This window comes from Aythya fuligula, chromosome 3 (assembly GCF_009819795.1).
Source record: "Aythya fuligula isolate bAytFul2 chromosome 3, bAytFul2.pri, whole genome shotgun sequence".
Taxonomy (NCBI): domain Eukaryota; kingdom Metazoa; phylum Chordata; class Aves; order Anseriformes; family Anatidae; genus Aythya; species Aythya fuligula.
Window position 1 is genome coordinate 41,383,642 of NC_045561.1, and position 288,358 is coordinate 41,671,999.

Consider the following 288,358-nt stretch of genomic DNA (forward strand, 5'->3'; position numbering starts at 1 on the left):
TAGAGATGTCAGTGAGTCTACTTGTACCGTGGATAAAAACATACTGTAGTTGTACAGCAGTAACTCTGGCCACTTTCACATATTCTTTGTGTGCTTGAAGAAAATAAACTGTGCTGTAGTGCACAGAAGAAAGGGCTTCTCTTCCTCAACAGTACTTAGAACTGTAACCCAGCAAGAATACTCGGGAAGCTGGAAACATCCGCTTTGCCCAGACAACTGAAAACTTTCCTTTCTATCATGCCAGGGGTTGCACCTTCTGGAGCCCTGATGCTGTAATGGGGTGTGTGAAGGCTGGAGATAATGTAGAGCTCCAGACCTGCAGCTGGAGCTTCCCTGGTGTCAGAAGTGTTGGTGTTGGTTATGCTCCATGTCTCGCTGCTTTGTAAGTTGCAGAAGATTTCCATTTCTGCTATAACACCCTGTAAAAAAGAAAGGAGAAAAAAAAAAAAAAAAAGCACTGAAATCACTTGTTAAAATTCCTTTTGGCCTCTCTTTTTTTCTTTTATTTCCCCTATATTAGTTAGGAATGGTCGAGGTGGATTGGGCTTTGGACCTTTTGATTGATTTGGGGCCTTTTTGGCAAGGGCAAAGCATTAATCACACCCCAAATTCTGCCTGCTGGCTGTTGGAGTGCCTCCCTGTGCTGGTGTACAGGCCTGTCAGAGCTGGGGAAGCTGTGCACACATGTGGGCATCGGGTGTACGGGCTGTCTTGCAGGGATGGAGAGCTGCTGAGAGATCAAAGAGTAACAAGCAACAAGGTTCTGCCAGATGCAAAAAGCAAATGAGCAGAAGGAAAACAAAACCGACTCATTTTTGCTGACATTTTCTCTGCATTGTCTTTGGACAAATGCAATATTTGAGTTAACCATGTTGTCCTTTCTTCCTATCCTTGAGTTCATTTGTGTCTTTGCATTTATTAATATTTTTTGTCCCATTATCGGCTTCCAGGGGCAGTAGACCAATCCTGGTTTCTGCTCAAAGCTGTAAGTCTCTTCCTGCCAATTTTGCATAGACAGAACTCCAAGCTGGACAAGTGAGTTTATTTTCCTCCCTAAAAATTCAGAATGTCCTTGCCTGCTCCTGGGGTCCTCCACTGGCTGCTGTTTTGGTTAAATTCAGTCTTTGCCTGGTGAGGGAGATCAGGCTTCTTCCTTTGAGAGCTTGCTCCTGACCTGAATGACAAAGAAACTGAAGCAGGGACAGGGTGAGGCTGGGGAAGGTTTGCTCACTAACGCAGCATTTTGGAGGCCTTCGCTGCCTTGCTCCCAAGTCTTTTGGTTCTGCCAAGTTTCTTGGTGAGAGCCGCAGGAGTAACAATAGAAAAGTAGGTCAGAAGTAGATCTTGTAAATCCACTCAAAGGGCCAAGAGCACAATTTGTGCAGAAAAAGGAAGAAAAGAGAGGAAGGAAAAAAAGAAATAGTAAGATTTTGGGGTGAGGTAGGGGTTCACGTGTGAACCATGGTGGGTAATTATGCACCTGCTTACAGATTGCTTTCTTACAGGGTCTGAAAAGGACTTCAGTTTCTTCAACAGGGCTTTCATTTGTGCTTCAGAATCTCTTATTGTGCAGTTGCCCTGCTAGCAGTAGGACCTGCCTGCCTGCCTGCCTGCCTGAAGGGGTTTTGCCTGTGCCCTGGGTGAGCAATGTGCTGGCCTCCTGTATACACATTTGAAGTGTGTAGCTGCACCCCTACTGAGACCCAGGGAAAAGCAACGGCAGAAAAACAAGAGCTTTGGCAAGACGGACGGCTTCCTTTGAAATGTGGTGGGCATGTGGTTTCTTTAAAGGGAAGAAAATCAATGGAAGGAATTTTTAGGTTGGAAAAAACACCGTCCCCGGTGTTGTCTTTGGGAGTGAGCTTTCAAAACACCTCCTGGTTTGGGCAACACGCTCTGCTTATCCAACACGCACGCAGTATGCACCTCGACTTCTATTCAGCTAAACTCTTTGCCATGCTGGCGAAATTTCTTGCAAATAGCTGGTGTCATGAGTTTTTCCTATTTAGGCATAAAATCCTAGGAGGTTCCTGTAACGCACAACTTAGCTCCCAATACACTGAGCTATAATCTGATTTTAAGCAAAACCTGACTGTGGCTCTGCCAGCACAACCACATTTGCAGCTAGCAGCCTCTTAGCTCCCAGCAAACGCTCTGTACATATACATTATGAACGTATTTCTTCTGCTTTTTATTAGAATCCTTGCTGGCTGTTCGGGGGGCTGCCGTTCATTTCTCTCTGATTGCTTTTAACCTGTTTTTCACTTTTATTTTTCTAGCAGTTAGAATACAAATTTTGAACAGCTTGTTACTGTGATACACAGGCTCAGCTGAGGCAAAAGCCCTTTGGCACACACATTTAGTCAGAGAAAGTGGGATTGAGAGGGGAACAGGATTTATACTTACCAGTGTCATCCTTTCATGTGGAAATTTCCCCTTCAAAACGATTTTGCATTCGGGACAGCATCCTGTGGATCAGGCACTTTCTGCATTCGGTGGTACAAGCCGGCACATTTCCCCATCCTCAGTCAAACTGAGTGCTGCTTGCTGCCTGCTGGGTCTCCCCTCTCAATAATTAATATGTCAGTTGATAGGCAATGAACATTTTATAAGGGCCATTTACACAAATCAGAACACTGTCTTCCTTGCATCTATCAACGAAGGGCTCCATCTCTCTTCTGCAATTTCTCTCATTTTCCCTTTGCAAGCTGGAAATCTCTACCAGGAAAACATGAGCAGGAGGCTCTTCATTATCATCACGTCGAAAAGCTGTACAGGAACACTCAGCTTAGACAACTACATCTCTGCGGAAATGTTTTACCTCCTAGGGTTACCGGGACAGCATTAAATTTACTGAGAGCTTAGGGAGATTTATTTTTCCTTTCCTACTTTTGCTTCCTCCTCCTGACAGTGTTTTTCTCAGTACCTAGCCTCAAGTTTCCCCATAGCCCATCGCTGGGCCCGTGTCCTTTCGCAGTGAGGGTGCAGACCAGTTTTAGCTGCACAGGTGCAGGGTTCCAGTAAACATGCAGGAATTACAGGTGTACAGCACTAAAGCTGCTCTGAAATTTGGGTTGTGTTTTGGTTTTAAGGTTTATCTGAAAGTCTTGGCAACTACTCTTTAGACAACACCACATTTATCTGGAAAATAAGTCTGGTATGGACAGGAGGAGTTGTCTGCTTCAGATTCCCTCCTCCTGCAGCTACATGCCCCATAAGGTTAAGGATATACCAACGGAGGAGCGGATAAGTCGTACACTGAGGAGTAAGGAGCCTGCAGGAGTGGTAATGATGGACAGGAGCTATTTATATTTTGGGCAGTGACTACAAAAAGTCCACCATGGAGCAGCCCTGGATTGATGGCTCTACTTGTTTCTGTGATGGAGAAGCCTTTGGAGAGGAGCAAGCTGTGAGTGGCCTCACGTGGGTGGCAGAATTGGTTGGCCTGGTGGAAATCTTCCTGCATGCTCGCTACTGTGAGTGAGGCAATGCACATTTACTGTCCTGACAAAATGTTTGCTGCTCAGGTGGAGGTTTGAAACGCTCAGGTTTTTGTTTGACTTCTATTTGGCCTTGAAGCACGGCCGTGAAGGTGCTGCTTCCAGATCGCTGGAGGTATCTGACCCACCTGCCAGGTGCCTTTGGTTTCCGTTTGCTGAGCTGTTTCTGTGTTGTTGCTTGGTCTGCTCTCCATGTTCCCTGGGCAGCGTGGCCGCCTTGCCCAAATCATGCCTTGAGAGCAGCTGCCACCAGCGCAGGGTCCAGCCCATCACACTCAGCAGCAACCTGGCAGGAAAAGTTCCCCCCACAAAATGCAGTGTGTAAGCTGCAGCACGCAGTGAAAAATTTCATTAGTTTAGCTCTTGGCATTTTATGCTTTTCCAATTGAGCACAACACTTTCTGAGCTACATCAGACTCTTTTCCATTTTCATTATGTTTCATTTCTTTCCCTCACACTGCATTTCAGTGGCTAGCATTTCCCAAGTGTTTTCTAAGGGAGCTGTATACTCTTTTGATTATAGTAAGTATATCACAGTTTATGCAGTTTTACATAATTTGCTATTCGTAGTGTACATTAACTTCACATTCCTTATGAGTTACAAAATTGTGTTTAATAATGAATTGTGTGCTTTACTGAGTAGGTTTTCTTTCACTGGGATCTTAATGCTGGTTTTTACTTATAGAAAGCCCTAACTTCCCCTTATCTTTCTCCCTCCCTTTTGTAATTATTACTATGCTTAATTTCTAGGTCATTTTCAACCACAGCTACAAGGCAGGCCAGTGAGGAGTTACGATTTAGATAAAGCAGAACTGACAAATCAGTTCCTATTTTGGGGATGGGCACAAAAATATATGGCATGCTGTAAAGCTGTTGTTGTGGTCCTTCAGCCCCTCTCAGATGGGAGCTGCTTGGGGAGGGAGAGCGATTGAGTCTTCTCTTTTTTTTTTTTTTCCTTTCTGTAAGCAGTGTGATGTGTGTATATGGATTGCTTACTGATATGAGTCAACTGTATGAGCAGAATAACAATGATCTTACTGTGTTCTCACAGGAGTATTTCTCAAAGATTTCCTATATACCTGAATTTTGTCCCCCATCCCATCGCTCTCTCTTTTAATTAAATTTCCCCCCAAATTGATTACATCTAGATTTTCCCATGGGGCTGTAGAAGTGAGTTTACTTTTATTCTCATATCTGTAAAGCTTGTTTTTTAAATCTTTTCCCTCTGTACCTTTTTTTTTTTTTTTAAGAAGATTTGCTGATTGCGATTTGATTACCTGTTCAGCCTTTTACAAATTATGTTACTCTAATTGAAGCCTAGAAATAGAAATCCAATAAGTGGCTCTAAGTTAACCTCAGAAATGTTTGATTTTGTATTATTCTATTCTATTCATCTCAAGATTCTGTGCTATAATAGATGATACTTTTTAAGCCTGCATAGAAAGTATTAAATTAAAATAAAATTACAAAGCAAAACACTTGCATTTATTATACAAGCTCTCCTTAGAGATTGCAAATGTGGACAGATGCCGAGTCTATTGTCATTTTATAAATAAGACAACTGTTATCTTGGTGGAAACCAGGACTCTTCAAGTCAGATTTTCAAAGAGCTCCTAAGGAGATTGGAGGCGTAAGCCTCATTCAAAGGCAGATTTACACCAGCCAGAGATCCCTCTCGTATGGGGGGGGGACGTTATCAGAGGGAAAAGCAAATTCACTTTGTGTATGTCTCCGCGTGAATTGTGCTTGTGGGCAAGTCTGGCTATCTGCAGCGGAAATGTGATATTCCTCAGCACTTCAAGCTGTCCCGAATTTTCCCTTCAGCGCTGAGCTGTGCGTAAACACTTCTCCGGCTGGAAAGGCTTCTCTTCGCCACTCACTTCCCTGGTGCCGCTGTGCCAGCAGGGCCGTCCCCGGCCACGTCCCCCACGTGCTTGGCACGGCGGTGTTTCCACGTAAGCCGTGTGCTGCGGGATGCCGTCGAGCTGGCTGTGCTCTGGCTGCTCGGCTCGCAGCCCCAGGCTCCTCCATCTCGTGGTGTAGAGCACAGAAACCTGGCACTTCACCGCAGATCGCTGCATTACTCTCGTGTCACCCAGGCCCCGTAATGCTGTACGGGCTGGTTAGCATATATATGAAAGCCATGCCTCACCGCTGCGATTTTTTTGTGACACATGCTCTCGTCAAAGGCCTTCACCACAGAAAAACTTTAATAAGTCCTGGCCATTACTGAAGAGAGTCTGAAACAGGGCTAATGAGTGAGGAAATCAGCAGATGGCCCCCCGTGGGTTTGGGATGGGGAAGTGAGTTTCCCGATTGCGTCACCGTGTGCGCTCTGCCCACCTCGTCTGGCAGTGCTGCGGCAGGGAGTGTCCTGCTGGCCTCTTGCTGCCAAACAGCTGCCAGCACTACCCAGCCTCCTGGCTGGAAAGTCTACAGCACAGTACTCACGATACTGAGACCACATCACTGCTCCTCTGAATGCCACAAAGCTGTGACGGGCATCCGCCGTACCCGAGGGCACCTGGGGAGTGTGTCCTGTGCATGACCAACTGCTACGGGCAGAGTCTCAGTGGGAAGTATGATGTCCCCCAGGGGCCAGAGAGAGTGAGCAACCTGCTGGGAGAATGGGGTGATGACGACAGCACTGTGAAAGCACACCAAAGGCCCATTTGCAATATGTTGCTCATATTGTTTGCTCGAGCAGTTATTACAAATGGTTTGGCTGGAAAAACCCTTTCTGTTGTATTGTTAACCTTAGCGATGCTGATGTGCTCTCCACATGCAGCTCAACCATGTCGCACCTCCAGCCTGGGCTTGCAGGGAGGTGTCTGGTGGGCAAGGTGGGGACCTTGGCAAGCGCTGCATGCTTCGGGGTCCCTTTTATGTCTCTGTGGCCTTTCTGTTCTCGAAGCACCAATCTAGAGCTAGGAGAAGGGCTGTCCACCTGGCTTTCCATTTCCTATGTGGCTGGGAGTGCCCAGTCTCTCCAAGGTTATCCTGACTGCTGCTCAGAGGGGGATGCCCAGTATAATGAAACTGAAAATGAACATGGCCCCGATGGCTAGTGATAGCTCCTCACTGATGGTCATTTGGGACAGAAACATTGAGGTACTGTGATGGTGGACTGCAGGCAGACCTCTGGGCATGATACTGCCCAGTTTCCTACCTTCTCCTCTGCCTCTAAGTTGTAAATGTTTTTTTCCTAGGAGCATCTACATGATTTTTGACTTCTTTTGAGAATGGCTAGCCAGAAGCTGACTCTGATCCCACCTTTCAAGAGATTTACACTGGCTTTGGCCAAGTGTCAGAAGCCTGAAGAGCAACAGGCTTGGACTGTGGCAGCTCTGAAACCAGTTTGTTCTGATTTATTTCAGCACAAGCTGACATGCAGGCCTGGCATGCCCTCCTCAAAATGATGTGCAGCCATGAAGAGCAAACAGCTGTGAAGCACAGAGCCACGGGCAGTGGGAACGGCCAGGGGCACAGCTCGCTGGTCCCAGCTGGCTTACCCACACGTGCAGCCTGCCGGCACTCTGTCTAAACACATGTGCAGAAAAACTGGAGAAAAAGAATTTTTAATTGGCCTTTCAGCAGGCCAGTCTCTAAGCATTATTGGCCATGGGCACGTTTGCCAGTGCCCCCGAGGAGAGGAGGGCCGGCCCTGTCCCCCTCTGCGGCTCCCTCAGGCTCCCAGTGAGGGCCTGGACATGGCAGCTGGGTGCCGCAGGCCTCAGGCCTGCATCCCCCCCTGCATAAAGCAGCCCCTCAAGCACTGCTCTTAGCCCTGTGCTGCTTCTCAAGGGATCAAGGATGAGATCCTCAAGGCTGACTGGAAGGCTGAGCGGTGTAACAGCCACTGAAATTAGTGGCAGCGAGGTGGCTTCGTGAGAGGCAGCTTTTCCCTGCCTGTGCTTGTTTACCAGGGAGTGCTGCAAGGAGGCACGAAGTACCCGAGGCTGCGGCAGTGCTCGGTTGCTGCAGAAGCTGAAGAGAATTAGACGCACTTTTTGCCAGATCCCCAGCTGCCGTAAGCCGGCTCTGCTCTGCCAAAGTCAATAGAGCTATACCAATTCCCTCCAGCTCTTTCAGGCCATACCAAAGCGTCCGCCAGTTCCCTTTGCAGGCAGGTGAAACACTAATGAGTATGGAACCAGATCTTGCAGCCAGGGGATTTTAATAAATAAAAATGTATTAACAGAAATCAATGCCGGGCCCTGCTCCTGTCAGCATTTGTTTCTGTTTTCTCCCCCCACCCCACTCCTTCTTTGTTCACCGTGATTGCATCTGCATCACTATGGTAACTAATGAATGATTATTTAATTTACCAATCTCTGGATGCAGCAGTTTGGTGTTAAAAATATTCCAGAACTGTCTGACATACACATACGCACAAACACACACGGTCTGTCATGCAGGAAAAACCAGAGGTGCTCGATAGTGTTATTTCAAGCTAAATCTTTACCCATCCCTTCAGATGGGACACAAGAGCTTTATCCAACGTTTATTCACGTTTGTAAGAGCTGCTCAAAAACTGTTTTGGAGTGGAAAGGGGAAGAACAACCACCATTAGCTTTTCAAAAGGGTGGTGGGACTTTAGCCATCTGAAGTCTTCAAGAAAAGGATAACAAGCAATTGCTGGAGGAATGCTAGGGAAGCTATCTGCTCTTCCTTGGGGCAGGTGTAGGTGGGGACTGACTGGAAAAAGTAGATCACCATCTACTTTCATCATTTTTTCCCCATGCTTTGATGAGCTGGAGATTTTCGAGAGATTCCTAGACATCCAGGTACATGTTTGCTTGGAGGGGACTCAATTTTATTCTGTCCTGAGGACCCGTGCAGCCGACTTTCAATTTGCAAAGGGGATACTTTCTCAATGGAATATATTCCTGCTACAGGTGAAGCATGTAGCTTTAATAAAGTCACTGGCTTCTCTTTCTTTCTTTTTATTTCTTTTTCTTTTTCTCTTTCTTTTTCTCCTGTGGCTGCTTGAGGAAATGGGGGCACAAGAGTGAAAGGACAAGTGTGACAGTATACATCCAGGCATGATATGCTCTTATGCCCACTGAGTGGCTGCAAGGGAAGCAACACGTTTCCCTCCTGGAGCTAGTGGGACTTGAGACCTGGCCACTTCAAAGGCACCTTACACAGGGCCTGGGGAAGGAAATTTGCCTGGGCTCCTGGACGAGGAGGAGATTTCAGGTACTCTGAGGAAAGCTGTGAGGAATTTAATGTTACGTGATGCTCCAGCTTTACTCACGTGGGAAAACAGAGCAAATCTACCTTGTTGTCCACAGATTTTGTTGTGGTCCAGCAGGTTGCTATCTCCTCTTGCTCATCCTTTGAGCCTTCCTGGGACACTCATAGACAAAACTTCCAGTCTGCATGCAGTGGCTGCTGCCTCACTCAGTTACATGCATGCACATTGAGTTTCTAATGGCGCAACTCAGAAACAACTGTTTTGTGTAGGTGAAACTGAAGTCTCCTAAGTACACTCCACTTTGCTCAACTCCAGCCCCACGAGCAGCTTTTGACATGGTGGCCACGCTTCATTGCTGTTTCATATCTGAAATGGCAGAACCAAGGACTCCTAAATCACACCGCATTGCTGATATATGTGTGCAGTGATCCAGACAGGTAGTTTTATTGCTGGTTACATGAAACAATAACTGGTTGTATGATGGCTCCCAGTTAACCTGTGGTAAGGTGAAAGCAGGGGCACTAGACTAGAATGAACTGTTATATCCCGAGGTTGATTTAGGGCTAAAATGGGACCTAGATTCACCCAAACTGCAAAGCCCTGTGGTCCCTCTGCAACCAATGTTTCATTTCAGTGCTCATATCCCAGGCAGGCTGTTAGAAAAGAAAAAGAGAGAGAGAGAGAAAAAAAAAAAAGAGAGAAAGAGAGAAAGAAATCTAATTCATAGATCCTAATTCCACCCCCCACCCTACCCCTTGCCCGCTGGGTGCTGCACTGCTGCTCACCTGAGAGCTGTTGGGTATCCCAGAAGACAACCACGTCTGTCTCACAGGGATGAGTCATCTCTAACAGCTGGGTGAGACATGATTTCCTAGTTGTACATGACTTTGAGGTTTCAAAACCACCCCTTTTTTTTTGCTGTATAGGGTTGAAACCAAGTTCTTTCTATTTCTATACGGGAAACAATGCGGAAAGGAAGAAAGATCCTCACTGAGCGTAACCAACAACTCATTAATCATCTCACACCAGGTGCAAACGATTCAACTTTGCTGGCCTCCCACACTCCAGAAAAGTGCTTTGACCACTGAAATATCAGGGATCTCCTTTGCAGTGTTTAATTTTTTATGCAGACTGGATCAGTGCCAACTTGTGCAAGTGAGATGCTGACTTTGGTAGGTAGTTCATGCCTTGGTGATTTATAGCACCTGCCGAGCACACAGGCGTCCTAAGCTCAGGTTTGAGAAAGCCCAGGGCTTTAGGCTGTTGTCGATTCTAATCCTCTTTCAAGTTTTGACCATAAATCACACCCTAGAGATAAGAAATATTTCCTGACAAAAGTTTTGACAGTGTTTCTGTGTTTCTCTGCAAAATGCTTGTTTCAGTCACTTGGTGCTTTCTGATAAGAGAACATTTTATTGAAGAACTTCAAGAGTTCTCTCTAAGTGTTTGGCAACACTGGGTCTTCCAAATTAAGGAATTTTACCTTATTATGGGCCTTATTATTATTACCTTATTATTTTTTCTGGGATGGTCTAATTTATATGGCTTGATAGTGTCTGATATGCATCTTTAATACCTGTTCAGAGGACTTTGAGACACAAGACCCTGGCGCACTGTGTAGTAAAAAGAAAGAGAATTTCTAAAGCATGAAAAATTTTCACTTGGATATGGATGAAAAATTAGAGGAAATGACTATTTTCTCCCATTTTTAGTAGAACAAATTAAGAAAAATCTGTTAGATATCTTGCTGCCACAGAATAGTTTGGGGCTGGCTGGTGCGAAATGATAAGCCTGATGCCTTTACTGGGATCCACACAGGCAGATTAAAATTGTGTCCACTGTGAAAACTGAGAGAGTGTTCTGGTGTCTGCTGTGACCCCTGGCATGGCACAGACATGGGGTTCTCCTGCTGACCTGGTCGGGAAAGGAGAAGGTAGCCTACCCTGCTTCTTTTTTTTTTTTTTTTTTTTTTTTTTTTTTTTTTTTTTTTTTTTCCTGTTTTCTCAGCCAGGCTGCTGCTGTGTGGCATTTCTCAGCTCTTGACCTAATGGGAAAGGTTGCTGGATCTGGAGCAAATCCTTCCCTTCAACTGTTTGTCAGTCTGGGGAGATGATTCACTTTGGCAACCCCATCCCAAGTGCTTTTTCCCAGGTCCTATCTCAACCATTAACAGAGGCACAGTGTTTTTTATTTTGCCTAAGAAACTCACTTAACCCATTCTTGGCTGCTGGCTGCAGCACGTCTTCTGGGACCTGTGCTTTCAGGAGCTGGTTGCAGAGCAGACAGAGGGCTGTAAGACAGCACATGAGCCTTACATTTATGACTAGAGCTGGCCAGAAGAAGTCAAAAGCAGAAAGTGAGTGTTACCTGTTTGTCTGCATCTGGGTGCTGTACCAACAGGGTGAAAATCAGTTTAGGGAGAATAGCATGGGTCTGTAGGTGGACTGAATCGAGGGGTAAGAAAGCATGGTCTTGGCAGTACCACCATAAGCATCAACTGCAATAATATTTCAGAAGTGCCTGCTCTGTGCGTGCCCCACCGGTAGGTTCAAGGGGAGAGCATTTCCTTCTCCCCATACCAAGACCGTCTCTTGGCCCACCAGTAGCAACGCACTGAGGAGGTGGCCCGGAGGAGTGAACTCTTGTTTTTACTTATTTTTACCTTAACTTAAATATCCTTACAATAGATCTTTTAAGTAACTATCTTTACTTAAAAGTCCAGTGTTCCTGAGTAGAGTCAGCATTTTTAGTTAGTTTTCTACTTAGGAAGCAATGATAAAGCATGGACAAGGGCAGAAGGGTCCTTTCACTCTCCAAGAGCCAACTAGCAGAGCTAGGCTTTGTTTGCAAGTTTCTGAAGTATCCGGGGACACGGGAGAGAGCAGTGCACTTTAATGCTGATCCTCTCAAGTGTCACCTTGGGTGTCTTCTTGCTCACAAAACTGCTTGGGGTTCTCTCAAGCTAAGATTGCTTCAAGGCAACACCTTTGATCAGGCATGACAGTGAAGTGTATCCACCAAGGCATCACGTTCTATGTGTTCTGCACAATAAATAGCAGCTGGATACAGGGGCAATCCTCAGCAGATCGGTAGGGGCTCCAACACAGCATTGCAGCTGTCCCATGAGCATCCCACGGCAGCTGGGATCTGCCAGAGACCTCCCTCGGCGCCAGCTGCCAAACTGGGGTGCAGGTTTCCAAGGCAAAAAGAGCAGTGTTCTGAAATGCTGGTTACGTTTTGTCTGCCTGTTGGACTTTTCATTTATTTTTTAACACTTCAGCGAGAAACAGCTTTGCTTTGCTCTTCCCCGCCCATCGCTGGCTGTCTATTATTGCCTGGTGTGAACACTTTCAGTACTCTTGCCTTCTTGTTGCCAAGTACAGTAGCAGGGGAAGGGAGAACAGACTTACGTTAGTGGCAGTTTCTCTGTGCCTTCACTTCTCTGCAGAATGGGGAAATGATGATTATATATTATTTTTTTTGCCATCTTTTGCCACGTTGTGTTGCATTGCCACACTATGCAGAGAAGAAATAAACTCATCGTGATTTTTTTTCCCCTTTTGCCACCAGTGGGTTGTAATGCTGCAAAGCCCAAACCAGTTTCCAAGCTGATGGGAAAAGGAATGTACTGACAAGCTGGGGTAGTGTGTACTAAGCACAAATAATGGCCAATGTATGCAGTTTAAACAGTCTATTTAAACAGGAGGTACTGTCTGAACATCAGGAAGCACTCTTTATTGTGCAGCTGGCTGAGCCCTGGTGCAGGTTGCCCAGAGAGGCTGTGGGGTCTCCTCCTGGGAGATCTCCAAAAGATGCTTGGATGTGGGGCTGGGCAGCCTGCTCTGTGTGTCCTGCTGGAGCAGGGGTTGGGCCTGGTGGGCTCCAGAGGGCCCTGCCCACCTCAGCCACTTCATGATCCTCTGACTGTGGACTTTAGGCTGCCGTATATAAGGGAGGTAAGGTTTGTGAGAAGAGTCCTTATTTTTTAATAGACCGATAATATTGTTAGAAAAAAAATGCACTGGCAAACATGCTTTCAACATGTTCTGTGTGCCTAAAAAGCTTGGGTGTTTTTTCTAAATGCAGTAGCTGCTTTAATAAAAACATACTGTTATCCACAGTTCTGGGGGGCTTAGTATAAACACATACATACAGTACAGACCCTGGAAGCCCTCGGGATTAAGGAGAAAGGCACCTCACCCCTGTATAACTCACAAACAGGAGCTGTGACCAGCACAAATGCACCCAGACCAGGGTGACCTCCCCCTGATACCAACAGCTGCTCATTCCAAATGAAAGCTCTCAACAGTCAGATGTGGCAATGGAAAGACCCCAGGAAACAGAGAAAAGGGATGTTCATTGTCAGTTTATCAGAGGGTTGCTTCCAGTTAATATAGTACAATATGGTACGGTATAAATGGCTTGAAGGGGTAGGGAAAATTTAACAGAATCACTGGGTTTGGTTTTTGAATCAGCTAAGTTGAATCCCACAACATGGAGGTGACCGGGAGGATGCTCCAGTGAGCAGTAGGAGTTACAAACACAAAGAACTTGCAAGAATTACGCCTGATAGCTGATGCTCAGTCATCAGCTCTTCTGAAAACACAGCAAAGCAGGGACTACATTGCCACTTCTAGATCAGTGCTGCTGGAAATTGCCTCACATACAGCCAGTCAGTGGAGTCTTCCCTTCCTCAGCCTTGCCACTTAGTCCCGTACCTGCCTAATAGATTTCTGTCACATTTCTACAGTATCTAAGCAAAGACCCTTCTCTAAATGTGACCAGTTGGCCAGAAACTGCTGACCACTTCCAGGTAAAACCATGGCTTGGTGCCAAGAAAGATTGACTTCAGGGAAGTGTACCCAGGGGTCCAGAGGTGCAGCAGACAGGAATAAAGAAAAAGAAAACCTAGGGAAGCCTTTTTTCCTGGCACGCAGATTGACTTCTCTAATGACATTTTCATTAGCAGTTCTTGCTGCCAAATGCCATGGGTTTCTCCCTTCAGAGCTGTCTGCATTAATAATGAGCGACTCCCTTGGGAAGCGATTTACATAAAACATTCATCTCTCGTAGCAGACAGGAGCTCTATGCGAGGCCAGAGAGAGAAGGAGAATCAGTGCCCACTGTAAATGAAGGCCAGTTGAGTATGTTGGGCCATGAGAACCCATAAAAAATATTCCTCCCCTCCACCAGTGCCCTGGCCCAGACTGTTTCCTGGCTCAGTGTCCTCACCCCATGGAGGTGAATGTTTTTGCACAGGTCTGGCACACGGCGTTGTGGTGGAAAGGGCAGGTGCAGCCCAGTGGTGCACACCAGTGGTGCAGGGAAGCTGCAGACGAGTGATCTCATCTTCCCCCGAAGGGCTTTTTCTGCTTGGTTTGTATCACTGCCACGGCGCAAAGCGGATGGGGCCGGGGACTCCGTTCCAAGCCTTCTGCGTTTCTCCAGCTGTGAGTGTCACAGCAATAAGTTCATTTTTTGTGGGATGTCAAGTTCCAGACAGACACCAGTGTGAAAACATGACAGCCAGAAAATAGAAAATGAAATACCACTTTTTTCTTTCTTCCCCTCAACTTCATAAAAAATAAATTATTTAATTTCTTCCTGACTATGACTGGGACTTTACATTATGGCTTTTTCTCCAAGCTGGATATGAGGCAGGCTGGACCATTCATTGCTAAGTCATCCCCTGTGTATTTTTTGTTACAGATGAAATGTTTTTATTGACTCATAAATAAAGATACGTAGAGCTTCTTCCCACGGTGTTGCAATAAGTTAATAGGAAACACACTGCTGCGACTGTGCTCTTCAAGTAGCTTGCCGTTCAAGTAGACACCAAGTGAGATCTCAGTGAAGTTGAGCTTTCTAAGAGTTAGTGACCTAAAAAAGGCTCAACTCTCTTATCCAAGCCTCTTATATTAAGATGAGGTTAATTGTTTTCTGAGGGTTCCTATCTCTTCCCATTGACTGTGGAGAAAGGGAGGGGTGACTTAGCATAGACGTAGATGGCTACTTTTAAGATGCTGTTGTTGCATTAAATGAGTTCCACTCCGCATATCAAAGCCAGAAGAAATGATAGTGAAGAACTTCAAAGCCCGTTGTGGTAGTTTGGGGGATTTTTCTTAAGAGATGGTTGGAAATGGAAGTAAAGCTGCAGTGAATTTGGTTTCCTTTTATATTTTCATTTATATTTCATTTACTTATAAATGTATACATATATATATATATATTTAGCATGGTTTAGGATGAAACAAAGATAGGATTACCCATAAAGACCTCTTGAAAAGGCAAAACCAAGCATCTCTTTCCCGTAGTGGACAATTATGCCATTGACAGTGTGGTGGAGGTGCAGCCATGAACTTTGATTTCTGAAAAATAACCTCTCCGAACACTGCGAAGCTACTTTCAGGAAAATAAGGCTTCATTTGCACATAATTAAGTAAAACCTTTCTGTTCCTCTCATCTCCATGGAAATAGATTTGTTGTTCAGTTCATTAAAAATAAACATTTTGCTGGTACTTCCAACAAGAGGACCAGCTTGAGGATGGCGTTAAGAACCAGACAAGAAATCAAAGAGTTGGGGAGGTAAGCACACTTACTTCATGAGCCCTTGTTAATTTGGTAGTTAGAAACTGAGAACTGTGGATGAAAGCTTACACTAGCACGTGGTCTCATCTCATAGCAAGTGCCAGAAAAAAAATCTCTTAATTCTTTTTAATTGTTCTGATTTTTCTTTGGTAAGGAGGACAGTCTTGTGCCCTTGGTTGTGACGTCTTCCATGAAGCTACATACAGAACAAAGTGATTTGTCCATGTTGGTTTATTTGTTGAGCTGGGGCTTGTACTTGCAATGCTGCACCCAAACTATCCTTTCAGCAGAATAACTCTCACAAGCTACAAACCAAAATGTTTCATGTTTTGCCTTCCTTTTTTTCTTTTTTCTTTTTCCTTTTAACCTAATTTCTATGCCAGCTAAAACCATCAACATTGAAAAAGCAAAGTATCCCTGATTTTCCTGGGAGATTGTGCAGATCAACATTTCTGGGAAGCTGAATGAAATGTAACTGCAAGCTTTTGATTCTTTAAATAGCCTTGATGAAATGTTAGCAGTTCTTCTGCAATGTATCTGTAACAAAGCTGGAAGATTATACGTGAGGTTTGGCTTCGGCAATTTGTATTGTTGTCTTTTAAATTAGTTGTGACGTGGGCATGGTGCCCACAGCTTGCTTAATCTATTAAACTTTTTTTTTTTTTTTTTTTTTTGGTAAATTAATATTTCAGACAGTTATGAATATACATAATTTTCATCCGCAGCTTTCATGTTATATGTTCATCGAGCTGGATTTGCAAAGGCATCAAGCCAGGATCTAATTCCTGGCTTTATTAGGTTATGAAACAAAATCTCGCCAGAAGATATAATGTCCTTAAGCTGTAACATCAGCAGCAACAGACAGACCTTAATGCTGCTGGACCTAATGGAATTAGATTTCATGTATGCTTAATGAATGCAAATGCCACTTAATTTTTACAGCTTGAGTTGTAATACATTGCATGTGACACATTTGCTACTGAAAAAAATATTCAAATGTGTGATTCTTACACCCAGTGTCCAATTTCAGCACTGTAAAATGTATTCTCTTAGGGAAGGGGGACTGGAGAAACATGCCAGCAATATTACTGCATAATTTAAAGCAGCCACCAAAGAGAAATGTTAAAATATGCACTAGGCAATTACAAGTGTTGTGTATGTTTTTATTCTCTTTTGCTGCTGTTCAACAAGGAGTAGTAAAGAGATTTAGAGCAAGCGGCAACCATAGCAACAAGGAATTTTCGGTCCAAACTGGTGCCGCATAACTTCTGGCAGAGAAACGCGTTTCGGGATACTTTGTCAAGTGTTGATTCTTCGAAAAGATACGTGCTGCGTTTTCAGTCCTGCCTCTCAGGCACTGGTCCCATAGAGGTATGTGAGAGCTGATCTCAATGCAAGCCCAAGCCCAAGCCAGAGCTGGTCATGGGGCTTGTTCAGCAGGGTGCCTTGGGTTTGTTCACTATCAGAGGCAATACATGTAGGCATCCCTCTCTCTTCTCCGTGAGGGAGAGGGGGAATGGATGTGATGGCGAAGAAGGTTTCCATCCCTCACCAGTCCTGTGCTCTGTCCAGCTGTGGCTGTGAGAAGTCCCATGTGGGGCTTTGCTCCTCTGACCTGGTCACACCAACCACCCTCCCCTGAGGGGTACAAGAGTCTCCCTCAAGCACAGCTCCTCAGTAGTGACAATTGCCAGAGCAATTGTGTCCTTAGACTTTTATTTGTGCCTCCTGGTATGTCCTGTTTGGCCATTGACCTGAAAAGAGGCCAGTGAAAACTCAAGCGGACTACAGGTGGCACACCAAACTCCACTCTGGTTGCAAAGAGCCCAGAAAATGTTTTCAGTTGTTGCAGGTTTGGGAGGGAAGGGGCTTCAAAGACAGTCCAATGCTTAGTCACAATGCATTTTAAAAAATAGAGTGGGTATGCATGATGTTCAAGCTGATGGCAGACGTTGTAGCCATGAAGAAGCCTGCCTACTGATCACAAATTAAGCCATGCAAAGTCAGGCTGATCTGCGACGCTTGCTTAGGCAAAAAAAAAAAAAAACACAACACAGTTGATGTTCACAGTTAGACACCAAAATGAAAAGTCCATTTCTTCTTGTGACAAAGAATTAATTTGCACAGTTAATTCTGAAAGGAAAACAAGATGACAGGACAGCAAATGGTATGCAATCTAAAAGATGAGATCTGTGTTATTCCAGGGGATGTGAGAAGCAACTGTCATTAAATGTCAGTTTTGTTCTGGCTGTTGGAGGCAATCTTTCTAGGTTTTTGTGTAAGATTAAGCTGTTCTATGCACTGCCTCAGAGCACGCTGTGGGCTTTTTATTTTTATTTGGTGGGCCATCCATATGCTCCAGTAGAGGTACCGGGGTATGTAAGCCTCTTATAGCAGTCCTGTTTTTCTTAATCTTTCCTTGTGGACGCCTTAGGAAGACTCTTGGCATGCCCCAGCGCTGCAGATCCCAGCTTGGAAGGCGCTACATGATGAGGTGCCGCTCAGAAGTCCCTTGGCCAGGCATTAAGTCCTGGGGTTGAACAAGAAGCCCCATGCTCCCAGGGGTGGCTGGAGTCCTTAGTCACTAACTGAGGAACTCCCCTGTTTTTACAACTAATTTGCAAACTGCTTTTTTCCAGACATGCAGAGTTGGGGATAGGTCCCAGAAACAGTGCACATGAAGTATGAATCTGACCATTTTATCCAATGCTCTTTTGAAGGTTACTTATCATGAGATGCCGTGATAGCCCATAGATCTCCTCCACCTCATTACACCTTAATTTGGGAGACTGAGACTATAAAATTGTTTCATAAATTATCTGGAAACAGCTATGGCTGAGTCTGCATCCCAGAGGAGGAAACCTATTGCCTTTTTGCAAGGCATATGCAGTTACCTGTGATCAAGGCAGCACAATCTTAAGTACTTTATATGTGCAATTGCTGTATCAGGTTACAGCTGGAGGAAGAAGACGGAAAGTATTGCCATCTCCTTGAAGTACGTAGATGTTTAGCAAGGAGAGAATTAAGTGAAGCAGTTCTACTAAAAGTAGCCATGTTACTTTTAGTTTTCTTTGGTGACACCATCTCATGGATGGACTGGGATTAAAGCAAGCAGAAGGTGGGTAGTATAACTTGAACAAAGTTTCCAGCAGCTGTTGTGTTTGGATAGTGTTTGTGTTGTGCAAATCTTTTTCCTCCACACCCATATTTTGTTTCTTGTATTGGAGTACTTAAAGCATATCCAGCAGTTACTTTATCCACCTGCATAAATATTTGATTGCTCATATTGTGCAGCCTACACCATCCTTTGACCCCTGGGCATACAGAGCAAGTAAATGTGCATATTAACCATAAATAAAATGCTAAGGTGATCGGGGAATGTGTGAGATTGCCTGAAACATCAGTTTAAAGCAACAGCTCTGCTTGCACTGTTTGAAAAGTCAGAAGAAAAGGATGTTCTTGCTTTATAATTAAAAGGAGTTACTGCTAAATGATTTTGCATTATTTGATAAATTCAAATGAAATAATCAACTTCTCATTATCACATCTGTTATAAACACTTGTCCTTCAGGGAGTTATTCACATGTGAAAATATCTTGTCTTTTGAAATGTAGCGATAAGAAAGAGTTTTGGGGCTTAGGATTGTCTGAATATCATTTTGGTTCTGAGCAAAAGCATTGTTAATCATGGATTTAATTTACCTTGAAAAGAATGAACCATAATTATAGCTCCTAGAAAAATGTACTGTAGGATTTATATCTTTTATTTTCTGCTAATTTATTTTCATCTAAAAAAAAAAGCGACCTATTTTTATTTTGAAAATGTGTACCAGGACAGCCTGTTCTTCCAGAATCATTGAGAAATTAAAATAGTAATGTTGAGAAAGAAAAATCTGATTTTTTTTTCACTTCCTGTCCACATCCTTCTTAAATGCAGAAAACCTGAGATCGTTCTGATACGTGGGAAAAGACCAGGATTCCCATACCATGGACAATTCCAGTACTCCTAATTTTTCTTCCTCATGACTTGGAAACAAAAAGTTGAAACAGTTTGCGGAAGTCCAACTCGTTTTAGGAAAAAAAATCTACTTCCTATGGCCTTTCCAGTCTCACACTTACTCATACTGCTTGTTTAACTGAAATGAAATGCTTTTCTCGTTTCTTTTTCTTTAATCTTTGATGTGTCCAGCTGAGAGTCAGAGTCTTGTAGGACTTTGATTTCTAGCACCTCCTATGATTTTTCTCTTCAGGTTGAGTGCCTCGAAGGGACTGGTCCTTTTTGGCCACACCATGGTCATGCAGTGCCCATCCAGGTGCAATGTTTCAGGGGAAAGGGCAGCCTGAACAATTGTCCTCTTGGGAAGGTTTATGTTGTGGTGAAGCCTAGCGTGTAGCACTGCAGTGATTCACGTGATTCAGAGGCATTCCATTTCTGCCTTCTACCAAAAAAGTGAAAAATTACCCACTGGGAATTTGGACTTTAGGAAGAGCTGCATTTCCAGTTACGAAGACAAAGACATCTTTCCTGACCAGCATAAATCATGATTGTTTTCCTGTTGACAAACATCCCAGCCTTGTCTACTGAATAGAGAAAGAGGAGCACATCCTCCTGTATTTCAGTGTAGCTGCTCACCCAGAGCTGTCCTTAGCATGGTTGAGGGTAATAGGAAATGGCTCACATTAGAAAACAATACCTGCTTTTTTGCTTTTCAAAAAGGAGAGAGCATGTCAAAAGAGCGGAATGTACTTTTTCAACATGTCTTAGATAATCTAGGTCAAGCCCTTGGCCTCCTGTTTCCTAATCTTCCCTTTAAATCTGTTGCAGGACCTGGGGCCATCCTCAGGATGAAGGAGGCAGGTGCTCCAGTGGGAGCTGTACATGGAAATCCCTGGTCCCCACAAGCTGAGCTGATCACCCTGCATGCCCTTTATCATTAAGGGAAGAAACAGGCCCTTGTATGGCATGATGTGTTTGCCCTTTCCCACACTGAGAGACACAAATCGTGCCCCCAAGTGTCTGTTCTCCCCGCTGCCTGTGAAGAGATGGAAGGCAGCTATCTTGAGGGGAAAGGTCTGTGTTTTGTTAGATCAGTCAAGGAGCCTGTGAAGATATCGCCCAACTCCAGACATAAGGAAGTATGACAACTATTTGAGAATTGGTAACAATCCGTCACCATAAATGCTTCACTGAAATCGGTTTGTTACTTGTTACACGTTGTTACATTGACATTGTTAGACTCTTAATGACATACTGGTAGCCTGAAAAATGTTAATAGCTGTGAATAAGGGAGTCTCAGATCCAGAACTGTCACCTTATGAAAGTCAAACGCTTGCCTTCAGCTTCAACAGAGCCTTGCTGTTTTAGTAAAGCTCGCTGGGTCTATGAGGCTACCACCCAATACACAGGGGCACCATAAGTAGTTCTGGCAAGCATCTGGTTTCTAAACAATGATGAGCTACCTGTCTGAGGTTTTTAGGAATTTTCATTTATTTCTGAAAGTGGAGCCGTCAGCGGCAGGTCAGAGCTGAATTGTATGGACTGAGTGGTTTCCGGGTTTTTGAACACACAAATTAACTCGGCAGCTAAGGAAATGTTCTAGTGGAAAATTAACTTTAAAATGAAAAAGAGGGAGAGAGGGATTGGGTATGTAGTCTCCTGGGACTGTAGAGGCAGAGGGTTTTCAAGGCAGGAAACTGCCTGCTCTTCTTCACTGGGAGAAACAAGATTTGGGAAACATTTCAGCAAGTTGCAAACATCTGGCATCATTTGAGGTGCTCTAAGAGTACTCTGCTTAGCCTCCTGCCTCCCTCTCCAACAAGCAATGGTCTCCCTGAAGTCCTGTGACAGGTGGCTTGGATATCCTAGGATATCTCAAATGGTGTTAGATATATCCAACTTGCTTTAAATCTCACCCCAACAGGAAAAAATTCAAAGCTCACTGCTTGAGTCAAATGCCATTGGGGTCATCCAGTGTGCCCTTAGTGTGGGTGGGCTACATGGAAACCATTTGTAAGAAATCAGAACTCTGGGTAAGAGAAGTGTTTTTAATGGATTGATATCATTATTTCTTTGGTTGTTGGTGTGCACACAGTTTGATCTGAGCAAAGCATTTATGGGAACTGTCTCTGTACAGAGAGGCGTCACAGGACAAATTATCAGAGTGGGCATGGGGGTATAGTGATCGGTCTGATCCCTGCAAGTTCAGTCCAGCAGTATCAGCCCCAGTACAGTAATATTTAGGCCACTTTAGACATCAGACATTAGACCTAGCTGTCTGTAGAGGCAACAGCAGTCCTGCTTCCTACGTGCTTGTTAAATATTGCAAATGCTGAAACGCTGCTATCTCTGTTACCTTTCATCTCCATCACCCAGACATCTTCTTCCCTTGAGCAGCTGCACGCAGTGCTGGTGCCCTCTGCGATGGCTCTGGGTAACTGGTGGGCGGGAGAGGGTCTTGGCTGGTTCATCACACGGTGTGCTTGGTGCCAGTCAGTGCCTGTGTGGTTCGGATGAGGTCTGGCAGCACGTGTTCAAGAGGAGCAGGCCTCACGTCAGGACCTGGGAGCTCCCCTGTCTGTGCATCTTCATTTGGGCCAGCAACGTTCCTGCTCCTCCAGTCCCAGGATTTCCCTCAAATGTGTCCCAAACTGATGAATTTATGGCGGTGTAAATGCTGATGAATGACCGATTGCCAACATGAAACAGATGCTGCTTGAGATACTGTGCTAGAATTGGGCCCTGCTTTTGAGAGCAGAACAAATGGATGAAACCCTTTCATTACTTCTGCCCTCTGAGAGATAAAATGTCTGCTTGTCTGCTGGAAGATTGGACAGGACATGTGATTGCTTGTGACATATTGCTCTGCTTTTGCTCGTCACTGCAATCCCACATCGCTCCGCGCAGATTTACGTACATGTTGTGCTATGCCAAAACCCTATTTGATTTGGGAAGGCTGTAATAGAAGTTTGCCACTGATCCAAACTTTATTAGCTGAGCGTGCTGGCTGGGTGCCATAGCTGCAGGTGCCAAGTAGTCAGAGCTTTTCCTTTTCCACGAGAACTTCAACTTCTCTGTCTGGAGAAAGGAAATATGCTTTTCTTTTGTCATTTAAAGCGGTAGTTTACATCATCGTTAGTGAAGAGAGTGTGGCAAGAACAGCCACAGGAAGTGATTCACCAGTGAAAAACAAATGTAAAGACAATTTAGAAAGCTGTCATTTACATAGATTAATGGAAGGGTTTGATTTTATACCATCTTACTCCTGCAGTACTTGCAGAAATAGGAGTTGTATAAAGATGCAAGGCCTTTTATCTCGTGTTATTTTCTTCACAAAATGTCTTTTTTTTTTTTTTTTTTTTTCCAGCTCCATGCTGAACAGAGCTGGCTTAATGAATACTTTGGTTTAGGCTTCTAAAGCTCATTTTGTTCCATGGGCAGTAAGTGACACGGTCATAACGATAACAGCCTTCTTGAAGTCATCACCCTGCCACAGCTGCCCTGAGGGGAACATTTCAGATCAGTGACTAGTGAGCTTTGCAGCCACATTAACCAAAAAATCACAGCCTGTTTGAGTTTGCACTGATGTAAGTCAACACTAAATCAGCATTACAACAGTGTGACCCGTGTGCCAAGCACGCTGCTCATCTACGTATGTTCCTCCCATTGACTGTTCTCATATACTCTCTTATTTTCCTCCTGTAGTAAGATACATTTCTGTAGGAAGTCCTTTTGTATATATAGTTACCCTGAAGGTTGTCTTTATTCATTGCAGGGTAATCCCTAGCTTGTCTTTGCAGATTGTTTTTCTTGACACAGGGTGTGTTTCTACCACCATGTCCAAGATACGGTAAAGAAAGCATTTTTGGGCAGCTATGCAAGTCACATCTATGCTCCAAATTGAATCAAGTGGGGGTTTAATCTTGTGGTGTAGTTTATTAAAAAAGTGAACCTAATGCTAAGCTTCAGAAGGGTGGCTAGGAACTTTTTTGCTGAAGTAGAAATGATAGAGAAAAGAGCTGTGCAGTCTCTCTAGGGTTTATAGAGCAAACAATGGAGGAAACACAGAGGTTTTATTTTTCCCGTTTCACTAGTTTTAGACAGTGGACTTGAATGAAGCCATCGTTTGTTAATATTAATAAAGGAAAGATCAGGATCAAGCTAGATTTCCTTTGTAAAGTAAACTTTATGACTTCTTGTAGACCAACAGAGACATTAATGTGGAAGGTGATATAAAAATTAGCCCTGGAGAGATTATAAAGGAAGAAGAAAACCAAAATTCAAGTTCTTGTCATACTGAAATATGGAATCCAAGAGCACAGGAGCCGAAGGGAAGAATGATTCACAATAAAAAAAAAAAAGCAAGTAAATGCTCAAAGAATTTGTTTTCTTTTTGATTATGGAGATTATATTGGTGAGTTTTTCCTAAGCATCACGAGCCCTGCAGTGTATTTCAGAGGGGAAGCTGATGAATGTTTTGTTGCTCGTACCTGAGGTGTGAGCCCTCTTCGTCCTGGGGCAGCCCCTCAGAGGCTTGCCCATGGAAGAGTGTTGACACCTTGTTTCGGCAGCACACCCACCAGATGTCCCTACTTTTGGGAGCTTGGCAGCCACGGAGCTTGCTGGTTTTTAATTTTGGCTTCAGTGACTCCTTCCTCTGGATGCTGGCGAGTCTTGTGTTTCGGCTCAGCAATGCTGACCCCCTCCAGCTGCACAGCTGCTCCCCCGCAGCATTTCCTACAGCTGCGTTTCTTCTCTGCATGTTTGATGGTTGAGGCACTCCCCTCCCACTCTGGGCCTAAACTCTGGGCTTCTTGCTGACCTGGCTGCAATGTCCTGACCCCTCTTCAGCTGCTGTCTCCCACCCATTTCTGCCTGTGACAAGTGTCTGACTCTTTTCGGATGACTGAAAGGGTATATTTTCTCCTCAGACCATCTCAGTGGTGCCAAATGCCCCTGTCTACACACCCCAATTAGAAGTGCTGCAGGCCTGTCAAGTCTCGCACATCTGAAGCTTTGCACCTCCGGAGCTCTGAAGTGGAAAGAAGTACGTCTGTTATTAATGGACTCTGCCTGCTTGCACTGTGCTTTCCCCTCCAGAGCAGATTCTTCTGGATGACCTGCTGCGGCATTTCTCTGATCTTCTGGCTTGCCTTCATCACCAGCCTCAGACATGTGATTTCGGCAGCTTGAGTGGGATGTGTCTGAGACACTCTCGGTGTTTCTTGTCAGGCCTGGAAAGAAGGGCAGGCAGGCAATGGGTTGTGAGGGTATAAACTGGAGAGGTGGGAAGATAGCTTCATTACTTATGTTCATTAAAATGGAGGGAGAGGGCTATTTAACTGGTTTCTTATGCAATTGTCTTCACAGCCTTTGTTAGGAGATGCAGAAATTTGCACACCGTTATGTCTGCCCTTACACCACCAGGTGACCAGCTCATAGTGGCAATCGATCCCCTTCTGTATGCCTTTGCTGCTAAGTCCTGCTAAGAAATTAAAAAAGTAGAGACCCTCTAAATGCAGAGGGGACTGACTGCGTACAAGCATGAGCAGAGCATCATAAAGCAATCTTTCCTCAGGAAAAAATATCCCTGCAGACCTCAGCCTGCCAGGGAGGGAGCATAAATATCTTTTAAATACAGGAAGCAGATCACATTTCTGGGAGAAACTTTACTTTCCAGAATTTATATGTTATGGATCTTCTTTCACATAAGTTAATGTAAAGCTGGGCTAAAATTGGTCTAAGTGAGATCAGCCCCTTTGTCGTGGGCTGGGATATTTATAAACAGCTTTGTCTTCCAACAATGCACGCCATCCATCATGTGGCTCGGGCCTAAGGAGCGGTGCGTGGTGCTGAGGAGCAGCACTGGAGCTCCCTTTGCTTTGAAGGGGCCGTGCTCCAAAAAAACCCTTCTCTTTACTCAGCCAGCAAGTTCTGATCTCCACGGTAAAACACCAGGTGTCTTCTAAAGGGAGTATTTTTCCAGATTAACCAGAACCAGGGCTGCTCCATAAGCTACAGCAGGGCTGTTAGGGCCTCCAATATGTTAAGCTATGTATACTTCTCCGTGGCAAGCCCAGGTCACCTAAGGAAATCAGTACAGGTCAAAATTTCGAAGGAAATGTGTCATGGCCATAAAAAAAGAACTCCCCACAGAGATATACTTCCTGCAGTGAACTCCAAGTGAGCTGTACAAGGAGCTAGTATTTATTGAGCGGACAAAGAAACAGTGAAAATTAGGTCAGATATAAAAGCATTAGGCACTTTTACTGGCAAAAGCTAGTTAGCAAAAGAAGGTTGAAGTATTTGAAAATTGCTATTCTGTTGTGAATAGCAGTTAAAGTTTAAAAAATAGCAAAGTATTGTCAAGGAAACTCCTGCTTAAAATTCATTTGAGAATATTTAATCATTTCACGCTGGTCACCTTGAAATAGTTTGGTATTAATTATTAAGCACAATACTTTAGTATTTTAAATAAAAAGTCACACTACTCAGGTTAACAGAACAGTTTTGCCTGACAAAAACAACTGGGCATTAGCAGAAGGGAATGGCTGATGTGAACGAAAAGTGGTGGAAACTATTTACGCTTTCACCTATTCATAATTTGGCCCAGACCAATGCAGTCCCTTTAAATTTTCCCTTCTGGCGGAGCTTTCAGGAGACCTTTACCCACCAAATGGACTTCACCCAGCTCTGGGGTGAGAGCTGCAGCCTACCAGGGTGCATGGCAGGCTCCTAGCAGCAATCCGGCTCCTTGCCATTTCCCTGGGAACCAGCATTTGTCACTGCTGGGTGCCTGCTAGGTGACATCTCACCACTCCGAGATTCAGCCATGCGGCCACACCTCCTACAGCAGATCACAGCCCAAAGTGTTTTGCGTTCTGCAAACATACGTCATTTTTGGGGCCTTCAAAATTCTGTAAACTCGCAGTAATTACAAGTCTGGCTTGGCTTTGTTCTGTGTTCTAGCAAAATACAAGCAAAACAGCTTCCTTTTAGTTAAAGTTTACATTTCCTATAAATGTGACACTCAAATGGACTGATAAAAATAAATCACGCAGGTTGCTGTGACTTTAAATATTATGCACGCTAATCTTCCTCTATATTTATACTTCTCTTTCTAAAAGGAAATCCTTGAATCTGTGGTGGCGCTCTCATTTTCCACACAGAAAAGGCAATCAGTCAGCTAACCTTACAAGCAGGGCTCACAACACTGACCAAAATAGACTCCTGCTGAGAGAATGGGGAAAAAAAAAACAGTTTGCAGAACATTCCTCTCAGTTGTAAGTGAGAAAACCAAAGCCCTGGGGTAGCTCTCCTCTGGTCTTTTCCAAGGAAGAAGACTTTTATGGGTACAAAGTGTATGAGATGTCAAGTAAGGCAAGGTAACACCAGTATGCCTGCTGTCAGGTTTCAATGTGGATCTTCTCCTATTGGTAATTCCACGCCATGGTTCTGTGGAATGAAGATGCCATCTCTGCCCTTTCCCTTTTTTTTTTTTTTTTTTTTTTTTTTTTTTAACATGCCATGAAATGTAATTTTAGGAACTTAATGCTTTAATATATTCTATAGGAGCTTTTGTAATGGAAATATTATTTTTTCTGTTGCACTTTACAGTAATGCTTTAGCTTATTTTTAATTTTCTTTTGTGCTTCAGCTTTAATACCTACAGAATGCAAATAAAATGTTACCTCCTTTGAAAAGCTGTATACAGGGAGCAGCATAAAAGAAACAGATATCAATGCTCTTCCTGTTTTTATCCTTCTTGACGCGAATGTTTGGCTAAATATAAAACGTCATGATAGATTGTTTCCATAGCTGGGGAAAATGGTGACGGAATCAAGAGTTACTTTGAATTTCTTCTTGGTTGCAAAGCCAGAGTCTTGCTCTTCTGCCAGCCCGGGGATTGCAGCGTATTGGTGTCCTTGGTTGGCGTCCTTGCCTGCAGCGTTGAGCCCTGGTTTAGCTAAGCACATCGGCACGGAAGTCTCTTTGCTTGACTTTTTCCAGGACTGTGTGCCTTGTGTTGTCTTGACTTGGCTCCGGTGTTTCTTGGCAGCCCAGAGCTTCTCTGTTTCTTTTTGTGTTTGTAATTGATGCTCAAGCTTTCACAAACAGAGAAGCCTTTCTGCATGCATGTGCCTTTGTTTTGGGTGACTTGTGCATGCTTGTTGGGCAGAAGATGTCCCAGACCTGCCCTCTGGCTCCATAAGGGCTCTTGTGGGAGTCTTTGTACTCCCTGCTAAATGATGGGCAGCAATTACACCCAGCCTGTAGCATTGTTCTAAAAGGATAATGATACCTATTGTGAAAGAAATTATCAGTGATACTTCTGTAGCATCTGATCACCTAATTGCATATTTCATCTTCCGTTCACATAAATAGCAGCCATGAAATAAGTATAATTAATATTGCAGCTAAGAAAATGTTCTAGCGGCTGTAATTAGGGCTGGATAAATTGTTAACTGCGAATAAATAATCCAAAGTGTTCTTGATCCTTTCAGTTTCTGAATCAATTAGGGAGTTCTAATTTATCTATTTCTCCCCTCTCTTTCTCTCACTTTTTACCCCTAAATGCAACCATTCACTGATTAACGTGTCCAAAAATGTCAAAGTTGCATGGCGTTGAAATTGTCTACTTCGCGGCATAGAATTGCTTAACCCAACTGCCTGGTACTGATGGGTGAAACATTCTGCAGAGCAAAGCAAATAAAACACATCAGAAATGAAAGGGGATGGGCACACGTCCTCAGAAGGTATCTGTTTTCAAGGCTGCTGAAGACCAGCCTTCACTGCATGATGTTACAAAGCACAAGAGGAGTTTTTACGAGTTTGCCTTGGTGTGGATATCTCGGTAAGGTCCACAACAATGAAAAATTTGGCTGTGTTGCCACAGCAATTGCTTTAGGTGTAATGCAGCCGATATGAACGCACCTATGTCAGGCTCCACTTCTTGCCAGGCATTATTCCTTTTTCTCTACTTCTCTCTTCTAAATCTGCCTAGATCATAAGTTGCTGAAAGGAAGGGTCCCCAGAAGGCCATTCTGGATTTACTGAAAAGTACTGAAAACATTTCTTAAGCTGTTCTTGTTTTGCCACAGTGAACCCATCCCTCTGGTGATTGCTGTAAATGGATGATTTGAAACCACTTAAAAACAAGCATTGCTTCAGATGAGATTTTGTCTGTGAATGTTCAGTCAGTCATAAGTCCCACATTTCCCCCAATTTCCCACAAAGGTGAGATTTCAAGCAACCTGCATACGGCATTGGCAGAAAAATAATAGAAGGCAGTCCACAAGCCCCAGCTGTCATCTGGGAGGGCTGCCTTTTCGGCAGCATACCTTCAATTTCCCTGTCATTAAGTGCCAATTGGTCCAGCTAGATGCAGGAAGCAGACTGTAGCACACTGTTTGTTATTGCAATTGGCGATATAAATCGGCTAACCCTCTAATTACCCCAATCTTGGGACTAATAATTTACATACGTTATTTTCCACTCAGTAGAATTTATTTTAGACCCAGAGGAGCACAAACTCTATCTACTTAAATGCCAATTTTAAAAGCCAGAGGCTAACTACAAGCACTTCAACATATGTGCGGGGGTGTCAGAAGCATTCGGGCTCAGCCTTGAGCTGACTAAGCTGAGTTTGCAATTTAGCCTAGAGCTTATCTCCCATTTTGGGCAGAAGTGGTGAAATTTATGATCTGTCCTGGTGACATTGGAAACAACCTTATGAACGTCTGAATTGTTTTGTTAGCTTTGCAGATTCACGGCAGAGAAGATCAGGTCTTACCTTGAAGAAAGACCCAAACAGATCAAATTTCAAGGTTTTGTAAAAATACAGAGGGAATAATCATGTTTTTGAATGAGAGCCTCCAGGTAGAGTATTCTCGGGAGGTGGGACGGGTGGTGAGAGATGTGAGTTGTATTGATCAAAGACGTTGTGATGGAGAAAACTGATAGAGCAGTCTCTTTTCCTGACCGTGTTCCTTCCTCCTTAATCTAAACCACCAGCGCTGCTACATTTGGTATTCAGATCTAAATGTTTATTGACTCTGACATGATTACGAGCGAGGGAATGGTTTGAGACGTGACCCTGGCTACAAAGGCTGCTGGGTAGCTGCTCAGGAGAGATCCATCATGTGTGCTTTTAAACCTCAGCCGCCTCCCAACACCAAGTGAGGCCAGCTCCATGAATCAAATGGAAACAAAATCAAAGCGGAGTGCAGGGAGGATCATTAATATCATCTTGGCTTCCTTTACATTGGCATAATTAGCATTTATACATAAACATGCATTTGTTACCATATCCTAAATAACCAACATATGAAAAATAGTTGCTGAGCAGGCACTGAGCTGTCCCATGCAAACAGAGGGGTGGCAGAACACCAGACCCACGTGCTCTTAATTTGCTGGCCTCATCCTGCTCAGGTGCCTTGTTCCTGCCCAAAGTTGTAGTGAGGGGACTGCTTCACGTGCCCCAAACGGCAGGGAACAAATTAAAAATATCACTGCCAACAATGCTTTGTTATTACTGCAATACAAATACGTAATGTGCTTTCAGAGGACGTTTGGGGGTGTGACGCCCCGTGTACATAAATGCAAGTGTGTGTATGTCTGAGCATTTAATTAAATTACAGCAGTAATCTGATAGGATTTTGATCTCAACGGTTCCTGGACTGCAATGGCATTGCAGTGTAGGCTCTTACCTTCTCTTTCTACCCAGTGAGTCAGACACTCCTTGAATCCACCTCATATCTTCCTAGATTAAAATTTGTTGCAACACACACCCCCCCAAAAAAAAAAAAAAAAAAACCCACATATCAGACTTACTGCAGAGGGACTCTGCAATGTTTGCAGATTTTTTTCTGCTTCTGTGATGCTGCTTTTCCTGCCTTGCTTCCCACTTCCAAGCTGCACAATAGAAAATTCAATAGAGTTGAATATTTATGACTTTTCTATATACAAAGTTTCATAGCTGCCATGAAAAGAAGAACTCTGCAGTTATGAACAGGAAGAGGCAGTCTGTAAAACTGAAGGTGGAGGAGAGGTCTTTTCACTCACACTAACTTTCAGCCTATACTAAGGGTAGCTATATTGGAAATCAATACCAAAACCCCTGTAGACTTTGATGGGAGAACAATTAGGTCACTGTTGGTTGTCTTTGAAATCCCACACTGGCTATGTCTATTGTTTGCTTGTCTGGCATTGTCTTGAAAAACCTGCTGGCTTTTTTTCCTTTGTTCTGGGTTGCTTACATATATTAACTGCAGTCATTCTTATACGAAAGCCTACTTGTAATGGACTGGAATAGGCCAACTTTCTTTTAAATTTTACGTGGCTTGTTTCATGGCCCTACTGTGCTTCAAAAGACTGGTAGCACTGCAAGGCATTCATATAACACCTCGTGCAGAGTTAATGAGCATGGTTACATGAACCTTACTGTGCTTTCCTGGAAGATTATTGTGAAAAGAACCAAGATAATAACACTTTGCCATGAGGATATGAAAAAAACCCTCCTTTGAAGCACTCCATCACTCTGTCAAGTGGCCACTTGCACCCACTTATGGTATCCTCACAGGTGCCTCTGGTGAGTAAGATTTAGACCAAGGCTTGTGGATCTGCTCACCTGCTGCAAAGTGGAGGGTGGGGACCAGAGCAGGTGCTAAAGGCTGTGCTGCATCAGCATAAGTACTCCTGGTGCTGGAAGTTGGGTCAGGGAGATGAAAGAGTTGAAAACTATTTTATTTTGTTAGCTCAGCTTGATCTGCTTGTTCCCTTGACCACCCTGCAACCAGATGACCACCGATAGCAGCACAGAAGAGGGAGCAGATGAAATGCAACAGTTTAGGTAGGCTGCTGGGCTTCTGCCTTTCTAATGCCTGTGTATTTGTGGTTTTCCTTTGTGCTTTGGGTTTTTTATTATTCCTGGGACTTTTTTTTTAAAGCTTGTATGAAGCCTTGCTCTGGCACTGCCCTGGTGTTGGGGAAGTAGAGGATAAAAGAGGGCCTGGTGTTTGAAGAGGCAAATACTGGTAAATATGTCTTAGGTGGTTTTTGATGCGCAGTATTGTCTTTCTGTGTACTCACTTGGAGGAGTTGTTCTTCACTTCTCCTCTACAGTGCTTCTGTGCAGCATTCCTGGTGCAGAGCAGTTGGCATGTCCCCTGCAGAGGGGACTGATTGATCACTGCGTAGCCACATATATAACCTCTTGAGTGATCCCTCACAATAAGAGGCACTTTGCAGAAGTTATTACTCCTGTCGTACCATTACTTCACTCCTTTGGAACAGGGCCATTCCCCCCTGACTAAATATCAGCATTCCCGACTAGACAAATCGTGGTGCAGATACTCCCCGGGTGAGTCACCAGGCTGCCGCAATAGGATGGCGGCTCATCCGCAGATAAGGGGCCCGTAACTCATGCAGTGTGTCCAGTCAACACTGACTCAGAAACAGGAATACCCAGGTTGCTCTTGAGTCAGCATCGGTACGACTCTGTCACTAGGCTGCATTAGCTTGCCTGACATCTTCATATATAATGAAAATATCGGGCTGCTGCTGGTCAAAGCAGGACCTCTGTGACTCTACTGGAATCCTGAATAGCTACGCTAACATACTGCCCTCTTGGAAATAATTTCAGGGTAGGGACTTGCAAAGCTGTGTTCATGGAGAGCCACTTCATGGGTGAAGGAGTGACCTGAGAGCCATGGTACAAAATTAATCTTGTAATTAATCTTACAGTCTATCAGACTGTACCTTTACATCTGGTCAGATAAATTAGTGTCGTCCTCAAGGTGCCAGTCCCTGCAAGGGGACATCCCTGGGAGCAGCTCAGTGGTTACACCCTGGCTGTTCCTCACCAACCCCTGGGGCCTCTGCTGAGTCCTAATGGCCTGTGGACCACAATCAGTCATCTGGTTCCCTCAGTGATGGGCACAACTCTAACATCTATTTCTGGGCATCCTTTGGAAGCTTCATTGGCTTTTAGTAGCTTGCGAGCTGTTCTTTGGGAGGAATTCAGGTGGGGAGGATTTGTTCCTTAAAGTGATCCCTCAAGTCTGCTTTAATGTATTACTGAGGATTATCTGTAGATCTTTACTCATGGCAAGTCAGGAGAAAGTTGGGCTTTGGCTGCTCTTAATTTCCAGTTACCTTTCGTACTTGGAAAGCCTGTGGACTGACCTAAGGATGGAGAGCAGAGAAGCTTGTCTGAGGGGGCACTTACATTTCTCATTTTATTCTGTTCAATCATAGCAGCATATGGGAAGGAGTACATTGACCTGTAACAGCAGGATTCAGAGCAGTTTGATGTCCTGTGCTGTCTGAGCTGTGGGTGACAGTGATCCGTGTCCAAAGAGCTCAGCAGACAGTGGCTTGGAGGCTGAGTGCTGGAAGTTGTGCATGTTTGCATGCGCATCATCCTTTGGGGGATGATAAATGGCCACGTCTCTGCATCCAGAGCTTCATGCTAACACGCAATGGAAATTACTGCAATGTCCAGAGTGAGCTTGTTCTGAGAAGGCTTATGTGCTGATCCTTGCCAAGTGTACTGCTAGGATGTTTGAAAGAGCTCCTGAAAACTGTATGCTGGGACCTGTGAGCATTATGAAGCTTGCTTGCTCTCAGTGACTTGCCTGATTTCACCACCTGCATTTAAGAATCAGCAATACTAGAGAAAAAAGCGGAGGCTAGACCTGTGAGGTGGTACAACCTGGTGTAGTTCCACTGAACTGAATGGAGGTGTGGTAATTTGCACCAGTGAACCGTCCAGTTCAAGGCCTTAAAAGCTTTAAATTGATGAATATTCCCTGCTGGTGGGTGATTATTACCAGTATGCTTTGGTACAATGCCTCTGAAATGCAGTACTCTATTAATTCAGCACATTGCATAAGCCTTGGGCTTGCTTCAGTTTTAGACTTTTTTGGGCACCACTCTCATTTTGCAGTGATGTAAGGCTGGAAAAAAGCCATCATACGCTGGCAGCGCTACGTGGGGCGCAGATTTGTGCAAACAAGGAGAAATGTGTTTGTCCCTCTTCAAAAGTTCTCACTGGCTTGGTAAGTTGGATGATTTTCAGGGTCTTCTATTTATTTATTTATTTCCTCCTGGCTTTCTTGATGCAGCAGAAGCACCAGTCCCACTTACAGTACATACAGATGTCCGTGCCTTGCTCTCAGACTCCCCGCAGGCGAACGATGATAAATGAGGAGGAAAAAAAAGATGGCTTTTAAAGAATGACCTTAGGAAACAAACACTGCAGAAATAGTTGCTATGCCTGGTGTTTTGTCTGTGAATGCCTGGGGAAATTAACGCATGTACAAGAGGGAAATGCATCCATATCTTTGGGCAGAGAGAACTAGAAGTTTTTGCACAGTAGCTGGCTCTTTGGGGCTGGACTTCTGCTGCTGTATCTATGGGTTTCTTTTCTAAAAGGGAAAAGAGATCATTGCTGAAAGATATTTTAAATGAAATATCAAATGCACAGTAATTCTTATTGCCTAATGGTCCTCATTTTTCTCATTACTTGTCAGATTTCTCCTTAGCTTGAGTGGCAAGTATCTTCTCTGTCATACAGCAGCTGTGCTGTTGATGGTTAACTTTTCATGACCTCCCTCTTCTTGTTCTCTTTCTTTCTGTGAAATATGTTCATATTGTATTTAGCCTCACTGTCTTTGGCAGTGATTCTGAATGGTATTTGCCCTAGTGGGATGGTTGCATCATTGGATATTTATATTTCAAAAATAAAAACCTTGTTTGTTTCATTAGTTCCACAGCTGACACTGGAGTCCTAGAACAAACCTTTTGTTGCCTCTGGTAAAGGCTTACAAAGTGATCTTATACCTAAAATTCCTGAGATTCCAACACGTTAGAAAGGAGAAATTAAAAAATGGAATAACGACTAACAAAAACTTTAGGAACTGAGTATGGAAACTCTTTCATTTGGGAGCAGAGGTGTTAAATGCAGGTTAGCTATGCATGCAGAGAAATAATCTTGCCTTGATTGTGGGAGTGGAGGAATAGACACCATTACTTCCCTGTGTTTGCTTTGACCTCTGGTGCCACCAGGACACTTCTGTGCTCTGCAAGCTCAGTGTCATTTCCAGTCTTTGCTGTTTCTTGCTGAGGATTATCAGGCAAATGCACATCTGAAGCTTGTGCAACTTTCTGCCTTCTCAGAAGGGAAAGAAGTGGAGCCTGAAGCTCCTGTCAAGGGATCTTGAAAACAGGGGAGGGAGAAATAGTATGCAGTGAGATGGAAGAATTTTTTCTGACTCTTTTTAGTCTATTTTTATTTACCTTGGCTGGATATAGCCGTGTTTGCTACTGCTCATATAAATCAGATGCTTGTCCTTGTAATCCTTGAATCTACATCATTTCATGTGTGTCTGTGGGAAAGCAAACTCCATCTTCAGGGAATCAATTTCAGTTTGTGCTGGGACATAAGAAAGTCAGAAGTACTTCCGAACTGATGTCAGGGAAGAACTGCTGTGAATAGGTATCTTGAGTAAGTAACCTTAAGTTCTCCTTAAAGTCAAAGAGGCATTTTCCTCTCATGTATCCCGAACTGACTACACAGCTCATTCCCTAAAACTGTTGACTTCTCTCCACAGCCTCTGAACATGACCTGGCTTGGCTTAGCTGAGTTGTCTTGAGGCCCAATGAATCCCACCCTTGGCAGCTCTAAGGCTTTGAAGGGGAGCTGAGGATACTTACCACTTGCAGGAAGTTCCAACCCCAGATTTAGAACAAGGGAGTAGCTCTTCAAATTAGATACAACTGACAAGTCAGCCTTAGCTCAGTGAATTGCTAGTAGCATAGCACTCAGAATAAGAACACGATGTTTCCTGTTCTCCATGCGCTTTTTTTTTTTTTTTTTTAGATATGGAGGAAAAAATCTGATCTAGCATAAAAGTCTCACAGAAGACTGCATAAAGCTGATGCCATATATAGGCTCGGAGGAAATTCCCACGACCGCATTTGACCTTCCTTTTTTTCTTTTTGTTTTAATAAAACACAATCAGCATCTGTATAGTTATGCACCTGCATATCATCATGTACTTTGCACATGATGAAGCTGCTGAGTTATGTTAAAATTGGCAGGATGCAAGCTAATATACCTGCCAAGGCAGGGGAAAAATTAAGTTGTCTCTAAAATATGTGCCTTCACTTTAGCAAACTTGTTTTAGCTATGGCACAAAATGCTGATCGGAGTACTGAATAAAATCAATGAATCTCAATGAATACAGAAAATATCAGAGCGTGTCTTCTGATATGCACAGTCCTGATGCAATTCTCTTGCTGAGTACTTCCCTCTGGGAAATAAACATTGTTGTACATGGTCCATTTTGCTAGCAAATCATCATTTTATTCACCTGTGTTTCATGCAGTTCGGTTTTTCTGCTGTGAAAGGAAAATCTTATATGAAGAATGGACTCTAAGCTGCTGTCTGACTACACAGGAAATCATTGTATATCTCAAATCACAGAGTTTTTGGTACTGACTAGATCCTTATTACTTTATTGAAAGGAGCAAGTGACAGGAATAATTGTGCTGATTGATAGTTTGGGGCCTGAATGCCCAGAACCTTACAGGATTTAGTGTCTAAGACCCAGTCTGTCAAGATTCATACCCACACTTAACGTTAGGTACTGTGCACAATCCTCTTGACATCTTTGGAGGCAGATAGCATACAGTACAAGTCTTTGAGCAGTTGGAGTCCCAGCTTCCAGGCTGAGAAATGTGTATCTTAAATATAGCACCAACCCCCCGAAGGCTGGGTTCTAGTTTCCATTCAGCTCTAGACGAAGTGTTGCTTCACCTGGGAAATGAATCATAGCTCAGAAGAAAGGCATGCTGCTTGGCGGCATTGAGCAATTTGAATTCCCTGGGTAAAAGGTGTTCAAGACAGACACTTCTCTAAATACTCTGAATTTAAGTAGGAATAAGTTACGCAGAAATCAAATTGGCTTTTTTTTTTTTTTTTAAACATAATCTTATCTTTGGTACAGAAGAGTAGGGTATGGCTCTGTACAAGTAGTGATGGACTTCATTGGCTTTGACACTCGTTTCCCTTCTAAATAGTTTAACACTTTTTTATTATTTTTTTCAGTAGCAGAATTCTTGGCTGAGCATAGGGAATGTGTCTGGCCTCTGGCAACTACGGTCAGTAGTGCCACTGCCACAAAAGGAGGGGGCCAGTACATGTTGCCGATGTCAGGCTTGCCCCTGGGAATCTAGAATGGCATAGGAGCAGGAAGAAAACTGTAGGGTGGATGACTGGAGTTGAAAGGAGGATCTGAAATTATTTCAAGGAGAATACAAATGTGATTGTTTCAGGCTTTTGTGTAAGAGTTTCCTCCTGGGGAGGAGAAGATGCATCACAGATGCACCTACCAAAGCCTGTTTCTGCACTGACTACATAGAGGCAGCAGGGCAAAGCACTCAGACCCCAACCCTATCAAACACTCACGTGTATAAAATAAAGCATCACAGACAGTGAGATTTTTAAATTGTAACAGGCATTAAGTACCCGGTAGTTTTATCTACTGTTACGGATAAACTGTTGGGACCAATCATCCAAAGCCTTTGTCATAACTGTATTGCAAGATGATTACTTTCTCTGGGGGTGGTTATGAGGATGAATTAGGCAATAGTGCAAATCCCTTTGAAATGAATAAAAAGACATAGTATAATTGTTTCCATACCCTTTGGGTGCAAAGGCTAAAATAAAGATTCAACTTTTCCTCCTCTTCTTTCCAATAGCCTGTCTCTTTGCACCCTTAGTTCTATGATTTCCTCAAGCCCATAAATCTCCTGCAAGAGGTAAAGATAGTTAGGAGAGAAAAATCACTCTATCAGGTGAGTTTACATCATTCCTCCTCGTTGTCCTTTGTTCAGTTATTTTCATCCTTACTGGTTGTCTTGTTTCCCCTGTATATAAATCAAGCTATGCAGACATGCAAAACTAAGTACAGGAAAATCAACTGCTTGCTTTATGGCCTGATGAGGATGGGCTGTGGGGGTGTTTGATGCTACTAGCAGCCAAGGAAAAGTGCCTGAAAAAGAGTTGCCTTTTTTGTGCAAAATTTTCTTGGTACTGTCTTCACCTTCTAGCCCACATCTTTAAAAAGAGGGAGAGTGTGATCTTGTTGCTGTTGCATTGGCCTGTGATCAGTGGGCACCTTGGCCGTGCCAGGGAGCCGTTGACAGACCATAGGCAAGGTTCCTTCACCTCCATGTCTCTTCCATCTAAATAGTTGCCTTTTAAGAGGTCCTTGAAATTATTTTGCCATGGTATTCTTCATAACAAACTGAAGGGACAATTCTGGAGAAAGGGAAGATTTTCATTTATCTTTTTATATATCTGAGTTTTCTATGCAGTAAATAGAGATGGAGCATACAGTATTGCTTCCTGGGTAAGCCTGTACGATTGCTTAAAAGAGTCGTCAGATTTTCCTACCACTTCCCATTTTACCAAGGAGAATGTTTTAGACCTAACACGAGCGTTGGTACGCTTCCCAGTTCCCTCAGTAGAACGAGCTTGTTGATGTAGCCCACTCATCTTCAAGTGTAAGCTTTCCCCAACCCATTTCCTTTTCTTGTACATTTAAAAGCACTAAAGAGAACAGAATCCTGATTGCAGCCTTTGCATGCCTTTGGGCACAGCTACGTTAAATTCTTGATAAGTTTCTGAACTTCTGCAACCCTTCAAGCCACAAAAGAGTAGCTCAAATAGGTGAACTGAAGTAGGAAATGTTAAATGCTGTGTTGATTTGGAAATTGTGTTTTCTACTCAAAAGTAGGACTGCATTTCAGCTGGTACAGAAATCTTAAGTTTGAGGTCAATGGATCTCAGACTGGTAGAACTATTACTATCCACTTGGATAGTAATGATTTCTAACAAGTGAGTTAGCTACAGATTTCCCACTGTAGATGACCTCTTCTACGTGTTTTGAAGGAAGGAAGGGCAGAGACTGTAAAATAACATGAGCATGTGAAACCGAAGTTCATCGATAAGAGGGAAAATATGTTGAAGCTGAAGAACAAGATTTGTACTCAGATTTGGGACAGTCTAACTAGAGGAAGCTTTGGGACAGCCTTTTATGAGGAAGACAAAATGTGGACTGTTCACTCTTATCAATTGCATATTTTGCATGCAGAGATCATGGCAACAGCACCCTATGGGTCAAAGAACACTTGCTTGCTTTCAAGGGATTTTCAAGAAATGAATGCCATTTTGCTTTGCTATCATTGCATGCAGTTCTCTTGAAACAGACTAGCGTTGTCACTGACTGGCTTTGCTTTGCCTTGTTCAGTTTATTTCTTTTAATTCCTCAGTTCTTCTTTTTCTGATGGGGAGAACTTTGTGCTCTCTAGTCCATGATATTGTAATCTTTTATTTATTCACAGAACAGCTGTGCAACTGGCTGCATAGGTGCTGGCTTCCATGCTCCGTTGTGGCACGTTACTTGTGATTATCACTTTGTATTATACGTGCATCTGTGGCCTCTGCCAGCCTTGCTAAAGCACACATTGAAGCACACACTGCCTTACAATGTCCTCTCTCTAGGCTTTGCTGCCTCACTGACTATTTACTGGGGTAAACAAGTTCTGAAGTTGAAATGCTGGACTGAGGTCCAGGAGAGACAAGATAGCTCCTGCCACAAATGTTCCTTCTGATCTTGAAGAAGTTGCTCAATGTCTCTGTGCCTGTTGGGAGTAATAGCTCTGCTCTGTCTTACAGGAGCCTTGACAGAGGGTTAACTTGTTTACAGCTAATAGATCCTGCTAAGGCTCTGCAGTGGCTGAGGTGCACAAAACAACAAATGAGAGGGAAGGCACAAGTTACTATGAGGGACAGGCTGAGCATGCAGCTCAAGGGCAACCAGACTACATCACCTGGTTTTGTAAAGATAAATTGATTAGCCTTTATGAGGTGCTGAGATATGTGAAAGCCATAGGAAATCCTGAATCTGAGTATACTGACTAACAGAATACCCACTTACAGTTCTATGAAATCCATGACAGTTTTTTGTTTTTTTTTTAAACTGAACCTAGTGCCTTCATTATTTTTATATATATGTATATGTATATTATCTCCAGAATTACACAGTGCGATATTTGGAGCTGGGAGAAAAAGGTTAAATTCAAATAAACCTCAGGACTGATTTTTAAGCTATAAACCAAACCAAGCTGAAACTTAATTGTGCTGTTGGAAACCAATGTAGAAGCCATTTGCAGTGTGGGGACACATAAAGGAGTTTTTTTTTTTTCATTCCCTGCTTTCTTTTCTAATATATATTTAAATGTAAGAGTGGATTCTCACTTTAGAAGTATATCCAGAGTAAGTCATACTTTACCAGAACAGTTACACAGCTTGTGCAGCAGGGTGATGAGTTATGCCTGCAGTTCTCCACTTGCTGCTCTTGTAGGTGTCACCTTCACACAAAGCTTCAAACTGTTCCATGGTGCAGAGGCTAGAATGGCCTTTGCTACCTGCAAAACATGCCACTTTTCTGCTATACTGCCACTTCTGCGTTTATCAAAGATCTTGGCATTGATTTCTGTAATTGCAGAGGTGATTGCAATCAAATCTTCATTTGAATGAAGGCTGATGTATCATGGGTTCCAGTCTGACTGAATTACGCTAAACAGTATTCCCTCAATTTTGGAAAAACCTCCATGTCCATTAGGTTTGTAAATGACAGGCATTTTTTCCACAAGCACTCTTCAAGTACAGCACACAGTGATGGAGGAAGGGGCGCCTGCATTTTTCTGAGCAACCAACCAGGGTCATGCACCAAAAAAAGTTGTCTGCATAGCAGACCAGGAAAACAACCCCTCACACACCTAGTTTGTGCTTTTGCCTGTTTCTGGGAGGTGTCATCCATAGAGGAGCACACTAATGGCTTGCATCAGCAATTCAGTTCAGGTGCTCTGCAGACATACCAGAGGTTTTGTGGAGCATAGAGCTTCTGTAGATGCTTGCAAGGCTGCAAAGATCTTCTGAAAACTGCACTGAGGGCAAGAACAACCTCATTCTAGCATACCTGAAGTCAATGCTTTCAGACCAAGTAAGGTCACTTGGCTTTGTAGCTGCTCATTTATTGATTGATTTCCCTGCATTGGAGAAAATTACCATTGTTTGTGAATTCTGGTTTGCAGAGACCAAAGCCCCCTGAATGCAGGGGACTTCCATACAGAAATCAACACTAGCATCAAAGGTCAGGGAAAATGATCAAATAGTCTGCCTCAATTCAATGTGTCCATTTTTCCTTGAGAAGAGCAGAAAATCGCACGTACATAGTCATATTGCTAACAGTAGTCCTTCAACTTCAGATTGGGCGAAGATCCTAACTTCCATCAATTTATTCTTGTTTGAGAGTAATTAATTTCTTTGTCTCATGGAAAATAAACTATAAATTTTTAGTGAAAGACTTAATGAAAGCATACAGAAACATATTCATCCTAAATCTGTTGAATTTTACTGCTGTACGAAAACTCTTACCAAAAAATATAATTTTGCTTTTCTTTTGCTTCATTCATTTTCAAAATTCCAAGTGAGCGTCCTGAAGTCCAAAACCTTCTGCTGAGTCAGTTCTGGTCAGGGGGAATAAGAACAACACAGATCAAAAAGGAAAAAAAAAAAAAAAAAAAAAGGAGGGGGGGGAGAGACCCTTTTTAGAGTTAAAATCCCATTTTGATAAGATTGCATTTTACTTAGATTTGTGAATATTTTGAAACCCCTGATTTATTTGATTTATTACAAAAAAAAAAGTGCTGGTCTCAAGATAACTCTACCTTAAGCATCGGAAATATCATCTTCTGAGAAAGAGCCTTACCTCTGTGGAAACAGGTGGCTCATATACAATGAACTCCTATCACCTGGGGTAGATAACCTATTATACTTATGTTATTTCTATCCTGATGATGCTGGCATGACAGTTCCATACTTTTTTTTGTGAAGAGAGGTGAATTTTAATTGTGACCTTAAATATAGTTGCACATTTCAGCTGAACGTTTGAATATGCATTACAGACCTGTTTTTGTAAGTGAAGAAAATCTGATAGCCTTGATTTCTACAGTTTTGACGCTTTCTTTTATTAAGGTGTCAGCCTCTGACTTGTAGTGCCATCATTACAGTGACACTGACACCTATATATTGGTGCTATTAACGCTTCCATTTCATGTCCTCTAGATAAAAGCTGGCTCTTGGAAATCCTTTTGTTGAGTTACTTGCCTTGGGATATGCCTGCAATGCAAAAATAAACAACCCTTAGAATTTCTGGCTTTTTTAATCTGAAATGATTGCCTTGGTTGTCTTTATACATGACACATTCAATGTGTGCTTATTTTCAGTAGAAGCCGCGTTTGTCAGAGGTGTTGTTTAATGTGGGTAAAGGGAGACAGAGGTCTAGAACAGTTCATATTAAATTCCTGGAGGAAATTCCACTTTAAAATAGAATTTGGCAATGGCACGCTCAGGCTGACTAATTCTTTTGAATTTATGGCCCATCAGCCAGAACCAGAAAGGAGAAGGTAGAAGACTAGCATGGTATTCATTAGCATTCCCACTACTAGTACAGCATGGCTATAAGTAAGAGTAGATGACGTTGCTGCTCAAGACAAGCAACTGTCCTGAAGCAAGCAGAAGAAATGCTCTTGCTGTGGGACTTTCAAACAGGGCAGAATCCATCAGTGTCTCTAGGGCACTAGTAGAATTATAGCCACAGAAGCTTGCTCAAAAGCTAATGTAAGAAATATTTGCATTTTACTAACCTTTTTGCTTTATTTGTTGCTTTATTCTGGCATAAATTTGTGCTGGCACTTGAAAAGGTGGTTAAGTTCCCTGTCCTAACCCTTACAAACCACTTTTGCCTGCTACTGCCTCTTCTGTGGTGACATGAACATTGATGTGATTCAAGGTGATTCATATGGGAAAGCAGACCCAGCTGAAAAGTACCTCACCTGAAACTCTGATCAGCTTGATTGCTTGCTTATGCCTGGCCAGCTCTGGTGCTGGTACAAGGGAGGCATCAAGAGTAAGGAGCCAGGTGAAGGACCTCACTGGCCACGGCATAGCTTTGTTTCTGTGTTGCAGAGAATAAAGAAAGCGTGCTTCAATCATAGGTTTCCTCAAAAGGAGCTGAACTGGTCCCTGTGCAGAGCACAAATGGAATGCAGGCTTGGCTCGTCTAGTCAGGAGAATGGGTGAGGAAGAGCCAAGTATTCTCAGGCTCTGACTGTCATGCCAGTTCATGACTCAAGCACAGAGGTGTACCAGGATCAACAGCAAACTCAGACCTTCTCATGATGCTCATCACGATGCTCACGGAGTGCTTAGTTCACTCTGAATCAGAAGCAAGTCTTTCACAGTCAGCAGAATTATGCTATCGTAAAACCAGCATGACAGGAGAGTCAGGTCTTATGTTGATAATTATCCAGTTTCTTCACTTTGAGCATTCCCAACCGTTTTAGTAATGCTTTCCTCATCTTCTCTTTGTGTTATCTTCTCTGGCAGACTGGGCTGGTTTGATTTTTCTCTTAGTGCCAACCATTGGTCTTCAAATCACTTTTGTAGCTCTGTTTGAGGAGCAGAGGGCTCCCAGTGCTGCGAGCTGGGCTCTCAGCCTCCCCCATATGCAGTCAGGGAGAACAAATAAATTGATGCCTTAACAGCAATGTGCTGTTGTGCCTTGTGCTCAGTTCTCTGTCATGACGTGCTTTAGCAAAAGTCTGTTAACATCCTCTTGTCTGAGCTGTCCTTTTTAACTCCTGTTTCACTGGTTTGTAAGTGGTTTCTGTATTGCACTGGTACAGCCTCACCTCAAGCTCTGGGTGCAGTTTTGGAACAACGCTATAAAAAAGATCTAAAACTATTAGAGTGCCCAAAGGAGGGCTACAAAGATGGTGAAGGGCCTGGAGGGGATGATGCCTGAGGAAGCAGCTAAGGCCCCTGGGTTTGTTCAGCCCCGAGCAGAGCAGGCTGAGGGGAGGCCTCATGGCGGCTGCAGCTCCCTCACGAGGGGAGCAGAGGGGCAGGCACTGAGCTCTGGGGACAGTGACAGGACCCGAGGGAACAGCATGGAGCTGGGACAGGGGAGGGTCAGGCTGGGGGTTAGGGAAAGGGTCTGCACCCAGAGGGTGGTCAGGCACTGGAACAGGCTCCCAAAGGCAGCGGTCATGGCACACAGCCTGATGGAGTTCAAGAAGCATTTGGACAATACTTCCAGGCATGTGGTCTGATTTTTTGGGTGGTCCTGTGTGGAGTCAGGAGTTGGATTTGATGATCTTTGTGGGTCCCTTCCAGCTTGGGTTATTCTATTCTGTATTAATTATTTAGTCTCTCAATTTTTTCAAATCCACCAGCTAAAAACACACAGATATACGCACAGACATATCTACACTTATTCACATCCATTAATAGATTCTTAAGAAAAGATCCTGGGTAGACTGCAGTGTATTAACCTACATAAAAAGAGGTAGCATAAAAAGAGGATTAAGTAGTAGTCCTAGTGTGAATCTCTTTTTCAAGAAAATGCAGTCCTTCACACTGAGAGCTGCTGAAATGACAAGTTTTGATAAGCTTGTATCCTTGATTTTGTGTGTGTGTGCACCTTCCTCTTTCCACAGTGCCAGTTGTATGGTTTATTTAAGAAAACAGAGTATATACCTTCTTCTCCACACCTTGCAGCTTCCTGGCCGAAGAGTCAGTGTTCGTCTCAGAAAATTCAAAGTCACATAGCTGGAGTTACTAAAGGGCTTGACTCAACTTTTTGGAGAGTTCCTTGAAAAGCATTTTTTTATGACTGGAGGAATCATCAGATTCAACATAGCAGATGTCCAGATACCAGTGTCATCTGCTACCTTGCCTCGGAAAATCTTGGAGACAAAATACGCTGCCTGGCTTTTTTTCTCAACTTTTCTTTTTCCTTTTTGGACAGCTTGAGCTACATGAGATGATTGTACCCACCATAGCTTCCCATTGCTGCCAGATGACTGAAAAAGAAAAGCTGAAGCTAAATTTGGGTGTGCTGTCTTTTTTGGAACACATTTAGTGTGCAGTGCCTTTTCTTTCTCTATTCAAGCATTACTTCTAAAGCATATCTGTGAATCACTTTTAGAAGCAGCAGCCATGGCCATTTCAAAGCATCATCTGCTTAACAAATTCAGAGTAGATTGACCTGCTTCCCCATGTTAAAGCAGTTTCACTGACTTGTTAATTTTAGAGGATGTTTCCAGACAGTAGCTTTCTTGCTTTCAGAGCCTGATGGATCTGATTTTGATGTCCCAAAGACAGTAATAATCTCCCCCGCATATGCTAATATACACTAAGTATGAATAAGAATATTGCCATCAAGCCTTATGTGAACTCATTTCAGGCTCCCCCAGTATGCTTTTTGTTGTTTCCCAGTTCTTCTCATATCTCTCTTCCCCCTTTTGTTTTTCTTATAGTGCTATCAGCTGTTTCAACAGCAGATTCTGTCTTCTGGAACAACTTAATGTTCCTGGTTTTGGATTTTACAAATCACTCCAGATGGAAATTGATAATAATGAAACCTGTTATTGGGCTGGTGTAACATTCGGGCACTGTTAGAGGAGCAACAAATGCTGGCTTTACATCACCTTTGGGTTCCTCAGTGCTGGCTGGTCTTCAGGGTCCAGAGCCTACAGATGTGAGGCTGGCAGGGAGTTGCGGGAGGTTGGTCTGTGTAGCTGCACTACGACAGAAATACCCAAGAGGCTCTTTTAGGTACTGAAAACAGCATAGCTTTTTCATAGCTTTTTTTTTTTTCTTTAAGGGGAAAAAAAAAAAAGAGGCAGCTTTCCCTACCTCTCATGATCCTGTGCGCAGTGCCTGGCAGCCTGAGTGAGGGGGAAGCAAGGTAAGACATTGGAGACCTATGCTCAGCTCTTGGCTGTGTCAAAATTTTCATGTCACCTTGAAGATGTCCCTTAGTTATCTGTTGTTGCTATTTCCACCTGCAAGCTAGGGAGAATGTGTTTCACCTCCTGTGTGGTCTAACGAGAATCCTGTGTTTTCAGAGGCTGTAAAAATTAATGTCTCACATGCTGGCCTTTGCTAAGTAGTTCTGCAAGAAGATTTCACTTCTGTCAGGGTGCTTTGTCTTCCTCTATGCTCCTTCCCAAGGGACTGTTACTGGTCCTCTGGAAATCTGCCTCAGGGCTGCAGTCTGTGCTGGAGTCCTTGGTTTACTTCTGTACCCATAGTGCCTTTGCAGCCCTTGATGGATCTTTCTTACTGCTCAGGAGAGATTTAACAGCAGCCTTATCTCATGTTACTATGTCTTTGTTATTTCAACAGTGGCCTGTTTCAACTAGCTGTAGGACAGTGCTTCGTGAGGCATTAGGGGTAATTGACACTAACTTTCACCTGCCAAAACAAATAGCTAGACTAAATGCATTTTCCTTTATTTTGAGTTGTCTGTTCCTTGAGTGAGTGGAGTTATGTGGTCCTTCATAACTGTTTTCCCAACCCTCCTCAAATTTGGAGTAACCTGAACTAAGGAGCTCATGATCACTTCTGCAGTGAGCATCTGGGCTTGGCTCCATCCATGGTAAGAGTATATGCAAAATGGGGAGTGAGAGTGGTTGCTGTGGGAAGAGGTGAAAGGCACAGTGGGGGAAAAAAAAAAAAGCCAATTTGCAGCTTTTCTATACCTCACCTTGGAGTGACATTGTTTTGACAGGTGAGAGGTAGTATATTTCTCTGTACTGAGGGAGAAACATTTGTGTGGCCAGTCTCTCTTTGTAACATGTGTGAAAAGGAAAGTAGGCCAGAGAAAGAAGCAGTACCCTCCTAGTACAGTCACGCTTGTTCCATAAAATTGGGCAGACAGCAATACCAGCCTTTCAAAAGCAAGAAGAATCAGGAGATTACCTGAAAGTCACTCTCTCATTTACTGAATCTGTGGCAAACTCTCTGGAAACTTGATCCACCTGCCTGCTCATTTTTTGGCTATTATGCAAAGAGTAATTACATTATCAGCCAACCGGTAGAACAGGCAAACACCATGGTGAATGTTACTGTGTCCACTGATCTATTTAATGGATGAATGATCTTTTCACTTCTGCATTTGATTTGTAAAGGATTGCAGGCAAATGAGAATAACAGCAATCAAACCATGAAATAAGGTGGTTGGGAATGTTTGCATTGTTCTGTGAGGCACCGTACAAAGACCCACTTTTGGCCAAGTTTGCAGAGAAAAATTCATGTGACTAAATTTAACACTGTGAGGACCCACGTGTCCTGAAAGCAGCACAGACCCTCTGACCATTCTGCTACCAGGCCCCATGGACCTACCCCTCAGCAGGGCTCACAAGTTTGGCTGGTTGGAGCAGGACAAAATCAGGTCTAAGACCACCAGAACTTGGTCTGAATCACTTGTAACTTAAGCATGATGAAAACTGTGTGTATTTGGAACGTGTCTTTTGTGGCTTGCTCATTTCCGAAGCAGAGCACTCAGTGAATTCACAAGTTTTAATGCAGTGTCAGAAAAAACATAAAGGCAATGTTGTCATACCACTCGGTGTGCCAGGTGAAGAGTCATAGCCGAAAAATAAAACTCACTGAACTGTTAGATGCCTCATGATGGATGAGTCAGAAACTCTTTGTTTCCTGCTACACTGTTACTGATTTAGCAGGCTGCAAAACGGGAAAATGGAGCTAGGGATGACAAAGAAGAGATAATTTGTGAAAAATGCCCACAACTTGTGGGGTAGATGAAAAACATGATACAGCAATTTCAAAACACCAGGAGACACACTATGTGGGCAGAGGGTGTGTCCATGTTCTTCAAGCATGTGAGAAATTAAATTCCCAGTCACCATTCTTTCCAGCAACTTTCAGTGGGCAGAAGCAGGTGCCCTCTCCAAAGAGCACCAGTGGATCCATCAAATAACATTGTATCTGGTACCATCTGGAAGACGAACCTTTAGGGCCTAGAGATCCTCAATTTGCATCTTTTGTGAATTCCAGCGGGGAAAGAGTTTTCTGCAAGGAAAGCTTAGGAAGCAGTGTTATTGGAAGGCTGTCACAGCACAGAACAAGAGCAGTTCAGATGTTATGATGTGGCTCAGGCTGAAGATTGCTCACCTTTGCTTCTCTTGCGTGAGGCAGATTTATCAGTGAAATTCATTTCATGTGTATGTTATCCAAGTAAGAGTTCATCATCTACCACTTAGCCCCAAAGATAAAGAGTTAAATGCATCTTTGGGCCATGTGTGAGCCATCAAAGGTAAGGGAATTTGCATTACACTTGATGTATGCACTAAGCCAAATGGCTTCTATAAGATTTGTGTCTTCCTCTGAATTCAAATGTTACTGATTTCAACTCCAAATGTTGGTCAGCAGAGCAACACTATATAATAGGTCTACAGAATAAGTCATGAATATTTCTAGTTGATCTGCTGTTTCAAACTGAATGCCTTAAAAACAGAACTGAGAGACGCAAGATAGAATAGGAGCCTATATTCTACTGGCACAATTTGAAAAGTAATTAACAAATATGTCCGATAGCAACTTATCATGGATACATGCTTGAGAAAGGGGATCTTGCCAGCATAGCATCTACATCTACCTTCTTCTGTTCTTCTGTATTTCAGAAAAGTATTTAGAAAAATCTTGAAGGGAAATAAAATCAGAGAAGAGCCACTAGAATTATTGTGAGAAACAAAAAACAGATCAGACTGTAGCAAAAAGCTCTTGAGAATACTACCTATTTACTTTCTAAGAGAACTGACTGAGAAATAACTCAGTTATAATCTGTATGTACCAGCACAGAGGACACAGCATGAATGGAGTTTTCAGTATAGTGGACAAAAGTAAAGCAAGGTGCATTAACTGAAAGGCAGACAGATCAAACTAGGAATAATGCACACATTTTTAACGGTGAATGTAATTGAAGCAACCTACCAAGGACTTCAGTAAATTTTCCATCAGTGAGAACGCACATAGAAAGACAGGAAACTTTTCTAGAAGACACCTAGCTGAGGCACAAATTAATTCATGGAAGTTCAATGACATGTCATATACAGGAGGTCAAACTGGATTATCACAAATGGGCCTTTAGAGCTTTTAAGTCTAAGAATTTATGGGAGATTGAAAAGATATTAACAAGTTTTCTTCCAGTAGAATGCCCTTAACAAAGATCAATCTCTCTGTCTATCAATGGATTTCCCATACTTTGCATCACTGCCTTTAGTCTTTCCCAAATAAATTAGATTAAAGTAGCGAGATCAATAGTGATTTCAGCATCCTTTCTTTTTCAGCCTGCCTCAGTTATTGAAAGAACTGTCTAGTCAAAATATTAAAAAATCTTTTTTTCCACTTCTGAAAAAAAAAATCCAATTATATCTCATTACAGACTGTTAAAATAATTCATAAGAAAGCCTTAATGAACATAGTAAAACTGCCAACTGAGAAATGCTGCAACTATAAAACTTCTTTTTTAAAAAAAAAAAAACACAACTCTGGGCATTTATTTTATCAAGAACTAAGGATTTTTGCAAAATAATTATGTTTACAGTTCTAATTTCAGATTTCTCTGAGTTAGTCAATGCACAAGTTCTCTTTGGACCATGTGGAAAATAATCTTCATGTGCTTTAATAGCTCCACTGATTTTCCTTTATCTTTCAAATACCCCAAACTTGACATGTGCTAAAATGAAGTCTGGAAAATGTCAGTCCCAGAAAGCATGCTTGTCAAAGTAATGGCAACCACAAAAAAAAAAAAAAAAAAAAAAAAAAGGTGGTTATAATAAAACCTGAACTCAGTGATAATTATAATGGAATTTTGGGGCCTATTATCAGCCTGCCTAAAGTGAGATGCAGACATTAAGAGACCTGCAAGCAGAAGTTGCCTGGGAGATGTGCTGAAACAGCCTGTCTCTGGGTGCTCTTTCCCTGGCTGACTTCACCCACATGCCTCATCACACCAGTTTACTCCAGTCCTTTCCCCTCCTTCCTCAGCAGAGTTGGGTGTTGTGACCTATCTGCAGTGAGGAGGTTCCCTTCTTGGGTGAACTTTGTGTTACCTGGCAGGAGAAATTCCTTGGGAATGAGTGAAGTCTCGCTATCTGTGGAGCAGCTCAGGGATTAGAGATGTCTTTTCCAGTCGATGAAGGTTCCTGATAAAGAGCACAGCAGCGCTCTGTGGGAAGTGCAGAAGAGCACTGACCACATAAAAGGCTGTGGGAGGTGTGTGGTTTTTTTGTTTTGTTTGTTTGTTTGTTTTCAAGCAGAAGCTGATCATCCTTGTTAGGTACTAGTTGTTATTGCTCCTGTTCTCGTGAAAAGTGGTACGTGTGATGCTGTGTATTTCACAGGCCTTATGCAAGTCAGCCCACACCTCTGCAAAGTGGTTGCATGCTACCCTGCATGACAATGGATAGGGAATTCAGACTGAGATTATCCATGGTGCAGTGAGATCAGCAGGGCACAGGAGAAATCTGCCTTTTTTGCTGCTTCTGCCTGCCTCTCTTCTGTACCCTTGAGGTTTTGTGTCCACTGGAAGTCCTCCAGGCGGAACCCAGGACAGAATGTGTTCAGTCGGGCACACAGGTGGCTGTGTCACCACCACTAGAAGGAAGCCATTTGGTGGCTTCCTAAGAGCTCCTCAGCAGCAGAGAGGCTCCAGCTGCCTTGCTGTACCATGGTCTTATCCCCGGAGGTCAATCTGTCCACTGCCAGGACACCCACTGCTGCTTCCTATTGCCTTTGACTAGGGTGAACCGTGCCTATTGTCTGAAGTATGTGTCTGTGAGGGGAAAGGAAAAAAAAAAAAATAATAATACAGCCTTTAACAGTTGGGGGTTGGGGTTGTGGAATTAAAAGAATGGCTTCTTTCCACGGTGAATGGAAGTCAAAGTGGCGGTGAATCTCATTTCAGCATCTAGCAGAAAAAACTGCCAGCCTGGTAATAGTAAAGATAATAATTGTATGTTGTTTAATCTTATCTGGATATGTCCCCTCCAGTGGTTTCCTGCTGGTAAACCACAGAGGAGAGAGGCAGTAGTAAGTAAACTAGAGGAAGTGAGATGAAATATTGCATGTTCCTCTGGTTAATAGGGGATTCATTTGAAGGATATTGCTAATTAAAACCAATACTATTTTCCTCCATGTGGGCTTTCAAAACCATTTTCAGAGGATACAAAGGACGTTTTGTTTCACTGAATTGCTTATAGTTTAGGGAAGCCGGTGGGATGAAATACTAGTGTAGTAAATTGTGCCTGTGCTTCAAGAGCAGCGTGTGAAATGGACACCCTGCAGATTGTGAGTACACAGCGTCACCCAAATAATGTCCAAGCAGAAGGGCAGCTTGGGGTTAGAGGAGCAAAAATCCACCCTCAGCCTACCCTGCAGTACAAGAAACTGCCCAACAGTTGTGGTTACTAGAAAAAGAGCTCCTGTGTGTCTGTGGCTCCAGGGCTGCTGGATCTACAGAAGCCTGCAGTCTGGGGATTTGCCTGCAGTGCCGACCTTAGCTCCAGCCTGCGGATGGCTCCGTGATTCACAGGGAGGGTGCGAAGCCAGCGGCTGCCTCCTGCTGCTGCCCACAGCTTCCCTCTGGTGTGACCAGGGGTAGCCGAGGGTGCTCCAAAGGCCAGGCTTTCCAGAGCACCTCACCCCATTCACTGCATCCGAAAATAACTGAGCCATGTCAGCGGAGAGATGTGAGAGTGAGATGACATCTTTAGGCATCGGTGAGATCTTGTGCTCAGCGCCTACTTGCTTCATCCAGATTCTAGGCTTGCGCCCAAGGCTGAGGAAACAAACCTGAACTTTCTTCAGCTTGCCTGTTCCTGAGCGCCTTGTGTCAGCAGAACATGCCTCATCATGTGGCTACCGGATGTTTTCTCCACCTCCTGCACCGCATCCAGGGATCCCACTCCGACCCACTTCCCCAGCTCCGACCCACTTCCCCAGCAACGAGTGGAAAAGTCCACTTTTGGTTTTAGATTTGTCTTTACATCACTGGAAACAAACAGCCTGTAGGAGGTGTTGAAACAACTCCCTGAGTGTTAAAAGTGTCTGAGGACTGGCTTCATTGTGGCTGAGCTGGGCAGGCATTGCACCTATTTGAAATTAAATGTGAGGGGGTGAGGTGAAGACATTGCAGGAAAAGCTGGCACCCCTCTTAATCAGAGCTGGGGCCTGTGGGACATCTTCCGCCTTACTTCTGTATGCTTTCTGGCCACTGGCTGAACTCTTACAATGCACCCTGGATCATACCACCAAGGGCTGGACTGTTCTGCTGTAAGCAACTTATCCCAAGGCAAGTGTCCTTTACTAGAAAGTTCAAGTAAAATACATGCAACCTGGAAGAATTAGAAACTTAAAGGAAAATTGGTCGTCGTCTTTCTCTGTACCCTTTTCAGTTACATTTTAATATTTCTCAGGTTTCAGTTTGGGCAGGGGATTCCTCTTATCCTGTTTGCTTTTGTGCTCCAGAGGCTTGAACAGCCCTTTGCTATTTCAAGAAGCTCCTGTTTACCTCCATTCACCTGTGTTCTGCTTTCTGGCCCTCGTTCTTCTCTTGTTGACTCCCTGAGGGTACACAGATGGTAGCCTGGAAGCCAAAAGGAATGATACTGAGGGCGTGAGAGTGGGAGAGAGGAAAAAAAAAAAGGAAAAGAAGGAAAGAAAAAAAAAAAAGGAAAGGAAAAGAAAGAGGGAAAAAAAAAAAAAAAACAGTGATCGCAGAAAGCCTTCAGACTCCTCTCACAGCAAAACCCTAATACATATCAGTGTGCTGGATCTTGTCAAGGAGCAGGTAATGTTTAATTTTGGGAATGCAACCGAAACACATTTGGCTTGCTGGCTGTAATCGTTTCGACCTGTGAAGTGAGGTAGCAACAGTAAGGTAGCACGATGCCATCGCAAAGCGCGTTCAGTCAGCTGAGAAGTCTCTCTCTCTTCACATGCTGTGCCACAGTCAGCCTGATCCTCACTGGTGGGCGGCAGCCTCAGAGGCACCACATCGGCAGCATATGTAAGTGTTTCTCGTCTCCAAATTAAGCCCTGTGACATACTTCACCCTACATGCAGGAAGGAGTTAATCTCACCGCTGCGGTCTGGTAGGGGTCGAGCAGCATTTTTTCATTTGGTAAGGAAATGCCGTGACTTACAGATAACTTCAGCCCAATGTTGTTTCAGCGTAGTGTTCTTTGGGATTGCAGTTGGAATATGCTTGGAGGAAGCCGATTTGCATCCAAAGTGCTTTATAAAACGAGTCTTTAAGATAAAACCCAGTAAGTAAATGCAAATGTTGTTCTTAGCGCACAAAACACCACGGCTCTGCTACCTGTTCGTGCAGCGCCGTACCCACCTTCCTCAGCTCGCACGGGAACCGCAGCCAAGCTGAGAACGGAACAGTTCAGCCGCACTGACGAGCCAGGCTGCAGAAAATCAGCCACAGCCGGGGCAGGTCAGTCAGTCACCGAGCAGGCAGCACCGGCAACAAGCAGCGAGCGGAGCACAGCCCCGGCGCAGGGGACACCTAGCGGCGGCTGGCAGCGCCCGCTGCAAGGGGAGCTCCTGAGGGGGCAGCCCGTGCTCCGCGTCGTTCCGCTGGCGTTTCTTTCCTCCGCTAGTTCTTAAATAAAGCGACCTTCCAGGAAGGATACCACCTATAACATCATTTTATTTATTTATTTATTTATTTATATTTTTTTTTTCCTGAGGCAATAACATTATTCCCCCGTGGTCTTGCCCCTGTGCAGAAATAACCGGCTGCCCAGCTGGGCGGGCGGCTCGGAAGAGGAATGGCAGCACTCAGACGTGTTATTTCGACCCAAAAAGTAACGCTGCCGTGGGTATCCGAGCGCTAAGCGATGAGAGTAGTCACGCTTGCCAGGGTTGTTAGGATAAACTGATGGCTTAAAGTTTGTTCCACCGACCAGCCCGCGTGAAGCTGTGCTTAGGTGTACGAGTGTGGATGTGCTTAGGTGCGCGTTAGGGGAGCGGTTAAGCACAATGACCCCAAATTCGGCCGGCCTCGGGCGTTCTGCACCTTGACCGTACGCTCGGGCAGCCCCTGCCCGCTGAGCCCAGCGCAGGGCGGGCAGCGAGGAGAGGCTCCCAGCCGCCGTGTGCGTGGCAGCGGGCCCCGGGATCGCAGACACGGCCTCCCGCAGGACTTTAATAGGGAAATGTAGGGAAATTTAGGGAAATTCGAGCGCCCACACCGGGCTCGGGTGCGCAGGGACAGAGCTCGGAGCCGGCACCGCTCGCAGCACCTCAGGCTCGGGGCTGCGGGAACGGCCCCCCCCCCACCTGCCGCCCGCTCCCTCACAGGGCAGGGCGAAGGCGGGGCGGGGCCTTGCGCGACAGCGCCGCTGACCAATGAGAAACCAGCTTTCCCCAGGGGCCGAGCCGGCGGAGCCAACGGCGGGGAGGGGCGGGGCTTGTGGGCGGGGAGGCGGGGGGCGAGGCCCCGCCCCCGCCCTCCCCTCCCCGTCCGGCGGCTGGGGCGCACTCGGCAGCGAGCGGCGGGCAGAGCGCGAGCGGTGCCGGGGGGCGCGGGAGCAGCACCGGCAGCAGCAGCGGTTGCAGCAGCAGCGCGCGACCCCAACGGCCGCTCCCCCCCCGCCCGGCTCCGTTAACGGCTCCTCCTGCGGGAGGGGGGCGGTGAAGGGGAGCCGGGCAGCGGAGCCCCGCGGGCCATGGGGGTCCCGCGGCCGCAGCAGGCGCAGGCAGGGCAGCGGCAGCGGCAGGTAAGGACGGGGCGCCCCGCTCCCCGCACTGCCGCCTCGGGGCGCCTCGGGGCTGGGGCTGGGGCCGGGGCTGGGGCCGGTCCGGAGCGAGCAGCCCCGGGGGCTGCGGAGCCCTCCCGGGGGGGACCGGGGGCTCGGGAGCGGGGGTCGCGGGCGGTCCCGGCGGCGCTGCCCCGAAGTTTGGGTGCCCGCAGCTGGGGGCTGAGCCCGGGGGGAGCTGGCGGAGCTCGGGGGGCCCGGCCCCTCGGCTGGGAGCGAGTTTTGGGGGTTCTGCCGCGGGGAGCGGGTGAAGTTGGGAGGGAGGCGCTGGTGTTGGTGCGCCCCGGCTCTTTTGTGTGCGGTCCCCGCTTCGGGAAGTTAACGCTAGATGGCTTTCTTCTCTCAGCTATCCGCCGGGGAAGGCGAGCGTGTAATCCGCTTCTGCAGCCCGCTGCTCCGGCGTTTGTCTCTGCTTTTTTTTTTTTTTTTTTCCCCTTCATGTGAACAGTAAGCTGCCTTCCTGAGCGGCTCAGCGCTGGTTAGACCCGAGCAGAACTTAAAGTTTGCCTGCGAGCTGATGCAGTTCAGCCCTTTCATCAGTTCAGCTGCTTACAGGCATCGTTTTGTATGTGCACGACCAATACCTAAAGGAAGCTTGCTGAGTTGCAGTATAGTTCTGAAAACCCTCAGGTTCCTTTAAAGGAAGGCAGCTGGATAGGAAAGGCTGAAAATGTAAAGAAACAATGCTATCGGCTCGGTTATTGCATAGTTTGTTGGACTTCATTTTAGAAAGAACCCTAATAGATAAACAATCTTGCTGCACTTTTTTTTTTTTTTTTTTTTTTTTATTTCTTTCTTTCTTTCCCCTAGATTTTGTGCCTAGCTATGTTGGACTGAAATCTTTTGGAGTTGGGTTCAGGCACACGGTGCATCACAGCCTGCTAGGTATCAGAAAGCCAAGGCCTGATGCTTTATTAGTTTATTTCTTCTGTTCTTTCAAAACTGTCCCTGTTGTCACTGGAGTGCCAGATTTGCTCCTCGTTTGTTTCTTAGGTAGTAGCTCTGAAATACTCGAGTCTTAAACTTGATCTCTGAAATATCTTTTATTATTAATGCAAAAATGTTTAAATCATCAAGAGCTATGATGCATTACCATACAAAAGTTGATTTATAATTTATGTAGCACTCGTATAAGGCAAGATCACAGAGAGGTCTCTGAACGTGTTGTCTTGGTGTTGCATGCCCAGTGGGTTACCTTACCAGGTCACGCAGCACTTTAGGTATGACAAGGAGTAGTTGCTTGTAAGGATGCCAGGCTGTTTCACCAATCATATTGGATCAATTAAAGATGTCACTCATAGATGCCGAGGGTATAATGTGAAACCCAGAACTAAACAAAAGCTCAATCTTTCCCTAGCTGGTATTTGCTTACTGTGCAAATCAAGGAATTTTAAAGGTTTCTGTGCTGTCATCCTGAAAGAAAGATAATATGGTCTGTTCTGTAGACATGTACTGATATGTACTATTACTTAAGTACATTGTGAAATGCTTTTGGAAATGACAAGAGTCAAGGAACTAAGCGAGGCAGTGGTTAAACAGGCAAAAACACCCCTTCCTTTTCTTGATGACCTTTACGAGTGAACCAAGGCACTTCTTTCATCACTGTCAGCTTCATGTTGGATGTGGTAGTCGGGCATTGCCCCTAGGATTGCGTGCAGAGCAGCAGTTCTACCTGCAGGAGAGAACAAGTATCTTCTCCTTGCCTTAGCTGCTGGGATTCAGATTACATTTAGATGGCTGGATGTTAAAATATTTCCAGGAGCTTCATGCTGTTTACTTATCAGTGATCTAGTTTAGTAATAACGAGTGAGAAATGCAATGTTAATATGAAAATGTAAGATACCTGCTACTGATTGTGGAAAGAGGGTGGGGTGCTGGGTTATCTAGTTTCTCACTGTAGTTATCCAAGATTATCAACAGTAGCCATACTGACAGCTTGAAATGTCACGATTTGATGAGTGTTCCCTTCTCTTTCCTTGCGATTTTTGCTTTTCAGTTTAAAGTGTTGTACTTTGTCTTACGTTTGTGTTCAGACTTGACTGGTGTTTGGGTAAGCTGCACTGTGAATCAGCGAGGGAAAGAGGAGGCGGCAGTGTTTGTTATTTGCTATGGTGCTGCACTCATAGTCAAAAATTTTGATATGCTAGATAGTATTCAATGCTTTAAAACATTACTTCTTATAAATTGGCATTGGTCTTAACTTTACCTCTACTTTCAAGGGAAATTTCATCCTCTTATAAACGTGGCTAATTCATGAAGTTTAGGCTGGGGTGCTCCTTACAGGGTCTTTCTGCCCTGTTTTTTCTGACTGAGTTGTTCTGGGGAATTACTGTGATAACTGTCTACCAAATCTGAGAATCCAGTGCCAAGTATTCATTAAGACTGTTGCAGTATATACCTCTGATCAGGAAATTAGTTTTTAGTAGATGGAAAAGTATGTGTAACACTTATTTTGAAAATGCTCTATTTTTTGTTTTTGTACAGATTACATTAAGAATAACACTAATTCCTTGTGACACTGACCAGTGATGCCATACAACTGTTTATATATATATATATATATGTATATATATATAAATGCTAGGACTTCATGTGAATTAGCAGTCTTCCTTTTTTTGTAGTTTACTATGAAACAGTGAACTTAAATATCTTATTTACTCTCTCAGTATCAAATGAGAGAGATCCTGCCTTCCTTTGTGGTAAAGCACAGACCCTGGGTTTAAACCCATTTCTAGGCATAACTGAATAAACCAGAGATTGGGAGGGATGATTATGGTTGGTGATACTCCTCTAGTTTTAACTAAAGACAGGACAGCAGTAGGTAGAAATGTCATTGGGATTATTTTGCACCAGAGTTCTTAACTAGAACATATGTAGACTCTTGTTTGGATCATGAAAGTGTAATTACATCAGCAGTTAGCTACTCATGGCTTATAACTGGATTCCAGCTTTCTGTAGTTTTTCGAATAATGATCAGCTCATACATAATTAAAGGTCTTGTTTAAAGTGTGTCTTGAATCCTTATGGAGATAATCTCCTGAGCATGTAATAAACGTAAGCAGCTGCTGTCCCATCTTCTTGAACCTGTGAGCAAGCAGCCTTATTGGGTCTGCTGTGAAGCATTTTAAGAACGGTAATGTTTGAAAGGAAGTAGACATTTATTTTAGATACCGGCATCTGGGGATCTGTATTCCTTAAGAAAATGACGTTCCTCACTTTAGTATAAAGCTTTCTCTTTTTTCTCAAAGCTAAGAGATATGATGTAGAAAGATACTGCAGTGGGAGGAAGGAATCCCTGGGATGTACGCGAATCCAGAAGAAGGCAGGAGGAGAGGTAGTAAATTGTGCTGTAGTAGCTAGGAAGCTGGAAGGTGGCAGTAGCTGAAGTTGTCATGTCTTTCCCCTCCCCCTCAGCAGCTTGGCAAATTCAGATGCTCAAATGAAATTCTGAGCACAGAGCTTGGAGTTTTGCCATTGACTTTGATTCTTTTCTTACATAATGTCTTCATTTGTTGTCCTGCATCCTGCAGAGTGACATAGCCAGCTTTGCAGACATTACTGTAATCCTCCTATGCTGCTTGCCGTTCTTCCTCCTTTTCCCTCTCCCTCCATGCCCTCTTCCCACGAATTCTCCCTGGCACCGTGGCTGTTGACTGCGATAATGCCTGCCTGCTACCTCATCTTTTAGGTAGGCTTTTGAATCATAGGTGTTTCAAAATCCAACTTCTCAGGTTTACGTGATATAAAAATGATTTGAAGGGATTCGTGTCAGAGGACACATAATACAGATAAAAAGCTCTGATACAAATCAACAACTTGTACTTCCATTTCCCTTTTGGTTCACCAACCTTTATTTTAACCTTGATACAATCTATGATGAAATTATGGAACTGCTTTTACAGGTAACATAAACAGCAGATTACAGTACCTAATAAAATGTACCCATAAGGACAGCTACCCCCAAAACACTAGAGGCTTTGTGGAAGTAAATTAAATAGAATTAGAATGTTTTCAAAACCTAATGTATGCTATTGAACTCACTCAGAAGTTGTTTTCTCTTTTGTTTGTGCATGCATGTTTTTTGATACTTGTTTTCTCTGTATATATGAGAGAGAATCTGGACCACTGTATAATACTCTTATTTTGTCTTCCATGTTTTTTTTTTTTAATATTTATTTCCATCAACTCTGGTAAATTGTGTAAGGATCTGAGAACTAAGTGGCAATTAAGAGAGGTGAGAACAGAAGGGGGACTAAGATGAGAATACAGCTTTCTACAGATGTTATAAATGCATATAGTGTTAAAACCCTTGTGTGTTTTCTTTCCCCTCACTTGGGGGAGTAAAAAGTCCTGCAATTAATGCATAGTTAGCAAAACTGGCTCTGGAAAAGAGTGCGTGTACTCTCTCTCATGTTTTTTGGAGGAGGCCTTTGTGAAAGATATGGAATTTCAGTCTGTGGTCTTTTTTTCTGTTTGTTTTGCTTGTTTATTTATTCACTTTTTCATCTGAGAGCTGTGGGTTACCTAATCACACTCTTCTTCTCTGGTTGTTTTCATTTGTGGTTTTCAGTTCAATACTAGTTAGTTCCTACTTTTAGATACCTAAAGAACATTCAAGGAAACAAGCACCACCAAGTATTTTTCTAGACTCTCAGCGTTGAAAATGAACACTTGACATGCTTTAGTGTGAAATCTCATTGCAATACCAGTGTGACATAAAGTGGAAACAAAGTGAAAAAATGTGGCTGTGTACATGCATACATCTGCATGCCTAATGTGCATATCATATATATGGGTGCAAACACACTATACGTCTTGCTTATTGTAGTGGCCAGCTGCTCTGGAAGAATTGGGAGCAGTTTAAGGTGACCAGGTTATCTTGCTGTTCGGCTGTAGTAAAGTGAGCCTTTGTGAGGTTGTCAGGACAACAGCTTATTATTATTGTTCCTAGTGTGTTGGGTTTTTTTCCTCTATAGCAATGAAGGGAGCCGTTTCAAAGAGGGTTGTGTTGCCACGCAAGGATTGCCAGCTGTGATTTGGGTTCAGCAGGATGCTCTGGGTTTGTCATGTAAAAATTCTAATTGATGATGAATGCAAACCCAGTGTGAGAATAATTTTGTTCATTGGACTAATGCAAAACAACCCATTGTATTTACAAACCCACGGCCTATTTTCTCAGCAGTGTTGTCATTACTCCTCTGTTCTCTTCCATTTGAGGCTTAGAGAAAAGCGTTTTATGTTTGACAGTATGGAACCTGTGGTAGGAGTTGAGAGAAGGCAGGAATTAGTTTAAGGCTATGCTATGTCAGTGAGCTCCAGTCTGATACTGGAAAGCTAACAAGTGAAACCACTGGGGACTGCTCAGTTTGTCATAGGTTCCATCAAAGTGTGGTATGAAATTGGTGCCTAATGATAAAACTACACAGTTGTTGTTCTAGTGTTGCCATTTTGAAGAGCTACTGTTCTTGTCACATGCTAAATGAGACACAGCTAGCTAAATGACTGGAAGGTGCTTCTCTGCACATAGCCAGTATATGCGGAGGTGCGGTAACTTGAACTGAAATCACTTTTAGGTTGTTGGTCTGTTCAGATGGGAGATGTGATTGTTCAACAAGGACAATTACATGAGGAAAAATTTCAAATAGCTTTGATTTTTTTTTTTTTATTATTTCATAGAATGTGCTAACACATGGGTCTTGTTTTGGCACTTCCATGGTTCCCTCCCTTTATGTTGCTGATATCAAGAGACACCCTAGTCTGATCCCTAAATTCTTTGATCTGGGTTAAGCTATGTAAAACAACGAAATGGTGTCCAAATAGTTAAAATCCTTCATCAAACAGTAACTCGCTATTTCAAGTTCCTTTTTTTGGACAACTGTCTATTCACTGAATAATTTGACAGAGATACCATAGGCAGTTGTAGGAACTGCCTGACAGAATCAGAACCTATTGGGATAAACCTGTGAATACTTAGATCCTTTCTCCCTTACCTGGCAGTTGGTCTGGAGGTGGCTGTCTTCCCCCTCTCAGATTTTCTGCTGTTCTGCAACTTTCCTGGTATATTTGTCTCTTTTCAGTCACGCAGCCTTGTTTGCATAGGAAACAATTCCATCTTTTTGAAGACTGAGAGAGGTAAACACAATGGTCATTTTTAATCCACAGCAATGTGAGAACTGTTTTGCATGTTTCCACTTTTCTTCAGATGTAGAATTTCACCAGCTTGCAAAGGAGACAGGACAGGTGAGATTGTATGAACTGGGTGAGAGCTGTGAAGGTGGTTGCTCAGAGTGACACACCAAAAAACAGACTAGCAAATACCAGTTGAGCTCCAGCAGAGTTTTCTAGATGTATTGAGGTTGCTGCTGTTAGGTCAGAGGGGCTTGCTGGAATTCTGAACTTCTGTTAGTCTCTTATCCTAGATCCCTGAAAAATCATTATTGCTACTGGAGGCTTCTGAATGAAGGGCAAGCAGTGCTTTGCTAACCTAGGAGTTTGAGATTTGATAGTTCTGACAATGTTGTTGTTTCTTACCGACTTCACAGAATCTTAGAAGCACAGAATGGTTTGGGTTGGAAGGGACCTTAAAGACCACCTGGTTCCAACCCCCTGCCATAGGCAGGGACACCTCCCACCAGTCCAAGTTGCTCCAAGCCCCATCCAGCCTGGCCTTGAACACCTCCAGGGATGGGGCATCCACAGCTTCTCTGGGCAGCCTGTGCCAGGGCCTCACCACCCTCTGCATGAAGAGTTTCTTGCAAACATCTACAGTAAATCTCCCCTCTTTTAGTTTGAAACCATTACCCCTTGTCCTATCACTATCTGCCAGTATAAAATGTCTCTCTCCATCTTCTTTTTTGTTGTTGTTTTTTTTTTTTTTTTTTATAAGCTCCCTTTTAGTACTGGAAGGCTACTCTAAGGTCTCCCTTAGAAGAGTAAGACATCTCTTCTCCAGGCTAACCATCCCCAGTTCTCTCAGCCTTCCTTTGTAGGAGAGCTCCAGCCCTAATGGATGACTTGGGACACCTTGTACTTTTTCTCTGTGGTTGTGTAATTTTTTTCCTAATTAAATTCCTGTAAGTGTAATTACTCATGTGTTGTGGTTTTTTTTTTTTTTTTTTTTTTTTTTTTTTCAAATCTTGCTGAGTCAAACAAGCTCCAAAAAATCTTGAGGTGGAGGGAGGAGTTTCACAGTGTGATTGCGTAAAGCTTATTTCATTAGAAAATAGTTCTTAGAAATAACTGACCATTCTTTACATCATACTGTTCTGCAGCAATAGATACTGCATTCTGTAATGACTTTTAGTTTCAACTTTACTGCTGCATTTTTATGTACTGTTAAATATATAAGATTATACTCATGCTGTCAATGTATAGTGTGCTGTTGTGCTTGGTAATGTGATACAAACTATGTCTTTGTGTGCACAAACCGTTAATTAGATATCTGCCTTGCTCTATGCCTAAGAAAATTTTGTGGCTGCATATTAAATATGGATATTTACATATATGCATAGTAACACTCTTTCCTCCTAGGAAAGATGTTCATTGTTAATGTTTTTTCTCATTCTCGTGTAGACTACCCAGCTGTGTCAGTGTTCACTTGTTTTACTACATTCAGTATTCCTGTAGGTCAGCGGTGTTAAAGCTGCACCTTAGAGATTCTTCTGAATCACGTCTTTTCTTACCAGCTGCTTCAGCCACATCTCTTAGCACAGTCCTTTGTGGCAGCTACAGGAATAACTGTGGGAAAAGTAATGATAAGATGTATCTAAAATAAGTTAGAACCTCCTCGCTGTGATTTAACATCAGGTAACCAGGTAGGAAAAAAACAAATACGAAGCAAAAAAAGACCCACACCACTAAACGAACCATTCTTCTTTGACTCCCAGCAAGTGTTGCCTGACTTCTAGTCAGCTGTGGGGGCCACTATGAAAATTTCCTCAACTAGAAGTCCACTAAGTAGAGGTCAACATATCTGCTGCAGCTTCATATGAAATAATCAATTACATGGCTCAAGAATTTTAATTTCTGAGTAATTATGCTTTGTTTGCTGTAGTGCGAACTCTTTCCCATTGCATTATTCATGGATAAGGGGGATAATGCATTTTGGTTTCTTATCTTGGGTGGTGAAATTTAGTGTTTCTCTTCAGGGACTTATAAGCATATTCTTCTTTATCCCTATTTTTTCTTTGCTAAGAGTAAGAAATCTAGTGTAATTGTTGTTTTTTTCATTCTTTTTTTTTTTTTTTTTTTCCTAAACAATCATTAAAATAGCCTTCTGTGAAGTCCCTGAGTATCTTTTAAATAATCTTTATCAGTAGTTCTGGGAGCTTTCTGTGTATTGCTGACACAATAAGTTCTATCAGGTTAGATTTAATATTGCTTATGACAGTTTGCCCATCATCTACCTTGATGTTTATCCAGGCTTCTCGCACAATTTTCACAGCATCTGCGTAACCAAATTATAGCGTTATGTTTTGGATGGGAAGGTTAGAGGAATGAGACAGTGGCTGGACTGTCAGGCTCAAAAAATTTGCAGTTAGTGGTTTGTACGCTGCCTGGAGATCAGTTACAAGTGGACAGGGACCTATCCTGTTTTGTACCTTTATCTGACCTGGAGGAGATGAAGCCTATCCTCATCAAATTTGTAGGTGACATCTGACTTCGGGAGTCATTGGCATGGTTGAGGACAGTGCTCTGTGATTTAGAGGCTGGAGGAATGAACCGTAACAAACCTTGTGGCATTCAACAAGGATAAATGCGAGTTCTCATGCCTGGGGTGGGAGAGTCTCTTGTCACAGTATCGCCTGGGGGCTGCCTGCCTGGGAAGCAGCCTTGCTGAAAATGACCTGTGCGCTGATGGATGTGTCAGCATGTCTCTGTCTTCTGGTGGCAACACATTAAGCTGGAGGACCAGGAGGTTGTCAGCATTCAGCATTCCTTAGACTGCACTGGGTGTATCACATCCAGTTTTGATTCCTCAAGTACATGAGAAAGATTGATTAAACTAAAGCTAACACAGTGGCTGGACACTGAAATGATGGGCTGGAGAACATACAGAGAGGCTGAGAGAGCTGGGTCTGCATAGCTGAGACGACAAAGTTTGGGGGGGACTCAACAGCTGCCTTGTGATACCCAAGAAGAGGTTAGTAGGACAGGGGCAGGTCCTTCAAGTGGAAAGGAGGTGGTCCTTTAAGGAGGATAGGAGATGACAGTGCTCATAATCTAGAACAGGTGAGGTTCTGATCTGGCATTAGGAAGCAAAATTCACCTCGAGGACTAGGGGGATGGAAACAGGTAGTGCAGACAGGCAGTGGAAGCTACATACTTTACAGTTCTTAACACCAGACTGGACAAAGGCCTAAGCGAGTTTGTCTGAATCCAGTGCTTTGAGCAGGATGTTCAGTTAGATGATATCCTGAGGTACCATCCAGTGTGAATTATTCTGTGAAATACTACTTTTTATTTTTATTTTTTTTTTAATGTTAGTTGGTCTGATAATTGAGAATTTTAGTTGATGCTCCACTCTACTGTTTCTACTTCATTTGTTATAGTACAGAAATATTCTGTACTATGATGTTGGGAAGATTTTGTTATTAGTCTAAGACAAAGACTATATGAGTACAAAATACACTGTTTAAATCAGTTGACGAGAATTCCCAAATTATTGGCAGTCAAATATTTTATAACTATGATCCGTACAAAAGAATAAGCACTTAAAGAAAATAGCATCCATTCAGGTTCTGCTTCAGATACTCATTGCTGGCCTTGTCACTGAATTCTACATCGTGATCAGCAATACTGGAATTTGAATGTGTGAACATCTATTGAGTTTTTCAATTGGATTTCTTCCAAAAGATTGTTTTGCTCTTAAAGAGCAGGACAATACCAGTTTGAAATTGGCTCTCAGCCAGTGAAGCTACATTTGTATCCTTTTGCTCTGACTGCTAATTTTACTATTGTGCAACTTCTGATAATCTGTGCTGGAGTTATCCATATGACTGGGAAAAAAAATGGTGTGATGTCATTATTTAAAAATCTAAAAGTGGTTCAGCTCTGCAAGCAGCTGCTGCTTATACCTTCTTGTGTTTAGTCTTACCTCTTAGCTTCGTTAACGATAAACAACAGTCAGCAGAACCTCAGAAGATTGAGACAGTTCCTGTTCTTGCTCATCCAACTTCACAGTAATTATACTTATAAATATTTCTATGCTTACCAAACCATGAAACGGACCTTCAGATCTTTGTTTGTTTTTTGTATGCCATTTTATTAAGTGTTTAAAAATTCAGGGTTTTGTATAACATTCGGCTTCAGTATGAAGGAGATTGTAAATGCATGCTGAGTTAATCATAACAAACAGGAAAGGGAATGGAAAGAATTTCTTTTAGGGTGAAACTCCTTGAAGTTGAAATGACCCTGATAGTGCTTGTCACTTGACAGGGAGGGTTAGAATTTTTTTCTTAAAGGTGGGAAGGAATCTCTCTTGTTAACATTTGCATGGTATTGTGAAGGATAGGGAGAAACTCAGTCTGTCTTTTTGACTCATATTTTCAAGAAAAGGAGATGAAACTTTGTTTTTGTAACACTGATGGATCTCCAGAATTGTTGAATTTTAAGGTTGATCGTTGAATTGTTAAGGTCGGAAAAAACCTCCAAGATCATCTAGTCCGACCATCCCCCTACTACCAATGTTACCCACTAAACCGTGTCCCTAAGCACCACGTCCAACATCTACTTAAACACTGCCAGGGGTGGTGACAATATCATGGGTCTAGGTGATAGGTATAGATTGGCAGTCCTAGCCTGAAACCCTTTTTGCCTTTAACTCAGCTATTTGTTTACTTGTTGATCTGTTGCTTTAGTAAACAACTACATCACTGATCTTTCATAAATAAGCTGCACTCAATTCTGATTCAGTGATGGGTCGCTGTTCTTTTTTTTCTGTTTTTCTCCCATCTTGTACATGTAATGGAAGGATGTTCCAGAGATTTACTTTACCGAGGACTAGAACGTCCTGCTAAACTGTATATGGAACGCATGCTGAGATTGCAGCCTGTTTGTCAGTTTTTTTTTTTTACCAGTATCTTTGTTAAGCCTACATACTTTTCCTTTCTTCCTGATAGAAGACAACTTGCTCAGTCAGACCTCACTTTTCTGAGGTAAAACTAGCCAAACTAACCAACCTTTAAACAAGGCAGATGTGTAGCTTGCTCCTGTGTGGTATGATGACAGGAAAACACGGCCCTTCTCTGTGCTTGTTCTGTTACCGTGCTTTTGTTATGGCTAGAAAGAACCTAAGTGACATTCTGCACAGTTTTACCTGTGGCAAATAAAGTGGTATTAAAGCATTATCTCTACCTGGAAATACTGTAGAATTGCATGTTCATGTTGAGCACAATGTCATGGTTATTCTTTCTGGTGTTTTTTGCTGATGAGCTACAAGACTGAATGACTTTGCACATTAATAATAAAAATAAAAAAAGTGGGGGGGGAAGAAAAAATGTTCCTTAAAACTTAGTTTACTCTTCTTGGTTACATTTTGACCTTCCTTTGCAGTACAAGTAGTTTCTAACTTCATGTTGGTGTTAAGGTAATTCTTGAAGATACAAAGAAGGACTGACTTCAAGATTGATCATTGGCTTCATCTAATGAATTGATTTAGTCCTAGCTTCTTTTCGGGAAAGTCAATTTTCTCTTGTTCTGTTCTCATTGTGGTGTCGTTATCAGGTACTTTCTTAGTTCCAGGTTGTATCAACAGCATTTCATATGCTGTTCTCATAACATTTTGCTGATCTAAGGAATCTTACTTCTATGTAGAGCTGTAGATCCTGAGCCAGATGCTCCTTGATGCTTGCAGAATCCCAGCTGATGCAGTAGTTCTTGTTGAGTTCCTAAATATATCAAGCATGGCTTGCGTGCCAAATGGTGATAGTATGGAGACACAAAATACAGTAGTAGCAGGATGTCATGCTACCCCACCTCAACAGTAGTTGAGTAATCCATGAAAATCAGCCTCTGAAATCAATATGGAACCATCTTGTCTTGAAAACGTTTGATTTGGCCCAGTTAATGTTGATTTAAAACATTCCTCCAGCTTTGATATGAATATAGAGATTTTACAAATCAATGCCTTAAGTGAAGGCATTTCACTTAAGCTTGCTATGTTGTTGCCTTTCAGTCCAGGGTCTTTCTAGCCACGTCCCTACAAAATGATTTTCCCAGACCATTTGTTTCAATGGGTAGAGTAAAATTGCTGAAGACCTACCTATTCATTTTGAGGACCTTAATTAGAGTGAAACATGTGCAGGAAAAACAAGGATGTTATGTTTGTCAGAAACGTGGTCCAAGATGCTTCTTGTCATCTTTAGCAATGGAAACAGTGAAATATAAATGCCATTCGAAAATATAAATTACTCCATAGAAAAAATATACATCTGCTATTCTTTTCATGTGATGGTTGTGAAGAGCATTGTCCCTATTTTGTCGGATATTGGCAGTTTATGAAACAGCCCTTTTCTACTCTGCAGAGAAAAGATATATGGCATGGCAGTTTTCCATGTCAGAATCTGGAATGTTGCGCTTATTAGAAACTTTCAGTGCCCTGAGAGAAATGCATAGAGCTGTGAGTCATAGTCATACTTCTAAGCTGTTGTTTTTGGAGAACGTTTGAAACCATTGCTTGCAGAGGCTGATGCTTTCTTTTGCAGTATTTTTCTGAAAACTATGAAGGAATATAGGGAGGAAAAACAGTGTGCTCAGTCTCTGGTGCAGTACCAGCTACCTTGGAAACTATTAGCAAGTTAGTGATCTTGCTTGTCACGTAAAGCATATTTTGCTTTAGCCATTAATTGCTGTGACTTCCAAAAGTGTCCTTTTGTGTTGCTTTTTCTTTTTCTTTTTTTTTTTTTTTTTTTTTTTTTTTTTTTTTTTGAAGTGTTGCACTTCCGGAGAAGCAATTTGGAGGAGGAGAAAGAAGGTAGGATAGCATAGCGAGAAGTCTTATGGTTTTCTTGTGAATAATGAGAAGACAAAGTGCTCATCAAACAGCTAATACACTGTGGGAAAATTCTACTTTCAAAGTACTGTTTCCGTAATACTTTGACTTTTTCCCTGTATGAAGTAACATGTACTTTTTTTTTTTTTTTTTTTTTTAAGAACAGGAAGAATAATTTAAGCTGAACTTTAAGTCATTATTTTCTTCCCTGCTTTGTGCTATTGCACATGCAGAAAGGGGAAGATGACTAAGGGGAAGGCTGCGTAGACAGTATCATGTGCACAACAATTTAATGTGTGTAGAGCAAAGGGGTGTAAGAGTGGGAACTTAACACTAGTTGCTAACTAATGTTAATTGTTCCGATAATATTAAATATATATTCAGATGGAAGTGACTTTTTTTTTCCTAGCCCATAGACTGCTGGAGGAGGCAAAAGGGGCTTGAGGTGCTGGAAAAGGAGGAAAGGTGGAGAATGCTTGGGTGGAAGCTGTGGGGTTGAACTTGTGTCCTTCTGTTCAGGCATTGATGACTTAAGGGAATAGCTGTCAGTCAGAGTTCTGCTTTCCATTCATTCCCCAGGAAACGCTTTTCTTCACCTCTTCCTTGAAGCAGGGGTTTTGGTACACACATGCTTTATCTCGCTTTCAAGTTGTTTTATTTAGCCATAGTGTTCTGCGTTTTGGTTTGCTTCTCCTCTCCCCTCGAGAAGGTAGTAATTTAAAGTCAGCTCATGTCCTAATGGGGTTACTTACTTGGGAATAAACTGATAGAAACTTGTTCCAAGCCTTTGGAGAGACAGTCTTGGGGAGAAACACTAAAACAAACTTGTAACTAATTACCAGTAGCCCAGGTGATTTATAGCAATAATATAAAAACTCTCATAGTTGAGCTGACCACAGTAAAACCTTGCAGTTATGAGATGTTACGAAACCTAAAACTTCAGCTTCTAATAAAATGTTTATGGCCTTCAACCTTTTTGGTAATAAATTTAAAAGAAAAAAACTGTTTAGAATACATTTTCTCCAAAACCGTAATAACATAATTTCCACTCTAATATTCTCCTCCTCCCACATGGTCTTTCCTTCTACAATAAAAGTCATTATGCTCTTTCCATGCTCTGTTTTGTCTCCCACACCCCTGTACTGACTGCCATTACCCACTTGTGGAACAACAAAATCCCTTTTCTTCTTTGTTTCAGAAATGTGGGCATGTGGTATAACAGCATAACTCAAACCCTGGGTGCATTGCTGTGCCCCAAGGGGCAACATGTCTCTTGCCGGAGGGAGAGTGTGCCTCTTGCTGATGGCAGCTCAGGATCCCTTCTGGCTGGGAGTGTGCACTCTGACTCGATCCCTGCCTGCAAGGTTTCACACTTAGTGCTGCCATGAGGACGTGCTCTCAGCCCTGAGTAGGCCAAAAGCACAAGTTACCCCTTGGCCACTGGCAAGATAGGGGAATACCTTTTCCAGCCATGTCTTGTATGGGACTGGTTCAGTATGTAATGCAAGAAAATTCAGGGCAGAGAGAGGTGGTTTTTGCTGGCTTTGAATTCTTCTAATGATAGGATGTCCTTTTAATAAAGGAATAGACAATAGTGTTTACTTTTTTTTTTTTTTTTTTTTTCTTGTTGAGAATGCTCTGTCCTTTAAAGCTTATGATCTTGTGTCTCATCAGTTACAGAAATTTTATTTCATTCACTGCAAGAGGTTCTGAAGATCAGGAAGTACATCTATAGGACACAAAGACAATGGCTATTTTTGGTTATTCCTAACTCAGCGGAGTTTAAGTGCTTAAACGCTTTTCAGAGTACAAATCTTAGCCTTTTCATTCCTATTTGGTACCTAGAGCATTAGTAACCTATATCACAGAGAATCTATTTTTAAATAAATATTGTCTGACCTTCAGGTATGGTGGTGACGAAAGCCTTGTGGGTCCCTTCCAACTCGGGATTTCTGTTTCGAAGCCTCTTGAGCTCTGTATGTCACCAACACCTTGAATATTTTGAAATGGGTTTTGTCTTTTGTAAACTCAGATTATTGTTGTTGCTATTTTGAAATGTCTAGCCTGGTACATACAGTTAGTATGTGTGCTCTGGAGGCTGTTCATAAACTTAATGATAAGTCTGGAATCCTTGGCAGAAGTTCCTTGTTCCTTAACTTTTTTTCCTCCCTCCTATGTGACTACCATAGCCACCAGTATATTTTGATAGTGTTTTTATGATCCAAGATGAGCAACTTAAAAAACCACTAGCACGTGATGAAGATAAGATAATGCTACCTTTATTAACCTGTTAGAATAGTTGATAATATTCACAGTCAAGAGGTAACAACTTGTAAGTTTGTCTTCTGGGAAATTAATGAGTAACAGCAGTTTCAACTTGGAGAGTTAGACCTTAGATTAGGTGCTCACTTATAAACACTGAAGAAAAATGGATATTTGTTGCCTTCAAGATGATCTTAGAGGGAGAATGAGACCAAGTGAATGGGAACACATGGGATATGAAAATATTTATAATGAATACTTTCAATATATACATGTATATGTTCAAAATGATCAAAACTTCATTAGACTGAAAGTCAGATGGGAAAAAAGTTTCCTTTTTAGCTGTTAAGCACTGTATCAGATGACTTCAGTGTTTGTTGTTTTTTCCTTCTTATATCAAAAGAGTCCTCTTCAGGTCTTTCTTCCTGTTCTTTTGACCAGTACAAATGAGCTGCAGATCTAAGTTTTGTGATCATTGATATGTTGGGTAGAATATTTGTGTAGTTAGATTCTGTTATAGAAAGACATACAAAACAAGCTTGGCGTTTCTTTTTTTGACTACTTTTCCGTTATTATATCAGGAGCAGTCTATGCCAAAGTGATGACCTATTTGTGTAGGGGTTGACAAGTGAGCAACTTGTCTGACTGGGCTAACCTTATGGCCTTAACAGAACAGAAAAATTCTGTCTGAAAACTGAATGCATCTTTTGTAATGGGCTGATATGTGAGGAAAAACGCCCCCCCCCTGCAGAATGAGCCTGTCTTTGTACAGCACTGTCACCGCTCCATGGAGCTGATACAGGCTCTCTTCACCTGTCACTTTCGAAGCCTGGCTATAGGCTTACTCCCACTGTCCTGGCCTGATTTCTGTTTCCCTAAAAACCTAGTCTGTTCCCTGTAAGGTTATCTATCACTTGTCCCTTTCATAATACTAAGGTTAGAATCCTGACTTTTCTGTGTTTTGTACGTTCCCTGTCAGTCTTTAAAGTATCTCTTAACTCTGGATACTTTTTCTGTCCTGTTGTTGGGAATTAAAAAAACTCAGACAAAAATGTTCTGCCCTCCTCATACTTCAAAAGATATTAGATGCTTTCTGTTCTTTTTTTCCTTGTAGTCCATACACCCAGAGAGTACAGTACATAAAAATAATTCTGTTTTCAGTGAAAAAGCATATTTGTACCTATTCTTAAAAGTATGACTTGCTTAGAATCCCTCTATCTGATAATAATGACTGAAACAATAAATATTAATAACTTAATCCAAAGGGGAGTTTAGGGGCTGGGTGATATTTCGGTTACTTTAACACACTTTGCAGTTATCACATGTATGTTGCAGTTGTACAGTTGTCTCAGAGTTTTTTTTTTTTTAAGTACCGTTCAGTTTTGATGTCCTTTTTTTCTTGGCAAGCCAGTCTTAACATTCTTGCCATGTGGAATTTTTTGAGAAGAGCAAGAGTTTTACTTCTTCTTTCTACCAGAAAGAAGTAAAACACAACAGAAGCCACTCTTGGGTTGGGGAGAGAGGGAGATTTTGGCCAGATGGGGGAGAGGTGAATCAATGGGTATGCACGTGTGCATGCTCATCAGAAGTGTAGAAAGAGAAAACTAATTGAGACCGACTCTTTCATTGTCTATCCCCTACAGAAACAAGCAAACTAAAAAGAAAGCTCTCAGATCTAAATGGATCACTGCTGTTTTTTTTTGTTCTTTCAGTCATCTGGGTTTTACAACTTAGCAGAAAGACACAAATTGTCCTTGGTCTGTTGAATCAGTTCAGAACAAAGACAATGTAATACATTACTTGCTTTTTTAAACATCCCATAAAGTCTTAAGACTGTCAGAATGTTACTGTCACAAAATTGGGATTACATTGTAAACTGGCTGATGTTTAATTTAAATTGTTCTGGTTTTGGGTGTTAAATAACTTTGCCTGGTATAAATGATAGATCATCTGACCGCTACTTTCCATTACTCTTTTATCCTGTTCCAGTTTTTAGAACTGAATATAATGTAGATAGCATCCTTAGCGGGCATAATTTGTTAAACAAGTGCATGTATGAGCTAAAACTGTATGGTGGTACACAGAGTTTCAAAATGCCTTGTAAATCATTAGTGTTTTATTCCAGCCTTCCTCCTAATAGTAACTGGAATGTTATACCAGAAGGGTTTGTCTTGGGTTAGTTTTGATTCAGTGGCTGTATGTTTCTAGAATTTTGGCAACTTTGAAAGTTTGTTTCAGGTCAGGTTGAATTCCTCCTAGTTAATGAATGTTTTTAACAAGTCCAAAAGGCTGTGTTCACAAGACTGAAGATGAGTGCACTGAATGAGTAGACTTTTAAGGCAGAAGATGCAGCGTGATGTGGTGTCAACACTGTTGAGCTCTGCTCAATCTGTGCTATTTAGCAGAATGTGAGAAGGTGCAAAGCCTTGCTGTCTTTTTCATATAAGATTATTTGTAAAATGTTTGGGTATAAAAACAGAATGGCAAGGAACTTGCTGTCCTTTTATGTCACAGTTAAGGTAAACAGCTCTCATTACTTCAATTTGCTGTCTATTCAATGTATGGCCTAAGAGCATGAATCTTAAATCCATTGCGACAAATGTTTTTTTGGGGGGGGAAGTGACTTAGAAAGCTCGTGACTTAGAAAGCAGACATTGAAGGAATAAGTTGTTCTCTTTCTATAAATTTAGTCATTTGCATTTTGCTTCACTGAATATATTGAACCATAATATCCTAATGTGTTCTTCCAGCTTTATATTTACATTTATTTTGAAGCACTTTAATATGATTAAATTTTTTATTTATTTTTTTTTTTTTTACTTTAAAGTAGGTTAGGTCATATCTGAATCCTGTTGAAATCTGCTAAATTTTAACTGGAGCTTTAAATTGAGATTGATTTTTATTATTTTTTTTTTTATTTCTGTGGTGCAAGTTGAGTTCTAAACCCCAAAATATGGGGCATGGATAGTCTCTTGTCTAACATTAGATTTTATTTTTTAAAGCATCTTATAGGTGGCTATTATTCCTATTTCACGAATACTCAATAGTTGTAACTACTTCACAATTAAGGACACTTATTTAAGTTCAGCAGCAGATGGCCTCTTGAAATACACAAACCCAGAGAATCTTATCTGAAGATGGAACAAAAATAACTGTATATGGCACATGGCAATGTGAAACTGTCATCCCTGCTAATTATTCAGTAATTTAGATGCGTTGTTTTTTTTTTTTTTCCCCAAGACAGTAGTCTATAAAAGTCCACGACAAGTACTGCTTTCATGTTGTGTTTTTTTTTTTTTTTGTACAGCGAACAAAGTTTAGTATTAGTAATTTTTGTTTTGCAGCAGGCAGGCCATTATCTGTTCCTTTTCCTCATCTCTCCTCTTGTGCTATAGGGCATATGGGATGCTTCTAGTTTGATTGTCAGGTTGGGTTTATTTAGGCAAGCCTGAAATACATGCTGGGTGTTTTCCATTCAGAACCATGCAAACTGTGCTGTTTGAAGCAAGATTTTGAAGCTTCATCTGTAGGAAAAATGGGTTTAAGAATTTAAACTGGAAATTATGTTTAATTCAAATTCTGTTTGGAAAAAAAAATAAATTTTACAAACATATATGGAAAAAGAATCAAAATAAGAAAATCCTGACCAGAAACCAAGTTTTAGTTGAAAGTTTAAGTCACTGGCTATTCTTCTGTTTTGCCATTCAGTAAAGACGAGGGAATGGGGAACGGAAGTATAGGCCACAATTGTCATAAGAGGAAAAGGTGAACCTCCACCTGAAGTTGAGTTTTATGATGTAGATCCAGTTTCTATAAAATACAGCATGGAAATGATACTGTTTTATTCATATTTCTTTACACAGTTCTACAAAGACTGATTTTTATATAATAAATAATGAAGAATTTCATAGCTATGCAAATTCTCTTCATTACACTTAATAAAAATGCTTGTGAATGAGCCATCTTTGCAGTTGTATCGGGGAGATAGATGAGCATGGCCAAAAAAACCTCTGCCAAAACAAACAAACAAAAAAAAGACCCCCAACAGGTGATATCAATTATTTAGTAACTGTTCAGGAAAGCACTGGATGAGTAAAATATAGTGGTGAGAAAATCAGTTAAAATGTACTGGACTAAAACATGCTGAAAATGATGTATATTTTTTCGTCTGGCAAACTATACATACTAGACTGCAGTGTAAGTATATAAATAAAGGGCCTTAGTTACAATAGAAATCTAAAACATGGTAAAATATTTATTTAATCAAAGGAATCAAAGACTTAATGTTTAGTTATGTAAAATAATATAAAAACAATTTCTAATTTCAACCTCTAAGAATCTTTATTCAAATCAAAATTGTTATATAAAGCTCATACTTCGGGCTTCAGATGTTTTATATAAGAGCTGCTACATCCAAAAAACATCCAGCATTATGACTTCCATAGAAGATGATATTTCTCCCACTACAGTTAATGGGTGAAATTGCAGTAATTTTTTTCCATAAGTTCTCTTTGTCTTCAGCGATACTAGAGTCACCACGTAGCTGAAGTTCATCAATAAACAGATCTATGGATATGAATGTTTCAGATATTGAATGTTTTGGGCTGGTTCTAAGTTAGTCAATCCAAACCTGAAAGAGGGATAGTGTTCTTGTTAAGGTATGTTATAACGTACTTATCAGCTCAGGCGAGCGTCCAGATCTCTGCAGTCCTCAACAGGATCACTATTAATTCTTTATTTTCTATGGTACATTTTCCTCAATGTATTTTATTATGATTTGCATCGTGTGTGTTTAATCTGGTTTATTCCACTCCATTATTACACCCTGTAATTGCGTGTTGACTATAAAAAGCAATAGTGGTAAATTGTGAGACTCATATTCTTGGAATGGCTTTGATGACCAGTTATGCTATTTTTGTCTCTGTGCTTCAAAGAGAAACAGGAGACGTTTAAATGCAATTTGTAGGCATTGTCAGTCTTTTCAGTGATGTATCATAGAGTTAAGGTTGAAGGAGGACTGTACAGAATTTTGAGTACTTTTTTCACTTAAATGCCTAAGTTCAACGTATATGAAAAGTACTATGATGTTTTAAGTGTGGTGACTGAAGAAGTGATCAAATCAATTGCTAAACTTGGCAACCTTTTTTTTTTTTTTTTTTTTTAAATAACTGGATATTTCAGTAGGAGATCTGGATGGTACATTAAAGGCTTTGATATGTGTTAAATATACAGCTTTGCTTCCCAGAGTTCAAGAGGGATGTTGAAGAACTGGGGAGAACCAATAACCCAGGTAGGAGTCCAACTGCATAGAGCACACTGCCAGGAGAGGTTGGCAGAACTAGGACTGATTGTTCTGCCAAAGCAGCAGCTAGAAGGTGATCTAAGAGCATCCCACGGGTACTTGAAGGGCAGTTACAAAAATGGTAGAGCCCAGTTTTTCTCAATGGTGGCAGATGAGCCACAAACTGTGGTTTGGTAGGCTCAGGTTAGACAAAAGGAAGAATGGCACTTGGAGGGCAGTGTAGCTCAGGAATGGGCTGCCTGGAGAAGCTGCTGCTTTTTGTCATCTCTTGAGTTCTGCACGAATCAGCAAAACTAAGCCATACCTGACCTTTTGTAGTGCTGCTGACAGTTCTGCAGCAGGAGTCTGAAATTCATGGCTTCTAGAAGTCTTCCAGCACTCGCTTTCATGGTTCTACGATCCATGCTCCAAATCCTACATGTACGTTGACTTGCTCACTGGTGAATGGGTTAACCTTACAGCTCCCTGTCATGTGCTTACATGGTTGTGCTGCCACCAGAACTGTAGTCGCAACTTTAAAAACCTCACTTACATCCAATTAGATTTTTGTTCATTCTCTATCTCCTGTCTTTTTTTGTCACAATCTAAATACCTATATCTCATATTTTCATTTGAAAAGCAAACAACACTGTTAAAAGGGCATTATTGCATACATAGTAAGGCATTCTCAAATGGTATTCCCAGAACTCTAATCTTGTATATGAGAGAAAATAACACTACAAAGAAAAAGTCCTCTCCACTGTTGGTATTTGAAAACCACCCCACTTTTCACTCTTGAAGAAAACAGGGCTTATAAAAAATAAATATTTTTTTCTGTAATACTTAAAATCTTGTGATCCACAGGGCGGGGTGGGGTGGGGAGGTGGAATTTACTTTTTCACCTACAGACAAAAGTTACTGACAAAGTATTGAGCAGTCCTATGGAAAGATGATCAGATTTTTTTATTTTAATATTTGCGTGAATAAACATTCACAACAATGTAATTTAGTTAAGCATATTTCTCATCTGTTTTAAAACTTGTAAATATTTTTTTTGCATCTTCACTGCTTTTAAGCAGTTGCCTTAAGTCAGTTTTTATTCCTCTCGTCTTTAGCAGGAAATTCTGTAGTACCTCATCTTACTAACTTCCCATCTGCTTTACTGTGGATGCAGTCAATGATAATCTGCCTTATTTAGTAACTTCGTTCTTGAGCTGGTAAGTCCTCTTTGTCATTAATTTTTTCAACAGTTACACTTCCATATTGTCTCCTTTTTTGTGTTTGGTGGGTGTCAAAAGCAGTGCAGGTCTTATTGCTAAACTCAGGTGTTGCTCAACACAGGGAGGATGACAGGCCCTTTCTCTTTCATTAGGTGGTGTGGTACTCAGCCATGTTGTGGTTATGCCAAGATGTTTGTATTTAAGCTGTTTACTTTATTTCTGTGAAATATGGTATGAAATAGTACCAAAAAATCACATGAAAAAAATATGAAGAGTAAATGCTAAGCTGTTTCTGGCAGAGAACAGAGAAGTAGCGAAGACATTCAAAACAAGGTGTGACAAAATAGATCAGAAAATGGCTATGTTATCTCCTTTATATTGTGTACTATATTTTTCTATAATTTGGGGTCCAACTGTGATGTTCTGTAGTGTCTACTGATATGTTTTTATGCTTTCTTTGTGGTCTTGATTATTAAATGTTTTTGCTGTGTGGTCAAAATGAGTTTGAAAAGAGGAGGAAAAAATGGCTAGAGCTGAACATTTTCATAAAAAGAGAAAAGGTAGGAATGAAGATGGTGTACATGTTATGTACAAGAATGGTAGAGTGTGAGGTGACACTGAATATGTAGAAATAAGTCTGTATAGAACTTTATTAAAAAAATAAATTCATTAAATATTAACTACCATTTTAGCATAGTTAAGAAGACTTCTAGTGAAGTGATGAGCAATGTGGAATGTTCTGCTTATTTCTGAGAAAAATCATTTTAGTGTAAGGCACAAACCTTTTCCCAATTGAAGACGAAGTTCAGAGGGTAGAGCTATATCTAGCTTACGTTTTCTGCTTTTATAATGAAGAATACTCTTTACCTGAGGTAATTTTCTAAATGTGCTGGAAATCTTCCAAGTCAGAGCAGGGCTAGCTGACTTTTCATATTCAGGATAAAGGCAGAGTTACATCTGAGTGCATGTAAGAAAATATTGATGTCCTAAAGATAGACCCATTTACATTCTTCCCTGTATTAGGGAGTGAAGCCCCAGTGTGTATTGCCCTGTTCACCTTATATCAGTTTCCTAATGAATGCTCTTTATTAACTATCTCAGAGAAAGGATCATCTCAAATTATAGATAACTCAGCAAGCTCCACGAACAATTCTTCTCATCAGTCAGTGAGACTTAAGCAGACAAAAGCTGAATGGATATTGCTTTTCAAATAAGTACTACCGTGTAATTAATTGCCCTTAATTAGCGAATCTTTCCTTAAGTATTCAGACTGCAGTGATGTAATTTGTTTCCCCAGGTAACCGATCACATAATGTGACAGTGCAGCTTAATGCGGAAAGCTGTTTTTAACAAACTCTAAGTAATTGCATGCTTTAATGAAAATGTTTTGATTGAAGCAGTGTGATCCATCTGACCCTCAAGCTGTGTTTGGCCCACCCAGTCCTTACAGCTGCCTTCCTGTGGCTTTGAGTTGTGGGATGGGTGTCTGGGCAGCGTGCTCTCTGCTGAGTGCCGTTCCCTGTAGTGCACTGAGATCTCTGTGTGGGTTTGGCACTGCAGCCCCTGGGGAGGCACGGCACCTCTGCTGCCAGTCATGGAACTAGGAGCAATATTTACTGGGATGGCGAGGCGTCTCCAAATGGACCTGTAGTTGGTGACCGTAGGCCAGCCTGTATCAAATAAGGTACCCCTTTTGTAGAGGTCAATTTAAGTTTGTGATAGTATTAACTCCCCCAGATGCTTTTGAAACTGAGTGGTAAACTACTGCATTGTTAGTGCCATCATCTACCTGGCTATTTTTAGAGCTGCATCTGACTTATGGATTCAGAGGGAAGGCCTTGTTCACAAGTCAACGTGTAAAAGAATTGTTGTGTCCCAGACCAGTCTTTTTACAAGTTTTAAAGCAAAGATACTAGCTTGTATAGCTACTACTTTCTTGGGCCTTGAAAGAAATACTTTGATTGTGTTATGACAGGAACTACATGGAAAAAGGAGAGATGGGGCTGGAGCTTCAGGAGAGCTGGAATGCAAGACAAGTGAATACCCAATCAGGAATATGTGTTGTTTCCTTGAGACCATGCTTTTATTACTTTTCACTTTCTAAATCTTAGTGTCTCTTGTTTTTCTGTGTCTTGCTACCCAGAGCTAGGAAAAGCAAGCACCTTGTGGACCTTGCTTGTGGCATGTTTATTGTATATTTTCAGTTTGCTCCACAGTGAGGCATGCTGCTACTTCCTTAGCTTTTTTGTTTTCTATTTCTCAGTCTGTACTTCAAAAAGGAGCAGCATATTTTCTTTCTGAAATGAAAGATTACAATAGACTTCATGTATGAAACACCTGCACAGTGAGAAATGAAACAGAGCTTTTCAGCTCTCACTGTTCCATGGTAAGATTTCTGTTGCTTTTCCTTCCTGTAAACAAAAGAAGTCACTTAAAGAGTGGGAAATAAGCTGTTTACGGGACATTTTCTGTATGAAAGGAAGGAAAAGTGCCTTTACAGAGATCAACCTATTGTGTTGGGAATATTGGAAGTTATATGGAGTTAAATTGAGTTTAGCTTTTAGAGGGGAAATAAGAAGCAAAATACATGCAATTGCTTCAGTCTTGATCCTGAGAACTGCTAGATACCCCCATTAGTTGCTGAAATCAAAGCAGGAGCTCGAACATGGAGCACTTTGGTTTGGTTCTAATTCCTGAGTGTGACTTGGGGTCATTTTAAGAACTTAATCAGATATGGGCTACACTTCAAAATAAAAGCTAAGAGCTTATGGAATGCGGATTTGATTTAAAAAAAAAAAAAAAAAAAAAAAAAAAAAAAAGCTGTATTTGAAATATATTTGTCTTTGCTAAAGACATATGATTAGATTCAAATGTACGTGTTAACAATACGTATTCTCAAAGTTCTGCTTGACCTGTGATACATACTAACTATAATTCTGGTGTGAATCAGGATGTCTTATTCTTGCTTATGTTATGAGATTAATTTTTGTGACTAATTATTTGGTTTTCATTCATCTTCTCTAGTACCACTAAAAACCTTTATTGCTGTTAAGAATTGTGGTTTTGGGTTATTTAAATGCTGCCCAAGGTAGAATAATCTACCTTTCTTGAAATCTCAGGTGTATATATAAGCTGGTAGGATAGACTACAGCTTTTTTTATAAAACAAAGTAAAGAAAATACGAACATGCATAAAATATTACTTGTCTTAAACTATATCTATTTTACCTGTAGTTCTTCTACTGTAGTCATACTTGTTAATGGAAACTCGTTGCAATTTTTGTCATTTCTTCTGCTCCAAATATTAAATGCAATTAATACCTGAATGTCAAGGAAAGGCAATTGCAAACACAGAAGTGAAGAATCATAGAATGGCTTGGGTTGGAAGGAGCCTTAAAGATCATCTAACTGCAACCCCTCTGACATAGGCAGGGATGCCATCCACTAGATTAGGTTGCCTAAAGGTTACTCCAACCTGGCATTGAGCACCTCCAGGCATGGGGTATTCACAGCCTCTCTGGGCAGCCTGTGCCAGTGCCTCACCACCCTCTGAATGAAGAATTTCCTCCTTATATCTAGTGTAAATCTATCCTCTTTTAGTTTAAGACTTTATCTTAAGTTAAACCCCTTTGTCTATCGTTCTCTACCCAAATAAAGAGTCCTTCTCCATCTTTTTTTATAAGATGGTGTGTTTGTTTTTAAAAAGTCTGCTTGCTTAATATACACAACTCCACTTTTGGTTTCAGAATACATGTATGTACTTCGATGCTGGGCAGCAGTGTCCCATGTGAGAAAAAACAATCTTTTTTTCTGCTTGGTAGATTCGTTTCCTTGCGCAGAATTCCTGATGTCAGGGTATTTCAGTCTAACTTGGCAAATAAGACTTGTGTATTTGTCTGTGTGAATGGAAATAGAGAATGGTCTGCCTTCTGGCATGTCTTGACAAATGGAGCATGTACCCTGCCTTTGTCCTTATAGAAGAAATGAAATGACTCTGTTCTTGCTGCTTGTGCTTATTTGTTGTGCTCCTCCAGACCAGAAGTTCTGTTTTTCTTTTTGTATTTTTTAATTCTTCTTCATCCTGTTCAGAGGCTTGCCAAAAGAGCTACATAGAGAGGAAAGCATAAGGCTTCCTCTCAAATTTGGAATCTTGAAGAAAGGCAGGCCAGTAGTATCCTACAATATAGAGCAAGTGATTCAACTTGGCATCAGCTAGTCTGTGAGCAATGTGAAATTAATTTTGCTGGACTACTTAGAACTTTGAACTTAGTTTTTCCATGTCAGTGGGATTTCGGATGTAATTACAATCTTGTCTTGAGTATTCTTTAATGAGAAAACCATTAGGTTTGTATTTAGCATATAAGAAATGGTTTCTGTATACATCTTGCAAACGTAATAATCCAGCTTTTTATTGTATGTATGGGAGTTTGAATCAAACTTTCCTGTTAGATTTACGAGGCTTTCAGAGTTTCACTGCTTCCTCCCCTTTACCATTCCTGTTTTTTCCTTCAGATATCTCCATAGAAATTAGACTTAATTATATAGATTGACTCTACAGTAAATGTGAAGCAAGTTGTTTTTATAGACAATAGTGAACTTGCTGTGGAGCTTCTCCCTGCAGTGACCATCCATGCAGTGTTGCAGAGCATTAAGAGGCCTACTTGGAGCTAGACTTTTCTGACTCAGGTGCTGTCAATCCGGGCTATTCTTTCTGGCCAGTCAGTTTCTTCTCCATAGTTAAAACTTTTTGTGTAGAGAAAGAAAACTTGCTTGGAGAAAATTGGATATCTGGTACTGATGATTTTATCTCTTTCTGTTTTTCCTGTGATAGTAAAGTACAAATGGAAATACTAAAATACAAACATAAATAATACCAAAGATTTGGGGAAAGGTTGTTTTCACATCAGGTTGAGAAGGAAGGAAGAATTTATGGTGATTTAATGTTCAGTCTTATGCGTTTTATTCCGTTCTCTTTATTCTGATGGTTTTCTGTATTCTTCTGTTTTGTACCTAAGAGTTGTGGTTTTAAGAATTTGAGATCAAGACAAGGGTATTTCTTACTGTTGAATATTGTGCGCAGTGTATGGCAGGCAACTTTTTTGACTATCTGACCCTTTGCCAAATGGGAGTTGTGATAAGTATTGCCCTTCTAAATAATTCTACTCACAGTTCAGGTATCTTAAATGAACTCTTCTTTGCCTTGTTGTTGGCCAAGCTGATTTTCTCAGTGACATTCCCTGTAGAGACAAGGCCCTGCTTTGTAGTTCTAGAGCATGTTTAGGAAACAAAAAAAGAAAGGACTAACAGAGTAGCAAAACTACATGTAGTAGCATGTATTACTTCCTGGAGAAAAAAGTAACTCTGGGTGGTACTCTGGGCATAGTAAAATAGGTGTCCAGGTGTATGACACTTGCCTTACACAAAAGAGTCGTATGAAATCTAATGCTATAGAGATGTTTTTTAAAATACATTAAAAAAAACACGTGGTAGTCATCAAAAAAGTACATCAAAAAAGATGTAGTTTCTCTTGAATTTCTGATTTGGAATTTGTTACTTTATGTGAATTTAAAGGAACTTATATCAATTCAAGTTTTGAGTAATTTTTCAGTCATTTCTTCATGGATGTAGGTCAAGATACTATGAAGAAAGCTGGTGAAGAATGCTGGTAAAGCAATGATTTTTTAAAAATATTGTAAATTTTTCTTTTCAATTCCTATTTTTTTTCCTGATGCAGTTCTTTATATGAACTATGGATTAAAAAGTATTAGGATATGGACAAAGCCTAGCGTTTTCCTATTTGGCTATTTCATGAAAGAACTATATAATTCTCTAAATTCCACTTTAACTCTAGATCAATGGATTCCACTTTCTATATCCATAAATAGGCAATTTGGAAATTCTTTGAGAAATATTTTTTTGTTTGTCTGTTACTGGTTACTGTAAGATCTAGATTTGCAGTTGACTTAGACTGTTGAGGCTTTGTGTGCCTTTTCATTGTGTACACTAGTTTGCAAAATACTTACTAGAATTATTTTTATCCTGATGGTGGTGATTTAGTAGAGGAAATAACATCTCTTCCTGCTGTGTGTTTTCCTTTCTTTCAATATGAATGTAACATTGTGTTTTCAAGCCAGATTTTACTATCTGAGATTGTGATAAAAATAAACTCCCTTTGAAACTGTGTTAATACAGATAACATACAAAACCAGATAACCTTATTGGTACATGGTAGCTTTGTGCCGTACCTCTGTATGTTGATCAGAGAGACCTAAAATACTTTATGTATACTTCAGAATGAAGTAAAATAATAATATATTGGTGTGTATGAGGTAGTTTTGTGCAGTTTAGACATCTGTTAATGTTTCAACAACTCTCCTTTTTCAGCCTGTAGAACGTGAAGTTTGAAGCATTAGATGCTTTGCTAGCTGGAAGTCATTCCACAAATTCTAGCAGAATGTTTTCTAAACTTTGTGAAAAGAACCATCTTCTCTCAAAATATTTTATGAAACTTCATAATTTTTTTCAGACTTGTAACTGAAAATATTATGAAGCTACTTGCTTCATAAAATACAGTTCTAGGAATAGCTGTGGACTCCTTATGCTGACCTTTGAAGCAGAGCCATAATGAAACAGTCTGATAGTTCAGTAGCTAGTTGTTCATTACATCTTCCCCAGCAAATTTTTTTTTTTCTTTTTTTTTTTCTTTCCCCAATTATTTCCAGGAGCTTGCACAGATAACAGCTTTAAATTTTCTGTTTCAGCACATACGTGTTGAACTATACTGAATTTTGTGGCTATTAGGTCTTGATATTGTATTTCCATGTATGTTACAGATTCTTACTCTATACAAATGTTCCTCTATGGTTGTTGTTTCTACTTATGCCTTAATATCTTAAGTGTTCATGTTCACCTAAAAATGAAACAACCTGAAACTGTCTCATTTAATTTGCAGGTATCTCAATCTTACTGATACCAGAAAGAAAGCGACTCCAGTAGGCATCCTTTGGGAATCATTCTAACCAAAGGTAAGCAAAATTTTTAAGCCATGACAGATGTATTTTTAGTATATATCTAATATTATCCCCACCTTTTAACTAAACAGTCAGCTGTGCTTCTGTCTACCTTGATGCTTGACATCTCAAAAACTGAATTTGTTATGTTTTTTTTTTAACATGATGCTAGATATCCTGAAGGGAATTGTTCATATAGCTTGGCATATAAGTGAAGTACAGTCTTTATTTTTCTTTTTTGAAATCTGTAACTTGGCAGATTGCCTCTCATTGATATTGAAACGTATGGTACGATCACTTTGAATCAACTTTTCTTATGCAGCTGTTGTTGTTCAGAAGGATGATTGCATTCCTTAATGCATTACATAACTGCCCCCTCCCCCCCCCAAAAAAAAAAAAAAAAAAAAAACTTTGATTTTAGTAATTTGAAAATTCTTAGCTTGGTATTCTCTGGAAAAGAGCTGATATGACCAACAATATAATATTCTTCCAGCATGTTATGCCAGTGTCTTTGTAAGAGACAAATAGGCTGTTTGTGTACAGTCCTGAGCCTACAGTTGCCAGAAATTAACACCTTGATATTTCCTGTAATAAGAAGTAAGAGGTGCAGTCATCTTCCTATAACTCCTAATTCTGCAAGCTCCATGATCTAGTCCAAATGGATTGCTTATAGATCTAGCATATGGCTCAGAGGGCTCAGAAATACATCATGTTGGCTCAGTACAGTCAGACTGTCTTCTAATGGAAACATGCTCCCTTGCAGCACAGTGAAGAAATAAGTAAATTTTTTTGTAGAGTGAACACCTACTTGTTTGTGTACTGTACACAGTATACAAACAGTTGGGGAAGTATTTCAATACAATCTTTAAAAACTTGGTTACGTTCACATCATCTAGTTTCACACCATAGCTCCTTCAAGAGTACTGTAACCCAGAGAGAAATCTGCCACATAAATATTAGTGAATATATCTAGTAATCTGACTACTCTCTAACACTGTAAATATGTACTGTAACTACTGAAAAATGGAATATCATGGTATTGGTAATGGTAAACAGTGGAAAGCACATTGTATATAATCGTGTGAGAGGTGAATAAGAGCTTCAGGATTGTGTTTAGTTCCTTGTGGTCCAGATAAAAAAAAAAAAAAATGCAGTCTTTTTACAGACTGTGAAGAAAATTAACTTAAAACAAATGCAATGATATACACAGAAAATAGCAAAATGTTTTTCTCATATTACAAGATGGGAGTAGTAGTAGAGGGAGGTAGTAGCAGTTGTGAAAGCACAAAGAGAAAGAATTGCATATCATTAGACTCTGGAAAGTAAGTAAATGTCCTGAGAAACTAGTCTATTTTAGCTTTTTCCTAATAATTGATATAACTGAAATGCTGTGTTTTGTGGGAGTAGGTTCCTTTTATATAAGAAAAAGTATATATGATTATAAATTATATTAAATAAGTTACTTCTGATACTGCATTCATTCTAGTCTCTTAATTTCCAGTCTTTTCAAGAACCATACTTCTACAGTAAAGGCAGTGTTCTGCTACTGTCCTGTTCTACAGGAAGAGTAGAAGAGGCCGTTACTGAAGCTGGTCAGAAACTTCTGTTTTCTTGCAGAAAGCTTACTTTGCGCATTTTTTTCTAAAATATTCCTATTTTGGGGCAGGAAAATAAAAATGGAAACAACTTTTTTATTTTTTGTAGATATCCCAAAATGTTTTATTGTTTGTTAAGTTCAATGCTAAGCTATGTTTGCCTAGGAGACAACCTAAGTTCCCAAGAGCTGGTGTTTAAGCATTAAGTGTCCATGCTGATGGCCAGCTAGCCAAGGAGGCAGCATCTGGTGTCAAGCAATTTTCTTTCTGACTGAACAATGTATACTCATGCAGTTCCCATGACAGACGTGCTTCATAGTCTGGACATCCAACCAGGGAGGCCAGCCAAACATGGGAGGCAAAGCAGAGAAAGTACAAAATCTCTAACAGCTGCTTATGGAATATTTATCCCTGTTGAAGATAGAGGACAGGACTGTCCTTCCAGAATATTTCAGGTGTTCCAAATGCAGGCTTGGGGATAATTTTTACTTTATGCTTTATAATAGCGTGTCAAGTATTATAGTTCGTGCTTCTTTCCAGGATAATAGTTTCCTGTCTGTATTGTATTGGTAATTCCAAAAAAAAAACAACTTCTAGTTTTCACTTCCAACTACATATGGTTTCCAGAAAAAAAGGTATTCTGAAAGAAGAATGGATTTATTTATTTTTTGGCATAACTTACTATGCTTTCAGAGATTTGTATGAAGAAAGATAATTCCTTTTGCACTCTCTACAGGTTTGTCAATATATTCAAAGATTCATAGTCTTAGGAGAACCTGAGTAATTGACTTTCCTTGCCAGTGGTTTGGCATGCTTTGATGCAAGAAGCAAAATTGAACTTCCTCTCCAGTTACCTGAGCCACTTTGCGATCTGTGCTTTACAGCAGTTACGTTAGCTGGATGTTCAATAGGTACATGTTACCGTTTGTCTGCTTTAAGTGGCTTCCTTTGCAAATGTTAACTTAATAGTTGTTTTCCCCTTCTCATCTAAGACTCTATTTTTTCAATGAATGGTCTATTCTGTAATATGAAATAAGATCAGTACACTTGTGTTACTGTGCCTGATGATGAAGCCCTGCTATATAAACAGCAGCATGAAACATATTTCTGAGAATCTTATGTGTAGCTTTTCACATAAGTAATGTGTTTTGCTTTAGAAATTGTCAGAACAATATTGTAACATTTTTGTCTTACGAGTTGTCAAAAAGATGTTTTAATGCTATTTTAAAAATTATCACAAAATTAAATATTTTAGAATATCTAAGATTTCAACTGTTTAAAAGCAATCTAAATTATTCAGATTGCTTAGTGCTTTGGACATCTTATCCCACTTTGAAGTTATGTGTTCTTGTAATGTGTTTGTTACCTGGGAAGGAAAGTACTTCTAAAGCCTTATGTATTTTTGTGAATTCTTGAAAAACTAACCTGTTGACAGTTGGTATGTGGTGTTGATAGTTATGCTAAAGGAGTAAGTAGAACAACACAGCTTATGCATAAACATTCCGTATTTTCAGAAGCTAATGCAAAAGAAGAATGCGTATAGCAGTAAATTTGATCCAATGATATGGGTAGAGTATTGTGTGATACGACTTTTTTGTGGAAAGCACTGAATGTATTTATTGTGAAGATTTTTTTTAAAGCCTCTTGGCTGTGTTGGAGGGGTTTCTCTGTATTGTGCTCCACAAAATCTGTGGTTCTGGAAAGGTTAATGAGGTTGAGTGCAAAGTCATGAAATGTGACTGTACTGCTTCCACACTCGAGGTGGATCTGTCTGCTCAGCTTACTGAAGCTTGGAAAGTAGTAGGACACTCAAATTTTCAAATGCTGTATTGTTAATACTATTACTGTGTCTGGTTCTGCTACAAGAGAGATGTACATCTTGGAAAGAGCCTGATATAGGACCACCAAGATAAAATCCACCAAGGTAAAATCATGCTTAACTCACCTGATAGCCTTCTCTGATGAGCTGGTTGACTTTGTGGATGAGGGAAGAGCAGTGGCTATTGTCTACCTTGACTTTTTTTTATCAAGACTTTCCATGTCTCCCATAACATCCTTTTAGATAAACTGTATGGGCTAGATAATTGTTCATGAGGAAGACTGAAAACTGACTGAATTGCCAGGCTCAGAGGGTTGAGATCAGCAGCACCAAGTCCTGCCAAAGGTCAATCAATAGTGGCGTACACCACAGGTTGTTAGTGGGGTTCAGTACTGTTTAATATCTTAATTAGTGATCTGAATGATGGAACTAAGTGCATGTGCTGCAAGTTTGCTGATGATACAGAACTATGAGGAGTGTCTGATACCCCAGTTTGTTGTGCTGCCATTCAGAGGGGCCTCAACAGGCTGCAGAAATGGGCAGAGAAAAACCTCCTTATTTCAACAAAGGGAAATGCAGATTCCTGTACCTAGGGAGAAACAACCCTCTATGCCAATACATGCTGGTGACCAAACATCTGGAGTGCAGCTTTACAGAGAAAGTCCTAGAGTTTCTAGTGGACACCAAGTTGAAAGCGAGCCAGCAACTTGCCCTTGCTGCAAAGAAGGCTGATGGTACTGGGAGCTACATTAGGGTAAGTGTTGCCAGCAAGTGGAAGAAGGTGATCTCAGCAGAGGGAAGAACACACTTGGAGTATGATTTTTAGGGAAAGGGGAGACGCTGTATGTTTTTTGGGCAGAAAAAAGCGAAAACACTGAAACATCCCATGAATTAAAAAGATGGTTGAGGTTATTGTAACTCCTTTCTTGGTTACATTTCAGGGATAATTCTCACATCATTTTTTTTCCTTGATTAGTGACCTTAGGTAGCAGGGTAATGAGCACAGACTAATTTTTTTCAGGCTCTGGTCAGTGTTTTTTCGGGGGGAAAAAATATTGAGATTTTGGAAGTGTTTTTCAGGGTTAAAACAGTTTGATATAACTGTTGATAGTTTGGATCTTGTGAAACTGACTATGCTGTAATGTTTTTACCCTGTCTATGGGATGTCTAAATATTTGTTTTCAGTAAGTTTTAGTCTTAAATTTTCATCTTAAAATATCAATAATATGATATAGACGGCCTCTTGTTATATTTGGTCTTCTCTTAGGTAGCCTGTTGCACCCGCTCTATATCTGAAAAATGTGGACAACTTAAAATAATCTTGTAAGCAGGCTGACCTGGTCTGCGTATTAACCCAGCACACTCTGAGCCATGTCTATTTGTAAAGATGGGGGTAAGAGGGGTCAGGAAGGGTAGATGGGGAGGTGAGGAAGTATCTGGTTTCAAAAATAGAAATCTCACAAGCGCTCTCTTTTCTAGTCCTCTAAAAAGTCACTGATTTGCTAGGAATGTTACTTTCTAGTTCTTACCTGTTAGACTTGCAGTTTTTAGTTTGTCTTGCCCTCTCGCTCATGTCATTTAAGCCTACTAACTGGATTTGCTGCCTCATCAAATTCCTCCTTAGGATTGGTCTGTGTACTCTGTCATGCGTGTTGGCCAGGGTGAGCGGGGGCAGGAGTAATAACAAAAATTCCCCTGATCCTATACTATGTCTGATGTCAGCTTGTATATGTGTTGTTGTTTTTTTTGTTGTTTGAACTCATTACAAATGGGGGAAGTGTTATGAATGGCAAGAAATCATAGATAGAAGAAGGAAAGAAGGAGAGGGGGGAAACAAGGAAGTTTTGCTTGAGTTTTCTTGAGATTTCTTTGTTGGTTTTTAGGATGGTGAAATTAACTATTGTGGACAGCTTCAGGAAGGGCATGACTTCATGCCAGCAAATGCTGAGGATCAAAGTCGATTGTAGCAACAAAGTTTTCTCAAAAGTATAAACGAAATTTCTAAACATTTTTTGAAGTGGTTATTTCTGAGAGGGACAGGAACATGTTTCCATTTTATGCACTTTTTGTTAGGCATACATACTAATATACTAACTGCCTCCTTAGAAGAAAGAAGAAAGGAAGAGCTGAGCTGTTTCTGCCTGTGACAGCCTCCCTTTTTGTTGTTTGTCTCTTGGAGATTGTAGAAAAGTGATCTTCCTGCTTGTTAATGATAACAGCTAATAACAGCTAATTATGTCTGTGTGACTGACAGATTACATAGACTGTATATTTCTACTTTTGCTTTTCTTTATTTTCCAGTTGGCTCCAAAGCACCATTCACAGATATTTACTTATTTTTTCCTGAGTAAGTGATGAGTGGTGTTCTTTTGAACATGTTTAGAAGTCAGACAGAAAGAATGTGATTTTGATTTTTGACTGATTGTTTTTGTCTTTCCCTGAAGTAGTTAGTATTTTGTCTGTTTTAAGAAGAGAATGTTTAGAAATATCCTCTAGCTTGCTTGAAAATTTAGAATACACTCTTACAAATAATTTGTTTTTCTATTTTGTTTTGCTTTGGCGAGTTATTTTTTTTTTTTAATTTTGAAGGTCAGATTGGGCTGCAGGTTTAATTCAAAACTATTTTCTAAGGAGCAGATAAAATGTCATAGTCTAGCCTTTTTTCCTTTACATACGTATGCTAATTATTATATTACATTTGGCAGTTGGTAGCTCTGTTTTGCAGGAGGATGAGTGTGACATGACAGCTGTATGCATTGCAGCTAATTCAGTCTTCAGGGCAGCCAGTATTTACGGTACTTTCAGATTTAGCCAAGTAGTCCTGTCTCTCTCTTATTTTGCATTTGATGTGGTTTGATACAGACTTAAAACACACAATAGAAATAAACGTTTGAAATGCTGTTTTTCTTGAAGGAACAGGTGTAGCATATACTTTGATAGTCTCTAACTTTCTAAAGTGGGATGTTATTGGCTGAAGTTGAAAAGAAAGTTGTTATTCTTTAAGGATTATTACCACTATGAGTTGTTGAGGTAATAAAATGGTTTAAAAATAGCTTTCATTTCAACTTTTTTTTTTTTCTTTAACGGGAGAAATATAAACATAAAACATAAAAAATGACTTAAAACAATTTCAGTATGCAGTATTTGACAAGCATGTTTTATGAAATATGAAGATGGTAGTGTCTTAAACCTCCATGTTGATGTTCTCGTTGCCGTTCCAGTAGTAGTAGTTTGTTGTTAAGCTCACCCAAGAAACTGAAATAGTAAACCACACACTTAAATCCTCATAGAAGTCTCCATTGTGTTTTTGTGTTCTCCATTGTGCTCGTTGCTTCTAAAACTATATACTGAAGTAATTATTTCAATGTTGGAAGCTTGGGTTTCCTGGTTTAACAAAATTGGACAGAAGTACAATTTGAAACCAGACACACTAATAACATGCAGGAGCAATGTGACAGTTGCCAGTGCAACAGCTGCAAGTCTGCAGAAAATATAGGGCCTAGGGAAGTTATACCTGGAACTGTAGTTCTGAGGAGAAAAATAATCAATATTTCGATGCTGCTGTGATGCATGGTATGTCTAATATCTTTTTGCAGAGAAATAGTGTGTTAATTTCTAAATTATTTGTCATCCAGTAAATATAAAATGTCTTTTAGTTCAAGAAGTTTAAAACCCTTAAAAACTTCTTAAAACTTCTTTAAAAAACAAAGTGTTAATTTTCAGTATGAGAATGAATAAAGGTAACTCTTTGAGGAGAATCTTGCAGAAACAAAGCACAACAAATATTCTGGAGAGACAGAAGGTGTTTCTTTCATGGTCACACAAGGTTTACAGCTTTGTATAAAACATTATCAGAAATAATGCATTTTGGAGTACTTGGGGAAGATAGATTCATCTCTGTAAGGGCTCCATATCTTGCCTGTCGTCTTTGTGAATATCCAACTGAAGTGGATGATTCAGTATTAACACTTCACTCATCTGTTTGATTTAAAATTAGTAGGCTTTTTGTTTTGTTTTTAAATTCACTACTAGAGTGCTGAGTGAAATACGAAAAATCTTACCTAAACTTAATTTGTTTTGACTTCTTTTGCCAGAAGAGTCAATCCCTCATGCTAATGCCAGTGTTGGCCGCAAACAAAATGGACGGGGGATGAAGGATTGGTGACAGTGTGTTCTTTTGGGACGTGTGTTCTATTGTGTGCCCCTTGTCAGCTGGGTGCTGCCTTTTCTGGAGCTCACTTAGGCTCTTTCCTTCTCTTTGTTTCTCATTTTTGTCCACTGATGCAATGCTCTCTATTCTTCCTTCCTTAAAATAATTGTCCAGGCAGCTTCTTTCCCTTTTATTTCAGTTAAGTTTGTGTGTGTATTGTCCATGTAGTTGCTAAAGAGGAGGGAACTGAGCTCAGCATATGCAAACCTACCGGTATATACATGTATGTTTGTTTATTTATTATAAGCATACATGTATGTGTTCGTGCACGTCCTAACCTGAGGAATAAAGCAATTCAGTCTCACTCAGGCTCCATGTAGATGGAGGACCACAAAACTGATTTGCGTTGGATGTTGTGTAGATGTAGAAAGAGAGAAATACTGGTAAGAAAATCTTAATTTTAGTCAAGAATGATTTGAAGCTGCTTAAATTATTTGTTTAATCTTATTAAAATTATTTTCTCTAGCAGTTTTTTATAGTTAATGTACTTCCTTCTTCTCTGCTTTTCCCAATTCCAAGCCTGAACTTTTAACATGTAACTTGTTTCTAATTGACAGTCTTTTATTTGTTGCTTTTCCTGATATCTAAGTGTCAGCTTTGACTAGAATATACTTGCTGTCTCCTTTTAGCCAGCGATAAACATAGTGATTTTCTTGCTGACAACAACCCCATTATTTTGATTCAAGTGTTTAATTCTCTGTCCTTTTTAAGGTGTACATTTCCCTGAAGTTTTCATCCCAGCAATGACCTATCTGTGTTGGGTACATGAAGATTTCTGCTACATGAAGATTTCACTAAAATAGTTTTATTACTTGTATTTTCTTACCTAGCTTGTAGAAGTCTAGCTAAGCCCGATGGCAACAGATGTTTCTTTGTTTAGGTTTAAATTATAGTTATAAAATTAACTTGTTTCACAGATTGGAAGGAGGCCTTATTGGTATCCCATATCTCTGAAGCTTGACTATGTGGTAGATTGAGGGTGGGTGGCTGTTCTTGTTCAAGCACTTGTAGTCCTTGTGCTCCATTTAAAAACAAAGCAAAACTCTTACAAAGGCAGGATAGAAATGTCTGTATGCACTGTATGGATGGAGCATTTTTGCATTGCATTATCTACACTTCATTTGTTTATTCTGTAGGGTAAGTACTACCTTCATTATTCAGTTGTTATGAAATCTGCTTATTAATCAGATTAAGACATCTGTTTTTGATACTGATTCATGTTTAAAGAATCTTTCAGTTAACCACATACATAGTCTCTCAACTGGTGTTCATTCCTTCTCTGGAAGCATAGATTTCCAGAACAGTAATGCATACATGTTCATTGCCCAGACTCAGGATCTATTTCCATTGTTATGTCTGCAATTATTACGTGTTGGTGATGGCCAGAACTGGGAAGAAGTTGTAGGTTTTATTTTTTTATTTTTTGTGTGAATGTTTTGGTTTTTAAATGATCATGTATTTGGTGAGGATGAACTGGAAATCTGTCAAACTTTCCTCTTGCCTTCCCACTTCAGAGAATCCATGGTAGTTGTGGTATTTGTCTGAGTGTTGACTGTTGAGGTTCAGTTTTGTAGACTTCTTGGAATAGAAGTTGAATTTATTTCTCTGTATCAGAGAAGTGAGAACTTATTTCTTACTGGAATCTGAATGATATTGCAACACAATGGGGAATACATAGTTACAGATATTGCTTAGAAAACAAACTACATTGGACAAACTGTACTCATTCTTTATTATTTTTGTATATATATATATATATAAAATGGAAACTAAAACCCCTACAGAAACAACCGAAAAAAAAAATAATTCCGTTCCTTGTATGGTAGCTCACTTACTCAATGAGTCAACCTCTTAGCACAGTATTTCAGACTAGGAAGACGTATACTGTATTGCACTGTGTAGGATCCATTATCCATTGCTCTGGATAATCGTTTCTGTATGTTCTGTAGTTCTGCAGTTTTCTACAAAGCTGCTTTTCTCCCGTAGACTCAGAATTTTTATGCTAATGTGTACTCTTTCCCCAGTCACTTCACAAATGTCACTGGGCTGCTGTAGAGTTCAATGGAAATAATGCCTGCCTTGTTTAGCTTAAGCACAATATGTTACTATTGTAGTATTGTCCAACTTTTTATGTGCATATCAGTTTGCATGGTGCATTGAATTCTGTCTCATTCTAATGCAGAGCCATTGTGTGTGTAGGAACAATTAATTGTATATCTGTAAATTGCATTCAATGTTTGTGAAAGTGCATTTTTTAAATCAGTTACAAATGCTGTAACAAACTTTTGCCCTGGTGCCTGCTTAACAAAAATTACGTTTATTAACACTTCTTAAAATTTAAGAGGTTCTACAAATACTCATTCGAACTGTACGTTGTTTGAGCATTAAATATGAAAAGAACTGCTGCATTGAGATGACCTGGTGTGGTTTTATTTGGTAGCGTTGAATTGTTCTTGTCTTACAAATTCAGGTCTAACAATGCTTTAAAACAATATTAAACTACTGATGTATTTTTAAAAAAGTTAACTTATTCTAGTTTCTTAAGTAGCTGGGAAGAAATTAGATGGACTGTTTGCTTTATTTCCAGATGAATTCACAGGTTTGTCTGAGAAAAATACGTGGCCCTATAGAAGCCATCATGTTAGCTGCTTGTAAGGACTTGCAAGAAAATTACATTCCTGTACAATGCACAGCAGGAAAGAACTATTCCCTTCTAAATTTTTTCCTGGAGTTGTTTCTGCATAAATCAGGGTCATCTCTTATGTGCAATTGGTGCTAGACTGTAGTTCATTCGAGTCCATTGAAATGGGGGAGAGTTACCTTCACCTGAAGTGAGGTGGGGGTAGAGGGGCAGGGGTCAAACGAGGCAAATGGGGAGGGGTCAGTGTTTTAGGTAAGAAATGTGAGTATAGATTTGCTTTTAATTTTATGCAGAGACTAACAAAGTAGTCTGCTACCTCTTGCTATGACTAATGCTGTTGGTTCTATGAAACTGACAATCATTGGCAGACAATATTTGGTTTAGTTTTGAATGTTTTAAGACTTGCAGATGGATTATTAGAGTGACAGAACTGATTGATTCATGAGTTCTTTCATGAAGCATTTTAGTAAGCATAGAGAGAGCCCCCTTTCATTGAATCAGTGGAAGAACATTGGCTGGAACCTTAAGTCTAGTCTTTAACAAAACGTATTTTGAAGTGTTTAGCACTTTTTCTTTCCTTTTTTTTTTTTTTTTTTTTTTTTTTTTTCAAAATCGTTGTTAACATGGGCTTACAAACTAATGAGAGTACAGATGCAGAAGTATTTTTGATGACATTATACACACATGTAATGTGACTGTCCATACAGTGCAGCCTTGAACCTGCACAAAAATTTACTCCCATGTAAATGGTCTGGAAAAAGTTCAAACCACCGGAGCATTGAATACCGAACTATACACTTATCCAAAAAAGCATTTATCAACATGTTTGATGTTTTTAAGTGTGTTCTTAATGTAAAAATTAATTAGCAATTAATGATCAGTCAGGTCCTGACTATTTTGATTTTATTTCCTTTTGCATTATAAAAGACTATTCATCATACTTGACTCATGTCAGCAAGAATTCACATTACCTTATATGCATATATTTGTGCATCTTTAATTGTGTTTTTTGTTTTCTTGTGCATTAATTTGTGTAAAAATGTGGAAAAACTAGCTGAGTACAGTCTGTAGAAAATCCTTTAAAATCACTGGCTTTATAAATTGCAGTAAAGACACTTTTCTTTTGCATATAATGTTTACCCTAGTATTTGAAAGCTCCTGGAAACAATTTATAATTTGTTGTCAAATATGCAAATACAGAATGAATTCAGTTTTAGGTAAAAATATTAGGTAAAAAAGGTTAGAGACAAAATAGAATTTGGTAGTGTCCTGAATTTTTTGGGGGTAGGAGCTGGGGAAGTTGTTGTGGATTTTACTGAGAAAGACAGTTAGTATACATTGGGAAGGAGAAGGATTCCAGTTTCATTAGGATGTATCAAAAGTGCATTTTTTCTCATCTCTTTTCTTATCTTATACGAGCATTCTAAGAGTCAGCTGCTTATCAAATGTTATTGTTCCTTTCTAATCTTTTTGAAATAAATCTGTAGTTTCTGTTATATAAATGTGTTGCACAAGAGAGAGGAAATATGCACTGACACCAAGTAAAAACAGTTCCAGAAATGTGCAGTCTGTGTGAATGATATAAAGTTTGTTGGCTGACCAGAAACTTTGTGCTAAATCAAGGCCAATAATAAAATTCAGAGGCAGATTGTTTCTTACAATGCTTACAGTGCATTACTATGCCAGTGCGTGAGCCGTTTGGATCAGTTAATTATACCGTCCTATCCGAGCACTTTCATTTACATAAGGAGCAGAATGTGATAAATCAAATATAAAATTCAGTGTCTGAATTATTGGATGGGGGGTGTTATGTAATCAGAATTTTAAAAGCAGAAGTAAAAATGAAACTGGCCCTATAAAAGCAAACCATTCCAGATGAATGTGAATTTGTAATTCACATTCCCCCTGCTTACCAACGGTATACGTTGTTCATACTTCCCAACAGTTGCTTCACATACATCATAGATACTTAAAGGTAAGTTACTGAAACAGCCAAATGCTTGTTTTCTCCCTAAAATATTTTGACTTGTTCATTAGATCACTAATTTCAGTAATTAGCTATATGTGTAACTATTTCAGTAAGTCATATTAAAGCAACACTTCTTTTTCCGAGGAGTTTAGGGAGATGATAGCACACTTAAGATTGCCTGCAACTATCATCTCACATGGCATCCTGTAAGAGATTCTTACAGAATCTTAAGAAAGATAAGACTGGGAGTTGAAAGGGTAGGGAAAAAAGAAATAGGATTCCTGATTTGTTAAGAGCTTATTTGTAAGTTTATAGCTCTTTAAAGGCTAGTTTTCTTCATTGTCGTTATGCTAAGAATCAAGAAAGGCTTATAGATACTTTCTTCAGTGTTTCTCAAACAGGAAGATTACATGTATAACACTGGATCTGCCTTCCTTAACCTCTGTCACGATGATGGGAGGGGTCTTCTGTTGAGAAGATCTAGGAAGAAGGTGTCTTGTTGGTATAGCCTGGTATTTTTGACAGGTGTTTCAATGTCATAGTTCTGAAGACTCTTATTTTCTTCATATTTAAAATGAAAATACACAGCATATTTTTGCAACAGGACAATTCCAGAGAGTTTTTTTTAACATGTGCTTTCCCCTAGCAATGGTAAAACTATAAAGCAGTGATAAAGAGAGCTAAAAGATATTCAACTTCTGGGGGTGGGAAGCAGTGTACCATAAAGTTTGCGTAAAACTTTATTTTTACCAGAATTTTCTCTTATCCTAAGTTTCATTAATAAGACTTTTTAGTTTGCAAGCAGTTTGATTCCAGATAAGATATCAAATGATCACCAAACAAATGACAATGACTTTGTAGCTATTATGTTGTGATGAATTTGCATGGACTGCTGAGAGAAAGCAATATTCTGCTAGCAAATCTTGTTCCACTTACTGTTCACATTTAGAATTATGTGGAAAAGTTTTCTTCATTGCTCAGAAGAATTGTGACTCTATCAAAGTTAAACTTACCAGGTTGGTTGGTAACTACTAGCATATTTGAAGTACTTTTTTAATATTATGCAATCTGCTTTCCAAATTTAGATTGTGTTTTGTGGTCACTATACATTCCAGTGTATTTTCGTTCTATATTTAAGTTCATTTTCAGATGAAAAAGACAGAAGAAAAGGAGGTCTCTGTTCTCAAAACAAACAAAAAAAACTTGTTTAAGAAGCTCTTTCATGTGTGGTAACAGGAAATAATACTTTATAGTTTTAAAGTGATGCAGAAGTACATGACAAGTTACTTGCTGTCATCTGAAACTGAAGAGCTGTGGCCAGTTGGAAAGGTTCATAATGCTGGCCAAGAGTATTTGAGTTTATGCTACCTCACAGTTCACACCAGTTAACAAAGAAACAAGGTCAAACCAGAACAGTTTGCATAAAAAAACAATCAAGATAAAGGCTAGTGTTTCCTTTTTTTCTTTAAGAACTTATTTTACTTTAATCAACCATTTCCTTCTTTACCACTAAAAATAATTCAGAACTATGACATCAGAGCCATTCTATTGCCAAATGGCATGGCATAATGCTTATTTTCTGTTTTACTGTCTTGAAAACATAAGAAATAGAGAAACCAGTATTTCCGTTTTTCAAAAAAAAGTGTTTTTTATGTGTACTCTGTATACTTTTTAGTGAATATATTTTAAATCTCTTCCACACTAGAACGTTTTGATTTTCTTAATGGTCCATCTGTTCCAAAAGGCAGTATTTGACATTTATTTATTAATTAGTGGGGGAGCATGTTTTTACTACTTTCATTATTGTGAACTTCTGTGATGGGTGGGATTATTCAAATTCTCTTTGCTTTGAAAATAAAGTTGACTTAAAAAGTAATAAAAAAGAGCTCCCCCAAAAAAAATAAACTGGCTTGAATTTCTAAAACTGCACTTATCCACTTTATGATTGCCTCTCCCCCCAGAGGTTATGAAGTATTAGAAAAAAGTGGTGTTAGCAGCTTCTGTGAATACACCAAACTGGAGGAATGCTGAACTGACTTGTAATTAGTGGGAGCTGCTCAGTTCCTGAAGAGGACGGAGGTGAATGTCTGCAGTTGCATCTAGTAATTACAGATGACTTTCATTCATCCTGGAGGAACACATATGACGGCCCTTCTAATGAGAGTCTCATGTTAAAATAAATAAATAGAGAAACACTATTCATCATTGCAAATATTCAATTGGTAAGACCTAGGTGATAAGACTACAAAGCTGCAGAGCAACAACCTTGTAGGTTCGTTGCCCTTAGAGACGTGCTTCTTTGCTCAAGTGGTGGTGTTTAGTGATGTTCAGGCTCGCTCAGATGTGCTTGGAAGGGTCAGGTGAACATGGTAGGTCTAGCAGAAGAAAAGAGAACCAACACATTGCTGTTGTGCATTTCTTTGGGAATCTGTTATGTTTGAGGAGTTGCTGGATGCTGCTTGCATGTATGCAGGGTGGCTGTGTAGTGCCTTTTCAATATGCCTCGTCATGTGATAGGTTAAGAACTGGAGGATGACCCTCTGCTGTGACAAGCTTGTATGGTTATAAGGCCTTTCTATAGGACTAGTCTACAGAATCACCAAAATAGTGTTTTTTTCTGGATTTTTTTCCTCAGAAGAGGGTGGAACAGTTTAACTTGTGTGAACCTTTAGGTGATTCATGAATCAGAGTCCTAAGGAAGACCACCTTGTTTTTCATCAGATAGCTTCAATACATGGTAACTCAAAAAACAAACAAAAACAAAAAATCAACCAAAAACAAAAACAAAAAACACTTTTAAAAATAATTCTAATCCTGTACAATTTTTATGAAGAGAAACATAAACAGGTTATGTTTAGCAAAGTTTTTCTGGTTTTATTTTAATCATTGCATCTCTCAAATACATTCACACAGCAGGACATAAAAGAGCATACATCTGTCATAGTGTAATTTTGTAGGCACTGAGTGTTAATGTCATTTGCAGATGTTCTGTGCTACCCATAGCTTTATATGATTGATGGACATCTGAAGGATTGTCTGTGTGGAAGTTTAACAACCAATGGGCAGCTGTACACTACAATATGTAAACTCTATTCTTGTACTTATGTAATTTTAAAAATCTAATTATTTTGAGCCAAGAAAGTTTGCATGTAATTATATGGAAACCTTGTAGGATGACGCATCCATTTATCATGTATATCAGCAAAGAAGAGATCAACCTTTCCTCAGTTAACGCTTAGAGACCTTAGTTTATACCTTTGAAGTTGCTCTGGCTTGGGTTTCCTCTGGACACTAACACTTATTGATGGTAGTTTGTCAAAACAGAAGAGTTTTTTGTTTTTTTTTTTTTTGGAATGAATTACGAAGCTTTTCTCATACAAGGTGTTGTGTTCCCATGATTAAAAGCCTTGCACCCTCTTTTATCTGTTTCACTAATGGATGTACTGGGTGTACCTTTTGCTTTCAGTAGGCTCATTTTACTTCAAAATGTTAGATGTGCTTAAAAGTTATATTCAGTACATCTTGTGATACATAGGATAAGGCATTGTTGGTGAAAGTAGCATTAATATTGTTCTAGTGCTGTTTTGTCAATTGGTTGTCTGTGGAGTTGAAGCCCAGTGTATGAGCAAATGGGCTCATACCGTGAAACCTAGGCAAGCGCCTAGGACAATGGGAACAGTCTGACCTCTTCAAAGTGAAAACGGCAGATTTAATCTCTGCTTCTGCTGGAAGTAATATAACAAAATATCAAAATATAACAAAATATCAGAAACATACAAAAAACATACATTTTCTGGCTTAAAATGGCTTCATATGCTTCCAAATTTCTTTTGAGTACTGTGTCAGAAGTTGAAACCAGCTTCATGGAATAGTCAGTCTCAGCTGCTAAACAGGTTTGTTTGTTTTATCTTTCTATTGAGTGGATGAAAAAGCTTTATTTTGGGCCTCCCTGTAATAGGCCTGTGAAAAGTGAAATTGCCTGTTATAAATTAGTGTGGCATATTGACTCAGAAAGCTCAAAGCTTCAAATCTTCCTTTCTACTAACTGAACAATTTATCTTCTCACAATACTTTGCTCCTTATTCAAATTAAGTGTAGCCTCTGAACCTGTAACCAAAGTTCTACCTCCAAATGTCAAATAAGTCAAAATGTTAACACCTCTCTCCTTTCTTATCAACCTTTCATTAAAAGCCATTTCTTCAGATACCCCAGGAGGCTCTAACTCCAATATTCTTTTTTCTGGAGTAGTTGAAAGCAATTCTAAGCAGCATGTGAAAATAGCTTTACATACTTCCCACAAATGGTTTGAGGAAACTGGCAAAGATGTCATACTTTCTCTAGAAAATACATTGCTAACACTTTGTCAGAAATTTATCTAAAGTTACCTAAAGGTATGTTTCTGTCAGAAATCATGTTTTGTTCCTGAAGTCTTAAATTTCTGTAGACTGACTGTGATATCTATAGATAATGATGTTACTTAACTACCTGTAATTTTTCTGTCACATCGTTTCATCTGTAGCAATTTATTATATATTGAGAGCAAGAAATCTCACACAGATACTTTTCCAATGAAACAGGACTTCTATTAATATTCTGTGGTTTTTTTTGTTTGCTTTTCTCTATGCCTGCTGCTGTGCTTTTCTAATGGAATTTTAATGCTCATTTTGAGTGCTGAGCTAGAATTATAAGAAAAATGGTAATTTCTGATTAACTCTAGGAAAAGGTAGAATGTTTTTGTTTCATTGTTTTAAAATAATGGACCACGCTCATTTCTTCTAAAATGCTGAGTTGCTTTTTTCTGCCAGTGTTCTACAATAACTTTATTGTAAACTTTTAGCCACCTTAGTATTTATTAATACTTATTAACAAACTGAAGTTTGTATTGAAATGAAACACATGTAGTGCATTCCTTTCTCAAGTATAATGTGAATACTCTCCTCTGTATTCTTCAGCTAGTCAGTTTGCAGATGCTGAATTTTTCTTTTGGGGGTGTTATGCCAAGACACAAAACTGTCAAATCCTCATTTTCATGCAGCAGGTTATTCAACAACTACTGACTTTCCCTCTGCATTATGCAAATGATTTCTCAGCGTCAGTACAAGGTAGTCCTTTCCCTTGTGTTTAAATGGTCTAAATGCAGTACACAAGTCCTGTCTGTCTTTCTGAGCTTTGCCTCTGAAAATGACTTTGTTACACTTGTTGTTTACCGACTGGATTATCATAGTATGTAGCATCGTGTACAATGGGGTCATCATATGGGGGTCCTGTTGGAACAGGACAAAGAAACAGTCCCTGCCTTGGAGGATTATGCAATTTAAATGAGAATGCGTGCATTCTAACGGGCAATTCAAGAATGCATGGATGTGTGACAATTTCTGAGCCTATAGATATGACTGCTTTTTTGTAGGGTACTGATATTGGGCAACTTGCTTGGTAAGACCACTGCAAATGAGTTCTTGGTTTTCAGTGAAACTTGCTGCAGTGTGATAGTTAAGTACTGTAACTGAACATCCTTCTGTAAAGACTAAAGCTGCTTCATTTGTGCTCTAACCTGGCCTCTCCTACTGCGGTGGTTTTATACAGGTGGGCAGCTGAGCTCCACCACAACTACAGTCTTGCTCCCCCTCCTCAAAGGGAAAAAAACATGATGAAAAGGGCTCAAGGGTTGAGATAAGGTCAGGGACATCACTCAACAATTATCGTCACAGGCAAAACAGACTCACTGTAGGGAGATAGTAAGATTTATTGCCAATTACTAACAAGCTAGGGAAGTAAGAAAAATTAAAGAAACGAAAACCACCTTCCCCCTCATCCACCCTGTTCCACCTCTTCCCCCTGAGCAACATGGGAATTGGGGGCTGCAGTCAGTCTCTGACGCTTTGTCTCCGCCCCTCCCTCCTTCACAGTCACTCTCTGCCCCTGCTCCGCTTGGGGTCCCTCCCATGGGATGCCATCCTTCCCAAACTGATCTTGCGGGGGCTGCCCACAGGCAGCAGCTCTTCAAGAACTACTCCGGATATTGGTCAGTACTACAGGGCCCATCTGTCAAGAGCACACTGCTCCAGCATGGGCTCCACATGGGCGGCAGCTCCCCCAAGCCTCCTGCTCCTGTGTGGGCTCCTCTCCACGGGCTGCAGCTCTGGCCTGGGGCCTGCTTCTGCGGGGGCTCTCCATGGGCCGCAGCCTCCTCCAGGCCACATCCACCTGCTCCACCGGGGGCTCCTCCACAGGATGCAGTGTGGAGATCTGCTGCGACCCATGGGCTGCAGGGGGACAGCCTGCTCCACCAGGGGCCTCTCCACAAGCTCCTGCACATGGAGGACCTCCTGCCCTCCTTCCGCACCGACCTTGGGGTCTGTAGGGCTGGTTCTCAGTCCTCTCTCTCCCAGCTGCTGTAGTGCAGCAGTAGGTTTTTTGTGTTTTTTTTTTTTTTTTTTTTTTTTGTTTTGTTTGTTTGTTTGTTTGCTTTTTTTCTCCCTTTTCTTAAATCTGCTCTCACAGAGGTGCAAATATCACTTATTGGCTCAGCTCTGGGCAGCAGCAGGGCCCTTTGGAGCCTGCTGAAACTGGCTCTTATCTAAACTTGGGCAGTTTTTGGATTCTCCTCACAGAAGCCACCTATGCAGCCCCCTGCTACCAAAACCTTGCCAGGTAAACCCCACTACACCTACTGAACAGGTTTTAGTGGCTGGGGTAAAGTACATGTCATACAAACAGCTTTTTACTCCTACTTTGTAAGCTCTTGAACTGTGCTGGATACGGAAAGTGTTATACAAAATTTACCTGTTTTTATCTGCTGACTGGTATTTCTTGATTGTTATTATCTGTATCATTATGTATTAAAGACTCTTCATTCTCAAAGATGGAATTGGAATAAATATTCTGCATTATCATTTTTTTTAAGGATAATGATTTTACAAGAAAATTGTAATTACTATGAAATGTTGCAGGAAGAGAGATAAGTACATCTAAATACATGAAGATAGGAAAATGTCTTAGTCATATGGTCTGCCATACTTCTGTCCTGAAGAGATAATGTACATGCATGTAAACTATGTTCTGGATGTAATTTTAGTCTCCCTGTAGGAAACAGATTACTTATAGCTCAATAAGTAGGATTCTTTCTAGTTTTCCTTCCCTCTGACATGTAGATTCACGAATGGAAAGAATGAAAGGGAACAAAGACACTTTGGTGGATTCTGTTTATTTAAAGTTTTCACTGACACAAGAACTTGACTGACAGGTATATGGTTTCTATTTGCACTTAATAAAGAATCAGACTGCCAAAAATGATACTGGTTTATGATAATTTGTGAGGAGTTTTCTTCTTTATTCTTTCTCATGGGATAGTGCTTGTACATATTCTTTTAACCCTTTCCTGGAAAAATTCTGAGTTTCATGTTAAGATGTTTCCTCTTTACTTCATTAATTGCATTATAATTTAGGCCTTTGCATATTTTTATGAGATTCCATGATTTCAGTTAAAATAATACAACTGGATTGGAATGGTACAATTGGAAGATTCATAGTCTGTGTGTCAGTGGTAGTTTTGCTGTTGATTTCAACATAATTGATTTCACTCTGCTACTTTACATGGTTCCACCTGAGCAAGATATAACTTCAAGTCCAATTTTACGGTTAAACTCTGCATAAGCTGCATAACTGAAGAGTTCACAATAGAGCTCCAAGAATAGCAGGCTATCTACTGTCTAGTTTGTTCAGGATATTGAGCTAACCTTAATGCATCTCAGTGTCAACACTTGCACAGAATCATCTAGGTTGGAAGAGACCTCCAAGATCATCTAGTCCAGCCTCTGACCTAACACTAACAAGTACTCCACTAAACCATATCACGAAGCTCTACATCTAGGAAGAGAAGTGCTAGAACTTTGTGATAGGTGTTTTCATATGATGAATTATAAGAAAGAACATATCGATTTTATAACTGTGTTTTTAGTACCATTTCATAAATGAATATAGTATATTTTGAAAGAAAAAAAAAGTAGTGAGTTTAGTATTTAGTAGTTGGAAGGTGCGGCTTATTAACAGATTAGCTTTTCCAAAGACAAGGTGACATACAGGGCATCTTGACCTTAGGACAAACAAATCTGATGTTTTTGAGGGGGCCTGTTTTTTACTCTTAAACCTTACAGAATTGTTCCTGTAGATATTGGGAATAATTGTATGCTTTTTTTAAAAACAAAAATAAAACCCATCACCTTTCATTGAGTAGCGTAGAACAAGTGCAGAATTTGAAGTTCTATTCTTAAGATCCAGTGCTCCAAAATCAAATGTTGCATCTGTCTCCATACTTACATCTACCCGCCAGTTATTTCTTGGAGGAGAGAACTGTATTTGAAGAAGTGTGTGGTTACCACTGAATCTGGCAGCTGTCCCAAAGTAGTGCAACTGCACTGCTTTAAGAAATGTGGTCTAATACCACTGTTCAGAATCATGTAGGCTGGTGTCACTCTTAATTAGTTTCACCCTCTCCTCTCCAGTTCCCTCCCGCCCCCAAAGTCATCTAGGCTGTGGCATGATTATTACTAGATTATTCTGTAGGTAGGTACACTTCTGTAACTATCATTTCAACAATCACTTTTTCTTCTTTCACATTTATCTTGCAACTGAAGATGACAAATTAAAGAAAGACAGCACAACAAAGGAAGTGTACAGCAAATATTGCATAGCAGCTCAGATATATTTCCGTTAATCAAATGAGAGGCTTCCCATCTTTCTTTTGCCTCTTATCTATGTCTGCATATTAATCAAGTGCCTGAAATATGCATATGAGAAGTAACCATTTATACTGTAATAGTTGTAGCTTTAATTGTAAATTTGATGTATAATAATCGGAACCATTTTTTTTCATGAACTGTGCTCATAATTTGTTCATTTTATTATTTCCAATCCATTTTCCACAGCTGCAATCTGAATAAGTGGCTCAATTATAGTTACTGTTATCCTTTAATATTCACTGAGTCTCATGGAATACTTTGAAAGAAATATTCTATTTAAGAACAATTATGCTTAAATATCATGGTTTTCTAAAGACATTTGCATGAAAACAAACGCTTGAAGAGCTTATCTTCCTTTTCTATACTCCTATCTAGAGTAATAATTCTCCTGTGACATAATCAGCTGTCATATGATGTGATGTCACAGTTCAGTGTGACCAGAATTTTCTGTCTTGGTCACACACTTGAAAACCAATAATAGCCCTCATTTTGCCCAAAATTGAGTAATTGAGTAAAAAAAAAAAAAATTGAGTATCTAAATAATGATTAAAAAAAACAAAACTCTCTAATGCAGTTGTTCTTTAAAAATAAACTGAAAAAAGTTTATTTAGAAATTGCCTGAACAAAACTTTGTATGATATTTCCTGGTTTTCAAAAATTACTTTTTTAATTTTTTCTTTCACTGAGCAAGGTTAGTTTTAGGAAGTAATACTTTGTGACAGATTTGTTCAGTGGGTTATCTGATTGAGAATTTGTGACAATAACAATGAATTAAAAACTACATTTATTTCTCCTTTGCATTGGTCATTTTCGTTGTTCTTAAAAGGATGGACCCAAAGGCAGAATTTTCTTGCAGACCTCAAATTCCCATAAAGTAGCCATTGTGTAACTATTACTTTGCTATATCGGCAATATACATAACACTATTTCTTGATGTATTTCTCTTAAGAATGGAAACTAACCAGGCTCTGAGCACACAGAAAATGCTGTGCAGAATGAACTGAATGCAAATGAAATGTCTGATTTTTAGGTTTTGGTGTACTTTTCTTGCCTATACTCCTATTTTATCAAATTGTGCTTCCCATTTTTTAAGGTTAGTAGAGCTTGAGAGTCAGTTTTTACGAATTGTCGTCTTGATAAATAGTAGAGATTAATGCTTTCATCTGAATTATGCATCCTTTTTAGGATGATAACATTACATAATAATAGGGGCAGATTTCCAAATTCTTGATCAACAAAATGACCACAGAAAGACTTCTTAAATAATTCATTTCCATTTATCAAGACTGACGTGAGGCAGGGTTACCCAACAGCCGCCTTTTGACAGGGTAGTCCAATAGTACTCTTCTTATTCATTGCTCTGTTACTGGCACAGGAACATTTGTGGGCATAAATCCAGGTCCCCAGGAAACTTGGAAGCTTTCCATCTTAAAGAACTGTAACTGTGGCTAACAAACCAGCTGCTGTATTGAGCTCAGAAGGAAGTCTTTGTAGCAGCGTGGAAGGAACTTAAGATATTTGCATAACATCCAGCAGCCTTAGTGGGAAGGGTTGGCAAGAGCACAACAGCAGGGTAGGCGGCATCCAGCTTTTTATCTTTTTACTGTAACTGTCAGTGATTCCATTCTTAAATGCTAGGATGAGAAGAAAAGAGCAAGAAATGAAGAACTTGACCGAAAGGACTATACAGAGAGGGGTACTTATGGTCCTGTTGACAAGACAGCATTCTTTGTGGAAGTAATAGTTTATTAAACTTGGCAAACAAAATCAGTTTATAACATAGTATCACCATCTATAGGTGAATGTTTGTGAGTTGCTAAATTCAGGTGGAGAGAGAAAAACATTAAAAAGTACGAAAAGGAAAGAACATAGTGCTATCCAATAGAATAGGTCAGCTGTCAACCAAAGCATGCTGCTGTACTGACTTACAGGAATTTATAGGAATGGTCAGTACTAAAGTACATACGTTTTAAATTAAGAACAGGCTTCAGATGTGTAAAAAAAAAAAAAAAAAAAAAAAAAAAAGTTTACTAGTATAGCTTAAATACATTGTATCACTTCTTTAAATATTATTTCCAATAAGTTGTCAATCTAGAGTTCTAAAACAGATGTAAATTTGGTCTTCTGTCACACAAGCTTTACATAGCAAAGAATAACTGTTGCTTTACATGCTACTTCGTACATTGTACTTCATTTTAAAATATTCAGGTCATACTTCACAAAGTATTTCAGGTGACACCACTGGAAAAAAGCCTTGCTTTCCTGTTGCCTTCAGGTTCTCTCCTGCTATGTACAAATACAGCAGTTTGTGAGGCTGAATAGTAAATCACATTATGGATTTGGAATGGAAGTAAATGGGGTGGTAGTGTTTATTTATTGCTCTTTCTTTTTTGCCTCCCACCATGTCATATCCAAATTAATTTCAACCTGGATTATGTTCCTGGCCTGAATCACCTCTCTTGCACAAGTGTTTATGATGGAAAAAGGGTTAACATGGAAAAAAAAGGAAAGAAATTTTTGCAGGATAGCCTTTTACAGCCTTCCATGTATTTTCCCATTTTGTATGAGTTTATTTTTTATTTTAAAAATAAACAATATTTGCACGGAGTAATGAATTCTATGAATTGGTTTGTGTAGGTAAAGGCAAGAAGACTAGAAGATGTAATTTACCGTAATTTAAAAAATAAAAAATAAATATTAATCTTCATTAAGCAGTCCAATATTTTTCCTGATTTGTGAAATTGATCTCTTCGTTTTCATTACTTCATATTCTTGCAGAATGATAAATAGGATTCTGGAATAGCTTAGTCTTCCTTCAGTGTTTTTATGTGGTAAAGTTGAATTATGTAAAATTTTTTCTGTTTATATAAATATTAAAAAAAAAAAATGCTATCGACTTGTCATGTGAATCCCACAGAAGCTTGCTTTTATTTCACCTCTCCGATATTACTCGTGCCACAAAAATGTTAAATATATTTATTGGTATTTTCCTTTTTGTTATATTTTCATGAGTCTGTATTTAAAAATCCTACCTGCTACTTCTGAAAGATTGTTTTTCTGAACATGTCAGTTGTTTAAACAATTTTTAGTCGTATGAGGAACCAAAAACTGTAGTTTAATTTCCATCATTGGCCATGGAACAGGAGTTCTGAGGAATGTCTGTGTGGTGACAGTAAGCTGTGATACGTTGTTGTCATTCTTGTTACCTGTTCCTGATAAGAGTCACAAAGAAACCCTGCTGTTCAGAGCTACTGTAACTCTAGCTTGGATTTTAACCACTTTCACTAGAAGCATCTTCAAGTTCACTGTATCAAGCACACCTTTCTGTGTTGTTTTTTTTCTTTTTCCTGTCAAGCAGAAAAACTACTGTCAAATTTCAATTTACATCCCTGCCTCACTTTTTTTTTTTTTTTTTTTTTTTTTTTGAGAATTTTTGTGGCATTAAACGTAAGGGGGAAAGAAAAAATTTTCTGAGTTCCTCTTACCATCTCATATCTTCACTGAAGTAAGGGGAGAATTCATATTTCAGTCTAACTTAACCTGATTTCTTTAACTCTCATAAACGAATATTATACTTATATGCAGCATCTTAAAAGATCATTATGTTGCCACTTTTGTTTCAAAGAACACATCTTTTAGTATAGTTTTATGTAATGGGTTAAAGCATGGGCTCTGCCTGCAAATTAATCTTCACAGCATGAATCATGGTCATTCTTAAGACCATTATAGCCATTTGAAAAAATGTATTTGTTTCTGTCCTAGCAATTCCAAAATTGTAAGTGACTTAACACTTACCAATAGGCCTATTCTCTTCTCTTATTTGTGGAAGGCAGCAGACGTTCTCTACTACAGTAGCTACATTAACAGTCTAAATTTTTCAGCCAGAGGAATATAATGTAACAGAAGCAATTCTAACTTTTCTACAGTATAAATAAAGGAATGTAAGGAAATCTCTCTTTGGGAAGGAAGAAAAATACATTTATTCACTCCAGAGAGTTTACTAATCCTTAAAATGTTCTTTTATACAGGATATTTTTCTTTATTGAAGGCCCTATTTCACATATTTTGCTTACATTATGTAGCAGTCTTGCCTTGTAACTCCTATATGTGTTAGTCTGTTTCAAGCAAGCTTGAAAAAGATGTCTGAGATGGCTGTGTTCTTCTTTCATGTTCTGTAAAAAAATAAAAAAAATAAAATAAAAAAAAGGTGATTAAATAGAGAATAGGCATCAAAGTTGCTGTCAGTATTGAGAGAGAGGGGAAAAAAATTGTATATGGCTACTATGTTTGGCAGAACCTAGTATGTTGTTCAGTGTGCATGTACTGGTTGGCCCATGAGCATACATGCAGGTCCAAACTACTCACATCTTATGGGAATCATTGGGGAAACTGAGATTTTTGTATTTGCTGGGGTTTAGGAGGCAAAGAATATAAAACCAGAGAAAGCAAGTCTCATGGGTTCCAATTTCATGGGGTGTTGTGTATGTACAAACAACATTGAAAGCTTACCGTTGTTGACTATAAACTTTTTAATACGCTTTATTTTATTTCTTTTACAAACAGATAACAGAAATTTGCCTGGATTAATGCTGAACTGAATGCATCTGAACTGAAGGAAATGTTTTAAGATTGGTCTCCTGCCAGGAGTTGTACAGAAATGGTGCACTGAGGGTTCTGTTGCTTCTGAGAAGACAGTAACTGCATATTTATGCTGCAGTTTACTGGTCTATAAAAAAACAATGTAATAATAAAGCTAACAGTAAATTTATGTAACACTAGTGGTTCCCCTCCCCCTGACTGGACATGAGTGATCAAAGGTCTTTGCAAGAAGATAAGCACAAAATTAGCAGAACTTCCTCAAAGTTCAGGGAGTCTTCAAGAAGCATGCAATCTGATGATTATTTTGCAAGAAAGCTTAAAGCTTTGAATGGTAGCATGGGTCCTCCTGTTTCTTCAAATGTATCTAGCAAAGCTGAAAATAATCAATCAAATGGTACACCAGCTGTGCCTAAAATGGGTGTTCGAGCAAGGGTATCTGAATGGCCGCCTAAAAAGGATTGCTCTAAGGAGTTGAGTAAAGCTGCTTGGGAAAGCAGATCTCCAGCTAGTTATGAAAGCGTTGGATCAGTACATCCAAATGGACAAAATGACCAAACGGAAGGGCAGCAAGAAGAACTAGAACTGGAATTTGCAGAGGGAAAATATTCTATTGGAGATCTGTTTGTTCATTCCCCTCAAAGAGGACTTCATCCCATTAGGCAAAGAAGCAACAGTGACGTGACGATAAGCGATATCGATGCTGAAGATGTGTTAGACCAGAATGCTGTTAACCCAAATACTGGAGCAGCCCTTCATCGGGAGTATGGAAGTACTTCTTCAATTGACAGACAAGGCTTGTCTGGAGAAAGCTTTTTTGCAATGCTAAGAGGATACCGAGTAGAAAACTTTGAACATAAAACCCTTGCTCCATTTGGATTTTCTGAGTTTTTCCACTGTGATCCTACAGTTTCTCCAAGTCTGCATGCTGCTGCACAGATTTCCAGGGGAGAATTTGTCAGGATTTCTGGTTTGGATTATATGGATAGTGCGCTGCTTATTGGTCGAGACAGGGAGAAATCTTTCAAGAGGAGGCTAAAATCAGAAACAGTAGAAACATCTCTATTTAGAAAATTGCGAACAGTTAAAAGTGAGCATGAAACCTTTAAGTTTTCATCTGATCTGGATGATAGACTCGACAGAAATGTGCGTTCTTGGAATTGTCAGAAGTGTTTTGCACATTATGATGTTCAGAGCGTTTTGTTTAACATCAATGAAGCAATGGCTACCAGAGTAAACGTGGGAAAAAGAAAAAATATAACCACTGGGGCTTCAGCTGCATCACAAACTCAGATGCCAGCAGGCCAAACAGGAAACTGTGAATCGCCTTTGGGAAGCAAAGAGGATCTCAATTCAAAAGAGAATTTAGATGCTGATGAGGGTGATGGGAAAAGCAATGACTTAGTACTGAGCTGTCCTTACTTCAGGAATGAAACTGGTGGAGAAGGAGATAGACGGATTGCACTTTCCAGGGCAAATTCAGCATCTTTTTCTTCAGGTGAAAGTTGTTCTTTTGAGTCCTCTCTGAGTTCCCATTGCACAAATGCTGGTGTTTCAGTACTGGAAGTACCAAGAGAAAACCAGTCAATTCACAGAGAGAAAGTGAAGCGTTACATCATAGAGCATATTGATCTTGGAGCGTACTATTACCGCAAGTTCTTCTACGCAAAAGGTAAGTTTTTGTAATGCAACTGATTTGAAGTGTGCATGCATTAGATTTTTCTTGCTTATTAATTTTTTTCTTCTCTGTAGGAATACCTAAGTATTACCAAGGATCTTGAAAATCTTTACTAACATTAAGCCTCTTAATATCCCTCTGTGAGAGCAAGACCACTGGGTTATATATAAAACTAAACAGTAGTTGTCTAAGTTAATGAAGTGTGGTTTCATTTAGATCAGTAGGTAAATTAACTTCTCTGTACCAAACTTTCTTGGAGGTCAGGAGGAAAAGATAACACTTATAGCCAGCAAATGTATTGGAAATACTGATACCTGGAGTGGAAATCAATATTTCTTAAAAGGTGTTTCCAAAAGAGGAGGTTTTATTATTGAGGCAATTCATTGCCTTCTAGATTCAACTGTTGTCTTGTGTCTTTGGGGCCTTTCATACTGTACACACATATGTATGCGTACCCATTAAACAGGGAGCTTTTGATGGTATTTAGTTTTTGAGCCTAAATAAGGTTGTCTTGTGACTTTCTCATAGCTTTTTATCCTGTTCTTTTTGGATATGTTGAAACTGCTAAACAGCAGGGTACCCTTGTGAACTGAATAACTAACTTGGTTAGAATTGATATTCAGATAAGAGATTTCTTCTTTGACCTACTTTGTCTGTATTCAGGACTGCATCATGCAGTGTGTGCCCAATCCCTGTTTTTGTGGGAAGGAGAACCCCAAACTACCTCTGTAGCCTTTCCATATCATGAGTTGTAGCTCAATCTTTTGGCTGGTATTAAAAGAAAAAAAATGTTTCTGTCCTTAAGAAGAGTGTTGGCTACTGCCTGAGCCTTGCTGAAACCATGCTTACTTTGCCTTCTAACTCTATTTCAACAGCAAGAAATGAGCACTGTGCTTCTTCCTCCTGTGACCCTTCACAAGGGACTTGAAATAGTGTCCAATACAGTTTCACAATATGATAGAAACCTAGAACATATATCCTGTAAAAAACAAACAAACAAACAACAACAACAACAACAAAAAAGCAACAATGCATTTAAAAGAGAAGGAAGAAAGAACCTTGATCTGTGATGCAGAAGGAAGAAAAAGGTCCATAGCTAAGCAAGGATGGGCAGTAAATGGGCAGTAAATTCAAAGGTACAAAATGAATTTTAAGTTAGGTTGCAAAGGGTCAAAAAATGTTGAGGGAGTCAGAGTGGAAGAGAATGAAGGGAAACTGAGAAAAGGGTGGTATGTTTTTTGAGGGACAGAGAAGAGAGAACTGGCATAGATGGAAAAGACTGATGAGGATTAAGCCAAATAAAAGAGGACTACTTTGTGAAATGCTTTTATGAAGGGGGAGTTACAGGTTCCAAAAGGCTGACCATATTTTTTGTGTGTGTGAGGAAAAATCCCAGTGGAGAGAGAGAAAATACAAAGAGAAACCGCTTTAAATAAAACTAATGACCTTTCTGGAAAGTTGATGCAAATGTAATTAGCTCTAATTAATTTATGTTCTTGTGTTAGGTACATATGAACTCTTGACAGAAATAAAGTATGTTTATGTTAGTATAGCATTAAAAACTTAAGAAATAGTATCTAAGAGTTTTATCCCACATAGTCCCAATTAATACTGGGAATGTAAATTGTTATTGTCCTTGTTGTTAATTGTTCTGTAGGTAGCATTCTTCAGGAGTAAATATTGTGATGCGTTTAATATTCAGTTATAAGCTGTCACCCTCTTACCTTTATAGCTATCTGTAAGCCATGCCCTGTTCCACATATTTTTTTATAGAGCTGTTAACAGAAGCTACCCGAGAGAAATCTGTACTGGAGAAACTCTTTAGGAGTGAGAGTGAGCAAGTCAAGGCAAACAGCAAAAACTCAATTTTCAGTATCAGTTATCTGAAGGGATCGGGCTTTTGGGAATCTCAAGATTATTTCCAGCTGAACATAGTTTTTACCTAAGCAAAGTTTATTGTGGGTAGAGAAAATAAAACAGGCATTTTGCCTTAGGCAACAAAATGTCTTGCTGCTGTGCTGATCTCCTGTGTAAGAAAAAGTGACATTTATATGCATACTGAGTCTTACTTGATGCTATTCCATGACAGTGAGCTCTTCTAGCTGACTGTTCATTGAATTGTAGATTTAATAGCATAGTTGAATTTAGCAAAATAATTGTGGAAGGATGAAATGAAAATTTAGCAAACAATAGTCACTTGTATATAGAGACATATGCAATGCTACTGATTTTCTTTGCCTTTAACAAGATATCTGTGAAAGAGAAGCAACTTTCTGCATATTTGATTTAGTTCACAGTTTTGTAATTGGCACTTGTCAGCATACAAGTTTTATTTCTGTTTTAAGATGCATGGAAGAAACACCCTGGCATGTGTAGCACTAATTATTCCATTCCCTTTCAAGAAATGAGAGATTTCAAATTCAGTCTTCTGAAATGAGCCCCAGTTTTATACTGCATATTTATAAGCTTTGTAACTATTGTTAAAATCAAATCCAACAAGACTGATGTAAAATATGTTAATGTTTATGGAAAATATATTCTCAGTTTCCAGTTAAGGTTTACAAAAGCTAAAATATTTAATCTTTTGGTTTCGATTTATTAATGGTGTCCTTTGGTGAACTACATTTTTGCGGGATAGAATGGGATGAGAAGAGGAATTGTGATTTTTATTTTTTTTAAGGATAGTTGAAATGTCATCATGAGTTGTCCTTTTCCTCTTGTGTGATTTATCCTCATAATACCTCAAGACTTGATGGTTATTACCGTGTTTTTTTTTTTTTGTGGAATGCTTGCAACTATTTCTTAATGTTTTTGTATCTGTGTGCTGATATCAAACTGAAAATATGTCCTGAAAGCTTATCAAGCTTTTATGCTAACTCAGTCTTATATAGGTGAAACCTTCTGATTAGAATGAAAGTTGGAAACTATTCCTCAAAATAAATAAGTAAAAAATAGGAGTATTTTACTGTCTCACTTTAAACAGCTAGAAAACAGAACTTATTTTCCTCTTTTATTTCCAGTAGACGCTTTTAAATCAATAAATAAATTCAACAGACCTTCATGAGTTTGATATTAAAAACCATCAAATAAAGCACCAACCTTGTATTAAAAATGTTTTCTCCGCATCCTGCAATATCTGTACTGTTATTTTTAAATTAACTTCAGTTTCTGCAATTCTCATTCTTAAAAATATTTTATCAATTTTTTAATGTATGTTCATAATATCTTTAGTTTTGTATCTCTTATGTTGTACAAGAAGTTAGCAGACATCTGCCAAGCTTGCATTTTTTCTGCTCAGTAATATAGCTGCCAAAAAAATCTAGTAACTGTGGAATACCGTTTTCTATATTTACATCAAAATGTAAGGCTGTAGAAACCTTAACTGAGACGTTTACCCCTTGTCAAAGCCTGAATATGCAGCTGTGGGAAGCTTTAATGTTGAAAGCACTTGGCCTCTGATTATAACTCTCAATACACAAACACGCACAAATTAATATTGTTATGGTCTGTAAAATCCTGTTCCATTTTGCCCACTAAGGTTCCAAGTTTTATTTTAACTCTAGACGTAGGAGATAATCCATGCAGGTAGAATGCCGGAGGTGGGGAAGGAGGAGAGGAAAGTAGGTGGTGAGCAGGTCTGTTACTTCATTGCTATTTAAAACATGGAATTATAGCATAAACCAAATTGGAGGAAATTTCTGGAGATCATCCAATCCAATTCCAATTTAAAGGTAACTTTACAGGTAGGTTCTGCACAACCTGTTCAGAACCTTGTCCCTTTAGCTTCTGACCAAGGATGGAGAATTCACAATCTCTCTGGCAACCTGCTCCTGTGTTTGATTCTCCTCAGTGAGGGGCTGCATCTTATGACTGTGGCATCTTGTCCTTTCTCTCTGTATCTTGGAGAAGAGTCTGGCTGTGCCTTCTCTGTTAACCCTCCATCAGGTAGTGGGGTGCTGCAATTACAGAGAGTTTGTCCCTAGCCTGTGCTGTTTCATGGACTTTCTCTGTATCAGGCGCAGTTCTATGCTGGCCTTCATGAGGCTTTTGTCAGTCCATTTTCTTAGGTTGTCAAAGTCCCTCAGAAATGCAGCTTTAGTATATAATACTTTTAATAGTAAATAATATTTTTTGTTGCCACAATTTTTTTTTAAATGGGACTTGAACACTTTCTGGGAGATTCATGTTTCATTATGCTTTTTTTATTCTTCATTCACTTTTATGCAAAAGAACATCAGAATTACTTTGGAATAGATGAAAATCTTGGACCTGTAGCAGTCAGCATCCGCAGGGAGAAGGTTGAAGATGCTAAGGAAAAAGAAGGATCTCAGTTCAACTATCGGATAGTTTTCAGGACAAGCGAGGTAATATTCTTTCAGTAATTCTGCAAAGGAATTGGAATGTTAACTTAGAATACTGGTTGTTTGTCTGTGGGTATGTTGCTAAATTGGAAAGTAAATCTGTTAATGGGAAAGGGATGTTTGCCTGGAACAAAGTTTTCTTCTTCCCTGCTATGTGATTTTTTTTTCTTTTTGAACAGGCATCCAAAAGGAGGTAAGTTGGCTGAAATTACATATTTCCAAGACTTAAACATAGGAGCAGATAATAAGAACTAAGCTGAAGATACGCTTTGATTAAGCTGCTAGATGTTACGGTTCTAATTGTAGGAATAGAAGATTAAGAAAAGAAAACAAGAGGGGAAAAATATGAAAGCTGATGCTACAACTTAAGTGTACTTTTTTGTATTCTGTTTCAGACTAATTTCTTAGAAGCTTTCTTCTCAGAGAAATGTTTTTACACACTTTATATAATTTGTGGAAGGAATATTTCAAGTCCCTGCAGAGGGGAAATGGAGAAGTGTCAAAGTCTTCTCCCTGGTAACCAATGATAAGATGCAAGGGAATAGCACAAAGCTGTGCTAGGGTGTTTCAGACTTAGATATTAGGAAAAATTTCCTTATCTTACCAGTGGTCAAACACTGGAACAGGCTTCCTAGCAAGGTGGTTGATGCCCCATGCATATCAGTGTTTCAAGAGGTGTTTGGATAATGCCCTCATCAATATGCTTTGACTTTTGCTTAGCCCTGAAGCGGTCAGGCAGTTGTACTCAATCTTTGTAGGTCCCTTCCAACTGAACTTTTTTATTCTATTCTATTAATATGTTAATAAGACAATTATTTTTATTTCTCTGGCAGAATAGCTTTTGTGATTGTTGTAGAAGGGCATTTCTCATAATTTTTATTTTAAGCCAATTAATGTCTGTTGCAAAACTAATTTCTGGTTTGTGACAGCAACTAGATTTAATTTGTATAAAAATACACAATGACACAATGTTAACTGTCCTTAGGACTGTTGCTTTTTATTGCTATTAGAACACAGGGAAGTGTTCTTGATGCCTCTTGGCTCATGTGCATTTACAAATAGATGTAGAATCATTTTTTTGAAGCTAGGTTTTTCCTTCATTGCCATAAAAAAGAGGCCTCTGTGTGAGAAGAGCAGTGGTTTAGCTGACTCACTACTAATAAACATCCCTTTTTGCCAAATCCAATGACAATAAAGCAGAATGGTTTAAAAAACATGTAGTTAAGGTAAATGAAGGTGCCATTAACTGTAGCTTACCTCATCTGTCCAACCTCACATTCAACTACTGTGTTTTCTAGGGTAGTATGGCATTAAAATTAATTTCTAGTTTTCCTGCTGTTTTGATTTTTTTTTTTTTTTTTTTTTGAAAAAAAACTTAGGAATTGGAGTAAGTTAATAATACCATCAGTGAATTTATTTAAACAAAAAACTTAGAAACATAGAATTGTCGAGGTTGGAGAAAAACCTCAAGATCACCAAGTCCAAGCATCAACCGGACCAACTGAGTCACATCATTAAAGCGTGACCCTTAATGCCAAACCTTCATATCTCTTAAAATATCTTCAGAGATCCTGTTTCAATACTTAACCAATTTCTCCATAAAGAAATTCTTCCTAATATCCAATCCAAACCCGCCTGGGTGCAACTTGAGACCGTTTCTTCATGTCCTGTTGCTTGTCACCTAAGAAAAGAGACTGACACACTCCTTTGCAGCCTCCTTTCTGATAGTTGTAGAGAGTGATGAGGTATTTCCTCAGCTTTCTTTTCTTCAGACTGAATGACCTCAGTTGCTCTTCATAAGTTTGGTTTTCTAATCACTTCACCAGCTTCACTGCTCTCCTTTACATGCACTTAACAAGTCTATTTTCTTGTAGTGGAGTGCCCAAAACTGAACACAGTATTTGAGGTGTGGTCTCACCAGTGTCACATACAAAAAGACAATAACTTCCATAGTCCTGTTGGCCACAAATACGTCACTGAGACAACAAGAGCCTGTGTCATTTTTAAAAGTCATTTTGTAATCTTTTTTACTGGTTTAAAAAATTGAAGATAGGGGTGTTTTTCTTCATATTCTGTATTCCATGCTTTTCATAAAACCTGGGTATCTTTAAAAGTCTTTGTAGTATTAGAATTAAAAATGTTTTGTACATTTATTGCAGCTTACTACACTTAGAGGAGCAATTTTAGAAGATGCTATACCATCCACTGCAAGGCATGGCACAGCAAGAGGTCTGCCTCTCAAAGAGGTACTAGAATATGTAATACCAGAGCTGAGCATTCAATGCCTGAGGCAGGCTTCCAACTCACCCAAAGTACCTGAACAGCTGCTTAAATTGGATGAACAAGGGGTATGTAGGATATGACTTTTATTTTAAGGACAATTATTTTTTTCATTTATTGGGAGGGGGGAATCTTAAATATTATGAAGGTAATATTGAAAAACATGGATCTCTAATGCAAATTAATCACTGCCTTGATTTTGCCAATATTTACTCAGTGTGTTTTCATAGACAAAATGAGATTTGAATTTCTAAACAAATTGTTTTTTAAATATATTGCAGCTTAAGAAAAATTATTAAGACTATAGTGATTCTCTTTATACGTGTGAGTGGGAGAAAGGTTATGACTAAACTTTTAATAGTCCACAGTCTTTTTTGTTCTTTACTGTGTACAACTGTTGAATGCAAATGAAAATACGTATAATATATTTTATTAATACTGCTTACAGGTAAGGAGGAAAAAGGATATAACATATTAAGTCCCTGCATATAAATCTCTGCATTTTTGTGTTGGTTTTTTTTTTTTTGAACACTAATTTTCTGATTAGTTTGCAGTAGTTTTAGTAGAATAGAATGCTTCTGGGTTCAAACAACTGAAATTGTGATTGAGACTATGTAATGAATTAACTGCACCAGCAACGAAATATTCATATGCTTTAAATATGGAGAGAAAAATGATAAGGTTTATTGGGTTCAATAAAGTAAATCTGCTTCATTAAAACTAGTAAGTAAATTCATAGCTTCTGAACAATTTGGAAGGATGGGTTTATTGAAGGCTTTTAGTTCAATTTTAGAAGCCATGCTTTATGTTCATTTAAAGTAAAGATTGTGTTTTCATTGCAAAAGTCAATATCTGTCTGTTGAGGTAGAATCAGCTGATCGATCCATTTGATTATAATGGTGATATAACTATTTTTTATGCTAATTCAGTTTCAAATGTAGTGATTGTGTCAAACATATTGGTGTCTACCAGAATTGTCTTCTCCTGTGACTGTAACAATTGCTTAAAACAAAGCAGAGGTAGACAGAGGAAGATTTCTTTTTTTGGGGGGTAGAATATTAAGCTAGTTTTGTATGTATGTTTTACTACTTATGTTCATTGGAGAACTTTTAATTGGAAATTAATTTTGTCCAATGTCTGTTTTTTCGTGTGTTTTTCAGTGTTTCTGGTAAAACAAAGGGAAATCATTAGCACTCTCCTCTGAATATAAGAGTTCCTAATCTCCTGTTGCTCTCTGTCTTTCCTCTCTGAGCACCAGAGTGAATTTAGGTTCATGTAATAAATAATAATTACTACTTAGAGAGGTTGGATTTTCTAGGCAGCATAGAGTACATCTTTATTTGACCTCAGTGGCATATTTCCCAAAACTCACTAAGCATTTCCCCAAAATTGGAAATGGAGATTGTCCAATGAACTGACCAGTATATTTTTAATCATTAACTCTTAATTTCGAGAAACAGCAGTACATAGCACTGAGTTTTATTCTGGGTGCTTGGTTCTGAAAAATTCAATCCTGTTATGAAATGGGCTGTCACCAAGCAAAATGTAATATTAATGTATCTTACATGCTGCTTATTGTGAGATAATTACTTGAATATAGAGAGAAAGCTGTGCATAGAAGTGGCATGAGATCCATTTATGCTTTTAATCCTCTTATGTACTTCATGCTTTCAGTTTATTAATCAACCAAATATAAAAAGAGTTACGCTTGGTAGCTGAAAGTGACAAGTGGCTGAAATGTCATGAATTTTAAAATGTGAATTGTGATCTAGAGGATTAATGCTATTACCAGAATGATAACCATTTTGAATAAAAGTGTATTAAATATTTGCATAGTTCTTCAGCAAACTGAAAACTGTGTCAGTTTTGTGAAACAGGTAGAGAAAGAAATGAGTAGTTTTCAGTGAAATCTAGTGTGGGTTGTAGAAGAAACATGTGGCTAAAACTCTATCCCTAAAATGACAGTAGAAAATAGATGGACATTAGATGGTTGACCTAATTTGAGAATGTAACTAATTCCAAGTTACTCTGGTATATGATGAACAGCATTAGGTTTGATTCTAAATTTACAGGAAAAGTCAACAACTTATCTACAACATAGGATTTTTTTTTCTCCGTTCTCCCCCCAGATTCCCCTCCATATTTCTGCTAATGGTTTATTGTATATGGTTTTTGATAGTTTTGTTTGTGTTTTTTTTTTTGTTTGTTTTGTTTTTTGTTTTTCACATCCCATTAGAAATGCTTGCTTTTCTCTAGACCAAAGTTTATAGAAAGCCCAAAGAAAAAAGGAACTTTGAGTGCAGGGATATTTAGTTGCTACTGAGGTTCCTTGCCAGAAAAACTCTAAAGTCTTCACGTTGTGTAAGTCATCAATTTGTTGTTGTTACACGATAAAGAATCTATACTGTACAAGAAGACAAGATGCCAGGATTCAGTAGTAAGTAATTCTGGCTAAACATGGTCAGTTTGAGTCAGGAGGGACTTCTATGCACACTTAATACAAATCGTATACTCCAGTAGCTAGATTAGACATTTTCTGATGTCTAATATTTCTAGTTTAGAAATCATGAAATCAGAGCCGTGTCTGAAATTCTTTCCTTAGACCTGTATAAGCATGCAGTGCTATTCCAAAACTGGCAAACTTAATTGATTTTAAATATTCTGATATTCTGACATTTTTCACATCAGTTAATGGCCCATATAAGGTGCTCCCAAGCCTCATTTACATACAACTCTCTTGGACATTGACTTTCTAAAGGTACCTTGATTTCTGTTTCTGCAAAGCCCTATTGATTCTGAGCTGAGTCACTTTGCTGAAGTCTGCGTATCTTGTGGATGTGAGTGCTCCTAGCACACAGTTGGAAATTCAAGTTATTTCAAGTGTGCTTGCCCCTGCTGTCTTGTTTAGGAATAGTGTTATGGGTAGAATCAACTTTGTGTGTAACTGTTGAGTGTTTGCAATACTTGTCCGTGAATTGAAAACTCAGGATTCATTCCTTCATGGGCTGGGCAGTATCACATCTTTACCATCTCCTAGTACAGTATTTTAACCAGGAAATGCTAGGGTGTTTGGAGAACAGGTATACTTCACTCCTGTTTGGAATTATACTGATACTTAAGATCTAATTCAAGAATCACTCATCTCCTTGGAAAGACTGAAGGAGTGGGACTGCCTATTTTTGAATGGAATATTTTGCCTAAGTGGTTCTCTAACTTGCTGTTCATTCACACTGTTAGTTGTTGCTGCTGTTGTTAATGGCTCAGTTAGTGCTTAACTTCTCCATTCCTCTGTTCTAGTGCAAAGTCAAGGAAATTAACTTAAATTCCCTGTGGTTTAAGTTAAGCTATTTGACACTGAGCTGGGATGGAGGTGGCAATGTGTTTACAATCATTTTAATTTTCTGCTGAAAGTGTTAAGTAACAGTGCTGTTTCCTATAATCTGAAGTTTATAAGAGCAGTTCTAGTTTCCTCCACAAAGTGTTCATGCTAGTTTTACACTGAATAAATAGTTTCCAGTGTGCGATTTGGAACATTTTATTAGATACCTAACTCTCCCCAGGCACTGTTTCAATATGGGGATCAGACAAGGAAGCATTCCAGATGACTATTACATATGCCAATCAAAATGAAATGACAAGAGCAAGCTGCGAGCAACCCTGCCCTTTCCCTCAGGTTAGGGGTCTGACTCAGGCACCTCTAGTGATTCTGTTTGTGGCCTTCAAAAAATCTTCGTTAATTTGGACATCTTCAGGATTTTTTATATGGTAGTAGTTGTGTTGGGTCTGTAAAACCACCACAGTAGTGCATGAAGGTAAATAATTAAACCAACAATGTTGCTGTTAAACCTTGAATTTTGTTAGAAACATTGAAAAGGGACTTTAAAAAGCAATAGCATCTTGAATACACAAAAGAATAGGTTAGAAAAATCAGTAAAGCTCTTATTCTTCCAGAAATGTTGAGGATTTGGATAGTGATTTTTTTTGTTTGTTTTAATTGATGCTTGGCAGATGCCTTATTTATACACAACTCTCCACTTCAAGTGGAGAAATGCAGCATTTATTGAAGTAGGAAGATTTAAAGATTATTTGAAGTTTGGAATTATATCTTTGACACTTCTTTCTTTCATTTATGTATATTTTCTTGACTCAATATTTGTGTTCTAGTCTTATAAATTTTCCTAGAAATTGCTGTGATAAAACATCAGTGTAGTAGCATGTCTGTGGAGTTTTACAATACACTTAGCACAGCTGACCGTGTTACATATTACTAACGTGAAGCAGACTGTTCTTGTCACCTTTGATCTAATGGGAATTATATTTATACAGTCTTTCACATTTTAGACACTAATCCCGAAATTTGATTAAGAGAAGTCTACAGCTAGAGAGCTGAGTAGCATGTATATAGACAAATGTGTTAAAGGAATCTTGTGTGACTGATGGTCTCTGTCAGTTTGTGAAGCTCTAATAGTTGTCAGTTAAGAATAATAGGGCTAATACATTCACATGGAGGTTCCCAGTTTGTCATTTTAAGTACGCAAAACAGCAAAGAAAACAAGACAATGCTCTGACTGAGAAATAATCATGTCTTTTTATATTGATATCCTAGAGTTGAGAGTCTAGTTTGTTTAAGAAAACTCTTAACTGAAATCAGATTTCTAGTTTGAAGTATGCTGTACTTTGGACAGCTTATGTTTACATATTAAAACCTTTGAAAATAGGGAATAATAGTTTTACAACAGACAATTTTATGGGGTGGACAAAGGATTTATTGAACAATAAAACAAATTATTGTTTGGAGACAGTTTTTACAATGTCTTGTTAGAAATAGGTTTTCTGAATGGCTGCTGTTATGTAATTAGAAAGTTTACAGAGCGGGAAGTTCACATACAGGGATCGGTTTGGCTCAATTTTTAAAGGTAGAAATAAAGGAAAATAAACTCACCTTGTTTTAATCTGAGAAAGAACACAAGTCCACAAAAATTACCAGTTAAAGTCCTCATACTATAATATGCAGTAGAGATTTTTCTTCTGTAGATAACTAAGTCAAAAGTCTTCAAGTACTGTCTTTAGCCATTTGGATAGTGTCAGTCCAGTTTTCTTTCAAGATTTGTATGTGGTGTTGTTTTTTTGTTTTGTTTTGTTTTTCATAGTGACTTCATTTCCCAAAACACTTAAATTTTCATTTTTCAATATTTTCTGCCAGACATTGTAACAGTGTCAATATTTTTTATTTATTCTAGTATTGATTTCCTTAGCATCTGTAATATTTCCTTCCTTCTACTTTTTTTTTTTTTTTAATTCCAGCTGAGTTTTCAACACAAGATTGGTATCCTTTACTGCAAAGCAGGCCAAAGCACAGAGGAAGAAATGTATAACAATGAGATGGCGGGACCAGCTTTTGAGGAGTTCCTTGATCTGCTGGGCCAAAGAGTACGGCTAAAGGGGTTTAGTAAATACAGGGCTCAGCTAGATAACAAAAGTAAGTTATGTTCCTGATCTATAGTAGAAATTACAATTCTCCATTTGATCTCTTACAAATCCTGTTTTGTGTTTTCATTGTCTTGACCTTGGGTTTTGATTAGTAATGTTATGTGGTAAATAAGGAAGATGAACATGTATCATGCCTCGTCTGAAAGGTTATTTACTTCCTTTGCGATATTAGTAGAACTGAAAATTAAAGCAATTTATTTAATTTGTTAAGATTATAATAACTATGATTTTTGCTGTATTTGAGAATTTCACAGCTACATTTTAACATCTTATTCTTACAATGGCAAAATAGAAGACAAGTAATTTGAAATCCGGAGTCAGGAAACGGGGACATTTTACTACTTTCACCTGAACTTCTTTGCTTCTGTTTAACCAACGTATATGTTGAGGTTTATATTTGAGTTGCAATCAAGTTTTCTCAGTTTTCTTTTCTCACACATGCACACATTCAAGTTTTATCACATAGACAACTTTTCTAATACATGCATAATAAGCATGTTAACCTTCTGTAACTGATAAACATTCATCTACCTTACCAATGTATTATTGCTATCCACTTCCTCAGGTCTCTCTGTTTCCCTAAGTAATATGGTTCAGCAGTGCAATAATGTGATTTATTTGTACAAACTGTTTTTGTTTTGCTGTTTTTTTGTAGCAAAAATAGGAACCGATATATTGTTGTTAACAAAGTCAACAACATGTTGACACATCTTGATTAGCATTGCTGTTTGTTGCTTTTAAATTCAACTTAACTCATTCTTTTAGCTTAATGTGGTTTTAACGGGATTTTGACAACCTGACAACTATATGTTGTGACTTACGGATATCTAGATGTTCATCTACTTTATTGTAACATGAGATTTTTTTAATATCCTTAATTTTTTACGGTTACTTGTCTATTACATCTAGAATATTTTTATCTACTGTAGATGGCTTGTGGGTAAAAAAAGATTTTTGTTAACCAAGTAGATTTTTAAGCTATTAAATCCTGTTACTTGTGTGCATTTTCTACCTGTCCTTATAATCAAATGGAAAAGTTGCTTGAGCCGTTAAAGGTAAGCTGCCAAGAAGGAAGGTTAGAGAGAAATACCTAAAGAAAATTAAGGGAAAATCTTTTCTTATAAGGGATCTTTTTGCCTTTCAGAGAGTCACAGAGATTATAGATAAGTTCCAAACTTCTCTGTTCTTCCTGCAACCTGTTCACCTGATCTAATTTGGTTATTAGGGATCTCTTGCATGTTTTTGCTATCTAGTCATCAGCCTTCATTTAACTGGAATACATCTGGATTTTTTTCTTTTTTGAAATAGTACACCTGACTGCCAGCCAGTGTTGTAGTCATAAAAGGATTATCCTTCTGTTATTAAACTGATACTGGCTAGGATGGGTTTTCACCTCCTGTATGCATTAGAAGAGAGACTGAATTCATATTAGAAACTTTGGGAAATGTCTAGTGTGTGTAGCTTGTGGTTAGTGGCCAGCCAATAAACTGTCCATAGGCCACTCTCCAGTGGCAAATGAGATACTCAGAGTTGGTGGAAAACTTCATACTTCTGCAATTAAGGGAGACAAGCTTTGGAACTTGAAAATCCTCATGTTCTCCATCTCTAGTAATGGTGGGAAATGGTAAAAAAAAAATAAATTTAATCCTATGTCAGACTGTTCTAGTTTATGACTTACAAAGTGGGAAAGCTGCAATTTTGTAACACTGCCAACGAGCTTGAGCACTACATTTGATTTTATTAAAGTTTTTGCCTCTTTGCTTAAATCCATACTTGTTTCACTTTAATAAATTCAGGCTTGATAGAGACGATTGCATCCTGTTTGAGTACAGAATAATAATTCACTTCTCTAAATAATATGTAGAAATATTAACACCCTACAGATGTCAGACTTTTGGGATGGGCTGACAAATAGGGATGAAAAATTCAAAAGGGCAAAGGATGTGTGGTTTTGCTTTTTCACCTAGAGCATGACCAAATATCACCTACTAATTTTGACATGTGAAAATATACTGATCTGTCAATAAGTTTGCTGTGCTTCAGTATGAGCAAATGTTATTGATTGGCACTGCCTACATACCATTCAGTAACATAATTTTAATATTCTAGTAATGCTGAATTCCGTTAATGATATTCGCCTATCATAATTTGTTTACACAGTTTGCAACAAGCAGTATGGAATTAAGAGAGTTCACAAATGTAGTCTTCAGTTTTATATTAAATATAAAATACTGACTTAATTATCATCTTTTTTTTTTGTTTTATACTCCTTTTTTAATATAAAGGCACAGCAAGTGTTACAGTGTGTCATAATTATAATTGGAGAATGCATTGATCTGACTGCCTGAAGGTTCAGAATAGTGCAATAATTTCATCTCTAGTAGCCACACTTTTGGTAGGCATAATGTTTCTGTAATATTTCTTGCTCAGTTTTGTAGGGCTTGCATTTATTAAGTTTTTCTGTTCACAAATGCTTGACTTGCTGTGTGTTGTGTTGTGTTTTTGTTTTGATTTGGTTTTGCTTGTCTATTTAATATTTTGATAAAGTGATCTATTCTTTATGGAATGTGGAATGTTGTGGTGGGCCGACCCTGGCTGGTCTGTAAGCCCCCAACCAGTTGCCCACTCACTTGCTCCCCAGTTGGGTGAGAGTGAGAATTGGAAAGGCAAAAGTGAGGAAAGACTCGTGGGCTGACATAAAGACAGTTTAATAAGTTATGGGGTTGGGGAATTCACAAAAAAAACTCAACCAATCAAAGAAAAAAAGCACCCAAGTAATGCACAGGCAGTCACTTGCACTTCCCAACAGCACACTGCTGCCCAGCCAGTCTCCGAGAAACAGCTGCTCTGGGAAAACAACCCCCACTCCAGTTTTACTGTAGAACGTGACATTATAGGGTATTGAATGTCATTTCAATTTGAGTCAGCTTTTTCACCTGTCCCCCCCCCCGAAACTCTTGCTTACACCTAGCCTACTCCCAGTGTGAGGGGGTAGACAGTGTGAGAACCAGAAGGCCTTGATGCTGCACAAGCACAGTTCAGCAATAGCTAACATTGATGTGTTATCAACACTGTTTTGTTCATATATAGAAAAAGCACCATATGGACTCCTATGAAGAAAATTAACTCCATCCTGTCTAGACCCACAACAGATGTGAAATAATTGGAATATTAACTATAAACTCTTCTCTGCCCATATTTAGTGCATTTTAAATATCATCCAATTCTGAATTCTTATATCAAAGAATGAGAAAATTCGAGGAAACTTTACTGATTTCATTACTATATAATTTGTTTATTATAGATTTTAAAGCATATCAATCAACTAGAAATGAGGAACTCAAATACTATTATTGGAACATTACAAACGAGAATATTAATGTTCAGTATTTGATTATGTTACTTCAAGTTTGTAAAGAGAGAAATAAACTGAAAGAAATTGAAGAAATGTTACAAATTTATCTATATACAATTAAGACAAATATTGGTGTTTCACTTTCATCTAGTAAACAATGCTTTTCTGAAAAAGGCTGAAATGCTTCCTATGAACATGAATTTATTTTGAAAAGTTAGCTGATTTTTCTCAAACTTTGTGAATTAAAACTAGTATTCAGAAAAGAACAAGGTGCAAAAGAAATGACAGTATAACAGTATGACAGGTATAACTTTTTTTCTAAAATGTTAGCAAAGAAATGTTTGTAGTAGCAACCATTCTGTAAATTCAGAGGGTCTTAGTAGGTGTTCCCTAAAACATCCGTTAAGTTAGAAAACTTTATCTTGTATAATGTAAGGGACTAAATTTCAAGCAAAAAACTTGCTAGCTCATTTCCAAATTCAGCATGCTAGATCATGTACTAGATCAAGTACTCCACTAAGTAGGATGTTGTATAAGAAAAACATGGATTTAAAGGTAAATAATCTACCTTTCTGAATCGCTATTTAAAGGGACTATTTTGTGCAACAGCTGTTCAAGATACTTTGACTTTATTTAATATCTAATTGCAAAATGAAAAAAAATCAGGGACTAGGGTTGCCAAGATCAATGTAGTTTAGGCAGATATGTATATTTTATAAAATAATTGATTTCCTCCTCCTATGTCTTTAAAACTCTTTCTGAATGGCATGGAAAAGTTATAATGGAATTAATTTCAACAAGGATTTTAAAATAGAGGAGTGCAGTAATGGCTGCTTTTGTTAGCAACATTTAAATATGCTCCCTATTTGTTATGAAACTATGAGTCATACACACAAATATTAATGAATTAATTTTAAGTTGTACAAATATAACTGATGAGGTCAATTGTAATACAAACATATTCAAAATTATAAACACCTAAATATTTTCAAATTTAGGGCTGTAGATATGCACTACAGTTACTACTGAATTTTACACCTAAGTGTATGTTTGTGTACTTTGAAAAGAAGAGCTAACACAGCCAGACAGTTTCTTTTTGGAATATTGTTGCTATTAAAATAAATAAATAAATGAACACCGTGAAAGAGCGCTGCAGGATGCTTTTTGCTGTGGAAGATATAAAATTATACACAAGAAATCAGTGAATATAAAAAGGGAAGAAAAACTGATAACTGCCTTGACTAAAACCTTGTTCCCAACCTCCTGCTTTGAAGTTAATTATTCTTACCTAAATAATCCAGACATATCAAAGAAAGTGGATAAAAAAATGTGTGGTAAACATTCTGAAATGAGAATTGCATTACTAAACTTCCAAAATAAAAAGTCATATCATAGATGAAGTGTGTTTTAACAATTTTTAAAAGATCTGATAATTCCCAATAAAATTATTTTTGTCTTATACTACAATGTATAATGTACGTATTTTATGTTTTTGAAATGTCTGATCTTCATTATGTGTTTTATTGTGAAATTTGAAGTAACACCGTGTCAGTATTTTATTTTGGGTGAAATACGGGATTAGTCCATTGTCTTTATTGACAATTAAAATAATGAGTATATGTATATATATAAATTATATAAAAATATACTTAAGTAGCTAAATGTTTGTTCATTTATTTTTTATTTCCATGATATATTAAGACCTAACAGTACTTGCCAATATATTCAAAATAAGGTCATCTCATAGACAGCTGTCTTTGGGCAACTTCTTTCAGGATCCATCTATGTTGTAATATGAAAGTAAAGAGATCTTTAGCTGATACAAACTGTTTTGTTCTGTTGAAAAAAAAAAAAAAAAGTTTAAATTCTATTATTAGATTTATATCATAGCATGCAAAGAGCATTGTCCTAAAAAGTAATATGAATGTTCTATTTTACTGACCGTCTTATGATTAAATTCATTTTCAGCTGATTCAACAGGAACTCATTCCCTTTATACTACTTATAAAGATTATGAGTTAATGTTTCATGTATCAACAATGCTTCCATACATGCCCAGTAACAGGCAACAGGTATGTTATTTTAACTTTTCAATTTTCAATATAATTTTACTTCAGAGGTGTTTGAGTTTTTATCTTTAAGTAATACTGTTTTTAAGCTGTATGTTTTTATATGACATTTGTCTTGTAATTGTGGATTTGCTTTTTTTTTTTTTTTTAATCATTTAATATATTAGAAAAATCGAAGGATTTTTATAATACATCTTTATAATTCATTAAGTTATTTCCATACCCTCCGTTTCATGGTGACATTACTCAGCATAGTTCCCCCATGGTCAATCAATTATTCTCAAATTGGATGGGATTTACACCCTATGTATGTTTTAAACATTGAATGGAATAAAACTTGAAAATAATCCTGTGGTTAAAATATGTATGCAATAAGACTTTTAAATGATTATACAAAATGTTATTGATCTTGAAGTTTTTTGTTAATGTATCAGCTTAGTATTAAATGGCTAGGTATATCCTTCAATGTGTCTGCTTGTGAAGACAGAAAACTGCAGTGTACTTAACTTTATTCATGGAGAACTCTTTCCTTGTTTGGTAATTCAAAGTATCTTGAAAGCATTAAGGATGGCTAAAAAATAGTACAGCAACCAAAAGTGTGCACCAGTAAGGTTATTCTGTCTTGCCTGTCTGAGATGTGTGACCAAATTAAAAAGTACAAGCACATTTGGCATAATATATCAATGGTAACACTTAACTTCAGAATCTTTCTGCGCTGCGACTGCATTTTTCTAGCCCTGCACATTAAAAAAAAAAAAAAAAAAAAAAAAAAAAAAAAAGGCAACCATAAAAAACTGTTGGATTTATTTGAATATTATCTCGTTGCAGTGCAAGATGTAAAGGCTTCAGTCATTTTGGAGTGTTATCATGAAATAAACATGCTATCTCATGTTCTTTGTGAAAGCATACAAAAGTTGTGGTTAGTGTTTGTTAAACCATATGATTTGCATCTTTTATATCAGTAGATCTCATGAGAAGAAAAGACGTGTCAAGGCAGTGACAAAAAGATTAAATTATTAAAATTCTTAACATAGGATAAATGAAAATTGGAATGGAAGAAAGTATATAACATTAATGTATTTTAAGTAGTCATTGCATAAAATTCTGAACTATCTGAAGAACTGTTTCTTCGGAACAGTTAAGACAACTGAAATTTATTCCATTACAGTTAGGTTTTAGATGCAGTTTAAAGAAATTAAATTAGGAATAAAAATACAAAAAAAAATCTTCACCACATGAGTAATATAAATGGTTAGACAAATCACATCTTCAACATGTAGCTTTTAGAGGACAGAGTGTTTGGCTATATCACATCCCAGCTGTGCCAGTAGCTAGTGATCAATATATTGGATCATCATCACTAACTTGAGATTGCTCCACTTCTCTGAACTTTCATTTATACTTTATTTCTGTACAGGATTAATATAGTAAGCCCACTCTGTAATCACTCATAATGGTTTAACTCTTATTTTAAGTTTATGCTTTAATTTGATTTGCACAGAAGAATACTTAGCTTTTACACATTTGTAAAATAGTTCAGATTTTCCTAAGATACTGTATGTTTTTTAACAACTTGAAGGCTGAGGATCATACCATGGAAGAAAATATCATGGTAGAGTCCAAAAACATTGATATATTTCAAATAACCAGTTTTAATCTATATATTTATTTACAAAAGACATTACAAGTTAGCAAGGCACCAGTGCAGAACTTGTTGGAGTCTAGAAAACTGAATTGTTGGTCGTTGACTGGAAATCACATGTAAATTGGAAAAATTATACGCTTATTATAATATAATACACTGAATGAGCTTGCCTTGAAAGGGAATAATGCGTATTTTCATAGTTTATCACAGGCACTGACAGTAAATATGACCTTACTTGGATTTTTATTACTTTCATCATTGTCTTTCATGACTTGCCCTTGTTTGTGAGAATGGGATATCCTCTTTACACTATTTCACTAATTTTCATAATTGTTGTTTGTCAGCCTCACTGCAGTGTTGCTCAGCCACCCCCTATTACTGTCCTTTCATTTCTTCCTTTGCTTTCCTTTCATTTTAATCGTTTCCTTACATGTCCTTTATAGACAGGTGCCAACTTTTGTATATAGGGAAATCTTCCAATTTTAACTTCATGGTTTTCCCCAGCAACAAACATTCCTTTCCACAGTGTTTTAGTAAGCACTCATCATTGTCACTTTAACAGGTTCAATATTTAGTAGAAGCATCATGTTGTTATTTGTCACTTTCTTAGGATCAAAATAATGTGGCAGTTTTCTAGGTTCAAGTAGTATACCTATCGGAAGACCTCCCCACATTATTTTTAGGTGTTGGAATCTAGTGATATTTGTACAGCATGGACACTGTCTAGTGAATTGTGACAAGTGCACCCAAATAACCAGGATTTAGCCAGCCTTAATGTTCAAAATGGATGTATAATCATTGTTAAATTTTCTTCTATTACAGTATAGTTCTAAAATGCATACTGGAATGTGAAATCTATCAACTGTGTTATTTTTCACAAGCTAGGATAAAGTTGGATTAGGTCTTTTTCCTTGAGCCATTTTAGATGCTGAAGACCCCAGTTGCAGTTGCATCAGTTGTGCTCGACACAGAGACACACTTACAGGTGCTATGGAATGTGAATGTTGTTTGTCTCTTCAGAATTTGTCTCACTAACTATGTAGCCAAGTAAGGGGAAATTAGAGACTATGATAATTTTCCTTTTGGATTCTATTAGCAATGAAGATCCCCATTGAATAGTTAGTTTTTTGCTAGCATATCGTGTATGTATTAGCAATGAGGTTATTGCACCCTATACATGTGTCCTTTGATTGATAATGACCGGACAGGATACTGAGTCACTTACTCTTCATCATCTAGAAATAAGACCTTCAATGAGCAGGCACTGAGTTTTTCTTAGATTCCACATATGTGTGAGCTAAAACCAGGCCACGCCAGAACTGTTTGTTGCTTCTTCCAGGACATAACTACGCCCTGCTTGGTCACTGATCAGGACATCCCTCTAGTTTTAGAGTCAGCAGGAGATTCAAAAAGCAAGGTAATTTTTACTTTGGTTGCAACGTAGGCTGGGAACTTTCAAGTCAGCTGTTCCATCCCTAGGATAGAAAAGACTACCAACCCTGGTGCGGCCATTTTCCTTTTCCTTTCCTGGCCTTTTCTTCAAGTCATAGTTTAAGGCTTTCTCCTTTAAACTTTACCTTTGCAAATTCCCTTTCCAAATGATTCCTTTGCAAATTTCCCACTCACACATTTGTAGTCTGCTTCTGTACACATGTTTAGACCTAATTAATCCAAATCAATTCAAATAATCAATTTTCACTTGGTTTGATGAAAACTTAAATGAAACATATGCAAGAATGAAACAAACTTTTTGAATTTAACCTCCTGCTAAAATGTTTGAGATAACCATATGCTTGGTTATGTGGGTTAAATCAGACTCTGTTTCACCAGATTTGAGCAGTATCTTTTGATTGTTTCTGGTTTGGGTACAGATTAATAACGGATATGGAAATTAGAACTTTTTTAAGCCGCTTATTTTAGAAATGTGCTAAAATAAGTTTGAAATTTATTTGAATAAAGAATATATTTTTCACTGCTATAACAACAAAAATTCCTTGTTTTGGAATTGGACAATGTAAATAATATTCCACTCAAGGGGGTAGATGCTTACGGCTGTGCATCACCAATAAATGTGCTGTTTTGTGACAGTAAATACTTTTCTTCAGAGATACATATCTGATAATCAAGAATTGAGTATTATAGTTAAAATCTCAAAGTTAATTATTATTTGGTTTTACATAATTTTAATCTAATGGATTCTGCTTTTCTAACATATTTTAGACTCCCCTCTTGTATTCTAAGTAAAATTTCACTGGTTTTCTGTTGACTGCCTATCATACTTGGCTGGGTTCTTTTTCATATTCTACTGTGCCAATTTATATTGATACTGGTATGATGTCAGAGTGTTTGAGATCTCCTTACTATAAGTAATCCTCCATAATATGTGGACTCTGTTGAGAGTTTCTCTTGTGCTCTACACTGGCATGAGAATCTCTATAATATGTTAGAAAGGCAGAGGGAGGGGACCAACCTGAGCAGACCTCAAAATGGGAGAGGAAGGGGAAACTGAGAACCTGAAGGGGGAGAAAAAAAAAGGATGTGAAAGTTGGAAGGAAAACATAGGTTATAGCATGGAAATTAGAGAAGGGTTTCTTAAGTCTTTTTGCTTAGTTCCAGTTTCCATCAATTCCTCTTTCATTTTCAGTATGCTATCCTTAACCCACATTTTCCAGGGAAGTATGTGTTCCTTCCTTCTTATCCATTCACCACCTTATTCTTTCCTATTCCTTTATCCTATCCAGAGCACTTCTTTCCATCTTCCTGATCACCCCGGTTTTTCTCTTCCCTTTCCAGTTCTTTGCATTATGATTCTGTGTGCACAGACGTATGACTGTGCTTTGCATTTGCATTGTGTAAGTTCACTGACCACGTATGCATGACAGTTATTTATAATAACATTACATGAAATTTATTTTAAAATGTTGAAGACATCACTAAGATCTCAGCAAGCTTGGTAAGGTTCTTAAAAATGACTTGACTGTCTATTTACCATTTTTGTGCCTTTAAAAGGTTTAAGCTCTTGAAGCAGTAGTTTAGATGTAGGATATGAGCACTGCCATCATTTTGCCATCATTTTGTAAAGGAAGTTTTGTTAGTACAAATTCAAACATTTCTAAAACATATCTCTTACTATGTGACTGCTATTCTTGTTTGAGCAACCCATGGTGGCCAGTAGAACCTCTTAGAGTTCTGCAAAAGCAGAAAGTATTCTTGAAAACAGCAATTGTCTTGAGAAATAAAAGTAATTTTAAACAGGAGTTTTTTAGTTTTTGTAACATTGCTTTGTGGAAAGGTATAGGCAAAGGCATGAAGCACTTCCTATAGTGAGAAGAAAGTAAAGGGGTTTATTTACATAACAAAAGGAGAAATGAATCACCTTTTACCTTGTAATTGGAAAGTGTCTTACAAATTTAACTACAGTGTAAATTCCAACCTGTGAGATAATAATAACCTCTTAAACATGAACTTATACTTCACTACTGTGATCTAGCTAGCTCTAATTAAAGTGTAGAGCTAGTGTTCACTGACTCTAATTAAAGTGTACCTGATGCACTTATTTCTGTGATCAATTCCACATAATTTATAGAGCAATTTGTCCACAAGAGGATGTACATTTTAACGTGCTTAAATAGGCAGTTACTTTGATTTTAATCTTTCAAATCTGAAAAAAAAAAATGACCAAGTCATATGACAGAATAACACCAAATACTTTCTGTTCTATTATATGTGTTAGTTTTATCAAAAGCCTTTTTAAAAATAATATAGATATGCTAGTGCTTTAAGCACTAGCTTTGGCCCTTCTCACCACCTTTAGAAAACCATCTTGTATTATTTAGGAGACATAATGAAATGCTTATGGGTCTTAGGCTTTAGCATATGCAGCTTAGCTTTTTTTGTTGATTGCCGATACACTGCCTTGTAATGAAACTGAGAAAATTAAAACAAACATTTTTTTTGGAAAGATTGTATTCTGTAAAACGAGCTTGATGTAGAATTTTTCCTTGCTCCTTTAGTTAAAGGATTTCTTACATCCTTTTTAGTTAAATTAGAGTTCAGGTAGAACTTGAAGTGTCTGTATGCTATTAGTTGACAGTGCAAGGTCCTTGTCAGACTTTAGGTAGGTATTTACATCCTAGTACATGCCAGACTACTTGTTTCCATCTAGTAATATAAATGGATGTTTTATAAGCAAGGTTATTTAAAAATAATAATAAGAAGAAATGTGTAAAATATTTTAGAGGTCTGATATACTTCGATGAGGAAAGTGAATGCCACTTTACTGCAGGGTTTTTTTGGCGGTGAAGTGGTCCCTTATTGCTGAATATGTTTTGTAGGTTTTAAGTTTTAGACTGTAATAATGGTTTAGTAGCTTAAATTACTCATTTAAGTGTATTTTGAGGATTAAATAAACTACTAGCTATCAGTTTTTAAATCAATAAATGAGTTTCAAATAGCTGTTTCTCCATGAGTATGTCTCAGCTCTGTTCCTCAAGTATGCAATTGTTCAAAGTTTGTGATAAGTATTCATCATAATCTATTAAAAAAAAAGTTGAGATTGTAAGGATCATCATGATAAGAATGATGATTAATAAAACTGCAATAGGGGAAAGGAGTTTATTGAAAAAGAAAAGCAGTGTTATATTTTTCATATAAAAGCAGACATTACTCTGTAAAAAGGGAACCAATGTGTAGTTTTATGAATAATAAGAAATGTCCAGTGATGTAACATTTTTTATTACAATTGGGATGCAAGAGAAATCTTTTATTCTGTTCTCACAGAGTAAAAGAGAAATGAGCTGAAGTTACACAGAGCTGATGTGGGGATGTGGGAAAATACAAAAACCTAATGAAAACTTTGCCAATTTTTTTTCCTTTTTATTTTTTTTTCCAGTTAACCTGATATCCTTTATTGGTAAATATCCAGGACACGATTAATTGAAGGTTATTTCAGGAAAAATTAAGAATCACTTGTTTTGTTTTGTTTTTGCTAGAATGAAGACGTGATTTATTGATTTATTTTTTTATAACTGATTTTTCAATGCATGTTTCTCATCTAGCTGCTAAGGAAAAGGCATATAGGAAATGACATAGTTACCATTGTCTTCCAAGAGCCAGGAGCGCTTCCTTTTACTCCAAAAAATATTCGTTCCCACTTTCAACATGTATTTGTCATTGTCAAAGTGCATAATCCTTGTACTGAAAATGTGTGCTATAGGTAAGTAGAACCTTATAGCTATTTAAGTTTGCTGTTAAGAATGCAATGGAACTGCTTTTCCTAACAGTTTTATACTTTCTAGAGATACGATATATACAATTTTAAAATTTCTGCTTCATTTTCTATGAGTTTGAAACCCCAATGTCTCTCTTGCTTATCTAAACTAATGGGGCAGTCTGTAGATTTAAATGAGTGTGCGAAACTGTGTTGTTCATTCATGAGCACAAAAATGGGATATAACATTTTAGTGAAAATAAGATTTGCAGTCAGACTTGTGGTAATTAATTTAGAATTTGTATCACATATTTCCTTTTTTTGAAGTAAGTGATTTAAAATAAAATACTTTAGAATGCTGTTAATGTATATAAATCCCTGAGTATGACTATATGACGCCAGGGCACCAGGGTGAGTCATTGAGTTGAATGAGAAATTTTGGGGGATCATAACGTCTCAAATTTCAGTTCACCTTAACTCACAGTTAAGTTATTGCATCATGAATTTTAGCAAGGTTACCTGAGCTGGAAGCATATGGGAATTGTGCAAATAATGACAAGGACTTCAAAGACAGTGGTACAGATTTAGCAGCTATGAATGTTATATTTTATTTTTTTAGAATGAATTTCAAAGTACCTTGTGAGGTTGGATCATATTGCTTGTCGTATCTTCCAAAACTTGGTTTTGTTTTAGTATCTATTTCGTGATTACTATTACATGATATATGTATTTCATACGTTACATTTTTCTATTACTAAATTGTCTGTTTTTCATCCCAAATGTGAATGCATTTCAGTCAATCTAGTAGTAGTTGTATATAGTTTGCATGGTATTTTGAAATCCTTTTTACAGATAAAATATGTTACATAGATATCAATTGTAGGTATAACTGAGTGTCAGTAAGGAAAAAATATTTCCATTTCCCTTTAAATGTATATCTTGCTGTGAACTGTCCCTCTAAAGAATTTCAAATATTATGAAATTTTATGAACTTAGAATAGGCACTTTAAAGTGGTGCAAAATGCTCCCATTGCCAACATGTTTTGCACTGATACTTTTTGTCTGTATTCATATCTTATCCTTGCAAGATGTATAAGTATTGAAATCAATTCTTTGTATTCATATTTTTCATAGTTCTAATTAAACTGTGTGAAACCTGAAAATGATAGGTGGTTCTAAATAATTTTAAAAAATCTTGCATCTCCTTTATATCTTGCAAAGGATTTTTAAACTTACTCCACTAAACAAAAGAGACACTGACACCCTAAGCAGTCTACCTGGAAACCTCTGTGTTTGTATTATTATATTCGCAATGTCCTTTATACACGTAAAAGAAAAAAGGCATTTTTAAAACAGATGACCCAGTGAGTTTTCTTTGATGTGTCTAAGATATCTGAAAACTGACATGTTAAAACTAAAGTCAGTTGTGTAACTGGGCTGCACAGGTCACTACTTACTTTCTGATCTTTTTTTTTTTTTTTTTTTATATAAATGAATTAACCATTGCATTTTCTTTATCTTTCTAGTGTTGGTGTTTCAAGATCAAAAGATGTACCTCCATTTGGTCCACCTATTCCCAAAGGAGTAACTTTCCCCAAGTCAGCAGTCTTTAGGGACTTTCTTTTAGCCAAAGTTATTAATGCTGAAAACGCAGCACATAAGTCGGAAAAATTTCGAGCCATGGCCACAAGGACACGTCAAGAATACTTGAAAGATCTGGCAGAAAACTTTGTTACCACAGCTACAGTGGATACTTCAGCAAAGTTTAGCTTCATTACTTTAGGTGCAAAAAAAAAGGAAAAAGTGAAACCAAGGAAAGATGCACATTTATTCAGTGTTGGAGCAATTATGTGGAATGTGATCGCACGAGATTTTGGCCAGTCTGCTGACATTGAATGTCTCCTTGGAATCTCCAATGAATTTATCATGTTGATTGAAAAGGAATCAAAAAATGTTGTATTTAACTGCTCCTGCAGAGATGTTATTGGATGGACATCTGGATTAATGAGCATCAAAATATTTTATGAAAGAGGAGAATGTATTCTTCTGTCTGCAGCAGATAATTGTACTGAAGACATCAGGGAAATTGTTCAAAGACTCGAAGTAAGCACAATTTCTAAATTGGAATCTCAAAAACTTTATGAAGAATTGTCTACATCTCCTTTGAGATACAATTAAAAATGTCATCTGTTTATACTTCAGTACTGTTTTTAGTCTTCAGAGAACTATAAAAAAGTAATCCTCATGCAGTATATGAGAATCTATCAACCCCTTTTTCAGGGATGAGAAAATGAATACCAATAATTTGATAGACTTGTCCGAGGCTGTGGATGGTTTCAATATTGAAATCAGGATTGAAAGGCTAAGCTTTTTGTTTTCTCTTGCTGTAGCCTTTCTCAATTCACACTTCTGTAGGTAGAAACATATCTTAATTTAAAAATACACAAAACCTTAATGGGTAGAATATATTCACTTCAACTTTTTATTAAGAAAAAAAAGTGAATTTTAGAAAAATTTGCCACAAGTTGTTCTGCTGATGTGTTTAGTCTACACTGAGTAACTGCAGAAAGTGAAGAAAACTAGACCAATTAATGACAGCTTTTACAGCTGACTGGATAAAGATTTTCAGACACTTGTGACCATGTTAGCACACCTGTCCTGTAACTAACTATTCCAGTCAGTACAAATGAACTGACAGGAGCTCTAACGTAAAACTGCTGATGCATCTACGTCATGCGGTTATGCTTTGCCCTTTGATTTTGATTTAAGTGATGTAGATCATGTTGGTTTTGTTTATATTAGAGAAACTTGTTCTGAATTGAAATCATTATGCTTACCACTTTCACACTGGATAGAGTTGATGCTGCAGAGCCTCTGTAGTCCTACAGCCACTTCTAGCACAGTGCAGTATCCTGCTCTAGTCTTTCTCTTCCAAAGTACTATTAGCCATCAATGGATGAATGTCTAGACTTCTTTCCTCACTGTTACGTTATTATTTTCATTGGGTTATTCAGCTTCACTTTTCTTGCACAGATAATTTTCTTCTGAAGAATAGTGTAGTTCACTTCTGTTACGTATTGCTAAATAGACAATAAAAATTTCCACTTACTTAACACAGGTGGAGCAAAGGTTCAAATTTCTAGTGAAAACTTCTGCTGTCAGTAGTGATGACAGTTGTTTCTTGAAGACCTCCAGGTCTGGCAACTCAACAACCTCCCTGGACAGCCTGTTCCAATACTTCACATCCCTTTCAGTGAATAAATGTTTCCTAACAAACAAACAACAAAAAACCTTTTTCCTAAAAGTTACTAATTTTTTTAAGTTGTATGCTCCTTATTTACATTTTGATATAGAAGCCCAGATGTGACCGTAACATCCACTCAAAAGTGTTAAAAACTCTGATGCCACAATTCAGATGTTTATTTTAAAACCCTTTTAGATGACTTAGAACCCAGCTGACTTTTATCCAGATGAATAGGATACCTCTATGAATATCTAGATCAAACAAAGATGTGAAAAGCTGCAGACTGATCTTGGTTTGAACCAAAAGAATAAGTTCTGGAGTGGAAAAAGCTGGGACTTACTGTTCTAGAGTCTGATCTGTACTGGGGAAGGAAAATCCGGTGATATAAAGTAGAGAGAAGGAAAAGTAAACTATAAATGGACTTGACTGTCTGGATTTTAAGACAGTAAAGGCAATGGATCTGAGCTTTAGGACAATATCAGATGGCTAAGAGAAGGATTAAACAAAAAAGCTTAATGGATCTTCAGACATCAATCTGAGTAGGCTAGAGTTCATTATAAGCCTATATGCTAAAAATACTCCTTTCTTCATAGGATTTAGAGGCTATCTATCTTTTAATTTCATCTGTGTTGTGTGCATTCAGAGAAGCCATCTCTTTGTTCATGCACAGCCATATGTTCAGAGAAATAGCAACCAAGTACGCAGAATGACCTATTTTGAAGTGGAGCAGCACTATGTTTTGTGTGACATTACTATGTAATTTGCCATGTCATATTTTAGGGGATGTGCTTGTGGAGGGCTTGATCTCCTGAAATCCTTTTTACCTTTGCTTTGGGACTAGCTTGATCTATGGCAAGAATGTTCATCTTTCTTCTCTTACAACTTTCAATTATTTAATTCAAAGGTGTTGTTCTGACTGCTCTGAGTTTTGTTACATTATATATAAAAATGAGCCTGCTTAACAAAATCTGAATTTGAGGGTTGTGGGCTAGTCTATATAGTGACAATTAATTTTAATTGAATATGAAGAAACTTGGTCTTGTTTTTAACTTTCCCAGTGACATTAAAAATCTTATCCCATCTCAGTAATGTCCACGTGTAGAGGTAGTAGCAGTTAGGAACCTGACTACAAGTGAAAATAAATCAAAATGGTCTTCGTTGTTAAAGTCTATAGAAGAGATGCTGCTAGAGCTGAAGCACTTCACTCAATTTGGCTCATGTTATATCTCAAGCTTAATACTGCCTAATACTGAAGAAAAAATGCCTGCACACCTGCAGTCAGTCAGCCTACAAGAATGAAGTATCTGACAGGATAGCATTTTGCTTGCTTTGTGTTTTGAAGCAAAAACAGCTGTTAAGTTTTCAATAAGATATAAATGGTGTTGTGTTAATGTTGGGTTTGGGGGGGGGGGAGGAATTTAACACAGGACAGCTGCTTGCTTTGGAGTTGTAAGATTTTAATATTGTGAAGTGTTCTGTTCCCTTTGTTTTATGCAGAAAACTTGAACTACAAATATCAAAACTATTATTAGCATTAGTATATTGAAGATAATAAATGCCAAGCCATACGTGGCTTTACAAGGTTTGAAAAGTGACGTTTGTCTGTCCAAAGAAATGAATGTCCTAACTATCTGGTACTTCTTTATAGATAGTGACCAGAGGATGTGAAACCACAGAAATGACCCTTCGGAGGAATGGGTTGGGCCAGCTTGGATTCCACGTGAACTTTGAAGGGATAGTGGCAGATGTGGAGCCCTTTGGTTTTGCATGGAAAGCAGGCCTAAGGCAAGGGAGCCGCCTGGTTGAAATCTGTAAAGTGGCTGTGGCAACTTTGACTCATGAACAAATGATTGACCTTTTACGCACATCAGTGACAGTAAAAGTGGTGATTATTCAGCCACATGAGGATGGAGCACCTAGAAGGTAACAAGCAACAGTCCTCAATGTGATGTTTACATCTGTTTTTTTCTCTGCCACAGTTTACATGATTGTTTTTGTGGTTTTTTTTTTTTTTTTTTTTTTTTTTTTTGTGACCATCAGGAAGTTGTCATTGTCTGTCGTGTTCGGTGGTAACAGTATTGAAGCTCTTAAAGCAATCTTTTTCCCCAAACCATTACTGGCTTGTAATAGATTAAATTCCTTATAAGTTCCCATTTAAAGGGAAATCTACATTTACATGGTTCGAAAGGGTAAGAAGTAAACTTTAATGCCTTGTGACTGAGCTATTATAAAAACTGATATGACTTCTTTCCTTCCACAGGATAATTTTATATTTTAATACTAACTTTGGAAATTTTGAATCCTCTGAAAACTGTACCTTTTATTTCCTTGAAGCTTCTCTGACTCCTGTCCTATAGGAAAGGATGATGATAATTACTTATTATTATGCATTACTATTGTATTATTATTTTAATTTCTTACATCAAAATTTTAGCAAAAGTAAGGAAATAGGGAAAATACCGTGTTCCAGACATACACAGTACCAGGTCTTAACTGTCCTCCTTATTTTTTGTAGATATCTAATTTATTCATATTAAATATTAAATTACATCAATGAAATCATCAGTTAAAGCAAAAAAATATATTGCTGTAACATGCAATAGATGATCACACATTCAGGAAAAGGGTGAAGTACAGATTATTACAGTCACTGTACAGTTGTTTTCATGGATGAAATACAATGTTCTGTTGTCAGTATTCATTTTTTCTCTGTGACAAAGATTTTTGCTCTTCTCTCCATTTTGATCATTACTGAGGTAGATAAAATAGGTAAAATTTTAAAACTTTACAGTAATAAGTTTTTCTCACACTTTTTGTGGGCATTTTTAATTTGGCTCATCCTAAATGAGAACTGTATTACAGTAAATTGAATTGTCTACTTGTAAAAGGCCATCTTTAAATCTCTTGTTGATTTTTAATTTAACAGAAAAAAAGCATTAGATGTGTTGCTTTTGGCAAGACAACAAGCCATGAAATTTTACATAGCATGCAGCTCTGTGAAGTTGGTGCCAGCTGTACACGAATACTGCTTAATTGGTGGCAATTCTCCAAGTAGTCATTGGCCTGATGAATGACACAAAAGTGCCCTTCCCTGCCTCAACCTGTGTGTTGAAGCATTGGTTTCCTTTCTAAAGTAAACGTGTGTGAATATAGAATACTACCGTTTTGCTTAGTTGGATAGAATGTGCAATTAAGCGTCTCTTTGCTTAGCTTTGCTATTCTCACCATCTGCTTCTGGGGATGAATTTTCACTGACTTGTTTGGTATACATTTCCAAGCTGTTTACAGAATATGAGCCTAATGAGCCGATCCTATTATATTGAAGGTAAAACGTGTATTTTATAGTCCCTGATGGAAAAATGCATACTGTATGAATTGTTTATATCTTCTTAGATACGTTTTTAGAAATGAAATGTTAAAATCCCAAATCAGTGTAAGATACATGGCACTCAGTCTGTGTGTAGGAGGACTTTTAACTGAGGAGTAGAACCTAACTAGGAAAAATCTGCAAAAGCTGTTCTTGTTTGTAAATTTTTTTTTGCATTTTTTTAAACTGTGTAACTAATTACTAAGGAAAACGAATTTTTAAGCTGTTTCTATTCTAAAGCATGAAAAGCGCCAAAGTATTTTTGAGTTCTTTTCAGCCTCATCTCTCTAGTATTTAAAAAAAAAAAAAAAAAAAAAAAAAAACCTTCTTAAATATCTCTTTCCTTTCAAATATCAGCTTCTTGCAGAAATGGAAAGTACCTCGTTTCCCCCCCTTACCTCCCCAGAATATGAATAGTAATTTCAGTTGCGTCATTTGAAAGAGATCTCATATACAAAAAGTTTTGAGTTTGTCTGTCCCAAATGTTTAAAATCTAAGTAGAGAAGACAGAAAGCAATATAAAGATACCAAGTAACAAGACTGAGAGTTTTAGTTGACAAATGTGACCTATGACACTGTTCATAAAATATATTAACGAGAGGTGGAATGAGAAAAAGGCAGGAAGGCATAAATTGCCAGCAGTTTGGAGAAAGAAGAAACTCTCTTGGTAATCGCAGCTGCTTACTAGCTAAAACTTGTGCATATACATTTCCCTATTTCCTGCTCCACTGCTTGTCGTAGCCACCTGCAATGTCTTGTTTTTACAGTATCATAGAAACACAGAATATTTGAGGTTGGAAGGGACCTCTAAAGATGGAAAGTCCAACCTCATTGATCATAGCAAGGTCAGCTAGAGCAGGTTGCTCAGGGCTGTGTACACTGGATTTTGAATATTGCTGAGGATGGAAACTTCACAACCTCAGTTCCAGTGTTCAATCATATTTACAGTAAAAATGTTTTTGCTTATGCTTAAGTGGAATTGCCCATAATTCTCTTTGCACATTTCCTCATGCCCTTTAACCATACAGCACTGAGAAGAGTCTGATTCTTGGCATCTTTTCTTCTCTTTACCTCTCTCAGGTATTTATACACATTGATAAGATCTCCCCTAAGCTGTCTCTTCTCCAAGTTTAATGCTTCCAGCTCTCTCAGCCTCTTCTTGTATGTCAGGTGCTCTAATCCCTTAACCATTTTTGCTGGGCTCTCTCCAGTATGTCCATATCTCTTTTGTACTCTAGGTATCAGGTTTACCTAGAAATTTATAGGCAGTAGTTGTGCATTTAAACAGGATTATCTAGAGAATTAGAATTAATTTCGCATTCATTTGACAACAAATTCCACTGTGTTTGTCTAGAGAATCCATGTATGAATATAGGATACAATCAAGTCTATGAGAGTAATTTCCAGTAGATATGCGAGCAGCAGTTAAGGCTGTTGTGCCTGCTCATCAGGAAAGAACTCTTTCACTGTCAAGTAGCTCCAATAATTGTCAAATAACATTCCAAACAGACATCCAGATATTTCCTTCAAAGCTGAGGTTCCATCAGTCGTTCCATACCCTGCATGTTTAGAAGAAAGGTAGCTCGAAAGCAGAAGTAGGCTTAATGTGTATGCTTCGATAATTGCTTTCATCCAAAAGTGGACTTGGAGCTTTTCTTTTAAGGAATGATCCTTCACTCCATCTGGTACGTGCAGAACAGTGGATTTGGAGGCTGAAATGGGTACCTTGAAAGTTTGACACGTTTTATGGAACAATGTGGTCTTCTGGCAGTTGGATTTATCTTTCCGTATTTCAGTCTTATTTCTCAGTGTGCGTATTGATAGTTTATAATATATTTTATGTTCATGCATAATTACTATAAACAAAAAAAAAGTGGTTTTAACTTCAGGCACTATTTTTTTCCACAGGGCATAGATACAAATATGCATGAGTTTTTATGTTTCTACAAGAGTCAATTGAATTAAAACTTAACATAAATTTAAAAGAATATTAATATAATTTTAGCCAAGAACAGTTTAGTTTCATGGAATTTACCTACGTATCATTTTATTGCCTGTCTTATAACAACTGAGGTAATCAACTGATTTCCACTACTTGAAAAAGTGGTTTCTGCTTAACTCTATCTGCTGAGTTTTAGGAATATGAAGCAATGAGGACTTTCTCTTTGGGTTGCTTATTCGCACTGGTTCCTTGCTGGGATAAGTTACTGAAGTGAGTTTATACAGATTGGACTGAGTGTCTTGGGAATTATACCCTTCATATGAAACCAAGTTTCAAGTGTGTGTGCGTTTCCAAAGCAATCCTACTCCCTTAGAAAAATATCCGCTGAAGTGGAGATCTTTTTAATCAAGTTCTTGTTTTTTTTTTTGTTTGTTAGCTCACCCACAAATAATCTTTAATACATCAGCCCTTTATATTTAAAAAAACAAAAACAAAAAAAACCACAAGCAAGCAACAAAACAAACTATGAGCATGAATATACTGTGAATATTAACAATGAACAATTATTTTTTCTGCAAAATGTCTTGTATTAATTTCTTTCAATATGAAAATTATTTGGAATGTTAAAGGTGCTTACAAATGAATGTTAGAGTGATCAGGAAACCACGGAAATTTTGCTCAGTCAGTGCATTCCATTACTTTCTTAATATATAGATCCTTCTACCTATAGTCATGATAGCAGTATATGCAAAAGCAATCATGGGAAAAGGCCTTTCATTTGCTATCCTGTAGAGTTAATGGACTTGAAACAAAGCTCCTACTATTTTCAGATTGCTCCAGCAATTAAATAATCATTCACAAATTGAGAAATTATAATTATTTGCATGGCACCAGGCTGATATTTAGATAGAAGGAAGAAATGTCTACTTAAAACATAAACTCTTTAAATTACGGTTACAGATTTTAGAACAGAAGTGCTAGTCTGTATGCTCAGATCTGAATAAGTATTCTTGTCTCATATTTGTTTCTATGATTTGTCTTTACTTTTAGAATTGTCAATATGTTCTTCTGTTGTCAATATTACCTAGTACTACAGCACAGAAGCCAAAATTATACAGATTTTAACAGGAGAATAACAATGTTCCTTCTAATTTGCTTTCGCTGGTGTTGTCACAGTAATGCTCAAGGACACTATCTCCTTAATCAGTCAAATCCAATCAAGAAATTCAAGTACTTCCAAATCCATTTTAAACTCTAGTGTTGCATTCAGTTAGAATCTTTCTTGCTACATTGAAGCTTATTTGTCTGAGCTCATCTTCTGTTATATATAAAAATGCTCAAGAAAGCTATTTGTGGGAAGTTTAGAAAATGAACAAAACTTAAGGCAAAATTCCTAGGGATGGGCAAGAAACAGAAGGCCAAGTACAACCACTGTAGGAGAAGTAACAGTGGTAGTTTCCACCTGTTTGTAAACAGTTGTTCTGTATTTTTTTCCTGCTGTTGCTAGTAAAGGTTAAGATTGATATGTTTTTATAACTATACCTAAGACTACCCGGGGGCCATTATTAGATACTACTGCATTTCTTTTGAGGTTATTTTATTCTCTTGAACTTTGAAAATTCTTATGAAAAAAACAAATGGAATGACTTTCTGTATTTTCCAGTTTTGATACTTGTTCTTCTTGAATGATTGTGATCTTAATAGACAGTTGTGTTTCTAAGGCTTTTTTAAAGTAATAAATAACCAGCAGAGTATTGAATGCTTGAAAAAAAATGTTTTTAGGAAGTGTGGAAGTGTTTATTTAGTGGAAGAGTTCACATCTTCTCTGAGGGGCGTTTTGCCATAAGCTCATGCAATAGTTCATAGGCCTTTTTTTTTTTTCATCTCTCGACTTAAGAGAGTTCCCCTGGGCTGATCCCCATTCTGGACTAAAAAGAAGCCATTGTCTAAAACTGCTGGCGTGACAGTGCTGGATTAACAATGTTTGAGGTACATTAAAGCAGAAAAATCTGAAACTAAACTTTTGCTTGTACAAGTTTGAGTGCATCCAACTAATTACTGATTACCAGCCCTGCCACTAACTTGAGAAGAATGCAAATACCTGAAAACTATAATTTGAAAGTTTCATTACTTTTTTTTTTTTTGTAAAGGTAACCGAGGGAACTATTGCTAAGGAACTATAATGATACTAATTTGAAGCCACATCGCTTGCATAAATTATTCCTATGTACCTAACAACAACAAAGGAGAAAATGCTTAATTTTCTTTCCCATCAAATTATTGTGTTTTTGTAGCATTGTTAGATTCAGGAAATATGAGACATGAACTGGGATTTAGCCTGATGTATGGAGACTCCTGCCAAAACTGTTCTCTGTCAGAACTCTGATTAGCAGCAGAGATTATTAACCTTGGGCCATCACATTTAAGTGCAAGCCCTAATATTGGGGTCAGCCTCACACTAAGATCTTTTGGCACACCCCCACACTCTGAATGTTGTGCCACTCCTCCTGTGTTTGGAAGGGTGGCAGCACTAGCAAACAGTGCCCCAGCACAGGGAACAGGACAGCCCATACCTTATCTTTAATATGTCTTGCACCAAGCCATGAAAAGGAGAGGAGTGTTTTCATCTTTGCAATCAGCTCAGTTGGCTACCAGTTTTCAGGTTATATTAGACATCTCCCTGGGCACTGCTTGTGGAATTCTACTGGCAACAGTCTTTCTGTATTTATTAAGTGGTTTATCAGGACCTTTTATAAAAGATTGCTTCTATTGATTTTTCTCCTTAATTTTAGCACTTCTATTCCAGTCATTACACATTCTTGGGAAGAGTTAATTGCTGTCAAACTTTGAGTAAAATTTCCTCCCCCATGATTGAAAATTCCTTTAGATAATACTGTAGGTCAATTACTTCTTTCCAAAATTGGCTTATTTTTAATACTGACTTTGAAATATTATGGTATCTTGTGCATGGTTTATTGATTTAGATTATCAGCATTTAGGGTACTTTCTACAAAATTGTAAGACAGATCAAGTGTCTGGAGGGTAAAAAAAAAAAAAAAAAAAGTTATCATAGAGTAATTGTAGTGTTACTGTCAAGATCCTGTTCACTGATTTATTTTTTTTTTTCTTCCTGATTCTTTCGTCTGTAGCTGACATAAAGATGCAGTATAGGTCAATATGATAAATTTTGTAAACAAGGTAATTTATGCAGAAAATTTTCCCTGTTCCATCTGAAGATGTGCATCATTCTCACAGTTACTAAAATTGCCCTACTACCTCCTATGAACTAACATTCTCTGGCAGTTAAGAACTCCAGGCATGATTGAGAAGACTTTTACTATGCAGCAAGTGCATATTCTGCTAAGGTGGAGAGAGGTATTTAAAATGTCTTTAATGTAGCATCAATGATAGTGCTGTGCAGAGAACACTTACAGACAACCTTTGTACCGTTCATTTCACTTACCTACACTCACAATTCAATCTAACAGATGTATTGTACCTGACAAAAGATCAAGCACTTCAAATTGTTCAATTGGTCCATCAGCTGAAGTAAAATATACATATAACCACTTAGTGTATGCTTGAGGAATTTCTATCTTTCTGTATCAAAAGTATGGTCAACCTGTCATTTTTCTTTTGTAAAAGAGAAATGGATGAAAGTTTCATTTAGCAAAGTTTAAAATGTACCTTCAGAATTGCATTTCACTGAACTCATCTTAAGATTGGATTACTGTCAGTCTAGGTGATTACTACACTGTGCAGTTGCTAAAATTTGCTGCTGGCTTCGTAGTCATCTGTAGCTTGGTATCTTTATGCTGTCTCAAAGAATGCAGGAGAGAGATACTAACTGAAAGTCTCTTACTGCTCCGGGGAGCTGCTTTGGAGAATATCATAGGTCCTCCCACTGAAGTAAGGAATGAGAAGTGTTAAAAGGGCTTTTGGTAACCTTGATGAGGTCTTAGTCCTGATCTTGTCTCTGTGCTATCTTAAAGATTATTTCAAAATCAGGTTTCAGTCTGAACTCAGTTCTTTTTGAGCTCAAAGAGGTAGGTCTATTTGCTACTTCTTTTGTCCTCTTTGTTACTTTTCATTTCCATTTCTTATGCTGAGCATTCTATAAGTTCTTCATCCTAGATGTTGGTTTTCCTGGCCCTGAGTTTTCCAAATCTTCATTCAAACTTGTGAATTTTGAAGGTTTTCCTCTTTAATGTCAGAAAAATCTTTCCTATTTGTCTGTTTTCCAAGTAATGCTTCCTTATTGACAATAGCTTTTCAAGCCTTTATTCCCCATATTTATTATCTTTTGATGTGGCTGTCTTCCTGTTCTCTGGGATTTGGAAACGTGACTTGCTCTGCTTGAGTCCTGCTTTCCGTCAGCAGAGACTGCAGGGGTTGTTATTGCCCCACTGATCAGACAAGCCAAACATCTTGGTTGCTTTGTGTTGTTTTTTTTTCTCCTTTTTTTATTTCTTGACTAACTCCTTTCATCCAATGCACGTGTCCTGTCTATATTCCTCTTCTCTTTTACATACAACAATACAGGCGTAGAGGCTTTTAGGAGGCTTCAAAATTGTTTGTCAGCTCACTGATGCCAAGATTCTGTTTAAAACTGAATAGTAGCAAAGATCAAAGGACAATGAATGTATCTTCATAAAAGAGGGCTTGTCAGCTTCAGCTCTTCTCTGAAGCTTCTCTGAAGGGACTACCATGCAGTTATTATTCCCTTAAAACCAGTAAAGATAAAGTGGGCAGCAGCCTTACCACCTGAGGTTTCCATAAGCAGTCTCACTCATCTGTTGTGCTATGAATTTGTTTTAAAGTAAAACCCATTCAGTATTTTTCAAATGACATCTCTTTCTTTTTTGATGTGTGACTGCTGTTAATAGGCTTTTGAGATGTCGTAACTTGGAAGTGTTTGTCTCGACTTCTTTGACCAAAGTTGCCTTCACCATCTGGTCTTATCCAATGTCTCTGGCTCGCTCTGTAATTGATGTAGAGAGCCAGTGGAGTCCAGGGCTTACCTCCAGGAGGCACCTCAGAAGGTCAGAGAAAGGGAAATAAGCGTATGTCTCATGTAATTACACAGCGAGTCTAAGGAAAACTAAGCTACTAAATTCTGCTTTTTAATCAAATCCTTACTACTAAATTCTGCTTTTTAATTAAATCCTTACTACTAAATTCTGCTTTTTAATCAAATCCTTACAATTATGTGAAATCAATGCCTTATTATGTGGTTTTAATAGGTTGCATGGTGGGTTCTCATTCTCTTTGTGACACCTTGTGAGAGAACTGCTGCAGATGAGAACAAACATGCACAGTAATAGCGATTGCTTCAAATGTTTGAGTTGGGAGAATGCAGTTACTTACTATACCAATACATATACATATTGTCTCTTTATTGAGAAAGATTAAACGTTTTGAATTGAAGTGGTGATAGTAAAGGACAATTTCAGTGCAACACAACTGGTGGACACAAATGACTGTTTCTATCCCTACGTCCCCTTTAGTAGCTCAGGTCTGTGATGCATTGAACTGATGTTAAATTGTAACCAGTTTTTCCACTTTTGTTGTTATGCTAACAAACCATTTATAGCGATGCATGAAATCTAGAGATTAAAAATCATGTTTTTGTCAGCTCACAGCACCTCCAAATGCTATAGACACTTAAATGTATTAAAATAACTTGAAAATCTGTTTTTTACACAGTTAAGTTGGTGTCTAGCTTTACCAAATCAAGCAATGCTTTTTGTATCCTTTTATTTCTGGACTTCCGTAGCATTAGAAATTAGCACAACATTTTCATTAAATGTATTTACAGCACACAATAACGTAACTTTTAAATATTAAGACCTTGAGATATATATACTTTTTTTTACATATTCTTTTAAAATAATTTAAAAAAATAAAAATTATTAAAATGAAATAAAAGTTCTCCTGCAACACCAGTCCCAATACATATTCTTTATCCAGTGGAATCAGTTATGGTATTACAAATAGAAGTTAGATAATGGTTCAACTGAATATTTAATAGGAGATTGCATTTATGCAATGATCAGTTGTTCTTCATTCAAGCTAACCTGGCGATAGATCTACAGCAAAATAAATAAATAAATACTTACTGGATTGCAGACATAAAGTAATTGATTCTCTGTTTCTGATCTAGGAAGTAGCTACAATTATCATCTTAGATGTATCAGTATACTGCAGTATCTGTTCTTTGGGCAGTGTTTGTGAAGCAGTAAGGTGTAACGTCCATGTAAATGTGGAACTGAATGGCTTGGCACTTTTACATTAAAATAAATAAGCCTATGTGACACAGGGAGTCATATAAATTAGTTCTATTCTAGCCATGGATTTTTTTTTTTTTCCCAGCTAAAAGCCATACTGGTGCTCCATTTTGGATTTAAAAGTACCATTTAGATTTTTGTTTTATTTGCAATAAGGTTGTAAACCTTTTTTTTTTTTTTTTTTTTTTTTCCAGAAAGTGTCCTCGATCAATTTGTTGTTTGTCTGTTTGTCAGTTAGAGGAATACATTTTAATGAAGTAAACATACTCGTTTAAGAATTGAAATTATTTCTCTCTGTTGGAGAGCTTGTTAGCTGTTTTTATATCATGCTTTAGGTATTCAGTTAGCAAGCTGAGTCAAACTAATAGTAGCAATAATCTATTTTGACTTCAAAACCCATGGTTATTCTTACAGCACTTTAAATACCCCCTATGAAGTAATTAATAAGGGATACAATGACAATTACATGCTATACTTTTCCCAATTACTAAGACAAACTGTGAAATCAATATCCTAATAGTTAAGGTTAGGGAGGGGATGATTTGTTTCTAACACTTATGGTCTACGGGAATTTAGAAGGGAATGAAATAACTTTGAAATCAGCAGAAGAATGATTGAAATAGCAGCATACTTAATTGCTGAACTTCGTAATCCAATAATGAAAAACTACATATGGCTGCCTGAAAAATTATACAGCACACTAAACTAATATTAACATTGCTATATCATCTGTACGTTCTTTGTTCTGTTTTGTATATAAGGTTTTATGAAAATCTTTAATTGAGTAATCAATCTTATGTTATTTTTTTCCTTTAAGAGCCTTCTGCATTCGCATAATGTTATGGCCCTGCTCTGGAAATGAATTAAGGTTGTACTGCTAGGGGCTATTGTCTCTTAGACCTTGGCCTCATTTGTTACAGACAGTGAATGAGGTGGGGGAGCCTTATGAAGAGAAGGCTGGTCTTGGGATATAAGCAGTTGAATATTGCTTATTCTATCCAAGAATGCTTATTCTATCCAAGTTTCTCCAGTAGAAATGTTAGTGTGAGTCTAGGCAATTAGCTTAACACAGCCTTTACAGTTTTCCTCATTCTAAGAGCCAAATGTGTGTGTTGTGACTTTTCAGAACTGCGAAACAATTTTTACAAATATTCATAAATGAACAGAGGTTGTTTGAAGTGGTGATCCGAATAAATGTGGCGCTCTTAGAGGAAAGACAGGGGAGGCTATTTAGACGTATCAAATTGACCTTCTGAAATTAACTGATAATTTTAAAACACTAGTTTCTGTATAGTTTCATTCCTTATCTGTGGTAGCAGACTGTTAGGGTCTTCTTACCTCCATAGGAAAGCTAAAAACAGAAAATCATTCACTGATGTTCTGTGATAAGAGGAGCTGGAAAGAAATTAGTTTTATACCCAATGAAAGTATGCAGCCATCAAATAATTTCTCATAATAAATCAGTGCTGAATATCCGACCCATTAAATCATAATGAAAATTACATATTGAGTAACATTGCTTCAATGAATGCTGCCTTTTATATGCATGGAATGAGGTAAAGAGCTCTTTGCTAATAGCAAGAGAGAAAATATATTTCTTTACTCCACCAACATAGAGAGGACAAATTAAAGAGTGTTCAGTATTAATCTTAAGATTTCCTTCCTTCTGAGTTCTTAAGCTTGCATAATTAATGTTCTTTTAATGTACAGCTTTAGCATGGTCCCTTAGATTTTGTTAAAAGTAAACAAACACAAAAAAATCCATGTCCAACTGTGCTACATCAGCAGAATTTACACACCAAATTTTATTGGTGAGTTTAATCACAGAATAACCTTGAAAAATCAGGAATTCTGAGTTCTGTTTTACAGTATTCTAGTGATCCCTCTTCAACTCATCTTCATCACAGCATCTTCTGCTCTACACTGAATGGCTCCCTATCTTCACCCTCAACACTTTATCCTTAGTATTTGTCTGAAATTCTTTCTTTAACTGTTTCATTTGGTTGAGTGCCAGCAGGAACTAAGATTTTATGCTGCAGGATAAACAATTTACCTATGCCATTACCATTAAATTAAGTAGCCAGAAGTGTTTGGTTGGATTGCACCGGGCATATACCGAATAGCTAGAATGTAACTGCTACAGTTGCACACATCTTCTTTTCTACAGCCTTGAATAACATAGTTAGCATTTTTATAATCCCTTATTTTTATCTGTTTACTGAAACATTGGGAATGAAAATAATCTTTTGAGGTTTGGTTCGGAAGCTTCAAGTAGTTTAACATATGCGAATTTATACTGCATAATTGTGTTAAGTCATTTGTGCCAAAGAATTTTCACGACTAAGGCTGTAAACACTTTGTACATGCTGTATTACAGTTTTTCTAGGTGTTTTTAATTTAGTCAGAAATTATGAATTTCTGGTGTTGAATTGATGATGATGAATTTCTGAATGATGAATGACAGTTTTCAACAAAAGCAGAGTTTGATTAGGACTGGGCTCAAGGGCAGGGCAGTGAATTTTCACTATTTCTCTCTGTAACTTGATGTGTTGCATTAGAGCCATTTAGGGTGTCTTCTTTACAGAAGTTAAAACAGTGCACGCTGCCTATCAAGAAGACAAATAATGGGCATTGTATGTGAGAATATAAAATACAGCTGCAATGGTAATCACTGCTGGCATGAAGTCTCTGTTAACTAATTGCTGAAAGAGTAACCCTTAATGCAAGTCCAGCCTGAGTACAGTAAATAGCCCCAAGGCAGACTGATCTTTTGGATAATGCTGTCACTACTTTTTGCTGAGTTTATACTTTCTGGGAATGCTGTTAGTATTTATCCATACTGTAATATTCAAGTCAAAGTTGTAAGGTTTGACTTTGTTTCATCTGCTTCCCTATTTCTCTTCTGGGCAATGAGATTCCCAGAATGAGAGACATTAGAAAGTGCTGTTTGAAAACTAATGGAAAAATATTTAGATGCTACGTAATCATTTGCATCACAGTTCTGTGCTTTGTCATTCAGTAGAAACTGGATGGATTCTAAAGGAGGGCTCTCAATAGCACTAAGAGATGTCTAGATTGCTGGGAAGCAACAGATATGTTTTGTGGTTTCAGATATGTACGTTTTCACATTAAGAAATGATTTGTATTTATGAAATTTAAACTAAAGCTGATACAGAAGAACGTGATATTTGCTGACATCTGAAAGCTTTATTTCTAGTAGATTTTATTATGTGAAACTCAAGCTTATTAATTTATAAAAGCTTAATAATTTTACCTTTTTGAAGGCACAGAGAGAGTTCAAAACCTTTGAGCACATGCAAGCAAATCTTTTATTTTGACACATTTCCTACCTGGTTGAAATGATAGCTTTGAAGCATTCAAAGGGCAGCACAAAGCTATATGAAGACCTTTTGGCACCCAGAAGAAAAAGATGCATATACTTCTGACTGCAGAATGCAAGATTTCTTTTTCTCTTCCCGCCAGTGAGATTGATCATCGTTTTATTTGTCCTGCAGGGGTTGTTCAGAACTTTGTCGTATACCCATGGTGGAATACAAACTTGACAGTGAAGGCACCCCATGTGAGTATAAAACCCCTTTCAGAAGGAATACCACTTGGCATCGGGTGCCGACTCCCGCTGGGCAGCCTCTCTCTCGTGCCTCTCCAATCCTAGGAACATCTGACAGACTGCAGTGCCAGCAGCTTCTCCAGCAGGCTCAGACAGCCATTCCTCGCAGCACTTCCTTTGATAGAAAACTGCCAGATGGTGCAAGGTACTATACTCTCCATTTAATGCCTGTCATTTTCCTAATGTGCCTTACTTAGGTAGCTCTGTTCTCTGGAACTTGTGTTGTAATTTTAATTCTGAGGTTGTGTGACAGGGAATCGACTGATTATAGTTCACTCTATGTGAAACAAGTGGCTTTTGTTGTTTGTGATGAAAGTCTGCTATGCTGAGGATCCTACTGATGAGGACAGCTAACCTTTCCCTTTAGTTCCAAATCAATAAAGTGGGAAACTCTTGTTGCTTTTTGATCTAAACAATGTCCTGTCCTCCACCTTTTGGGAGCCTACTTAAACAAATAATGAGCATAAATAAAATGAACTCAGTCCTTTAAAAACGAATGATTTAATCTCATTACCACACTATTGGCATAGTTTCAAAGGGTTCTGTAACTCATTACCAGTCCTTATGCTTTGCTTTGCTTTTAATTAAACAAAGCAGAGCTTGTGATTTGAATATATAACACCTATTAGATGATGGGATGGTATCTTTAAATCTTAGCTCTGTTCTAATTTAATCACAGTTCTTCATAAGAGAACAATTTCTTCTTAAAGTTTTAAATTTGTAAATGCATTGACCTTTGAATTATTTAGAAAACCATATGTTTTGAACAGAACTCTCTGTCCTTTATTGTTTGCAATTATTTCTAAATGTTCCTAATTGGCAAGGTCTTTCCACATGGGAAGAGGCATAGTCCTTTACCCTGGAGTGATGTAGTTCTTCTAATCTTCAAGACAAAAAGTATTGCATGTTGGGAATATCTAACTTATAAAAAAAAAAAATCTGAAGTACAACTCTTCTACAGCTTTAAAAAACTCTGGCTGAAATCATAAAATACTGCTATTGCTACACTAACTACCTCATGTAATAGAAAATAATTATTATTTTTTAGATCATTTGAAATATATACAAGCAATAGTAAAACATCTTTGAAAATGTCTATATCAGGGTCTGGAGAAGGCAGACTGAATTATGATATTTGATCATTCGTATTCTGCTTTTTTTTTGCCCCAGTTTCAACATTCCCCTGTCTATCCTCCCCCCAAAAAATAAGAATAAAAAGAAAAATTAAACAAACAAACAAACAAACAAAAAAACATGAGAACACCACGACTACATTTTTGTAACCATGTACATATAATTTTAGGACTCGAGTTTTTCCTAATGTCTTGTTACTGAAATCCTTGGTAGGATCTTGGTTAGATCTAGCATAAGGAGACAGTATATTAGAATGTCTACAAATACTTCAGGTTTTATGGAGCTTTATTAAGCATACTATATGCTTATATATAGGAAAAAAAATAAAGCTTTCTGACATGCTACTTATTTGCAAAAGAGTTCACAAATTTCAATTCCTTTAACATTCAGTGAAGCATGTAAAAGGCTCTGAAGACAGAGTCCATCTCTTGTCATGAATAAATTCCTGTATCACTTAAACAAAAAAAGTACAATGCAGGAGTGCCATTCTGGGGAGGGCATGGTAAAGAGTATCAATAATGAAAAGGGACCAAAATGATGAACTGTGATGTGTGGGTTCTGAAAAATGAAAAGAAATGTTCCTAATTGGCAAGGTCTTTCCACGTGGGAAGAGACATAGTTAATAGCTTGACAGAGAGATGTGTTTAAAACAAGAGTTTTAAGTAAGGTTGATTGGCACTTATAGCCTTGCAAGGGTGAAAATGTATACTCAGGCTAGGAAAATGATGAAGAGATTTTAGAGGGTCAGAGTCACAATATCAATGTAGACAAATTGATGAGGAGCACAGGCGAGGAAAAGCAGGATGATAAAACAGGGAAGTTATGGCAGTTGGTCTGAAAATGAGCCATTGTTGATGTCAGTGATAAAAAGGTTCTTTTTTAGAGTTAAAAAGAGGAAGAAGCAATAGAAATGTTGATAGATGCGGTAAAAGGCTAGATATACATGTAGTGGAAGACTTCAGCAGCAGCAGTTTAGGTGCCCAATCCCTGGAGTGAAATTAAACTGGGAGCTGAACACCTGTGCTTCTACTACTGGGGAGAGCTAAGTGCTTTGAGAAAGCAATTCAAATGTTTGTGTTGAACAAGTTTGCTGTAATTAGTCATTAAGAAACACATGGATATTTTTGAACTCTACTTCTGCTTTTATAGTATGCCTAATTCTGTTACAGCTTCACATAATGAGTACCTAAAAGCCAAGCTTCAGTGGGACTCCCTTTTCTGCTCTTTCATGCCAAGAAGTTTCTGTGTACTTTAGTCTTGAGTCACAGTGGTAGGCAAGTGTGTCCTTTCACCTTCAGTCCAGAAACCATTCCTGAAAGCAGACAGATGCAACTGTTCTGTGAAGGAACTATGTGAGGCATTCACAGACTACATTTCTGTGGTTCTCCTTTTGTAGCCACCTTTTGTTTAGTAGGCTAATGGCTAGACATTTGTCCAGGAAATAGGAGGTTTCGTCTGTAAAAACCAGTATCCCAGTTTTGAGGACAGTGTCCCAAACATTTGTCTCGAGGCAAGAAACACATGGGATGATAATTTACCCTTTGCTTAATGCTGGTTCACTTAAGCTGTGCAAGAAATGCAAAGTTCTTGGCAATAAAAAAGAACAAACAACTGAGCTCAACTGTAGCCTATAGACTAATTCATTTGATTGCAAAAGGCTTAGTCCTGTCAATGTTTATCAGAGTAGGACATGCTGAAGAATTATGCACTATACCATCTACTTATGTGTGTTTGGCTATTAAACAAAATAAAATAGCAAATGTCTTGGAAATTTTCAAGCTGATCAGTAAAGTTGCTTATTAAATGTCATGCCCTTGGGGAAGTGTTGTGCATAAATCCCAACGTACCTCTTTTCAAGTACATAAATTCATTTCTACTTATAGCCTTTTTTTTTTTTTTTTTTTTTAAAAAAAAAAAAAAAGGTATGACAAAAGAAGGGAAATTCAAGGAGAAGGGGAATTCAAGCTGATGTAGCTGAGGGAAATTGTAGAGTTATGGATATGTGCAAAAAGGAGGGGTAGGAAGGAGGTGATCAAAAACAAATCTCAACGTTGCATTTCAGCTGTCCAGAAATCCCAGAAGAGTAGTGAGAGACATTGCTAAGACAAGAGTCTCAAATGTTTAAAGTACAAAATAATATTATTCATGGAAATGTTTTATTGCTGCTCTATGTCACTGTATTAATTAAAAAAAAAAAAAAGAATAAAAAATATTGGTTTTACCTTATCTAAGTTACTATGTAGAAAATTGGATTACATAGAGCAATAAAAATGTTTCCAATGCATCATGAGAGCTTCCCATACATATAGTTAGATGGCTAACCCAGCTGCTCTGAGTCATGAGTAATCCCAATTGTTTAGAATTAAAGCTGGAAATACTTTATTAGTGATTAAAAAATGTATTTAGAAAATACTTCTTAAATTTTTTGGAATCTATGATAAACCTATATGTTCCTCAAATGAATGTTCATAAAATATTCATACTGTGTATGCATTATTTGTAAAAATTAATGTTTAAAAGAAACACAGTTCAAATCTGAAACTCCACAAATATCTCAGTGCATCATTAATGATTCTAGTCAACATTACAGAAGTTCTCCAAGCAACCAGTCCTCATCCAGTGACCCAGGACCCAGTGGGAGCAGCCAGTGGAGACAGCAAGTGGGATATGATGGGTATTGATGAATTTTTTTTTATTTTTTTTTTTAGATCTTGTTGCACTTGTTGCATCTTCTTTCTGAAGCACACATCTGTGTGGATGCTCTGTATCACAGATATATCTGGGAAATCTGTTAGTAAAATATTAAGGCTCTTAAGGTTCACTGTAATTTAATCTGTATGCTGATAAAGTCTGAAAGTCATACTACTTAACCCTTTAGGACCAAATTGTTATTTTACAATTCAGGTAAATAAACAAATTTTAGCTTTGCTTTCCCAGGAACAAGACAGAAAGTAGCTGGCAAAACAGAACTGGAATTGAATAGTATTTTCTCCTCCTTTAGTTTTATTGGAAGGGTATTTAATTAAAAAAAGGAACTTTACAGTCTTCTAAAGTTTTGTTTCCTACTGTACTTGTTCCAGTGACATCCATTCTCTAGCATTTCTCCTCAAAAGAAGCAGCAATATTTCAGGACTAAAGAAGCAGCAATATTTCAGGACTCTTCTCCCTTTCAATCTGTTGCAATATGTAGATGTTATATTCACATATCCGTTAATCCCTTGATGCTGAAGGTTTTAAATATTAGCTATGTGTTAGTAAAAGACTACCCCAATATGCCGCTTATGTTTTAAGAATATTGCATGAGAAATCTGTTCTTTACTTTATCACTTTATTGTATAAATGTAGCTGGCAATGATACTTCTGTTATAAAATTTGGGCAATGGCAGTTTCTACATAGCATAATATAGAAACATTTGATACTTTCCATTTGGATTTAGGATTTTAGATTTGGATTTTGGATTTTTGTATTTAGGAAGCTAATTTTTAAGAAAAAATACGAGTACTGAAAACATCTTGGCTCCTGGTCTGTAAGCAAAATATTCTTCTGGCATGCCTGTGTATAAGATTGTCCATGTAGCAGATACATATGCATCATCTTGGAGATTCCCCAAAGTATTTCAGGTTATTCAGTGAAATCTGTGGCAGATAAATATATGGAAATAATTCAAATAAAACTACAGCTTTTATGCTTTTTTGACAGTTTTTCTGGTGTCATTTTACCAGCACATTAATTACTTGTAGCAACCTTATTTTAGTTTGTTGCTTTGTGAAATTAACTTCTGCAAATTCCACCAGAGAAGTTAGAGTTCAGTTATTTAAGATTCTTCAAATCTTACATAGTTTTAATTCTGGAGTAGTGACATCATAATTTTACATAAAATGATAGAGCAATGGATACAAAATACAAAACAATGGATCTAATATTAGCTTTCATACATGCTATGAGTTTGAAATCTTGCAAAAATACAGTTATTTTCATGGGGCTTAGTTTATAAAGCAGTTAAACATGTTAACATAGTTATTGACTGCAAAACCTTGGCTATTGAAGCCCCAAGAATGCATTTATTCTGGGAACTCAGTGTTGTCTTGGTTTGTTCACACTTAAGGCATAACAGTGGGCTGTTGAGAAAATTACATGTAAATATTTCTATTCAGTGTTTGGAAATGTGACTGTACTTGCTTGGTGGGAGGGATGATGACTTTAAACAAATCACTTGCAAAATACTTGCTTTGAAGAGTAAAAAGTGTTGTTGTTCATCATGTAAATAGTTTTATAGAAGAAAAAAAAAAAGCTTAATTTTCTGCTTATGTTAAAAGGTGCCAATCCCCTTTACTCCATGAACACCAAGGTACAGGCTCGCTGGAGTGTGAAGGAGGCAGAGAACGAGAGGAAACCTTGGATGGAACCAGACATTCTGGTAATAATACATACCATATCTTAAAAATAAATGTTCTTTGTAATGTAGTGCTTGGTGAAGTGCGGCCATGTTCTGATGTGGCAGTTTGATACCCAAAGAGCAGTAATATGACAACAAAAGCTGGAACTGTTACAGACAGTCTAATGGAATGTGGTGTGAGATATTTAGGCAGTATTTTGAACAAACTGCTCCTGAACTTCAGAAAGCTTTGTGAATGATGAAAAGCAGGTTTAGATCTTAACTATTCTGAAAAGTTGCACGTCTGTGATTCCAAAGAGTATACGGGTTTGAAACCTGATGCTAAGCCATGTGCTCTTTTCTTTGTACAGTATACTCACGTTTTTAGCATTCAGAAATTAAAACACAATTATTTATGGCAGAAACCAAGTGGCATGCACCATCAACCAAAGTCCTCAGCTCCTACAAAGACCGGGCTTTACAAAAAGAAGGCAGTGGCAAGGAGTCACCAAACAAACTTTCACATGTAAGTCTTTTACTTTAATGTCATTTGAAACTCTAAAACAAACAAACAGAAAAAACGCACTAAACAAAAATTGAAAAGGAAAAAAAACAACAACAACAACAAACAAATGAACAATAAAATTACAACAAAAAACATTCTGGTTTTAAATGTATTTTTAGGGTGTGTTTCTTTTGGTAATCTAAAAACACTACTCTGGGTTTTGGGATACAGAGTATGCTTACCTAGATGAGGGGTGAATTGAACATGCTTAATTTGTGTTTGTAAACTAAGAAACCCTAGAGGGCTTCAGTCTAGGGCACTGAGGAGATAAAAGCCCAACTAATATAGGCTTCACTCTGCTGTGTGTTTACAGCTTCATTTATAGTGGCTTGTTTAATCTGTGAAGTATTTCATATGCTTAAAAAAAAAAAGTTACATTTATGTTACCACTTGTCATGATGTGTAAAATACATATGTACTGTATTTATCAGTGAGCACTGTAAACATGTACTTTCTATGTTGGGAATGATGAAAAGATTTCTAGTCAACTAGTTCAGAGGTTTGTCTTCAGCAATGGCAAAATCCTCAAATGACTTAACTATGGAAATTTCACTAATGACATGGTTGGTCTTTTTCTGTTGTCTTTTGTACTTACATGGAAAACCTCTTATAGTTAGTGAGAAGCTGTACAATACTTTTAGACTTAGATTGGTAAAAATATAAAACCAAATTCTCTTCCTCTGTATGTTGATTCCTTATGAGAATTTAGCCTGATACTTTTCCAAAAAAAAAAAGTCATAAATAGAATCATGCTGTACAGTTATGTACAAAAATACTTCCCTTGTATCTTAAGCCAAAGTTTACACAAACCTGGAGTCATTATATGTAATAGTTACCATTAATCATAGTACTGAAGCTAAAGTTAAATGCTGAGTTTGCTTCATTTAGATTTTTTTGCTAATAGCAGCTCTCATGATGCTGGGGTTCTGAACAGAAAAAGTTCATGGTGGACTTACACTAATATTTGCACGCATATTCATGTGTGTAATGCAGGTGCAAGATAACTACATTGTACAAAGTAAGAACCAGTACCATTGCAAAGATAATACGTACAAGATGAGACTATTTTATATATGGTGTAAAACTGGAAAAAAAAAAAAAGTTATTGCCTTGTAAAGGGACCTTGTAATATTCACCTGTGCATCCCCTTTTTGTTCAGCTCAGTTTGCCATTTGACACTCTGCCATCTTTTGAATAGCCAGTGAACTTCTGATATCCTTGATTTCCTCAGGCTCTTTTTTATTTGCCTTGGATGATTATCTCCTCCTGATTTTACTTTTTATTCTTATTTTAATCTTGCTTCATGACATAACATTTAACAACATGTAACAATTAGGGTCACACTGAGCTTTCATAAAAAACATTTATTTTGGCACAAGAAAATGCATAAAATGACCCTGAGCTATGGCCATAGTGAACTTTGAACAGTTCAAGATATTTATATCAGTAGATTTTTCCCACATTCTCAGCTGCTTGCAGAGTTGGTGGTAACTGGACATGTATGCTCAGCAGCATATGGGAAATCTTTGGGAAGGGTTCATACACACGTTATGTCTTCTGAAGCTGATTTTGTCTTTGACCTTTTTTTTTCCCATTTCTTTCCACTTTGGTTCCATTTATAGTACAAAGTGACACGTCTTTTCTCCAGACACCTTTCTCCCAACTCTCTCCTTGGAAAAACAGCTCATTTGTATTTTTATCAATTGTTTCTTTATTATTAAGGAGGCAGCCATTTGTAAAGGCTAGGATGAATGCAAATGTAACCCCTACTTTTTTTTATTAATAATTTCTCAAATTTTGAGATTTACTAATTCCCATATGGAATAGAGCTGTTATTTCTGGAAGAGCTGCCTTTTCTAACTGCTTTTATGTATGAGCAACAGCTATGTTTATAGACATCTGCTAGGAAGGGGATCTCATAAAAAAGTTTGTTACCTTCCCACTTAGTTCTGCCTAATAGAAACCCATCTGCCCTTATTCTGGCTACTCTGTCACAAAGATAAGTTAATCCAACTCTCTATAAAATCTCTTTTCAGGAAACAGAACAAAACACAAAAACTTCTTTGACACAAATGCCTGATACAATTCTTCCACTTCAATTGCATGCTTAGTTGGGAGCCCTGTGACTTAACTTACTCTCATCTGGTACACATACATTGCACTTGGCTTTCAGTTCAGCCACACATCCAATTGGATTTGATCCAATAAACAGCGTATTTCACCCACACTGAGAAAAAGCCAAGGTTAATTCAGTCTTCAGTGTCCTTCAGATTTGCAGTAGAACTTGTTTAAACAAATAATTACAAATGCTTGTAGCTTTAACAAATGCTTATTTCAGCTGTTCAGAAACTCAATTTTATGGATGTTAAGCAAGTCCTATAATCAGAAAAGTCAAGTGTGATCTTATGATTTGCCATATAAGATGGAAATAGAGCCTGATGTTCACTTTTATTTGCAGTGACATCAATCTCCAGTGTGTCTAGCCTGTTGTGCAATTCATTTCATAGAAACTAGTGGTATAATTAGCTTTTGTCATGCTTTGCAATTATATTATAGCATACAGTAAAAATAATAAAGTGATCTTTGAATGGCACAAATTCAGTAGTTTATATGAAAATTAAGATTTTACAATTTAACTTGAGGGCGGTTCTTTTTCTGTTTGTTTTTTTCTTGCTAATAAGATTGGAGATAAAAGCTGTTCAAGCCACTCAAGCAGCAATACCCTATCCAGTAATACATCCAGCAACAGTGATGAAAAACACTTCGGTTCTGGAGATCTGATGGATCCTGAGCTGCTTGGATTAACTTATATAAAAGGGGCGTCTACTGACAGTGGAATTGATACAGCTCCCTGTATGCCAGCTCCTCTCCTCGCCCCTTTGCACCTTGCTGGCAGCAGGTCTGGAGTACATTGTCGTACTGAGCAGTGGACCGAGTCTTCTGAAACTCCTGGGCTAGATGAGGAGCCGACTAAAATGTATGCTGTTCATAGCTATGCCTCTGCTATTTCTACCAGTCATACAGCTGAAGGCAGTATGGGAGACCTAAGTGAAATCTCCTCTCATTCCAGGTATGTGTTTCTTACAAATTAGGGATTTGGGACTGTAGATTGATGTTCAGAATTTTTATTTTATTTTTATTTTTTATTTTTTTACAGTTGCTCTCTTTAACTTTCTTTGAAAGTGTGCCTAACTGTATTCAATACCTACATGAGGAAGCTTAACATTTTTCAGGCAGTTTTTGATGAGTCCTCTTAAAAAGCATGGCTGGTCCTGTTCCCAGATTTGATGAAGAATTTATATGCAACTTTGCAGAAAATCCTTAGGTTTTCAGAGTTGGAAAACATCCCTGAGTAAAAGTGAAACAAATTCTTCTTTTTTTTATAGTATTTGTGAAATATATTCAATACCAATGTGTTCTACCTGTAATCATCTGAGATCTTAAATGTTAGAAAACTCGCAACTTTACTTTCATTGATAAGAAGGAAACTGTAAATTACAATCCATCAGCATAAGATGCTTTCATAATACTTTGCATTATTACTGTACATTTAAAGATAGTCTTTCCTTCTCTATTTTGTAGTTATGAGTGTAGTAGGTCCAAACACCCCGGTTGTATTATTTTGACACCACCAAAAGATACTAGTATCTTTTTTTTCCCCTAGAACTTCCTTCACATACTTGTGAAGGAGTACAATACTACAATACATACCATACAACAAATTACGTTGGAGTTAATGATGAAGGAAATCAAAGAAATTACAACAGACAATTTTTACATCTAGTGAAGCTTCATAGCATACCATCCACCCTGATTTACATTATTGTGGTGTATACTTTACAATTTTGTTTCTTGATCTGGATTTCTGGTTGTGCATGCTCTTCTTTTTGTTACCAATGGAATGTGTGTATAGTACATCTATTGTAAAGCAAACAGTGAAAGTACACTTTTACAGCTGGTTGTCTTTATCTTCCAATTCCCACTTTATGGGGACTTTGAAGCTGGAGCTTTGGTCTCTGTGTGAAGGTTTTTACTCTGTAAAGGATTAGAAAGAAATTGCTTGTTCTTTCCCTCAGAATTTTCTGTTTTCAATGTCAATTAGTATAGGAAAATAACAAAAGAATATTGTCATGTCTTTATATGCTACCTTGATTGAATTAGTTCTGTATACTTAGAATGAGTTAGATTTTTTTTCACAAGTTATGGAAGATAGTATTGATTTGCATGCAGTATGGGCTGTTGTGAAAAGTAGGTACATGCGTTCATGTTCTTTCACTACATCTGTGATAAAGTAGAAGCTCCAGATTTACTCTGCTTTATAGGCATTGAGATTTAGTTTTATAGATTAGAAAGAAATAAGCTCTGTGTTTCTGGGACTTCATCATAATGGGCTGCAATAGATTTCTAATGGCTAGAATATGCATTTTCAGCACTTGTGTGACAGCTATCGTATTTAAAGTGCCACACAGCTATTAAACATTCTCATGTTCATTTATATGGAATAAACATTATAGATTTGGGGAGGGAAAAAAAGCATGTAGATTTTAAGTGAGTTTATCCAGACGTTTACAAAGTAGTAATTATTGTTGAGAAGATAACTTACATTAGCAGTGACCAATTCCACTTTGGCAATAGCAATGTTTTCAAATGATCAATTTCTAATCTGTGTGCCAAATGCTTTAGCTACAGGAAAATGTCAGACTTGCATTATGTGACCAAACTGTTTTATTTAAACTTTGCTTACATTTCCTTCATATTATACTAGAATGGTAAATAATATTACAGTTGGATTTAAAGGCTGGTAATACCCATACCAGTACCTGCAGGCTTGCATTATTGAAAAACAAAACAAAACAAACTCATTTAATGGCTGTGATGCTGCAACACAGTGTTCAAATAGACAGAAGAAGCTTGAGTTAACGTGTTGTGATATCTACTGCTAAATCCCATGTATATTTTCCAACTGGTTAGAAATTAAGTTCATACTGGTTCATAATCTGTAATGATGAAGCTCTAACCTGAATGAGGAATTTATTCACAACTGCTTTATAAATGTTAATAAATGTATTCTACAACAGCTAAACAGTGTAAAACTTAGATACAAGACCACAGACTGGAAAGTAATTACTCTATAAATACAACATTTTCCCTATTAAAACTCTATTCTGCTTATTGAAGCAAGAAGGGCCGGAGGGCAGACCCGGGAAACTACAGGCCTGTCAGTTTGACCTCAGTGCCAGGGAAGCTCATGGAGCAGATCCTCCTGAGAGTCATCACGCAGCACTTGCAGGGCAAGCAGGTGATCAGGCCCAGTCAGCATGGGTTTATGAAAGGCAGATCCTGCATGACAAACCTGATCTCCTTCTATGACAAAGTGACGCGCTGGGTGGACGAGGGAAAGGCTGTGGATGTGGTCTACCTTGACTTCAGCAAGGCTTTTGACACCGTCTCCCACAGCATTCTCCTCAAGAAACTGGCTGCTCTTGACTTGGACTGGCGCACGCTTCGTTGGGTTAGAAACTGGCTGGATAGCCGGGCCCAAAGAGTCGTGGTGAATGGAGCCGAGTCCAGTTGGAGGCCAGTCACTAGTGGCGTCCCCCAGGGCTCGGTGCTGGGGCCGGTCCTCTTTAATATCTTCATCGATGATCTGGATGAGGGGATTGAGTGCACCCTCAGTAAGTTTGCAGATGACACCAAGTTAGGTGCGTGTGTCGATCTGCTTGAGGGTAGGAAGGCTCTGCAGGAGGATCTGGATAGGCTGCACCGATGGGCTGAGGCCAACTGCATGAAGTTCAACAAGGCCAAGTGCCTGGTCCTGCACCTGGGGCGCAATAACCCCAAGCAGAGCTACAGACTGGGAGAGGAATGGTTGGAGAGCTGCCAGGCAGAGAAGGACCTGGGAGTGATGGTGGATAGTCGGCTGAATATGAGCCAGCAGTGTGCTCAGGTGGCCAAGAAGGCCAACAGCATCCTGGCTTGTGTCAGGAACAGTGTGGCCAGCAGGGCTAGGGAGGTGATCGTCCCCCTGTACTCAGCTCTGGTGAGGCCGCACCTCGAGTGCTGTGTTCAGTTTTGGGCCCCTCGCTACAAGAAGGACATGGAGGTGCTTGAGCGGGTGCAGAGAAGGGCGACGAAGCTGGTGAGGGGCCTGGAGAACAAGTCCTACGAGGAGCGGCTGAGGGAGCTGGGCTTGTTCAGCCTGGAGAAGAGGAGGCTCAGGGGTGACCTTATTGCTCTCTATAGGTACCTCAAGGGAGGCTGTAGCGAGGTGGGGGTTGGCCTGTTCTCCCACGTGCCTGGTGACAGGACGAGGGGGAATGGGCTTAAGTTGCGCCAGGGGAGTTTTAGGTTGGATGTTAGGAAGAACTTCTTTACTGAAAGGGTTGTGAGGCATTGGAACAGGCTGCCCAGGGAAGTGGTGGAGTCACCATCCCTGGAAGTCTTCAAAAGACGTTTAGATGTAGAGCTTACGGATATGGTTTAGTGGGGACTGCTAGCGTTAGGTCAGAGGTTGGACTTGATGATCTTGAGGTCTCTTCCAACCTAGAAATTCTGTGATTCTGTGATTCTGTTATTGAGTAAATGAAGCACAATATGCAGGAAAGATGTCAGTTGGAAATACTAGCCTGATTATCTGATTTGATCAGATAAAGAAGTCCCTGAAAAACCTAATACTGAAGTCTGAGAATTAAGCCTGCTGTGTGAAACAGTATTTCAAACTACAGGACTGGCTGGAGCTATGCACAACATTATGTCTAACAGCCATGTTGTTAATGGTTTTCTCTCTCCTATTTTATTGTCAGTATGCATACAAATTATAAAATACCTTCGGGTTACTGTAGCTGAAACAGCTCCACTGCCTTTAGTTTTGCTTTGTTTCTTACATAGACTGTCATTACCATTTGGATGCCAGGACTATACATTGCTTGTTTCAACCATTGCATCGAACTCATGATCTAAAAGCAAATTCCTGTAGGCATTTTATTTCTTTACTTCCTAAAAATGTCCTGTTATTTAAAATCCACAGAATGAAGTTGGATGCTCCATTTTCCTTGGTTTAGTTGGAAATAGAAGTCTAAAATCTTTTGGATACTGTTCTTGCTGTCAATCTGATTTTTTTTTATTTTTTTTTTTTTACATTGTGCTTCAATGCTTTCTTCACCTTTAGATTTCAGTTTTTCATAACTGAATAGTTTTCTTCACTAATGTGTTTATAATCCCTTCTTCATGTATTTGCAAGGATAAGCTGGAGCAACCTATTGTTTTTAACATCATTTGTGATACTGTCTTCCCCCCAAAACTTCACAATCTTGTTTCTACTTTTGTGGTAGGAAAGGGGGAAGAAAGGAGAGAAAAATAGTTGTTTTTAAGATTAAATGTACATAAATTTTCTTAAAATAATAATAATAATAATCACTGCCTTAATGATTGAACTTTATTTCATGTCAAGCAGTTTAATTTGATCTAGTGACATCTTCTCATGTGCATTGCCTGTATTTGACTCTGTATGGACAGTAAAGTAGACATGCCTCTTACACTTTGAGCGACACCTTCTGACCTTTTGTGGATGAATCTAATGGTTTTAGGATTAGATTAAAAGGTAGAACTATGTTTGGTATTTGTAGCTGCTTCAGGTTCCAACCTCTAGTTTTAGGCAAGCTATTTGGTTTATGAATGCTTTGGTTACTTCAACTGCATGATGAAAAGAACTTTATTCTTCAGGGAAGGGTTTGTTTTAGTTCATTTTAAATCATTTTGAGAGTCTTCAGTAAAAGGCTACGTTAGTGCCTACTAGTGCTATTATTTGTAATAAAAGAGACTATTATAATCATCCAGAGAACTATTGTTGTTGAACTAAAATTTACTTCTGTTAATATGGAATTCTCAACAGTACTGAATGAAAGACTGGATTTAAACTGGCGTGAACAGGAAAAAATAATTTGAAGTCAAAAGCTATAGAAGTTTTATAATTAGAGAGATGTTTGGATTAATTCCTAATGTAGTTCTTGATGTAAATTGAATTATAGCATTAATAATGTGTGCATATGTATTTACTGAAAATTACATCTACAAATCCTATATATATTGAATTTAGTTCTTTAATTTAAATTCACATCAGTTTGTGTTGACATTTCAGCATGTTGAATTACATGTTACTTGCTTCAAAAACTCATCATTATTCTATTATCAAAGAATTTTAATGTATATGCTGCTGATATGTGGAAAATTACTGGTGATGCTGCCTTTATTTTCCCTTGAGAAAAAGTTAACATTAAAAATGATAGCTGAATATAAGGTGAAGAGTTTCTGACTTGTTTTGCATAGCAGGTTTCATTTTTGCTTTTGTGTGTTTTCTTTCCTTTTTCAGTGGGTCACATCATTCAGGAAGCCCATCAGCACACTGCTCTAAAAAGAGTGGCTCCCTAGATACCTCCAAAGTCTATATAGTGTCACAGAGTAGTAGTCAACAAATTTCTGGGTCAGTTTCAAAACCATACCACAGACAAGGAGCAGTGAGTAAATACGTCATTGGATGGAAAAAATCAGAAGGAAGTCCTACACCTGAAGAATCTGAAATTGCTGAATGCCACGAGTAAGAATTCTGTTTCAACTTTGTTTGGGGCAGGAGGGAAAAGAAAATATATTTTAAAATTGGATTGAAAGATGAAAAAATACAGATGCCATTTGACTTGTAAATGTTTGGTTTATTTCTATACTTTCATGTATCAGATGTCCATCCAAAAAAAGGAAAAAGGGACAATAATTGCAGGATGCACCTTTTTCTGGTTTCTCATCTTTTCTATCTAGCTGCACCTTTTTTCCATTTCTCTAACAAAGCATGCTAAAAGAAATTTCTGAAAGTGTGTGGAGGGGAAACCATAAGGCTATGCCATTTTGAATTTCCGTTTCAAATCTCTGGGAAACAGTTGTAAAGCCACAATTTTATTGTGTCTAAAGACTTGTTCTAGGAATCTTCAGGAACATTGCAGCTAATTCAAAAAAGCTTATTTTCTGATGTTTCTGCATTAAACCTTCCTATCTTGTTGCCTACTACATCAGCTAATACATTAGAAATGGCAGACATGCCCATAAACTTAGCAATAATCTATGTAGGCAATTAAAAAAAAAAAGTTACTGTTGGAGGTATTTTAGTGGTTCACGTGTATCTTTTCCTGACTGATTTTAATGAATAGAGAGCAACTGGTGGTTAGGACCCCACGAAACAAAGTTTAAGTGTGGATATATCTGATTCTCTTCAAGAGATTCTGCAAAATCTGCAGGCTCACACTACGTTATTTTTTTATAGGAAGTGACATTTAATCAAAGGTACTCAGATCAGTTCTAATAAGCAGCTATATGTACAGCTTAACAGAGGAATAACCCATTAGGAATGTGTTAGTCATAGACAGAATAAAAATATTTCACTCAAAGAAAAAGATGCAGTACCTCAAATAAAGATAGAGATGAAACTTTCCCAGTACTTCAGCAGTAATAGTGTTTGAATCTGCTGTTTGAAACAAACTTTTAAATTCCTTTTATATTCAAAGTCATCTTATTTGATAACATCCTTGCTTTCTTTTTGTGCATGAGCTATTTAGTGCTACATCTCAATAAATCAGTCAGGCCTATATATCTTGACAAATTGACACGATGACATGTAGTCCCTGATTTTCAAATGTTTAATATAAGATTACTCTGTTTAATGTGGGAATATGGTATTTGCATCTAATACCTTGTATTCCATTTATGTGCATAGTTACAGAAAAATTCATATTTAAAAGTATCAACTGGAATATTTGTACTAGGTAATATAAACTTGAAGTCAAGCTCTTAAATTCCTTATTCTCAAAAGTTTTTTTAAAAAAAAAAAAAAGTCTGTCCTGGTTATTTGTATTTCTTCATGGTATTGTATTGGTGATTTTTTTCATGTTTTCATCTATTAAATTGTTTAGTCATAGTAGTATTCACATTTGGAAAATGGTAGCTTCACTGACTCCCCTAAGTTTTTGCATTTTGAAGTTGATGAACCCCTGAAACAATTTCTCTTTATTTCAAATAGAACCCTTAGAACAAAATTGCATAATGAAGCATGGCATTTAGACTGAACCACAGTAATTTTGAAAGCATCTTCAAGAGCTAGTTCAATTTAAGAAATATTAATTGAATATGGCAGCACTTCATATACCAGAAAATACTTTCAGATTTTTCTATGGTTTAGAGCATCGCTTCACCTCTTTCTAGGAAAGCTTTCTATACATCACAGAGAGGAAATATCCCTCTGAGGATAATTATGTTGAAATAAAATAACATCTCTAATTAGCAATGATGATGAAAATCAGGTCAATGCTGAATGTTGTGCACTATAGGATATAATTCACCGAGAATTACACTTTACTGTAGCAAAGCTTGTTTTCCTCTCTGCTGAGGACAGAGTCACTGATTATGCTGCACTTGACAGTAAGTAATGGCTTCAAATGCATGTTCTGTGTGATTGGGAATCTCTGGTTCCTTAGATTGCATTTCCAGAGTAAACCTGTTAAAATTTTCTCCTTTCTCACTGGAGGGAATGTGAAAGATGATAATTCAGTTTGACAGTCCTTTGTTGACTGTAATACGTTTTATATACTGATAATTAAAGAAGACAGCTGTTTTATTTGTCTAAACAGCTTTATGAAATTGCTGATAATAAAACACACTTGGCACATGGCACAATAGATTACAAATCTTCTTCAAACATTGCCATTGATGACCATAGTAATTTTGTCAGATTGTAAAGCTGGATACAATGTCACACTAAAAAATATTGATTTTCTTACTTTGCTAAGGAAGTAAAAATATATTTATGCATTTTGATTTGTGAGGAACTATTGGAAATGCTGCTATAAATACAGACTTAGCAATAGAGAAATGAGTGGTGCAAAAGGGGAGAGGAAAGCTGGAGAAACAAGCATTTATTTTTTTTTTGTTCTGAAAAATTCCTTAATATGGTTCTTCAGTAGTTTAAGAATTTTCATCTTGAACCCACAAACAGTTTTGTATGAATGACTAGAACATGTTCTAAATAAAAGCATGCTCTGTCATGAGGTAATTTTAACAAGTTTTACTTTGTGGACTGAAAATAAATGTAGTCTTTCAAATCCGTGAGTGCTATTGCTTATTTTGCTAAAATCACCAATTGTTTCAACAGAGTGTATGATGATATTGATGCTGTGTCTGCATCAAGTCCACTTCAAACTTCTGTGAGGAATGCCATTGTTGAAAGCCAACAGTGTTATCCAAAGAAGATTTCTGAAATTGATGCTGCCAGAAAGCCTCTCTGCAGAGGAAGGAGGAGAAAGGTTAGCTACTTTGTTTCATGTATCCCAGGCATAATTATGTTAGAAAATTATTTTCTGGTATTCCCAAAATTGCTATAGAGAAGGCAATATCACTTTGTGGAAACTAAGTATATTCCATGGGGATGCTACAAATACTGACCATAAGTCCCAAAACATCATTTTCCACAACATGAAAATTATACCTACTTTGATTATGTATGAAATACAGTATTTGTCTAAGTACGACTCTGCTTAGCTGTAAAGGTTGAGTAAGTTAATTATAATTTCAAAGGCTAAGAGTAGCATTTTCAAGGTTGAATGGTTACATTCATGCACCTCAAATGATATTTAGGGATAAGAATAAAAGTAGCCCACTTTCCTCTGTTCTGTGCTACTCACTACTAACAATTCTGAATTACAATTCCACATAGACACCAGTGGGAACTGCTCAAAAGACATAATTGTCAGTGCTAGTGAAGAGCATAGGTCTATATAGTATAAAAACAAATAGTGATGTTAAAAACTTCACAAAAAGTGAATAGAGAATTTAATATTTACTGCTTTTCAAAGTATGCATGATTTTGAATTTGATGCTTAATGTGTAAGAAAGCAGTAAGCAATTGAGTTACTTGCAATAATTGTCACACTTAAATATTAATTCAATGTTGTCTTAACCCTCTATGTTTATACAATGTGCTAAATAGCATAATCATCATGTCTGAACAAAAGTAACACATGGCAATATAGTCAAAGTGCAGAGTTGAGTTTAAAATTCAGATCATATGCACCTTTAAACTACAGTATTTTATGTATGTGTGTTGTATGTCTTTGAATTCTTATGAATAACATCCTAGAGGCCTTCATGAGTTACGCTTGATACAATAATTGGCTTTCTGTGATGATTTCAAGAACGACCAGTGTTTCTAAGTATGAAACACCAGGGAGTGAGGAGGTGTGGCAATCCTAAGATAAATTACTGCTGAACCCTTCTCTTCCCAGGATATCCAAGGAAGAAACACCACAGGCCCTGATTTGCAGGGGATCCCCAGCCATAGGAATCAGCAGTATCCAGTCTTTGATTATGCCCTCTGTAGAGGGCAGTTACTTTACTATAGCTTGGCTAGTTGACTTTGCCAGCAAACCAGAAAGGAATTTTGAGTATTCTACAGAATCAAATCACATTTTTCATAGATCCTTCTTCATAGGTCAGAGAATAATGAAACCTATAGAATGGGTAGTGTTCATTTTTTTTGTCATGTCCTGAAAGGAAACTTTGTAAAGCTTCAACAATTAATGTTTGATATGTTTGGATAGCTATAACCAATTTTTTTTAGATTAAAGATGCAATATGAAGTTGTGAGACTTGAGTAACAGCCAAGAATCATGGCAGAATGCTTGCTGGGAATCTCAAGTGCAGGAAAGAGAATTGGATTCAGAGTGTGGAGCTTTTCAACCCTTTGCACAACATGGTCCCTAATTAGACTCAAAGGGTTTTGGCATTTGTATATCAATTCACTTAAGGATGTTGTGTATGTCTTCTATCCAGTCATTTAGGACTGCTGCTTTTGCCTATTAATGGAGTAATTTTCCAAGTGTTAAAATACAGCCTTGGTCTGATGCTCGTTCCAACATATGTTTCAGTCAAATCTCTAGAGCTAATGTGTTTGTTTGTTTTTTTGTTTGTTTGTTTGTTTTTTGTTTTTCCCTGGAAGTATTTTGATGCTTTCCTATATTAGAATCTGAATATCTGCCTCAGTTTTCTTTGGGACATTGTTGACCATTGTAACAACTGAGTATTTTCTATATTGTCTTCAAGACAGATGTTTTTCTGAACTAAGTGTATGAAGTATATTTAACTATTTTGCAAAGGCAAAGTTTCTTGTGGCATGATCAAACATTTCTGTCTATTCTTTTTAGAAATATTCACAAAGTAAGTTTTGTCAAAAATAACGTAGATATTTTTAACTCTGTTAAATGATTAAAAATGTGATTCACTGTTTTAGAAAGCTACTACTCTTCAGCATACCTTCTGCATAGAGAGTGAGCTACTCATAATTAATTAGAGAGAAAATAGGACAGGATATTAAATTGTTATATGCAAGACAGTCCAGTTAAAATAATTAAGGCAATAACTGAAGTTTGTAGATGTGAAAAATAACTAGATTTACAGTACTGAAGAATGACTTATGAAGTGGAATGGCCCAGTTTTACACTACAATAGCATCTTGTTGTACTGTAGCTGTTCAGGTTGTGGTTTACATATAAAAATTTTCACTAAACTCTATTATCATATTTTCTGAAGCTATTTTATGATATTTGGAGAGATGCAGTGTCTCAAATTACTTTTATATCCCAATAAATTATATTGCACCATATATCAGTTCAGAATGCTTAATATTAAAGCATCGTCATTTCAAATTAATATCAAACAGTTGTATGCATAATCTTGAATAAACGTTACCAGAGTTGGTAACCTTATATATGTATTTCTGGAAAAATTTGCTGTCATGAGGCTATGGAGGTTTCATTTAACATTTCAGAATTAATAAAGCTGCATAATATCTGATTAATTCATGGTGATATGTTCCAAAATATCAAGAGGAAGTATGAAAACCCAATTCAGTAACTCTTTTGAGGCCTCAGTTGAGCTGATGTGATGGAAGAAATCTCTGATCCTTCCGTATTAGCTCAAGAATTCCAGAATGTCTGCCCAGAAAAACACTCCAAAGAGCAGATAATGGGATATGGTGGTGTAAATTATTTTAACCAGTAATACAAGTTCTTACATCTTCATATTTTGATGTTTAGTTTTCATGTTACGGAAACCTTTCTCCACGGAGGACACTTTATCGTACCCTATCTGATGAGAGTATATGTAGCAATCGAAGAGGATCTTCATATGCTAGCTCTCGAAGTTCAATGCTAGACCAGGCCCTGCCAAATGATATCTTATTCAGCACTACTCCACCATACCACAGTACGTTGCCTCCCAGAATGAGCCTGACTCCTGGAATGGGAAATCTGAGAAGTAAGTGATTGCTGTTATTGTTGAGTTTGGAATATTTGTAATGAAGTCAAACAAGTCACCAAATATTAAGTTAGATTTTACTTTTGAGGGAAAATTATGAAATACCACATCAGTCTTCTAATAAAAGCATATTTGGTCAGCAGTACATACTTATGCTTGTCTTGGTGATCAATTCAGATTTGTGTTTGAAGACAGGATTCACATGCCAAGAAATTTTCACGAGACCAGTGACAGACAACAATTGTCTGAAGATTTCTGGTTATAATTGTATTTTCTAGTGGTGACCTAATTAAGCCAATCTGGCCTGTTTTGTTTCCTTGTGTGTGTGTGCGCATTCAAATTACTGAATATATTAATTAATATTTCATTATAGTTAAAAAGGAGAGCTTAGGTGATCCTTTTGGTAACATCTTAAAAGGAAATGTGTGATAGTTGTCATCTCCAATTTCAAAACTGGATCTGCTGATACTTCTTTTTTAATTTTAGGAAAACATTTGCAAATGACACTGCCTTTTCAAAAATCAAAAAAAAAAAAAAAAAAGACTAGCTTGGGGTGCTAAGTTAAAATTATTTAATGAAGATGTATCTTCATTAAATGATGTTCTTCAGAAGCAAGATCTTTATCATATGCTCCAATATGCAGTGATGGATTATAAAGATTGTAGTACTTTTAGGGAGAGCTTGGTAATTTTCATGATTTTCATTTAAAAATAAATAAATTACTGAAAAGGACATTGTGAAATTCTTGCATGCTTATGTATCAGAGTCAAAATTTGTGCACGCAGATACATATATATAGGCTACATATCCATATTCGTATACTTAATAGGAGCAAATTGTGTTTGTTTGTGTTTTTTTTTTTAATACTAAATCTCTTCTCAGTTATTTTACTTTGACCCATAATCTAGAATATAGGAAAAAAGAAACACTTTTAATTAGCAACTTTAGTGTTGTATCAGCTGACTGCAGTTTACAAAAATAGTAGAACAACTGTGGACTTTGAAGTCCATAGTTAAGGAACCATGTGTGGATTTCTTGAAAACATTGAAGCTTACAGACCCATATCCAGGGAGAATACAGACAGATGACTTAAGTAATAGACCTCTCTGTCATTCATCATGTCTTTCAGGCACTAGCAGTCACTTGCTAACTTTCAGAAATAAGTTTACTATGAAAAAAAAACTCATTCCTACTTCTAGTGGCTTTGGGTCTGATATTGAAGTTCATGTACTGTGCATTGTTTCATTTTAAAGTGGTATCATAAACAAGTGCTAAATTCCTGCTTCAGCTGGGATTGCATGCTTGATGTACCTTTTGCCAAAATTTAAAATTTTCTTCTTCTGTCAGGGTGACTGAAACATTTAAGCATGAGTTCAATTTGAAAAGATCTTTGCTTTTACTGAAGATCAATTTTCTTTCATTTGAGACTAATTCAGTCAATTTTGTAGTCTGTTAAGAATCTATATACACATGGCTTCCTGATGGTCTTTTTTTCTTCTTATATCTCATTAGGCCTGTGTTTTTAGAGCTATTTGATATAAAGGTTAGTCTGCAAAGCAATCAAACCTTCAGCATGCTTTTATTCTGAAGGTTGACACAAGGCAATTAATGGTTTACACCTGAGCTGTATACTGCTCCTCCAGCAGTGAAATTTTAGTTTTTGTGTATTAGCTCACTCTTACACATCTTATTTTCCATTCTTGCTGCTTGGAAGCAGAAAGATATTTATACGCATTGCAGGAAAAAAACGTGAACCTAGTATCCTGTCAGTCAAAATGAAGCTGATTGTTGTAAGCCAAGGTAGTTCGTGCTATTTTCATACACAGTTTCTACTTTCTTCCTCTGGTTTTGTACTACAAAAGTGCCTTTCAATGCCAGTGATAGAGGATCTTTTATAATGACTGTCTCAAGGAAGATATAATTGGTCATTTGTAATCACCACCTTAAGACAAACAAATCATGACTTGCTCACTATTATTTTCAAAGTAATGTTTAGTCATTATTTCTATATAAGAAACTAATTTTTGCTCTTGTTAGGAAGGACTTTGGTAGTGAGCACATATCAGGTCCTTAATTCTATTCCAGTGGTGATGTGAGAGGTTTCTTTTCCATTTATACTTTTAGTTTGAGGTCGTAGTTTCAGATATCAGAATTCCTAGCTGTGGTGCTACTATCTTTTGTAAAATACATCCATTTGTAATCTTAAAACATTTTAATTTTACCAATATTTAGTATTTCCAGAAATCAGTAGAAATAGTGTGGTTTTGGCCAGAATTCATTTTTAGATATTCTTGCACAGAATTATGCAGCATGTATTACATGAAAAATTGTGGCAGCACCAAGTCTCTTGAGACCCTCTAGCAAGGAAGAGTGTGATTAATAGGTAAGCAAAGCAACATCAAAAACAAAGAATAATAGGCATCCTGAAGAGTTTCAGATCACTAGGAAATCAGAATTAACAGACAAAATGACCGTGCAAATATGGAAACAGGAACTTAACCTGTGTGGTGTTCACTGTGGGAAGGAGATGAGAAAATGAAGCTATGGGATTTTTTTTAATTATTTTATCACTGGAGGAAGTGAACTGAAAAAAAAAAAAAAAAAATTTGCTTTCAATAAAGCCTGAAATGCAAACCCAGACAATTGAGTACTTTGGATTGCACATGGTATACAACTGTAGGAAGATTTATTTCATTTCATATATAAATGTATAGATAGATAGATATTTAACTTAAACAAGAAAGCAGAGCTTGTGTAGCTGAGAACCTTAGGGACACTGAATATTCCCTAAGACAATGCTGTTCATGTTGAGTGATTCTAGCATACTGTACACAGTTGCAGGTACGAATCTATCCCCATCTTGCTAATTCATGGCAGCTGAATTAGCAGGGAAAGAATGAAAACCACTCATACAGAACTAGTGTACAAACATGTCAGAGAAACCCAGGAAGACATATGGAGGCAGTCTGACTGGGCTTGTGAGCACCGTGGTCTGCTCCAAATACGAAAAAATGAAAGAATAGGGAAAGTAAAAAGCCTGAAGCAATACACTGGCATGACATTGCTGTGCTGTGAGGAAAGGAGCAAGGTGCAGGATACTTTCGATGATGAGGGTCCTTGCATTCCAACACTCCTGTTACGGGAGCCGTCCCACCATGTTTCTGTAATGTCAATGAGGTCACATCCCCGCAGGTGTGTGTACATCTCTAATTCCTCTTGTTTATTCCCCGTGCTTACATGCACTAGCATAGAGATGTTTAAGCTGTGCCCTTGATGAAGGTGGGATGGAATTCCTTCGTACTGCTCTTCAGGTGCTCTCCTGCTGACCCATGACCCTTTTCCAGGCTCTGGACATCTATCACTGACATTAGCATCAAACTGAGAGGAGGGGGATGGATTGAGGTTCCCGTCTCCTGGAAACTCTAGTTTAAAGCCCTCTTCACGAGCCTGGCAAGCCTATGACCAATGTTCTTCCCTTTTGTCTGACAGGTGGACCCTATCAGCCCCTAGCAGACCAAGTTTCTCAAAGTGAGTCCTGTGGTCTGAGTAACTGAATCCCTGGCAGTGGCATCAGTCCTGCAACCATCTGTTGATTTGCCAGATTCGATAGGTCCTGTCAATCCCCTTGCCTTTGACCGGCAGGGCTCATGAAAAAACTACCTGTGCTCCCGAGTCCTTTACTGCTGCTCCCAGGGCTCTGTAATCCCTGAGCAATAGTATCAAAATGGAAGAGCATCACAGTGTATTGGTCATAGACAACTTGAACAATTTGGAAATCAGTTTTTCAGTAAGCAAGTAATGAATGTTGATGAAGTAATTCATATAACCAAAGGAGTATGTGCTATCTGCTACAGGCTCTCATACAATGAATAGTCCACTGTACCAGAACATAATATTTTTAGCAAAAGGGAAAGGAAAACTAATTACCGCTATTCTAACAGTAGCGTAAACATAGTTCCACGGGAAAGTCTGTTAGCAGGCTGACATCTTTGTAAGGAGACACTGCACAACTGTAGGTAGTACTGAAAAAGGGAAAGGTTTGACAGGAATATGCTGTTGTTTAGAAGGAGCATATAGTCGCTGAGTGCAGGAAGGAGGAGTAGGAAGCAGACACTGGGATTTACATCCAAATACGACTTTATTTGTGCCTTCAGTTGCAGGATCTTTAGAGTATAGCGTGCTTATTAAATGACATGTCTAGTTTATGAGGACAGTAAGTGAGGAGTACATAGCAGGTACTTTTCCATGGTCTATGATCTCCATGTATGTATAGCAGTTCCAAATGAAGCAGGATAATTGTCATCTTTCTGTATTACTAGTTATGCTTTGAGTACAGAGGAATGTGGGACTGATGACAGTCAATTTAAGATCTCTATTGGAAACTGAGTTTACTATATAATTTTGGTGAAAATAAAGACTTTTAAAGATGCTTTATACTTTTATGTAGCAACAATAAAAATAAAGAAAATTCCTAAGTACAGGAAGAAAGTGGCATAAGTGAAAGGACCAGAAAATCACAAGATCAATGATTTCGTACTACAGGGGAGCACAGGAAATAAAATAGGCTTTAAAACTGAACAATAACACTTGTATTGTTTTGTCAGGGGAAATAAAGGGATAAGTCTGTATTACTTCAAAACCAAACTTGGGGGCAATGAAGATAGTGACCTATGAGATTAGGTATGCATTCCTGGGTATGGAGAGGAATGCATGTTAAGCATAACTAGTCGTCTTTGCACAAATCAAAAGGAAGACAACAGGTAGCCTGCAGGTTTGCTGATGTGGCAGTCATACAAAGAAAAAGTGGAGGCAACGTCAAGGTAAAGAGGCGCAGGGAAAAAATGCAAATGCAGTACTACAGAAATATTTAACCTCAGCCAGAGTGTTCCTGAAATATAAACAATGTTCTCTGAAATTCAAAAGCACAAAGAGGCCTACATTATTAGAGCTTTTTCTGCTTTTCACTCTTTCCCTCTTTTCTTTCCCCTTCCTCTCCTCCCCCCCCCCCCCCATTACCCAAGAACCCATAACCCACATCTTGGAAACTAATTATTCTGTGGTGGCACACTGATGCCTGTTCAGTTATTCCACTTATAATTTCAGCCATCAGCATGAGTGCCTGAGTTTCCAGAGATATCAATATTCAGATCTCCTACTCCAGCAGGCTTTCTGCAGTTCAGTTGCTCTGTCAGGGCTTAAGCAGGACTGAATAGGATCTACCCTAAGGTGAACTGAGGTTCTCACAAAGACAATGCATAATGAAGGATGACTGCTGGTGAATATATCACTCCTACTCTTTAATTTGGAAAGCCAGCAGAATGTATTGGGAACAGGCATCTTCCTGACAGGTTTCACAGTCAGCTTCTGTAGGCTGATCACACAAAAGCAAGGGCTGTCCCTTAGGGCCTGCCTGCTGGTCTGGAACCAAAAGCTGGCTTTATAGCTTTCAAATACAGCATTCTGCGTATTTTCCACAACAGGGATATATAAAACACTTGTACTACCATAAGTAGGGTTCTTATAATTCCCAGGTCATACACAAAAGTTCAGAGACTGTTCTGCTGTTGGGTTGCCAAAGTACTTTCACCCCAAGGTAACCTTAGATAAGTTTTGATGTGTGTTTATAAGAAACTGAAAATAAAATATTTGTACAGATGTATGAGTAGTACATTTATCCGTTGCATTTTCCATTTCATATAACATCCACTTTGGCATGCTAAGAATGGGTATTGAGAAGTACATTTCTGTAGAGGTTTGTCAAATCATTTCCAATTATAATGTAACAATACTTCAATGTAAGTTGTAGAACAAGATAAATTCCACTGTAAATAGGATTTCTACCTTGTACACATTATTTATTTGCAGGACTCCTAATGTTTTTGATAGAGGATTGCAAATCTTCACTTCTGTGTTCCTGATTTAAAAACAAACCACTCTCCATACACAGTTGTTGTTTTTTTTGCAAAGAATATGATAAACTCTAATCATTGCTCTGTGCAATAGAACATTCTATAATAGGTTACTGCTTTGGGATTTTTAGGTCAAAAATATTTAATTCAAATAGACTTTGGTGTTTTTTATCATTGGTATCAGGACAATGACAACATGCCACTTTATTACACTATAATGTATCTTCCACTTGAGTGTTTGTTTGCATGCATTTTTCCCTTCATTGATTTTTGTGTGTGGTATTGTACTGGCAAAAAACATTGCTAGTAAATACTATAGTCTTAATCAGTAGTAAAGAAATGGAAGGAAGAAACAAATCCTGTACTTACAAAATATTCAAGAAAAATGCTGTTTTGACCTCCTTATTTAATACAAGTAGACACATCATAAAAGCAAAAATTTTTTGGTTTTGACTATAGATAATATTTAATAAAAGGATGATATTTGCATCACTAGCTTTATGGTTAAGATGAACTTTAGTTTAAAATAATCTATTGGGTTTTATGCAATTTTAAGAACATCCGTATGCTTATTCAGCAATACTCATTTTAATGTTTACATTGATCAAAGTGAAGATTGCTATAGAAAGATATGGAAATGTTAAACTAAAGATTATGAAAATTATCATCTCTACTATGATGTATGCTAATGGTATCTTTCTAAAAAGATGGCGTAACTGAAAGCTGTGTTTGAACTAACTTCATAGATCGTGTATTAACTTAAATGTATACACTACGTACAGTATACAACATGTTACAGCTTGCTCTGAAGCTTAGAGATCAGCATGCAAGTCTTGCATTCTAAGATACACAAAATATTAAGTTAATAGGGTAGTATTTTCAATGTGAAAGTGAGTTTTGGATATAGGCTAGAACTTAGAAATGCATGTAAAGAAAAGTAGCTAATATATTTGAAATTACTTCTGGAAATATAATATTAAAGTTTCAGAATACAACTCTGCATATAAATATCTCATGTTGGTTCAGAGCCTTCTCTAAAATATGACCACATCTAGCTACTTTTCTGCTCAGTGTTCAGGTTTAGTATGGTATTCTTTAATATGGATGCTGCCTAGTCACACAGCATTCACATCAAAATGCAAAGAACTCATCAAATGCGAAGCGTCACAAAAAACTGTAGAAACCCTCCCCATCTTATTCTGCTTGAGTTTAACAGTAGTTTCACCCATACTGAATATTGAACAGGAAACGATAAAAAGAAAAGTGAAGATGAGCACTCATTGCTTATACATTCTTTTTACAGTTCTTTATAATAGCTTCAAAATTAACTGTACGTCATTATTATAGGAAGACTAATTATTGTGTTTATTGTTTAGATGAATTCTGGTTCTCAGATGGGTCCTTATCTGATAAAGCCAAATTCAATGATCCTGGCCTGATGCCCCTGCCAGACACTGCCACAGGGCTAGACTGGTCCCACCTGGTAGATGCTGCACGAGCGTTTGAAGGTAACAGGAAAAGCTGAATAAAGATCACTGTTCACTACGCAAACTTTCTTTTTTATTATTTTTTAAGAAAAAAAAAAAAAAAACACAACATAATATATATATTGCATAGCCACATTTTGAAATACAAATATCCAATGTTTTCCTCTGAAGCCCTTTTGTTCTTTTGGATGTATTACTTCTCAGCGCTGTAGATTGTCACTGAAAAATTTGGGGGTGTTCATGATACTCTCAGTATCTATCCTAGATATAATTCAGTGACTTAGGGGCCAAAGTCGTCTCTGCAGTCAGTTGAAAAAATCAGATGCTTCGAATGAGAGATTCAAAGCACAGAAGTTAGATACTTAAAAAGAGACTGGGAGTAACAACTTATCTGGGTTTATTGTGTTGTCTCTATAAACTTTGTATGTGCAGTCCAAATGATGTTGCTGTCCTTCTCAGTTTTCACAATAAGCCCTTGTAAAACAGCAAAAATATATGCTGTACCTTCCAGTAGCAGAATTTGAGGTGCAGGATATAAACCAGGTCTGCACTATTTAATTATAAGACCAGTTTAACTAAGTAAAAACCTCATTCACCTCTCTGGCAGCTAGACCTACATGTAATGTATAAACACAGATAAGTAGTTGCTTGTTTGAAACTATCTATGAAGTTGTGTGTTTGTGTTGTTTCATTTCTGAGGAGTGTTTTGGTTAGGTCATGGGTCTGTCCTAAAGTCTGCAACATTTGTTATCTGCTATTACTCTCACTAGTGAATATATGAGAAGTCAGAGGTATCTGAATAAGGATGAAATTACTGCAATCATCATATATAATATAAGGTACAGGTCTCAACTTTATGAGAACAGGTTATTAAGTTAGTGATGAGGTGTTCTGTTTTTTCATCTAAAAGGTAACCATGGTAATAATATTTCTGGTACTGATTCCTTCCCTGAGTCTGAAGTGATTAAATTTCAATTTGATCAAAAGCTCTTGAGGAGTACTTACTATACTAATGTAAATGTCATTATTAAAATTTTAAAAAACAAAACAAACAACAAAAAACAGACCAACAGTGATGATTAGCAATCAAAAGTACTGTATTGTTTCTTAATGTGATTAATTTTATCTGTATTCATTACTGCTCAGTACTACGTACATATGTTTGTTGTAGCTGGCAGGAAGCTGTACTGTAAGACTGAAAGTCTAACAAGTGGTGCCATGCATTTGTATGTTTGATTTCTCAGGCAACATCCTGGCACTTGTTATTGATATCTTAACAACTGAAAATAGATTTGGATAAGTAAACGACAAATTTTATAACTTTGTACATGAAGAATATTTTTAAATGCTAACAGTAATTGAGTTCAGCTATCTAAAAGGTCATTCTGTATCAATTATGCTCCTCTATATTTAGATTTAATTGAAAACTTTGATTTTCACTGCTTTTAGCATTTAATATTCTGAAAATATTGTCATTTAGGTAAGAGTTATGTGAGTGTTCATTTAAGAGAGAACAGTAAAACAACATAGCTATCCACAGTGCTTTGTTATAGGGAGGTGGGGATATTGTTGGGTTTTAGTTGCAAACATCTTTTTTATATACATATTTTAAATATACAACTGTATGTAGATAAAGCTGAAGAAATGATGGTCTGAGTTGCAAGATGGAAACTTTTTATTGCTTTTTTCTTTAATTTTTTAGAAGAACCTGAGCAGTAAATAATAGCTTTGTATGAAGAAACATAATTCTTTTCTGTTTAGAACTCTGCAGTAGAGACACCCACGTGTATGTTAGATGATTTTTAAAATGCTTTGACTAGATTCATAGTACTGCAACCTAGGAGTAGAATTTTTAAGCCCTTGCTCAACTTTCTCTATCTGATGTCTTGCAATTTGAAAGTCATTTAGAAAAGAATAACTGATAGGGATATCATTAAAAATTCACTGGGAGGGAGTGGGTTGGATATGAATTGGCAGATCCTTTTCCCTTATGTATTTTAATGGTGATAAATGAGGAGTTGCCTCAACTTAGTATATTAAAATAGCTTGGAACTACTGTTCTGCATTCTGTCAATGTGAAAAATAGAGAGTAGATGATTCTAAAAATCATAAACCGATTAATATAAAATTATTTTGATAAATGGGATCACATTTTATATAAGACAGTTTCAAAAAAAAATACAGTAAAAAGGATCAAAAATGGGTAGCATTTGTTTTTAATGTTAAAACTAATCTCTAGTTTGGCTTCATCAAGCTGATATTTAAGTCATATTCTTTTCTAGAACATAGACTTCAGTTTAGTTTTTTCTTTGTACAAGGTCTTTTATTAATATTATTTCATTAGTATTACCAAACTGATTCCAAGGTCAAAGTTTTTTTCCCTTCGATTTCTGTACACTGTATATTGATAACCTGCACATTTTGATCAGTTCAAAATCCACATGGGTCTTGCAATCCTTCATTTGTCTGTCTTTAAATGCTGTTATATTCTTGTTAATAGCGTAGATAGCCTTTCAAGCTGTTTGTTGGAGTTAGTTGAATGAAGAATAAAATACAGTAGCAACATTTTTGCTACCATCAACTGTGCTCAGAATTTATTCATGGATGTAATGAGAAAGGGCTCTCATTTTAGCTTAACTCTCTTACCCCCCTCCCCCACCTGAACAGCTGAGGAGTTTGTTCATTAATTAGTATTATAATTAATATTAGCCTTTATCCTACTGACATCTTCATCTTATGAAGAACAGCAGTTTCTAAACTGTGTTCTGCAAGGCTGGAGTAAGTATTTGAGGGACAGTGTATGAGGCAGTCATAACTGTTTTTAATTGACAGAGTGATGATAATGCTTTTTTTTTTTACTTTGTGAGGATTTCATTTTTAATGCTTTGCTTGGCAAGAACTTTCGTGGGAAGCAGAATACTTCCTTCAAGCTCTTCTTGAAAATCCACTGTTGTGTGGACAGGTCTCCAAAGTGCAATGAAGAGTTGTGCAGTGGTTAACTCCCCAAGCTCCAGAAGCTGCATCTGTAAGAGGTTTTGGTTGAGCTGTTTCTGCTGAGGGTCAATATCTATAAGCTAGAGTTCAGTGCAACATTATTGTAAGTGTTTGCACTGCCTTCCATTGCAGGGCATAGATTTGATTCTGGTATTTATCCAGAGATGATTTTCAGAATTCCTGCGGTCAGTTGCAAGGGGTATCCTTCAATTTCTTTCATACATGGATAGGCTACTTCCATTCCTGTATTTTATTTTGGTAGTAGCTGCAGAGAGTCAGGGGAGCAGTTGACATGCTGGAAGTTCATTGTGGTAATGTCTTTGTATCTATCCCTCAAGCAAACCAAAAAAAATAGAACTGTGACTGTGCATCAGAAGAGAAAAAATAGGGTTTAGGGAGGGCAATTGAAGTGAGAATAGGAGAAAGAAACAGAAATAAAGCAACTTTTTGAACTGAGTAAAGATAAAGTTATGGGGATTTACAGAATAAATTTGAAAGATGAATAAGAAAAACAATCTCAGAAAAGAATAAAGAAAAAGGAGAGAATATGTTGTTTGTTTTGTTTTCCAATTCTGTTTTTGTATTATCCTTCAGGTAGATCCACAAGTTAGAAAAGAAGGACAGGTTTTCATTGTGTTGCTGGTGGCTAATTTTGGCCTAATGATGCTTGCTGATGGCTAATTTGGGATCTTTTAAAGAACTTGTGGAACAAAAAGTGAAATCTTCCTAGATGTCTACTTCTGTTAATGTCGTTATAGAAAAGGGTTGACCCAAACATAAAAATTATTATGATGAATAGATCTTTTTACTATTTTTGTTACTTTAAGCTGGTTGTATTCTGCTTTACAAAGAATAGTGTTTTTTAAATCATATTAGGGGAATTAACAACCTAAGAAAGTCCCTCTGATATCTCTAATTTAGTTCATTGAAATAGGTGGTTTCACTTTCTGATTATTTTCCAGGTTATTTTTATGAGCATCTGCTAGCCACGCCAATCAGAGTGTAATGTTTCTTAATGCCAGTTTATCTTTGCAGAAACATCTGTGCTACTATAATTAATATTATTTTAATATTTCCATTTAAAAATCTTTATAGCTTAATGCGAGTAATGCTACACAGAACATAACGAGAAAGAAGTGAAGCATTCAACAAGAGAGAATTATTTTAATAATGATTATATTTTAAATTGTTAGATAAATAAAATACTCATTTAACGTTTGGTAATTTCTAATGCATGCTTGTGTAGCTCTGTTTTGCTTCCATGCATATGTCAATGTATGTGGGTAACCTTAGCTTTAATAGTGAAAGGGATGCTTCATGCACTATACTTATTTCAGCCTTTTGTGCTTTGCAGTACATGAAGATGCCTGGAGTTCTTTTCTGGCCTTTGTTAGTGGGCTGAAACCATGAAAATCTAGACTGAAATTCTGAGTGGCTACAGCTGTACAATTCTATTACCTGAAAGTCAGTTGCAGCTGTTGCCTCATCTTTAGTCTTGCTAAATCAATACTTGCTTAAGCTTTTGTACAAACACCAGTACATTTTGTGGAATGATAGAATCACAGAATGGTTTGGGTTGGAAGGGACTGTAAGGATTACCCAGTTCCAACCCCCTGCCATGGGCAGGGACACCTCCCACCAGGCCAGGTTGCCCAAAGCCCCATCCAGCCTGGCCTTGAACATTTCCAGGGATGGGGCATCCACAGCTTCTCTGGGCTGCCTGTTTCAGGTCCTCACCAGCCCCTGAATGAAGAGATTCCTGCTAACATTTAAACTAAATCTCCCCTCCTTCAGTTTAAAGACAGAAAGACTTGTCCTATCACTATACTCCCTGATAGATTATTTCTCCATCTTTCCTGTAGGCCCCCTTTAGTTACTGGAAGGCTGCTGATACAAGGTCTCCACCAGAGCCTTCTCTTCTCCAGGCTGAACAGCCTCAACTCTCTCAGCCTCATTTTGAGACTATTTTAGAACCATTTTATCAAATGTTTTTTTATGCATGGGTCCTTTGTGTGGTTTGGTAAGAATGTCCCAGATGAAATTAGAGCTCTGAGATTTTAGCATACACATACCACTTGAATAGGAGGTGTCCTCATAATTTGGAGGAAGCAGAACTTATATCTACAGTATCATAGTCGGAAATACACCTGATTATTCTATCAAAAAATTAACTGTCAGCAAAAAGTAGCTTTTGATTTCATTTTTGTGGATAGAGTCAAGCCAATCCTGTTAAGAACATATGAAAATGGAATCAGTTGGAAGATTTTGCTCTTTGAAGCACAAGTTCGATTTTGACCACAGTTCAGCTTTAAAAGCGTTTCTGATTTAAATAGTGAACTTCTGAAACTATTGCTAAGCATGAATACTTGTGTGGAGATCAGTGAGATGATAGTTATTAAAAATAAAAATATCTTTAAAAGTACTTGAACAGTATTCAAAGGCAAAATATTTGTTACTCAAGGATCTTGTTGATGTACGAGTTGTTGCAAAAGTTTTGGTCACAAACTTGTTCAGAGAATGATTTTGACGCTAACCAGGCTTTTGAAAATTAATTAGCTGTTCTTTGAAGAGCAACACAGGAATTTACAGAGTATGCTGTATGTTTGGGGACTTCTGTTTTCTAATGGCCATGTAGTGACTTGTTCCTCACCTAAAGAATGTAATATGGTTTCAGGTTTTATAAAGATATCAATTTTTGAAAAATATATTATGTAAATTAAAAAGTTTTAATAATTAATTTCCTATTCTAAGAGTTACTATTTTTAATGACCTACAATTGAAATTCTTTATGGAATATACAAAGAAGAAAAAGTCAATCTACACATTATGTTTCATTGCACCCATGTTTTTGTATTTTGTGGTATATTGAAGTAATATAAAGATATTTTTAAATAATGGGTTTTAAACTTTCCTCATATGGTTTCATTAACAGCTGCATGCATCTATTTTTACACCTGCTTTTATCCATCAGGAGAAAGATATTTTCCTGAGTAAACTGCCAAAATGTATTCTCAGCTGACAAAATACGCCAGACAAGTGGCCATTCTCTTCAATTAGGCTTACTCCACAGTGGAAGGAAAATGCATGCTTTTATGTTACAGTAGAATTGCCTGTGAGATGCAATGTCACATATCACGTTAGTTGTGCCCATAGAAAAAATAGCAACATAACATTTGTTGCTGACTTTTTCTTCTATCAAGAGATAATGAAAATGTGGAGACTATAGAAGTGAAATTGATTATTTGACATGTACTTCAAACTTACGACCCATGCTGTTGTCAGGCTGATAGCTTTCAAAGCCTTGTTTCTAGCCTACATACTTTGTTCAAGTTGGGAACTTAGTTTATCTATACTAATTAAATCTATACCCCTTAAGGTGTTTCAAATTGATCGTGTTTAAAATTATATTCTTACTTTATTGTCAACACATGAAAAAGTTGTGTTCATATTTGCCAAATCCTAGTCAGAAAAAAAAATAAAATTGGAGGAAATGATCTGTGGTCTTTAAAATTGGGTAAAAGATCGCATCCAGTTTTTCTTCCTTATATAATAAAATGAACTGTTACTCTTTGCTGTTCCTTTAAAAAAAAACCATTCAGTTAGAAATGCCTTCGAATGGTTTTCTGCTGGCTTCCTTTTTTCATTTAGTACAAGTATTAAAACAAATTTTTCTTCCTAGTTATAATGGTCTGGCCTGTATTTGCTGTTTAGGTGCTTAGGGTTTGGAGGATTGTCTCTTTGTGTGTTATGCCAAATTGTCACGCTTTGTGTCACAATACTGGGTATTATTATTAGAGACACTGGGTGTGCCATCTCATGCTTTATTGTAATGTTGGTGTTGTGTAAAAATGTTTTTGTAAGGCTGGTGGTGAGAGCCAGCATGAGTTGCCCTGGGAGTATTCATCATGTGAACTTTACATAAGGGTCACAGCTACTTTAGTGGAGATGGACTGTCTTGTTTATAGGAACATTCTAAATCTTATTCCAGGTTTTGACTCAGATGAAGAACTTGGGCCGTTCTGTCATCACACGCCGTTTCTAGGTGATGATCTGGGATTGATGACTTTTACCTTTTGTAAACTTTCTTTAATATTTCCTATGTTTGCACGTTTGCATGACAATGCAAGCTTTGGGTCTGTGGGGTGGTAGAGCAAGGGGACAAAGGGCAAGGCAGGCATGTTGTCACCTGAATTTATACAAACCTACAGACATGGATTTTGTTTGACAGAAATAAGTTAAATTGATCTCCACGGAATATGGATGTTTTTATAGAAGACAAATTAAATCCTAATGAATGCATCATTTACTCCCATTCTGTGCAATGATGATCTGCATGGCATAATTCTATTATGTGGTGACTGATGTATTTTGGCAACCACACTGTATATCCATAGGTAATTATTTATATGCTTGTTAGATTACTCTCTAGAAGAATCCAATGTAGGTAATAGTGCGCCTTGGTAATATATATATAACAAAAACTTAAATTGATTAAAAACTAATATGAATTAGTTGCTTTTTAAGTATGCAGATGGCCAATAGGTTCTGCAAATGCTTGAGACTACAGTAAACAGTACAAAATGGTACAAAATGAACAGTGCAGATTTCTGAGGAATCTGAGGGCTTTAAGTCCATGGAAAATGCAAACCTTTTCAATGATTTATTGTCATTGGTTGTGGCCCTGAGTTCTCAAGCTGTTTTCTGTGGATTTCATCAAGACCAATTTACTATTCGTATCAGCCTTAACTGGTCCAAACAAATATGAGACAAAAAAATTGCTTTGAGGTTGCCTTTGGATGCAGATGTGGGGAAGCCAACTACTTGGAATATACTTTACATCTGCTGATTATCTTCGAAGCTGTGATGTAGAAACCTACATCCCGTTGTCGAACTGAACCAGGATACTGGCTGTAATACAGCCTTTTATTTTATACATATGTCTTGCTTTAAACATATCCTTATGTTACTTTTTTATCTTTTTTTACAGATCAGAGAGTAGCATCTTTTTGTACCTTGGATGATATGCAGCAAGCTCAGGGCTTGGAAGGACCACAAGAATTACCTTTGGATGAGAGTCCCACAGATGGAAAAGATTTCCTCGAGGCTACTGGGTATGTCAAAATTAAAGCATGTTTCTTGACACAACAATAACAACAACAAAACAACACTGATTTTCTCCTAATGTTGCATGTTATGTGGTGGTCAGAGTTCTTTCTCCCTCTTCGTTCTTGTGGCAGGAAAAATATATGTAGGACAGAGGTTCCCATTACTGTTGGAATATAACACACACTCCCCAGAACAACAAACAAAGCGATGCATGTCCTTTTCCCTAACTTAAATGCTGTCAAAGGGAGGGCATATAGAAGGAAGTGTAAAGACAAAACTGGATGAAATGGATAATTTGGGCAGCCAAAAAGTGAAGAAAAGAGAGGAGAGAGTCAACATGTTAACATAAAGAAAGAAATCAGAAGAGTATAGAAAGCAGAGTTCCACTGCTCTGAAAATGTGCAGGTTTTAAAATTAAATGTACTACTTCATTTAAAAAAAAAAAAACTTCCCATTTTTCTGTCCTCTGTATAAGGAGAATGGGTAGGAGAGAATCTTGTTCATATCAGTGTTCTGGAATGCTGAAATTATTCTAATGTTACATTTGATATTGATATGTTAGGGATGAATACTACCTTTTCAGAATGTAGTGATACAGTTTATCACATGATCTTCAGCTATAAGAAGTTTAGAATTTGGTTGAAACTGTTCAGAAATTAGCACGTTGTACTTACAAGACCTGAGGAAGAAAATAAGACATTGGATGGAACTGTCTTGGTCCATTTACTGGTTTATGGAAGTTAATAAAACTTTACTCCTATTCAGCTAACAGATACTACCTGTAGGGAATTGACAAGCTTTTTAACATCAAAAATCCACTCAGTGACACTGTCCTGCATAATAGGTGCCATAAATAACTAAAATCCTACCAATTTTGCGGTCCTAATTTAGATAATGAAGCTACTGGACAAAGAGTCCAGTTCGTCTTTGAGTCTCAGTCTACCAAAGCAATCTGTGTGTAATGAATACTACTTTGCTTGTATGAGCAGCAACTTTGTCTTTCCAAAAGTATTTTTGCTATTTATTTGACCATAACAGGAAACTTTCTCTAGAAACTATGTAAATGGCTCCAACTACTTTATTTCAAAAAGCATGATGTCAAATTGTATGCATGTTTCATTGTTATTTGATAGCAGACTGATCATGCTTTGACATTACTTTTGAAAAGTATTATTTCTTGGAACCAACCTCAGACCAGTTCCATCTAGGAAATTTGTAGTATAGCCAGATAGAGCGCTCTCATGAGAATAGTGCAGAGTGTAGGTTGATGCACCTGAAAGCCAAATTTTTCACTGTATTTCTCCTTTACAATAATAGTTTCTTTTTCTTCATCTGGATAGAACTGATGACAGGAGCTCAGCTCTGTAGTATATAACATCCTTATCTGCAGCAAACATCTCAGACCTTGGAATTTACCTTTTGCAGTTGTTCATGCTCAGGGAAAAAATGCTACTTGCAAATCCATAGTTTTTCATCTACACAGAGAGAAATGAATTAAGAGAACCCATAAAGGAGGACTGTGGGAAACTTCCCAACTTCTTCATACCCAGTGATCTGGGAGAGGATTAGATTATCATCTTTTTTTTTTTTTTATCCCTGTCTTCTCTGCTGTGGGGAGTATACTTATTTTAAAAACAGGGGGATTGAGAAGCAGAGTCTGTCAATTAGCACACCTTAAAAGAAAAACATCTTTGATTAGTTTTGCTCTTCAACTGCAGGAGTGGAAGAACAGGAAATGGAGGGAAAAGAAAGCTTTTAGTCTTCTTGCTTGTTAGGCTATCATGTTATAATTTGAAGCAATTTTACACAAATTAACTTACATGGTTAAATGCATTTATTTCAACGACTTCTAAGTCCACATTTTTCACCAGCCAAGTGATGAATAGGGTTTAAAAGACTTTTAAAAAAGATGTTCCACTTCAAGCATGGGAAAATCTGTCTGATTTTTGCACTTGCATGAAACAGCTGATTCAGCTCTGTATATAAAGCTACTCTCTCTTCAGCTTCTCTCTTTTAGACAAACTAATTCACGTTACGGCTAATTTCATCTATAACGTATGAGAAACTGTCTCCCACAGTGCTTGTTGTCATACAGGAAACAGAAGCTATTCTCAATATTTTCCTTCACTCATGCATTTGATTAACCTGTGGCAATATTTCATATGTTTTGACCTTTAAGCAAAATATTTGTCTCTGTAAAGCTGTAGGTTTATCTTTTACTGGAAATGACACAACTGCAGACCAGACAAAAGAATTCTAACAGCTCTTTTGGTTTACAATAATTGCTGCTGCAGCTTGCTTCAGATTAGTACAGTCCTTATCTGAAAGCAGCTTGTTAACAAATGTGCTCAGCACACCATTTAGCAGCAAGTTTAACTTGCACTGTGAAGGTATGTGCAAATAATACCTAAAACATTCCTTCTTAATTATTTTAATTTCTTCTAGGTTTGCACGTGAGGTTGTGTCATATTTCAGATATTAAAGAAATAGGTTTATGTTCTGGTAATAGTTTTCCACTGTTGCTATTTTTATCTTTAATTCCCAAACTATTCCTAAACTACTTTGTTTTCTCTGTTATGCCTAAAAGTCTTATTCTGCAAAAGATGGGGGAGAAAATGGAGGAGAAAATTGTTTTTAAGTAACTTGGAGTGAAGGTTCTGGTTTACTTTATAGGGAGCATGCTCCAACTACTCTGACTGGAAAAGTTAACCAGCTGGAAGTGATCCTCCGGCAACTACAAACCGACCTGAGAAAGGTAAGAGATCATTAATGGTATTATTACTTTGTAGTTTTAATAGCTAGATTTTTATGCAGAGTTCATTAAAGGTTTGAAAAAAGTACATCAGTTAAAATAGGTATCATAATGAATGGTAGTTCCTTGTGGTTGATCAGAACACTGAAGTGCAGAAAGTCCTGTGGGAGTGGTTACATAAACAAGTTGCTATAAGGCTGACTTGTTTACAGGTCATTGACTACTCCAGAAGAAATTGTCCTACCTTTATTCACAACCCAAAATAAATAAGGTACTTTATCTCCATTTTATGTTACCTTGGATTTGAGAAAGGATAGGGATATGCATGCAGGTTCTGTTTCTGAGCAGTTAACGCTCTAGATTTGTCATCCTTGTTGCCTTGTGGTGTCTTGATCATGTAACAGTGAGTTGATTTGTCTCATTTGCTGTCTAATTCCTGAACTGGAAACAGTACCAGGACTGGTAGAAATGAGACTTGCTTTTATTCAGAAAATAGTCATTATAGGGAAGATTTTGAAAGTAGATAATTTTCTTTCTTCCTGGACTCTCACATATTATCTGTAATACTTGAAGTCTTCTCATCCTTTTAGTCCTTGAATTTTTTTGTTAAATCGAATGAATTCCTAGATTGTTTGTATTGAAGTAGCATCTAGTTTTCTTTTTAGATTGCATTAGTTTCAAAACAATATACCCCAGAATGAATGAGGTACTTGGAGCATATTTTGGGAATCAGCTTAGAGTTAGTTGTCAGAACGGATTAGGGAGCTCAATATATAACTTGTATGACTTGAAGAGAAATAATATCAACAAAAATAACTGCTCTATCATGACTACTCACCTTTTGCAATTTGTATCTTTATTAACCAGGAAAAACAGGACAAAGCAGTTCTCCAAGCAGAGGTACAGCATCTGAGACAAGATAACATGAGACTTCAAGAGGAGTCTCAAACAGCAGCTGCTCAACTGAGGAAATTTACAGAATGGTTTTTCAATACGATAGACAAAAAATCCTAATGGCTGGACCCCCTTCGAAAATACTTACTTGTAACAGCTGTAACGTAACAGCTGTATTTTTTTGATTAGCGGGATAATAATTTCACTGTGTTCACAATCCATTTTAGGTGTTTCTGCTACATTCTCTATCCAGCTTTATTCATTTGAAAAAGGGAGAACTGTGGTAATCTGTCTTTAAATTCATATGAAGAAAGCAGAGAATAGCAGATATTTGTTTGTGTGAAGATGAATGTAAAAAAAAAAAATTCTTAGTGTCATTTTAGACATTTTTAGAAGATGCGCTGGCTAGGGCTTGCCTGAAGAGGAATATTTGGGGTTTTAGTTCCTTCATTTCAGGTGCGCTGGTGAAGATGTTAAAGCAATTTACATTAGCTTGGGCTTCAGTATTGTAAGATAAAAAGAATAACCAGACATATACTTTAATGTTTAAAAGGTGCTCTATTTTTTTGTATGTACAGTAGTTTTATTTCCACGGTCCACATTGTCATAGCAATAAGAATGGAGGTATAGTGAATAGTCAAAAAGCTGTGTTTATAAAATGTTAGCACTGATGTGTTTAACACTAGTTTGGATGCAGATACATTAGAGATTATTTATTTGCAGGAACAAATGGTGCCTGAATATAAACAGTGTTCTGATTTTCTAAAGATTCACATGCCTTGTAAATGGCTCACTGGGGTTAGCCCACTCCCAACTTCAGTTACTTTTGTATAGTTGATGTTCAGCTAAACAGTTATATTGCTTAACTATTGAAATCATGTATGGTGTGAGCCAGCCAATCAATTGTACAATGCCAAATTTGTTTATCTTTGTACAGAAGCTTTGATCAAGTGTCTTGTATTTAACACCTTTATTTAAGCTTATTTAACCTTAAATTGTTGATTTTATAAAGTTTGTTTTATCTGCACTATGTTGAGGTCAGTTGGTTGCAAGCTGTAATATTTTTAGCTTGCCAAGACTGTACTGAGGAATTCTAGAAAATTCTAACAATTGGATGCTGCTAGTACACAATTGATTTGTTTGTATGCTTTAACATTTTTAACTGTTTAATTTGAAATGAACATACATCCTGCTTTTTTAATAAATGTTAAAAATCTAAACCTGAAAAATTATTTTATCTTGTATCATCTACAACCATTGTCATTAGCTCAGGTTTCCGTTCAGCTCACCGTCTAGGTTCTCAATCTGGAGACAGTCCAAACCCCCCAAGCAATCAGTCTGTCATTACCAATGAGGAATTGTCACCATTATCAAAGGGGATTTTTTTGATGTGGCCTATACTATAACTGAGGAGATAGCTTCACAGGTCAAGGAGTAAAAAGCTATTTTGACTGTTCACAGGCATTGATTTAGTGACCTATGAGAAAAACTGCTTTACTGCAAAATATGTTCTAAAGAAATATTTTTCAAAAGGTGTCTAGTTTTCATGTATTATTTTACATTAATCACAACAGCAGATAGGTTGCCATCCTCTTTTGTCTGCAATTGAAGATTTGATTGCAGTGTTAGCATGTGAGATGTGAAAGCAGGCTGATGATAGCTTGCACTGCTTTATTCCTCTTTAGCTACAGTTGTGTGTAGTATTGAGCTATACGTACTAAGTCTACTCCAAAAAAGAAATACAAGTTTACAAAATGAAATGAAGCTAACAAGAACTTTTGAAGTTATCCTGCAATAAGAAAAAAAAAAAAGGTTTCAAATCATGGTTGTATTCCAGTTTCCTTTCAGCAGCTAAATGCATTCAGGCAAGCCTACAGAAAATTGTAGAATCGTTACAGTATATATTCAACTGATGCAAATAAAATTCTGTATCCATTGTTTGCATATATTGGCTAAGAAACGGTTCGTAAGTTGAACAAATGTCTATTCCTGCTATAATGATTGTTCTGAATAACTGCTCTTAGGAAAGGTTACATGGGCAGCAAATCAAGGCTTTGGTATGGTTATATTCAAATGAAAAAGCCTTTGTATTTTCATCAAGAACTGACTCTTATCTACTCAACTATATCCATTAAGCTATATTAACTTAGAGTAATTAAACATGGCAGTCATGTGTTACACTAGATTCTGATTTAAACACTTTACAAGAGTCATTAGCAAACCCATCTGGCTGGACACCTTGCCAAAACAGCAGTGCTGAACAACTTCCACAATTTGTCTGTGAACACATTTCTGTGAGGACTGGCCTCTGAGAAGCTGTGCTAACTGAAATGACCTTCAGAATAAGCTTTTTTCTGAAGGAATGCTATTAGGTTTGTGTAAGAGTTGTTAATCCAACATTCATTTCAGCATTTGTCTCTATCAGTTATTGAAAATAAGTGTTATTAAAATTACCTGTGCAGAAAGGATTGTCAGTAATTCTTTTTCTTCTTTTCTCACCAATTGAGAACTAATGCCTTAGCTGACCACTGCCTCACAGGAGTAGTTTCATCAGGGGCACATGATTCTTCCTCCAGTGGCTATCACTGTGGAACAAGGTTTTTCGCCTGGCTGTTACTGTTTTAATGATGTTTGGATGCAATATTTATTAGATACCATAATACAGGTTCAGGTTTGGCATAAGTAAAGTGCATTTAACTGGACATTTCAGTTATCTGATGTTTTAAGAATAATACTTGGAGATATTAATAAAAACAACTGTTATAGACATGTGAAAGCAAAGGCTAAGTCTATGTTAGCAACTAGCGTGGAGCACGAGAAAAATTTAGTGTCAATGACCCAGACTTTGGGGGATGGGATGAGATCTGCCAGGCTCTTTCTTGTACAGTCCCATGACTGGGCAGCCTTTGGTGGCTGCAATCATACAGTAGGTGGGCTCTGGTTTAGTTTTATCTGGAAGGATGCCAGGCCCTGTGCAATAAATAAAATCCATATGAACCAAAGCACAGTAAGTGGGGAGGATTTGGAAATTTACTTCAAAGACGCTTTTGTGAGCTGAACTTAAAACAGTAATACGGAAGTGTTTCAGATATCAACAAAGTCTTACTAGCACAGCAGGCAATGCTGTGAAATACCAAGATGCAGAAACCAAACCAGTCAGCTCAGTTATTTACTTCTGTAAAAGTAACAAACACAAACCATGGCAAGATCACCAAATGTTTTACTTCTGCCTTAAAAGTGGCACCCCAATTTGTATGTAGAGCCTTATTGAAGGGATCCTTATTGAGACATTTCTCATGCTGTGGACTGCATTTTATTATGTATGTGTTTTTTTCTGAGACCATTATTACAAAAATCAGCAGTAATTTCTGCTATTTTTTCTGTCCCTGAGAGTTTAGTTATTCTGTGCTTACTGTTAGTAGGCACGTGATAGCTTTATACAGAACCTTTATACATCTTGTGCATTATTTCATATAAATTCTGAACTTGGGTCATCTTTTTTTTGTGCCCCAAATCCAGTTGTTTTGGAAAGAAATGTTTAAATTACTTATAATGTAAACATGCTGGTATATTGTAGGGCAATTTCTTAGAATAACAATTGTCAGTCTGTAAAAATGTTGCTATATGCATTATGATGTTCTTGCAGCAGTATTTCATGAGCTCCCTCAAATATTTTGAAATTAGACTTTGGTTCTGGTATCTAAGAAATTCAGTGGAACCCTGGAATTGTGTGATTTGAAAACATCTGAACCATTAATTATTGCCAAACAAGTTATTTGTTACCCCAGCTTCTCTCTTCCACAGCAAAGACTAGAAGGAAAAGAATGTTTTTTCAAGTCAAAAGCCTTTTTTTTTTCTTTTTTCTTTTTTTTTTTTTTCCCAGACAAAAGCTTGCTTCTGTGTATTTGGGAGCAGATTATGCAAACTGAGAGGGAAATGTGTACTTTAGGAATCCAAGAAATGAATTTGCCTGGAAAAATAAATCTTAATCTCAGCTCTTTTCTCTATGCAGACAAGTTGTGTTTTTCATTCAATTCCCTACACGGCCTTTTTTTCTCTCTCCTAGCACGTTCACTTGCTTTTCTCTCAAGCAGAATCCAATGGCACATAAGCCAGAAGGCGCACACAGTGAACTGCATCCCTGATCTGAACCTTGGGGACAGGTTTATGTGGGTTTAGACAAAGCCACAGAGAAGGAAGGCCTAAACAGTTTTCAGTCTTCGCTCCTATGAAATTTGTAACAGTGGCTATAGAAACAGAAAGTGGTAGAGGTACAATCCAGCCTTGCAAAATGAAAATCTTTGCTCTCTTGCAGTCTCTTTAGACACTTAGTGTCTTACCACATTGCTCGCTGTATGAATCATTTTCGAGTCATGAGTTAAGCCACCAGTCAAAAATGTATGTGTTCTAAATAGCCATATCTAGCAGATTTCTAACATCTCACCAGTGGATCAATTAAAAAAAAAAAAAAAGATGTTGGGGGGGGGGGGGTGGGGGGGGGGGGGGGGGAGGGAGCAGACACATTTGCTTAAGTTTCTTTTGGTTTTCTGTCAGATAGGCAGAGGAACATTGCTGGCTGTTGCACTAAATCATGGGGAACTAGCTGGACCAGAGAGTGGAACAAGTGGGCTTAATTGCTCATACACTTTCACTTTAGAAATCACTTGAAGATATCAAACATTTCAGTGTTGGAATCTTCTTTATCTTGTTGACTTCTCTAGGGAAGTAATTTTATGCCCTTTGTTCCATTTTTCAGGCATCTGAGCCTTTTTTCATCCATTAAGCATTGATATTGAAAGGCTTCTTTGCTATATGGTATCATAGAATTAATCTAGTAAAAGTCACATCGACCTTGTCCTAATTGGAACAAACTGAGGCTGATAGGTGAGTAATGTGAATGTGTTAGTTTTGCAGAAAGGTTATAAATCTGTTTCATGTTTTTTTTTTTTTTTTTTTTTTTTTTTTTTTTTTTCTCTATTCCCGTTATAAAGTAGCAAATCATTAAATCTCAAAAGCTGAAAGCCAGCAGATGGGTATTTTCTGACCAATGTCATAAAGCCCCAAAAATTATTGCATATTCTGTTATATCAGTTCATGTGTCCTTGTGTCTGCAGAGCAGCTGGAAGCATTTGCAATAAATCTGAGGAGAGTTGATAGAGAGTAAGGAGGCAGATATGTACCATGCCAGAAAGTGGGATGTGCAAATACACTAATAGTAATCCTGGGCAATATTTGAGTTGTGGTGTTATTGATGACAGGTGAATTTATGTCCAAAGACTAGAATTTTAATAAAACTGAAAATATTCATGTATCTTGCTTATTTTTTTGTAAAGCCACTCTTTGGAACACAAAAAACAATTGTCAAACTACCTCAGGAAAGAGTTAGCCCTGACTAGAAATGTGGGAGAAGGTCTGTAGCAGTCAGGCTTAATATCTAACATGGGGTATTTGGTTAGTCTGAAATTTACAGTGTTAGGAGCTCAGTCCTTTCCATATTCATTTCTATTTGAAACTCGTGAAAATTTGTGACTATTTAGAGTGACCAAAGCCATTGCTAATAGGATAAATATATGACACTAGGGTTGTCCAGAAATAAATACTAGTCTACCCATCTGAAGTTTTCATTACTCCTAACGCTATTTCAGCTCAGGCATAGCTTTGGTAGGTAGTGTATTTTTAAGATTTTTTTTGTTGTGGAAAGCCAAGAGATCTGCATTCTCCTCATCAAGGCTGTGTTTCTCTCTCTAAAGACATTCTTTCAAGATGATGGATGTTCCTTTCACAAACCCAAGACACGGTGTTTCTTTTAAACAATAAATGTTTCTTTTGTGTGTGAGAACAGTGCTTCAGGAAGTGTATTTTTGCAATAGTGCTAAAAGCATGCAACTTCAAGCTGCTGGGCTCAAGTTTGTTCCCTAATAGATTTCAAATGAATCTGTATTTGAAATTTATGACTGGTGACTATCTTTTGTCACATAGCTCCCAGATTTTTGGTCATCCCTTTCTCTGCTAAGAGTTTCTCAGTAGGGGGTTCAGAGCAAATATGCACGCAACAAAAAGCTACTTCAGACTTGCACTATCTTCATTTTGTAGGAAATAGTTTTTAAAGATACAAATATCCTTTCTTTTTTCTCCCCTCTGTGCCTTCTCCTGTCATAAAGCTCAAAAAGGAACTTATGTATGGCTCAGGGTGGCTCGTCACCTAAACAATTCGTAGCCTATTTGCTGAAATGTTTGTTTATGAGTATGGGACGATAAATATAATTACTAACTAATATAAAAACTGTTCAACATGCTTTCAGTCAGCATACAGACCAGAAGCAACTTTGTTTCCAGCGGGGGAGATGCCATTTCATCAATTTCAGTCCATGTTGGCTTGGACAATAAGGAGTTGAGTCATCTACCACTCAAAAGAGAACGCAAACAATGGGCTCATTCCTATGTATGTTAATGTCATATAGCCACCAGCAGACACATATCATTTAGCCAGAAATGCTCTAAATGGCAGCATTAAATTGGATTGTGTTCTGTGGGCGTGTGCGTATAGGGTGGCAGATTTCTTTGAAAATATCAGCAAATATGATTCAATTCCTCTGGTGTAAATCAGGTTTAATATCATTAAAATTGCTGAAGAAAGTAAAAGTGGGAAAAACAATCAGTCTCTGTCTGAAATGGTGAATTACATCCAGACCATGTTTAAAAATGAGGTCAAGTGATCAGACCAAAACAGGATCTGAAAATAAAATTGAAGCCTGTCTTTATTAACCATGACCTCAGTTGTCCAGTTTTTTGGCTCATTGATTTCTAATGTTAATGTGGTTTAAACATCTTACTAAGCTCTGGAGAATGTTCTTTCAACAGAACCATATCTATTAAATGAGTCATTTGCTCTTTAAAACTAGATAGCTTCACAGCACAGCATGCAGTAAGCCTCCTAACGTCTCGCCAATTGTCCGGCAAGACTGTTGATATTTATGCTGAGAAACTTTAAAGGGATGCTGACAGGAGAATTTCATCATCTATAAATAGCCTTATTAAGTTTCATGCGTAAAATCCTCTTGGATACTTCAAGAGTGGATTCTTGCTAAGACTGTGTATAGGTACCTACCTGTTCCATCCTAGTTTGTTACTGCAGAGCAACCTGGAGTTGTTCAGCTGCTGATTTTTTTGTTATAAAGCAAGCATGAAATAGAAGAAATCAAAGATAAAGTGAAATGAATCTTCAGACTAGCACAGATGAGCATTCTTTTTACACATTTTTATAACAGCATAGAGATGCTTTAATAATCTTCACGGAAAGAAAAATAAAAAAATAACTAGGCTTGCATATTTAACAGGCCAGTGTATAATTCCTGAATGCACCATGTGTTCTCTGTCAAGCCATGCAGACAGCAAACCACATTACAGTGAATGGCTAACAATATGGTGATAATGACTCGTCCACATTTCAAAAGAAATGTTATGAATTTCCTCCAAAAAAAATCACAATTTTTCACCTCAAGGAAAATCCTCAGAAATACCCAAGCTGCATTTTAATTTAAATGACATGGAAATGCTCACTTATTTGTATAGGGTATGAAGCCCTTAGTCAGTGTTAGAATGAGACTGAGATTGCTGATACGTGCTGACAGAAAACTGAGATGCTGAGTGTAGAGGCAGATATACCTGCACCTTTTCCTTGAAGGGAATATGCCTGAAATATCAAAAGGGCTTCCAGTCAAATGTTTGATTTGATTAGAATAAAGATGAGAGCAAGGTAATTGCTGACAGAACTACTCTGATCTTCTGAAGGAGACAGATTTTTTATTTTTTCTTTTTATTTTTCTGCTGTTCAGAAATAAATCTTTATTCTCTGTCCACAAAGGCTTGGTTTTTTCCTCTTGCTTGTACTGTGGAGCTTTGAGCAGCTTCCTGGACTGCATAGTCCTGTCTGACACCTGAGGAAACCGTGATTTTCCCTGGCACCCTATGAGTTATTTGTGAGTCTTTGTTACAGGCAAGTCTCCCATTCCTTTTGGGAGCCCCCAGCCAGCCTGCAGGCTCCCTGCTCTTTATTCCCCCACTTCACGGTTTTCACCTGCCCCGCGTGCTGCAGCAAGCTGCTTGCTTGCATGCCAGAGTAAAGCCTCCTTCCTTTCTGCTGTCCAGCTGTAGCCTTTTAAACTGTACCTAACACATAATGCACGTACAGTAAGCAGCGAGCAAACAAATAAAACTGATAGCATCCTTTCCAATTATCTACAAATCTTCTGAAAGATTTGCTTGTGGTCATATAATGATAACTCTGGAAAATCTGGTGTTGCCAGTACTTAAGTGCAAACTGTGGGCTGCAGCTGGAAATGCAGGAAATAAAGTGGGTTTGAAAAAATGTAAACAGCTTCGTCTCATTAAAGTCTCCTACAGGGAGGAGCAGCACAAGAAACTTTGGCTAATTTGAAAGCCCTGACACAGTTTGAAACTTGACTGTAGAAATTTTTCTAATGGCAAACAAATAGGTTCAGGATTCCTAGGTTATTTTGGAAGTATAGAGTTTTAAGAGTTCTGTTCAATGTGCATAATGTTGCTTTTCTGGAATTTAAAAGCAGTCAGCAGTGCAACTAAAGATCTATCCCTTTGAAAGTATATTTAACCCCCAGTATATTGTATAAGAAATTGTAATGTTTAAAAAAGCCTTCCTCTATGAGCCTTGTATTGCTGGGGCTTTATATTCCAGCTCTGAGCAGGAAATATGGACAACTCCCAGTTTTTAGCAAAGCTGGGTTTTGTTCACTTAATGTTATCTGATGACTTTAAACTTGCTAAGGCAACATAGCCAGAAAAAGTAAACACTCTCCTTCATCTCTAAGTGAATGTTCTTCATTTGGCCTGCTCAGATTTGCAAGGCCCAGAGTCCCTTATTCATACATGCGTAGACTTTTTTGTTTCTCTGTGAGCAACCACATTTCCTTTTGAAGCTGTTTCAGTGACCGAGTTACTATGAATTAATAGGACTTATGATTTGTCACAGAAATGTTGGCTGGAAGGAATGTCTGGAGGTCATCCTGCCCAGCCTCCTGCACTACCTCCACCGCTATACGAGGTTAGCTATGGTTTTGTCTAGCCAAGTCTTACGGATCTCCAAGGATGGAGATTGCACAGCCTCCCTGGGTAGCCTGCCTTATCCCACAGTAAAATGTGTTGTTTGTTTTTTTTTTGTGTCTGTTTGTTTTGTTTTGTTTTCACTAATGTCTGACCCGAGCCACAATCTTTGGTCCTTGTCCCTCATCACCTCATCTGGCACTGCCAAGACCTGGTCTGTTTCATATGTGCAAATACCCTATAAGAAGTTGTAGACTACTATTAATCATCCCTCAGCCTCCTCTTTATCAGATTAAACAAGCTTGGTTCTCTCAGCTGCCCCTCTTTGGCCACGTGCTGAAGGCCTCCAATTGTCTCAGCAGTGCTGGGCTGTTGTCTCCCCATTTTATTCAAATCCATCCTGTATTGGAAGGTCAAAACCAAACACAGTACTCCAGGTGAAGCCTTGCTGGTACACTCAATTACCCCATATATCTATCCATATATCAGGGGCATGCAGGGCATGTAATTTGCCTCCTTGTCCCAACAACCCAAACTCTCTTTGGAGATGCAGTAATTTCTCTTTTCTGTTACATCTGGCTACAGTTTGAGGACAGGAGATGCTTTGCTGTTTATGTCATGAGCGGAGGTGGTGACAAGAATAAAGACGTGCACAGATGCACACATGCTCACAACAGACACAGAAGTGTTGGTGTTGGACGGAAGCTGAAGTAAAAAACGCATACATGCACCTTCTGTGAGATCCACGTAAGCTGAAAATCCCCTGAGTTGATAGTGAAAGGACAGTAACCTTCTCTTTAACTTAAGACAGTTTTCAGATGCACTGTTGCTAGTTGCTGCCAATCCAAGTGGGGTTCTGGGCAGCAGCCCTCTCTGTTGTCTTTCTGCTACAGTCTCAAGGAAGATCTGTCCCGTGGAGCCTCCCCCCACCTGACCTTACCAGGTATATTCCCTTTATAGTGGGAGAAGAACAGCAAGAGCTTGCAGAGAGTGCTTCATCTGAAGGATATCATGGAGCTCCCCTGGACTGAGCCACCTGCTGATGAACCCTCTCTCAGTGTTCCACCCGAAGGCAGCGCTGGAGCTCAGGTGTGCTTCTGCAGTGCGGTCTGTTTTCGCATGCTTTCAGCTGTTCCTTCTTTTCTTTCCTTTAATGTTTTAAAGAATGTTTATGAACATCTTGAACAAAATGAGAAACACCCCCACTAGCTGTAGCAAGCGAGCAGGATCGGTGCTCACGTTGTTTGAAGTCAGTGGTGCTTTGTGCTCTGTGCAAGGCAGGATCCCTCAGAGCGAAGTTTTCATTTTGAGTAAATGGGAACAGGAGGCATGAGATGCACTCACCAAACTTACCTTGGCTGAGACCAGTTTGAAGCATTGTTGGATGCCTCAGTAAATGACATACGATTGTCTGGAAACAGGCTTTTATAACCAGGATTTCTCTCCTTTTTGGACAGGTTGTTATGAGGAGCAGAGGTCAACCAGCTTCAAGCTGGTGTTAAAGCAGAATCAAGCAGAGGCACATAGAGTTTTTAATAAACAAAGAGTCTTTGAGTCTCTTCTACCACTATGTTATTCTAGTTTACTTCTAGAGTAACCCAATTCAATTAACGTTATTATACTTCACATTAGCCTCAAACTAGAGCTGCTCATTGTTGAATCAAGCCCTGTGTTTAGATCAAGATATAGAGAACTGTGTTTTTAAAAGTGCTGAAGTCTTTGTTTGTTTTGGAAGGTGTTAAAACATGTTAAAGAAAATTAGTTCTAGGCTGAATATTTGTATGACAAGTTCTGCCTACAGCAAATTTCTCTGACTGAGCTACAATCTCTAAAAATAAGATTGAAAATGGGAATGTTTATGCAAGCCTTAACACTTGTGGTACCAGTGCATGTTGCCATAATAGTAAGTGGAATAACAGAATGTCGTCAGATTGCATTGAATTTCTGACCTCTGTTTCATCTTGTGAGATAAATTGATCCTTCAACATTAAGGCCATGAAGGTTCATCTGAATAGAAATGTTTTCCAGATATTTGTAATGAAGCTCAATATGCTGAACAATTCAAGTAACCAATAAATACAGTCATTATTCTGATCAGTTTGAAGTGCCATCAGCAGCAAAGCAGAAGAATCATCAAACAAGCAAACAAAATAAATAAATACATAACAGAGATCTTTCTATGGCTTTATCTAACACTCTACAGCTGAAAGTTTCTGCAGAGCAGAAGCATACAAAACTTGGGTGCAGGAAATTAACTCCTGCAGTTCCAGAGGATGTTTTTTCTAACACAGTGGAACATTTTTGGGTTTTTCCTCTGCAAAGGGGGCAGTTAGTGGTCAGATGTAGTAGCTGTAGAAATGGCATTAAGGAGGGTTACTCTTTCTGCTGCTGCAAGGGGAGCTGCTGCTTGGGGCCTCTCCTGTGGCACCTCTGGCTGTGTGGGAGGCAGGGGGAATGGGGAGGACTGAGATACATCAGTACGTTTATGTCTCTGTGGCACCAACATACTGAATCACCTCTGGATCTTCATATTCTTTTGATCATGCTACTGGAGTTGTTTGGATCGTTCTTCAAGGTAATGGAAATTATGCTGGGGAGCAGAGCCAGGATCTTCAGAGCCAGAGTAGCTGGAAGAGCAACAGCTTTGCCTGCCTCTCCCTTGCTGCAGCAAGGGATGTGTCCCAGGTTTGGACCCTGAGAGGCTGGAGTGCCTTGGCCATGGATCTTCAGAGAGGCTGAAGGTGCCTGTGACTGAGCCACCCTGTCCTGTGTACACCTGTGGAAGGGTTTGGCTGGGAATGTGGTTATTTTAATGTAGGGCTGTCCTTGGAGCAGGCCCCGCTGTTGCACTTGCTGGGTTTGTTCACCTTTCATCAGAGCCTGGGGAGAGCTACGTACATTTCCTAATCAGAAACAGGCACTGATGCTCAGGAGAGAGCATCTTGCCTTTGATGTGAACAGGTGCTGTAGCAGGAAAACTTGCCCAGCTCTGTGGAGCCTGGAGTTTTGTAACTCCATCCAGAAACCAGAGGACAGAGCATCTTTGGTTTTGGCAGAGCCCATAACTCCGGGTGAAGGTACTGGTGCCAGACACTGGTTTGAGGGGTGCAAATGACCCATAATCCAGTGCTGATTATGGGAATACTGCGTGAGACATCCCCCCAGTGAAAAAACTGTATTTGCTTCTCCAAAATGAGTTGCTTTTTGCAATACTTTCCTTAGCCTGTAGGTATTCCTTCTTTTGCGTGTATTTCTCCAGCAGCTTACTCACAGGACAGAGTTTAGGAACAGAGTTGTTACGAGATAGTGCAACAGTTTGTGTATTAAACCTCACAGGAAAACCTCCTTTTGGGTCTGTCCTGTATTTCAGATCAGACAGCCTGCCTTCCGTGTACTCCACAGCCACAAAGAGATGAAAGCCCTTTTGCACTTGAAGGTCTCATATCCCAGATCAGATAATCAACGTAGAGGGGGTAAACTTGTACTAGGTGATTGTCTTCAGGAAAATCTTACCTCATTTTAAACAACTGCTGCTCAACAAACATACAAAAGAACTGACGTTTCTGTCACTCTGTTTTCTTCAGTTACTTCCAGGGCAGATTGGAGTTTCAACACCAGAGGTTTCTTTCTTTGCTTGTTCTGCTCAGCACTCCACAGAAAACCCTTCACCTTTTGTCCTTACCCCACTGATGAAGTCCCATTGCACTTGGTCAGGTGATCTACTTTGACTCGTTTGCAAAGCAAAATCAATAACCTCATTTTAAAAACTTGCTGAAGGCAGGGAATCTCCCTCATATTGGGCATGCTATCAGAGGAGAATCTGCCACTCTGGGTGCAACCTGACCTCCAGCCTGGAAGGATAAGTAGCTTGAGAAAGCATGAGGGATTTAGTAGCAAAATTGAGAGGAGAGAAGATTGTGATAAGAACTATGTAAGGTTTCTGAGGAGTTATTAGGATTATATCACATTTCAGTTTTTCACTCATGCTCTTTTTCCAGAGATTTTTCTAAATAATTGTGCTTGAGCCAATGTACACAGGATGATGTAAGGTGTATATAGGAGAATATATTGCCACACTGACACCCTAAGTAGCAGAAGAAGCACTGATTCTATTGCTTGTCTCCCTATATACAAATGACAGTCAAAGTTCGTGTCTCTGTGAAATCATGAGTTTCTTTGCTCATTTCTGAGAAAACATCCATTTCCCTTTTGCAGAAGGCTGTTTCTGGCACTGCAGTGGAAAAACGCCAAGGCAGCTAAAGGCGAATTCTATGTTTTGGGTTCCCATCACAGAAAACAGATTTTGTCGTTAAGTACAAAAATAGACTGATGGCAGAGGAGACCTGCTTTCAGAATGGGAAACCATGTTGTCCTTGACTTCCAGCCTACATCTGGCTCTTTTAGGGAAGGAATACAAGAGTTTTCTAGCACTAGGTCAGGAACTAAATGTATGTTTTTAGTGATTTGTAACCATCTATCAATGTCCTTTTACTTTTGAAGAGTGCAGGTTTTCATAGGGTGACTTCACCTCCTGAAGCCTTCAAAATGCTCATCGATAGTCTTGGAGTAAGTGACACTGCTGCTTGAAGGAACTGGGACACCTGAAGGTAAAGGAGAGTGCAAATTAAAAATAAATTAAAAAAAAAAAAACAACTGCTCTGTCAATCTGTAAATGAGACAGATTTACTGCGGTGCAATCTCAGGGCAGAACACTTCTCCCATTAACATTTCGTGGGAGGGCGCAGAGTCCCACACACTTCCTGTGCTGCAATTGCAGCTATGCAGCCTGAGTGGCCCCAGGTGAGTACCTTCACCACATCTGCCAGCTACCAGACCTGAGGCACCCCATGATGATCCCAAAGAGTCCCATGACTGGGACTGCTTGCAGCAGGAGCATTTGAACTCTCTGGTCCCCCTTGCCAAACACCCTGTATGTGTGATGGAGTTGGGTTCCTCCCTGCTTGGTGTATCTTTGAGGTCCTTAATGTATTGCATCAGTTCTTGAGATACGTGCCAAGCTGACAACCGGTGTAAACCAGTGGAGCCACAAATAGGCAAAGATAGGCGATTCATCAGCACAGCGTCATCCTTACGTGTCCTCTGGACATTCTGCAAAGCAAACACGCTCTGCTTCCGCTTTTGCCTGTCTGTAAGGTGTTCATCAGTTTTTGCTGAGCTGGTGTCGTGCTTGCTAATGACTTTCATGAACTCTGTCTGTTCTTAGGTCACAGATCGGAGACACTAAAGGGTATTTTGGAAATTTTAAAGTTGTAGATTGACTGCAACAGGGAGAGCAAAGTATGATACTCATTATGTTCAGCATGCTTTGCTTGTGCCAGAGTCCTGGACAGCCAGGCTTTTTCTGCTGGGTTAAATTGAGCAGAAGATGGGGAACCCTCCCTGGAGGGCAGAGTCACTGCCATCCCCACCACATATTGTGCTGACAGCCCACTCCCAGCCTGGTCTGCAGGGCTCTCTCTTGACCCCAGAGAAGCCTTGAAACAGACTTGGGTGTTTCCACTGGGCTATGCTATAAAGCCTGTCGGATAACAGGTTCAATACTATTATGATAAGGGTTGGAGCCATGGAAATGTTAAATTTAAAGCTGTTTATTTCTCTTCAGTGCTGATAAAAGATGAACAATGCATAAAGCTTTGTTCCCTCTCTAGCACAGGAAGCCAACAACAAAATCAATTTCACCCGAGAGTAGCCAAGAAAAAGGAGATGAATTTGTCTTTGAAGCCTAAGCAATGATCATAAAACACATGATATTATTACAGTGCATGCTTCCTCCAGGTGCATGGAGGGGGGTCTCTATAGCTACAACGTAAGGGACATCCTGTCGTCTCTGGGTTATTTCATGTTGTACAAGGCAACTACTCCTATGTATAATGCGTGAAAAAATTCAGCCAGCAGAGTTTTCTGCCTGGCTGATTCTGCCTTAATTTACAATGAACGTTTGTCTTGTGATTTACAGAACTGCCAGATTCCCTGAGCAGCATAACTCCCTTGAAGAAAGGTTCTCACCCACGGTATGGCTCAGGCAGTTTCACTCGGCCGTGCCAGCTCCAGCCTGGGATCTTGCAAGAAGAGCAGGACAGACGGGCAGGCAGGATGTGACAGGTGAAGCAGCGTTCTTGGCACAGCAAATAGTGTTTGCTTTGGGTGAAAGGTCTAACCCATGTTCGCTCCCGCCAGCCTCCTCGCTCTCAGGGCCTTGCTTCCAGGTGCCTCCCTTGCACACATGGGCTCTGGCCAGCCCCAAAGTAAAATTGCAGGGCTGTATTTATGTCTTTTGAAACTTAGGTATGGGAGAATTCATCAAATGGTTTGCACTTTTATAACCCAAGGGCTTGTGTCTGCTCCTCTTAGGAGGAATGAATGTCTCCATTCGGGAGCCTGTGTCTGAGGTCACTCACAGGCACACATTTCCACTGATTTTAACTCTGTATTAAAACAGAGTGAGATGCCAGATCCCACAGCCTGCAAATCCTTGGGAACTAGTTCTCCTATTTGGTTACCTGGTGTGGTGTCAGCATTGTGCTTTGAGGAGGCAATGGCTCCAGAGGAGCACCACTCAAAGGAACTCCATCTCTAGTGAGTAATTTGGCAGGCACAACACCTTTGATGACTTAACGTTGTGCTCAGAAAGGCGGTAACTACTTCTGGCTTAGGAATAAAGTAAAGGACAGGGAAAGAGGAGGATTCGGGTGTTTGGTTGTACCACACATGCTTACAACAGCGGTCCTCCCTCCTCCTCCCCACCCCACTCCCTGCACTCCTCCAGAAGCTGCAGGGAGAGAAGGCAGCAGGCTTTTTGGTAGCCTAGATGTGGTGAGGCAACATGCTGTCATACTCCAATTAGATACTTAAAAACATCTCTAAAAGGTATTAATATCACAACTGGTGCTAGCGGACACTTTGTTGTCAGTCTTGAAAGAGAGGGAAAAGGCTGAGTTAAAGACAGAAGCCTCAACCCAAATATGTTTTATCCAGTCCAGACGTGAATTATGATCATGCTCAGGCTCCAGGTGTCCTGCGTGACTGTGCACAGCCCTCCTGTGCCAGAAATGGCTGGGGGGAGTCTCCTGCAAGCTCCAAATCCATGTCAATGCAACAAAACAGAACAAAAGTGAGGGCTGCTGGTGTGCTTACTGGCCTACATTTGCATAGCACTGGGAACTGGAGGAGCTGATCAGATGCTTACGATGGTTTGTTGCAAGTTCATGAATAGAGGTGAACATCAGGTGTTTCAGGCTCTTGGTAGCTTCTCCTACTAATCTAGCTGGATGCAATGAGCTTGGGAAAAGCTCTTCTGAAGAAAATTGCCAGGACTATAGCAGATGCCCAGGTTTCACGATTTGGTGATTAAAAAATCCTGACTTCAGGAAACTATCTCAGTGCCTCTTGGAAATTTTCAGACTAAAGGGCAGTTATATTATTTTGGCCACCTCGCATGTTCCTTATTTCCAGGTCTTTGAGCATTTCTTGAGACTCAGCTGTGTGGTCCATCCACCTGCCTGTTGGGTAAAAATTGTTCTTGATGCTCTTTCGCCAGATTCCTAAAAACTTAGGTCTGAGAAAATGCAATTACATTGCTGGATGCTGATCAGCTAAGAAACTGAAATGCAAGGACATGAAAATGGGAGGTGGTAAAACTGAAAATATTCTCACTGCTGTGTTATTCAAATCAGGCTGAAAATGCTGTGAATCTTGGGAAAAAAAAAATCTATTTCCAGCAGTTTTCCTAAACCAAGGTCGTCGGTGTGTCTTGGTGGAATTTAGTGGTCAGCCTTTAGAAACTTTAGGTCTCTTTAAGTCAAGGCTTAACTGTTTTAATTATCTGGGCAAGTTTCCACATCAGAGAAACTAGAAATTATTAGAGAAACTGGTTCCTTCATGTGATACTGTAACTTTACCGAACCATCTCTTGTCACTGGAGTAGGCTTTGATAAACACAAGAAATACTCTGTCTTGTAGGAGGAACACAAAGATAATTCTCACATTGGCTATTACTAGGAGAAATTTCCTCCAAGTGTTAATTATGAAATTGTTTTCATTAGTATAAGAATGTCTCAATTAAAAGAGCTCTCAAACAGGGCTATTGTCCTGGCTGAGTTACCATCAAATGAACAGATCTGTGCTGAGTGCCCTTTTTCAAGCCAGCGTGTATAAATTATCCAGACGTTTGAAACAAAACAATCAGCTGCACACACAAACCTGTTTTGGTGGACTTCAGCCAGGCCATTAACACAACAAAGAAAATATGTGCTTATTCAGATTCTATTCATAATCTATATTTCATAACTTCTAAAGAAGGAATGGCTTGAATAACGGCAGTAATAACATATTAGCGAAGTTTCTTGCTGTAATCTTCAAAGCAATCTGTCAACTATGGAAAAATACAGTGTGCTCTTGAGTATCTGAAACTTTTCATATGAATGTATTGGGGTTGGATTTGCAGAAAGGTGCATCTGTCGTCTATCACACGTGTGTCATAGAAACACTCACTAAAAGGACATACGTACATATCATTTGAAGATTTAGTGGTTTTGTTGTTCTTTTTTTTGGTGGTTCTGGTTTGTTGGTTGGTTTTTGGTCTTCACTGCCATTAAGATTTTCTAGTTCAGCACTGTGGATTCTGTCCTCAAACATAACTGTGATTACAACAGAAGTCCTGTAGACCACGTGATGGTTTTGCCACCACCCATGTAGGAGTGCTGCCTACTTGGGGTTCGTGTGGCACGGCTGCCTGGCACTTGGCACATAGCTATGGAGGTAACTCAAAAGAAGACTATTGAAAAGAGCCAGTGGGCTGCAATAAAAGAGTCAAATTCCCACAAGACGGCCCTGAAATAATGTCTGTATTCCAGCAAAGACAACACATTTGCTAGCTTGACTTGTATTTAAAAATAAATATACAAGGTACTTTTCACTGACAGTTTTTCATATCATTCTTCTGCCTGGTACTGGACATGCAGAAGCTAAATTAAATCAAGAGCCTTGCGTGATGCTTTCCCCCTCTGTTTCCTAAGTTTGGTTTTAAAGGGTACAGAGCCTGGGGGTAGCTGCTATCTACCTACATACTAGTGTTGCTGCATACTTTATACTTTCCCATACGAGAGATTTTATTATTATTATTACTATTTTTTCTGCTATTGCCAATAGCAGATGGTTAGAATTTGACATCTGGAGAGATCTTGATCTACAGATATACCTTGTCTTCACCCACAAAAAATCTGTTTTAGAATTAGTTTACTTATAAACTGCTGTGGGTGTTATTTTCCTTCATTAACCTTCTCCAAAGTCGCCATAATCCCAAAGTGATGAGTGACAGCTGCAACTGCAAAGTGCAGGTTTCAGCACCTGCAGGTACTGAGATGGTGAAGAATGGAGACAGAGTTAAGCCTGCCTGCATCCCCCAAACCTTCCAAGCAGTCAGATCATGGTATGAGCATCTGGGCTGCCTTTCAGCACTGGCAGCCTTCGCTGAGGTGGGCATTGCCATCAGTGTGCTGGTCTGGAGAGCACCAGAGGGAAATGGGGGAGTGGGAGGGGAGACTCTCTGCCATCTAATGGAGCACATTTTTTGAACCCTCTTCTGTTTAAACATGCAGAAAAGTGCAGGTTTAAGCTCCCAGGGTTCCCAGGAGAAAGGAATGGTGAGCGTTTTGGTTATTTCTGCCCTGCTGGGGATGTGGGTGCATTGTGGTCTGCTCGTGTGGTTTTCATCCCAGGACCTTTGCCTCCCACAGTACAGGGGCTGGCCAGATAGAAGTGCAGAAATAGCACAGCTAAGGACAGACTCTGTATTTTGCTTTAGCTTTTACTGACTTTGTGGTACCATATCAACAATTTCCTTCAGTACTGCTTAACAACATGCAGTATGGGAAGGCAGATGAAACAACCAGAATAACCTCAAAAAATAATCATCTCTCCTCCCAGTCAAGTAGCTTCCTACACAATACCTGAAGTGATACCAGTGAGATAATAGCTATAATCACTGTGAATCCCTTGCAGGTACAATTTATTGCGCAGCCTAATAAATTTTAGACCTTTCTTTTACTGATTCAGAATTTTATTTTCTTCATCTCTGAGGAGTTATTCACCTTTGTACACTGTGCTGCTTCTCAGGCAGGCCAGGTCCCATGGCCTAGGTGTTGCCCTGTGTCAGGGTAACTCCCCCAGGAAACTTCACCAGTTTTAGCTTGCACAGGCTCTTCTCAATCAGCCTTTTGTAAGAGAGGGAGGGGCAGAGAGTAGTAGGGTTTGGGGTAATGAGAAGTCCAGGCAGGGGGAGTAGGTATGCAGACTTGGGAAGCTCAGAAACAACAGCTTAGAACTTGAAACACCTCTAATTAAATTTTTATTTTTTTTAAGAGACTTTGCAGGGCACTGCCAACCAAGTTCCTTTGCCACCTAGTGTAATGGACACAGAAAAAATGGGGCATGGGAAAAGTGTGACTGGTCAAAATATCCTCGCTGTATTTTCAGAATGGAAATGCTGATCCCAGCCTGGGCTCTGATTCAGTCCTACCCAGACAGAAGACACTTAGCTATGGATATAGCATAAGGTCTGGCATTTCTCCTTTCATACAGCACTGCCTTAATCTCCATGAGGACATCTGCATTCTCAGCAGGACAGGGTCATCTCCCACGAGTCGCTTGTGTTGCCCCATGAAGCAGTAAAGCTGGCTCTCCTTAGATTCATAAATGATCAAGCTTGAAAGGAGCACAGCAGCCACCACATCTGACCTCTGGTGTCAAACAAGGCTAAAGAGTTTCTTGTGCCTCAAGCCCAATGACTTGTGGTTGGTTTGAGCCTCTGATGTTCTTACAGCCTGAGATGATATGGCAACTTGCCAGTCCTTTTCCAAATTTATTCAGGCATCTTCAATTCTTTATATGTGATATGACAAGACACGTTTCTGTATGACGAGGCAAGCAATGAGAGCAGAGGTACTCCAAGCATTACATTTGCAGGCATGCCCCATCTACAACAATTATTTAATTACTGGAGAAATTGTGTATACCAAGTCCATGTAATACACACTGAAAATTCTGGCTGGGTCTGAACCATAAATAATGTAATTAACTCCACTTGATGAGGCAGAAACAAAGTCATGAAAAAAATCAAGTCATATATTAAAAATGCTACCGTGGGCATAATAAACTCATCAGAAAACACTGAGTGCAGACAATCACCATTGTTGCTCTGGAAAGAGACAGTCAGGGGTTTGATAAAGAGAACTCAAAACTCATAAGCCCAAGTTCAAGCATGGCTAGTTGGGAGCAAGCCAGCAACCTCCTTTTGCTCCTAGCTGTATTTAATGAAGGACAGGTTAAGAAACTCAATTGAGGTCCCCCTTACACTAAACAGTTTGAATTAGGACTATATATTGCAGATATTATTCAGCTTTCTGAAAATTACAGCTGGGTGAGAGCATTACAGCTTGAGAAGAACTGCATTCAGGAGCACGTTGATCCTATCAAAATCAAAACTTATTAAGGAATATTACAACATCCTTCAAGGCAAAGATAATGGGAAGGACTGAAATGTTTAGTTCCTGCAGTCTCACTTTTGAGGCACCAGGACACAGAAGTAACAGTGTTTTTACTATCTGCTCGGAAGACCTCGGGCTCGTCGGTGGTGGAGCCAATCCTCCTGCACAGGTGGGAAGAGGAGCATTGGACAGAGGAGTGATTGGCTCCACATTGCTAAGTTCCTGCTGGTGGACAGAGATGGAAATCTGGCATCTCTTCACTAATGACGGCAAAAGGGCTGAGCACTACTTTGTGCTCCAGGGGGGTTGCAAGGCACCCAGCCTGACTGAGAAAAACTAGGTCTATGTGCAAATAGAGTATTTCCCCAAAGCAAAAGGCTGGACTGGTTCAGCAGTTCCCAGCAGGCAAAGCAGCTGGCTCTGCAGGTACGCAGCAGTCCCTGACATGATGCCATCTCTGCTGATGTCGGCAGTCAACCCAATGGCAAGCAGGACGGGCTGGGGGCAGGTCTTTCCAGTGGTATCTTCCTAGTGGTAGTGGTGTTGGGTAAATATAGCTCCATATGATGACTGGTGACCAACAGACAATAACCAAGTGCATGTTTTTATTGAGTAATTCATTAATGATATGCCTCTCTGTCAGAGAAGCTCTCAGGCTGAGTGTGTGCAGCGTGCTGGTGTGTGTGTCTGAGCTGGCTCAGGTTTGAACTAGCGCAGCTGCACCAGCCTGCTGATGTCTGCATTAATTTCCTCGCATCCCCTCACGTATCCTCCCCAGGTCTGAGCACTGGGACTTCCCAGGGTGCTGCCTCAAAGCAGCCCAGAGCTGACATGGCTGAGGCAAGGAGACAGCTATGTTTGACTCCGCCAGCTGCAGAGTGCTCCCCAACCCAGGTGAGGGGAGGCTTTTGTCTCTGCTCTCCTGTACTTCTCCTTGTGTGCCCTAGGTAAGAGGGTGGGGATAAAGGGCCTTTTCTAGCTCAGAGCTGATTCAGAGCACAGTGTGAACTGAAAATTAGTTCTTCTAAGTCTCTGATTTCAGCCTGGTAGAGAACAGGTGTGCTTTTGGTGAGAAGTTTGTTGAAGGTGTGGAGTATGGTTGTACTTAATGCTCTGTGCTTCATAAGCACGGGCAGAGTATCTATATATGGTAAATATCAGACACATCAGACATATCAGGTGGTGTTTTTTTCTCTCTATTATGCCTCTGGATACCACCAGGATGCTGTCCTTGTCACTTCTTGCTGACAGAAAGAGTCAGAGGTGCAGTATCAGAGCCGTCAGCTCTGGCTGCAGCTGCAAGTCCAATAGCAGGCAGGTCAGATGGCCACCAGCTCCATCGGTGCACCCAGCAATACAGGCGTTGTGCGATCAGGTAGCACACATCAGCATCTTCAGCAAACCATCAGAAACAACGCCCAAGTCCCTGTCACACTGGGCAGGTGCTTGCGTTCCCCCTGGCACTAATTGGCACCTATGCTCTCATGCTCTCTCTCCCCAGCTCTGCCCCACATCGCCATGATAGAGAAGCTTTAATGACACCAGTGGGTGTGTGGGACCCAGTATGGCACACAGCCGAGTGCTTTAGGCTGCCCCTGGGTGTCAGACCTGAAGGAAGCTGGTTTGCTGCCACCCTTGGACCACTGATAAACAATGATATGTTTCTCTGAGTCTCTTGAGTGGGATCTCTGTATGTATCAATGTAAGTAAGTTGGTAGGAACTAATGATCAGCCCCTTTTTGGTTTTAGCGACAGAAGAGAGTATGTGCATTGCACATAAGGCTGGAGCCTGCTGGGACAACTATTGTGTTTTTTGTGTTTCTTAGGATTTTTTAATGTCTCCTGCCGACAGTGTTAATAAACCAGAAGGGAATTATACAGACAGTGCTGCCAGACATACAGAGATGTTACTTTAAAGGAAAAACATGTGATGTTGGGATACATTTGCACATTCTGTCAGGCATTTTCCCCACCTTCACATGCAACACTAGCCAGGTGAAAGACTACGCAGGGAGAAAAATAATAATCGAAAGAGAGGAGAGGGGAACATAAAGACAGCTTCTTTTGGTTGGACCATCAGGGTGAAAAGGTAGTGGTTAACAGTTCAAAGTCTAGCTGATAACTTGTTATGATTTAACTTAGTATAACCCTTGCCTTCAAGGATTGATACTGGGGCTCATACTGTTTAGCATCTTCATCAATAGCCAGGATGAGGGGAAGGACTGTGCCCTCAGAAACAGGATGTGGGTGACACCAGACTGGGGGAATGGTCACTGCATTGGACCTAGGGGTGCCGTTCAGAGACACCTTGACAACCTGAGGAAATGGACTGACGAAAACCTCATGAAGGTCAGCATAATCCTGCACCTGAGACAGAGAAAGCCCAAGAAACAGTACAGCCTGGGGACAAACTCTCTCAGGAGCAGCTCTGTGGAAAAGGACTGGGGGCCCTGGTGAGCAGCAGGTTGCACAGCAGTCAGCAGAACACCCTGGCAGGAACAAATGGTGACCACGCTCTGGGCTATGCTAGCAGGAGCACACCAGCAGGTCACAAGAAGAGATTATTCCTCTCCATCTGGCACTTGTGAGAGCACATACCCAAAGTAGTGTCCAGTTTTGGACAGAGTGGGACAAGTCCAGCAGACAGCTACCAAGACAGTGAGGGGGCTGCAGCATATCACAGATGAGGAGAGGCTGAAGGAGGCGGTAGTGGTGGGGCAGCTGGGTCTTTGAGTTGTTTACAGAAACTGACTGCTGTGAGTTATAAAATGTGATTGATTTCAACTGCTCTGTCCTTTAGATGGCATCAACTGCTGTTCTCAAAGCCTAGATTCTCATTTCAGGTATATTAATGTGTTTTTCTGTCATCTTCAAGATAACATCAATAAATGAGGACCTGGCCATTCTGGCAGGAAAGATAACAAATATTTCTACTATCTTTTCAAACAGGATGTCAACCTCTGTTAAAATTGTTATTGTTTTTTCCTCAAAATTGCAATCACCTGTCCTAATTTTTTCCCCCTCTATCAGAATCTGTATGAACCCTCACCCTCTCTCAGCTGCCAAAGGCACCTCAATATTACCCACTCTGGGCTGAAGATGCACACATACAGGCATGCACAGACCAGGGACCGTCATCAGCCAGCCCTCCACAGCCACCCACCCCTGCTGCTGGGGTGCATTAGGCCTCAGAGGGGTTGCACAGCAGTAGCACTTATTGCAGCCAGTAACTCAGCCAAGGCACAGACAATGCCTCCACCCAAGTGACTCTTGAGTCTCTCCCCAAATGGAGAGGTACTGACTTTGGAGGGGTTGGGGATGGCAGGCCTGAAATCTGCCACGACTGCTCCAGCATGGTGCTGCCATGCACATGCTGCCATCTTCCCATCCTGGGGAGACAACGTGGCTCTGCTCACCACCTTCCTTGGGACCTCCCAGCAGCTTATTCACAACCACATTTTCTCAGCCATAAAGGAAGGCTGCAGTAATTAGCTCACCCGAATGGTGTTAAGCTCATTAACAGCTTGCAAAGACGGGAACTTTTCAAATGCAGTGCTGTGGAGGCACCAAGCATCACTTAAACACGGTGTGAAAAATGCTCTGCTCTTCCCAAGCCCTTCTCACCTCCTTCCGACTGGTGTTGCCTCTGCAGAGACTCCAGGCACCTTCAAGGCCACTGCTCCTGCTCGCCTCTGCTGTTTTCTGAGTTATTTCTTTGAAGCAAGTCCCAGAGGGACCTCACCTCTTCAGGCCTGATGACCAGGCTGTCACTCGTGCCTCTACTGTCATGCCTGTCTCTCCTTTGTGAAGCAAGTCTCCCGTCCCCTGGAGACCTGCCAGGCACCGTTTGTCACTCTCTCCCAAAAGCACAGCGGCCCTTTGTGCTTGTAAGGAAACAGTGCTTCCGATATCAGTAGAGAAAGTCCTTGGGGAGTGGAAGACAGAGATCGCTCATTCAGCAGAGTGCAGTGATATAGGAAGGCTCTCTGTATCTAACCTCTGCATCAGTGAGGAGGAGGAGGTGAGCATCAGGGGCTCTGCGGAGGACACCTGCATTGTTTGAAGGAGCTGCTGACACCCAGACCTGGAGGCAGTGGACAGCAAGGGCAGAGGTGAGCACTTTCACAGCAGGTGAGGCTCCGGCTCTGAGATCCTTTACATCCTGCCATCCTGGAAAACCGCACAGCTTTACCAAGTCACTCTCTTTGAAACCAGCAGTGAGTACACCACCTCAGGAGCTGTTGGTGCGTTTTGTCCCCCTCATCCACATGATGGGGGAGGCACACTGGGTGTCAGAGGCTGGCTGCACCCAGCCTGCCCCTGCTTTCCGTGGGGTTGTTGGGGAAATGCTGCTCCTGTCCTTGCAAATGCCGCTGTACTCACCCCTGCTGTCCTCCCCTCTGGGAAACTCCCACACCCAGCCCGTTCCCTGAGCTCTGTTGTGGTGAGCTCGCCTTCCATTTATGGTGTTAAAAGCTTTCAAATCTGTTTTATTCTTTGCCGTTTCCCCAAGGTAAACACCTCAATTTTAGTCTGAGTCATATCTCCTTGCGCCACTTGTGCTGACACGCTGGGGTGAGTGGTGTGAAGTACCTCTCTACCTGCATGGATGCTGCAGGCCAGCATCCTGCGAGCATGAGAGCCATCAAAGTGATACAGCAGCACAGGAGCTGAAGCCTACCAGTATTTTTGCAAGGCTGGGATGTAGACACCAGCCCATCATTAGCAATGCAGCAGTGGCAAAATGCCATACTGGTTCCCAAAATGTCACAGAACAGTGACTACTCTCCCACCTTGCTCCTTCTGCCTGACAGTGGAGACATCACTTAATGGGGTTTCCTTTTCTTTGCAGTGATAGCTGCTGCAGTTGTTTATAGCATTATTAGCAGCCTGCAATAAATTTGGACAAGAGCGTGCTCTCGTCAAGGGGCAGAGCGTGCTCCCCAAGTTGAGCCCTGTGGAAAGTGGTGAGACACAGCACCTCCTGCTCCTGCTGCTGGAAGGAGAGCCTGAGGTGTCCTGCACCACCTGCCCTTATGGAGGGGGCAGGAGAGGGGAGCTGCCAGTGGAAGATGTGTGGTAGAGAAGAGAAGATCATGTTGCCACCAGGAAAAGCTGCTCAGTGTCAATACTCGGTAGCAGCCCAGGGAGGGTGAAACTGGATGTAGCCAGCCCAGGCTATAAAGTGAGCACTGAGTCCAAAGTCAGGGGAGAACATTAAGGAGCATCTTTTGCTGCCTTGCGACCTGCTGGCTGACAAGAAATTGATCCATCTGTGTACTCAAATCCTTGCTTTTCTTATCTCCACTTCCTGAGCCAGCTCTCCCCAGGGGCACCTCGGTGCTGAGCAGCCTGGGAGCTAGGCCATGCTTTGCCCCGTGATGGCTGCAGGCTCAGGCACCTGCATGGCCAATCCTCTCTGGCTACAGTCTTGGGAGTAGCAATATTATTACATTATATCAATATTATACAGATTATCTTGGTTCCCAAGGTCTTATTTAGAGAAGGATTGAGAAGATTTTCATGCTGGCTGGTGTTTCTTGCAGCTGATCCCTCACAGTCTGGTGTTTCTCCTGACTTCCCTTGTGCAGCTGCCAGGTTTTCTGAGCTACTTCAGAAGCTAATTGGCCTGGATTTTGTCTTTCTCCCCTTAAGTAGACTTACTGATGACTTTCTTCTTCTGTGCATGCCAATGAGGTTGCAGTGGCAATACTACACCCGCACAAGTTGCTGTCTTAAATTTGCCTGCTGTGTGATGCTGTTTTCCCAAGATAAATAGAAAGTTGTCTGTCACTAACCCAGCAAGTGACCCCAGGACTTCTAGAGAACATAACAACTGGAAGCCTCTTTTCTTTTCCATGGTAGTTGATTTTGCAGCCATTTAATTATTTTTGCTTCTTTTAGAGGAGGTGGAGTGTCCAATACTTAGAGCTTACTTCATCAGTACTCACGTTCCTGTGGTGCTGCTGGTGGTGGGTGACAAGCTGAGGGGAAGCTGCAGAGACACCACTCATGTTTGATCTTCTTTTACCTGCAGAGACCATCCCAACTTCTTGGACTTATTTTCTGAAGCTTGTCCTCTCACCAGCTCACTCAAGGTCACCTTCATAAAAAAGGTTGTCAAAATGGGTGACGTACTTTCTGAGGCCAGTGTCTGCCATTCTCCCCTGGCTGTTCAGGGAGCCCACGTGCACTAGCTAAGACTTCCATGACTAAACCTCAGACCTGCGAAAGGAGAGAGGTGAGCTCCAGACTTCTGAGTTACTCCTGGCCCAGGGAGAGGTGGCCATGCGACCTCCAGGGCATGGGGGAAAACATAGAAATAGGCTGGCCTGGTTGTTCCCCACCTTTACATCCCAACAACTGGCGTGTTCCCCATCCTTACATCCCTTTTTTGTCACCCTGCCTCTCATCCATGTGTTGTACTGCCTAGTATGTAGCCTCAGGAGCTCTGGGAATGCATGGGGCCACCACAGAGAGTGGCTTCTGGGATGGACAAGGCTGTAGGTCCTTGGGGCTGGATGCCACTCCTCTGCAGCAGGAAGCACAGTGGAAATGCTGAGGCCATGCTCCAGTACAACCTGAACAGTAAAAAATAAATAAGCAAAAAATAAAAGAAAAAGCTCATCCTGTGGAGGTGCTGTGACACATCCTTGAGTTCACTCAGGCTTCGTTCTCTGTCACTTTTCTGCGTAACACCTTCATTCCTTTGCTCCTTTCCTGCCAGTACTGTGTGAGATACATTTTCCATGCAGCAGCCCCCGCAGGGTTTGGAAATGTACACTGCTTCCCAGCTCCCTCCCTGCCTCCCAGCACGTCCTGGTGGGCCTAATCCTGTGCCCTGCTGTGCAGTTCTGTGCTCTGGGGGTGAAAGACAGGACCCAGTCCCTGTGTGAGAGGCAGCAAGGCAGGCAGGAACATTGGTGGATACCTTTAACAAGAGGCGAGACAGAAGCAGCACTTACTAGGAATAGTTTTGTGACGCAGATTTCTGGTGTATATTTGGCTCGTATCTGCTACAATAGCCTCATGGATATTTGCCATTAATACACATCTGTTAAAAAGGGGGGAAATAAAAAAGGAATAAAAGGAGATTATTCTTGGAATCAAATCGTAGTGTTTTCTACACTTCTCCACTGGCCACTTTATTTTCATCCCGCTGAGGCAGTGATTTCACTGAGGCTGTGGTGTTGGCCGGGGGCCAGCTTGAGGCCGGCCCCAGCTGCAGCCTCCCTGAAATGAACACCTTGAGGGTGTGGGGGGACACGATCCTGCTCCTTCCATGCAAGAGCAGATGTCACCAAGCCCAGGGCTCCTCGCAGTGCTGTGGCCAGCCACAAAAAAAAAAAAAAAAAAAAAAAAAAAAAAAAAAAAAAAAAAAAAGAGAGACAAGGACCTCTTGGTGGCAGCACGTAGGAATTGGTCACACAGGAGAAAAGATGGGTCAGCAACTTCACTGGGCAGCCTGGTTGCACAATGGGCTATATAATGGATGTTCCTGTAAACTTAGTGTGGTCTGGACCCTGCCACTGCACTAGCAAAAGTCCTTTTTGTGTGAGATACCCACGCTTCAGTCTGTAACTAAAGCAGTAATTGCACAAGTGCCATTTGCACATGACCTAACCCAGAGTTTCTGTGTGTTGCCAAAACAGTCCTTGCTGTAACTGATGTTCTCAGCTGCTGTTTTGTTCCCTTAAAAATCTGAGCCTGGGCAATGCATTTCAGTGTGTCTGGGAGCTGCCAAGGGTCACTCTGCGAAATGCCTGGGAGCTAGCTAGGGAAGGGGGGTTGCTGCTGTTGTTTAAACACCTCCGGGGCAATATTTTCAAGTGTATTAAGAAACTAAGGGTTTAGAGGGATTTTAAGGAAAGCCTTAAAGAATTAAGAATTTCATAAGAATTTCTGAGAATCCATTCCAAAGTCAGGCTGTGAATGAGAGCAGAGACACTGCACCAGGTGCCAGCACAGCTCTTGGTGATGCCCAGGCACAGCACCATGAGGGACACTGGCAAAATTGCTTCCCGTGAAGCAGCACAGCCAACCTTGCCCCATCGTGCCAGGATGGAGGAGCACACCCAAAGGGATGGGCAGCATGGGACCATGAGGGAACAGCTTTTTGCTTATAATCTGGAAGGGGAAAACAGCTTTTTGTCAGCACGCCCTATCTTGCTCTCCTCTTTAATGTGAAATCTCCCACGTCCCAAACCCCTGGGAAATACAGCCGAGGTGCTGTTTCCACTTCAGAGCACGCACAACCCTTGAAAAGCCTCCCCGGCTGCTCGTCTGGGGTTTTGTTCGGAGGGGGCTCTGGGGATGTCAGGGAGCATGGGAGGAAAGTGTGTCCCAAGGTGTTACGTGAGGAGCCCCTGAGATGGCTGCGTGCTGCTGGGAAGCAGCACAGGAAGCTGCCACCCATTCCTGTGCCCACCCCTTCGCTGCATTCCCCTGCCTTGTCAGCTCTCCCATCGCAGGGCAATTTTGGGTCTGGCTGCAAGCCAGAGCACTGAGATGAGCTGAGTTAAAGCATTGCAGAGCTGCAGCCTCATTAGAGCAAAATGGGAAAACAGTAGGCAAAGAGGAAGGTACACAACTGAGAGGAGAAGCCTGGCACAAAGTTTGTGTACATGTTTACATCATCCCAGTCATTTAGTACACGCATTGGAAGAGCCTCTGAAACTAGGTGTTTTTTGTTTTATTTGGCTGTTGTGCTCAGATCTGTATCAACATGAGCCATCTCCTGCCCCATCCCTGCCCCAGAGTGGTATATAAGGCAAATGAAGAATCCAAATACACGGATGGGGGAGTGGAGGAAGAAAGGGCCCGTCAGCAGGCAAGTCAGGAGCCTAGAGCTCCAGACTCCTCACTGCTGTCAGATTTCCTGCAGGCACTGCAAGGAAGGGAGGTTTTAAATTGCTTTTATACACCCCTGCCTGCCTGAGTGCACAGAAAAGACAGTGCTGGCTGGTGCTTTGTTGGGTACGTGGCCCCATGCCTTGTTTGCAGTTTGCTGTGTAAGCACTGTTGTCAGGCTGGAGCTATTCATTTCTTCCAAGCTTTTCTACGGGAGTCATCACCATGGCATGGGAGGATCTCAGATGTCAATGAATTTCTCTCCAGAAAAGCCCTGTGAGACTGAGGAGGGGGAGGAAGGGCTTGTCATTGCTGCAAACCAATCCCAAATTTCATGTTGGGCATGGATTAAACAAGAAACTGTGATGACTTTTGGGTACAGTGACTCACCCAGCTCTGCAAAGAGATTCAGTAGCAAAAGCTAGACTCCCATCTTGTGCTCCTCGACAGCGTACAGATCAGTTAACCCCCACAAAATTGCTCTTTTTCCTCCTGAAGTCCCTCTCACTATACAGCTTCTTCACCAGAAGTTTTAGCTGTGACATGCAGGAAGCTGTCTCTGCCCCAGAGGCTAAAGGATAGGACACTGAATCCTATGCCACAGTGAAACCTATCACCCACTGAAGGCTTATCCTGTCCCTGGGCAGGCTTTGCTTGTGGGGAGCCATCCCTGCCAGGACCCCATGCCCTGAGAGCACTTAGCACCCTGTTAGCACCTTGTTGGCCATCCACCTCCTGGACCTTGCCAGGGAGCATGCAAACTATTAATCTGCTGATGACCAAAGGCTGGTGCTGGAACCCACACCTGGCCTCATTTTTTGCACTAGGATAAAGGCAGCTGGAGAGGCCAGAAGAGGCAAGCTTCTCATTTCTGGTGCCTATAGCCCAAAGAAGGATGCTCCTGGAGAGGTAAGTGGGGGTGGCAGTGGTTGTAGAGGCTTAGCGTCATCTGCTGCAGCTAGAGCTAGTGCTTTCCCACCCTGGTTTCTTCCTCAGCATGGACAAGATGCTGTCATAAGGCAGCCAGATGCTATGTGGGGGACAGAGCTCACCACAGACCCACCACCACAGGAACATCATGCTCTCCCTTGTCCAGACACTACTCATGGTGGCTAACTGAGCAGCTAGCAGTCTTCCATGAGCTTGGTTAAACTGACACTAGTCAAACTGAGGCTGCTTCTTTTTTTTTTTTCCCTCTTATTTTGAGTAGCAGGCTTCACCTTTGAACTATGATGCTGTGAATTCTGCAAACCAATCCAAAAGTGGGTAACTTTATAGCTAGATATTTGTGCTACTCTATGCTTCTTCTCTGTGTTGCCAACAGGTCTATGGAAGTGATTGTCCCCATGTACTCAGCTCTGGTGAGGCTGCACCTCAAGTAATACTTTCAGTTTTTGGCCCCTTGCTACAAGAAGGACATCAAGGTGCTTGAGTGAGTCCAGAGAAGGGCAATAAAGGGGACCAGGACTGGGGATGCTTACCTGCCAGCTTCTGAACTTGAGTCACTGCCAAACTACTTCACAGGGAAGTAGCACCACCAGGGTTTTCCTGTCCTGAGGAGGTACCACCAATGTAACTAGCTCATAGAGTTTCTAAAACTATTTCACAGAGATAGAAGAAAACATGAAGAAAAAGCAGTGTACTGAGGAACACTAAGTCCATTTCACCAGGACAGCAGAAAAGCACCCTAAGTAACCTGAGCCTCAAACTCCCCTGGAGAGGCAATTCCTCCCATAAATCCTCATGCTTCATATATAGCAAAGGTCAAACGATCCCTACCTGGCAGACTTCACTTCAAGGATGGAGCCAAGAGACCTTGTGGAATAGGCTCATCTACCTGGCTTCAATGTTTTAAGGTCATCGCTCCTTATCACTAATAGAAATAACCTGACAAGGGCCTTAGTGGTTAGAGTTGACCTAATGAATTAACTACAAAAGGTGCGTAAGGGTCATATTTCTGCTAGTCATTCTGTGAGGAAAATTAGTACAGAGCCTGTTAAAATAAGATAAATAAACATAAATAAAAGAAATTAAAAAAAAAAAAAAAAAAGAAAATGACCTAAAAGACAAAATTGCCGTCATAGACTTTTCATCTGTCTAGTCACGACAGATAAGGAATATAGCAATCAGAAAGACTTTACTTGACATTAATGTTATTTAATTTATTTTTTTCTGAGATCTCTTCTTTATGCCGGACTTTTCAAAATCTAGCGCCATGACCTCCGACTGCAGTATTTACTTTGGCTGCATATAAACTATCACGTATAAATGCCAGGCTCTGGATCCTCACTCCCTATTCAGGTCAAGGACCAGTCTGAATGTTTTGGCTTTAATTTGGTTACATGACTACATTGGTGTTGTCGTGGTTTCCCCCAGCCAGCAGCTAAGCACCACACAGCCGTTTGCTTGCTCTCCCCTCCTTCTTCTCTGAGGATATAGATATAGGAAAATGAAGCCTGTGGGTCGAGACAGAGACAGTTTTTTAAGACAGGAACAAAATAATAATAATAATAATGATAATAGTACTGCTACTACTAATGTGCACAGAATAAGTGATACACAATGGAATTGCTCACCACCTGCTGACTGATGCCCAGAGTACTGTGTTCAGTTTTGGGCCCCTCACTAAAAGAAGGACATCGAGGTGCTCAAAAGAGTCCAGAGAAGGGCGACAAAGCTGGTGAGGGGTCTGGAGAACAAGCCCTATGAGAAGCAGCTGAGGGAGCTGGGTTTGTTCAGCCTGGAGGAAAGGAGGCTCGGGGTGACCTTATTGCACTTTGTAAGTACATTAAAGGAGGCTGTAGTGAGGTGGGGGTTGGTCTATTCTCCCACACTCCTGGTGACAGGATGAGGGGGAATGAACTAAAGTTGCGCATGGGGAATTTTAGGTTGGATATTAGGAAGAACTTATTTACTGAGAGGGTTGTGAGGCATTGGAATGGGCTGCCCATGGAAGTGGTGGAGTCACCATCCCTGGAGGTCTTTAAAAGACATTTACATGTTGAACTTAGCGAGATGGTCTAGTGGAGGACTTGTTAGTGTTAGGTCAGAGGTTGGACTCGATGATCTTGAGGTCTCTTCCAACCTAGACAATTCTGTGTTTCTTTTCTGAAAACTTCACTTCTTTGCTGAAATTCCCCCTCACCGTGGGGAGGATGCAAGAGCATGGAAAATTTCAGGACCTAAACATGTACAGCATTTGTCAAAATCATAATCAGCTGACAAAAGGAGCTTGGACCAGGCAGCATAAGGCAGTGTCAGCAAGAAAGGATGTTACCAGTTCAGCTTAAAATATGCCTAAAATATTTTTATAAGGCAGCACATAGCCTGTTAAACTGTATTCTTACGATACTAATGTACTTCACCCCAAGAGAAGTATGTGGTCTTCTGGCAGGAGAGGAAGCAAGAACTTGGAGGAAACAATGTGAAAGAAGATTCATTAAGTCAGCCAGCAATCCCATGTCCCCACAGCTGCTTAGAACTTTGTTATTGCAATAACAATAACACAGAAACCTCTTAAATGTATATTCAACTGGTTATAAATTGAGGAGAAATAGTAATATATAGTATAGTATATAGTGTATATATATATACTATATTATATATATAGTATATATATATACTATATATATATAGTATAGAATATAGTAATCAAGGTTTGTTGGATGTGTCTCAAATTGTTCTTAATTACTGAGCTCTGTACACCTGCAGCAAATTTTTAAAGGCAAAAAAATGTTTTCCAGCACTGTGCTGCTGGCTAAGTGAAGCAAAGGCATGACAGCACTGCGTGGTTTTGTATTTACAAAATCAAGACTGTGAAACTTTACCAGTTCTGTGCCAGCAGTGCCAGGTTGGGCAGACATGGCCACAGCAGTGTCTAGTGTGCAAATACCCAGGCAAGGACTAGGGTAACTGGCTACAGCAGTGGTAATCAGGTAGCTGCAGTAGCACGGGGCTTGGTGCTGGCTGAATCAGCCCATAAGGGTCTGTTCCTTGACAGCAATGCAGACACACTTTTACTTTGGGGTAAAAACAAAACAAAAAAAATCAGGAAAAGAAGGACAATGTTCTTAAAAGCGAAGGTTTGAGTAAGATGTTCTCTCCAGGAGGCCCCTGGAGCATCTTAAGATAGCAGGACAGGCACGTGACCTTCCTTTGCCAGTGCAGAAAAATACATGGAGTGAAAACAGAGGAGCAATGCTCTAAAAAAAAAAAACAGTCTGAGAATACCCAGGCCTGAAGCTGCATTTAAATGCATGGCTTGCTTCACAGGATGATGTTGGACATGGATAGGCTTTGGGGGTTCTTCCCCTCCCCCACCCCCCCTTTTTATTTTTTTAAGTTCTTTTTCATTATTAGTCTTTTTTTTTTTTTTTTCTTTTCCTTAGGAAAGAGACCCCACACCTCAGTCTGCAGCAGGGGTGGACCGGTCACCATACAAGCCTCTGGGCAGGATGATTACTCCTTCAGCTCTCACCTGCAATAGGTCTGGGGGGTTAGCCCCTACCCTGCTGCATGTGAGGAGAAAGCCAGCCTCCTAGGGCTTGCTTTGAGCAGGTGGGAGGCTGGCTTTGCAGTAGGTACCTGCCTTGTTCCCTGGTTCCTGAGCCTACCACACTGATGTTACTGATGTGTAACAGTGTGGGATGTGTGAGGAGAGCTGACAGGCAATCCAAAACACAATAACTGCATGGAAGTGTATTGTAGTGGCAGCAAGAGGAACTACAAAGCTCTCCACTGTGCCGGGTGGGGAACCAGTACAGCAGGACCAGCGGTATCTCCAGGTTATGCAAAGCTGGTGATGAAAAGTTTGTGTCAGGCTCCCTTGTTAAGCTGTTGGGATGTACTTATCAAGAAGAAATGGGAAGACAGAGACTGGCACAGCTACTGTTGGTCTGATTTTTTTTTCCCTGAAAACAAGGGAAATTAAATCAAGGTCTCTTGAAATCTGTGTTCATGAGTACCCACTTGATGGTATCTGATCACATTGCTCTTCTTTACAATGATCCTGCTCCCTGGGTACCCTACGACAAGTCTATAAGAAGGAAGATGTTATTTGCAGTTGCCATCACTGAACCCAAAGTGAAGCTGTGGCAGAGTGGGCTGGCTCACCCCGACATAATGCCATTGCAGCTACCCATGATGGCCTCTCAGCTTTTGCTTCTTGTCCTGATGCTGGGATAAAAAACATGCAAAGGAGGCTCCCAGGATGGCTCTCATCACACAGATCCTCTCAATAGCAAAGGAACAAATGGCAACATCAGACATGCCCATGCCTGTTTCGGAGCTGGCTAAAAAGGCATAGCAAATTCAGGTCCTTGCTGAACTGTGACCCCTTTCTGCCTTCCTCCTGCTCACTCCCTCCTTGCTGCCCACCAACATCTCCTGCTGTGGGTGCAGAGCGGCATCATGCCTCTTGAAACCTTGCTGGTCACTGATGTTATGCGAGGGACAAAATCCTGCCTTTGGGGACTGAGATCCTGTGCTTACCACAGAGCGCAGTCAGTGTGGGTGTCTCCTTCCATCTGAGTGACTCGGCTGACCCATGGATATTTCTGGTGTGCAGCTGGGTGTCAAGCCAGCCAAATGATGAGAGTTACCTTCCTTTTGTTTTCTTTCTGTTCTGAAATGAAAGAAATGCAAAGATGGACATACAGCTCAGTGATGTTGTTGCACTGACATTTTATTTTGTGAAGTGACATAAAATGAGGTGCTCCTCCCTATCACCGGGTCCTTAAAAGCCTTGGGAATGGAAATTTATGTCACTCTTAACCCCTCATGTTGTTACAGACAGTGACCCCAAATAGTTTCATGTGGCTTTTAAATAGCAGCTCCCCTCCCTGCTCCATCAGGAGGCTGCTCGTGGGAGATAAGGAGGCAGGAGTCAGTCCCAGCCTCACCTCTGCTGCTGATGGCAGACAGGCAGCTGGGTGGGGCTGCTCCTCCCAGCCCTGGGAATGGTGTGATCACCTGCCTCTGGACAGAAGGACCAGGTTCATGTCATCTTCCCTCTTTCCTCTGCATTTATAAGAAGGCAATTTCCATTTTTCTTTTCCTCTGGCAGAACTGTTCTTTGGAGGATTTGGAGGACAGCCCTGGGCCAAGTCCAGCTGAACGCTTTTTTTTTTTTTTTTTTTTTTTTTTTGTGGTGCTAAATACTGGCTTAAGGCTCTTGATCTTTTCAACATTATCTTTGCAGGTTTTAGAAATGTGCTTTTGTTTTTCTTATGCATATTTGTCAGTAGCAGAGTTGTTTTTCCTGGCGTTTGGTAACCATTTCACGAGGTGTCCCTTCCCTCCGTCCCACCCAGAGCTGACTGCAGTGCTGCCCCTGCTTTCCTGCTGGCTCAATGTGCTGGCGGCAGCAAAGGCAACATCACCCAAATTGCACGGGAGAAAAAAAACAGCTATCATTAACCATGCTGTGCTCCTCATTGGAACACACGGAACTTTAGTACTTCTGTTTCTTCCCTTTGCTCTCAGACAGAACGCTTTCCTTCCTAGCCAGCTTCAGTACAAAGTAGCCTTGCTTAAATCACTGCCGCAAGGAGTTGTGTGCACAAATCCCTGGCCACAATGCTGAGTAGTGGGGAAGCAGGGCTGAACTTTGAAGGAAGTAAAGGTCTGAGTGTATTGCTGCGGCAGAAAAATACCAAATGCAATTATTTAAGGAGAAAAGATGAGTTCTGACAGCCGATCTGAGCTCCGGCGGTGAGTCAGGCTCCCCTGCCACTGGGGAGACGGAGCACCATATGACCAAAATCGATGTTCTGGACTTCGTGATGTAGTTACTGGGATTATTAAGATGACTGGATTTGCCCATTGGAGTGTACAGGGTGAAACATATGGTACTGAACAAGCCAGCAATGCAGTCAAGGGGCTTCTACACGAAGGGATTTGTATGTAAACATAGCGGGGCCAGGCAAAAGCCATGCTCCTGTAAGTTAATTTAGCTGTGCTTGCCGTAATGACAACGTAATTATAGGAGTGCAATTCAGGAGATTTATCTTTTTAATTAGTAAACTCCCGTGTCCTTCAAAAATCTCCTTTGGCAGCTACGGAGCCACCTGCGTCAGAGTGCAGCGGGGAGCCCTCACTTACGCACGGCGCCCGCGCGCCCCACGCCGCGGCGCTGCCACGGCTCCGAGCAGATGGTCCCGCATCACACGTGGCCTTCCCATGTCACTTGCTATTAATTAATTGGAACGTTGTTAGTGTTCATCGTAATTTCCTTGGACGTCTTCCTCATGTTGGTTTGTTTCCTTTCAGCGGGCCCTTAAATATACATAAATATGAAGCTATATAATGCTTAGCAGTAAAAGTTTTGCAGTGGTGATTTCAGCTGAAAAGGTTGTTGTTGTTATTGTTGTTCCTGAGAAGGCAGCAGCATTAGCAGACGGGAGCAAGACAAATGCTGGGAGCTCTGCCAAGAGCTGGGGCCCACCCTGATGTAGGACACGCAGTGCCCACGTGGCACAGCCCTCTTCTCGTGGGGACGTGGGCAATGCCACTCACACACACGGGAAGCTGAGAGATGCACAGCACAGCCCCAGAAACCATTCTGGGTGTTTTGTGTGAGTGCTTTGTGCCAGGCTGTGCTTCCTCTACCTCTGCAGTTCCGATGTGTGGGACCTGCTGAAAGAAAAACCTAACGAAACTCTCAGAAGTAAAACGCTGTCCATGCATTCTCAAAGAGCAGCTGTAAACTTTCCTTCTCCTGGAGTTACACCTGAATAAAGCCTTACGACCCCATCCTTGCTGTGTTTCTGTAGCATCCATGCCCAGGTCATGGAGCAACCAGGGCCCCAGTGGAGCAAGTGGGAACTGTGCATGTGTATGGTGAAGGATCCATCTTGGTGGCTTTATCAGAAGAAGCTAAGAAAAAGGACAGCAAATCTCAGCACCAATACAGAATTACCTCAGTTAAATACGTGATTTGTACTTTCCTTCTTTTTAACTGCCAGGAGCGAAGGAAGGAGCCTCACTGTGCATGAAGGTCCAGAGAGATCCTGCAAAGGCTCTGTGCTGGGGAAAGCAACGCTTGCCTGCCCTTAGGCCTGTCCCCAAGTCACAGCCATGGCAGGAGACCTGGGGACAAGCAGCCACAAGGATCTGGTTGAGCACATCCCACCCAGCAGCGGGGCTGGGACAACCTTCATCAGCTGCCTCTGTCCTTACCACCGACTGCAGCCAAAAAGAAACCACTGCAAATGCTTCCCAACACAAGCAGTTTCTCCAGGCTCTGCTGGAGGTGTCTGACCAGTGCCAACATGCTGCCAGCCCCTGGCCCTCGGGAGGTGTCAGAGCACAAGCCCCACTGATGCCTTGCTGGCGTCCAAGCAGTCCCTGGGCGAGTGCAGGGAGAGCATGACAAGCTGTAAAGATGAAGACATAGCAGGTGTAAAAAAAAATAATAAAAAAACACGGAGTAAATCAGCTTTCAGGGAAAGCCTCTGAGCCTTGACACACCTGGACTGTGATACCAAAAATGCCAACACAAATCTGTGCAGGAAGGTCCTTTTTCTCCCTCCTGCAATGTCTTTCTTACAGCTGAGACCTCAAGGCAAGCAGAACTAAAACATGATTGCTTCTGAGGAATGAGAATATTAGAGTATGCCAAAAGAGAAATATGTTTGTTAGGTGTTGCAAGATTTTTTCACTCCTGCTGAATGGGCTGCAGAGTTTAGCCCTTGTTTGAGCCCAAGATTTCCTCTAAAAGAGGCTGATGCAGAGCTGCATCATAACAACGGGAGGGTGAGCTCAACTGGCCTTGCACATGCCCACTCATTCCCCTCCCAAAGGAATCCCAAAGCCATTTACAACGGGAATGAATAGATAAAAAGATGAATTAAATCTTGCATAACCTTTGGGAGGTGGAGACAGGCAACAGTATTTTCCCATTCCAAAGGTGGAAATTAAAGCAGTAGTCTGTCACCAAGGGCTTGCTTCAAAGGTGTCAACAGCCATGAGTGAGGGAAAAAAACCTAACCAACCTCACACGGCTCTTCCTCTCTGTGGAGTACAAGGTGAGCTGAGGGCAAGCAGCTCAGGTGAATCCAACTCTGGAATTTCTTGGCTGCTTTTGGACCATGCCCCAAAGCAGCAGCGAGATGAGAAAAAGCTGATCTCATAAATGCCCCTTTCTCTTTTGGCTGGAAAAGGTGCTCTTCCAAGCCTGGTCACGACCACTGTGTATGAGGTGACCAAGGGTGCTTGCTGTCTGTAATTAAAAAGATCTGTTCCTCGGGGGAAAACAGCTTACCAGCCAGGTACATCTTCCACATCACCTGTGGTTCTCCCGCCTGTGTGTTGTACAGCTCACACGCTTATCAGCATGAGGTCGCCCCAAGAAACAAGCAGAAGAGAAAAGTACAAGAGCTGACCAGTGCCTTCATCAGCTTCTGCGTGGTGCTGCCAGAGGGGCTGGCATCCTCATGGTCCGAAGTCCACAATCTACTCTGAAGAAGGTCAGTGGGGAGGGAAAGCAGAGGCAGAACACAAGGCCACTCTTCTTACTAGACTATATTTTTGTTGTGTTATAAGAGGGTCTCATGGTTTTGGTTCGCCCTGAAAAAAAAAAAAAAAAAAAAAAACGAAAAACAAACAAGCAAACAAAAAAAAAAGTTACTAGGACATGGATATTGCTTTTCGTTGGATGCACGGTGCTAAACTCAGTGCTATGCCTAGATGTAAGAAGATCTCACTGTCCTTAGGATGTTTATAAATTGTGCAATCTTTGAAACAGGGTTGTGGTTCATATCTGCAGGGTGACTGCTTTGTCCTGGCTCTGTGCATGCTTGGGAAGTGATTACTGTTGAGTAAGAGGTGAAGCCAGCGTAGACATGAACATCTCCTGTTTAACTAGTCTTCCACCAGCTAAATGAAAATGTGTTTGAACTACAGCTTATGACTACTGTGTGTTTTTAAAAAGGCCTTCAAACCAAATGGTGCTTAAATCTGGTGTGCTTTTGATCTGGATGGGGATCCAGACTTTGTCTGTTTTTTTTTTTTTTTTTTTTTTTGTTTGTTTCTTTTTCTTTTTTTTTTTTTCTTTTTTTCTCATTTTGTTTAAATGAGATCTGTGTATCATTAAAAATATTGTTTGGGGGCAGTACTTTGCCTTATGGTTAACTAACCAAGTCTCAGTGAGCAAATATTTATTTTAAACGTGAAATTCCTGAGGTCTGTGCACGTCTGCTATCTAGAAAGGTTTGCAGTAAACTGGCTCACTGCATGGCACTGAGAAAAGCATTATTCAGTGTTTCCAAAGAGGCTATTAAAAATATCCCATAAGAAGATAAGTTGCTTAGTAGGTGTCTGTGTAGCAGAAGATTAAACATACCTCAGCCAGACAATGTTTCATGGTTAGACCAACCAGGCACTGCCTCTTCTCTTCATAAACCGTAATCCACTATATCATTTCTTCTCTAATGTGCTCTACCTGGCTTCCTGCTGAGGATGATCTATGTGCTTTGTGGAAGCAGAAACTAATATTATTCTGGGGAAGGGAAGAGGAAATAGAACTTAAGCTGATTGATTAATTTTCATACAGAAAATTTTAAGGACTGAGCTTTTTTTTCTTCCTTTCTTTCTTTTTTCTTTTTTTTTTTTTTCTTTTTGTTTTCTTTTTTCAGAAGGAATTGGGGTTTTTCTCTTTATTTTTCCTGAGAATGTGATATAGTTTTTTTTGAGGCTGTATTTTGCATAAGGGAATATATAGAAGGATAAAACCCAATGAACCAGATTTGCTTCTGGGAAGGTCATGTGTAACTCCAGGAAAGTATGTGGAGATAAAATACACCTGTGGTTAAATTATCTGGGGAGAGGGTTGAAGTGCTTACTAAAATCAATGAAGCAGCCTTTTACAGCAGGAGAGGCTGTGGTCTGTGGGCTGCTAAGTGAATCATGCAGCTATTTGTGAGTGGTGAAGCAGAGGAGCTCCATTGCCAGGCTGTTGCGGTTGCTTTTGGGTTGGCACTGCACTAGGTGGGAACCAGAGAAATGTGGCAGTTGGTCTGTCTTCAGCAGCTTGCACCATGCTCCCATCAGCTGTGGTGGGATGGGGTTTGGTAAAGCAGCTGTGAGGAGGGGAGCTGGGGAGGTTTAGAGATTTGTCCGAGGCGATGCCAGGGAGCAGTGTCAGGGCTCAGGTTGCCCAGTCCTGACACCTGCCTCATAACCACAAACCCATCCATCAGCCCCAATGCTCTGTAGCTCACAGCAGGTGGACTATAGGACTATTACCTCCCCTCCCCTTCCCACAACATTTGAGTGTTTAGGGACCTGGGATTAGCTAGGATGCATCAGATCTCTCTAATCTATTAGTCATTGGGGTTCCTGTGTATCCTATCACCAAAGTAATCATCTTTCCAGGCCACCTGCGCCCTCACCAGCCTATAAAGAAAACCATCATAGCTTTGGCCGCTGTGATTAAAGCATGTATGTGAGCAAAGGCACGTGCTTCTGCCAGCCTTGCCAGTCCTGTACAGGGTACTGCAGGAGTACTTCTGTATGCTTTCCACTTTTTTTTTCCTTTTTTTTCCCCACTGTGCTGTCTTTAACTTACCTCCCCCTTGATAGACACAGGGCAAGCAGGTCCCATTTGTAACTACTATTTCTACCCAGGGTTAGAAAGTTATCACACTGAGATTATTTTTCAACTCAAAGTCTCTTTCTTCCTTTTGGGGCAAAGGGGGGATGAGGAGTGAGGAAAAAGAGAAGGCGCTGAAGAGGCAGAGAATGATGGGCAGCTGGCAGATAAGGGAAGCAGTGAAGTGGAAATGAAAGCTTCCATATCATTGCAAACGGATATATTCATGCATTGCGCTAGGATGTCACAGGCTGTAATCATAAAAAGAATCAAAGATACATAATAGCACCATTACTGGGAAATATGAGGAAGACTTGAAAGATAAGGTATCATCAAAACTCTCTTACACTGAATATTTTGCCTCTGCTTTGTGCAAAAAGAGGCAAGGAAATTGTTCTTTCTGCCCCCTATTATAGGCAAGTTATTGCCCTTTCTCCACACTGCCTCTGGTTTAAAGCACAAATAAAGGCAGCACCTAAGATAAAACTACATGACAAATGAAGTCATAAAGCTCCATACTGAAAGTCCAATTTGAGAAGAGCATTTAGGTTTTGAAGGCTGCAAAGGCAGCTGCAGGGAAGTGGCTGTGATAAAGTTGCCCTTGGAGTTCTCACACCAGCAGCCCTGTGCGCGTGTCCGAATATGGCCATGACAATGCAGACTTTCACTGCACCCGCACACAATCGTTTGGTCAGGACCTTTACCTCTTCCTTTGAAAGGACAGGCACTGTGCGGCTGTGCAGTCAACAGGGTACCTGCTCCCATTTTCCTTTGTGTCCCTATCTGAAGCTGCCTAGCCCAATGTCTCATGCAGAGCCTGATGAAATTCCCATATCACCCAGCAGGAATTCCCAGTGCAGCCTTGAACGTGCCCCAAGTTATGTCCTCTATTTTTATCCCAGGGATGTCCTTCCTCCTCCTTGGAGGACCTGAGAAAGCTTGAAAAGATACACATATATGTCTGCTTTACACATTTCCTAGCCAAAGAGAAATTAATGAGCTTGATCAGATCTGCCAAAATCCACACAGAATGTTTTAAAAATTAGAATATATTCATTGCTTGAAATGTTTATTTTAATGTATTATATTTTCAAATGTAAATTTCTGGACAGCACTTTCTGCAGTGTAGAAAACAGTATATACATGCGTTGTACATGTAGCTCTGGGGGGTTGTCTCTCTGTAATTATACATGCGCTGTAAATTCCACTTAAAGGTGGCAAGTGGCAAAGGCTGAGCTTTTGGAACAGAGGACAGTTAATAAACAATATAAATCAGCAGCAAAAGTAGGAGATTATCATGTCCATAATCTCCCACAGTTAGCGAAATTCATGCTTGCACTGAGTGGACCTACATTTCCACAGCAATAATACTTTTCTGTATTGGCAGATTACTAAATTAGCCTTTAGCTGAGAGTTATTAAAACATCTCTAACAGATTTACTAGCTCCTGGGCGTCCTGTGGACAGACATAAATACTGAACAGGAATCTGCAGTACAAATCCTTCATTTTTGTTTCATGCCTTTCCAAAATCCAGATCTTTAATGTAATTTATCTCACTGGATATAAGTCATCATTCTGATGGGCTGATTTTAACCCTCAAAGATTTGTGATATTCTTGGGGCCGCAAGAATCTGGAGTTGGAAATGCTTGGCCAGCAGCTCCTTCCCTCCCACACCAGTGACCCGAAGGCTTTCTGGCTTTAAGGACCCCTCTGTGAAGTGGCGCTAGCAACTTGATGGAGAAGCCATCTGGCTCCTTCCAGCATCTCCCGGTTAAGGTAAGGACACACTGTGTCCTTGAGTCGTCTTCACAGGTTGAGGTCTGCAATTACTCCCCGAAGGGATGGAGCTGAGAGGAGAAAGAGGCAGGAGGGCTCCCGTGGACCATCTGCAGCGAAGTCCTCAGGGCAGCAGCTCTGGCCGAGCCGCCTGCCTCTCCTCCCCAGGCACTGGTGGAGCAAGGCACTGAGTTGGTCAGTGGCTTGTGCAGCAGACGGGGCTGTAACCCCTAGGCAGAGGGAAGGGCACGTCCTTTGCTGCTCCATGGCCCTCCACAGAGATTAAGCCAGCTGACACTGCAGACATCACCCGTGTCCCAGCCATGCCCCCAAGGCTCTTCTTCAATGTCTGTGAAGAACTAGAGCAAGAGATGAATGCTTCCCCACAGCAAAAAGGCAGAACTGGATAAATGGCAAGGAAATAGTTAACAGGGAAGAAAACAAAAGCTAGTGTTTTTGAAAGGGGAGGCTAAATGGCAGGTAAGGAGGATGGTTAATTTCTACTTTCTAGATTGCAAACAGCAGAGTAAGAGGCCCACAGCCCACATCATGAAAAATAGTGTGGGTTTGGCAGTACATGGTTATAATTTAAGAAAGCTCAGTTCTCTATTCAGTCCCAAAGATTTCCTACAAGAATAAGGCTTGGAACAATGCCTCTGGCTGATGTATGGCAAGTCATTTAGATGAACGTCCCTTGTGTGGCATTAAAGGAAACACATTTAACACCATGTGCCACACACTGCTGTGGGTAGGGTGCATTTTCTTCCTTATCCTTTTCATGAACACGCTTCAGAAACAAGCAGGTAATGGTGCAAAATGACCATGAAAAATGACCATGAAAATGACCATGACTACAGCTGTAAGCCCAATGAGCAGTGGGGAACCCTGTGTGACTGGTGCTGCTGTTTCTCACCACAGCTGTAGAGAAGGGATATGGAAATAGTCCTTAGTGTCACTTTGACACACCTTATAGTGGTGCAGTGCTTCTTCATGGAGACCCAGCTGGAATCCTCAAAAGTCTCACTTTAAATTCATGTAAGATTGGTTCAGTTTCTTTGCCACTCATCCAGCTTTCCTGCCCCTCTCCCCACTCTAAAGGCTTTAAAGCGGTGCTTAGCCTGATGTGCCTGGGAAGGCTGCTGTGGATTATCAGCGGGGTGACACTGAACTACGTAGTGATACTCCCAAGAAAAAAAGCATGAGAAATGCTACGTGTTGTTGTTTTGGTGGTTTTGATGGCACTGAAATGTGCCTCATTTATGCTAACATGAACACTCCTGCCCTAACACTGAGGCTGTAGCATGAAGCTCTGTAAATTCTCATTCTCATTCACTCTTCTGTTTCTCCCCTGGGTTTGACCTTTGGGATGAAATCCATAGCTGGAATTTTTCCACTGGCCAAAGAGCAGCCAGGACTTCCTCCAGTTTCTGCTGTAATAACCTGCCATACAACAGGACGAATAGGGTCTGCACAGCCCAAACAAACAAGGCCAGCATTACTTCAGTATGCTTCAGCCCTCCAGAGTGATGCAGAGATAGGAAAATCTGTACCTTGCTGGAAACACATGAACAGCTTTATCTAAGCCTTCCTTCCCCTCCTCAATACAGGATTTTTCAGCCATTAAGAGTTCTCTTTATAATATTAATTAGTGTAATTTTTTTTTACTTTTTTATTTTTTGGTGTAACTATATATAACTATACCCTGCTCAGAACTTTTTGCCCCCTTCAAAAGAAATTTTGTTTGGATAGGAATAACTAAAAGGGACTTGGCCAGAGAGATGATGGATTACAAACACATATCACCTTAACTATAACCTAACCATGGTAAGATGGAAAGTGATGCCTTTGAAAACAATCCGCCTTCAATTCTTTTTTAGCACTTTTCAGACTGAAAGACATTGCACACACTGAAAGAACTGCCAGCACCACGGCACTGAAGGTTGTGTCAGTAGCACTTCTGTTATAAAGCCTCCCTTTCCCCAGGAGTCTATAGCTCAGCTGCAAAACTTCCTCCAGGCTCACACTTCCTTCCAACGTACTAGCTAGGAAGTTATTTTATTTTCAACAGTTTTGTCTATTTTTGAAATATAAACAGGAAAGTGAGTATATATAAGTTATACCAGAAGGCAAAAAAAGAAAGGCATGTGTTTTTATTTTAATTCAATTTGATTTTCTCACTTTCTCACACCTTGAAAAACTTACATTTACATGTAAAATAATGTTTCACAGCAGGCAATCGCATGTAATGAGGTTTTCTTCTCTTCATACACTAGGTGAAAAGAAAAAAAAAAAAAAGATAAAAATCTGAGAGGTTGGGCCAAATTTTGCTCTCATGGGTCTGACTTCAAACATTGGATTTAGTGGAGGCTCTCTCAGTAAATGAAATCAGAACCAGACCTATTGTCTTGTAGAAAACTGTGTCTCTGCTTTGCATAGCATATTTAACCTGCAGCCCCTAATTGGTCTAATGATTAAGTGGCACATTATTTTTCAGACACCCAAGCTCTTACAGATAAATCTCAAAGAGACATTATTTGATTTTAAATCAGTATTAGTGATTTGATGGCTAATGACTTGCTATTAAGTTCCACTGGCAGAGACAATACAACCTATCCTGGTAACAATGCATCGTATATGAGTGTCTCATAGACTTTTAATTATGATTATCAATCTCCTTTTCTGTCTCTCTCTTTCTCTCTCTCAAGTCCATGTGTTAATCCATATGTTGCTCTCTAAATAACCGGGCTAAGTTAAATCCTGTCCCTAATGAATCTGCTGTAATTTTCCATAAAGCTAAGGAACCCTAAAACCCACATCATTGGTGAGTAGGGGATGGGTGCTCCTTTGGATGTTTTGAACAAGTTGTATGGCATCTCAGCGATGCTGTAGGAAACAGGACATACAGAAGAAAGTGAAAGCAGGCCCTTTTGCCTCTGACCTTTAGTTTTTGTGCTCTGGCTCCGAGTGTCTGCAGGTAGTGCAGAGTGGGCAGCCCTGTCCTTTACATAGTCCTGTGGGGTCCGTGGCAATGTCATGGCTCCATTTGATGAACAAGCCTTGCAAGAACACCCGTCCTTTGCAGATGTTGATCTACACCACCCGTTTGAACCCCACTAATAATTCTTTGGCTTATTAGCACAGCACTGGTGAACCTTTCAGGTTTTGGGTGTTCCTGAAGTTTCTCAGCAATCCTGCAAAACAAAGTATCTTCCATTGCATCCTCGTAGTTAAAAGACAGGTGAAGCAAGACTTCTTCTGTGTAGTTTATGGGGTTCCTTTGTGTCTCTTTACATTTCATTCTTTTCTGCTGGCTGATCACTTCCTCTCCCAGTTGCACTCACAGGTACCTTTACCAGAGAGAGGGGAAGAACAGATGTTTAAAGATTCATTTGTAAAGCATATGTGCATTAGAATAACATTAATTTGCAGTGAATCACTAGCTGTTGCAAATTAGGAAGTGACTAAATGCAATATAAGAGCAAGAATCATGCATTATAAAATATGCTTTTTTCATTTATTTGGACAGTTGTAGCTCAGTTTTTAATTATTGATGGTAATACTCCTTAATGTGCTAGTAAATGTGCTGCTTTATATTTAGTAAAAAATGAAGTCTTAGTAAAACATAAAGTCATTACAGCACTCAGCTGTTAATTATTGCTTAGGGAAAGAGGGAAGACTGCAAATTTTGTGCAGGTTAATGAAGCATGGTATCAGCTGGCTCCGACTGGAGGGAACAGCTGAATATCTTATGTGCTGCTGCAGATACATGGATTCCTCGGTCTTTGTTTTTGCACTGGCTTGAACATCAACACCTGAAAACAGCCTGTAAGAGATGCATTTCAAAGCTGTGAAAGGTTGCCAACAGCAAGGAAAAATCAGATTTGATCCATCTCCCAGTGAATTAAATGTGACTTTGATGGAGAGTTTGTGAGGTCTCGGTCAGGCCTTTGAAAGAGTCTGTGACATTTCACTGGTGCTGTCTGGAGAAGCAGGAGGTGAGGATTACAGGTGGATTGATGATGGAATATGCAACTGTCTCCTCCATGCATGTGGTGTGTGTGTGCCCAACCATCAAGAGAGCAAGGAGGAGAAGCTTTGAGAATGCTGTTAACTTCTCCATCTGCTTGGAAGGCTTTTTCACACAGCCTCTCTAATAATGTTTCCTCTGCCTTGCCACTTGCCATCTTCTGTTTAGCAAGCAAGAGAGGAGACCGTTTGGTTAATATAGCAAATGAGTATTCACAAATACCTGTAAAAATAAGAGCTGCTGATGCATGTTGCTGGTACCTCTAGTCCCTTTATTTGCCTTTTACAGGCATGGAGGGGTTCTGACTTTTGGAACTGTAGAAACCAAAACATCATAAATATCAGCAAATAAAAGCTGTGCCCAGCTAGCACTTTCCAGTCTATTTTTAAAAACCTCATAAAATTCATGCTGGATTTACACAACAATTGTTATTTTTTTGCCAGTAGTTAAGAAATGGGAGAAAATGACAGCCCTGTTTGTAATTCTTTGGTTGTTCCAAGCAAAGAAGTTGGATAGCAGCTTTGGTCACAGGTTGCGCAGCAAAAGACTGCTAATGCTCAGAGCTATTAGCTCTAAAACAAACCATGAACTAATGCAAACTCTTTCGAAGAAAGAACATGCTTGTAAAAGGCACTTCCTCTTTGTGCAGCCTTCATGAATGGGAACAAAAAGTTACATTCATTACATAAATTAGTGCCAGTAAATAACTCAAGACACTCCAGTCCTGAGCATTCACATCAGGGTGAATGATGTCTGACCCTACAGGAAGCTGCTGAGGAGCTTCCCTGGAGGGGATGTGCTCACTTTCCTCTCACTGGTGCAGAAACATAGGCATGGAGGACAAACATAGACTGGAGGACACAAAATTTACTGCCTCAGGAAAGTTTGGCCCTTGGTATTTCATGGTGTCTTTAATGAAAGGAGCTGGTCTCTTCACAAGAGCTGCTGGGAGCAAGGTTTGCACAGAGGCACAAACTGCTTCTCTCTGTTGGTGTTGCTAGCTGTCGATCTCCCTCTGTAGCCCTTGGTCTGAATAGAAATAATATTGCTGCAATTTTTCTGCAAATTCTTTTTCATGTGGATTTTAAGCAATTTGGGAGGGGCACTACCTCAGAAGAGAGGGTGCTGTGTGTGAAATCAAGCAGCAATTGTTCAATATGCTAATTATCCATATCAGCTGGTGTTTTCCTAATATTTTCCTGCACCATGACTGTATTCTGAATGACACTTCCTATACACAGAGCGATGCTGTGAAGAAACCTGAACTGTGATGGCTGAAATCCTGGATGCTGGTCCAAGTGCAAAACCCTCTCAGATGAGAGAAGCCCCTGGGATCTGACAGTGCCCCTGTCATGTCACCCAAACATCGCCTGCTTGCCAGGGAGGGGCTCAGTCCCTGTTCTCACTGGTATGGATGCCACCAGTTCTTGCTGTGGTTCCTGTAGAGGGTTTTGTGAGGGTTTGTGTGCTGCAAAGATTCAGCTCCTGTCAGGATGGGTGCAGCCTGGCTTCCCTCTCTTTCCCTCTTTGCTCTGGGTAGGTGGGGGACCAGCCATCACAATCCTGGGGCAGAGCTTAGAAAGTGTGCACTGAGTGTCCACTAGTGGTGCAAGCTGAAACAGGACATTCCTGGGGCCCTGCATTTAACCTGGCATCTCCAGGGCCACTGCCTCTTGCTTACCATGTGTCCACCTTCTTCCAAAGGGGTCACGCTAGACAAAAATATGCTAAAATATTACCTGCTTCTGCCCTCTCCAGAGCCACCATCTGGCAGCCATCAGTCATGGAGCTGTGACACATCTGGGACACGCTCCTGAGTAATCATCCTGGGCCACATTGCAAGCTTTCCTTTGGGTTTGGCAAAATCCCTTATCAGGTAAGAGTCTGGCATTGCTTTCAGAGGGAAAGGGGAAACAAATCCCAAAGAGCTCCAGCACTGGACCTGTCAGTGATGATTAAGCCGGATGCACCTTTCTGAATTGCTTGTGCCATGGCAAAGAGGTGCTTAATGCAGAGGCAAGGCAGGCTGTGAGAAATAAGAGGTGACGCTGATCTTGTGCTATTTACATGCCAGAAAGAAGGCACATTAGCTGAGCATAGTTAGGCCCTGTCAGATCCAAAGGCAGGACTCAGAGCAGAGCCATGCACAGAAACTGGCGCTGCCAGTGGTGTGTTTGCTGTGGGAACTGTCACGGGAGCTGCGCTCATAAATGAAAGAGGTAGGGCAACACTTGACTGGGAAGAGGCACAATGACAAAACAAGGTTTCTTCCCCCATCATTACCTCTGCCTCAGCTGAGTGGGCTGGGCGCTGTCTGTGCCGCCCGCCACTGGTGCACAGAGCCTCATTCATCAGCCTTGCTGCAGATGGTGTCATCCCCTGGGACCATGACGGGCTCGAGATCAGTGCCAGCATCTTCACAAGGAGAGAGGAGCATGCGGGAAGGCTGGGAGGGAGCATGCAAGTGCTTCTGACTTGGGATGCCACATCCTGCTGCTCTTTGCCTTTCCTCTGCACAGTCGAGAAGGGGAAAGCTGATGCTGCCATTCCCAAAGACAGCTGTTCCTCTCCTTGGGGAGGTAGGCATTTCCCCTCCAACCTCACTCTGTAAGGGGGAAAGAATAGGTTTATTGTCTATACACCCTTACAAGCAGAGCTGGCAGTCAATGGAAGTATTAGAGATAAATATGGAAATAAACAGCAAAAGCGAATAGTGGAGTCTGTCAGCCCCAAGATTTCTATCCTTATATGCTCCCACAGGCAAAAAAAAAAACAAAACAAAACAAACAAACAAACAAAAAAAAAACACTGAAAATAAAAGGAAGAAAGTTTCAGCTAAGTTACTGCATTTATGAAAGCAAAATAATGCCTCATAAAGAAATATTTCCTCCGCCCCTTCCTCGCCTTCAAAGGGAATTAAATGGCTATTAAAAAGTACCTTCCTTTTAAAAAGGACAATGAGCATTTTGATTAAAAAGAGCTTTTTAAGTATTTATATGATTACCTCTTTTGTCCCTCTGGCAGCATCTGTCTCGTTGACTGCTCAGCATCTGGCGTGCGCTGCCTCGTGTCAGGAAGGCCCTGATTTTTCATTCAGACAGGGGGTGGGTGAGGGAACAGACGTATGGATGGATGCACGGAGAGGCTTTTGCCAAATGAACAAGGCCATTTCCCTGGCTGCCACTGCTGCCAGCTGTTTGGCCGCAGCACTGCTGGGCTCTCCTTTCCTCCTACTGCAGCAGGCTGTGGGTACCAGATGGCCAGCTCGCCAGGGTCAGCTCTCCATCAGTGGGCTTCTGTGCACACCATGGCCAGCCAGAGCATCACAGACCTGATATTTCCCCTGCTGGTGGGCAAGATGCCTTTTGTTTTTCACTTCCAGGCTCTCCTGCTTTTTTACACATCACAAGGACACGTGGTGGGACCTCCAAAGCCCTCAGCCATGGCCTGGCAGTGGGCATTTTGCATCCCAGCAGAAGCAGGCTGTGGTGGGGCACTTGGGAAAATCCCAATACATTGTTCTGAGGTATGTTCACATCGAGGGTGCGCATAGCAGGAGATCTGCGGGTTTTGCAGGGTCAGCCTTCTTTTCTGCGTATTCGTTTCTCTTAAACTGTCTTCGGTAACACAGTCGATGACTCACACAAACATTAGTCATACTTTGCACCATGGATAATTCCTTGCCTTGCAGAATTTTGGAGTGTTTCTAAGATTGTTTAAACTATCCACCATCCATGAAAGACTGAGCAGAATAGGTCCATTTCAAATACTGCCACTTAACAAAGACTGGGAGAGCAGTGACTTGCCCAAATAGTACAGAAATTGTCTGTCAAGGCATGAGCCCTGCTCATGGATCTCCAATCACTGGGCAATATATGTGCTCCTCCTGCACCAAGTCCCTTCCCAATCTCATTTTAAGAATTACGGGTACCAGCAACCCTAACTAGAAGTCAGCAAAACTGTAAGAGAAACCTTTTGGACTCCTACTTCATCATTCCTATGTTTATGAAACTTTGCTTCTGAGATGAGAATTGCAACTGCTACATGCTATTTGCCACGGGGAAGGTTGTGCTGTCCTAAATCATCCTTTGAAATCTAAGATACACTGTTTGGTTAATCTTCATTATTAAAGACTTACTTTTAATGGCTTCCTCAAGAGTTTGACTGAACACTAAGTCCCATGCTGAAATTCAGTAGATTTTCTTGTTTTGGGGGAAAGAAGGCTCTTACCTGCAGCTGATGACAGAGCCTTGAGGCCCAAAGGAAAGGGTAGCTGAAGAGGTAACAAGCCAATGTGGAGTTATTTTGTCTTACCCAGTGCTGTGTGACTCTTCCACGTGACCTGGGACCCCATCTGATGCAGTGCAGGGAAACGTAGCAGGCCAAGGAACCTTTCTGAACTCTCTTGTGCTTTCACACAACAGCCCAACAAAAAAACAGCAGCCAGAGATGGACTCGCAGCTTTGCACGTGGCCCCTGCCATGTGTGGAAGAAAATAGAACAGAAATCCTGGAGCGTCCAGCTCATAAAGGAGCAGGTGCAAGGCTAATGTTTTTGGTGCCATTCATTGACCATGCTGTAATGGAATTTACAGCTCAAGATCTTTTTTTTTTTTTTTTTTTTTTTTTTTTTTTAACTGTATATTTGCAAACAATCTTAGGGTTCGTTCTTTTGTAGATGTATGGGTCATCAGCAAAACTAGTAGAAGTAAAAGGGAGAAAATCACATGTCAGGCTTGAAAACTAGATTAAAATGAAGGAGAGCTGTTCCTTTTTTTTTTTTTTTTTCTTTATTTCTTTTTTAATATTTCCATGGTACTTTTTATTTGCCTTTTTTTTTTTTCTTTTCTTGTATAGAACACTCAAATCGTGCTTTTTCATGCTTGTTTTCCAGATGACCAGAAGTATAAAGTTCTGGTTTATATTAAAAAGGAAGGTGCTATTCTCATTTGTTTTCACTGCCCAAGGCTTCAAGAAACAGCACATGCTGCTAGAGACCAGCAATATGATACAAACAATTGGCAATATTGCATCAGTGATTTAGATGTCTCCTCTCATTTTACCTGCAGTATTAGAGAACAGTGATCCACACTTCAGAACAAATAGCATGGTTGGAAAACAAATAACAAAGTGATCTCATTTTTCTGAGGTGAGGAAAAGTCTCTCTTTCAAACAGTGTGCCATCTCTAGCCTCCCTCATCACATTGCAATGGAGGGTGGGATTAATTGAACCTGATTTAGTTAGAAATGAAGCATTTCACCTCAGTTCATTGCCTAATTCCTCCTGCAGTCAATGGGGGCAGTGCCAGACAGTGATTCATCCCACCTACCCCTGTACCTGGCTTAAGTGGGATGAATCAGCCAGAACTGCCTCCTCTCTTGCTGCTGGCTGCAGAGGCTGTGCAGGCAGCAGCTCGGATGAGAGGTCCCGCTTCTGGCCAGGTGTGCTTGGGCAAGGTGAGGCCTTTGTGTGTTGGCCTCCAGGATGGCCTTCCCCGGCACTGGGCATGGCTCACGGGATCCTCCCTGGGGTCACCGAGCCTGGGAGCCTCCCCTGGCTGTGGGAGGAGCAGAGGGCAGCAATCCAGCCCCGCTGGCCACCTAACATGTAGGCTGACGTGTCTCCCCATGATGCACCAAGCCATCCCCAAGTGTCTGGGAAACTGAGTTGGATCCTGACATGAAAAGCAAAGTTGGCTTAAGAGCAGTTCCTAGAGGAAGCATAAGCTGCACAGGGGCAGAAGCCACATCAGCTGCTGACTGAGAAATATGGCATTACTGGTTAATGCAGTCCCCACACCTGCATGCAGGTTGTTGATGGCAAAGGATACCATCATTACCCTCTTGGTTTCAAGCCCAACAGGTTCAGGATGTGTGCTCTGTGACTGAACTGAAACTGCTCATAGTAGAAATTTCTTCGTACCTGCACTGATAGCTGCTTTACCCATGGAAATATGGAGTAACTCTGCTTAAGACAAAACCAAACAAAAACTTACCTACTATAACTGTTAGTGGTTAGTCGGTGTCCATATACATCTCTAAATTCTTTTTCTTTACCCTGAAAATCAAGGTCTCTGATGTATTGTGTATCTAGATCTCTATCAGCTAATTATGCATACTGCAAAACTAATGCTTTGTTCAGCAGCTACAGATGTTCTGTTCATGTTGGAAAGCTAAACAGAACCATCCTGTTTGCCATCTGGTTATCCTTAATTATTACCTTGCTACCAAATCTGTACCCTGAGGATGAGATTTACCACAGTTTGCCCACATTTTATCACTCTCTGAGAAACTGCTATGGGATATTATGAAAATAGGTACAGTTCTGGAGCATGAGCATGTAACAGAATGGTTATTAAGCTGTCTGTACTCCTCTGGATAGGAATTTGTGCCCAGATTGTACATTGTGACTGTCTCTGAACCTCATTGTCTTCTCCCTTCCTGTTAAAGGCAGCATGGAGTTGCAGAGTGGCTCAAGCTAGTAATTTGCTCCAGTTTGCTAAGGCAGGTGCTCAGTTTGTTAATTGCACCTGTGGAGATTTCTTAAGGAAATACGAGGTAGAATTTTTTTTTTTTTTCATCACTCCTTGGATTGGGAGCAAGTTACCAAGTGAAGAGAAGAACAGCAGGTAGAAAAGAGGAAAAGTAAACAGATCTTCAAAAGTTATAGTGGAAATAATGCGGGAGTCAAATGAAGCGTTTGCAGAGGCCAGGAGATGTGAATCCAAGGACTGGGATTTGATTACAGAAAGGGAGACCCTGCAGAAGACACCCAGGTGAGTGGATAGATGAAAACCCTGCAGACTAATGAATGTTCAGGGAACAGCTGAACTGAAATACATAGGTATACAAGAAGCTCAGTTTATGATGAGAAAAGGTCTCTATAAGGATGGAGGATCCGTGTTTCCTGGTCTGTGAGAGCACCCTAAGATGAAGACAATGAGGAAGAACCTTCTCTGTCGGTGTCAGACCAGACTCTAGACAAGGTTAATTGTAATGGAAGTCTAAGAAGGAAATGTTTTACTATCCCAGTAATTAATATGAAACTCTAAAGACATCCAGAACAGACCAAACTGAAGTCTGTTTTGGAAAAGGTGACTAGTTTACAAGGAAACAGTAATGGTGTCTGGCCAATTTGACCCTTGCTGAGTGGAGCATAAATAGATATTTGTCATGTTTTTGGGACAGCATCTCCTCTAGAAAGGCATAAGCTAACTGACTGGATCCTTTGGGGTGTAGCATCGGATTCACTGTGCTGTTACCCTGTTGCTGACATACAGCTAATGATGTGTTTTAATGGGGTATTTTAATTCACGATCATCACAATTTCCAGTGTGATTCACTGACTGGCGCAGGAAGCAGGAGCCCTGGAGCAGCAAGCTTTGCCTGGCTCAAGTTGGAGGCGACCCTGGGGAACAGGCAGCCTTTCATTTGAATAATGCCTGCGTGGGGATGGGGTGGAGGAGTGGGTGACACTATTTGGAATGAATTTCTATTTATAACCATAATTCAGCATTATGGAAGACATCTTTTTGACGGGTAAGAGACATAAAGTGTACCCACAGCTCAGCAGCTTTCCATGCAGTGAAGGGAAAGAGCAGCAGCAAAAGAGCAGCCTCTGGCCAGGCACCCACCATAGCACTGCTACAGTATCATGTCCTGAACTGGTAGTGATGGGAAATGCCAGCAGTGGACTCTCAACAAGATGATTCACACTGCAGCTTGATTATCTGCAAATACAAATGCAACTCAGAATTTATGAACTTAATGTTGTCCCATTTCAGAGTGATCTGATCAGTGTGAATAGTGTACGTTCCCTTTAGAATTATGTCAAAATTTTAATTGAGCCCGTAATAATTTCAGGCTGTCTAAAAATAGTTTGTTTTGTTTTGCTGTAACCTTCTGGATTCCGATCATGTGATAATTGAAATGTAAATATTTGCAAAGGAGACAAGTTTCAAAGTTCCTAATTCTGCTCTTACCAGGGACTGGTGCACACTTCAACAATTTTGCCACGTCATTAGCTCTGTCAGCCAGAGCTATTATTCTCCCATTTTCCCTACCCATCCTGCCAAAAACTGATGCAGACAAAACTCCTCCAGCAAAAAAAAAACACCTTTGACAAAACATTCAGACTAAATTCTGGGAACTGATTTAAGCTCTACCTGAGAAGGACTGTTTGTACCATTGTATCTGTGATTGTGTGCATGCAGCGGACCTGAATTAGGTTTTCTCTAGACTTTGTTGGTTCACCAAGACCTGCTGTTCCATAACAGAGAGCTGGTCCAGGCCTGTGTCCAGATGGTCTTCAATTTCACGGATTTTAGAGACTAAATACAGATCTGCCTTTTGGGACTGTCTGTAATAGGCGTTCATGTTTGCTAAAACAGATCCTAATCCTGCAGTCCCTCCATGGGAAGCAGAGTCATGTCCAATGGAGCAAGTGGAGCTAGCATGGACATTTTGTGGCAGCATGAGTACAAGGTGCAGAAACTGAGTAAAAATGGGAAATGCACAGGTGCACAGTGATGAGCTACATCTTTAGACTACAAAAAAATCTCATACATTTTTTAAGTCTTGATTTATCTCTTCAGGAAAGATTGAATGTGGCAGTGGGAAAGTGTTAATAAAAAGGTAAAGTGGGAAGTATTCTGAATTGCCCTGGTAACCACATGCTTTTTGAAAAAGCATCATGAGAATAAGTGACCTTCTGTCACTCCTTAGCCATAAGTTAAATTTGGAAAATAACAGGGCATCCCACAAGGATGGGATGGGAGGCAGAGAGGCTTTCTGTATTCTGCCCTGGCTTCGTCCTTTTTCACCTTTTTTTCTTTGTGTTTACGTGGAGAGGATATTGATTCCAGAAATGACAAAGACAAGATAAGCCAAAGCTCCTTTTTGTTCTTTAGAGAAGAGGTTACCCTTGTTTCAAATCTAATGCTCCTGGTGCTCTCTCCTCCTCCCTGCACTGCCTGGGAAGTCACACAGTTAGCTGTGGGTTGCATTTACACTAATGAACGTTTTTCTCCCCCCACCTCCCCCTCCAAGCTTACTAAGCTTTTTCTTTCAGCATGACCAATAAAGCATGAATACAAATAGACCTGAGTCTTTTTTTTCTTTCCTCTCATTTATATTTTGCCACTTTTAGAAGTTACTGAAGAAAATAGTGTCATTCTGTTCCAGAAGAGCTTTTATACCAAGCTGACACTGTACATTTAAATATGTATTGCTTCCTCTATCATTTGCATTTTAATGTTCCAAACCAATAATCATGAAGTCTTGTGTGAAAATGTAAAATAATAAGGATGGGGAGAATCTTGGATCAGATTCTAAATGTTGCTGAATTACACCTAGACATGGCAGCTCATTGAGAGACCCCTCTAAGAAATTTTTTAGATAAATTCAGAGCTTCTGAGAGAGAATGTGCTGAATTGCCTTGGGTATTTGCACACTTCCCTTTAGATATTGAGTAGGCTCAGTCTTGCAGGCCTTTTCCTGTGCAGCTGGTGCCCTGGCAAAGTGACTTAGCTCTGCTTTGGAAGAGTCACCCTCCAGGCGTACTTAGAGTAGACTCCGCAGTGATTCATTATTTGGCCAATTAGTAGTATTAGTCTGGTGACATTTCACATGTATGTAGCCATCCACCAGAAGCTGGACTGAAAATAATGCATGTGGTTCACGTTGCAAAAACAAATGCTGTCAGATGTGCCAATCATGATATTTTCATGTTCTGCTTCATTATTGTCAGAATTTAGCTCCATGTTATAGAAGAGAAGAGCAGAATATCCAAATCAGAATTTACCTTGTGGACATAAGAATTTTGTCTTGTGTGCAAAGTGACCCACTTTCAAGAAATTGGTCTGTTGGAGGTATTGTGCAGTGCAATAAAAGGCTCTTTCTATGTTTCTGTTGAATGGTCTCTGCAGGAGAAGACTTAGCTTGGAACAAATAACAACTGATGTCCCAGTTCTAGCAAAATATTTTCTCTGTATTTTTTATACTTTTTTTTTTTTTTTTTTTTTTTTCCAGGAGAAAAAAAATGCAGCTTTAGATCCAAAATGCATTTCTTGTATCACAGCTGTCATGAATTTAAATTCCCTCTTGGATCCTTACCACACAGTCTATTTCCCTGCAATATTCTGCTCCTTTGATAAGCACCAAGCACTGAAGAACAAGATATTCAATATTTGAGATGTAAATCTGACAGGAGACTTTTGTTCTCAGTCTTAGTATGGAGCCAGAAACAATCACAGAAGAGTGAACCCCCCAGATAGCATAATAACTAGTATAGATGTTCGCTTAGAGAGAAAATGAAGCTCAATAAATTTTTGAGCTTAGAAAATGGCCACTTATATACATGGTTCTTTACATATGACTGCTTGCTTGTGGTTCCAGATATGAAGATGTGCAGGAAAAACTGTAAGTAGATTACTTTCTGCAAATCCCCTGACCGAAGACAGGAAGCCTTAAAAACATACAAAAACATCTGTTTACATCAGCTTTCCATCTATAACCTGGGTAGATAAATCATTTAAAAATGAGGTAAACATAGAAGACTTGGAGAGCCATCCATTCCTCACACACTCTCCATTAAACCGTTTTACTATTTCTTTGTCTGCTTTAGCCTGTTTTTCTTCCATGCTTCCCTCCAGGTCTCAGATCAACACTTTCACCAAGGCTAACCTTAATTCGAAGGTAAGCAGACTTTGCTGATAGTATGCAGTTATGAGTGATCTCTCTCTTCTTAAACATTCTCCCTTTCTCCCTTCCTTTCATCTCCGTAATGATGCAATAGGTTTCAGGAGAAGATGAAAGTGTAACAAGTAAACAAGTAATGGGAAACATGAACAGAGGGAGAGTAAGAAAAGAACAATGCCTAAATTTTCTCTTCTTTTATGCTTACAGATTTACTTTTTCTTTCCTCTGAATTGTGTCTCATTTCTAGGAAGGTTTCTCAAACATTTTGAAGGGCTGCTACATTACAATTCATTAAATGAAATCTCTATACTTGCTGTGAACAAGATGTTATCTTCATTGCTCTTGGAAGCTTATCCTTGGTTGTGGGTTGACGTGGCTTTGCCACCGGCACAGAAACATTTCCTGCGTGCATGCAGATTGCTGAAGCTTCCCCATTTCCTGGCTGAACATGGCAGACTACTCCGTTCCCTGTGCTGAGGTGATGGAATTAAGGCACAGTCCCATCAGATGGGCTGACGTTCAGCTGATAGCTATCTTGGCAGACAGCAAGGCCCAGCAGGAGAGGGTGGTGGGGCTCGGAGCTCTGACCTGAGGTGCCCCACTGGAAGTCACTGCTTGGATGCACGGGCCAGACGCCCAGCACGCGCCCTGCCCGGCAGCCTCACGCGCCCTCGCGGTTTTATCTGGGGTTACATCTCGCCCTGTCTGTGGCCTGGCTCTCGCCCCATGCCCACGGCGCAGCCTCTCACCCTGGAGATGAAGATGTGTGAGAGGCCCCAGCTCATGGGGTGAGGCAGACACCTGCGAATGAGATTCACGGAAGCCAGCAGGACGATCAGGTGCTGTCTAAAATAGCTGGTAGGAAATGCTGAGGAGAGGGGGTGGGTCTGGCATGAAACTTGTTCATGAGCTCAGCCCTTGAGCTAGACCAGCCCTTTCTTGCATAAAACGGTGGTGTTTGTCTCCACATGAAGCACTCTCTCCAGGAACAAATACATGCTTCAAACCCCCCAACAGCACCGCAGGTTTTATTTTTCCCAGGTAGTCCTCTTCTGACGCGAGCACTTGTAAAGGTTGGATTTCTTCAGGATCTCTCACTGAAGCTGCGTTACTTACTCTGGATCCCATATACCCCTGGAATGAGGCATGGATGCTCCCTTGTCCCTGGTTGATCCGCTGAGCATGGTATACAGTGGGAATACAGTGGGACAGTGGCAGTGCTGCCGCAGGGACTTCAGGGCGATGTAACCTGGGGAGCTGTGCACAGCAGTGGCCAGGCACTCTTCTGAAAGTTAGGAGGCACTTGCCCAAGGCCCTGGCCTCATGCAGCCAAAGGGGGTGACCATGTTAAAGGTACTTCTCATCACTCCATGAGACCTCTGATTTCCTGAGGGCATACTTAGTAGCTTGATCTTTGCCAAACCTTGAATAGGCCCTCAAATTGTGAGGGGCTATTAGATTGGAAAACTGGCCAGGACTGAAACATGAGGCAGGTTTTGAGACTCTGAATTTGGGTTGCAGGTGCTGGAAACATTGATGAGATATCTAAACCCTGCTTGGGAGCCTAGTCTCAAACCTTGCAAGAGTACACCAGGGTGTTGAACTATAGTCATATAATACCTTTCTTGGAGGCAAAGAATCTCTGCCTTGTTTTCTGCCTCTTTCCAGGGGCTGGAAGGACATTGGCAATCAATGGAGAGTTTACTGCTGCTGTACATGGCTTTTCAATCAGGGCCTTTCAAGAGACCTGGTAGAAAATTTCAGATGTGAAAATGTGCTGACGGGAGCAAACCAAGCAGTTAGACACAGACATGCACATCTCCTTATCTGTTGTGAGCGGTCAGTTATTCTGTGTACCTAGGAATACGAACTTTATTTGAATGTCTGTGTGTGCTTCTGTCTGTGTGGTGTTTGACCACAGTCAGCGTGACTGAAATGATCTGATATGTTTGGAGAAAAAAAGAATCTGCTAAGAGCAGAGGGCCCAGGACAACCAACAAAAGTTTGGGACTCTGCTGTGAACCATTAATAGCCTGTGCAGTCAGACAGAATTAGGAAGTCTTGCCCAATTTCCAATATAGAAGGGAGGAAGGCAGATGAATAAAAATGGTACTAAATACAGGAAATATTTTTAGGCTTTAAGGACTGCATCTTATTGCAGAGGGTGAAGTATGTGAACATTGACTCAGTACAGGGTGGAAGTCTTCTTTGTGGTTTCTAATTGTTCTGTTAGTTACTACAAGAAAAAATGGCACTTGTGCATGTTCTCATTATGGCTGTAGTGTTTATTCCTGGTTTGCTTGGTTGATTGCAAGGGCTAGGAAGCAACAGGGAAAAGAAAAAAAGAAAAGAAAAAAAAAAAAAGTGCTATTTATATGCTCCTAAGACTGCTGTCTATAAATTAGTTTGACTGCTTCCTTCCATACCATTTCCACTGGGTTTGAAGATGGTTCAAGCAGTGTATTTCATCACTGTGGGTATACCCTGTCAGGACCCCTGTGATAGCTCCTGCTCTCCCAGTCCAAGGTGCTCACCCTGCCCTGCCTCTGTGTCAGGAAGCACCCAGGGGAGCACCAGCTCACATGTCCCCACAAAAGAAAACCAGAGTCACTTGGGCTGTAATGCATGCTGCTGATGTCTGTTGGATAGCATTTTAAGGAATAAATATAAGAAGATCACTAAGTTAGTAAGTTACACATTTAATTCTCACACCCTTACCTGTATAAAGCAGCACAAGAAGTCTCAGGGTAGATTTCTGTGGAATGAGGTGCTTGTCAGTATAAGACAAGACAGCAGATCTTCCTATGCAAATTATATTTATCTTCTTTCAGGGTGCACTTACAGGATCAACATCTGGTCCTCAGGGAAATCCATCTGGTAAAAGAACACGTCGCTCTGTAGTAATGCGATTGTAAAGTTATGATATGTGGCTAAACAAACACAAATAGAGTTATTTAGAAATCTTTTACTCCAATTGTAGCCATTTTATCTTCAGCTTTTCTTTAAATTCACTTCACATTTTTCAGGTAGGAGTCAGTTTGAATTGGAAACAAAGCAGAATATTTTCTTTAAAAGCGACACAATGCCATATTTCATATTTCAGCGTTTTGAATTCTCCCCACTCCCAAGTATTTTGTCATGCATTTCTGTATATATTTTAGAAGAAAGGCTCAGGAACAAGTTGGAAATTCAAGGAATCAGCCTTTTCAGTGATTAACATTTCATTCTCAACTAAAATTTTAAACAAGTATTAAAAAATACAATGATTAAAAGCCCAGAAGATGTCAAGCAAATACTTACACGTGATGTTGAGGATATCAGATCCATTGCAATTTCTTCTGTGCAATGTGTCTAACCATTTATAGGATACAGAATTTGGGTAGTCTCTCTCTGTGGTTAATGCAGAAGTCTAGCTATTCTCTAATTATTATAATATACAATAATGAAACAATAATTTCATTCCTGCTACGTAATGCACTCTACCGGCTTTAATTAAACCTAACAACCTCATTAGTGAATATCATTACATTGGCTTTAGGGAGGCAATACTATCTAGTGAATAAAGGATTATTACATGATTTTGGAGATCTGGCATACCAGATGCGCCACTGGGCTTCTGTTTGACCTTGGACAATTCATTTCAAGTCTCTGGGCCTTTTTTTTTACTCACTGGCCAAGTGAGGTAGAGTTTTAGAGTCCTTTGTTAAATGCTGTGAATTACACAGATTCCAAATATTCTGTCTGAGCTGTGTATTTTCACAAACAAACTAATAGAGACACAGGGAACTGCTGCCTGAAACCGCAAAAATAAGATGTTGTCAGTTCCTAGAAGTCCCCAGGTGCTCAGTAACTTCAGCAAAAATACATTTTCTGTGGATTAAAACAACGTTCATTCTGCACCATCTTCCTTATTTCATGCTGGTTGGGAGTGTTCCACGCAGACACCTAGAGCACCCCCAGTGCTCAGGTGCCCACGTGGAAGAGTGTGACTGTGCCCCACCACTTCATATGGATTTGTAAAAGGGATTAGATCGAGCTTTGTGTCCTCTTGCAATTTGACTTTGTGAGGCTTGCCCAGGCTGCAGAAGAGTGTTCTGCCTGGGTGGATGGGTGCCCTGAAAAGCAGGGAGGTTCAACGAGAAGATGTTGGTAGGACTTCAGAGCTGGAATTAGAGCAACCTCCCTGATGTTAGCAGCTCCTAAGTTATTGCTAGCCAACAGATAAGGGATGTATTTTCGAAAAGGGAAGGCAAATAGGGCAGGAGAGGGTCACAGCAGGCTGTCAGCAGGTGCCATGGACAGCATCAAGCCACCAGAAGGTGAGAGGGCCTGGAGAAGGGCAGCAGCAGCTGGACACAGCAACAGGGGCTGATAATGCTTTAGCTACTGGAACTCGCTTTTCCCTCAAATGTCACATATTTCGTATTGTTACCAACAGCAGGGAGCCTATTTTAACATAAATGATTTTTCTATTCACCTTTTTTTTCTTCTCTCCATGCACGCTGCCAAGTTTATAGCTGGAGAGTCACAGTCTCGTCATGCTCTTTCTGAGGTGGAAGATGCTTCAAATCTGGCCTCACAGGGCACAAAGCATTTAGCTCCACTGAGCACAGGCTCTGGCAAAGCAGGCTGTCAAGGTAGGCAGGCAGAACAGTGCTCCTGAAGGTCCAGTGGGTGACTGAGGTGCAGTGTGTTTGAGGACACTTATACTTCCTCCCCCTTTTCTGGCAGCTTTAAACTGAGATGAAGAACCAGCTGAGGTGTAAGGATCATGGACATCCTTGGTGCACACTAAGAGGACACTACATGGTTAGTGGTTGCAGCAGGCAAGTCAGTCATTACTACTAACTGGTGGTAATGGCAGGAGTGCAGCATGGAAATGTGAATTTGTCTGAAATGCAAAGCCATAAACTACAAATTATGGAAAAAAAAAAAAATCCTGTTGTGTGTGACATGTTTCCTGAAAAAAATAACATAGTTTATTTGTAGATCAGTATATTTAAGATGTCATGTGTTTGACTTTCTCCTCTCATTTTCAGTAGCTTAAATCTCAAATATCTATTAAAGTTGAAGTCATAGCACCAGTGTGAAACTGCAGTGAACTTAAAGTATCTCAGGTGGTTTAGCAGTGGAAAAGTGTGGATGACTGCAAGCTGCAACATGAAGTTGCAATCTTTTCAGCTTTGTCCTCTAATGATTTGGAGTGATTCATTCATCTTGTTGGCTCAGTCCCTGGTTTATTCTAAAGGAAGTGCATGCCAAAACAGACGGTCATGTGAACGTCTGCCTACTTTCCAACACTGACTGCCACATTTTTCTAGTAAGTCAGAAACCCAAGCAAGCTTAATCCAGTTCTGACTTTGATACCTGCACTAGTTATCTGTGCTCCTAAATGAATCTATGAAATGCAGCTAGAAATATCATTGCTGTTTTTATTAGATGCTATTAATATTCATATTTTGCATAAAGCAGTGGTGATCCATCAGGGCTTGCTGAAGATGCTGAGCTCAGACACTAGGGAATCCCAGTGCCCAACCCTTTGGTTTTACCCCTTACTGGACTTCATACAAATAGGTTCGTACTATAAGATGTATGTCGAGCAGACCATTAACCACAGCACAAGCTGTGAGCACCGTGGTTCACTGCAACATGCAGCACAGTACTCTGGGTGCAGAAAGCAACATTTCTGCAGTTCCAACGAATGAGAGAATTATCTAAACTTCCTTCTGTCTCTATTTCATCCACAGACTGAGCTGGCAACACAGAAGCATGTATTCGCAACAATTATCTGTTGCAACCTTTGACATGTTAATGGGAAATCTGAGGGAGCTAACTCAAGGAAAACCTCAAGAATTCATGGATCACCTAATATCTACCTGCATTTGCCATACAGATATGGTGATGTATCTCCACACAGCACTGCCATCTGCTTCTTAGGACAAGTCATGAGTTCATTGCTACCACAACCACTGGGGGTATCTGCTAGCCTTTGCAGAGTTAAGCTTTACAGTGAAGGATTTTGAATCTCCTACTTAGAAGTAAGTATTCATTTGCTAACATGGACATTTGACTAGTGTTAATGAAAGGCATCTCATCTTTAGTTTGGTTTCCTAATAAAATAGATAAAGAATTTTACAGTATCCATCCACCCACCTGTATGTCCAATCAGCTGTCCATTTGTACAGATGTCTGTTATTTACCCTCCAAAAATACCTGTAAGACCATTAGGCTTTTTTTCAGTCCCATTGGATAAAGCATTAGAGAGAGCTCTGAGGCATTAAATGCCCAAATGCATTGTGAAAATCAGTAGGAGAGTGCAAGAGCGAGGTGAACAAAAGCCACCAACATCACACAGCTGAAACCAAGGATCCCATCCTTCTGGAGGAAATGGTGGCACCTGCAGCATTAGCATCAGCAGCACCATTGTCACCACTGTGTGCTGGTTTTCATCCACTGAGGACCTCAGGCTGGGAGGAGGAAACCCTAGGAACAGTGGAGGGCAATATAAAAAAAGGTGAAATTTAAGGAAAAGTAGGATAAAGTCTCTAGGAACTCAGGGAGGCTTCTCTTGTTCCTCTGTGAAGAAGGCAATCTGCACAGTTGTTAATTTTACCACATATTTCACTTGAAAGTAATAGAATAAATTGAATTAGCCTGTGAGATAGCAAGCTGATTTGTCTAATGGTTTCTATATAGCACTGAAATCCAGATGGCTTTTCCTGGTAATGCTGTCATTGCTGCTGCACGTGTATGTAAAAGATGCCCAGGTACATTATGTATAATTAAAGGTGAACTCCATTACTTATCTTCCTAGAACATAAACTTTGCTTTTCACTGAGATACAGGGTTGATCCACAGATGCCTCGCATATCAATACCATTCTAGCAAATGGAAATACATTCACAGACTCAGTTTGGGCAATGTCATGAGCAGGTCATCAGCAAATTATAAAATAGGCATTTTCACTTAATGGATCCTGGATCAGGAGATAGTGTGTAGGTGCTGAGACAGCCCTCCAGTTTCCAACATGTCCCAAAGCATTGGAAACATTAAAAAAAATCATATTCATATCTGCATTATTATTTATTTCTTTTGGGAGAAAACTAAGGCGCACACACACACGCACACACAAAAAAGAAAAAAAAAAAAAGAGCAAGACAACATATAATGAACCTGGACATCAAAATTCACTTGTCAAGACCTTACTGTTTACTTTTAACTCTGAGATCATCCTTCCATGATATAGGAGCAATTTCATCACAGATTGGAAGAGGATGAGAGAGAAACAGCCCAATACTAAGATCGCAGCTGTAACTGCAGCCCGAGCTGGCCGCAGCTTCTCGTGCTAGAGGTCATGAGTTTGACAGGTTCCTGCTGTACAAATCCCACAGCAGTACAGAAGCAAAACCCAGATGATTTCCATCAACTTCTTATAATTGTAAACAAAAGACAATGAGAAACATCAGGGAGTCACATTTCACTGGAGCATAGAGACAGTGGGGGGCATAATTAGCATTGGAATCACATCTGCATCAAATTGAAAATTAGTAAAAATAAAGGAAACTCTTCACTTTGCCACTTTTCAGATGAAAAACAGCAATTCTTCTACACATAGCATTTTCTTTTTTCTTTTTTTCTTTTTTTTTGGAGGGGGGGGTTTAAAATTGCTTTCTTACTACTTACAGGATTTAAATAAAAGATTCATAAAAATAGACGATGCATTTATCCACCCATCTGAGGGCATGTTCCCCACATGTGCTATTCATGCTTTTAACAAAGAAGAGTGGATAGATACCTAATTGTTGCTGGATGATCATTTTTCAGCAGCAGTCGGATCAGCTCTTTTTGCTCCTTCCTATTAGATTATGATCACTTTAAGAAAGCTGATGCAGGCACAAGTCACACCTCAAAGAGACAAGACAGAAGGCAGAAATTTGCAGCTCCCCTGCTCTTTTTCTGCCCTTTGCCACCCAGACATTGAGCAATGCCTGGATGTCTGCACTGAATCAGGTTAGCTGGGAGGTGTGTTCTCCTGCACGGGCATCACTCTGGGACTCAGAGGACAGAGAGCCTCTTCTGCCTCTGACACTGTCTCACTGGTAACCTTGGGGAAAAGCTCATCTAATTCTCAGACCTTGATTGCCCTCAGTTGTAAAATGAGGTCATTGCTGTCCGATTCCCATGTGAAAATTATGTATGAAAAGGTGTTGTAAGAGCTACCAAAGCACTACTTCTCCCCAAGGTGACAGGTGGTTGAAGGAAGCACAGAAGGGAGTGAAGCCCATATAGAGACGCAGGTCTCCTTTGTCAAAGCTATCTTTGGACCTGAGTAAGGTGCAGTGTGCCTGTTTAGCAGCACCCATCTTAGACAAAGCAATACCTAAATTGTTGGTCCCCATCCCTATAGGGACAAGTAGCTGGCTGGGAGATTTATCTCTGTAGGACAACCCAAAAGCCCTCTTCTCAGCAGGGACGTAAGGCTCAGGGATGTCCCTGGACACCACTTTCATGTTCATTCTGGTTGTCTGAGTCAAGGCAGCGCATTTCTTTCCTCGCTCCGTCAATACTGAGGAGCACAAAGCACTCCCTTAAACCCAGGGACTGAGCTCACATCCAGTGCTCAGATGTGAATTGTAATTTAAGGCTTTTACCTAAGCACTCTTTGCTAGCACAGATCAAATGGTGGAAGCTGAGCTGACAGGTTAATCCCATTGTCAGGGGATTTCAGTATTTCCAAAGCAGGTTTTGTCTGGATTTGGAGTGAAAACCCCGAGGCTGCTGTTCCTCCTGAGAGGGAGCAGAGTCCCTGTCCAGAGAGCTGGGTCAGCCCTGGGCTGAGGAGCTAGTAGGAAACAGGACAGGGCTCAGCCAAGCTTGCACCCTGCCACAGTTGTTTCTAAAACTAACCTTTTGTGGAACATTTTGACCTTGTCAGCTGGCATTTCCAACAATAAAAATGCTTAGTCATTTTATTTTTTTCTTTTCTGAGCAGCTCTATTCTGACAATATGCAATATGCATTTGTCCAAAAAGATATCTACAAACCACTAAGCTTGCAAATTTGCGTCTGAAGACTCAAAAGCTTCACGACCTCATTGAATATTTGGGCTCTTTCTTTCTGCTGCTGTTTTGACAATGTAGATAAAGGCCCAGATGAGAACAGCTGCTCTGTGACAGTTTTCCAGGCAGACAGAAAGATCTAAATGCTGCAGTGTAGCACCCACCCTGCATACATCCCTTTGATTACACATATCTGATCTGTACCCATATAAGTAGGAGCCCAACCTCTGGCTAAGGTTTGAATGCCTCTGAAATTATTGTTCTTATTGAAACAACTCGCCCCAGCTAGTGGAAATCATTTAAAAAAAAACTCGTAAAACTATATTTTTTAACTACGAAAGGCCCAGCAAAACAATAAGGTAATAAATCTCACCAAAGAGTGATGTGTGGTGCAGCTGATGGGAATACGTAGACAGACAGTACAGATCTAAGAGTACATCTGGAGCATCTGAACAGGTGACATGCACTGTGAAAGGGACAGACCCAGGCATATTGCACTTGGCACCTCTAAAATATTTTTGTCCAGCTTCATTATAAACATAAAATCTAATCTCAGTTTTCCATCGTTCATTTGAACGTAACCTGATGATTCCAGTACAGCTGATGATGATTTTTGTGGCTGAAAAGTAACAATAGGTCACAACCCTTCTTCCTCAGTTTGGTGCAAACATGAACAGCATCTCTAGATCATCGCTGTATCACTCCAGAAATAACTATATATGTGACGCTGCAGTAAGTCTGTGTTATCTCTCTGACACCTATACAGGCACAGCTCAGCTCAGATATCATTTCACCAATTTGTACATGGTCATCTGGAAAAATGTTGCTTTCCCTCCTGGTCACCAAAAGAGTGAGTTGTTTTAAGGAAACGGATTTTAAAGTGGGTTGAGGAAAGTAATAAAACTCTGCTTGCAATCAACAGTGAATTGTTTTTGGCAAATGCCAAAGCACTTGATAATATTAGCACACAAATAAATCATTACAAAGAATAGGCTTTCCATTGCAGAAAATGTTCTAAATCTCCCGGGTATTGAAGAATAATGTGCATTTTAGCATATTTTCTTGTTTCAGAGCACATTATTAATAATTTCTTACCAAAATATTATGTAAAAAAGCCATCGTTTGTATCTGTAAATGAATGGCAAATCACAACTTAAATGAGACGGAAAACCAATCTGCTGTCTTTGTGAATCTGTCTCTGAATATTACTTTCTGATTTTATAAAAGGAAATCTCTTCCATCCAATAGAAGTGTTTTTCAGTTAGTTAGGTAAATTTACATATCATGGAATGAGGAAAAAAAAAAAAACAATCTCATCTCCCTTGGTGGAAGGAGATGTCTGGAGGTTGAATTCCATAGTAACACCAATCCTTCCCTGCTCTTGCTTTCTGTCTTCAGGTCTTTTCTGTTTTTTGATGTTTCCCACCCAGCCAGGCGAAAACTGTCTCTTGCGTTAGTTAGAATATTCTGCTTGTCCTTCAGTCTCATCCTCCCCTGAGCTAGAGGTTGAATTTAATACAGAGAGAAGGAAGGACTGTGATTTGCCATAATGTCTCAGAGACTGAGGCACATGGGCCCACAGAAATGTCACTGATTTCTGCTTTTTGCCTTCCCCAGGCAATTCAGAAAACTGTTCAGTCATGCGTAGTCCTACCAGCACTGGACAACTCATGGTAGAGCTTTAAAGCACTTTGCTGTTCAGTCTTCTTAGTAGGAAAAGTTGAAAATGTGGCCACAGATGTCTCGCCATTTGAGAAAGTAAAGATTAAGATCTTTAAGCCTTTGGCTTAATTGTCTCCTGTGATGTCATTTCTATGGCAGATTCCTGAGGGATTCCTGAGTTTTCTTCCTATAGCTGCATGACATTTTTCCTTACTTGAAGCTATATGCTGGGCAAACACATCATCAGCTTGTGGTTTAACAGCTAGGCCTCAAAATAATTAATCATGCTAAGATAAAATAATTACTTCATTTATTTGAAATGAAAGAAAAATAGGTTTATGTATATCATGCTGTGTTTGTACGAGGAAAAATCTTATAATCAATCATGGCACATAAATTGCTTTAGGTATATTGTTTAAGTGCTCTTTGAAGGTGAACTTGTTATCATGCTTTCAAGACTAACAGAGCTTATAGGCTCTCACAGATGTGAAAATCATGTTTCTATGCATGTATCCTTTGGTTTCCCAGTTTACTTCTTCTTTGCTTTACAAACATCTGCATTCAAAGAGTCCATATTGCAGCATCAAGTTGTGGAGAATGAGTTTACAAATTGAGGTTGGTTTTCAAGGAGTGCTTGCATGCTTAGTATTTCTGTTGATGTTTTTCATAGTTGTTTTTTTTTAAATATTATTTTTTAGATAAAAAGAGACCATGCGGTTGGGATAAAAAAACACATAATCAGATATTCTAAGGGTGTTTTGGTTTCTGGAGAAGGGAAGCTCTGGCAGAACATTAGAACTTGCTCTGGAAGCTGCAGAGGACGTCAGGCAGGGGAGGAAGGAAGGTTGCTGTACATAAGCAAGCACGAGCACTCAGTTCCTGTGGCTGGACTGTAACAGCACCGTAACGCTCAGCCCTGCTGCCTGCAGCACTGATGGCTGACTTCTGTGGGACATGGTGAATTATGGAGGGGAAGTTCCTATAAACAAGTGAGCAGCACTATTTTACTGATTATGACTTACTTGAAAGAAAGGGAAGAAGTGGAAAGAACAAAAGTGAAGGCTCGAATGAGAGAGCACAGTGGTGTCTCCACTGTGTGAGGCTTCAGCATCTCCTAAGGACAAAATGGGTTTATTTGTGTGCAGCATGGCAGAAGATCTTAGCAACACACAAGAAACAAAAGCATCCCAGTTTGAAGCTAGTACTCCTCTCAGAATCACAGGAAAGGCTTCTCACCTGGTGTATGTCATAGCACTGCATCTAATTAGATGTGTCAAAAAAGTAAAACTTGCAAAAATCACTTCACAACTGTTCTATTCTTTGATGGGAAGAAATTCTGCCTTCTAAGGATGCACACACAAACACAAATAAATTGCCCTGCTGGGAATTTTGAATCTTGAGCATTGTTATTTCTCATTTGTATTATTCCTCTGTGGGTGTAGCTGAAAGGAGGGCAGGAAAGGCAAGCCCTAGCACTGGAAAGTAAAAAAAAAAAAAAAAATAGGAACTGTTGACCCTCTAGCCAGGTAGCAAATAGAAACCAAAGAGATTGATCCCCCTTGGGTATAGCAGGGAAACGCATCCTCCGCCCAGACTTCAGTTCTTCAGGGGCATTAATGGCAGGCTGATTTCATGCAGGTAACAGTTTCTTCTTGCCAGTGCATGTCTAAACAGCTCGCCCTGTGGCTCTGCTCTATTAGCAGTGATGAATTCCAGTCAAGGGAGGCAAGGTCAAGCTGCAGTATCTCTGGAACTTTAAAACAAGAGAGAGCATTAATGAGGGAGATCACTGGCTTATCTCTGTAGAGTGTTGCCTGACACTTCCTTTGTTTTCCTGCTCCTTACAAGTAGTGATTTGCTACTGTTTCTCTAGAAATCAACCCCTCCTTTCCATGATGTTGCCTACATGTTGCAATAGATCTTGCATGTTGCTGGGAATGACTTTTTGTCAGCTGTACCTGTACTGGGAGCCATTCTGAGGAGAGTGTAGAGCGTGAGAGCATGTAGAGCATGGAAGCCCACAAGGACTGGCCATTAATTCAGTAGCATGTGCTGATTTAACTGCAAGCAACCCACTTGCTTTCTGCTTTGAATGCCTCTGGGATTGCACTGGAAATCTCCTGTTTCTATTCCCAGTCCTCCCAAGAAATGTTTGAATACATTCTCTGTTTGGAGGATGAGCTGCAGTATACACTTGTGTGTGTGTGTGTAGAGCTGACAAGGAACAAAGACACTGAAAACTCATTAGATTAAAAAAGAACCCTGACATACTCAACATAAAAGCTAGCAGGAAAGGTTTAAACCCACCACAAAGGCTGAGAAGCTGCGTGCTAAGACACAGCACGCTGTGCTTACCCCACATCACCCTGCCTTGGGGCTGCACTTGGCAGTGCACCAGAGCCGCAGCAGCCTGTGGGAACAAACCAGGGTGGGTGACATGATCCTCCAGGTCCCCTGGAGGGCTCGTGCTTTCTCCCATGCTTCCCCTCACAGGGGAGACGCTCCCTGCAAACACCTGCAAAGTCACCTCAGTTCTCATCCTTGCATTCTGCATTCTCACTCCTCTGCAGGCTGGAGGCGAGCCTGGCGGGCTGATCTGCAGAGGTGCAGCTTTTCCTCACCAGTCTTAGGTAGCTGCTGCTTCTTGTCTGCCTGCTGGGGCTGGGGCTGTCTGCTGAACTGGGTTTGTGCAGTAGCTGGCACAGCATGGTCCAGGCACAACGTATTTAAATGTGTTCATCAGGCAAATGGGAAGACACATCTCCACTTGCCTTCCAACACAGCAGCTGGTTTTAAGCTGCCTCCACAGTAGAGTGGATTGAATTTTCACATTTTTTGTATTTAGGCATTTGCTAAGCCACTGGACACCCCTGTGCAACTATCACACCTGCCAGAAGATTGCACCACCTTCACCCAGGGCAGGAAAACACATGAAGTTGGCAGGTTGTGCTCATGAGGAGAAGCAGGGTATGTAACATCAGACTTATTTGAGATGATTGAACCAGTACAATGAATGCTGGCAAGGTCATTTTCTCAGATCTTAACTGTAGCCATCTGGAGTGCTGGAAGCATTGGGCTACCCTTTAATCTTTTATGTTTTTTAATCCTTTGGGAGCTAGAGTTTTTAAGCCTAGCTAAATGTGATTTCCAGGTGAGCCAGGAGCGGTGGGTTGCATTTCCTGACCATGTCTAGTAGAAGGGCTCCTAATGGTGCTGTGGTGCTTGGCATGAGTAGCAGTGGATGAACTCCTTACTCTACAGGGGTCTATCTTTTGCACTAATACCCGTGTTAGTATGCCTTTCATTCCTACTGGGCCTAAGACTTGAAGAGATTTATGAATAGGAAGATGTCTGTCATCCAGAGTCACTCGTTTCTCTTAGTTGAAGTTTTTTTTTCCTTCTAACATTGGCTGTGTCCCCCCCAAATTGGTCTTTGTTCAAAATTCATGTGAATTAGCCTGATTCCAATGAGCTTTGCATTCCTTCCTGGAGAACAGGAAATATGGGAGGGGAAGAGAATGAATTTCATCTAATGTTAGCTATGTAAATGTCAGGCAAGGCATCTCCACTGAACCAGTCATTCAGGCCCTGCAGTCATCAGTAGAATACCACCGGTGGAGATGGCTTTAGATCAACACCACAACAGATGCCCAAAGCTCATGGATGCATCATCTGCATGTGCTCGTCTCACTCTGTGCACTGTGGAGAGAGCCTGGCTGACCTTATTGAGCTAAACTACTCACTTTTAGGTCACTGAGGTCCTTCTTTGGGTCACTAAATCCCACTCCCAGTGCCTATAGCAGAGCCAGAAATGGCTGTTGGGTCAGTTGACTGATGTTAGTTGTCTCAAATAAGGATGTCTGGACAAGAAACGGTGTATTAGGGTTTGTTCAATGCATGCACACTGTGCCAGTCAGATCCAACAGAGTCTGTGTACAGGGCCTGGGTTGAACATGTCCCTACAGACTGGTGGGGTCAGGGCTCTACTGTATTCCCACAAAGTGCAGCTCTGTTTAGCTCCTATTGTTTGCCTTTCAGCAAACAGTTGTGCTCTGAACTGGGCAAATACCTGCTGCTAGTATTTGACCAGCTCCTGGGGAGGTGCTTGACTCTCACTGAAGTGCACACATGGAGCAGAATATGCTCACTGTGTCCATGCGGCAGGCAGTAGGACAGATGAAGTGAGCCTGATGCAAAGGCAGGATTAATGCAAGGACTCGGCTCAGCTCTGCAGCAGCACTGCTGCTGATGGAGTATCCAGCAGAAAGAGCAAAGTACTGCTGGGCAGCCCATTTGCCCCCATGGCAGCTACAAACCACTCTGAAAATCCTGCATTTTAATCAGCAGCAAGGTGTTACTGCCATGGATGGAAAATCACCTCGTGCCTTGCTTGCATTGTTACTGCCTCCGACAGCGCCAGGGCATCAGGCTCAGTGAGCGCTCGTGCTGACTGATCCTTCTCCCAGCTGCCTCGTTCCACATGTAGCAGAAGTTAACAGTGCAAAAAATCAGATATCCTACTCCTCATGACACAGAGGCATGATCATTCCTCCTTGCAATGTATGCATTTGGCCCCTCAACCACCAAAGAATCAAGTAATATTGCTTTTGCAGCTCCCTGAGCAAGCATTCAATGATTTAATAGGTCTCTCCATTCCTACATCTTCACCGATGTCTTCCCTGCATTCTTTTCACTCCAGTGGCTTACTTGTTTGTTGACATTTTATTAATTTATTTTATTTTATGCCTTGGTTTTAGTATAATTTTTGACAATAACAGTTTGTAATGGACATCATGAGAGATGTGAGGCTCTTAAAACCTTCCTTTACAGTGGAAGGAATGCACTAATAAATTTTTCTTCCCATGCCAAAGCCTAAATTGGCATAAATCAGCATGGTTTCATTGCCAGGCATGAAGTCTGCACTCATGTACATCAGCAAAGGATATGTCCCTGAGAACTTCAATCCACCATATAACAAGGTTAATTTTTTTTGTTCTTGTTTCTAAAACCACACTGAATTTAAAGCTTTCTGAAATCCAGCTCAGTAATTCTCATTTCTTTTAGTCAGAGTTATTGACAATCAAATTAATCTAAACTGAATGAGACGAGAGCTCGAAGAGAGTTTTCTATTTTGATGGGTTTTATTGTGTTTGTCCTTTTAGTGTCCTTCCTCAGTCCTAAATCCCTCCCTCTTTCCTTCCCTCCTTTCCCTGAAATACCTTCATGCTGATGCCTCTGAAAAAAATTGGAAATCAGAGTATGTTCTTTTGCTTTGGTATTTTTTCCCCAGCCGTATTAGCTAGCACTGTATACATCATCATAATTGTGGTAAGATGCTGTCAGCATCACTGGATAGTTTCATAGATTGCTCTGCCTGCTTTCCAAGCATCACTAAGAATAACTAGAGACAGTGATGTATGAGGCTGAGTGGAAATCTGTCACTGTTATGGCTCCTCTCTTCCCATGGACCTCTATCAGGTATTGCAAAAAGAACAGACTGCAGAATTTTCTGCGGAAGTTTGGTGAGGAAGAGGTGGGTGAAAAGCAGCTGAGGTGCATGTTCTGTGTTCCCTATATCCTCTGACTCTGAGCAGGCACCGCATGCAGATACCATCTGAAGGGGGTTTATTGGTGCACTGTTTGTTCATTCTGAGCAGGGAGTTTGTTTATAATTGTTAATCTGTACGGTTGTGTTGCTTGAAAATCAACACAAATGGCATTTCCTAGAGTAATGTCCTTGCAAAGAAAAGCAGCACATTAAAGTTGTTTATTGCGAATGGGTTCAAAAATGCTTATTCCATAAAATATGCTTGTGTCTTGCACTTCTTACAGAGGACAGATGCAGCGATACAGTTCTGCCTGGCTAGAAACCACACATGCAGATGTGCACACTCTTCAAGGTCTGCTGTCGACCAATTCATATTTCAGAGCACAGAGACTTCTTAATATGTGTGCAAACGCTTGCTTTGCTTCCTTTTGTTTGACTTTTATGCCTATTAGTAAGGACACAGCTAATTAACTGTGGACCAGCCATTCCACTGATGAAATCTGTAAACCTGCCACACAGCTGTAGTGAAAGATAGTGCCTTGGGGACAAGGAAAATGCAGATTTATTTTTTTTTTTTCCCTCAGACTTCTGTAAGAGCAAACGGCCTTCTACCAATGTTGTCAGCCTCTACTGACCTGTCTAAAGCTTCTGTTTCTGACAACAGGCTGAGACATTCATGACAGCATTTGGATGACAAATTTTTTTCACAATATTTCTCTTTCCTTCTGTGCACACAGCGCACAGCTACAGGGAAGGTGACGGAGCAATGATCGGTGCTAGATGAAGGCTACCTGGGCTCTGTTCCCAGTTTGCCATGCTGTCTTTATGGATCACACATGTCTCTTCCACCATTTTCTCAGAATGTGGGTTCAGCTTTAGAACCAGGCTGATCACAGAGGGCGATACCTTCTTGTGTTTCAGGCCAGCTCTGGCATGCATTTTTGGGGCAATAAGAAGAGAACCTGCAAGCAGCTGGGTCAATATTAAGAAGCCAATGTCCACTCTGCAGCAGGGGTTAACCCCCTTTAGCAACTGAGACACATCTTCTGGTTTCATTTCATCCCCGAACACTCCAGGTTGCGTGCTCACAGCCTCCTTCATAATGCAAACCGAAGCAGAACTAAGCAGAGAAAATGGATACAGCTGATAGCTGCAAGCCAGAGCTGGGCTGGGAGTCCCATCAAGCAGCTGTGCAAGTAGGACGGGGATGTTTACCTGCTGCTAATTAAAGTATTGTCTGTAATACTGCCCATGACCCCTGTGTCAAACCACCCCCTGTCACTCGGAAGATTGTGAGAGGGGACCAGGAAGGCAGGGGAGCCTCCTGAGGTTGCTATCACACTGTTGCCATTCAGGAGCTTGCTGTGAGTAGTAGAAGGGGAGAAGACTTCCAGCCCACACATCCTGCAGTGAGGAAGGCTCATCTCCACCAGATCCCCAGAGACAGCCGCAGCCTGCTGCTTTTCTGGAATGAAACTTACAATTTTCCCAAGTAAGTACTCCCAGTTGTAGCAGCAATTCTTCAGTCACGTCATGTTTTACTAACTTTGCATGCCTTTTATGCTGGGTTGTCATCAAAGGCATACATATGCCTGGATTCAAAGTTATTCAAGATGTGGAACCTATAGATTTTATCAACGGAAAGGGGTATGTTTACCTACAGAACTTTTTAAAAAGTCCATGTCTTAAAATGCTGCTACAAAGGCACAGAGATGCTCCGATATGCTTCTATCAAGCACCTGGTCTGAACAACTGCAGCTTTAAAAATGCTGAATTCCACTCTCTTCAGAATTAGCTTTTGCCATCTATAAATCTACAAGCAAAAACAAATCCAAACAAGCTTGAAATATCTAGTACACCAGCCATTCCCAATTTATTGCCCACTGTTTTCAATCTGAACCTGTGTGAGGGAAGAAACTTCCTCCTCCACCCCAGACTGGCATGGCTTGAGGGCAGCCTGAGCTGATTTGGCTTACCTTCTCTATACTGAACTCTTTTTCAAAGGAAAAATCCCTCCTAAAATATTTTCTTTGATAAAAATGTGACCATAGGGAGCCCATTGGCCTTTGCTAGTGCCATCAGGGTTCAAACCAATGCCCTTCAGAGGTAGGTGTCATTAGGCAGCATCAGACTGTGGCTTCAAGGAGGAGGGGGTGTGAGGAAACACAGCTGCCCCAGCCTTTCTGGGTGTCCTGGGCAGCAGCAGCCCGGGGTCTTGGGGGTCTGGAAGGAAGCCCACCATGAGGGGCCAGTGATGGTGGGTGGCAAGGCTGCGGCTGTGACTTCAGGGAGGCAGCAGCCATGCAGCACAGTCCGGCGTACCCATTGATGTGGCTCCTGGCACCACATCTGAGGACAAGAATGCTGCACGGCTATTATTTCACCTCAGGCATTTTGCACTTGAAAGAGTCCAAATTTCAGCTGGTGTTGAACTAAAAATACCCTATTTCTGTAAGACTGTAGCCCCTCTCAGAGATCCCTCCACCCCACAGCAGTGATGAAAAACCACTCAGAAGAAATTATTATCTCTAGTCTAGGAACATGCAGCAGGTGAACTTTGCAGCCTGAGTACATCCTTCATTTCTCTAACTTATCTAAGATCCACCCTGCAAATCTGATGGAAGAATATAGCCCTAAGAAACGAAGCCAAGTGAATAAACGTGAAATGAAGGATTACCTTCATTTGATACCATTAACGGTAGACCTGTGTGCAAAAATGTACTTTTGAGATAATCCCTTTTTTTCCTCCCTATCCTATTTCTACTTTGGAATATTTCATATGTCTTGTCCAAGCTTATGGTATTTTTAAGAGATAAGCATGTCATCATCCAGCATGCAGCAAATGGTATGGAAGGACGAACAGCCAATATGTTTAAACACAGTCTCCTAAAATGGATCCATTTTATTCTTGATGATAACAATGTGTTTAATATCCTTATACAGTGAGGCTTTTTGTTTATGGCCATCAGAAGCTTAGTTAATGTGAAACAGAAGCTTAGACCCAGAGCTGTAAGTGTGTAAAACAATCTTCCTGCTGGCCAGCTCCTCAGTCACACACTGAAAGCTTGCCCAAGACTTCACCCTGAAGCTTACCTCAAAATGGCATAACAAAATGGTAGAGATAGCACAGGAAAGAGTAAAAACTGAGAAGTCTTCAATTATTCCACTCTAATAAGTGTGTATTTTAGTACTTGTTTTTGCCAGGCAGTAGTTCTCCAAAGGCTTCCAAATCAGCTGGCTTGCACTATTTAACTCCTTACATTACCCAATTATCGTGGAGACCCCAAGATTGGGTCTCCATTAGAGGTAAGCAGCCTGGGTAGCTGCACTGAGAGGAGACCACCAGACCCTCAGAAAAGCCTGTCATTTTCCACCACTACACCCTCCACCTTTACTCTTTCTCCAGGCTCCATCATGGAACTGTGAGCTATTTAGGATGGAAGCAAAGGAAATGCTGGTTATAAATGGAACAGCATGTCTTTCTTCCTCTACATGTTCACAGTCCTAGAAACAAGCAAGATGTGAAGATGCAGTTATTGAAGCAGACGAGCAGACATCCTCATCTTTCAAGTTCTGCACATGAATATGGAGGAGGAATTAAATCATGGGCAGTGTGTAATATTTTAACCACAAACCATAAAGTGTCCAAATATTTCTTACAAGTTTGTGCTCAAGGAGGTTCCTAAAACCACCATACATTAGAATATTTGGATTTCTTCTTCAAGAAATCCAGAATAACAGCTTGAACTTGGCAGGGCAACCTTCTTAATGTTTGCTCTCAGTCACGCTGTGGCCTGCTGCATAATGGGAATTTCATTTTAGTGGCAGGCTGTTCTGTTATCCATCACTAGGCATGATGGAGCTACACACCTCCTTAAAGGAATCCTGATCATTTTATAATCATCACTCGCAGTAATCAACTGTCTCCTTTTAGAAGTTTCTGTTATTGGTAGCAGCTTACTTTTATTTCCAATCAGCAAGATTTACAGGCATGAACAGCAAAATGAGGACAGAGCACTTACAGCTTTTGTTTCTAGCTTCATACCTGTCTGGAGGTTGAAAATGTGCCACAAAGAAAATACAGAGGCTACAGACTAATCAGACCAGGTCTTGAGATAGCACGATTGGGGTGGTAACATATACTCAGTATGACTTTCCGAGTTGACAAAAGCTGGACAGGGAAAAAAATAAAAATAAAAAGAAAATAAAAAAAAAAAAAAAAAAAAGGATACTTCATACTCCAGCACCCTAACTTTCAGATATAAATCAAAGGCAAATCCAAACCAATTTTATCATCACTGGTACTCCTGGAAACTAAAATGGGGATATGTTACCCATCAATTTCCAGGGAGTTTGTCACTGGCTTCAGCAAACCAGATTTTCTCCAAGCTTTTTGAAAATCTACAATTTGGCAAACAAGTGAGTCAATATGAATACCAAACTCAACCTCAGACATCTCTGATCACCTTGTTTGATGCAGAAATCTATATGCATCGCTGTTCTTGGCTGGCAAATATGTTCTCCAGTAAGTCTGCACCTAGCTGGGATTACTATTTATTATCACTATAGGATCTGGGGCACGCAGTTACAACCAAAGCCCCAACACGTGTGAGCTAATACTGCCCACTGTGGAGTGGAGGAGGGAGATGCCATGGCCAAGGTCTACCTGTTGAAGAGCTGGGGCTATGCTGCAGCACCTGTCTACCCAGGGAGTATCCGCTGCCCACTGGGAGATGGCAGAGCCTGGACATTTTCTGAGAATAACTATAATTCAAGTTGATGGGATTTCTGAAAAAATGTTTTGCTACCTCATCCATCAAGGTCTGATTTGATTCCATTGACAAAGTAGCTGAGTTATCTTTTTTCTGTTTGTTCCTCCCCCGCCAACACAAATGCAAAATCTGTACGTTGCAGGTGTCAGGAGATCTGAACATAATGTAGCAATAGGATGGAAAGGAAAATACATAGTTCCTCAGTTCCTGTGCATTTAATAATAATAAAAATAGCACAAGGCAGGGCAGATAATACTGCCTTACTGCAACCTCATCTGCATGTGTACATGAATATAAATATTTATACTTTTATTTGGACTTTATGATTTATTCATTGTATACATAAAGAGATAATGAACAACACATCTGCATACTATGCATCTAGGTTTCACCGAGGGGTTTCTATTGACAAAGTAAACCCCTGAGGATGAATCTTCTGTTTTTTTTTTTTTTTTTTTTCCTTTTTTTTTCTTTTTTTTTTTTTTTTTTTTTTTTTCTAAGGTAATGTATTTGGGACACCAGGAGTTTTTTAAGTTAGGCTTTTATTTCAAACAGATACACAGGTATTATGAGAGAAATAATACTATCATACAGATAAAATAATACTATCACACAGATAGACTATAGTCAAGCAAAGAATACTTTTTTTTTTTTTTTTAAACATGAATTATGCACCTGCTTTATTTTTTCCTATTACTGAGAAAACCAGACAAAACAGGAATTCACTAATCACAAGTGACTGAAGCTATAGCTTTGCAGGCATGACAATGGCTCAGTACAGCTCAGTTAAATTCAGCACAACTGCTCTAAACTTTCTCACAGAATTCTGTGATGACATATAGCTGTTGGACAACACAATTTTCACATTACTTTTCAGTTTTAATTGTTTTTAATCTTTTTGTTGTTCAAGCTTGTTGGGATTTGAGGGAAAAACAGCAAACATACCTTCCCCATCCATCACCGTATGACTTTCTAAGACATGAAATTGTAAAAAAATTACCTTAATTTCTTTTCAGCAGGAATTTACAGTATCAAAACCAGGTGTAAAATCAGTTCTTCTGGAGAAATAACAACACAAAAATGCAAGCCACTGTCGTATAACCCAGGTTTGTGAAAAAAAAAATCCATCCCATGAAAATTTTAAACTTTTCCAGAGATCTCAGCTCAGCTTTGAACTCTAGTGAATATAACATCTGGTTGTCCAATACCCTCAGCCACAAAGTTCCAGTAAGTTATTGGTTCTGATGCCTTCAGCAGTGGATGTTATAATTTCCATGCACCATCTGAATATGTGTGCAGAAGCTGTAGCTCCCAAAATTATGCTTTCTCACCTTGTAACTTATACAAAATGCAGAAGAGGAAACGCTGCTACGGCTTCAACGAACATCTTTGCCCTATCCCTTTTCTCTGTAATTTGAGAGGCAAAGAAGATACTTTCCCTATTAAATTTTGTAATTTAGCCACAGATTCTACATCAAAAAGTTGTAAATGTTCAGCATATTCTGCATGCTTATTTGGAAACATGAATATGGTGCCTAGAAACTTGTGGCCTTTGCATCTGAAGAAGCCTTTGACCCATCCTTTGTGGAAGGTTCCATTAATTTATGCAAAAGAAGATCTCGGTATATTAAACATCATCCATTGGTCATGTTCCAGTTTGCAGTAAAACAAGGCTGCTGCAGTCTGCTCGAGGGGCTCATGTAAAGTTGGTGGAGTAAGGAAAAAGTACCTCTGTTATCCTAACAGGTCTCTGTCAGCCCCTGTTCTTTTGCTGTGGCCCTGGATACTCAGAAAATAAAGTGTGAAAGGTGCATAGCTTAGGAGAAACATTAGAGAATTTAAAATATATTTTATATATGTTGAAATTCTTCATCAAATTTGCACAGGGCTAAAAAGTCCCCATTCATTAGAAAGAATGTATTAACCGTCTGCCTTGGCTGATGATATAAACTCAACAGCAGGTCAGGTTCAGCATTTCCCACATTACTGCAGGTGGCTGGGAAATTTTCTTCAGGATAGCCTTTGCTTGCACAGCCACAGAAGCACAGGACCCTAGAACTGCTCAGGATACCTACCCAAGCGATCACTGCTGCCTCCATTTTTTTCCCTCTAAACTCCTTCCTCCATTCCTGCTCCCAGGAGCTTCCACAGATTTGTCTGTCTGCACTGGCTCCTCTCATTATGTATATTATTTCTTCTACATAAGGCCTTTTAATCAACAGCAGACAGTTTCTGCTCTTGGAAGAACGTATCGGCCCCAGAAAACATGCCCAGGAAGCCAAGGGAGAGCACAGGCCCTTGTAGGGTGTTTCTGTTCATTTCCTGGACCTTTACATCTCCTTCAGGGACAGCAATCCCACAGACTTTGGGAGGAAAAGAAAAAAAGCTCCAAGAGATTTCGCACCTCTCATCTGGCTTCTCTTCTTGCAATATTTCCCAGTTGTAATGCTAAGGTAATTTTCATGCAAGGGGGCTGGGGTGAAGGAACAGATGCTGCTCCTGCGTCCTCCCTGTTATCATCCCACTCCCAGCGATGCTCCCATAATCATTCCATTGTACCCTTGCATTTCCTATAAAGCTGAACAATGAATAATGGATGCAAAAACTAAGTGGCGTTTCAGGTTCATTAGTATGCATATTGTTATAAATTCGTTTCAGTAGGTGCTGTGAAGCCACTCTCCTCTCTTTTGTATTTTGGTGTCGCTGCTTCAGGCTCTGCTAATGTTCATTTTGCATTCATTCATTTGTGTCTGTAGTTTTACCTGGATTGTAGGCTATTGTTCTTATTCGCAAAGCTTAGGTTTAATTTCCTGTAGGAAGCTTTTCTTTTGTCTCCAAGGCTCATTCTCCTATTATCATCTACCTGGAGAGTACTAACACACTGTCCTGCTGGTAAAATAGAATTTATTTTGTAGGGTTCTAATGAAAATTTTGCTACTTCTGTCCTCAAAAAAATAAAGATCAAGATTTTCCCAATTTCTTATTCTAGCTGTCAGTAGCCAGGGCTTCCTTTCCATTCATTTTTATTCCTGAACGCTGGATAGCCCATGAGCTCCTCAAGCACAGTACTGCAAATTCTTGTTACACACGTTGTTGCACCTGTCCATCCACTGTCAGAGGCTTTTCTGGGAACATTAGATGTCTGAAAAGAATTTCTGCCAGCCGTGCAGAAAGCAAGTTGTGTAAGAGCATATTCTTACAAAGTTGAACAGACTCTACTTTCTATTCTGTTTCAAGCCCCCAGTCTCTATTACTACATCTTGCAGTTAATCTCTTTGTTTATATGACTATACATATTTTATTAATTCTCATTAGGCTGCTCAATAACAGCCCATTGCCTTTCAGCAGATTCATAGCAAATAAAACTTTCACTTTATTTCCCCCTATTTTTATTTCTGCTTTATGATATTCTCCCTCACACATTCAGATTTGTGCTTCCTAACAACAGCACATCATAAGGCCTTGCCTTTAGCTATTGTTAACAATGAACTGATAAAATGCAGTAGGATGCTACAAAAAGTAGAGCATATCCTAGTCTTTTTTTTCTCTCTGGCCTATCTGTATTAGACTGATGGTCATACAGAGCTATCAGCTCAAGAAAGTACCAAATGAACTCCAGTGACAACGGAAGAAAGAGACAATAGTGAGCTATAGCTGTGCTCTCCCATGACACTTTGCACAAAAGAACAGTCACCCACAGCAGTCTCACTAAAATGGAATTTGCAGTGATAATATTCGATGTATGCACGGTGCATATAAAGTAATACCATAGTAGCTGATAGCAGTTTCTCTGTGCATGAAGAGTATCTCTTACCGAAACCATTTCATGTTTTTGAAGGTCTATCTAAAGCCTTCTTAACATTGCAAGCAGCACTGTGTGTTAAGGATAAAATATTCAGACAAGCTGCCAAAGATAGGTGTCGAAAACCCAGTACAGAAATGAGCTGTCCTACATTTGGAACCAGGAACCAGTAGCCACGTTTGAAAATGCTGGCGTCAGTGACTCTCTGAAGATGAAAAGGAGAGCCTGCAGCAGAGAAAAGGGTAAGTCCTCATTGGCCTGGATCGTTATTACCTTTGTTCTCCTTTTTTCTTCCCACAGCAGTAAAAAAGTCCAGCTCTCTAGTTCTTTGGTCATATGAAACCAAAGATGAAAAGATCTACTAATGCTAGTAAAGGCCACAAGACCAGGTGAGGTCAGGGTGTACGAAGCCAGGCTTTCACCAGGAAGCTCACAATCTTGTCAACATCCAGGATGCCTGTTCTGTTCATGGTGACTGCAGATGTTTGTGCTCTGGAGTGCCCTTGATAAGAGAACTGAACAGCACATCCCTAAACAGAGTACAAGTGCCCATAGATAACTAGACAAACATGGACAACTGCAGATCTAAGAGGTACAAGAGCATGAAATTGAGACATGTCACATGAGGAGACAGAGATCTGTCATAAGCAGCTCATTTCCACTTTTTTATGGTAAGTTGCCAGCTAATGGTAAATTGAACAGATGCTGGTCTCTGAAGTTCGAAATACAGAAAATTCAAATTTCACAAAATATCATCTGTGTGCAGTTCCACTACAGAGATTATCATGACCACAGGAACAGGCATCTTCATAAATATCATAGCCTCATGCATCATGTGTGCATGGTTATATATGGATATATACAAATACGCTTAAGAAAACCCGTACATATACACTGCAATATTACTCATATATAAATATATACTCACATATCTCTCTATATATAAACAGGCTGGTCTCTTTACATATAGATGTAGACAAGCACAAACACACATGTGTGTAGATACCCTAACAGATACGAATATTTAATGTAGTTTTTTTTTTTTTTTTTTTTTTTTTTTTTTAATTAGGTTTGCTCTTAGATATATAAATACCCTCTCTTGCATTTGTATTTAAGGCACTGTACTCAGACGCTTTTCTGTTTGCAAGGGACATTTCCAATGACACTTGCAGATAGCCTGCTTCCTTTCACTTTTCTAAATAAGGTTTTACTGTATATTCCATAGGGAACTTGACTCTGCACAGTAGAAGATAATCAGCTCTTGTATAAACTACATAACCTCTGTTGAACTGAGTGTTATGTGTGTTACTTAAAATCAGGGCTAGGTTTGTCCATTGGGCTGAAACTATGCCACCGTTTACCTCAGCAGAGGCAAAACTGAGTAACAGAACAGAATTTGTACCCAAAATGAACATGATCCTCTTTATAATCATAACCAAGGCCAAATAACAGACAGTGGAAACTCAGCTTTCAGGTGTCTAGCTTCAGATTGCAAAACTGGAAATGAGCATGGTAGCGCGTTCCCTTTTCTTTCTTTTCTCTCTTGGCAACTTGGTCTTTGTTCTTGCAGTCTACTTGAATCTAAGGATTTCTATTTTTTTTTCCAGTGAAACATTTAATTTTTCTTTTTAATACAAGACCTGGCACTGAGCACCTGCTGCAATTAAAGCGCTGGTATTTGGCTCCTGTGAGGTCTATTCTATTATGAAGTCTTATCCATTGATTGTAGACTAATGAACCCATCAATTCATCACAGCACTTCTATTACCCTACTGCTGTTGTGGGATATTGTATTGCTGAGCATGGGTAAGAGGACTGACTCTCTTGCTACTGCCCCAACCATTGTTAAGGATGTAAAAAAGGTAAAGTAATCAGAATTTCAATGCAGTTCAACTTTGTGGCCCTTCTGTGGCATGTCAGTTTCTCCTATTGCAAGACTTTCTCATTTAAAGCAAATCAATTTCAGCAATACTTGCTGTTCAGAAACAGTGGGTCATGAGTGGTACTGAAGAGGGGAGGAGACTTGATATTTTCCTGGGAAACAGTGGGGGACAGACAAACTACCATTTTTTCACACGTAGAAATTGTCTGGAATGGGACATCAGCAAAGTCTAGATAAAGGCAAGTTAAGTTAAATAGAAACAGCATGAAATGGCTTCAGCAACAATGTTTTTCTCCCTCTGCATCAGATGCTGTTTGTTGTTGCTGTTTTTGTTTTTCAAAGCCAAGTATCAGATCATATGTGCCAGATTTATTTATCATTCCATAGATTTATTTTTATTTTTATTTTCAGATTGTCTGGCATTGTATTGATGCAGCACAAAAATGCAGAAATGCACAAAAGGAATTGGGAAGAAAATAAAAACCAGGACCAAAACAGGAACTGCCTGCAAGCTATCACTTTAAAGTTTGAGCTGTCAAGAATTAAATGTAATAATGTAAAATAAAAATAATTTCTGTCAGTCTTCACATCTTTTTTGAGAAGATAGTTTGGTGTTGAATTTGGAGGGTGAAGACTTATAAAGAAACATACTGAAAAATAAAAGAAACCAGATTGTTCTTTGTAATTGTGTCACAGAAATGACAATGCCTATATAAGAACTGTGTAAAGAAAGGGTCTGCAGATACAAACTAGAGGAATGGAGCTGGCTGAAAAAACAAGAATCCTACAGAGAAATCACTAACAGATAGCAAAGAATACAATCTTTTCAAATTGTATTCCTTGCTGAAAGCCATTTAAAATTGCCAATATTGGCAAGCAACTGAAGCCAAAAAAAAAAAAAAAAAAAAAAAAAAGTTTATAAATTCCACATATCTTTCCATCTAACACAACCCCCATTTGAATTTAACCACCAACTCATTCACTTCTTGTTTTTTCAGCCAGCTGTTACAACACATAGAGCATCCTGATTTTCCAAGCATTTCAGTTCTGGGACTAGCTTGTGTTTCTAAAGTGCATCATCTGGTTCCACAGTGCAGACATGAGATTTGGGAAACATGGGCATTTTAATGCCATATCCATCTGCTGCATGTGTCCTGACACAGGTTGTTCTGGATGTGGGAGACAGAGCATCTAGAGCAGTCAGAAAATAATGTTCTTTAAAAACAAGGCAAAGGATTAGCTCGTAAATAGTGGTGCTGCAAGTGTAATTAATTAATGTTTGCAAAATGTTCTGAGATTCCCCAGATAGAATGTGTTACAGAAGTGAAAAATATTACAAGTAATCTTCACTGATGTATTAACAATATAGAAGTTAGGAATGTGATCTTGTTATAAAAAGTCTCATAATGGATTTCTCTTGCAGTGGTTTGCTAACAGGAGCAATCAGCTGCAAAGCAAGTACAAAGCTCTGCTCCAAGCTCTGGTGCCTCAGCGCAGAACAGGGGAAGGGATGTGCATGACACAGGAGAACTCACTTCATGCTGCTAATAAGAAGCAGAGCATTGGTAACGGAAGAAGGGGCAGGATCTTCAAATGGAAACTCAGCCACAGGACCAGCAAGCGCACCAGTGTGGAATCACTGGGCTCTTTCTGCAGACCGCTTTCCTTGGAGTGACATGCTGTGAAGTGACAGCTTTGCACAGCAGAGTCCTGGGTGGCTGCAACACACCCTCTATGCTCACTGCACCTGTGAACAGGCTTTGTTGCAGACTGCATGTCATGTTTGATTACTTCATTATTGTGGTTGCCACTGGTATGAATGAATACCCACACCCAGTTTCTTCCTGAGATCTTCTGATAAGATACACTTATCAGAAGTTACTCCTTTAATGAAGGTTTGTGGGAAAGGCTGCAGGCATCCCTGAACAAAACTCGTTCACACTGAATGCAAGATGTGCAGGTTTTACACCTGAACTCTAACCTCTTTAACTGTGCCTACAGCAATTGGATATTTATTTTCCAGCAAGTCCCTTAAAGCCTTCAGAGAGATCAATAAGGCTAAGCAACTGCAGAAGCAGCACATAAGGTCAATGAACAAACTCCACTCTCCCCCAGCATGAGACAGGAAGGTATAAGTGATTTATAAACAGGAGTCAGAGGTGATTGCAGTCCTCAGGACTAATTACACAATTTCATTATCCTGTCACTTTTTCCACATTTGTCACAGATTTAGCAAAATTAACTATGGATTCTCAAAAAAAAACCACAAACAAACAAACAAACAACAACAACCAAAAAAACATACCCTTACTCACTGCCATGGAGGAAAGGAATTAAAATCTTGGATTAAGATCTGCAAGCTGCAAAGTTATGGGCAATGACTGCTAAATGTGAACAGCAGGGAGCAAGTGAGAAATACTCTTCTTTGGTCCATCTCTGACATTTGTGGGAAAGCTTGTTTTGTGCTCAGCATAGCAGACCAGCCTTGCTCCTGGAGCCATCATCTAGCTCCATATCTTACTACCAGCTCAGATCATTACGTCTCTCCCTTTAGGAAATGAAACCATTGAGTGGCGTCGAATCTTGTCCAACCTCTTACCACTCTTCAACTTCAGTAGGGCTACCACTGGCTTAAAAAAGTGAAGTCACAATGGCCAGTCTGTTCCTGGGGACAAATGTGTTCCCCCCTTCAGAAAACAGAATCATTTTGATTTCTTTTCTCCCTGCGCTTGTGCAAAAGGGCGTCCCTTCCATCCCTGCGAGACATTGCTCTTCTACTGTGTTCCTAGGAGCACTTAAATCCATCATCACCACCACAGCGAGACAGTCTGCTCCTGGACTGATCTCATCCGCTCCCACACAGCATTTCCTCTCCACATTTTATGCAGAGAGCTTGGAAGCAGTGTGTGGCTTTAGGGCTTTGCAGCCAGTTTTTTGGGTGGAGCAGCTGATGACCTCATTGGGGCTGCACTGGCCCCGGTGGGGTATGGTGTTCCCGCTCAGAGGGAACAGCTGAGACACTTTAACCTTTATGCACATTTAGAGCCAGACGAGTGCTCAGCCGCTTTGGAAACCATGCGTAATTAAACTAATTGTTCTGTTCAAAAATAGCAAGTGCTGTAACATCTACAGAAGTAATTAGAATTGCCACACCATTACTATTAAGAAGCAATACCATATCCCTTATATAGTCATCAATCTGATAATTACCTACATTAAAAGAAATCAAATATGAGGGTATTTTTGATCCCAGATATGTAGAGTCCAGAATCAGGGCTACGAGCCCCAGAGGAGTCTTTTATAGTGGGGCTTTTGGAGGACACCAGTCTTTTGAAGGGGTGAGGTTCCCTTTCCATTCCCTGCACAAAATCTCCCTTGTTCCCTCCATATATAGATAGAAGATATACATATCCACATGTACCTATACATATGTCTCTCTGTGTGTATCTATATCCATATCTGTATCTATGTGTATATCTATGCATTACTGTGTAACCAGGGCTCTCGGGGAAGCCGCTAGGTTCCTAGGGGTAAAGAACTTGTGTTTCATTCCGTGCTCAACCTGAGCTGCTCCCCCATTATGTACAGTCAATGATAGGTCTACAGAGTCACCACTTCAACCTCCCAGTTAATTCCTCCAGGTCAGGTAATAAAAACTCTGGGCCTACAATTTTTGGAGGATTCTTAGTTCTCATTATAATTTTTGAAAAGTGACCAAGTTGTCTTACTCAAAGGACCAAAGAGCAACCCAATATTCTAAAACCTGGATGAACAGCACAAGAAAATGAGGATGGGAATAAATGTGCTCAAAATGGAGGTGGGTGGAGTGTTAATAACCAGTCAATGTTCTTCAGATGAAATCAGCAAATGCAGGTGTGCCTTAATTTTAAAATGTTATACCCAGGTGACTGATTATACTGGTCTTGGAAAGCTCTCAGGTGAGTGGGTTTACATAAAATGAAACTAATGACTGCTGTTCAAGAAAAGACTCAGAGATTAACTCGTGGCTCTGTTGTCTGAGGTGCATCATACTGGTGAATGGATGCAGAAGAGGGAGAATGCGTGGTAAGTGTTGACAAAAAAGATTTTCTTAGCATAACATTGCTGCCTACACCACATTCACATTTCCATACAAAAACAAAACAAAAAAACCTGACTTTAGGTATTGTGATTTTGGAGGCAGCAGTCTTTTTGACCAGTGAAAGGGAAATGAACTTTCTTTCTTCTTTAGAAGCAGAGATTTAACAACGTGTCAACAGATATCTTTTTGGAGCACGTACTCTGTGTTTAACAAAAAATAATTACCTATTCTTTGTCATCATCTTGTATTATCACACATTGAAAGGTTAGCTCTGGCATGCTTTTGTGAAGCTGTTCACCTTCATGTAAACTTTATGTATCTATTGGAAATAACTGAGCTTCATTTTATGAGGACTGTGCTTTCTGATCTTTGTGTAGAAAGTTTTTCAGATGTACTTTTCCCTCAGAAAATACTGCTTCTATTGTTGTTTTTGTTGTTGTTTTTCTCTTTCTTCAGTCATCCCCTTACAGCTTTCTTGAATTGGGGTTTTCACAGTGCCTAAAAATGCAACTCCAAACTCTGCAATGCAGAAGAATAATCAAAAAATCCTCAGAATCTTCACTGCCTCTTCTGTTCTCTGGAGCCAAGACCTTGTACTGAGAACATACTTACCCCTAAAGTGCAAACTTAGATTTGTATCTCCCCCCATGCTTTTTGTTACAGTATTAATGAAGATTAACTCAGATCCTTTAAACTGAAAACAAATGTTTTCCACAGTTTGGTTATGACCATGTAAAGCTGAGTCCACCCCTTGTGGCCCCCTGTTGGATCCAGAAGTGGTGGGGAGGGTGAGGCTTGCGAAGGGACAGGCCTTGGGGAGTAGGTCATGTTGTTTTTCAGCATAGAGCTGGATGCAGCTGCAGCTTAAGAAAAACAGAACAGAAAAGCCCCAGTGGTTTGCACAAGACTTCCACCCAAGGTGCAGGAATTCTCACAAGACTGTCTGGGTTTTCTGTTGTTTGGTACTTTCTTTCTTTTTTTTTTTAACCATGGATTTCTGCCTCTTAAGTTGCTTGTTTTGATGTGACCTAAAATTCAGGCCGAAGATGTTTACAAAAGAAAAACAGCTTAATAATTCAAATCTAGCCAAAGCCATTAGCAACTGAAAACTGTTTCTCTGGAGTATCCTTGATACAGCCTATGTGAAATGAGTTCATCATCTTCATCCAGCCCTTAAATTCTGGCACAACTGAAATCAGTCTAATTTGGAAAACACTGAAGGCAAGAATATAGTATTGCCTACCCCAGAGAAAGGTCTTCACTGGAGAAAAGGACAGAAAAGAGTAATTCACATCATCCAGAGAAAAAGACAAAAGCTTCAAGAGCTTGCCTTGGTTAGCCTGGCAAAGTGAAAACTGAAAGGGAAAGACCAGCAAGTAAAGACCAAATAGCAAAGTAATAGGTCAGCATCTACTGCTGGTCATAAATTTAGGAGGGAAATAAGAGAGTTGCTGATGATCACCACAGCAGTAGAACAGCCATGTAGAAATGAAAGAGCTTAAGTAGTTTTAAGGCAGTGCTCGATCTATTCCTGGAGGAGAGTCTGTGATGCATCTCCAGAGCAAGCAACATTCCCAGTGCAGTAGGTATGATTAGTTGGAAGTCACTCTCATCCTTACTTTGGAAGTAGTCACAAATTAACACTTCTCATCTGCTATAAAATAGATAAAAGGCAGATCCCAGTGTTTTGCCTGCAGGATATCCTTACAGCTGGTGCTTTTTTCAACTCTGATCATGGGGCTGACTACTGGTGGAGCAGAGGGGAATAGACCACAGAAAGTGGCCAGTCTCACATAGTCTTCCAAAATAGTACCTCCTACTGCCACCATCTTAAACAGAGTGCCGGGTAAGAGGGACCTTTGCTTTCACCCTCTGCATCATTTCTTACTTTCTTTCATGTTCTTAATTGCTCTCTCACCCAATGAAGTGAATCCTGAAACTTAGTTTTGTGATCATGTCTGTAGAGCAGTATCAGGATGACTGAAGTCAGATTCTCTGGGTACCCTGCAGCTTTTCTATGCTGCTGGCCGTACTTCAGCAGAAGAACCTAGATGAGGAAATATCATGAGAACGAAGATGGTGAATCCCAAAAATGCAGTGGCACACAAAAAATGAAGACAGTGGGAAGCATGAGCTAAATCACAAGTAGACACACTTATGTGTGAGGTCAGAGGGATTATTGAGGATAATGAGGCCTCTGCAAAGGGTAAGAGATGCAAGCCTTTTTTCAACAGGGTTATTCAAGGAAGAAGGAATAGCCTAGGAATGTCTGGAGGCCCTTCCAGCTCTATTTTTTACAACTCAGTGATTTCTATGACTGTGGTTTGAAAGAGTAGCTGATGTCAGACAAGTCAGACTGCAGGGGAGTAAAGGATTTGGATACCAGTCATACTACTCCCAGGAATAGAAGGCGAAGCACAGTCATGCTCAGACACAGGGGTCTGTGGCTGCCGAGGTGTCTGTGCAGATGAGGGCAAACAGACTAAATTAGTTTTGACTGGAACAAAGAGAAGCAGTACAAGGGGTGGAAAGGGAAAAAAATGTCAAGGATAGAAATGCTGGCAGAAGACTATTAGGAACCACCATTGTCTCTGGACAAAGACATGGGGTGACTAGTCATGGCAAACCACAATGCATGGATTGGAGCACTTGAGTCCAGTGAGCACAGTAACTCACCCTGCTGTTCCCATGACCCATAAACACTGAGCTGATGAATGTGACAGACAGGAACAAGAGGGGGATGCTGCAGTCACTGCTGTGTCTCAGTTCAGGCAGAAACATGTTTACAAAGGGTGCAGCCCAGTCACGAACTCAGAAGCATGTTTGCACCCGCACTCATTTATTCATCATCATCAGCGTGTTGCAAACAATCATAGGAATGCCAGTTACTTGCCAAGGCACTGACATTTCTCACGTCTGTCACTTGAGCTGGGCACAGCAATAGCACTACCAGATTCCAGCTGTGTGCTCCATATAGCTTAGTATTTATGAGCTTTGCGTTGTGGAAACATTTGTTGTGGCCCCATTCATCTGGGCACAGCAGCAGCATGCCAGGCCCTGGAACTGCTCACACTGGCTTGGCACTGGACTTACTGGTGGCAAACAGAGCCTTGCTGCCTCCATCACAATGTGACACCTAAAGATGAGTACGGGCACTGAAAAGGGTTGATTGGCTTTTGTGCTAAAGGCACCCAAGAAGCGGTGGTACAATCCACGATGCAGAGTTGTCATCTAAATGCACTCATGCAGTTAATAGGAAACCCTACAACCAGCTCCTCCTGCTGTGCTTTTTGTTACTCATTTGTAGCACAGCAGCACTTTGCCAACTGCAGCAAAAGCCTAAGATTTCGCTGTGTTAGGTGACGTGCAAACACAGAGTGAAAAAGATGGCTCCTGTCCACAAATACTTAGCATCTCGCTGCCTGGTGAAGTGTCACCATCCATACATAGCCATTCACTGAGCAACCTGCCTGTCATCCCAACAGTCTGCTAGGCAACATGACCATCAGCTCTGCAGCACCCAAGTGCTTGCACAGTTAACGACAATATCCAGTCAAGCTCTTCGTCACGAGCACTGCTCTCTGCCAAGCCTGTGTGGTTCCAACTTAAAAAGTTTGTTGTATACTCATATTTCCATATAACATTGTGTATTAAAGTTGATGCTTGATTGAAGCAGCCACTACAGATATTTTGCAGAACAAGCCCTACAAGTGGTCTCTCTGTTTCCAGCTGCTAAAGACTCACTAAGAAACTTGTATTATTCAGCACCCCTCAGACAGGGTGGAAGTCTCCGTTTGGTTTGGAAGAGCTGAGTATTATGGTATCAAAACTGCTATAAGCCTTCTGATCATTCTGCATTTCTCTTTTTCTTCTCCCAAATCTCCACTTGATTCTCTGCTCTCCCTCATCATCCATATTTTCCATATTTCCTTCCTTTTCTCTGACTTCTGTCAGAAGTGCCTAAGGCAAAAAGGTAAATCCCAAGGCAGGAAGCAGGAGCCCAGGCGGTGTTTCAAGATCTCCCTGGAGGAGCCAGCCCCAACAAGAGGAGCCAGGAGCCACAGCTGGTTTCCTGCCTGCAGGGATAAACAGGCAGCCTGAGAAAAGGTGTTCCAGGAGATCTGCTAAAAGTTATGAGACGTTAATCTGGGGAAGGGGGAAGAGGAAGATGAAGCACTGAAAGGATCATGGTATGGCATCAAAGGCTTCATTAGCATAGATGCAGAGCTTAGCTCACTTTGTCACTCTGGCTATCCCCAGCATGACCTTGAGCTTCACTGGTGCAACAGCAATAGTTTAAGGAGAGAAGAAAGAGGGGCTGGGCAGGGAGGTGCCCTTCCAAGTAGGAAGTCAGGAACTGCAAGAAAAGCATGAGAGCAAGTTCCCACTGAAGGCACAAGCACACTGCAAAAGAAAAGATGCAGCAAAGCATGTATGAATATGTATTGTATGAAATAAAGAACAGGGAACAGGAAGGTACATCTAGCCAGGGCCACAGGAAAATCTACCAAGGGGTGCTTCCCCACCCATCTGCAGGCCAGGACAGCTTTGACAGTGCCTGCATTTTTTTCCTATCCTGGACAGATTCCTAATTGTGTACCAAACACACTGTACCAAAAGTAGCACTAGTAAATTAATTAGAATTAAATGCACTCAACACTGCAGTAGCAGAAAATATAGGTTCAGCAGGGGAAGGCAGCACTCTGGGGTTTGTATGGAGGACTTTGACCCTCCACCCATTCAATTCAGGGTGGCTCCTGTCACCCTTATTAACACTGAATAATGCTTTCCTGCAAGAGGTGTCCCATTGCAGCCAGCGGTGCTAAGACACAACACTTACCGCAAGCACTGCAAAAGCTGGCCAATAAGGATGATATTCTTTGTTAATGCAAACGCCAAAAAATCTCTTCTGAAGTGAGTGGTACTATACCCCTGTGGTTTTGTATAATGACGCCAGACTGCTTTTTAAAACCCTAACTTGCCCCAGAGGTGTTTTGGCCATTCATCCCTGGAATAGGGATCTGGACATTTCCTGGACAATGTAGCCCAGAGGCAGAGGCTGGCCCCCAAAGCTGCATTTGATGAAGCAGTGAAACAGCCAAATCGAACATATCCAAATCTGTGCAATAAAAATCTTCCATCTCATCTTTTTTCTCATGCTGAAAGCTATGCAATTATCCTTTTTAATAGTTCCCCATACTTTCAATAAAAATAACCATTAAAAAAATAAGCAAAGCAGAAGAAATGCTTTGGAAAACACCTTAACTGATATTCAGAAGTCAATTTTCATAGTTTAATAATAAACTTGGTATGAAGAAATTACCTCCTGTGGTCAGTCAGGGGGATTGGTATGTTTTCACATTATTTTTCCCTTTTCAAAAGACAGAATTTTGAGCTTGGATTCCATGTAGTTCTCCAGATAATTGTTGGACTGGGTAGCCATTCCAGCCAGTAAACATGCATAAAGTGTAATTGATATTTTATAATTAAAGTCCAACCTGAGAAGGAATAATAATAATTAGTGGGGAAAGCACATAATAAGATAAGGAACAACAATATAGCCAAGAGATTTCCTTTAGGTAAAGGAAGCAAATCACCCTGGAGCTTTGTTAAAGCAAAATCAGTTTCTTGCTTTTTGGGAGTTTTTTTTGTTTTTTCATTTGAAGTACACTTCAGACTCCAATAGCCACTAAAGGGATGATGCATTTGTTTGAGGCAGAGTTAATAGTCTCATTTACATTGCTTTATTCCCAGATGTCCCAAATAGGAGCTGTTCATCCTCACTGCTAAGTGTTGGGCAAATACAAAACAGGAGAGAGCATCTGCTCCTATGGGCTTCCTAGACAATGTGATGTCTCCAAACACAGAGCAGCCTGCAAGTGCTAATAAGAATTTTTCAACTTCCTCCTCTATAGATTTCACCTTTCATTCATTCACAATAACTTGCTGATATGCAGTGTGACAAAGGGAAAATATGACTGAAGAAGTCTCTCAAGAACACTTCTCAGAAATGTCCCCGCTTCATTCTTCTCTTCTTTTGTTTTTAATCAAAGTCATGCAGAACGGTAACAAAGAAATTAAAAAATGGAGGAGAATGTAATATAAGAAAAAGATTTTATTAAAGGATTTTTGAAAATTTTTCTTAGTTTCGATTTTCTGGAGGCTGTTTTCTTGTACCTTGTAACTCTCTTTAGGAAACCCTACCTAACAGACTTCTTTCCATCACTTGAGGTTCAATGTCCAAATAGATTTTGTTCTTTTGATTGAGGAAATTCTATGCTTCTCCAATGCTCAGTTCCTTGGGCTAACCAACAGTCCAATGCAAATCCAATCCACTTCAGCAATTACTTCCTTTAATTTATCAAAGTTTGCCTTTTAGAAATATCAGTAATTCATTTAGAAAAGTACTTAGACATTTTTGTAACCTATCTAGTTACAGAGACTGGTTAAACATAATGAAATCATGAGCAACATTACAGTAATAATAACATTAGTATTATCTGGGAACAACGTAGGATTATGAGTCACATGCAATCTAAGGCCAGACTGAAGAAGCTGTAGTCATCCCATTGCACTGTACTATATTACTAAAATGTCTGACAGTATTTCTAATAATACAGAAATTGCTGTTCATTTCTATGTGTTTCCATTCGCCAGAGACCTGTATCATGATTCTACTAAAAACTCTTCAGCTGTCCTTCTCTGAACTGAGTATGACTTAAACATTTTTTCCATATTTTCTCTTCAAAATTTTAAGTCGTATTTCTTGCATTATCATAGTGCTTCCTCATGACATTTTTCTTCATTTCTACTGTTCCTCAGCAATGTATACTTTTCAAGGTCTGTGTTACAATTTGTATGACAAGTAGGACATGTTTCTATCATCTTCACACTGCCTGGTTTCATAACCTACAGTTTTAGGCCTTTCTATTAGTTTCTGGAGCAGTTTCTTGGTGTTCTGCCCACCAACACTGTTTTCTACATTAACTTAGGCTACAGGCCCGCTATCTCTTTTGACAAAGTCCTCAGTCACATGTACCTGCTTCTTCAAGGCGCTGCGTTTTGCAGGTTCATTCTACTCTGCTTCTTCTGATTTCTGCCCACAGGTCACACTGATTTTTAATTAGTTTATAATTTAGCTAGGCACATGAGCAGTTAGAGTTTTCCTATTCAGTGTCCATACAGGCACGTATAGACAATGAGGGTGGGATTTCACAACTGCATTCACAATCAGTTGCCTGTATATGACCTAGTCTTGCAAGCTTCTCTCACATCCAGTGGCAATTAAGTCACACTCTGCACCAGGGAATGGTTCAGTTCATCCTAAACTAGCCATCTAAATATTTATTCAGTTCATTTGGTATAGACATCCAGCACCATTTTAGATGCTCTGTGGTACATAGTGTGACACCCAGTGTCTCAGAAGGGTGCATGTCTCCCATGGGTCCTGTGCCACATCAACCCAACATCTTGTGTGCCAGTGGGCTGGATGTGTTTCATCAGCTGAAAGTGTCTG

General features: G+C 39.8%; 1 protein-coding gene across 6 annotated transcripts; it reads left to right on the plus strand.

Moving 5' to 3' along the window:
• The first annotated feature begins 57,714 nt into the window (after window positions 1-57,714).
• SIPA1L2 (signal induced proliferation associated 1 like 2) lies at window positions 57,715-193,707 on the plus strand. 6 transcript variants are annotated; one of them, XM_032184245.1, is made up of 23 exons: window positions 57,715-57,751; window positions 82,769-82,841; window positions 108,362-110,066; window positions 114,303-114,436; window positions 116,593-116,781; window positions 122,018-122,192; window positions 127,527-127,630; window positions 134,330-134,487; window positions 136,008-136,584; window positions 139,374-139,648; window positions 152,837-153,094; window positions 156,674-156,757; window positions 158,401-158,501; window positions 158,882-158,985; window positions 161,706-162,094; window positions 167,393-167,617; window positions 170,213-170,363; window positions 173,151-173,370; window positions 180,656-180,787; window positions 187,749-187,802; window positions 188,748-188,871; window positions 191,540-191,621; window positions 192,486-193,707. In XM_032184245.1, the coding sequence occupies exons 3-23, from the start codon at window positions 108,602-108,604 to the stop codon at window positions 192,630-192,632; spliced, it is 5,148 nt and encodes a 1,715-aa protein (XP_032040136.1). In that variant the 5' UTR covers window positions 57,715-57,751; window positions 82,769-82,841; window positions 108,362-108,601; the 3' UTR covers window positions 192,633-193,707. The 6 variants fall into 6 exon arrangements, with proteins under 6 accessions (XP_032040136.1, XP_032040139.1, XP_032040140.1 ...); XM_032184248.1 differs by lacking the exon at window positions 187,749-187,802; XM_032184249.1 differs by lacking the exon at window positions 180,656-180,787.
• The last annotated feature ends 94,651 nt before the right edge of the window (window positions 193,708-288,358 follow it).

Excerpts from the sequence above, each read along its gene's own strand:
- SIPA1L2 (XM_032184245.1), top strand. The coding sequence starts at position 108,602 with ATGAGTGATCAAAGGTCTTTGCAAGAAGATAAGCACAAAATTAGCAGA. Across the intron at positions 136,585-139,373 it reads AAATTGTTCAAAGACTCGAA|ATAGTGACCAGAGGATGTGA; the intron begins GTAAGCACAATT and ends ACTTCTTTATAG. Across the intron at positions 188,872-191,539 it reads GATTTCCTCGAGGCTACTGG|GGAGCATGCTCCAACTACTC; the intron begins GTATGTCAAAAT and ends TTTACTTTATAG.